This window comes from Hemitrygon akajei, chromosome 15 (genome assembly GCF_048418815.1).
Source record: "Hemitrygon akajei chromosome 15, sHemAka1.3, whole genome shotgun sequence".
Lineage (NCBI taxonomy): Eukaryota > Metazoa > Chordata > Chondrichthyes > Myliobatiformes > Dasyatidae > Hemitrygon > Hemitrygon akajei.
Genome location: NC_133138.1, coordinates 47,495,132 through 47,783,489, shown reverse-complemented (window position 1 = coordinate 47,783,489; position 288,358 = coordinate 47,495,132). Strand labels below are relative to the sequence as shown.

The following is a 288,358-nucleotide window of genomic DNA, read 5'->3' as shown; positions in this document are numbered from 1 at the left end:
AAAATTGACGAGTTCCGCATGTGAAGGACATCCTCTACATAGCACCATCCAGAGACAGAGAAGCAGTTTCAGCAACAGGTTACTATCGATGCAATGCTCCTCAGACAGGATGAAGAGGTCAATACTCCCCAATGCCATTAGGCTTTACAATTCTACCGCCAGGACTTAAGAACTTTTTAAAAGCTATTATTAATGCTTTTTGAGATAGTGATTTAGATGCATATCATATTTTTTTTACTGAGTTAAGTATTGTATGTAAGTACCGTAGTTTTGCTACAACAAGTGTATGGGACATTGGAAAAAAAAGTTGAATTTCCCCATGGGGATGAATAAAGTATCTATCTATCTATCTATCTATCTATCTATCTATCTATCAGTGTTTTGGAGAAAGAGTTGAAATGAAATGTCAGAGAAGGTTTGGAACAAGGACTGTTTCACATTGCCTTAAGAAGATAGACATGGCTTGGGTCCATGCAAATGTTCATGTCTATACCTTTGATTAGAAAGTGAGAGAAATCAAAAGAAGTCCTTCAGGATGAAAACAGGTTCCAGCTTTTGCCAGCTGGAAGGGAAGTGTTTGAATTTTTTGTTCCAGAAAGAAGCAGGAAGTCTCCAAGTCCTGCCTAACGGGAATGGAGGTACATAGTAACTTTATATGTTCCCACCAAGTTACACACAATGCTATCTTGGAACTTTCACTGTCCTTTGACCATTGATTATTTAAAATCTGCTAACAATGCTATGAGTGTACATTCCTGGGAAGAATGCAGTAATTCAAGAAAAAGGTTTGCATGTACACACACCTTACTGCCCCTGTTATGCTGCAATGCCACCTCCCTACCCCCTCCCCCGCACGCACACATCAGCTTTAATTGTTTTTGCCCACCTTTCTGCCTCATCAACTCTGTTCTAAATTCTCTTGCACAACACTCAACCTGGGCCTTCACCCACTCCCCAGACACCGACTGCTCAGAACCGAGACTCCCCCACCCCTCTGACAGCCGTCATGCATTCACTTCAGGGTGACACTCCACCCCTCCTCCCCCAATCCTGCTAGATGCACAAATCTTGCAGGCTTGCCTCGACTTCAACCTCACCTTGAACTGGAAACTCTTCCATTTTCCGCCCAGTGCTGACAGGTACTCGTCTCTTAATGCTCAGCCTGTGGTTAGTAGCTCAGGGGATGGAAGTTCCTTCATCCTGCAGAAGTGGGGGTAAGAGCTGCAACATGCAGTGACCCAAAGGCCCAGGGCCCATGTCTCTGTATTGCCTTTACAGGCATCCCACCCTGCAACAACTCATTTCAGGGTGGTAGCACCACCTCCCCCACCCCGGTCAACCTCCAAGGGTATATGTATATGGGACATTTGATTATGAAAGAACACAATTTATTTGATCACCTATTGAAACTATTTACACATACACACACATATAATTGAGTATTTTGTTGTCAGTCTCAACGCTAGTAGCCAAATGTTAATGCAAATAGCTTTTCTATTTGTTTTGCAAACTCCTCATACTGCGATGTGGCTTGCGAGGCAGATTTGAGCATTTTGCCGGAAGTCTCAACCTCACAGCAGTCTGTGTCAATGAATTAGTTAATTTTGCAAAACATCAGATTCACAAGTGTTTTGTGAGACAGCTGACTTCTGAACTCTGTCTTAATGTGACGCACCATGCTGAATTCCCTTTCTACATCACAATTAGAATTTGGCAGCACCTAAAGCAGCTTCATCTCCAGGGAGTTTGGCCTCATCATGTAGGACGTCAATAGAGTAGCTCCTTAGCAGCTAGCCAGCTAGTTTAAATAATGTTAACTATGCTAATGAACGAATGACACCTGTTAAACTCCCCTCAACATGTCCTTTACAGTCATTTAACCCACCATGAGCAATAGAAAAGTCACTGTTGCAAGCAGTGCAGCAAGCAACACTGTCATTATTTTTGACCCCTATTAGGCAGGAGTACACTTTAGTATAGTCTGGGGTGAAGTACGTTTTATATATATTTTTTGGAACACTCAGCCATGGCGCTTCAGAGCACTAAACTGAACTGATGGACAATGAAAAAGAGAGAGGCGTCGACTGTAAAGCCCGCCCACAGAGAAAACTGATTGGTCTCTCTTTGTGCTAAGTAGACCTATCAGGGTGCTCTCTGTCATTCTCTTGCTATGTCTGTCGCTCTCTCTCTCTCGCTTTCAAAAAATTCGATTTCCGGGATATTGTATATAATTTGCAGGCATCAGGGAACCGCTATCAATATGTGGGAGACTTCCGGAACTTCCAGGAGAGGTGGGATGTCTGCCTTTAAACCTTTGAGGCCTGTGTCTCTCTAACTGCCTTTGAATCTAAAAGTCCTTGGTATCCCTACCTAACTTCAGAACTACTCTGCTCCTGTTTACTGCACATCTTTATACCTGCAGTGCCTTTGCCTTTTGTGCTACCTTAAAATCTATCTGGTGTTTGTGTCTCCTATGCTACATATGAATTCACAAGGCCTCTGTCTCCTATATTACATTTTAGGATAGTCATTATTAGTTGGCTGTACTTCATTGTTGAGAGAGAGAGAGAGACAATTCCACTAATTTAATGTCCAATCTCAGGCATTGCGTTACTCTATAACAGTTCGGTATGGCATTTATTGATCATTGGATACTTTTTACTGCTTTCATTGATGCAATATTTCAGTAATCTAGCCATTTATTGAAGTTGTCATCATGTTCAACATGCAGAATGATTAAGCAGCACATTTCCACTCCCTTCCTAAATTAATGCTTCATTAATTGGGTTGATGCCAACCTGCTTGTTTAGGAGATAAATTATTTTTTCAAGAAAATAATTTTTGAAGGACTGATTCAGCAATATTACTCCAATTATTAAATAGCATTCATTAATTTTCTGGGCAACATGGTGCTCACACTTTATAGCAATGCTCAGTGGAACATTTATATTCCGGATATTCTTCTCTGCAAATGATTTTGGCTTGCATCTTTCCCCTTCAGCTAATTAGGTAATTAGGAACAATGCCAATATTTGTCTTTTAGGTGTTGTATTTGTGCAGTTTTGAATGAGCTGGTATTTGTTTTTGGATTGTAGCAAATGCTCTTAAAAAGTTGTGCTGAACTACATATACATCCTTCACTTGAAGCTACTGAATTTTAGGGAAAATAAATTTTATCCCCAAATGCCTACTTCATTTAATCAGGGCTGATTTATGTTAGATGAGGTATACTCTCTTCTCCTAAGGAGTTAACTCTGCTACAAGTTTGGGCTAAGAGTGTAGTGAAGTTGGAGGCTGAAACGCCTTGGTAGAACTCAAACTGAGCATTAATAAACAGAGTGCAGGGGAACAGGAGCTGCTCTCGGCACTTTTCATCCATCTTTCATCATTGTGCAGCCCTAGAGAGCAGATTAATGAGCAGTAATAGTCCAGCATAGATTTGTCCTATTTTTCTATGCTCAGGATGTACCCAGGAATATTTCCATTTTTGTTAGTACTTTAGTTGTATTGCTTAGGAGAAACTCATTACATAAGTTATGTTATTTAGTATTCACACTTACCCTGTCATTTAATATGATCACAGAGGGTTTTCTGGAAACTATTGGCAGTATTTTTCCAGAAATTTGAGATGCCTATTCCAGGTAGTCCAGATATTGAAAGCATACAGAGAGACAGGGTTCACTGTTAACTTGTACGTTTAAACTTTGTATCAGGTTTGATTTTTAAATCCTGAAATACCTTTTCTCCTCAAATGACCAAAAGTTGTAATGGTGAAGTGAAGGTATGTAATGGCAAATTTCATTATCAATGACAGTTTTTACCAAAAGCTTGTCTTAGATGTGGAAGCAACCTTTGCTGCATAATGTACTGTACACTTTCAGGCAGTTCAATAAGTGAAACATACACAAGTGGTGCTAGAAAGTTTGTGAACACTGTAGAATTTTCTCTGTTTGTGCATAAATAAGACCTAAAATGTGATCAAATCTTCATGTAAGTCCTTAAGCTAGATAAAGTAAGTACTTCCTATAGATGCTGCCTGGCCTGCTGCGTTCCACCAGCATTTTGTGTGTGATACTTGTTCATTTATTAAGAGAAATGATCCAATATTACATCTATATGTTGGAAAATGTATGTGAACCTTTGTTTTCAGCAAATGGTGTGACCACCTAGTAAAGTGGTAACTTCAACCAAACATTTCCGGTAACTGCTGATCAATCCTACACATTGGTTTGGAGCCATTGCTCCTTGCATGAACTGCTTGCTTCAGGTCCTTCCACAACATTTCTGTAGGATTAAGATCAGGACTCGGCCATTCCAAAACACAAATTTTCTTCTTTTTAGAAGAATTGTCGAATTACTTGTCTTTTGGATCACTGTTGTTGCATTATCCAACTTCTATTAAACTTCTGGTGATGGACTGCTACCTGACATTCTCCTGAAAAATGTCTTGATACAAATTTGAATTCATTGTTCCCTCAACGATTGCAAGCTGTCCAGGCCCTGAGGCAGCAAGGCAGCCCCAAACCATGATGCTCCTTCCACCATGCTTCACAGTTGGGATGAGGTTTTCATGGCGATGTGCAGTGCCCTTTTCCCTCCAAACATAGCAATGTGCATTTCTGTCAAAAAGTTCAACTTCTGTCTCGTCTATCCACAGAACATTGTGGGATATCCAGGTGATCTTTTGCAAATCTGAGATGTCTAGCATTTTTTTCCCCCCAGAGAGCAGTGGTTTTCTCTGCAGTATCCTTCCATGAACACTATTCTTGTTAGTGTTTTTCTTATAGTGGACACACGAACAGAGACTTTAGCAAGTTCTAGAGATTTCTGCAGGTCTTTTGCTGTTACCTCTGGGTTCCATTTCACCTCATTCAGCATTGCACATTGTGCTCTGGTTTGATCTTTTCAGGACACCCACTCCTAGGGAGAGTAGCAACAGTACTGAGTTTCCTCCATTTGTAGACAATTTCTATTACTGTGGACTGGTAAACACTCAGGTCTTTAGAAATACTTCTGTAGCCTTTCCAGCATCATGCATCTCTACAATTCTTCTTTTAGGGCCCTCTGAAATTTGTTTTGATTGAGGCATGGTGCACATAAATAGATCTTTCTTGAGATGAACAGGCTCTGTCAGTAACCTGACTTTGTCTTTTTTATAGAGCAGGGCACCTCTACAACCCACACCTCCAAACTCATCTCATTGACTGGAACACCTGACTCCAAATAACTTTTGTAGAAGGCATCACCCCAGAGGTTCACATACTTTTTCCAACAAATACATGTAATATTGGATAATTTTTCTCAATAAATAAATGAACAAGTATAATGTTTTTGTGTTATTTATCTAATTGGATTCTCTGTCTAGTTTTAGATCTCACATGAAGATCTGCACATTTTCAGTCATATTTTAGGTCAGAAACAGAAAATTCTATAGGGTTCACAAACTTTACAGCACCACTGTAAGACGACCCTGGCAGATATTGATAGGGTGGTTGTGAAGAGGGTCTTCCCCTTTTAAGTGAATTTAAGAGTCACACAAAACAAAGCTGGTTAAAAATAAGGGTTTATTTAAGACAAATGACAGGAAATTATTTTTTTTCTTCTCTAAGTCATGAATCTTTGGAATGTTTCTCTTGAAAGGCCAACATCTATTTCTGATTGGCAAGTGAATGAGACTGAAGAAAATGTCTTTGGAAGCATGAATACTAACACGTCTAACACTGTGCTTCATATTGGCATTATCGTGGTTGAACGAGGCTATTGAACACTCCTGAAAGGTTCTTCATGGTGATTTGTTTTGGTAGGGCAATGATAGAGTGTAACAAATTTATACAGCATGGTAACTATTCCTTCAACACAACTTGTCCATGCCAGCCCAGGTGTTTTCCTAAGTTGCCTGCATTGGCTTCATCTCTAAACCTTCCCTATCCATGTACCCATCCAAACAGTTCTTAAATGTTGTAATTGTGCCTGCTGCTGCCAGTTCCTCTGAAATCTCATTCCATATACTCACTACCTTTGAGAGAAGTTGCCCCTTAGGTTCTCTTAAATTTTTCCCCTCTTAACCTGAAACGAAGTCCTTTTGATTTAGATGTCTCCTTCCCTTGGAAAAAGACTGTGACCATCCATGTTATCTATGGTCTTCATGATTCTATCTCCATAACGTCACTTCTTAGCCTCCTTTGCTTCAAGGAAAACAGTTGCAGCCTATCCAGTCTATCCTCATAACTCAAGTCTGCACCATCTCTAGCTTAATCAGTTCCTTTCTATGGAACTGTACGCAAAATTTCTGGTATACTCTTGCCAATGTCATGTAGCATCTCTTGTGCTCAATGCTCCATCTGATGAAGACGAGCATTCCATAAGCCTTTTTCACCACTTCATCTACCTGTTTACCATTCTCAGGGAACTATATACATGTACTCCTCTGTCTCTCTGTTCCACAACACTCCCTAGTTCCTGTCATTTACTGTGTAAATCCTGCCCTGATATAATTTTCCAAAATGTATAACTGAATTAATTTCCATCTGCCATTCCTTTGCTCAATTTTCTAGTTGATCCTGACCCTGCTGGACAATCTCCACTGACCATCACAGCACCAATTGTGGTGTCATCTGCAAACTTACTAATCATGCCATCTACATTCTTATCCATGCTGTTAACAAATATATACATACACACACACACACACAACAAACAGCAACAATTGCGATGGCATATTATTGGTCACAGGCCTCCAATCTGTGAAACATCCCTCCACCACCACCCTCTGAGTCCTTCCACAAAGTCATTTGTATCCATTTGGTTAGCTCACCAGAATACTGTGTGATTTCCCTTCCTGCACCAGGTTCCTGTGCAGGGACTTCTCAGTATAACAGTGATTTGTTTCTCTTCCTATGACCTTGAATTCTCATTGGGAGTTCTTCATCGTGCTACTTCAGTAACTTTTCCACCATTATGCTAGATTACTTAATAAACCCAACTTGATTTATCAAAAACTGAGATGTTTAAATCACTCCAAGATACATTGATGTAGATTGTAGCTATCTTGATATTTAACCTCTTTCAAAATTCCTGAATGTTGGATTTGTCATTGCTGCCCATCTTTAAAATGACATGTCTCATGATGCACTGCAGACAATAAGCAGTGAATATAATGATAGCATCCTGGTCCATTGTTTGTAACGACAAAATGATACTGTGGACAGGTAAAAGCACTACCTGGATGTTGTGTGACCTGTTAACCACACCACATCATAGAGTTATACAACATAGAAAAAGGTTCTTCACTTAACTCAAATGTTCAGGGGCATTGTTGACAATGAGCAAAGCTGGGTTGTCCAGGCTATTCCTCAAATAACAGCCTCCAATGAAGGGAATTAAGAAAAAACATGATATAATCTTTGAAGCGTAGCATCACTATCAAAGCACTTTGTATGATTAACAAATCACTGGAAAATTGACCAATTGGTGGAACTCTTGGATTCTGGAAACAATAGCTTAAGAGATTAGATCGATTAAGAAGCACAATCGAATCAATGAAAAGCTCCACACAAGCAAAGGCAACAAACAACCAATATGCAAAAGGTGGCAAATTGTGCAAATGCAAAAATCAAAACAAAATAATAATAATAATAATATTGAGAACAGGACATTGAGGCCAGAGGCTGTGGAATCAGTTGGCACCTCAGTATTAGGGTGAGTGAAGTTATACATTTCAGTTCAGAGGCCTGATGGTAGGGCTAATGACTATCTGAACAGGTTGTACAGGACCCAAGGCTTCTCTGTACTTCGTTTCTGACAGCAGCAGCAAGAAAAGAGCATGGTCTAGATGGTGGGGGTCCTTAAGATGGATGCTGCTTTCCTGTGACAGCTTTGCATGGAAAAGGTTTTACCTGTGATGGACTGCATGCACTGTGTTCACTACTTTTAGTAGGTTTTTCTGTATAAGGGCATTGTGTTTCCGTACCAGACCATGATGCAAACATCAATATACTCTCTACTGTGCATCTATAGAAGCCTGTTAAAGTTTTAGATGACATACCAAATCTTTGCAAACTTCAAAAGAAGTAGAGACGCTGCTGTGCCTTCTTTGTAATGGCACTTGTGTGCCGGACTCAGGACAGATCCTTTAAAATGATAATGCTGAGGAATTAAAAATTACAGACCCTCTGCATCTGATCCTCTGGTGAATAGAATCATAGAGAACAGTACAGAAAGAGGCCCTTCAGGACATCTAATCCATGCTGAAACCATTGAAACTGCCTACTCCATTGAGTTACACTGGGACCATAGCCGCCCATGCCCCTACTATCCATGTACCTATCCAAATTTTGCTTAAACATTCAAGTTGAGCTCGCATGTATTCCTTGCCCTGGCAGCTCATTCCACACTCTCAAGACCTTCTGAGTGAAGAAGTTGCCCCTCATGATCCCCTTAAACTTCTCACCTTTCACCCTTAACCCACGACCAGTGGTTGTAATCCCACCCAACCTCAGTGGAAAAAGCCTGCTTGCACTTGCATTTACCCTATCTATGACCCTCAAAATTCTGTATACTTCTATTAAATCTCCTCTCAATCTTCTATATTCCAAAGAATAAAGTCCAAACCTATTCAATCTTTCCTTATAATTCAGGTCCTCCAGACCCAGTAACATCCTTGTAAATTTTCTCTGTACTCTTTCAACCTTGTTTACATCTTTCCTTAGGTAGGTGACCAAAACTGCACACAATACTCCAAATTAGACCTCACCAACATCTTATACAACTTCAACATAACATCCATTTCCTATACTCAATACATTGATTAATGAAGGCTAATGTGCCAAAAGCTTAATTAATGACCCTATCTACGGCAGTTTTGAATGGAGCACGACTGCGCAAGCGTGTGAAGGTCGGCCTCTGAGATCAGTGGGAGAGTTTAAAAAGTGAACCAATTAACGGAGTGGGCGATATAGTAGCGGGCGATATAGTAGCGGGCAATGGAGTAGTGGGAGACAGAGTAGGAATGCTTTGGCGAGCAGAGGCTGAGGACGAACTTGCTCCCAGTGAGGTAAGGCCGGGTAAGCTCCTTTAATTAATCTAATTAACTTAGAAGTAGGTCTTTTTTTCCCCTTGGCAAATCTGCCCGGACAGACGGAGGAACAGCAGGGCTCAAACAGTTAACGATACGAGCTAATGGTTTAAAAAGTTCATGTGTTTGGCTAGGTAAGTGGGTGAGTAGACTTACTTTTCCTTGTTTCATTCCTGTAGAATTAGGTAGCATGTCTGCAGGGTTAGTGCTTTGTTCAGGGTGTCAGATGTGGGAATCCTGGGAGACCTCCAGCCTCCCTGATGGTCACATCTGCATCAGGTGCACCGAGATGCAGCTCCTCGGAGACCGTGTTAGGGATCTGGAGCTGCAGCTTGATGACCTACTGCTTATGAGGGAAAGTGAAGAGGTAATAGACAGGAGCTACAGGGAGGTAGTCATCCCTAGGCTACAGGGGTCAGAAAACTGGGTGACTGTCAGGAGAGGGAAGGGAAATACCTAGATAGTGGAGAGCATCCCTGTGGCTGCCCCCCTCAGCAACAAGTATATCGTTTTGGATGCTGTTGAGGGGGATGACCTGACAGGGGACAGCCACGGTGACCGGGTCTCTGGCACTGAGCCTGGCGCTGTTGTGCAGGAGGGAAGGAGGGAGAAGAGGAATGCAGTAGTCATAGGGGATTCCACTGTCAGAGGAACAGACAGGAGATTCTGTGAGCCTAATAGAGATACCTGCATGGTGTGTTGCCTCCCAGGTGCCAGGGTACGGGATGTCTCGGATCGGGTCCAGAATATTCTGAAGGGAGAGGGCGAGCAGCCAGCTGTCTTGGTACATGTTCGTACCAATGGCGTAGATAGGAAAAGGGAGGAGGTCCTGAAGAGAGATTTCTGGGAGTTAGGAAGGAAGCTGAGAAGCAGGACCTCCAGCGTAGTAATCTCAGGATTGCTACCTGTGCCACGTGCTAGCAACGGCAAGATTAGAAGGATCAGGCAGATGAATGTGTGACTGAGAGACTGGTGCAGGGGGCAGGGCTTCAGATTCTTGGATCATTGGGATCTCTTCTGGGGGAAGTACGACCTGTTCGATGGGTTACACCTGAACCCGAAGGGGACCAATATCCTGGCTGGAAGGTTTAATAGAGCTGTTAGGGAGGGTTTAAACTAATTTGGCAGAGGGACAGGAACCGGAATAATAGAACGGAGGAGGGGGAAAACAGAAATAAATCTAAGATAGTGAGCAGTAAAGGACAGGCAGGTGATGGGGCAAATTTGCAGCCATTGAGATGAGTTGCAGTGCAATAAAGTTGCAGTGCAATCAAAGCAAAAAGTACCAAATACTGGACTTAAAGTGTTATACTTAAATGCATGCAGCATAAGGAATAAGGTGGATGATCTTGTCGTACAGCTACAGATTGGCAGGTATGATGTTGTGGCCATCACTGAGACGTGGCTAAAGGATGCATGTCTCTGGGAGCTGAACGTCCAAGGATACACGGTGTATCGGATGGATAGGCTGGTAGGCAGAGGGGGTGGCATAGCTTTATTGGTAAGAAATGATATTAAATCATTAGAAAGAGGTGACATAGGATCAGAAGGTGCAAAATCTTTATGGGTTGAGCTAAGAAATCGCAGGGGTAAAAGGACCCTGATGGCAGTTATCTACAGGCCTCCAAACAGCTGCAGTGATGTGGACTACAAATTACAACAGGAAATAGAAAAGGCTTGCCAGAAGGGCAGTGTTATGATAATTGTGGGGGATTTTAACATGCGAGTGGATTGGTTGGCACTGGATCTCAAGAGAGAGGATTTGTAGAATGTCTACAAGATGGCTTTTTACAACAGCTTGTTGTTGAACCCACTAGGGGATTGGCTGTACTGGATTGGGTATTGTGTAATGAACCAGAGGTGATTAGAGAGATTGAGGTGAAGGAACCCTTAGGAAACAGTGATCATAACATGATTGAGTTCACGGTGAAATTTGAGAAAGAGAAGCCAAAATCTGATGTGTCAGTATTTCAGTGAAGTAAAGGAAATTACAGTGGCATGAGAGAGGAACTGGACAAAGTGGACTGGAAAGGGACACTAGCGGGAAGGACAGCAGAGCAGCAGTGGCTGGGGTTTATGCGAGAAGTGAGGAAGGTGCAAGACAGATATATTCCAAAAAAGAAGAAACTTTTGAATGGAAAAAGGATGCAACCGTGACCGACAAGAGAAGTCAAAGCCAAAGTAAAAGCAAAGCAGAGGGCATACAAGGAAGCAAAAATTAGTGGGAAGACAGGGGATTGGGAAGTTTTTAAAAGCTTACAAAAGGAAACTAAGAAGGTCATTAAGAGGGAAAAGATGAACTATGAAAGGAAGCTAGCAAATAATATCGAAGAGGATACTAAAAGCTTTTTCAAGTATATAAAGAGTAAAAGAAGGTGAGAGTAGATATAGGACCAGTAGAAAATGATGCTGGAGAAATTGTAATGGGAGATAAGGAGATGGTGGAGGAACTGAACGAGTATTTTGCATCAGTCTTCACTGAGGAAGACATCAGCAGTATATCGAACACTCAAGGGTGTCAGGGAAGAGAAGTGTGCGCAGTCACAATTACGACAGAGAAAGTACTCAGGAAACTGAATAATCTAAGGGTAGATAAATCTCCCAGAACAGATGGAATGCACCCTCATGTTCTGAAGGAAGTAGCTGTGGAGATTATGGAGGAATTAGCAATGATCTTTCAAAAGTCAATAGATTCTGGCATGGTTCCAGAGGACTGGAAGGTTGCAAATGTCACTCCACTATTTAAGAAGGGGGCAAGGAAGCAAAAAGGAAATTATAGACCTGTTAGCTGTTATAGACCTGTTGACATCAGTGATTGGGAAGTTGTTGGAGTCAATTGTCAAGGATGAGGTTACAGAGTACCTGGAGGCATATGACAAGATAGGCCAAACTCAGCATGGTTTCCTTAAAGGAAAATCCTGCCTGATACACCTATTGCTAATTTTTGAGGAAATTACAAGTAGGCTAGACAAGGGAGATGCAGTGGATGTTGTGGATTTGGATTTTCAGAAGGCCTTTGACAAGGCGCCGCACATGAAGTTGCTAAACAAGATAAGAGCCCATGGAATTATGAGAAGGTTACACACATGGATAGAGCATTGGCTAATTGGCAGGAAACAGAGTGGGAATAAAGGGATCCCATTCTGGTTGGCTACCGGTTACCAGTGGTGTTCCACAGGGGCCCGTGTTGGGGCCGCTTCTTTTTACGTTGTATATCAACGATTTGGATTATGGAATAGATGGCTTTATGGCTAAGTTTGCTGATGATACAAAGATAGGTGGAGGGGCCAGTAGTGCTGAGGAAACGGAGTTTGCAGAGAGACTTTGATAGATTGGGAGAATGGGCAAAGAAGTGGCAAATGAAATACAATGTTGGAAAGTGTATGGTCATGCACTTTGGTAGAAGAAATAAACGGGCAGACTATTATTTAAATGGTGAGAGAATTCAAAGTTCTGAGATGCACCAGGACTTGGGAGTCCTTGTGCAGGATACCCTTAAGGTTAACCTCCAGGTTGAGTTGGTGGTGAAGAAGGCGAATGCAATGTCGGCATTCATTTCTAGAGGAATAGAGTATAGGAGCGGGGATGTGATGTTGAGGCTCTATAAGACACTGGTAAGACCTCACTTGGAGTACTGTGGGCAGTTTTGGGCTCCTTATTTAAGAAAGGATGTGCTGACGTTGGAGAGGGTTCAAAGAAGATTTATCCATTCTGATTTGCCTCACAGAAGCAAACACCTCCTCTTCTGTAATCTGTACATGATCTATGAAGTTGATGCTACTTTGACTTGAATCTATTGACTCTGTGTCCATCACCTGAGTAAATGCAGATACAAAGAGTTCATTTAAGATCACCCCATCTGTTTTGGCTCCACACATCGATTACCATTCTGGTCTTCCAGAGGACCAATTTTGTCCCTTGTAATCCTTTTGCTCTTAACATACTTGTAGGATCCTTTGGGATTCTCCTTCACCTTGTCTGCTAGAGCATCTTCATACCTCCTTTAGCCCTCCTGATTTCTTTCTTAAGTGTTCTCTTGCATTTCTTACACTCCATAAGCCCCTCATTTGTTCCTACTTGCCTTTACTTGCTATGCACCTCCTTTTTTTCCTCATAACCAAGGCCTCAATATCTCTTGAAAACCAAGGTTCCCTGCACTTGTTATCTTTTCCTTTTATTCTGAAAGGCACACACAAGCTTTGTACTCAGAAAATTTCACTTTGAAGGTCTCCCACTTACCAAGTACATGTTTACCAGGAATCACCTGTCCTAATCCACACTTGTCAGATCATTTCTGATATCAAAACTGGCCTTACTCCAATTTAGAATCTCAACCTGTGGACCAGACCTATCTTTTTGCATATTTCCTTTGAAACTAATAGCATTGTGGTCACTTCATGCAAAGTGTTCCCCTACACAAACTTTTGTCACCTGCCCTGTCTCATTCCCAAACAGCAGGTCCAGTATCACAGGCTCTCTCGTTGGGACTTCTATGTGCTGATGAAGGAAACTTTCCTAAACACATTTGACCAACTCATCCTTTTACAGGATGGGATTCCTAGTCAATATGTGGAAAGTTAAAATCACCTACTATAACAACAACCTTATGTTTCTTGCAACAGTCTGCAATCTCTTTACAAATTTATTCCTCTATATCCTTAGGAATGCTGGGTGTTCAGTAATGTCCCCTGTTTAACCTTTTTTATCTCTCAGTTCCATCCATAACACCTCACTAGTCAAGTACTCCAGTCTGTCCTGATGGAGCATTGCTGTGACATTTTCCCTGACTAGAAATGTCAACTCTCCTCTTTTAATCCCTCCAACTCTGTCACGTCTGAAACAACAGAACCCAGGATACTGAGCTGCCAGTCCCGCTCCTCTTGCAACAAAGTCTCAAGAAAGGCTACAACATCGTAATTCCATGTGTTGATCTATATACCCTTGGCTCATCTGCCTTTCCTGCAAGACTACTTGCACTGAAACATATGCAGCTCACTCATTGAACCATGCTCAAGCTTTGATTCCTGGCTTTGTCCGAGGCTTATCAACCTCTCCACTAGCTGTCCTGGCACTCTGGTTCCCATCCCCTTGCAATTCTATTTTCAACACCACTGTGCAGCATTGACAAATCTTCCCACTAGAATATTAGTCTCCACCCAGTCCTGTCTCATGGACTTCCAATTTCCTTCTCCTACAGCCAATAATTAGTTATTTGGCTTTGTTGATGTTGAGTGAGAGATTGTTGTGACACCCTTTAACCAGATTTTCATTCTCCTTCCTATATGTTGATTCGTCACCATCTTTGATTTGGCCAACAACAAGACAAAGATTTTGTAGGTTTGTTTGCATATTTCTTGAAGATTTCAAACAGCCATGGCTAACCTTGAGGAATTCAATATTTTTAAGAAGACCTAGTGCCCTCCTCACATCCTTTTAAGACACACAAAGATCTCACTTTTGTGGATCATTATTGAAGTTGGGCACAGGCAATTGATTGTGATCTTCTAATTGTATGTTTCCTCCTTTATACCATGTTACCCCATATTCCAGTGTATAAGCCGACCCCCATTTTCAAGGTTAAAAAAGTGACTTTTTCATGTTACCTTTGTATAAGTCGACCACTTTTGTAGAGGTTTTTGATTTAACCAGAAAAGATCACAAGATCTCACATGCCAGTATTCAGCTTTGCCAGATCCCGACCCTGGAAATTTTGTGAACCAGTACCTGCTAAGAAAACAGGCCCACACATTGTAGAGGTTATAAGTCAATTCTTAATAAATAAATAAATCAGGGGAGAGGAATTTTGGATTAAGTTTCCAATGGAAAAGAATCCTCTAAAATGTAACCCCCGTGAAACCATTTAGCGCCCATCGTAATCTCGTTAAAACATAACACGGGGTGGCGGGATCAGTACCTGTACTTAGTATTGAGTTTGCGACCACCATGTACAAAAGATTAAAACAATTGCGATATGATGCTGGCTTCAAGCTGAAGGTTGTTGATTTTGCTAAACTAACGAATAATTCTGTAGCTGCTAAGAAGTTTATGTAAACGAGAGAGAGTGAGAGAGTGAAGAAAGGCAGAGGACATGCTGAGGGAAATGCCAAAGGCGAAATGTGCAAACCGCGGGAAAACATCCCGGTGGCCAGAACTGGAAGAAAAAGTTTTAGAGTGGGTGAATCACCAGCGATCGTCTGGATACATTGTTACCAGAGAAATGATTCGACGATTCGAGTTCAAGCATTGAAATGGGACGAAAAACACCGTGAGGTCAGCGAAAATTTCAAAGCTACGCGAAGTTGGTGTACCCGATTTATGAATAGACGTGATCTTGTGTTGAGACAAAAAACAAAGATTGCTCAGAAAATTCCCGCGGGGTGTTGTTGTTTACGTTCAAGAACACTGCTGGATGGACGAAGCCGGTTGCTTGAAGTCGATTAAAGAGATGTGGCGTCGACGTCCCGAAGGTATCAGGAAGGAAAGGTCGCTACTTGTCTGGGACATGTTCAAAGCGCACTTGTCAGGTGAGACAAAAGCAGCACTGAAAGCTGAAAATACGGACATTGCAGTCATCCCCGGTGGGTTGATGTCTGTGCTCCAGCCACTGGATGTGAGTTTAAACAAACCAAAGAATTCATGCGTCGACAGTGGAACCAATTTGACTCAAAAATAGCCAATAAATACGACCTGTCTTCCGTGTATTCATTTTTCCAAAGTTGGCACCCTTTGTATAAGCCGACCCCCTAATTTTAGGACCAAAATTTAGGGCCAATTTTTCGGCTTATACACCGGAATTTACGATAAACACTCGTAATTAAGTGCTTCCTATACCTAAAATTCATCATCTTCAGCTGTTGTAGGTTTGGCATGTTGTGCATTCAGAGATGTTCTTCTGCACATCACTGTTGTAACTAGATTTTTCCATCACCTTGACCTTCCTGTCAGCTTGAATCAGTTTGGCTATCGTCCTTTGATCTCTCTCATTAACAAGGTGTTTTCACTCACACAACTGCTGCTTACTAGATTTTTTTTTGTGTGTTTTTTTACACCATTCTCTGTAAACCCGAGGTTGAAGGTGAAAATCCCAGGAGGTGTGCAATTTCTGAGATACTCAAATCACCCCATCTGGCACAAACAATCATCCACACTGGCTTGGAAACAGCACCAATGTTTCCAAGCCAGGCATCTGTTTCCATGTCAATCACCTACAAGAACGCGGAGCTGACATCGATTTTAAAAACATGCTTTGAGCGCTATGATTGGCTGGGAAATTTAAACTAAAGCCTAATGTGCCAGTTGTGATAACTAGCTAAAAATGAGCTGGGTATTGAGCAACCTTACTGCTAATATTTGGCTCATAAAGCAAGAATGATCACAAAATTTATTTCCACAGGACAATGAAATTATCAAGATTTATGACCAACAGGATTTTATGCACATGTGCTAATTGGTTATTTACTTGCCATTTATTTACAAACAGTCAGAGTCACTTGCATCAGGTTTCTTCCCCCATTTTGATGTTTGGTTTGGCCAAAAACTATCTTTTCACCACCTCTGCATGTTTTTATCCACTGAATTGCTGCTATATGACTAGCTGATTAGATATTTGCATTAACGAGCAAGTGTACCTAATAAAGTGGCCACTGAGTGTAAAGGGGAGTAATTCACATCTAAGTGTAACAATCTGAGTATTGACTTATTTTGTCCACGTGGTTAAGTATCATTCATTATACTAGTGTGGCATGATTTACAAATGGTTTAGTCCACTAAATGGTTGCCTTTTTCAGTCAAAATCCTACATGACATTAAGTTGTTGTGATTTCTTAGCACAGAATTGCTGAGACATCCTGAAAAATGCACAAAATAAATGATAATAAATCTCAATAAAGTGTTGCAATGTGTTGCCAATGGTCACAACAAAGACAAATATGCTTGGAGGAAGTTCAAAATCAATTGTAGTTTTCTGTTATTTTTGTAAATTAAGGACACATACCCTAAAGCAGGGGTTCCCAATCTTTTTTATGCCATGACCCAATACCATTAAGCAAGAGGTTTGTTGACCCTAAGTTGGGAACCCCCACCCTAAAGAGTTAAGTCATTATAACAAGATCATCTATATATTTCATATCTTATATCTCAGCTTCTGACTGCCCTTGGGACTCAACAATAAGTTCAACAATTTCAGATAACCTGCCTTTCCAGTTTATGTCAGAATAGGCCAGTTGAGATTTAAGGCCATAGGTCATCAACATGAAATGTAGCTGTTTGTTTATCCATGGGCACTGCATGATTTGTCAATTATTTTCAGCATCTTCTGGTTTGAATTTCTGGTACCTTTAATGCTTTAACTCTCTTAAATTTCCACCAATGGTACTAATCATCTGACCTAATGTCTTTTCAGTATTCACTGTGCAAAGTTCAATGTTTCAGAAACTTCAGGGAGCCTTCCAACTGCCCAGCAGGCCCACCCCACAGGAAAGTCTGAATTATTTGCTGATCTTGAGTGTGGAGGGTCACATGACCTGCCCTTTTGCTTACTGATGGACGTAATTCCCTTTATTTCACATATGACTGATAAGGAAACCATTGTTGATGACTTTTGGGCATGTCCTTTTTTGAAGTGAGGGAACAGTCTCATCACCATCCACACTGGCTTGGAAACATCACCAATGTTTCCAAGCCAGTCATCTGTTTCCACGTCAATCACCTACAAGAACGAGGAGCTGAGATCAATTTTAAAAACATTTCTGGAAAAACGAGGTGTTTGTCTTATCTATCTTCAATTTAATAGTTTGCCCATAATACCTCCATCTCATTGACTAGTGTTTTGATCAATCATGAGCACAAAGTATTTGGATTATTCATTAGGTAATGCCACCCTGACAGCACTAACCCCAACATCCAAGCCCAAGGAAATTTCCAGACTGGCAAAGATCTCACTCAGCTATAGGCTCCTGCAACTCAGATGTCAGGTTCCATCAGAGCTGGATGAGTGAATAGTGAATGTCACCTGTCCAGAGAGTATCATCCTCAGTGGCACAGCTTCATGACAAGCAGGAAGGTGTCCGTCTCAGTGATCAGTCAGTCAGTCTGCTGTTCCTGCCACTGATGTACATTGTTTTGAGTGCTATGATTGGCTGGGAAATTTAAACTAAAGCCTAATGTGCCAATTGTGATAAATAGTTAAAATGAGCTGGCTATTGAGCAACCTTACTACTAATATTTGGCTCATAAAGCAAGAATGATCACAAAATAAACTTATTTCCACAGGACAATGAAATTATCAAGATTTATGACCAACAGGATTTTATGCATACATGCTAAATGGCTGTTTACTACCAGAAGTGGGTGGGAGTGGAGGTAAGTTTGATTGTGCGTAAATGTAAAGCAAAGATAAGGAAAGCTGACTGGCTATTCACAACTGCAGCAGCTTGCTTTTGAATAGTACTTTACAGACGGAAAATCATGCAAACTGTGTCAGAGAAGGGAATGGATATAAGCAGATACAATTGTCATCGCCATTTTTGACGGCTGCTTTGTTAGGAGAAAGATCAATGTTTCTCAGTGATGGTTCTCAAACAGAAAATGATTTGAGTTGTCACTGTATTTCCTACAAAGTTTTGAGTCTTCTGATTACTTTCAGATCTCCTTTGTTTAAAAACAGTGAAGTGGAACTTTAACTAAAGCCTGATGTGCCAATTGTTTTAAAAAAGACAAAAAAAAACCTTCATAGTAATTCCAGAACATGTAGAATTGGTTGATATATGGGCCTCTGTTCTAGTAAAGAATTTCTTCCTCTGAAAGAAAGATTTGGCAAATTGTTTTCACACCCTATCACCCTGCATCTGGACTACAGAACTACTACTCCAAAGCCCATATGTTTATCCAGGAAATATTTCCAGTCTGAGATTAAGTAAAGTGCTGCAGTTACTTGAAAACAAACCAAAACAGCTGAGAGACTGAGTACGGGTGTTGACACTGTATGACGCGTTTCCAAATAACTGATTTACAAGTTGACAAAAAGTATGTTTGATCCTTTATTACGAAACCAGCAAAGATGAACAATCTCTTATAGTGATTTTTAAAACTAACAAAACTGAATCAGCAATGTAGCAGAATAAGAGTAATTAGAGTTCAAGTTAATGTAATTATGCGAACATCGTAAATAAGCCGTCAACAAATAAATATCACCCTGGCTCAGTCTTTTTCCACTAAACCTAAAACCAACTAACTAAGGCAAAGAGTGAATATGTAACCATACTCATTTTCTTCTAACACGCCCTACCCCACGTGACAAATTACTCATAATAAACACGCAGCATAAAATACAATACAGACAGAAAATAGATACATAGCTTCTACATCCCAGCCTCTAATTATTACACTATAGTAATTACAACTACATACTACTAAAAATAGGAGACATGAAATCTTCAATGATAAACATCTTAACATTTATGCAAATGTCCTCTTTCTTCTTTCTGTCAAGTAATATACCAAACACCAAGGTCAGAGGTTACCAGCACTTAGCCCAGCACAGAGTGATATTTACCACCATTCTCTGTCTAGTCAAAATCATGAAGTTTCTAAAGATGTGGCTCCTCAAGTCTCTGCTTCCCATAGAAGATACTGTAGATCTTGATTATTGGCCTGTCTAGAATGCTGGTTTTGGTCTTGATGTGCACCTGCTGCACACATCCTCTTCCGTCTGGAGAGACTTGAATGATTCTTCCTGTAATTCATGAGTTTCGAAGCATTGAGTCATGACCAATAAGCACAATGTCTCCTAGGAGGAAATTACATCTTATACCTGACCATTTCTGATATTCCTGTAACCGTGGTAAGCAAGTTTGGACCTGCTTCCTTCTACACTGAGCATAAATGTCTTCCTTTTGGAACTTGTCAGGTGGTAAGGATGGTGCTGTCTTCAGAAGCAACAGATGGTTGGGTGTTAGTGCTTCCAAATCATTGGGTTAGTAATTGGACAACCATTGATGACGGGACTGTGTGAAAACCCCCGCATCAAGATTCTGTACCTTCATGGTGGAACTGAGGACTTTTTGCACAGACCTGATCAATTTCTCCCACGTTCCTCCATAATGTGAACAAGCTGGGGGGAGACATTAAAAATCCACTTATATTCTTTCTGAAGAAGGACATCACTGATCTGTGAATGATTCCACTTCTAAATGGCATCTCGCAACTCACGCTCAGCTCCAACAAAGATTTTTGCATTATCACAGCACAGTTAACAAAACTGTCCTCGTCTTGCTATAAAGCGTCAAAGTGTATTAACAAAGGAATCTGCATCTAATAATGATGCCACTTCAATGTCAACAGCTTGTATAGCTAGACAGGTAAATATGGCCATATACCTCTTCACTGTACTTCTGCTTTTCACCTCAAAAGGACCAAAGCAGTCCACGGCTACACCTGCAAAAAGAGGTTTATCTGGAGAGACCCCGTCCAGAGGTAGATCTGCCATGTGCTGGCATCCCAGAGCTTTGTGCAATCGCTGGCAAATCACACACTTAGACAGTATTCTTCTCATAGATGTTCTAGTGCTGGGAATCCAGTATTTTTGGTGCAAACTGGATAACACGTGCTTACAGCCACCATATCCCACCTCTTGATATACATGCCTCAGAATGATATCTGAGATATGGAGATCCTTCATCTGTATAACAGGACATTTAGCCTCTTCAGGCATTGCTGCCCCACTAAGCTGCCCAACTCTCAAGACACTCATCTTTAAGTCATGAATTAAGCTTGTAAACATAAATATTCCTTTTCACATTTTCTCCCCTTTGCAATTCATCTGTAAGCTACTTTCTTTGGCAAAGCCAAATGACCTCCATTTCAGCCTTTCTAAGCTCTCCCACTGAGAGACAACCTCGGCCAATTCGATCTCTGTCTTTCACAATCTCTCTCTACAAAGAATACCCTTGCTGTTCTTCATCCAAGTTAGACTGAGCAAGAGTGGTGTTAAATTGCTTCCTCTTCTGACTAATAAACAAAAGCAGGTTCTTAAATCTTAGAATCCAGGCCACTGTCCTTCTCAAGTGGGTCCAAGATGAGAAGTGGCGGATTATACGTGTCACCCCATCCACCTCCTCTTTAATCTACATGGCATTCATTGTAACACTTCTCTTGACTTCTGGATCTTTTAGAAGGAGTTCTCCAGAACAATCAGGAAGAGCAGACCATTTCCTTTTCAGCCCGAAGAAGAATCGGAGGCCGTGACACCCATGTCTCATTCTTCAGGAGTGCTTTCACCTTTAGCCCTCTAGAGGTCAGATCTCCAGGGTTGCTTGAAGTGTTTACATACCTCCATTGAGATGCTTAAGAATGTCTGAAACTCTGTTTACAAAGACAGTTTGGACCCTGGAAGTTTCATTCTTGATATACTTCAGCACAGAAGCACCATCAGTCCAAACAAACAGAGTCCCGAAGCTGCATGTGCCATTCCTTTCTCCACAATGATTCCATACGACTTGCCATCATAGCAGCGGTGAGATGAGGGACGGAAACTGACTTCAGCAGAGCTACCCTGCATTTTCCCATGATCGAAACACTGTGCACCTGAGAGTCTGTGTTATGCAATACCAGGTAGGTCACTGCTCCGTAGCCATCTTCATTTTGTGTCTGTGAGGTGGTGTAACTGTGCAGCAGTAACTTCTCCAAAATCCAGGAGCTTCAAACATCTAACAACCTTGAAGTCCTCAAACTGTCAGAGTTCTTCCAGCCAGTTTGTCTACTCACGAGCAACTGATGTAGGTATAGTGTCACCCCAGCCAAACTCTTTCTTACATAGATCTTGTAGGATCTTCTTAGCAAATAGGATCATAGATGGAACTAACGTTGGTGTGGATTCCTCTTCTGGCGAGTGGTCTATCTTGCATCGTGATCTTAAACTGAATGCACAATTGCACACCCAGTTTCTCTCCCCACTGAAGGTATATCTTGATCTAAATCCAAATTCTTCATGTCTTTCGCTCTTTATTGTTCTGGTACCACAGCAAGAACACTGTCTGTTGCTTATTCACTTTGTGAGTTGAAAGCCGCCTTTAGCACAAATGGATATGATAAAGAGATGCCACTTCCTCCTCAGAGTTCACTGACACAAGGTACCCATTAACATTGAAGTAATGCAAAACCTTATCCACTGTCTCACAGCTGAACTGTTCTTCATTATTTTCTGTGCATTTCTTAAGGGAGAAGTTGCTCCAAAGAGATACACCACCGTACCTTTGCTGATATCTTCATCAGGCCACCAGAGAAACCTCAGCAGATTTACACCTTCTGCTGGTATTTTAATTTGACATTCAGTATCTGACATGATCAGCACTCGTTCTTCTCTGAAACGGGTTATGATTCCAAACAGTGAGCTAATAAGATCTGGTCCCTGTAAAAGTTGAGCATTAAGTGGTATTTCCTGAAAAGTTGCTCCGCAGTCAAATACAACATGAAGTTTCTTTCCTGGGGCAATAAACACCATGATGTGGAATATACCAGACTGCAGTGAAAGTAGTCTTAAGGTTGTGCCTTGCTTGCAGTTCACACCGTTCTCCACTTATTCCCAAGTATATCGGGCAATTTCTTTCATGACAATCGACATATTAGCAGGCATGTCCAACTCACATGTCCTGTACTTCTTGCATGGAATTACAACAGCTTCTGAGAAAAAGACTGTAGTCTTGATGAGCTTTCATGTCTTCAGATTTGATAGATGCCCAAGAAAGAGCCTTTTACATGTAGGCAGATTCAATTTTCTATTCATTACCAAAATGTTCCTGCAGTAAAGCCTTAGCTTTGACTTGTCCTCCCTTTGGGTTGATATGCTGGCAACTTCTGACAAGTTTTCTAGGGTGACCCCCCCCCCCCATGTACTATTCAAGGAAATAGAGGAAGTCACTATAGCTGTAAGACTTGTCTTCAACATGCCTTAAAATTTAAAAACATCGTCTGGTGGAAGGTGAGACACATATTCACTTGTTGCAGCAACATGACTCTCAATGTAACATGTTTGGGTTTGTTTGAGGATTGTTTCACATCCTCTATGAATGCACTACTATAGCTATCAATGTTTGAAAAGCATTAATTCTGTTTTTCCTGTTCGTCCTTGGGAAATAATGAGATTAGCATGTGATATTGCTAAGCAACAACTTCACTGAGATTAGTCAAGTCCTCAAAACGAGATTACACTTGCAAGACATTTTCCTTATTTTTCATAAGATCCTTAATTGATGGTATTAAACCTTTATTGTTTACATTGTTGTATATTTCTTTTGAAGTCTTTTGATTCTACCCACTAAAGTTTTCAAAGTGAGTTTAATTTCCCTTTTGCAAGTCCTGACTTCAGGGTTGTTGATGCCAGTTCTATGCTTCAATTCTCACGTCATGTTCTCCTTATTGTGCAACTTGCAATTAACTCTTTGTTCACCAACAGCACATTCAAAAAACACATTGGCAATATTCCATTCAATAAACATAGGAAAGAAACAAACTGTCTGTGCATCCACAGCAGAAATAGATAAGTGGCTCCCACACAGAGGTTACGTATGGCCTCCCTGTCTTTTTCCAGGACTCTCTCCAAAATGGGAGTGGAAAACGAAAGGTTTATTTAAATGTTAAATAGTTGAAAAAGTATATCAAAGGAATGCACACCTGTACTATAGGGCCCTTATGCTGGCTTTTCCTTTTCAATTGCATGGACCGCCTTTGTACATTGAAGCTGAATGCTAGGAATCTACAGTGAGGCTGTCCCCAACATTTGAGGAAAGGAAATAGTAGGGAAAATTTTTCAACTCTGTTCAACTCTGTTCAACTCTGTCAAAGACCCCAGTTTCAACAGGTTTCAACTGAAATGATTGAAGGAACAAAGTAAAATGGGTTCTTAGATTTTCATGTTAGGTACTCAATAGTCAGGGACGAGTGATTTTTGTCTCAGACTAAACTTTCTTGTACATTTCTGCAGAGATTGCATGATATAATAATTTGCTACTAGGATAATTTATTATTCACTTCAACCATTTAGCAGGAAGGCAGTGAATTGTGGCTTGGATTTAGATAAATGCTCTCCAGTTTCCAACAGAATAATTTACTTTACAGCAGCAGAAAGTATATTCACTTTCTTTTCTCCCATGGGTCATGTAAAGTCTATATTTAAAAGTAAAATTGTGCAGCTACATCTGGCTGTACAAGATTTATAATGCGGTAACTAAGAGCCTTCGTTTCGGGGATACATATCGACGAGTGATACGATATAGCTAAAGTCTGTGAGAAATCTGTGTCATGGATCTTCCTGCAATAAATGTGCTTGCCCATCACTTTTACAGCCATTTAATTCAAATGTTGAAACATTCATTTGATGAGAAAAGCTTTTTACTAAATTGCATCTATTTGTTGAGATCTGCGACCTAACCACTTTTCTTCATATCCCATTGGTGTTACTTGCATGTAATGGTGACTCATGACCAGTTTCACTTCTTGCAGGACAAAGTATCCCTAACTCAGTATTGAATTCAGCTATTATAAAATCTACCCGTTCCAGCTTGTGGCAGGGCTGGCCATTTCTGATGTAGGACATACCTGCAATGTTAACTTAGCGTTTCACTCTCATAGATGCTGTCTGACCTGCTGAGTGTTTGAAAGTTCAAAGTAAAGTTTAATATCTGAGTACACACATGTCATCACATATAACCCTAAGATTCTTTTTTCTGCAGACATACTTGCATATTTATAGAACTGTAACTGTAAACATCAGGACCTATAAACAGTTTGTAAATGCAGATATAAACAAATAGCAATAAATAATGAGCATGAAGTAATGAGATAAAAGACAAAATACAAAAGATAAAATAACAAGATAGAGGAGTCCTTAAATGCGTGTAGTTATCCCCTTTTGTTCAAGATCCTGACGGTTGAGGAGTAGTAACTATTCTTGTACCTGGTGGTGAGTCCTGTGGCACTTGTACCTTTTACCTAATGGCAGCAGCAAGAAAAGAGCATGGCCTGGGTGGTGAGGATCTTAGATGATGGATGCTGCTTTTCTATGGCAACATTTCATGTAGATATATGTGCTCAATGGTTGGGAGGGTTTTACCCATGATGTACAGAATAAAATAACTTTTGTAGGACTTTCCACTCAAAGGCATTGGTGTTCCCATGCCATAATGCTGCCAATCAGCATGCTTTTCACCACACATCTATAGACATTTGCGAAGGTGTTTGATGACATGCCAAATCTCTGTAGACTCCTGAGGAAGTAAAGACACTGTTGTGCTTTCTTTGCAATAATATTTATATGTTGGGTCCAGGACAGGTCCTACGAGATAGTGACACCCAGGAATTTAAAGTTACTGACCCTCTCCACCTCTGGTCCTTCAAAGAGTACTGGCTCTTGGACCTCTGGTTTCCTTCTCCTATAGTCTACTATCAGTTCCTTGGTCTTACTTCAAGAATTCTCTTATATTTCAAATGTACAGCAGATGCAACTTAACGTATACCACTGTTCCGGCATTGCCTTTGTTCTTTCTTTGTCTTCACTCCTCTTTTTATGTACATTCCAGAGGTACAATTCACAACTAATAAGCCTTCACTGTTTTCTCTCATCTTGAAGCGCCACCATTTGTATCACAGTCTTTCTTGGTCTCAGACATATCATGAGCATTATAATTTAAAGATGCTGCAAGTAAAGAAACCCTCCACATGCAGTTTAAGATGCATGGAGAACAGAGTTTAAAAATAATTTTGAAGAATTGACTTTGCAGAGGGACTGGAGGTATTTAATGATTGGAAAGGAGGTAGATAGAAAAAGTATTATTGGTGTAGATTTCCTGGGGACTTGTTATACTGAATCCACATTGATAAGTTTATTTGTGAATGTCCATCTTATGTCACACCACAGCTTTGGCAACATGCTACTTTTACTCAATAAACTATTTAGAACTTAATGAAAATAGCTCAGACTCAATTCAAATTAAATTCAGTCTTGAATTTCCTAAACAACCATTGCTGCCACATAATCTAAAATTATGACCTCTGGTGACTGGCTGGGATGAGAACTAATGATTTACGGGACCCACTGTTCAACTTAGAATTATCCAAGTAAACCTGGAAGAAATTTCCATAGGTACACGATCGAGTGATTTACAGGAAGTTCTAGAAAATTTAGACAGCATTTATTAATGCTATGATTTAATGATTGCAATTCAAATTCATAGCATGTAAATGCAATATTTCACATTATAATGATTGTTAGACAGTTTTCTGTGGAACTATAATCATTAATTAAATCAAACCCTCTGTTATAGTGGCATTACTCTGAACTTGTCTTCTTTCTATCCAGGAAATGTATACTGTGAATTCATCCTGTCAATCTGTGCTTAGAACTGATTTCCAGTCCCATATGGACATATATAGTCTTATTAATACACTTTGAGCATTATTAAATGGTTATTAACCATTTGACAAATGAGATTCACTTTGATTTATGTTGTTTCTCTGAAAATGTGTGAAAAATTCTGAATGTTAAGCAATTAGGTACATCAGAATATCTTTACTCTTCAGTTAGATCGTAGATAAATTGGTGGTGAAGCTCTGACCTCGCTGTGTATCTAGTCATGTGGCAAAAACAGACTGCGTAACAAACAAGGCAATTAAATTGTTTTTTGAGGCCAGGCAGAGTAATGGATACAGGGAATTTATTTATCCATGGCATGATCAGTAGAATGTAAATCAATTTTATATGGTTTGGCAACTGCAACAGGGCGCATTGAAACTGTTCCAAGTAATCAAAGCTCCTGATATTCATCTCCTGAAAACAGCTGAGTAGACACTTTGCAGTCGCTAATATTTAATAAGCTGCATCATGGTAGATAATGCTCTGTGGATGTACATGTGCCACATAAAGCTGGAATTATGAGACAACGCACTCCAGATGAAGAGCCTCAGCCTGAAACGTTGACTCTCTGTTCCTCTCCATAGATGCTGCCTGACCTGCCGAGTTCCTCCAACATTGTGTGTGTGTTACACCTTTTTAAAAGTGTGGTTTCTAAGAAATAAGTTACAATCCTATTGAAGCTTGCACACATTTTAGAAGGCAATCATTCCACAGTATCAATTCAGCCATTGAATTAGGTTCAACTTGAAAAACTGAGTCAGAATCTGGTTTATTATCGTTGACATAGGTCATGAAATTTGTTTGATGTACAGTGCAATACATAAAAAATACTATAAGTTACAATGAGAAATATATAAAACTAAATAAATAGTGTAAAAAGAGACCAAAATAGTGCAGTAGTGTTGATGGCAGAGGCAGAAGTGTTTCTTATGGTGTTTAGTGTACATCTTTAGGCTCCTGTACCTCCTGCCTGATGGTAGTAATGAGAAGCAGGCAGGTCCTGATAATGAATATTGACAATGAGTACTGAAGTAAATCATGAAATATTATTGGATGTGTCAATTCCATCTCATTAGTCCCATTATTATGCTTGTTACAGTAGTTTCTAACTAGAAGTCCTGGAAATATTGATATAATCTTTAACTGTAGCACTGGATGTAATTTGCAAAACGTATGATGTAGGAGGCATTGATAAGTTAGGTTATTTGGATTAGTAGTTGACAATAAATTCCCATCTTCTCTCAATTGATGTTATTCCCTAGTGATGAAACATCAATATTCTGATGGCTACCAACTTTCTTTTGTGGTGAGATTTTAAATTACATGCATAACACAGTAACTATTGACCCTTCATCTGAAAAGAGATTGTTTGTGAGGGTTAGATTAGATCTATTTATTACTCACATGTACATCGAAACATACACTGAAACATGTGAGTTGCAGTAGCAACCAACACAATTCACGGATGTTCTGAGGCAGTGCGCAAGTGTCACTCACACATTCCAGCATTAACATAGCATGTCCACGATGTTCAGCAGAACAACATACAGCCTACATACAACAAGCAAAAGCAACAAAACAAGCAGCTTTCCCACTTCCATACAGACAGGCCTACAACCCCAGGACAGGACACTTCTAGATCTCCGATGTCCAGACCACGATCTTGGACTCACGGACATGGAGCTTTGACTTCTGAACTCACCATCCTCATGGTTTCCATCTCCAGGAAACGTGACATGACACTGAAGCAGGGACCCAATCGCACTATTTACTGAGGAGCAAATCCAGAGGGGCAACAAAGACAGCATCAAAGTTCAGGCGGAGATTCCAGAGAAATCCAAAAACCAGAATTCCAAAACAGACAGTGTCAATATTCAGACACAAATTCTGAAAAGGCTCAGGAAAATTCACTGGTACAATCTCACAACAAACAGGTGAAAACACAGGACTGAAATACACTGAGCAATAAACAGAGAGGCAGATGATAGGTGGAGCACAACGAGACATAGTTGGCAGCAATACAGGTAATAATGAGAAACAGGTGAGAGGTGAGTACTCAGTAATACAGGGGCCGAAGTGGAGCAGGGGTGGGGACAGGAGCACATGGGGCAGGAAAGCAAACAAGAGCACATGGCAATACAAAACCGCAGACTGACGGCTAGGGGAAAAACACACAAAAAGACAGAGTTCAACTGGAGATACTAACAGTACCCACCCCTCTACGGATGCCTCCTGGCATCACGGTGGGTAGAGCTGGGTGCTGGCGATGTAAGTCCCTGATGAGAGAGGGGTCCAGGATGTTACGGGCAGGGACCCAGCACCTCTCCTCTGGACCATAGCCCTCCCAGTCCACAAGGTACTGGAGGCCACGGCCCCGGCGACGAACGTCCCGCAGTCAATGCACCATGAAGACCTCTGACCCATCGATGAGCCGTGGGGGGGGGGGGGGGGGGTTTGGGGACAGGACACAGGGAAAGGCTCATGAAAGGCTTGATGAGGGACACATGGAAGATGGGATGAATGAAGCAGAGAGCAGAGGGGAGCTTGAGATGGACGGCAACAGGGCTGATGACTTTAGCAATGGGAAAGGGGCCGATGAAGCGGGGCAAGCTTGCCGGAATCCATCTTGAGGGGCAGGTCTTGGCTTGAAAGCCTCACACACTGTCCCTGGCGGTAACGTGGGGCCTTGGAGCAATGGTGGTCAGCTTGGTGCTTGGTCCTAGCAGAGGCATGGAGAAGGGCGGAGCAAGTGAGCCTCCACGTCCGCTGACAATGGTGGATGAATGCCTTGGCAGATGGAACGCCGACCTCCTCCTCCTCCTCCTGGGCAGGAAACAGTGGAGGTTGGTAGCCAAAGCAGCACTCGAAAGGGGTCAGACCAGTGGATGAGGACGGATGAGAGTTTATGACGTACTCGGCCCAGGGTAGTTGCTGACTCCACAAGGAGGGGTTCTGGGAGACCAGACACCGCAATACAGTCTCTAGCTGTTGGTTTGGCCCGCTCGGTCTGGCCATTGGTCTGTGGATGGAATCCTGAAGACAGACTCACAGAGGCACCCAGATTACAGAATGCCCTCCAGAAGTTGGATGTGAGTTGAGAGACAACTTCTACAGGTAAACCATGCAATTTAAAAACATGTAGTACTGGTAATTTGACTGTTTCTTTGGCCAAGGGGAGTTTAGGTAAAGGAATGAAGTGTACAGACTTGGAGAAATGATCAGCTACTGTGAGAATGGTGGTGGTGTCATCTGATGGGGGAAGACCAGTGACAAAGTCCAGGGCAATCTGGGACCAGGGTCTTTTGGGGATAGACGGGTTGTAACAGACCAGTGGGTGACTGGTTAGAGTTCTTGCCTTGAGCACAGACCGAGCAGGCTGAGACAAAGTTGCGGATATCATCTCCCATGGAGGGTCACCAGAACCGCTGACTGATGAAGGCCTGAGTACACTTGGTTCCGGGTGACAGGATAACTGGGAAGAATGACCCCACTGCAATACCTGTGAGCAGACAGAGCTGGGAACATTAACATGGTCAGTGGGGCATTGACTAGGGGCTACCTCGCTCTGCTGAGCAGCTTGCACCATGGCTTCGATATCCCATTGCGCTGCCACCCACGAGACAGTGAGCAGGGAGGATGACATCGGGCACCTCAGGGGTCTCAGAGGAGGGAAATCTTCGGGAGAGGGCATCAGGTTTTCCATTCTTGGAACCGGGGTGGAAGGACAGAGTAAAATTGAATCTTGAGAAAAACAGGGACCAACGAGCTTGTCGGGAGTAGAGACGCTTGGCAGTACGGATATATTCCAGATTCCTGTGATCAGTCCAGACTAACAATGGCACCTTTGTTCCCTCCAGCCAATGCCTCCACTCCTCCAGAGCTAGCTTCACAGCCAGCAGCTCCTGGTTTCCAACATCGTAATTCTGCTCCGTGGGAGTGAGGCAATGAGAGAAGGCTCAGGGGTGTGCCTTCTCATCCTTGGCTGAGCGCTGAGAGAGAACAGCTCCTACGCCATTATCAGATGCATCAACCTCCATAATAAGCTGCTGATCGGTGTTGGGTTGAATCAGGATTGGGGCAGAGGTGAAACGTTCCTTCAGGTCAGAGAATCTGACCAACAGCAGGGGTCCAGGAGAATCTGATAGCCGATGAGGTAAGAGCAGTGAGTGGTGCAGCCAGTGTACTGTAATTTCTGATGAAGCGGCGATAGACGTTAGCAAAGCCCAAGAAGCGTTGCGATTCCCGATGAGTCAAGGGTTGGGGCCATTCGGCCACCGCCATGACCTTCTGTTGGTCCATCTGAATGGAACCGCCTGAAATTACATACCCCAGGAAAGAGACTACTGCGATGAAACTCACATTTCTCAGCCTTCTCAGAGAGCTGGTTCTCCAGAAGGTGCTGGAGAACTCTGCAGACGTGACCTGTGTGTTCAGCAAGGAAGCAAGGAACCTAGAAAGAAATCAAAATGTCGCCGAGATACACAAAAACAGATTGGTTCATCATGTCCCTGAGAACATTATTTGCCAGGGCTTGGAAGACGGCAGGGGCATTGGTGAGACCGAATGGTATGACCAGATATTCGTAATGGCCTGAGGTGGTGTTGAAGGCCAACTTCCACACGTCCCCTTCACAGATGTGGACAAGATGGTAGGCGTTACTGAGATCAAGCTTGGTGAAAACTGAGGCACCTGGCAGTAGTTCAAATACCAAGATGATAAGTGGAAGAGGGTAATGGTTCTTAACAGTGACTTCATTCAGTCCCCAGTAATCAATGCATGGACACAAGGAGCCATCCTTCTTTTCAACAAAGAAAAAGTCGGCACCAGCAGGGGAGGAAGACAGCCGGTTGATGCCTGCAGCCAGAGACCCTCGAACGTACTTACTCATGGCTTCTGTTTCAGGTACGGACAGGGAATACAGGCGGCCCCTGGGGGAGATGTGCCAGGCAAGAGGTCAATGGCACAATCATATGGATGATGAGGCAGCAGGGAAGTGGCCCAGGACTTGCTGAACATAGCCTTGAGGTCCTTGTATTCAGAAGGGATGGCACTCAGTCCGGAAATTCCTCAGGAAGATCTGGGCTTGGAGACAAGGGGATCTGAGCATGGCAGAGGCAGTGGGAGTGACAGAATGGGCTCCAGCCTACAATCTTGCCACTGAGCCAGTCTATGTGGGGGTTGTGTTTGAGTAACCAGGGATGGCCCAATCCTTCAGCCCACCTAGTCCATGCTAAAACCACTTAAACTATCTACTCCCATATTTGCACTGGGACCATAGCCCTCTATGCCCCTACTATCCATGTACCTATATCCAAATTTCTCTTAAACATTGAAATTAAGCTCGCATGCAACACTTGCGCTGGCAGCTCATTCCACACTCTCTCAATCCTCTGAGTGAAGGTGTTTTCCCTCATGTTCCCCTTAAACTTTTCATATTTCACCCTTAACCCATGACCTCTGGTTGTAGTCCCACCCAACCTCAGCGGGAAAAGCCTGCTTGCATTTATCCTATCTATACCCCTAATAATTTCACATACTTCTATCAAGTCTCCTCTCAGTCTTCTGTGTTCTAAGGAATACAGTCCTAATCTATTCAGTCTTTCCTTATAACTCAGGTCCTCCAGTCCCGGCAACGTTCTTGTAAATTTTCTCTGTACTCTTTCAAACCTGTTTACATCTTTCCTGTTGGTAGGTGACCAGAATTGTACACAGAACTCCAAATTAGGCCTCATCTGGAAGTGAAGCCCTATTCTCGCCTACGTCACTTGATTTTACTTTATAAGAGCTGACAGAATTCAAGGCCTTCCACAACTGTGGAGCGTCTTTCACTGATTCAAGTTTAGTCTGGAATTGCCACTTCACCCATGAAATGGGTTCTTGGAGATCACACCTGGACCTCTTGTAACTCTCTTGGTCCAGGCTTGAATGCCTCCGACCTAGCCCTCAGCAGGTGGTGGAACTCATGGTTCATCCAGGGCTTGTGGTTGGGGAAGACTCTGAATGATTTTGTGGGGAAATACTCACCTACAACTGTCTTAATAAAGTCCGTGCCAACCATTGTGTGTTCATTCAGATCCACAGATCAGTTTTTGAACACAACCTAGTCCACCGACTTGAAGCAATCCGTTAGTCACTCCTCTGCCTCCGACGACCACCTCTTTGTTGTTGTAATCTCTGGAGCTTTGCTCTTCAGCCGCTGCCTGTGTGCAGGAGAGAGAGTGACAGCCAAGTGATCCAATTTCCCAAAATGCAGTCTGGGCATGGAATGGTAGGCATTCCTTTTCTTAGTGTACCATTCCATTCAATATTACGGTTATTGGATTTACTGTGAATGTCTGCAAGAAAATGAATCTCAGGGTTGTACATGGTGACATATACGTACTTTGATAATTTACTTTGAACTTTGAATTCTAAGTATCTCAGGTGATCATATGATGGCACTAAAGAGTCATAATGGGGGAGATCTGCGGTGTCAGATGTTCAGGAGCCTGCCGTTGCAGCTGAGAGCATCCCTGAAGCTAGTGCAGCTGCTGTAATCGACCATTATCCCTCATCTTTGCAGAAAACATCTCCCACACCTATAGTTACATGTTCAGTTTAATGTAAGGTAACAAGGCATCCAGTACCTTGTTTAAAATTCTGGTGGGTGAAATATACTGTGAAAGCAAGGCATAATATTAGGTCAAAAGTGAAGTCCATCCTTTAACTGCAGGGCTGAAGGCAGCATTAAATTATTATTCTTGAAGCTTTGCTGAGTTTCATTCGATCATGGAATAAGGTCTGTACCTGTGGGAAGGGCCTTTCTTTTCATCGTCTCTTTTCACTTTTTCATTGCACTTCTGTCCATTCTTTTCACTAACAGATCCATCTTGGTGATCATTCCACAGATTGCCTTTCATATTTAGTTTGTCCCCCTTACCCTTTTCCAGTGCATAATTAAAAGACTGTAGTATTACAAGGAGTGTTTAAGAATGGATTGAAAATGGTTTGTCTCACTGTAAGCAGAAAGTTGGAATAAATGTGTCCTTTTCATACTGAAGAAGTTAACTAGTGGCCTTTGGAAACAGAAACCAAACTCATGCTTCAAGAATTGAAACCAAAAGGCAAATTATTATCTAAATGGAGAGAGAATGTAAGTGAGTGAGATTCTGAATGTTTTGTGTGTTATAATGTATAAATCACAAAACATCAGCAAGCAGGTCCAAAATCTGTTAAGACAGCAAGCGGCACTTTGCTTTTCGTTGCAAAGTGATAGGAGTTTAAAAACATGAAGTTTTTGTATAAAGCTCATTTGCTTCCCCACCTGGAATATTGTGTATGGTTTTGGTCCAGTTTCCTAAAAAAGTGATTGAGTAACATTGGAAGCATTACAGAGGAAATTCACCAAGCTAATTCCTGAGATGAGGGTGTAGTCCTACCAAGGACTGGAGAACACACACAAAATGCTGGAGGAACTCAGCAGGTCAGGCAGCATCCATGGAAATGAACAAAGAATTGAGATTTCAGGCCAAGACCCTTCTTCAAGACCCAGCCCAAAGTGTTGAGTTAGTTTACTTCCATGGATGCTGCCTGACCTGCTGAGTTCCTCCAGTACTTGGTTTAGATTTCCAGCATCTGCAGAATTTGTTGTGTTTCTGGTCCTGGTCTATATTCCTTGCAGTTTAAAAGAATGAGTACTGACCTGATTCAAACCTAAGAGATGATAAAATCTGAGGAGAGTTTGACAGGGTTGGTGTTGAAATGTTTTCACCAGGGAGAGAGGCTTGAAAAAGGGGATGTAACCACATGATGAGAAGCTGGTCATTTAAAAGTGAGGTCAGTCCATAGAAATTCATTCTGATTATATGTGGTGAATCTCCACAATCATTTGCCCTGGCAGTTGTGGAAGCTGGACTACCGGCATTTTTTCAAGTGGAACTGGATAAATATTGATAGGTTGAGGAATAGAAGGGAATAAAGAAGTTGAACTGAGGAAGAGATGAAGTTAACATAGATCAGCCTTGATCTTATTGGATGGTGGAGGCGGATTGAAGGGCCTGATGTTCCATCTCTACTCCTATTTCCTTGTGTTCTTTTGCTATTACTACACCCTTCAAGCTCCATTTGCTGTATGGTCTGTAACCAGCATCCCCAATTGATTGTAATGAATCCAGGAGTGTTTGCCCTTTAGATTCACAGTATCTGCAGTATTTTGTTTTATTAGCATCCATGTGGTTTCTGCAAGACAAAAGCAAATTTATGATAATTAGATTTTAATTCATAAAATATTTAACTAACATAACCCCTGCCCAAGCCTGCAAGGAAGAGAAGCTTCAGACAGTCATTGTGATTCAAAGGCGTCTCAGAATATTGTTACAAGGTATCTTGTCTATTTTTCCAGAACAACAAGCAGTTACATCTATTATTGCATTTTTCATACAGTAAAATAGCTCAAGATGCCCCCACAAATCTTGATATCAAGCTACCCAAGGAATTACCAGCGCAGGCTTCGTATTTGAATATGTAACACACTGCAGCATAGTTGGAAAGAGAGCGAGGGAGGTAGAGAAGCCTGAAGGGTCACACTCAATGATTCAGGAACAGCTTCTTCCCCTCTGCCATCGATTTCTGAATGGAAATGGAACCCATGAACATTACCTCACTACTTTCTATTCCTATTTAATTTAACTGTTTTATATATATATATTTATTGTCATTCACAGGTTTTTTTCTATTATTATGTATTGCATTGTACTGATATTAAACCTGATTCTGATTCTGAAGAGGGAATAAAAAGATGCTAAATCCAAGAGATGCTGGAAATCCAGAGCCATACACACACAAAATGTTGGAGGAACTCAGCAAGTCAGGCAGTATCTACGGGAATGATAAACAGTCAACATTTAAGGCTGAGACCCTTCTTCAGGACTGGAAAGGAAGGGAGGGGAAGCCAGAAAGATAAACAAGCTATTGATATTTAACCAGCTCTCACTAAAAATTCATGACCACTATGAGGCTTCTTGTCAACCAAGAAGACCTGTCCACCAACAAGTTGATGTACGAGCAATGTGGCTGAGCTTAGTGCTGGTTAATCCTGCGTGTGGGCAAGGAGAGAATGTTACATACCCCGTAACTGGGTGTCTGACCAGCAAAGATAGAAGAATCCATTGGAGTCTGGTGGTACTATTTTCAAACAGTGTTTATTAGTAAAATATACAAATCAATATCAACAATGCAAATATATAGATAATACACGTTAGCAATACTAAACCTAAAAGTGTGGGTATAATAATAATCAATAATAAACAAGCTCTATCGATGTCTAGGGGATAACGAATTGTCATATGTGAATATAAAGTTCAGTTCAGTTCATACGTGCTGAGGTAGTTGTTGGTTCTTGTATTTTAATCGGTGGAGAGAGAGAGAGAGAGTGAGCAAACAGTAACAGCTACAGCCAGGCAAACCTTCCTTTACGTTCTTGATCCGTCGATGTGTTGTTGTGGCCATTCAGGTATGACCCCTCTATCCTTCAGCTAGACTGTTCTTCTGTGGTGGACTCGTCACTCTGGCGTGAGTGGACACACACACAAGCCCCCACCGGCTCTGCTATAACACTGTGAGTTAAACTGACTGATCCTTTGTTCGGTCCCCGATGCCCCACACCTTCTCGTGGGTTCCAACACTCAAGCAGTGCTCACTAGTGTGTCTCCTGGTGTGTCTGAGGGGTGTCTCCCCAGACCTCAGTTTTATCCCCACTCACGGGGTCTCAGGTGTCAATCAGTTTTGAATGGCTTAGTCCATCAAACCAGCCCACTCCGGCTGTCCACTGAGGGATTTTAATGAACAGAATGGTACCAAGTAAACAGCCCTCTCCGGAGCCATAAGTCTTTCAGGAGTCATAATATGGTGGGTCAACAAGTCTCTCTCTCCCAGTGTTATCTCTCCCTTGTCTGAAGCAGATGTTCCAGTCCCAGTATGTTTTCCCTTTGTCTCTCTTTCTCTCTCATTAGCAGCGTGGTAACAGTAACAGTTTGTGATTCTCCCGGGGGGGGGGGGTGGAATATGGGCAACTCTGTACCCTTCTGCCCATCAGAGTTGTTCATCCTTCGTAACAAGAACATTGTAAATTTTACCCATGGAGGGTGGTGGGGGTAGTGTGGCTTCTGAGGTTCCTGGGTGAGGATTTTGGGAAAGAGCAGTACAATTCTTGCAGGAAAGAGCAAGTCTATACAGATACTCTTCGGGAGTGAGAATGACCTCAGGTGTGCATGTGCACGCAGTTCAGAAATTAATTTATTAAATCCGTCATTAAACTAACTGGACACAGAAACAGCATAAGACATTGTGCCTTCTGGTTTGATACCATCGGTTTTAGTCAGCACAGCATCAGAGTAGTTAAAGACAAAAGGATCACTGAGATTTAAACTGGTTCTACTGATTACTTCAGAAATGCCACATTACTGCATTTTGGCCCAGATTCTCCCTCTCTGCTGCCCTGACATTTGCCTGATTGCTTGTTCTGAACGGCCATGGGATGTGGCAGTTTGTGAGGTACCGGAGATCCAAATTTTTTCTGCGGTGCCAACGAAAGGTCTCAGCCCATAACATCGACTGTTTATTCCTTCCATAGATGCTGCCTGACCTGGTGAGTTGCTCCAGCATTTTCTGTATGTTGCTCAAGATTTCTAGCATTTGCAGAATCTTTTGTGCCTGCGTTCTCCACAATAGACAATCAGTCTCATGCCAGGGTTTGCAGAAGTATTAGACTTGGGCTATGACTCTCAGTTTCATTCATCTTCAAGCCTGGGGAAAAAAGGCACAAAGCATGAAGATGTGGTAAGCTCAATGAGAATGGTCAAGAAAGCAATGAAGAAACAAGCGTTGCAGGGATGTTCATGCTTGTTAATATGAAATATTATTGAACAATAACCAGTTAGAGACTGGGAGCGGGAGAAGAGATGACTCACACAGGTTGGCACATGTGTATTAAAAAGCAACGTTTCACAGGAGATTCAGTGTTTGAACAGTGGCCACTCAGAGACCGGGAGCAGGAGAAGAGGTGTGTCGCCTCCCTGGTGCCAGTATTAGGGATGTTTCGGCTCGTGTCCATGGCATTCTCAAGGGTGAGTGTGAGCAGCCAGAAGTCTTGGTACAGATTGGCACCAATAACATGGGTAGACAAGGTGAGGAGGTCCTGAAGAGAGTTTTTAGGGATCTAGGTAGAAAGCTAAGACCTCCAGGGTAATAATCTCTGGATTGCTGCCTGTGCTACGTGCCAGTGAGAGTAAGAATAGGAAGATGTGGAAGGTGAATGCACGACTGAGGAACTGGTGCAGGAGGCAGGGGTTCAGATTTATGGACCATTGAGATTTCTTCTGAGGAAAGTATGACCTGTAAAAAGTGGCTGGTTATACCTGAACCCAAGGAGATCCAATATCCTTGTGGACAGGTGGCTAGAGTTGTTCAGGTCGGTTTAATCTAATTAGGCAGAGGGATGGGAACCACAGTGGCAATGCTAAAGATGAGGTAATTGGTTTTCAAACAGAGGAAGTGTGCAGTGAGACTCTTAGCAAGGAGAGGCTGTTGACAGGGCAAAATTGCAGTCAACAGAATAAGTTGCAAAATAAAAGGCCGACAAAATCGAACAGGGTGAATACAGGACTGAATATTTGAATGCGGAGTGTGTGGAATAAGTTCGATGAACTTATAGCACATTTACAGATTGGCAAATATAATGTTGTAGATATCACTGAATCATGGTTTGAAGCATGTTATATCTGGGAACTTAATGTTCAAGGGTATACATTCTATTGAAAAGTCAGGTAGAAAGGTAGAGGGGGGTGGTGTGACTCTGATGGTAAAAAAAAATAATTCATTCATTAGAAAGAGGTGACACAGGGTTGGAAGGTGTTGAATCATTGTGGATAGAACTAAGGAACTGCAAGGGTAAAAAGACCCTGATGGGAGTTGTATACAGACCCTCAAACAGTAGTAAGGGAGTGGCTAACAAATTACAACGGATGATGGAAAATGCATGCCAAAAGGGCAGTGTTACCATAGTCATGGGGGATTTCAATATGCAGGTAGATTGGGAAAATCAGGTTGGTGCTGGATTCCAAAAGGGGTTTTTTCTGGAATGCCTGCGAAGTGATATTTTAAAGAAGCTTGTGGTTGAGTCCACTATGGAATCAGCTATTCTGGACTGGGTATTGTGCAATGAAATTGAATTGATTAGAGAATTTAAGGTAAAAGAACCCTTTGGGGCAAGTGATCATAATATGATCAAATTCACCCTGAAGTTTGAGAAGGAGAGGCTAAATTCAAATGTATCAGTACTACAGTGGAATAAAGGGATTTACAGAGGCATGAGAGAGGAGTTGACCAGAACTGATTGGAAAGGAACACTGGCAGGGATGACGGCAGAGCAGCAATGGCTGGAATTTCTGGAAGCAATTCGGAAGGCACAGGATATATACCGTAGATTCCGGATTTTAAGCCGCTACTTTTTTCCCACATTTTGAACAGCTTTGAACTCTGCGGCCTTTAATACGGTGCGGCTAATACATGATTTTTTTCATGCCGCCAAAAACATTTTGCCTCGTAACAGTAGACCAATAAAATTGATGAGTAGTTCACAGAGGTCCAATGAAATTGTACGATAAATCAAGCGCACTTTCACAATTAAATTATTGTAAATCAGTCATTTGTACTCACCCTCATCAACATGGAAAACACTCGAAGAAAAGCATTGTGCTGCCTTTATGGCAGTTATTTAGTTTATAATATTTTCGCTTAGTAATTCATTTTCTAGTTAAAGTTAGAAGTGTTTTAACTATATTTGTTTTCTGTACTACATCGCGGGATGCTATGACGTCACACCCGGTTTCACCGCGTCTTGTGGGAAAAATACCGGTTTGCGATAAACGGGAAGGAGGGGGGCGAGCGCATTACGCGAGCGGCATTAGATCTGAGCGAACGCTGCTTTTAAGTTAAAGGTGATCAATAACTTTTCCTGGTAGGCTGCAGTATATATATTTTTTACCAGTCGTTAGGAGATATTGGAATGTTGTTCAGTAAAGAAGTATACGCAACGTGTATTTAAAAGTAGCCGCGTTACAGGCACGGTTCGAAAAAAAGCATTTGCAATATGTATTTGTTTATGTTACCATATGGATTTAATTAAAAGTTAAAAAATCCTCACGTGTAATATCTTTCTGTGTAAATATCTCATATTACAACGTGGGACACCTGCGGCCGAAAATCCGGTGCGGCCGAAAATCCGGTGCGGCCTAAAATCCGGTGCGGCCTGTACAAGTAAAAAATTGATTTTCTTTCTAAAATTAGAGCCAGCGGCTTTAATCAGGTGCGCTCTGTAGTCCGGAATCTACGGTACATTCCCAAAGAGGAAGAAGTATTCTAAAAGCAAAATGATGGTGAAAAACACTAGCAGTCTGGTGGAAGTTCCAGGTGACAGGGGTCATGATGTGTGTGAAGTTACTATTACCAGGGAGAAGTTTCTTGGGAAACTGAAAGGTCTGAAGGTAGATAAGTCACCCAGACCAGATGGTGTAGACACCAGGGTTCTGAAAGAGGTGGCTGAAGAGATTGTGGAGGCATTAGTAATATAGTAACATAGAAAAACTACTGCACAATACAGGCCCTTCGGCCCACAAAGCTGTGCCGAACATGTACTTACTTTAGAAGTTACCTAGGGTTACCCATAGCCCTCTATTTTTCTAAGCTCCATGTACCTATCTACAAGTCTCTTTAAAGACCCTAACGTATCTGCCTCCACCACCATGGCCGGCAGCCCAATCCATGCACTCACCACTCTCTGCGTAAAAACGTACCCCTGACATCTTCTCTGTACCTACTTCCAAGCATCTTAAAACCGTGACCTCTCATGATAGCCATTTCAGCCCTAGGAAAAAGCCCCTGACTATCCATACGATCAATGCCTCTCATCATCTTATCCACTTCTATCAGGTCACCTCTCATCCTCCGTCATTCCAAGGAGAAAAGGCAAAGTTCCCTCAGCCTATTCTTGTAAGACATTCTCCCCAATCCAGGCAACATTCTTGTAAATCTCCTCTGCACTCTTTCTATAGTTTCCATCTTTTGATCTTTCAAGAAAAACTGGATTCTGGGATGGTTGTGGAAGATTGGAAAATTGCAAATGTCACTCCACACTTTAAGAAGGGAGGGAGGCAGAAGAAAGAAAATTAGGAGCCAGTTAGTCTCACCTCAGTGGTTGTTAAGGATGAGTTCTCAGGGAACTCAAAGCACAAAATAAAATAGGACTGACAAATCTGTTGGAAATCTTGGAAGAAGTAACAAGTAGGATGGATAAAGCAGAAGTGGTTGATGTTGTGTACTTGGATTTTCAGAAGGTATTTGACGAGGTGCCACACATGAGGCTACTTAACGTGCCCACGGTACTACAGGAAAGATTCTGACATGGATAAAGCAGTGGCTGATTGGCAGGAGGCAAAGAGTGAGAATAAATGGAACCTTTCTGGTTGGCTACCAGTGACTGGTGGTGTTGGGACTATCACATACATACAACCCTTTAAAAATATCAGCAACAATAGAACACACCTGGAGTCTGGTTTTGCTGTTAACACTGTCTTATTAGTAACTACATCATATAGTAACTTAAACCAGGTAAACCAAGATTTAATGGTGTTAATCATATATATAGGTGTAAAGATATAAATCCCCAAACTTCTTCAAGCTTAGGTGGTAAGCGATACAGTCTTATGATGGGGTGTAAGAAAAGTTCAGCTCGGATGTGAGATATTTGTAGTCCAAAGGCGAGTGTTCTGAGAAGGCAATTACGCCGATTTTCCACAGATTCCATGACAGCAATACAAAATGACAAAAGCAGTAGGTTTTATCACCGAAGTTGTTCCACTCCACACGCAAAATATCACCAACAGTGATCTTCAACGAATATCCTTCCAACACAAGTGGTACCACATCCGAATTCAGCTACGGGACATCCCAAAGTGGTGGCCACAGGATACTCAAACAGAATTCACGTATGGATTATCACCAACAGTAGCTTATCACTGAGGTACCATCTTCAAGGGAACCACCACCCAGGCAAGAGTCGACACACTGGTAGATTCCACAAGGTTACCTCAAACACACAACTGTGATAGCCACTTATGCAGTTCCACAACATACGAAATAACTCCAACAGTGATTTGACACTGGGGTGCCTTTCTTCAGTGAACTACCACACCCAGACAAAGGACAAACACACACGTGGTATTCACAAAGGTTTTCCCCTCACCAGAGAACCCACTCATGCAGATTAACTATGTGACAATCACACTTTCGTAGCCTGGAATCAAACTCACCTTCACGGGCTACATAGAGAGAGAGAGTCCAAACAGTGATCTCTTTGTCACTAGGTTTCTTCCGTTTCAAACCTTCCTCTCCTCTCTTCCCTTCTCTGCAAAACTACTTCTAGTTGCAGAATTTGTGAGAGTCATTTATCAATATTCTGGATCGATCTCAACTCACCCCATTTGGGCTATTGAGAGTTTAAACCAGCGACCGACTCACTGGTGTCTTCCATTGACCGAAACCATCTTGACTCCAACTGTGTGTGTCTGTGACTGTCCATGTAAACAAGCTGCAGAGAAACCATAACATTCGATTGTCCATCAAATAACTCCACCTCTCTCCCTCTCTCTCTCTCTGGAGCAGCTCAAACGGTGTCCAAAATTCAGTCTTATTCTCCCAGTGTTTAAAAGTGACAGTCCACAGAAAAAATGAACCCTGGGGGTACATAACACCTCCTCCTAAGAAAGCAAAATTTTGATCAAGGGGCAAAAATTTTTTACTGTAGTTTACAGAGTAATACATATGTGATCATCATGTAGCACATTAAAGAAGTGTATACAAATACTAGTTTCCATTTCATTCTTAAACTTAACATCCAGACAATCAATCTACCATATTATTGTCTTTACCTTTCACATGCTTTGTTACAAAGAAAAGTCAAATTTCTGCAAAACCAGATCCTGTTGCTCCAGTTCGACAAGAAGAGTTTTGTTCTGTTGCCCCAGTGCCCTCACCTTGTCGAGGAAGCTGGCCAGGTGGTCGTTCAGCTCAATCATCTCAGCCTTTCCATTGCTGCGGTTCCTATGGAAACCTGTGGAACTAAAGGTTGTGGAGTTAAACCAAATAACTTGTTTGGAACTTTTTACAAGGTAAACACGGTTTTGAAGTGGAAAAGGGAAATGGCTGACCAAATGCTATTTTGAATATAATAGGATCTGGTTTTGCAGGAATTTGATTTTATAATAAAGCATGTGAAAGGTTAAGACAATAACATGGTAGATTGATTGTCTGGATGCTAAGTTTAAAAATGAAATAGAAACTAGTGTTTGTATACACTTCTGTAATGTACTACATGTTAATCACGTATGTATTGTTTTATACTCTGTAATCAACAGTTTAAAAAAATTTTGCTCCTCGATCAAAATTTTACTTTCTTGGGAGGAGGTGTTATGTACCCCTCAGGTTCATTTTTTCTGTGGACTGTCACTTTAAAATGCCAGGAGAATGAGACTGACTTTTGGACACTTTGATTTCTGCTGACTGCAGAGTTGCTTGGTTACTATGATAGAGAGAGGTGGGTGTTATTTGATGGAGAATGAATGTTATGGTTTCTCTGCAGCATGTTTATACAAGGACACACAGACACACAGTTAGAGTCAAGATGGGTTCGGTCAATGGAAGACACCAGTGAGTCGGTCGCTGATTTAATCTTTCAGTAGCCCAAAAGGGGTGAGTTGAGATTGATCCAGAGTATTGATAAATGACTCTCACAAGTTTGCTGCAACTAGAAGAAGTTAGCAGAGAATGTTATTTTGTATGTTGTGGAACTGGATAAGTGGCTATCACATTTTGTGATTGGAGTAACCTTGTGGAATCTACCGGTGTGTCAACTCTTGCCTGGGTGGTGGTTCCCTTGAAGATGGTCCCCTTTGTGATAAGATACTGTCAGTGATAATTCATACATGGATTCTGTTTGAGTATCCTGTGGCCACCACTTTGGGATGTCCTGTAGCTGAATTCAGGTGTGGTACCATTTGTGTTGGAAGGATATTCGCTGAAGATCACTGTCGGTGATACTTCATGTGTGGAGTGGAACAACTTCAGTGATAAAACCTACTGCTTTTGTTATTTTGTATTGCTGTCATGGAATCTGTGGAATATCAACTTAATTGCCTTCTCAGAACACTCGCCTTTGGACTACAAACATCTCGCATTAATTAACCTGTGCATCTGAACTGAACTTTTCTTACACCCCATCGTAAGACTGTATCGCTTACCACCTAAGCTTGAAGAAGTTTGGGGATTTATATCTTTACACCTATATATATGATTAACACCATTAACGCCTGGTTTACCTGGTTTAAGTTACTATATGATGTAGTTACTAATAAAATAGTGTTTTGTTAACAGCAAAACTAGACTCTGGGTGTGTTCTATTACTGCTGATACTTTTACAGGCTTGGGTGTATGTAAAATAAATTCTTTTTACATGAGATGTCAATGATTTGGATGATGGAATTGATGGCTTTGTTGCAAATTTTGCAGATGATATGAAGATAGCTGGAGGGGCAAGTAGTTTTGAGGAAGTAGAGAGGCTACAGAGGGCCTAGACAGATTAGGAGAATGGGCAAAGAAATGGCAGATGAAATACAGTGTCAGGAAGTGTATGGTCATGCACTTTGATAGACTATTTTCAAACTGGAGAGCAAATACAAAAAACTGAGGTGCAAAAGGATTTGTGAGTCCTTGTGCAGGATTCCCTAAAGATTAATTTGCAGGCTGAGTCTGTGGTGAGGAAGGCAAATGCAAGAGGACTAGAATATGAAAGCAAGGATGTAATGTTGAGATTTTATAAAGCACCGATGAGGCCTCACAGAGTATTGTGAACAGTTTTGGGCCCCTTATCTAAGAAAGGATGTGCTGAAACTGGAGAGATTCAAAGGGGGTTCACGAAAATGATTCCAGGATTAAATGACTTGTCCAATGAAGAGCATTTGATGGCTCTGGGCCTGTATTCATGGGAATTCAAAAGAATGAGGGGTGACCTCTTGAAACCTATCGATTGGTGAAAGGCCTTGAAACAGTGTATGTGGAGAGGCTGTTTCCTATGGTGGGAGTGTCTAAGACCAGAGGACACAGCTTCAGAATAGAGGGGCGTCCTTTTAGAATGGAGATGAGGAGGAATTCCTTAACTAGAGAGTGGTGAATCCACAGGCAGCCGTGGAGGGCAAGTCTTTATGTATATTTAATGCAGAGGTCAATAGATCCTTGATTGATCAGGGCATGAAGGGATACGGGAGAAAGGCAGGAGATTGGGGCTGAGAGTGAAAATGGATCAGGCATGATGTAACGGTGGAGCAGACTCGATGGGCCAAATAGTCTAATCCTGTTCCTGTATCTTATGGTGAAAATTTTGTCTTACAGATCAATCATTACATAGTGCATTGATATAGAACAAAATAAAGCAACAACAAATCAAAAACAAGTGCAGTGCAGGTAAAAGGTAAAGTGCAAGTGCACAGTGAGGTAGATTGTGAGAACCATCGTATCATTACCAGGGAACCATTTAAAAGTCTTATTACAGTGGGGTAGAATCAGAATCAGATTCAGCTTCAATATCATCGGCATATGTTGTGAAATTTATTTACTTAGTGTCAGCAGTACAATGAAATACATGATAATATAGAAAAAATAAGTAAGTAATTCAATTGCAGTAAGCATATATATTTAAATTAAAAATAAAGCAGTAACAGAAATAATTTAAAAAGTGAGATAGTGTTCATGGGTTCAATGTCCGTTTAGGAATCAGTTGGCAGAGGGGAAGAAGCTGTCCCTGAATCACTGAGTATGTGCCTTCAGGCTTCTTTACATCCTACCTGGAGGTAACAATTAGAAGAGAGCATATCCTGGGTGATGGAGGTCCTTAATAATATTCTGAGGTACCGCTAAATGAAGATGTCTTGGATATATCGGAGGCTAGTACACATGATGGAGCTGACTAATCTTACAACTTTCTGTCACTTCTTTCGATCCTGTGCAATAACACCACCCCCAACCCCATACCAGACAGTGACCCACCTTGTCAGAATGCTCTCCACCTGTAGAAGTTTTCAGGTGTTTTAGGTGACAAACCAAACCTCCTCAAACTCCTAATGAAATATAGCCACTGTCTCACCTTCCTTATAGCTGCATTGATTTGTTGGGACCAGGTTAGATCCTCAGAAATCCCAGGGACTTGAAATTGTTCACTCTCTCCACTTCAGATTCCTCTGTGAGGATTGGTTTATGTTTCCTTGTCTTTCCCTTTCTGAAGTCACCAATCCCTGTACTTCCTTAGAAAGCAGAGAAATTTGGCATGTCTCCATTGATGCTTACCAATTTTTATTGTTGCACGGCAGAACGCATCCTAAGAGAGTGCATCACGGCTTTGTATGGCATTTATTCTGCAAGAAACTTCAGAGAGTTGTGTACACAGCTCAGAATAGTTCAACTATTTACTCCTAGAAACTCTCAGCCTTCTGAACTCAACACAGCATGTAATCATGTAAACAGAAGCTGCCCTTGAGTTTTCAGGCTTTTGTATCTTCTGCCCAATGGCAGAGGGAAGGATAGAGAACTTCCAGGGAGGGAGGGGGTCTTTGATTATGCTGGCTGCTTTTCTGAGGCAACAAGAAGTGTCATCAGAGTCCACAGAAGGGGATTGAGGGAGATTGATTCACTGAGCTGTGTACACAGCTCTCCGCAGTTCCTTGCTGATACATGCAGTGCAGCCATGGTGCATTCAGTTAGGCTGCTTTCTACTGTGCAAGAATAAAAATTGGTAAGCATTGAAGGTGACATACCAAATTTCTTTGCTTTCTGAGGAAATACCAGAGCCACTGAGCTTTATTCACTGTGGCATGTACATGGTTGAATCTGTTCTGAGCAATGTAGTTGTGATATTCATTCCTAGTGTGACGAGATCTGAAGGATTATTCTAAGTGGACTGTTCCTTTAAAAAGAGAGAGAGGGAGCGAACAGCATGTGTGCTATTTCAGGGAGAGAGAGCAACAGAAGGTCTGTGAGTTGCCTTGGAAACTGAAAGGCGAAACTATATGATGGACAGTTAGTGTTCAGTACTTGTGGGATATATACAAGGTCAGCTGGCTTTGTAATCAGACACGCCAGACACCAAGGAAGACACTGGTTGAGCTTTGTGTGCCTACAACAAAGGTGGGGTTTTTGCTCACAGTGTGGACAGAGGGGTGACCGGTGGAACGCTATCGGTGTGTTTGACCCTTGCCTGGGTTGATAGTGGTACCACGTGAAAACAGCATCCTCTTTAAGTTTCAGTGACTTTAAGTTTCAGGAGCAGGAGGACAACATGGAAGATTCAATGACATTGGCACTAGGAAGACAAAACAACTCTCTCTCTCTCAACTCTACTCAATTCAAATTCCAGAACTGAACTGACTTCTTACCATACAAGCTTGGGAACTTTATTTACTCACTTATATATGCATATACTCTGCTAACCTGTTTACCTTATCTTGTTTTGTATTATTTTATCATGTAATTACTAATAAAATAGTGTTTATAACGGAAGGTGTGTCCATATCTGCTGGTCCTTTTCAACCCGTTATGGGGTACATAACACTAGGCACTCTGAACCTTCTCAACTTAACACGATTGACGTAAACAGAGCAGGTACAGCACCCCACCACTTCCTCAAGTCAAATCATAGGCCTTTTGTTTTGCTGGCATGTAAGATTGTTGTCATAATACCATGTTACCAAGCTCTCTATCTTCTTCCTGTAGGCCAACTCCTCAGTGTTTGTGATACGGCTTACTTCAGTGGTATCATCTGCAAACTTGTAGATGGAGTTAGAGCTGAGTCTGCGAGTTTACAGGGAGTAGAGTAGGGAGCTGAGGACACAAACTTGTGGAGCACCAGTGTTGAGAATAATCATGTCTGAGGTGTTGCTCCCTGTGCTTACTGATTGTAGTCTGCTGGTTAGGAAGTCAGGGTTCTAGTTGCAGAGGGAAGTATTGACTCCCAGAGTCCACAGTTTGGTGATGAGTTTCCTTGGAATGATAGTACTGAAGGTGGAGCTGTAGTCAATAGTCTGACATAGATCTCCATAAGCTCCAGAGATAAGTGTGGGGCCTGGGAGATGGTGTCTGCTTTAGACCTGCTTTGGCAGTAGGCAAATTGCATTGGAGCACTGCTGTCTGGAAGGCTGGAGGTAATACGTACCATTGCCATGACAATGCACATGAACAGGAAGACTTGGATGCAGAGTGTACTCGAGAAAGAGCAACAACCAATACAGTATAAGTTCATCAAATTATTTTAATGCAAGTGTTAGTAGTTGCATGGTTAGAACAGTGGATATGCAGTGCGCTCCAATTTTTCTTCTAAAATGTATGGCAAATAAACAAAATAGAGAGAAAAAAAAGAGAGGCTCAGGAAGTCTCTTCGGACTGAGAATGTACGGTCAGATCTGCAACGTATTATTCATGTAGAAGTTGGGATTCTGTATCTGGATTCAGTGTGGGGGTAATGAAAGGACAAATCAATCCGGGTTGAAATTGCTTATGGCTTTTATTGACCTGCACATTATCTGAAAATTGGTTCAGCCTTATTCATGGTGACCTAATGGTTGGATAGGCTTTCAATAAAGCATACGGCTGACAGTTGTCTGACTTATTAGATCCTGCAGGACTGTTATGCGGCTTTGAAGAGTAGAACCAAATGGTAAAAGATCTTAGCGGAAATTGTAGATAAGGTTTTTTTCAGATACGTAGTCTGAATTACTATAGCAGACAAATAGAGCCGCCATAACAGACAAAAGAACCCTTCAATATGCTTCTGAAGAGCTTCCTGCATATTAAGCTGAAAATTTGAAATCAGTTAGTTCAAACTAAACACAGTATGAATTCAGTATTGTGTGGTGAGGACTGTCTATTATACACATCTAGACTAACCTACAGTTCTCAAAATTAGCACTGGAAGTTACCACCATAACACTGAGTTCAAAAGTCACTCTTTGCCTGAATATGGAATGAGGAGTGGAAAACACTGCCATGAGAAATCCCCGTTTCATGAACACTGACCCTTGGCCAATATTCTGGCCAACTGTTTTTGTTTCCTACACTTGTTGGGCTTGAGCTGGCTCCAGGCCCCGAGCATGGTGGATGCCTGCAGTCCAGTGACCTTCAAATGTGAGTAGTGTGCAGTGTAGCATTAAAAATGAAAATTCCCCTCAGCAGTGCAAACTTTCTCTAATCCCTTCCAAACAACTTGCAGTCCATTACGTTTCACATTTGTTTAAAAATACAATTCCTTACTTAATGAGCACAACATTATAATTGCCTGACCTAAATTTAGAAATATTAGAGTGTATTATAGGGTATTATCTAAGCAGTCATCAGCACAGTGTTAATTCTATATAACCATATAACGATTACAGCACGGAAACAGGCCATCTCAGCTCTTCTAGTCCGTGCCGAACGCTTACTCTCACCTAGTCCCACCAACCTGCACTCAGCCCATAACCCTCCATTCCTTTCCTGTCCGTATACCTATCCAATTTTACTTTAAATGACAATACCGAACCTGCCTCTACCACTTCTACTGGAAGCTCGTTCCACACAGCTACCACTCTCTGAGTAAAGGAATTCCCCCTCGTGTTACCCCTAAACTTTTGCCCCTTAACTCTCAACTTGTGTCCTCTTGTTTGAATCTCCCCTACTCTCAATGGAAAAAGCCTATCCATGTCAATTCTATCTATCCCCCTCATAATTTAAAAAACCTCTATCAAGTTCCCCCCCTCAACCTTCTACGCTCCAAAAAATAAAGACCTAACTTATTCAACCTTTCCCTGTAACTTACATGTAAGTTACAGTTCCCTGTAAATTCCTTCTCACATCTGGGGTTTTACACCATCTTTGCCTTAGATTTTAAAAATAGGCAAACTTCTCATTTACGTCCATATCCAACAATCTGTTGTAGGAATCAAATCAATAGGAGCATTTACCAGTCCACACAGTGCAATTTCTTTTTTATTATATTCAAGTTCAAGTTTATTGTCATTCAACCATACACATGTATACAGTTAAACATTGTTCCTCTGGGCCAAGGAGCAAAACGTAATACATACAGTCACACTCCACACATGTAGTTATGATCTGGCACACACAGTCACAAACGCAAGCCCCCGAGTGGCATTGCGAGGTGCATGATTATGTAAGACAGTAGTATAATGTTTCTGGAACTATTTAATAAAACAAGCAGTGGTATAAATGTGTGAAACAGCAGCAATAAAAGACGAGAAGTGACCAGTGCAGGATGAGAATGTGTCTATGGGTTAGGGAATTGGGGCCAGGGTGAGGGCCAGTGGGTAACAGGTCATTCAGACATGCATACACAAGGAAATCTGCAGATGCTGGAAATTCAAGCAACACACACAAAATGTTGGTGGAACGCAGCAGGCCAGGCAGCATCTACAGGGAGAAACGCTGTTGACATTTTGGGCCGAGACCCTTCGTCAGGACTAACAACCATCCCCTGGCACAGACAATATCCCTGCCGAGTTACTGAAGAATGGAGGGTACATGTGTATACGTACCCTCCACCAGTACATCACCAAGGCCTGGACTGACAAGAACATCCCACAGCAATGGAGAAATGCAAACATCATTGTCATTTATAAGAACAAGGGTGACAAGGCCATCTGCGGCAATAGTAGGGGCATATCATTCCTTTCTGGCTAAGGTGATGCTTCAGAGGCTCATCAGCAACATCACCGAGTCAACGCTGCCTGAATCGCAGTGGGGATTTAGGAAGAACAGGAGCATGATCAACATGATCATCACAGCCCAGCAGCTTCTGGAAAAGTGCCGGGAGCAACATCAGGACCTGTTTATGGCCTTTGTCGACCTCTCCAAAGCATTCAACACTGTGCAGAGAGAGGTCGTAAGGGATGTCCTCCTCAGGTTTGGCTGTCCCAATAGATTTGTTAACATCCTCCGCCAGTTCCATGGGATGACTGCTCGGGTGACCATAGGAGAACAGGAGACAGAGCCCTTCCTTGTAAGCACAGGGGTGTGTGCAAGCGGCAGTGCTCTTTAACAGCTTCCTCTTTTGTGTTACCAAGCTTCTCCACAATGAGATCAAGGATAGCAGCGGTGTGGCAGTGGACGTCAGATTAGATGGCAACCTCTTTAACATCAGGAGGCTCCAGGCAACCACCAAACTCCATAGAGGGCGGGTCCTGGAGCTGCACTATGCAGATGACTGTGGTCTTGTGGCCCATACTCCGGAGGATCTTCAGACTGTCCTTGCTGTGGCGGTGAGAGCGTACAGCAGGATAGGGCTGACTGACAATACCACCAAGACAGAAGTGGTTTGCCAGTACAATGCTAGTGTCCCACCCACCCTACCTGCCTTCACTGTTGGTGATGAAAAGCTGTCAGTGGTGCCATCTTCCAAATATCTGGGGAGCATTCTCTCTGAGGTTAGCAGCATTGACAACGACATCCAGAGCTGCATTAAACAGGCATCAGCTGCCTTTGGGAGACTGGCGTAGAGTCTTTCAGAACAGAAGCCTTCGTCCCTCCACAAAGGTCGCCGTATACCACGCGGTCTGTGTCACCACCCTCCTTTATGGCTGTGAAGCTTGGGTAGCCTACAGCTGTCACATCAAGTCCTTGGAGCGCTTCCACATAAGCTGCCTTCAGCGCATCCTGGGAATTACCTGGAGTGAGCGGGTGCCTCACACTGAAATACTTGTAAAGACCAACTGCAGAAGTATTGAGGCCATGATCACCCAGCGTCAGCTGCAGTGGCTGGAGCACGTGATAAGGATGCCCCCATGTCGGCTACCCCGCAGAGTGTTATACGGCCAGCTACATCATGGTCGACGCTCAGCTGGAGGGCCGAAGAAGCGCTATAAGGAACAGATGAAGAATGCTTTAAGGAAGTGCAAGATCAGACCTGAGGATCTGGAGGATGTTGCTGCTGACCGTAACACTTGGCGACAGTTGTGTAGGGATGGGGTTCATATTCTGGAGATGGAAAGAACAACCAGAAGACAGCAGAAGAGAGCCAAGAGAAACGTAGCCATGGTTGCCATCATTACCACCACTACCACACATACATGTCCCACCTGCAACAGAACTTGTGGGTCCAGGATAGGACTGTATAGTCATCAAAGATCTCACCATTAAAGGAGTGGACATCGTCATCGGATTCTGATGGACAACCGAAGAAGAAAGAAGAAGAGAGTTTTGATGCTATTGTCGCTGTTCTTTTCTGCGAGGAGGGGGCTGGCGATTTGATGTTATCATCGCCGTTTTTTTCTGTGAGGGAGGGGTCTAGGGATTTGATGTAATTGTCGCTGTTTTTTGTGAGGGAGGGGCTGGGCCTTTGGGAATTTTGGAGTTGTGGGCAATTTGTTAGTTCTTTGTGCAACAGAGATGGTGGGGGCTTTTGAGGTTTGTGAGTTTTGTTGCTTTTTCATGTTGGGGGGAGAGATGGCTTTCCTTTTCAACAACTCCCGTGGCTTTTCTGTTTTTCTATATTTCACGACTATTTGGAGAAGACGGCTATCAGAGCATCAGGCATTAACAGCTCTCAAACAATAATTGGACTCATTTCCAAACAACCTTAGTTTTTACAGATCTCCTTACTATTCTCCATTTGCTGACATTAATATAGATTTCACAGAATTTCTTCCCAATTTTCACAAGGTGGTTTCCAGACCACCTTCCCCAATGTCACATTTCCTCACTGTTGTCCTGCTAGAAGGTCTGGGTCATGAACGTTCTCATGAGTTGGAACCTTTTAATAATAATAATAATAACCATTCATATATCACCTTTCATACATAAAGATGCAGGCTCAAAGTACTTTATACAGACAGTATAAATAAATTAATATAATCATAAAAATATCAGACGAAATTAAAAATCATAACTATTATAAACATATAAAATAAAATGTAATATGTCAAATTATATAAATATAATAAACATCATCAGGGATTTGTCTTATAAGCAGGACAAATTTTAAAAAGTAGGTTTTTACGAGAGTTTTGAAACGTTCCATAGTTCCAGCCTGGTGTATCTCAGTTGGTAGAATATTCCAGATTTCTGGTGCATAACAGCAAAAGGCTGCATCACCAGCTCTTATATGCTTGGCTTTAGTAACTCTAAGCAAACCAGAATTCATGGATCTAAGATTGCAATTTGGGATGTAAGGGGATAGGCACTCCAAAATATACAGAGGAGCTGGATTATTCAGAACCTTATATACAGTTGTGAGTATTTTAGAATTGGTCCTAAAGGACACAGGCAGCCAGTGTAATAATGCCAAATCTGGTGAAATGTGCTCAGATTTTCTTTTTTTTTTTGGCTAAGGTTCTTGCTGCTGCATTTTAAGAAAACTGCAGCCAACTTGCATCTTTCTTAGGCAGTCCTGAGAAGTACGCATTACAGTAGTCTAATCGGCTAAAAACAAAAGCCTGTTTCAATTTCAAACAAGAGAAAATCTGCAGATGCTGGAGGTACTCAGCAGGCCAGGCAGCATCGATGGAAAAGAGTACAGTCGACTTACGGGCCGAGACCCTTCAGCAGTCTTTTGATTTTTCTGCATCTTGAGATGTTATAAGAAATAGAACATTCCTTAAATGAAAGAGTGCAGTCTTTGTAGTAATATGATTAATAAGTGATTTGAAATATAGCTGAGTCAATAAAAATGCCTGAATTCTTTACTTCTGGCTTGATTAATAAGGTCAGATGATCAAGTTACTATCTAAGGCTCATGCTTTCTTTTATTGCTACCTATAACCAAAATTTCTGCTTTTTCCTTATTTATTTTAAGAAAATTTGAACCTATCCATTCTGTAATGCTAGGAAGGCACCGTATTAGAGGGTTTAGAGCCTCTGCCATTGTAGAAAATGCAGTTGAGAGTCTCCTCTCCTTGTGGTTTGTTTTGTGATGCTTTCCACTTTCAATTGTCTCCAGCACTTCCCCTTCCTAACCAAACAAGGCTTAATTAGATTCTAGGTGTTCTGTTTATCAACAGTAACTGAGCAGTTGTTCCAGCAGACGTGGCTTGACCTGCTGAGTATATCCAGCACGTTCTCCTTTTAGTGTAGCCATAGATCCTGTTGCAAAATGTCATCTCATCTTACAGATCTGGGGTTGAGGACTACACTTTGGTGTTTCCCAGTGAGTGCACCGTGCTTCTTCAATATCTGTTCTGCTGTACTGTGCAAACTGACATTTTTCTTCCCCATCTGAAGCTTTTTTCCAAAGTCCATCATGAATCCTCTATACTAAAACTACCTAAATTCTAGACCACTTTCTGATGGCTTTTTCAGAAAATCCACATGTGGCAAAGTTAGATCCCTCCCTCTGTTTTATCTCCTGAGGTGACATGATTCTGCATGAATTATTTCCAACAATTCAGTATTGCTGCCAATTCATATTTAGAAGTACCTACTTTTTTCATAAAAGCTAGCTTTGGGGTACTTTAGGAGGCTGCTTTATCAAAAATAGTATCTTGGAGCATAAGTGCAACTGTGGGTATTAATAGTAAAGAAGCATTAATTTACTTTGACAAAATTAAATTGAACATTGGCCTGGACAGACCTAGTTTACTGAAGGCTCTTGGTCTTGCTTGTGCATTTTATCAAATGAATCTTGCCCGAAATATTGTCACTTCGCATTTTTCAGTTGTTGACAGTGACCCACCAGAAATATTTATTGTATTGATTAAAAGCTAAATAGATCCAAAATATCTTCAATAATGTTCATTTATTTAAAAATTATTGGCCGATTTGGATATGCTCAAGAAATACCATATCTGAAATAATTTTTAAAATAACATTTACACTGCACTGTTCTTAGAAGTCACCATGATCTTTTTTTTACCTTATGTCAGTGAAGTGAAATGATCGTCTGGGATGGCCTGTCAGAATCAATAGCCGTGACACCCAGCCACAGTAGCTAATAGCAATTGCCTACTGCTAATTAATGCACAAAGTTGCAGATTCCATCAAATCAGAAGAATAGCTATGGTGGCAATATTGATGTGTACTGAGTTACCTAATTTATTTGGCTATCTATAGAATATTGGCTTGTTTCCTTAAGGAATATATCATAAAGCTGCATTGTTGGTGAAACTGCCAGAAATAACCAAACACCAAATAAAAGATAATTTAGACAAAGGCACTTTATATTAAATAGGATGAATTTTAGAGGAAAATGAATGAAAAGAGAAGCATATTAGTATTCTTGGTGTTTTAGTGTGTAAAAGAAATGAAGCTATTTGTTGGAGCATGTCATGCTGTGAGCGGACTGGAAATATTGCCAAAGTACAAGCACAGTTAAATCTCAGCTGACAGTAGCATTAGATTGCTCAGGGAGTTTAGATTTTCCAGTCAGAAGCTGTTACATCATTTTTAATTACTTCAGAAGTGGGTGAATAATTTCTGCTTTTAAGTTAGAATTTGGGATGATTAAGTTCATAAGATAGATTTGGAGCAGAGTTCCACAAGGTTTATTAGGATTTGATTTTAACTACTATCCTGGAATTTTCTTGCTATTTAATTCATGAAATTCATGGAATCCTGCATTTGATTCCAATGCATATTATGAGGAAGGAGGTATGGCAGCCTTGAAGTATGTTAAGGTAGGCAAATTCTCAGGGTCTGATCAGTACTCTTCTGGGCCATATGCAAGACAAGAGAAAAACTTGTAGATATATTAGTTTCACTGTTAGCCATTCCAGAGGACTAGAAGGTAGCTATTGTTGTTCCATTGTTCGAGAAGGGTAACAAGGAAAGGTTGGGGAACTACAGACCAGTGTGCCTGACCTCAGTGGTAAGAAAGTTACTAGAGGGAATTCTGAGGGAAAGATCATTTGAATAGTGAAGCCCTGATCAGGAATGGTCAGCATGGTTTTGTGTGTGGGAAGTCATGTCTAATGAATCTTTTGGAGTCTTTAAAGAGAGAACCCAAAAAGGAACAGATGAAAGTTGGGAAGTAGATATTGTCTATATGGTCTTTAATAAAGCTTTTGATAAAATCCTACATAGCAGGCTGATCTGGAAGATTAGATCAGATGGGATTCAGGGGGAGCTAGTGAGGTGTTTTCAGAAATGGCTCAATGATAGGAAGCAGATGATGCTGGGTAAAGGTTGATTCTCTGACTAATGGGGTCAGTGTTGGGATCTGCATTGTAGGTCGGGGAATACAAACGCACGGTTTGCTGAAAGTGGCTGTGCAAGTACAGAGTGGTGAAAGAGGTGTTAGCAAGCTGACCTTCACCAGTCAGGCATTGAACCTAGGAGTAAGGGCATCATTTTGCTGTTATATAGTCATTTGTGAAGCTGCACTTGGTATGTCGTGTATAGCTTTGGTCGTCCTGTTATGGGAAAGGCATATTGTCAAGCTGGAGAAGGTATAGAGTAGATCTACGAGGATAGTTTGAGTTATAGGGAGAGCTTGGCCATGCTGGAACTTTATTTCCCAGAGTGCAACAGAATAAGGGGTAACCTTATCAAATTTTATAAAGTCATGAGGAGTATGGATAAGATGGACAATCATAGACTTTTTTTCCCAGGGCTGGGCAGCCAAAACAGAGGACACAGATACAAGATAAGAGGAGAGAGATTTAAATGAGACCTGAGAGGTAGAATCTTTATACAGAGGGTAGTGAATATCTGGAATGTACTGCCACATTTCAGAGCCATTTGGATAGCTATGTGGAAGGGCAAGACATAGAATGTTATGGGCTAAATGTGGGCAGCTGAGACTAGCAGGGATGATGCTGTGACTGGCATGGACCCTTTGGGCCGAATGGCCTATTTCTATGCTCTATTGCTTTATGACTCTAATTTAAATTGTTAGTTACCAGGATGACAATTAATGGACAATATGAAATTGCCTGGGGTTTTCCTTAATTATCATAGAGCTCACTGGAATTTTCTTGAATTATTTTTGGGTTTTCACCATCTCAGGAAAGCGCACAAAATCAGAATTCAGTCGATAAGCATTACCATTTTCTTTGGTGTTTAAGTATTAAAATCACGGACTACACCCACAAATGCTGAAAAACTGTACTGTGCGGGTGTACAGAATCTCATTGGCAGGAACTGATACATACTGTAGCTGTGTATATATAAGCAAACCCTGGAAAGTTACAACGTTATTGCAACTGCAAATCTTGGCTCATTGCTTTGTTTCTGGGTTCTGTACAATTCACTTCTGGGTCTGGTTTTCTTGGTCGATGATCTTTTTGTAAAAAAGGTGTCTGCCCCAGTGAACAGTTTATCTTCAAGAGCTTACTCAAGTTGGTATAAATAAGTTAATGTATTTTGGTTTCTTTTTGACAACTGCCTTTAAGGTTTACTTACTTTACTTTATTGTCACCAAACAATTGATACTAGAGCGTACAATCATCACAGCGATATTTGATACTGCGCTTTGCGCTGCCTGAAGTACAAATCGAAGTAAATATAATAAAAATTGAAATTATAAATCATAATTAGAAAATAGAAAAGGGAAAGTAAGGTAGTGCAAGTCAGGTCCGGATGTTTGGAAAGTACGGCCCAGATCCGGGTCAGGATCCATTCAGCAGTCTTATCACAGTTGGAAAGAAGCTGTTCCCAGATCTGGCTGTATGAATCTTCAAGCTCCTGAACCTTCTCCCGGAGGGAAGAGGGACAAAAAGTGTGTTGGCTGGGTGGGTCTTGTCCTTGATTATCCTGGCAGCACTGCTCCAACAGCGTGTGGTGTAAAGTGAGTCCAAGGATGGAAGATTGGTTTGTGTGATGTGCTGGGCTATGTTCACGATCTTCTGCAGCTTCTTCCGGTCTTGGACAGGACAACTTTTAACAGGTATATGTTAAACTAAGAGAAAATCTATTTGAATCTACATCCATATTCTCTTTCGGAAAGCATATCAATAGGCACTAGTAGAATTTTAGATTGATAAAGACACGTACGTTCAAATGCTGTTCATAGACTTCAGTTCAGCATTCAATACAATCATCCCTCAGAAACTGATTGGAAAGCTGAGCCTACTGGGCCTGAACACCTCCCTCTGCAACTGGATCCTAGACTTTCTGACTGGGAGATCTCAGTCAATCTGGATCAGGAGCAGCATCTCCAACACCATCACACTGAGCACGGGGGCTCCCCAGGGTTGCGTGCTCAGTCCGCTGCTGTTCACTCTGATGACCCACGACTGTGCTGCAACACACAGCTCGAACCACATCATCAAGTTCGCTGATGACACGACCGTGGTGGGTTTCATCAGCAAGAACAACAAGTTAGCTTACAGAGAGGAGGTGCAGCAGCTAACGGACTGGTGCAGAGCCAACAACCTGTCTCTGAATGTGAACAAAACAAAAGAAATGGTTGTTGACTTCAGGAGGGCACAGAGCAACCACTCTCTGCTGAACATTGACGGCTCCTTCATAGAGATCGTTAAGAGCACCAAATTTCTTGGTGTTCACCTGGTGGAGAATCTCACCTGGTCCCTCAACACCAGCTCCATAGCAAAGAAAGCCCAGCAGTGTCTCTACTTTCTGCGAAGGCTGAGGAAAGTCCATCTCCCATCCCCCGTCCTCACCACATTCTACAGAGGTTGTATTGAGAGCACCCTGATTCGGAAATTGCACCATCTCGGATCGCAAGACCCTTCAGCAGATAGTGAGGTCAGCTGAGAAGATCATCGGGGTCTCTCTTCCTGCCATTACAGACGTTTACACCACATGCTGCATCAGCAAAGCAAACAGCATTATGAAGGACCCCACGTACCCTTCATACAAACTCTTCTCCCTCCTGCCGTCTGGGAAAAGACACCGTAGCATTTGGGCTCTCATGACCAGACTATGTAACAGTTTCTTCCCCCAGACCATCAGACTCCTCAATACCCAGAGTCTGAACTGACACCAACTTACTGCCCTCTACTGTGCCTATTGTCTTGTTTATTATTTATTGTAATGCCTGCACTGTTTTGTGCACTTTATGCGGTCCTGGGTAGGTCTGTAGTCTAGTATAGTTATTGTGTTGTTTCATGTACCGCCATGGTCCTGAAAAACATTGTCTCATTTTTACTGTGTACTGTACCAGCAGTTATGGTCGAAATGACAATAAAAAGTGACGACTTGACTTGACTTGATAAAGGTTGATAAGCACTGTTGAGACAAATGTGAAGCTGAAGACAGACTCACCTGAATGACGTATCAAAGAAGGCTGATGTAGTGGGTGCAGGAGGCGTCATCTTTGTGACAAAAATGCTTTTGACAAAAACCTATCGACAAGCCTATGAAATAAAAGGTCACTGATAGCTAAAAATCTGATAAGGTCTGAAGGGCATTGTGAAGTAGGACATTAGTTCTCAGTAATTGGACCAGTGTTTTTCTCAATGTGTGTTAATGACTTGGGTATAGATATGCAGGTGAAAATACAAAACTTGTGGAAGGCAGCAGACATGGAGTGGGGTACATGATAAAGAGGGTGGTTATCAACTGGAAGAGGACGTAGATAGCCCAGCAGATTCTGACAGATGAAACAATGAAATGTGAAGTGATAAACAGCATACTCTCTGCCAGCTGCCATCCATGGGGAATGGTGGGTGCCTGTTGCTTGAGAATATTACAAAAAAAAGGAAGTGTTAGTGTAAATCACACTAGTATTCTATGCTGAATTGTTGAACTATATATCATCTCCTGAACCTTTTATGCTGTAATTCTATATTTAAAGGCTAAACTGTATAACATAAAATACTGCAAGAATAAATTAATGACTGTGTTCATCATCACTGGAAGTACCAAATCTTCAAAGAAGCTATTGCTGCAAATCAGCCCACAACTGCACTGTCGTAGTGTATAATTGTACATAAACTTGCATTGGAACCCAGCACATCAAATTCAAATTTATGCTTTGGAAAAGAATATATAGAATTGCCTAATGCTCTTGGAGATTTTGCTCATTGCTGAGAATTCTGGAGGTATGGATGTTGGATAAATAAGAGTTTACTGCATTTTGGCAGAAGGAATGTGGAGAAACAATGGCAACATTTCAGATGGTTTGCAGGATCAGAGGGGCTTGGATATATCAGTTCATAAATCTTTGAAAGTGGAAAGACAGTTCAGTGTGTGGTGAAATGAGTAGCCATGGGCTTCATTTACTAGAAGCACAGAGTAATAAATAGGCTGCATTGAACTTTTACAAGCTTATCCTAGGTTAAGACACTTGACTTATGGACACTTGTGGAGCAAGCTCCTAGAATATTAAATGTTGCTATGAACATCCAAATTAGTTTCCTCTCTCTCTCTTGTAGTAATTGTTGTTTCTTATCAGGTCTCAGGGCCTTTTGATGCCATTTGTTACAATTCTGTAGAGACATGATTATCATGAAGAGTGAGTTTTTTTACTTAAGGACAAAATTGACTTATGGGTTTCAGTAAAACTGTATAAAATATTAGTTAGGCCTTATTTTAGGGAAGATATGAAGGTTCTCGAGATAGTGCGGATAAAAAATTGCTTTAGTGATTGTGGGATCAACAGATTTCAGTCTTAAGACCAAACTGATAAAGTTCAGTTATTCTTCTTGGAGCAAAGGGGGTTGACAGGAAATTTGATACAAGTGTACAGAAGCATTACTGGGTTAGATAAGATTAATTGGGGCTCTTTCTTTATAAAATGGCTAAAGGAATATGGGAGACAGATTTAAAAGTGATGGGGCAAAAAAATCCAGTGGAATATGAGAGAATCTTATTTATGATTTGAAACTCACTGCCTGGCGGAAACTTTGTGAGTCTGGCTTTTGAAAGAAGATTAGATGGGAACATATGGGGAAAATATCTTGTGCTATGGGGGAAGAGGGGGGCCATGGGATTGAAATGATTTCTCACTGATGGTATAAATGCATCGTCCTGTGCAGTAGCCGTACTGTGATTCTATTCTAGACAGACTCATGTAATATTATAAAATAATTACTATATTGTGATTGATTTAAATGATTTTTTCAAAAATTATGATTCAGATTAATTAAATATGAAAAATATGATCTAAGAACATATATTTTGTGAAATGCTACATCAGATTCTCCTGCTTTGGCTCCTAAGTACCATTTTGATAATGTTATCAACAGAGACTTGAACAACCAGATATATTAAAACTTTAAAGTTAGTTATTATTCTAATAGTCTGCATTACCTTGATAGTCACTGACACAAGCACCCTGGTGACATAAAGATTTGTAGCTCATTTAGAATAGACTGAAGGATTGGTGAGCAGTAATTCTGAAGAATTTATTGCAGTTTCAAGATTGCATCTTGGCCTCTGTGTGGAGCAGTAGAGCCTGCAGCACAGCAGTTTCCATTCGGAGACGGAAGCTGCATGTTCATGAATAGCTTTTTTCCCCTCATAAGAAGCTCAGCTCCATGCTTCAGATGAAGACTTGCACTCCACCATTTAAGGTAGGCTGCCTGATGTGCTAAGCATGGTATTCTGGGTACACTTACAAAGAAAAGGTATTTTCCTTTGCATTTTAGAATTACCTTAAATCTAAAGAGTTCAAACAGAATTATGAATTCTGTTATACAGTTATGAAGAATGCCTTGTCTGGATGTATTTGCCTAATAAATAAGAAATAGACTTGACACTATTCTGTATCATGCATTTTATTGTTTTAATTAGAATTCCCTCATTTGATCTAAAGTGTTTCAGAATAAGCTTCAAAAGGTTTTCCTGGTGTAAATGATTAACTTTATGTTTGTGAGAAATACAATATGTATTGCTGGTTTCTGACATGTCAGTCATTTGTGCCTTGCTGCTCTCTGGTTGGTTAGCAGGTGTCCACATGAGCCATGTTGTGCACAACCTGACTATATTCCAAGATGCTTTACCAGGCTTATTTTTGTGCTTGTTGTTATAACTGGTTTTAATGGCAATTGTGAAGTTGTTCAGCTACTGATGAAAATTCACATAAATATGTAATACCATGAGCTATGGTCGCAAGAACGTTGACTCATTTAATTCTGATTATTGAGCTTTGTTATCCTTAATTCGATTAAATATATATTTTTACAAATTTTATTAATGTACTTCTTTATAGCAAGCAATTAATTGGCTCAGCGCAACATTGTGGGCCGAGGGGCCTGTTCCTGTGCTGTTCTGGTCTATGTACTAATGTTATAATCAGCGTTATAACCATTATAACCGATTATAACTGTTATAATCAGCGGATTCACGTTTGCTTTGTCAAGACTGAAGTTCTCCCACGTAACAGAAGCCAACTGATTGCTTCTACGCATGTTTAGAAGTCTCTTTCTGCCATTGTATTTTAATGAGCTTTGATCTGCGAGTGTGTTCATATTATTTGGCCCAAAGCAAGAATTTTTAAAAACACATATTTTATTTAAATTGGTGAGCCTTCCTATATGTGTGACTGGAACACCTTAGCAATATCATATAATTCTGAGAATTGAGACATTGTTGAACTGAAAATATGTAGGCAACACGAGTGAATCTGCAGATGCTGGGAATAAATAAAAACACAAAATGCTGGCAGAACTCAGCAGGTCACTACCTCCTCCCATAGATGCTGTCTGGCCTGCTGAGTTCTGCCAGCATTTTGTGTTTTTATTGAAAATGTGTAATTGTTTTTTTTAAATTATATATATATATATATATAGGTCCCTTTTTAATTTCATTTCAACTTCTCCAAAAACCCATCCTTCATTTTCCTAGATTACCACAACCACACCTTCAAACCCTCAATCTCAAACAAACCTATTTATTGTGCAACATATCAGTAATGTTGGATAACTGATAGAAATGGTGTGCATCGAGCTTAAGCATAAAGCTTCCTTCACTGGCGATTTTCCTAAACCCTGTTGTCACAATTCTAAAGTCGCAGAGTGATACAGCTCTTCATCCCACCAAGTCTGAATTGACCATCAAGCACCAAGTTACACTAACCCTGCAGTCACGCCACTTTATTTCCCCCATATTCTCATGAGCTCTCCTCTTCTTAGATTCTACCATTCAGCGACGTACTTTGGTGAATTACTTACTTACTAACCAGCATGTCTTTGAGATATGAGGGAAAACCAAGAACCTGATAGAAATACAAGTGTCTTCAGGAAGAATGCGCAAACTGCACACAGATAGTACTGGAAGCCAGGCTTCGACGTGAGTTGCTGGAGCCCAGAGATAATAACTCTACTACTTATTCCACTGTTATACAGGAAAAAAGGCTCAGTTTTAATTTTACTGGAAACTGCTTAGAAGTGATGCTAAACCCATAGTATGTATAAGCAATATATTTGCTAAAAATTGATATGGAATGCCTTAAAGAAAGAGCTACAAGTTAGTGCTTCATGGACTAACCAAGTAAAATGTCTTTGAGGCATAATCAACTTCACTATTAGACTGAACTTGGTTGTGAACTTTTTTAAAACTACAGAGTAATACAGCATGGAAACAGGCCATTCGGCCGAGCTGATCCATGTGGATCACAGCAACCCCTCTGTTAGACCCGGATGCCCAGGTTTGACCCATAACCTCCAAGCCCCACCCCTCAATGTACCTATCTAAATGTCCCTTCAATGTTGCAGTTGTACCCACCTTGACGTCTTCTGCTGGCATCTCATTCCAGATAGCACTACACTCTGTAAAGAAGTCATTTCTCAGGTCTCTTTTGAATATCTCACCTCTTATCTGGTATCTGTGCAGTCTGGCTTTGATCTCCCAACCCTGGGGAAAATTATGATTGCCCACATTATCCACACACCTCATAATTTTATCAACCTCTATGAGTTCAACTCTCATTCTCCTATGTTCCAAGTAATAAAGATCCATTGTGGCCAACCAAATCCATCTCAATACCTCTTTTTGCCCTCCGGATTTCCTTCACCAGATTTGTTTGAAGAAAACCCTGTCCAATTACCTGTAGCATAAGAGGTCCCAACACACTGTTATATTAGATAAAGGATGCCTACCGCTCCATGCCCAGAACGAATTTCAGTAAATCAAGTCACTTGGCTGTCCTTCTCCTGCCTGCGTCCAGCTCAAGACTAAGGAGCAAAGCTCAGAGTTTAGGACAATGAGGAACTGGTCACAGGAGACAGAGAAGTGGACTGGTCTGTGTTCAAGCACTTACCTGTGGATCTGAATGAATACACCATGGTTGTCACAGACTTTATTAAAACAGTTGCAGACGAACGTGTCCCACAAAATGATTCAGAGTCTTCCACAACCAGAAGCCCTGGATGAACCAGGAGATCTGCAATTTGCTGAGGGCCAGATCAGAGACCTTCAAGTCTAGTGACCAAGCAAATTAGAAGACGTCCAGGAACGATTTCTGAAAAGCCATCTCACGAGCGAAGTGGCAATTCTGAGCAAAACTTGAATCAACAAAGGATTCTCAACAGCTGTGGCAGGGCTTGAATACTACCATCTCTTATAAAGTTATATCAAGTGACATCAGAACAATGGGGCTTCGCTTCCAGATGAGCTCAATGCCTTTGATGCTCGCTGTGACCGTCAAAACTTGGAGGAGCCATCATGAACTCCCACAGCCCCCAACAATACTGTGGTTTCAGTTTCTGAGGCCGACTCGCAAGCAGCCTTCAGGAGGGTGAACCCATGAAAAGCATTCAGCCAAGACGGGGTACCTGGCCAAGTACTAAAACCCAGTGCTGATCAGCTGGCTGGAGTGTTCACTGAGATCTTCACCCTCTCACTTTGGCAGTCTGAGCTACCCACCTGCTTCAAGCAGGCTTCAATTATCCTGGTGCCTAAGAAGAACCTGCCTCAATGATTATCATCTGGTAGCACTTACATCCACAGCGATGAAGAGTTTTGAGGGTTTGGCGATGAAGCATATCAACACCTGCCTGAGAAACAACTTAGATCCACATCAATTTACCTACCAGAGTAACAGGTCCACAGCAGGTGCCATCTCATTGGCTCTTCGCTCAGCCCTGGAACACCTAGACAGCAAAGGTGCATACATCAGGATGCTCTTTATTGACTACAGCTCAGCATTCAATATCATCACCCCCTCAAAACTAATCACGCTTTATACTTAAGACTGTGTGGCTAAGCACAGCTCCAATACCATGTTCAAGTTTGCTGACAACACCACTGTCATAGACCAAATCAAAGGTGGTGACAGATCAGCATATAGGAGGGAGATTGAAAATCTGTGTGAGTGGAGGCACAGCAACCACCTCTTACTCAATGTCAGCAAGACCAAGGAGCTGATTATTGACTTCAGGAGGAGAAAACCAGAGGTCTGTGAGCCAGACTTCATCGGAGGATCAGAGATGGAGAGGGTCATTAACTTGAAATCCCTCGGTGTTGTCATTTCTGAGGGCCTGCCCTGGGCCAGCATTTAAATGCAATGACAAAGAAAGCACAGCAGCACCTCTACTTCCCCAGGAGTTCGCAAATATTCGGCGTGACATCTAAAACTTTGACAAACTTCTGTAGATATATAGTGGAGAGTATATTGATTGGCTGCATCACAGCCTGTTATGGAAGCATGCAAGCTCTTGAACAGAAAATCCTACAAAATGTAGTGAATATGGCCCAGTCCCTCGCGAGTAAAACCCTCTCCACCACTGAGCACATCTACGTGAAATGTTGTCATAGGAAAGCAGCGTTCATCATCAGAGACTCCCACCACCCAGTTCATGCTCCCTTCTTGCTGCTGCAATAAGGAAGAAGAAGAATCAGGTTTTGTATCACCGGCATGTGACTCACACCACCAGATCCAGGAACAGTTACTACCCCTCAGCCAGCAGGCTCCTGGACCAAAGGGGTTAACTTCACTCAACTTCACTTGCTCCCATCATTGAAATGTTCCCACAGACAGTGGATTCGCTTCCAAGGACTCTTCACCTCATGCCCTCGATATTTATTGCTTTTTATTTATTTATTATTATTTCTTTCTTTTTGTATTTGCACAGTCTGTTGTGCTTTGCACAGTAGTAGAACGTCCAAGTTGGTGCGGTCTTTCATTAATTTTATTAAGGTTGTTATTCTATTATCCACTTATTGAGTATGCCCACAGGAAAATGAATCTCAGATTTCTACATAGTGACATATATGTACTTTGATAATTAATTTACTTTGAACTTTGAAATTAATCCTGCTCTTAAGCTTTTTATCAAATGAATCAAAGGATTCATTGTACCCAGCTGTCTAAAATCTATGCACACTTCCTTCTTTTTTCTGACTTCACCCTCAATATCTATCAACAGCCAGGTTTCCTTGACCTTCATAAGTCCATCCTTCACCCTGACAGGAACGTGCTGTACCTGGACTCTTGATTTGACCCTTTTGAATGTCTCCCATGTGCCAAAAGTTCCTTTGTTTCTAAATCGAGTCATCCAGTCGACCTCAGCTAGATCGTATCTAATGGCCTCAAAGTTGGCCCTGCTCCAGTTCAGAACTTCAACCTGTGCAACTGTTTTATCTTTTTCCTTTAATATTTTATAACTAATAGAAATGTGGTCAGGTGACACAAACGTTATGCTTTGTAACTCTAGAATGTTAAATTAATTCAAATGAAAAGTAAGAGAGCCAAGAATGCAAGTCTAAGTTTGTTCTTCACTTTAAGCGAAGCGCGTACGTATGACAAGGTAACATGATGATATATGCAATTCACATGACTTGCCCTCACCCCCTAAGAGGAGGTGCAGAATTGCTCCTTCCTGAATAGGTTCCACTATATTTTGCATTAAGAAACTGTCTTGAATGCACCACACAAATTTTACCTTTATTCAGGCCCTTTACCCTCTGTGTGGCCCAGTCAACAACAAGAAAATTGATGTCTCCTATTGGCAGTGCCCTACTATTCACACAACCACGTGCTATTTCTTGATATATCTACTTCTGCAGTTTCCACTGACTATTGACGGTTCGATAATATAGCCCTACCTAGGTGGCCATCCCTTCTTACTTCTAAGTTCTATCCAAATGGCCTGTTAGATGATACCTCAAGAACATCCTTTCTAAACACTGCTGTTATGTCCTCCCTTCTTAAAGAGGCCACACCTCCTCCACTCCTACCTGCTCCTACGTCACACCTAAAGAATCAGTATCCCAACACATTGAGCTGTTGGTCCTGCCCTTCTCTCTGCCACATTTCTGTTATGTCCAAAATTCCCAAATACCCGATCAATCCATGTCTAGTGCTCATTTGCCTTACGTGCTAAACTCTGTGCATTGAAATAGATGATATTTAAAGCGCTGGTCCATCTGGCCTTTCATCGTAAACATGGCTATCCTGATCGTTAGGCTTATACTCTTTGGTTGCTCCCCATACCGTTGTCTTTGCACTGATTTCATTTTCTTGACTCCCCACCTCCCTGCCAATATAGTTTGAACCCTCCCTGGTGGAAAAAACAAATTAACCCATTAGGATATTGGTCCTGCACTGGTTCAAGTGTAACCTGTCCATTTTGTACAGGTCACATCTACCCAGGAGAGAAGCCAATGATCTAGGAACTTGAATCCCTGCCCCCTGCACTAGCTCTTAAACCACACATTCACCTGGCCTATTTTTCTATTCCTGGACTCACCAGAACGAAGGTAATCTGAAGATCATCACCTTCAGGGTCCTGCTTTTCAGCCTCTTTCCTAACTCTCTATAATCATCGTGCAGGAACTCAACCTTTGTTCTGCTTATTGTACTAATATATACAGTATTGCGCAAAAGTCTTAGGCACACGTAAAAAAAATCTGTAAAATGAAGATGCTTTCAAAAATAACGAAGTGAAGTTTCTAAATTTCAAAAAAAATTATTATAGAGAGCAGTAAATAGTAAAAATCTAAATCAAATCATTATTTGCTGTAACCACCCTTTGGCTTTAAAACGGCATCAATTCTCTTAGGTAAAGACAACAAAATTAACCCTTACTTCCTCTTACCTATGCCTTTTCTCTGAAGCCTTTTTTTAAAGAGCTCCTCTCACTCCCCACACCTGGGCCACTTATTCTCCCTTTCAAGTATGATCTAAATAAAATTGTATTCTGATATAACCAATTTCTATTCCAACTTAGAAATATATTTTGAGCATTACTTGGAATTTGTAACCTTTAAGGAATAGCTTTGACTTTCAGCAAATTGTGCAAGTAATTTTTTTAGGCTGTGTTTGTGATTGTGCATGAATGTGTAAGAAATGTGATTTTTATTAAATTTTCATTTTGACGAAGTATCTGGTAAATTTCAATGTAGTCTTTTTTCATGAATCAAAAAATATGGAAAAAAACTTGAAAAAGTGCTACAAGACTGTTTGCATCTTGTAAGACAAATTATACTAAAAGTTTATTATTCCAGTGTAAATATAAGTCAATACATAAACATCTTTCATAAACCTTTCCTTCAGCAGAGTGATAATACAATAGTTCATTGGGCAATATTACTATTTTTTGTTTTGAATGATGACATTTCTAATTGCTCTAATTTCCATACAAAAATCACATCTAATTCATTTTCCTCTTACCAGTTCTCCAAATTGTATAAATCTGGCACCATAGTTTTTACACTGCTGAAGCATGTAGAGCCTGTTGCCAGCAGTAGACTATTGACAATGCATTCGATGCCAAAAAGTTGTGTGTTTTAAAATGACTGCAATAACATGGAGAAAAAGTTTATATAATGGTCATGTTTCATTAACACATTAACTTCACAAATGGCACAGCAGTTCATTTTAGGCTTGCCAGGTTTAAATTTATTAATGCCCTCACTAGCTCACAGTGCTGCCGGTTTTTCTCATCCTGTTCTATGTAAAAAGCATGAAGTAAATAACACAATACTGTCACCACTAGCAATGAGCAGCTAATTCTTTTCTTGTAATGACAGGCATCAATAATTAAAGGCTGTTATTGCTGGGTTGGGGTAACACTGGCTCCTATTTTTGTTATACAATGGTTGGTTTATTACTGTGCAGGGAGAGCAGGAATATAATTTGCGTGATCCTCATGCTTTGGAAGTTAGCCCGTACTGCAAGCTGAGCAAATTCCAGAGCATCTTCAGCACGACAAAGGAATTTGTTTCTGTTCGTTGTGCTTACTGATGCAGCATTGACTGAACTCGAGCTGCGGAGTAAACTGAATGATGCATTAATCATACTGCTGCACATCACTGTGAAATAGGGCAGGACAAAGCATTCAATCAGTGAATTTTGCAGCTTACAACTATTCATTCGACAAGCAAATTTCCACTAGTACTTTGTTCTCTGAACCATATACTGAATGCGACTCTCTCAATAGGCCCTGCACTGTATTATTCCAAGCAAAAAATCTTTTTTTAAGAAGGATTTATGAATACTAGCTCAGAGGTTTCTTTGCATCAAAAATTCAAACCATTTAAAAATTGTCTATTCTTGAATATCTTTGCAATGAATCACAAGCAGGTTTAATATCACTGGCATATGTTATGAAATTTGTTTTTGTTTTGCAGCAGCATTACATTGCAATACATAATAATAAAAAACTATAAATTACAACAAGAAATATGTATATAATTAAATTAAGTAAGTGGTTCAAATTGAGAGAAAAAAATACTGAGGTAATGTTCCTTGGCTCATTGTTCATTCAGAAATCTGATGGCGGAGGTGAAGAAGCTGTTCCTGAAATGCTGAGTGTGTGTCTTCAGGCTCCTGTACCTCCACCTTGGCTGTAGCAATGAAAAGAGGACATGTCCTTGATGATGAGAGTTCTTAATGATAGATACCACCTTCCTGAGGTTTTGCCTTTTGAAGTTGTCCTAGATGCAGGGGAGGCTAGTGCTCATAATAGAGCTGGCTGAGTTTACAACTTTCTGTGGTTTTTAAAAATCCTGTGCAATGGTCCTTCGATACCAGATGGTGATGCAGCCAGTTAGAATGATCTCCACAGTACTCCTGTAAAATTTTGCAAAAGTCTCCTCAAACTCTTAATGATACCTTCTCTTTATCATTCCTCTACATATCACTTGTTACCTGTACTTGGACATTGTAACTATAATATCCTTTAAGTGGCCATTAATTCAATTACTTCTGTCTATTCAAAAACTCCACTACGTTAAGTTGAGGGAAGAGTGGTTTAAGGGCAAAAAGTGTACATCTGTAAGAACTGTGCCTCAGTATTTTCACTTATTTGCTGCTAGTTGAAAGAAGTAAAGTAAGGTACTTAATTTTTAAAAATAGAGGACTATGCGGTAGGGAAATTCTAGGCAGTTTCTAGAATAGGTTACATAGTCAGCACAACATTGCGGGCCAAAGGGCCTGTAATGTGCTGTAGATTTCTATGTTCTGTGTTAAATACATTTTGAATTGAAGCATGGTAGCTTTCTCCACAGAGGCAGACCTACTGCCTGGCAAGTTCTACATCAGTCACATAACGAAGAGACCAGAAGTACGGCTGCAAAACATATACCTAATACCAAGATAAAACCGGAAGTGGGTTGTGAAAAGAACATACAAAAAGGTTACCAAGGATTGGTTAAGTGAATGGGCAACAATCTAGCAAATGGGATACAATGTGGGAATATGTTAAATTATCCATTTTTGGCAGGAAAAGTTGCAGAAATATGAACCACATTATTTAAATGGCAATAAATCGCAGAGGGATCTGATTGCCCAACTGTAGGAGTTGTAAAAGGCTAGAATACAGGAACAGCAAGCATTGGGATTCAGAATGATTTATCATTGTAACACGTATAGTGCCAAGATAGAAGTCTTGGATACTGTTCATACAGATCACATCATTGCACAGTGCATTGTGCTAGAGTAAAGTAAATCCATATCAATGCAGAATAAAGTTGAAAAGCATTGCAGGTAAACAATTATGTGCAAGATCATAACGAGCCCAAGAGTCCATCTTATCATACAAGAGGCCCATTCAGGAAACTGGTCATAGTGAGATAAAAGCTGTTCTAGAGCCTGGTGGTAGGCACTTCCAGGCTTTTGTGTCTTCTGTCCAATGAGAGAGGGGAAGAGAAAATGTCCAGAGTGGTTGGGCTCTTTGATTACGCTGGCTGTTTTACTAAGGCAGTTATAGACAGAACCCATAGATGGGAGGCTGGTTCCTGTGATGTGCTGAAACGTGTTTACAACTCTGCAGTTTCCTGCAGTCACGTGCAAAGCAGTTGCCGTACCACACATCCAGACCAAATGCCTTCTATGGTGCATCAATAAAAGTCGGAAAAAGTTGATGGGGACATGTCAAATTTCTTTAGCTTCCTGAGGAAGTAAACGCTTTGCTGAACTTTATTGTCTGTGACATCATTGTGGTTGGACCAGGACCAATGAACACCTAGGAACCTGAAGCTCTCAACCTCAACACTGTTGATGTAGACAGGAGCATCTGCACCACACCCCACCATCTTCTGAAGTCAATGACCAGCTCTTTTGTTTTGCTGACATGGAAGGAAAGGTTGCTGTCATGTCACCATGTCATGAAGCTCTCTATTGTCTTCCTTGTTATTTGAGATGTGGCCCACTACAGTGGTGTCATCTATAAAGCTGTAGATGGAATTAGAGCAGAAACTGTCCACATAGTCATGAGTGTACAAGGGTGGGGCTTAGGACAAAATCTTGTGGTGCACCAGTGTTTAGAATCACTGTTGCTGTGGTATTGCTTCCTGTCCTTACTGATTGGGATCTGTTGGTCAGAAAATCGAGCATCCAGTTGAAGATATCAATGTCCAGGGTCCGAAGTTTGGTGATGAGTTTTCTTGGAATAATTGTATTGCAGATAAAACTGTGGTCAATAAACAAACCTATGATGTAGGTGTCTTTACTGTCTAGATGCTCCAGAGGTGATTTTAATGCCAGGAAGATGGTGTCCACCAAAGACCTATTTCAGTGATTTGCAATTTGCAGTGGGTTGAGCTTGTCTGGACATCTGGAGTTGATGCATAACGTGACCGGCCTCTTGAAGCACTTCATGATGGTAGAGCCACTGGGCAGAAATCACTAAAGCACACTATTTTGATTTTCTTGGGTACTGGGATAATAGGAGTCATTTTGCAGCTGGAGGGAGCCAAAGTCTGAAGCAGAGAGAAGCTCAAAATGTTTGCAGATTCCCCAGTAGCAGATCCACACAGGATTTGATATGGCCAGGAACACCATATTGGCACTATGCCATCTGTGGGTTCACCCACTGGAAGACTGATGTTACATTTGCGACGGTGACTGTAATTGCACCGTGATGATAATTGGAAAAATTAACAAAGATATGGTTTATTTCCAAAGATTTAATTTTAAATAATTGAATATTGAAAGATACTACTTCTGATATGAAGGGTAATGGTGAGTCTCTTTTTTAATGAAGTATGTTAATGCATTGAAAACTGTTCAGAGAATCTGAATATCTGGAATGAGAGGGTTATCTTCTGAGGAAGTGTTGGACAGGCTCAGCAGATCAGAAAAGCGAGAGGAGATTGACTGAAACATGCAAAATTCTCAGAATGGATATGGAGATGAAATTTCCTCTGGTGGGCAAATTTATGATTAGTGCCACCATTTAGTATCTTTCGTCTATCTTTGAAACTCATTGCAGTGGTAGCAAAGTCTTTGTGTATTTTTAAGGCAGGGTTAAATTCTTGATAAAGAAGGGGTGAAAGGTTAAGATAGGTAAACAAGCATGCACAATGGATTATTTTCCTTTAGATCATTTTAACTCATGAATGAATCATAAGGAGAATCTCACTAGCTAAGCGTTTCTTGCATTCATTGCTCCTTGGTTTGAATCCCTTTATAACAAACGATGCAATGATGAGAGTAGTATCACTAGATCTGGAAGAAGTCGTGCGTTAAATTGCATCCTTCCTCCGAATGATTTAATCTCTGCAATATTTTCAGCTCTGTATTAATCTCTGCTTATTGATAACCCATAACCTTTCTCTCATCAGTTGTATCCTGGATCTCAGCATTCAGATCAAGGTGGGCAAATACTTGTTTAATCATGCAATGATCTTGGGCAATTTTATCCACAGTGGCATGGAAGATCTTGGGCAAGAAATTGATTTCACGGGAAAATATTGTTTATGGTAGAATCCTTTTGCCTGCTTATGGTCATGCACAGCTCACTATCTTCTGCAACATCCACTTGTGTGTTTGCTTGGCAGAGGTCCAATTTTTTGAGAAATTTTCCATCCTGCTAATTCCAGATATACACTCAGTAGCCATTTTATTAGGTACCTCCAGTAACTTTGCTCTCCTCTGGGTTTGATTGGTTTTACTCTCATTTATCTACACTCTCACAAATCATACGCAGAGGCCTGTAGTGGTAATGAAGGATTTTCTTGCCAGAGTTTTGGCACACTGCCCATATGTGATTTGATTACTTTAAAAAGTCAAGTTTCCAAGTATCACTCCACTTCTTCCCACTTGCAAATTCTCCAGAAACTTTTGCATCATGTCAATACACACAGGTAACACCATTTTCTATATTGTACATAAATATTTCTCCTAGCTGCATGTTCCTGACCTTATGAGCTTTCAGTGTAGCAGTTTCTACTGTTTAATTAAGCCATTCCACTTTAAATGAACTAGCAGTTCTTCTGTGCTTCATGTCATTTGCTTCCTTGGAATTTGACATAGTGAATCAATAATTTCTTCAATAAAAACAGTATAAATAAGCCAGTTCTAAAATCTACAGACAAATCATTGCAAACTCCACGTTGTCAACAATGTCCACATCAGAAATTGGAAAAGGGAAGGTGACTGTGTACGATTGTGAAATCTACTAAACGAGCCAGTGAGGTAGAGGGTGACAACCTTTAGTATGCAGTTTAAATTCCTTTGTGTACTGGTAACAAAAGATGTGTGTGCACGCACACGCGCACACCTTAGAGGGAACAGTGGTCACTGAATGTACCTCCATAGTCTTCTGGTATTGTTGGTGAAAACCCCAGGAGATCAGAAGTTTCTGAGATACTCAAACCACACCATCTGGCACCAACAATCACTCCATGGTCAAAGTCACTTCCATCAGATTTCTTTCTCAACCTGATACTTGGTCTGAACAACAATCAGAATCAGGTTTATTATCACCGGCGTATGTTGTGAAATTTGTTAACTTAGCAGCAGCAGTTCAATGCAATGCATGATAATATTGAAACATAAAGTAAATCAATTACATAAATATATACAGCTATATGTATATTGAATAGATTAAAAATAATGCAAAAAACAGAAATAATATATATTTTAAAAGTAAGGTTGTGTTCATGGGTTCAATGTTCAATTAGGAATTGGGTGGTAGAGGGGAAGAAGCTGTTCCTGAATCGCTGAGTTTGTGCCTTCAGGCTTCTGTACCTCCTTCTTAACAGTGACAATGAGAAAAGGGCATGTCCTGGGTGAATGGGAGCCTTAATAATGACATCACCTTCCTGAGGCACCGCTCCTTGAAGATATCTTGGGTACTATGGAGGCTAGTACCCAAGACAGAGCTGACTAACTTTACTACTTTCTGTTGCTTTGTTCGGTCCTGTACAGTAGCCACCACCACCCCCCCACCCCCCCCAACAACCCCATACCTGACAGTGATGCAGCCCATCAGGATGCTCTCCATTGTATACCTATAGAAGTTTTCAAGTGCTTTACCTGACAAACTAGATCTCTTCAAACAGGTTAGATCCTCAGAGATCTTGATACCCAGGAACTTGAAACTGCTCACTCTCTCCACTTCTGATCCCTCTATGAGGATTGGTATGTGTTCCTTCGTCTTACCCTTCCTGAAGTCCACAATCAGCTTTTTGGTCTTACTGACGTTAAGTGCCAGGTTGTTGCTGCAACACTACTCAACTAGCTGGTATACAGTATCTCACTCCTGTACACCCTCTCATCTCTATTTGAGATTCCACCAAAAATGGTTGTATCATCAGCAGGTTTATAGATGGTATTTGAGCTATGCCTAGCCACACAGTCCTGTGTATACAGAGAGTAGAGCAGTGGGCTAAGCACACACCCCTGAGGTGCGCCAGTGTTGATCGTCAGTGAGGAGATATTATCAGGTTGTGGCCTTCCAGTTAGGAAGTCAAGGATCCAATTGCAGAGGGAGGTACAGAGGTCCTGTTTCGGTAACCTCTCGATCAGGATTGTGGGAATGATGATGCTATAGTCAACGGACAGCATCATGACGTAGGTGTTTGTGTTGTCCAGCTGATCTAATGCTGTGTGAAGAGCCATTGAGATCATGTCTACCATAGACCTATTGTGACGATAGGCAAATTGCAGGGGGTCCAGGTCCTTGCTGAGGCAGGAGTTAATTTTCGCCATGACCAACCTCTCAAAGCATTTCATCACTGTAGATGTGAGTGCTACTGGGCGATAGTCATTCAGGCAGCTCACATTATTCTTCTTAGGCACTGGTATAATTGTTGCCTTTTGGAAGCTGGTGGAAACTTCCAACAATAGCAGCGAGAGGTTGAAAATGTCCTTGAATACTCCCACCAGTTGGTTGACACAATATTTCAGAGCCTTACCAGGTATTCCATCAGGGCCTCCCACCCTTTGAGGGTTCACCCTCCTTCAGGACAGCCTGACATTGGCCCAAGACAGTGATCACAGGGTCTCCAGCTGCAGCAGGGATCTTCACAGCTGTAGTTGTGTTCTCCCTGTCAAAGCGGGCATAGAAGGCATTAAGCTCATCTGGTAGTGAAGCATTGCTGCCATTCATGCTATTGGTTTTCACTTTGTAGGAAGTAATATCCTGCAAACTCTGCCAGATTTGCCACTCAACCTCTTGACCCTGTCTGCATGTTTTTATCCATTGAGTTGCTGCCACATGATTGGCTGATTAGATATTTGCATTAATGAGCAGGTGTACAGGAGTACCTAATAAAATGGCCACTGAGAGTATGTCTGAGTCCTGGAGTGAGTGGCATGCTATAATTAGACCCAACACAAGCTTAAGAATTCCCCTTCCACCTGGGCACTTTGAAGCCTTCCAGAGTCAATGTTAAATTATCTAAACTCAGTGTTACTCATTTTAGACATACATAAAACAGTACATTATTCGGCCTATGATATTTTTCTGTTCCGTATCAATTTATACTGAATGTCTTCTTCCTGAGGCTTCTTTGGGGCACTCCTCTGTTTTCATGGATGTTTGCAAAGGAAAAGAATTTCAGGATGTATATTGTATACATTTCTCTGACAGTAAATGTACCTATTGAAACCTACTGAGTATCATCCATACTTTTCTATATTCATGGGTTTAACTAACAGCTTTTTAAACCCCATTACACTGTCTGGTTCCACTACTACCCCTGCTAACCCATTCTAGGTTTTTCTCTCTTTGCATCAGAGCTGACCTGTTCTACTAGAGTCTACTGTCTAACAACAAACAATCTTCTGGACAAGCTCAATAGGTTGGACAGCATCATGAGGAGGAAAGGAATTGTTGATATTTCAGGCTGTCTGCTTGATGCTCTAGGTTCCAGCTTCTGTGCTGTCTTGCATCATCCATCAGTTACACTAGCTCAAAGTTTCTTCTTCCGCTAGCACCTCCAACAGCTCTGTGTCACTCAGATTTTCTCCCTCTTCATAGCTTTGCTATTCATGTGTTTGTGCTCTCTCTAATTTCCTTCATTAACCTCTCAGCCAGATGATTTTAGATACAGCTCCCTGACGTAGCAACCCTGACTTTCACCCCATTAGATTATGGTTTGCCCAATCCTCTCTCTCCCACCCCCCTTGCTTTATTTATTTTCCAGTTCAGGCTAAAGGTCCTCACTTGAAATATTCACTCTTTTTCTCTCTCTACAGAAATGGTATTCTGTATTCATACGCTGATTAATCTTATTTCAGATTTCCAACATCTGCAGTTTTGTGATTCTCATCTTGCGAATGAGATGTTAAGTCGGATTGTTGTATACAACTTAATTTTGTCTGTCTTTATAGTCTTCATAAAGGTACATGAGTTGCAATGGATGAGTTTTGTATCTGGTCTGATGCAAATATGTGTATTGTCATACCTTTCCAACAAGATGTAACTTTGCAACATCAACACTGTAAATATTCCTTTAATCTAGGTTGAGATTGCCCAGCCAGCCCTTCCCCTTTAAAGTGGGCCTATTTTCATAGCTTGTTAAAATGATGAGAGTCATATTTGCCCAGGAACGTGATGTGCTGTGCATTGTATTTTCTCCAGTGTCACTCTAAATGGAGTTTCAGTTTGCTGGTGCTTCCTGTCAACAGAACTAGCTAAAATTACCAGGGCAAGTTTCTTGACTAATCATTGACAGGTTTGCAGTGGTATAATTTGCATGTCAAGGCACTGATTGTTAATCAAAACTCTACTGGAAAGCTTGTAACTGTATATGGTGTAATACTGGACAACCCCAGTCTGAATTAACTCCAAACTATTAAGTCCTTTTCTCTGTTGTCATTATGAATCAACTTGAGTTTGTTCCTTGTATCATCCTTGGATGTGCAGTCTATTGAAATATATATTATCAGGTTGTAGATCAGATGCAGATATGGGTGGAGAAATGGCAGATGGAGTTTAACCCGGCCAAATGTGAAGTGTTGCACATTGGTAGGTTAAGTGTGAAGAGATGGTACACCCTTAACAGTTTTGATAAATGGAGGGATCTTGTGGTCCAAGTTTATAGCTGCCAAGAAGTGGTTACACAGATTGATAGGGTGGTTAAGAAGGCATTTGGCATGCTTGCCTTTGTTAGTTGAATCACTGGGTTCAAAAACCAGGGAGTTATGTTGCAGCTTTATAAAACTCTAGCTAGGCCACACCTAGAATATTGCATACGGTTCTGGTTGCCCCATCTTGGGAAGGATGTCGAGGCTTTGGAGAGGGCGCAGAAGAGGTTTGCCAGGATGCTGCCTGGATTAGAGGGCACGTGCTATAACAGGAGTTTGGATAAATTTGGGTTGACTTCTGTTAGGGGAGATCTGTTAGTGGCTTATAAGATTATGAGAGGCATAGATAGAGTAGACAGACAATATCTTTTTCCCAAGGATGGAATGTCTAATACCAGAGGCATATATTTAGGTGAGAGGGGGTCATTTTAAAGAAGATGGAAGGGGCAAACTTTTTACACAGAGAGTGGTTGCTGCCTGGAATGCACTGCCTGGGGTGGTGGTAGAGGTAGATAGATTAGGAATTATGTATCCCAAGAAAGAGATTTTAATTAGGCATATGAATGTGAGGCAATTAAAAGGATCTGGACATTGCGTAGGCAGAAGGGATTAGTTGGCCATTTGATTACTCGTTTAACTGGTTCAGCACAACACTGTGGGCTGAAGGGCCTGTTTCTGTGCTGTACTGTTCTGTGTCCTGTGTTCCATTCCTTTTGGCAACTGAACCACTCATCCATTCTTAGCTGTGAGACTGAGGTGAAAGATGGGATTGAAATGATATCAGCTGGTTGAACTGATTTCACCTGTATGTTTGAACTAGTTTATGTAACCTCAGACTTTGCTATGTCTCTTTGACTGCTGGCTGCAGCCATATCCGTCATTTTCCATGGATAAAATTCCTTCACTTTCTTGGATACCATTTCCATTGACACAGTAATTTTATACCCATGTTCAAATGAAAGGTTATGTTTGCTCAACAGCTTTGATTGAAGCTGTTCATTGACCACCTCACACACTAGTCTGTTGCAAAAGGCACAATCTAAAGAAGTGCCAAGAGATGTTACAGTAGTGTCCCAAGATTGTAAAAATATGCCCATGATCAAAATGCTTTTTGGTGTAGATGTCCAGATGGTGTCTAGGTTAATCTGTCTTGCACAAATCTACACACATTTCATTTACCTTTTACTGCCAATTAACTTTGCCCCAATTATTGTCTGTCTTTACCCCTGACATTATGACTGGCATGTTGTAGTCAAGGGTATATCACCATGACTGTTTTAATCAGTGAAACATTGGGAGCATTTGGCATTAATCAATTGATTATTAGAAATAACTTTGGACTTGGTCAACTTCAACAAAAATTTGTTTGTAGTATTTTCCACATAATTAAGATCAATTACTACAATTTCATTTTATCTTTGGAGTTTGAGTGCTCCTCACGAAAATATTTATATCTAGTTTTGATGTTCATCGAGACAGAAGTTTCATTGCATCTAATATGAATAATTGCTTCTTTTAATTTATGTGGTGTGAAGACTAAAATGATTATTTACTGTTGGTAGCTGTAATTAGTGCTTGCTGCTGCCGACTCTTCAAAGATTCTTAATAACTGTGTCTCATTTTCAAATTATAGGATGTTCACTGAATAATTGATGAAATACCATTATTGACAGTGATTTGAAAAGCAAAATCCAAGGTTGGTCTATTTTAGTATCCTCAATAAAGTATAAAAGATGTATCATCTTTCTACTTTTCATTTGTACTTTACTTCAGAATAGAATCTGGTTTACTCAGTTTCTGGTCTATTTTTGTATGCCAAGAAGCACTAAGCTTCAAAGGGTTTCATTATACTGAAGCCACAGAATATCTAATTCACAGTTGCTTTGTAATTTCAAAGGCATTTTGGATGCAGTTATTTTAACGCTAATTGGCTGTAATCTTCTCATATTCTTTTATTTGTGCTCTGGAATAAGAAATTTAGTTACTGAAATAACATCAATTGCATAGAAGAAGTGAGCTCATACTGTTTATCTTGTTGCCTGGAAATGTTTAATATATAAAAAAAAACCTTAAGGTCTTGGGTAATTTGCAAGTTTCTAATTCACAGTGTGTCTGGCACAATTTCTGATATAGTAATTGGAACATGGAGGCAGAATTGGTGCCAGACGAAGCTCTCTCATTTAAATTTCAGAGAATAACTGGCATATGTAAGGTGATATGTGACTCATGTATCTTAAGGTCTGTACACCAAGTCACATGAATGGTGACTTTTTACCATAATATTTTTGAATGTTAATCTTGCCATTATGGTGTTCATATTTTCTGAAAAAGTGAGATGTAACAGTGTGTATTATTCACTATTAAGTCAAGCTTTAGTTTTATTATACCATGAAATTCAACTGCAAATATTGGTTATGAAAATATTATTTAAAATATGTGTTCAAGAGTTGAATATATTTGTTGTTTCCAAAGTGCTGCCTTATTAGGAAAGTCAGCCATTTTAGAAAGGCATCTTTAATGATGAATATAAGTGCTTTTGTTTCCTGTTAAAAGTGATATGGTTGCACAGAATATAATTGTGAAAACAAAACATACATCGCTACATTCAAATAATTTACATGATTTAATTTGAAAGTAGAGTTTTGCTCTGTTGCACTCAATGTAAAGTATCCTTAGTCCATATATGAAACTGAATTAGACTGCTTTAATCCTAAAGGACGAATTGACTTCTTCAAGTGGATTAGAATTTATGGCTTCTGTACAACAAATTAGTATGGGTCGGCTGATAACTTTAGCTGGTTATTCTATAAAATTGTAGGATGATCTCTTCTCACCCTCCGATGGAAGCCAGAGGTACACCTGACTGCCAGTCCGACTGGCTCACCATTGAGATGAATAGCCAAATGATCGGGGAGTGGTTCCTCAGCTGTACGCAGCAACTGGCAACCCATTCATATCAACGGAGTCTCAGTATAAAAATAAATTATTTCACGATTGGGGCGCCATGATGGCATAGCGGTTAGTGCAATGTGTTTACAGCATGGGGTGTTCTGATATTCAGAGTTCAACTGTAAGGAGTTTGTACATTCTCCTCATGAACGACGTGCTCCGGTTTCCTCCCACAGTCCAAAGACGTTCTGGTTAGCTGGTTTATTGTCATTGTAAATTGTCCTGTGATGATGCTGGGATTAGACAGGCAGGCTGCTGGGCAGTGCGGCTCGTAGGACCAGAAGGGCCTGTTCCACGCTGTATCTCTAAACAAAATAATACACTTCCTTATTGTTTATTTTTCTTTATCTGACTAGAACAAATTACACTTAAGCTGACCTACACTAGCACCACCTCTTCAGCCACACTCACATCTAGCAGCCATGTGGCTCCGACCTCAAAATGATCCCAATAACTCTTGTCCTCATAATCTACCTCATTATGATTTTGCAATTTATTGTTTACATTTACCTCACTCTTCAGTAGCTTTTACACTTTATTCTGTATCATTTTTGTTTTACCTTACCCTAGCTTAATGCACTGTGTAATGATTTGAACTGTATACAGTGTTCGAGACAAGCTTTACACTGGATCTTGATACATGCGACAATAATAGACTAATACCAATACAAGACTAATAGACTAATACCAATACAAGACTAATACCAATACCGTTCTATCAAAAGTGGATTCCCTGAGAAATCAGAGCAATAAATTAACAAAAAAAAAGCATTTTTTTTAAAATTTACAGATGGTGACTCTGTTAAACAGGGAAGGGGTAAGTACGACACCATTGAGTGGTCACCAGCAAGTGGTCAGATGGTCAAGTGGGTAGATACACCTATTTCCCAGCTCCATCACCTTCTGAATCTATGTACTACAGCTCACTTCCAGGTCCCCATGGCTCATAGCTTTTCATTAATGTCTCGTAGTCCATGGAGTTTTAAGTTAAATGTCTTTTTATTTAAACCATTACTGCACCATTTTTAAAGGGTCAGTGGAAAATATCAGCCAAGGGGCTTTGACAGTTGGAAGTTGTCAAATGGCCATCTGAGCTTCCCAGAGACAGTGTTCTCAGAACATGTCACCAAAGAGTTTCTTTGTTCTCTTCCTCGGTCACTTGCACAGGTTAGTATGTATGGGCAGTACCATGACTGTGAGTTCAGATAGTGTGCTGGATCGAGGATACAGCCACAGAACACGGAAACAGATCAGTCAGCCCACCTTATCCATGCCTCTATCATGAACCCATCCACACCAATCCTATCTTCAAACACTTTGTGCTTAGCTTCTATGCCTTGACAATACAAATGCTTGTCATGAAAACAAAAATGTTCAGAGACATTTTGATTGACATTCTCAAACTAATGGACCCTCCCTCAGGCAATGCATTCCAGATCTTAACCACTCTCCTTGGGGAGAAGTTCTTCCTTAGAAGCTTACTAAACTTAATTAAAGTGCTACATTTCACACAACGATCTTGGTGAATCTGCTATGCAACATTCCTATAGAGTTATGTCCAGAGATTCATACAATACTCTGGCTATGGACTAAGCAGCACTTTATGACATTGTACCATCACCTCCTTGCAATTGAATTCTGTGCCCTTGCTAATTCAAATTCAAGTTTAATTGACATTAAACAATACTTGAATACTCACGAATACAGCCAAATGAAACAGCGTTATTCCGGGCCCAACAGACACACAAGGCACATATAGCACATATCAAATAGCAAGCATACAAGATATCAGTAAAATACAGTCATACAAAAATATATAGTCCAAGACCCTGAGTCCATGAATGTTGCTGCCGTGTGCAGTTGAACACAACACAGCTTGTCTTCTGCCAAGTGAACACTGGGGGGCAGCACTGACTCCAGTTTGAACGCCATGCCACACCACTGCTGGCACTCTAACACCTCTGTCCCGGGTGATAATAATGATAAATAAGAAAAGCAGAAATAGCTGGCTACATCAGAAAGATAGACACATTTAATTGCCCAAGAGATAACTAGCTCTTGTAGACTGAGTGAACTGAGCAGCATTTTGAAGCAAATGAAATAGCCAATGAGAACTGAGTGTCAGTTTTGTTGAGTGCGTTGTGTTTAAAGGCATGCATTTTGCTTAGAAGTTTAACTGCTCCAACCACACCAACCAAAATAAACTTTGCTGATATCATGAAAGTAATGCAGGAAAGTTTAGAACCAAAACCACTGGTGATTGGAGAATGCTTTAGGTTACATAAATGGAATCAAAAGGAAGGGGAGACCATTTAAACTTATGTGGCTGAATTGAAGAGATTGTCTGAACATTGTCAGTGCAGTGATGGGCTGAATGATGCATGAAGAGATTGTTTAATTTGTGGATTCTTACAAGAAAACATTCAAAAATGGCTCCAAACTGAAGCACAACTCACATTTAAAATTCCATTCCAATGGAAACAGCAGACAGAGAAGCAATTGAGTTGCAGTCAGGAATGAAAGTGAGCATGAACACAATTGCAATATCTAAACAAAAACCAGCCTAGCTGAACAAATTGTGTTACTGTTTAGGCAGGGGCTCACAGACAGCAGACCAATGAAGGTTCAAAGGCAAAACTTGCAGAAAATGCTACAAAGTAGGACGTGTACTAAGGGTATGTTGGACAGGCAACAATAAATAGATTGCACAGGGAAAAGAAAAAGTTGCCGTTTCAAAAAGAGCACTAATTTGAATGCTATTGATACAACATCTGATAATGATGAGAGTGACGCAGGACAGAGTAGCCTTGAGATACACAATGTGAAAACTAACATGAGACAAGCAATACAGCTTACACCAGAAGTGCACAGCAAATTACTTAAAATGGAATTGGACACAGCTTTGGTTATTTTAGTCATTCAACAAAATGAGTTTGAACGCCATTTCAAAGATATTGAACTGAAACTTGCAGTTATTCAACTAAGAACGTATGCTGGAGACAGATAACTCCAGTGGAATGACAGTTGTAACAGTGAAATACAACAACTGACAAGCCACAATGGTAAAAACAGGAGGGCCGGCATTGTGGGGTAATGACTGGAACAACTAGAACTTGATTGGAAATCTATTCATCATTTGTCTGACACCTCCCCTGCAAGAGAGCCAATGGAAAGCAAATTAAGAAAGGTACTGAATGATGCCACAGCAGTGTTCAAGGATGGCATTAGAAACCTCAAACATATCAAGGGTAAAATAGAGTTAATTGAAAATGCCACACCCAAGCATTGTAAAGCCTGTCTGGTTCCTATACCACCCATGCTAAAGTAGTCAGTGAGCTAGACTGCATGGAGGCTGTAGGAATTGTTTCCAAAATTGAGTGGAGCAGATGGGCACCAACAATCATCCCAGTAGCCAAGAAGAATGGGTCTGTCAGGATCTGTGGTGAGTTTAAAGTCATCATCAGCCCAGTACTGACAGTAGATCAATACCCTCTGCCCAGGATAGAGGATATCTTCACAAACCTTACACAGGAAAATACTTCAGCAAAGTGGACTCAGCTGAGGCCTACCTACTGATGGAAATAGTGATGAATCCAAAGTGTTTCTCACCATAAACACTCACAAAGGGCTTTATTGCTATAATAGGCCTATTTGTGGAGTAGCATCTGTACCTGCCCTTTGGCGGAAAGCTATGGACCAGGTGTTGCAAGGCTACAAAGGCACTCAGTGTTACCTGACTGACATCATTGCTCCCAGTAAGGATGACAAGGAACATCTCCAACATCTCAAGACTGTGTTAAAAAGATTAGAAGATTATGGGCTCTGAGCACGACACAAGTGTAAATATTTTAAACCAAACATCATTTGCTGTGGTCACACCATTGATCCACAAGGATTACACAAGTGTGCTGAGAAAATTCAAGCAGCGATGGACGTCCCAAGGCCAAAGGACATGTCATAGTTGTAGTTCTTTTTTGGATTTGTCAATTACTATAATAGGTTCTGGCCAAACATGGCTACTGTGGTCCACCCTTTGAACTCATTACTACAGATTGGGAAGAAATGGCAATAGACAAAGCAGTGTGAGATGGCTTTCCAAAAGACAAAGGAAATGGTGACATCAGACACTGTACTCACACACTATGATCCACTTCATTCTGTGGAGTATGCTGTGACGTCTTGTTTTATGGTATAGGTGTAGTCACGTCACATGGTATGAGTGACGAAAGTGATCACCTCATAGCCTTTGCGTCATATTCTCTTACTGCTGCGGAGAAAAATTACACACAGATTGACAGAGAGGCCTTGAGTCTGGTTTGGTGTGTAAAGCATTTCAACTAGCATTCGTATTGGAGAGAGTTTACCCTCAATACTGATCATCAGCCACTGGTGTCCATTTTCAAACCAGATAAGGGTGTTCCACAAACAGCAGCAAAATGCATGCAGAGATGGGCTCTGTTTCTTGGAGGACACAGTTACAAGACTGAATTCAGGACTACAACTGTACATACAAATGTTGATGAATTGTCCCCTCTACCCATGGAAAAGGAAATACCTGAAAAATTTACAAAAGAGGACACTCCTCTTAATGTATTCTCCCCAATGCAAATAGAAAGTCTCCCTGTTATGGCAGAAATGATCCAAAGGAAAACCAGAAAAGATCCCACATTGTCTCAGGTCTACATAGCCTCCCAAATAGGCTGGAATGTGCAACAAAAATTCCAGTTCGCCCATTTTTACCAGCGCCAGAATGAATCTGATGACGGTTGCCTTATATGGGGACTGAGAGTTGATATACCATCCAAACTGAGAGCTAAAGAGTTGGAGAAGCTATGTGCCAGTTCAAAATAAAAGTGTTGGCTGCAAACTTTGTTTGGTGGGCTGCGATATATCAGCAGATCAAGCATCTTGCTGTGCACTGTTAAAGGTAATAACACGTCATGAAGATAGGTATTCCGAGATATCAGAACCACTTCCTGTAGTCCCAGAACCATCACGGAGGAGACCCCAGAATATGAGACTATTTCACAACCACAACTCTCACCTGCCAAGCAGAGTGACCTCCCTGGTTAAGATGTTATCCCACAAGAGTAAGAAATCATCCACACCGATTAAATCTTGCTTGTTCCTCTTGGCCCACTCTGTCTCCTTGTGTATGGAGGCTGTGCTGGATCATTTGCACAGGTTAGTATGTATGGGCAGTACCATGGCTGTGAGTTCAGATAGTGTGCTGGATCGAGGATACGGCCACAGAGCATGGAAACAGATCAGTCAGCCCACCTTGTCCATGCCTCTATCATGAACCCATCCACACCAATCCTATCTTCAAACACTTTGTGCTTAGCTTCTATGCCTTGACAATACAAATGCTTGTCATGAAAACAAAAATGTTCAGAGACATTTTGATTGACATTCTCAAACTAATGGACCCTCCCTCAGGCAATGCATTCCAGATCTTAACCACTCTCCTTGGGGAGAAGTTCTTCCTTAGCAGCTCACTAAACTTAATTAAAATGCTACATCCCACACAACGATCTTGGTGAATCTGCTATGCAATATCTCCTATAGAATTATGACCAGAGATGCACACAATACTCAAACAAATGGATCCCCTCAGGCAATCTATTCTAGATTTCAACCACTCTCTTTGAGAAGTTCTTCCTTAGCAGCCCGCTAAGTTTAACTAAAAGGCAGCATCTTAGTGAATCTGCTGTGCAACACTTCCTATAGAATGGTGATCAGAGATGCATACAATACTCTGGCTGTGGCCTAAGCGGTTCTTTATAACAGAGTACCATCACCTCGCTGTCATTGAATTCTGTGCCCTGGTTAATGAAACCAAGTATCCCATATGCCATCAATCTATCTATGCTGTACTTTCAAGAATCTTTTGATATGTACACCATGTTCCCCCATCCTGAACATTTCATTGTGTATGTCTTGCCTTTATTAGTCCTTCTAAAATCACTCTTGTTGTATGTTTAATATTTCAGTAATATTTGAGTAATATTATATATATTTTGTTTGATTAAGCATTCTTTGTTTAAATAATTCATTACGGATTATATGTAAAAGTATGTGAATGAATGTGCATCTCTCTAAAGTAAAAAAAAAGAAAACTAAGACATGTATTCCTGGCTCCATGTTTCCTTTCAATTAGTTCTTTATGTTTTGGAGTTACAAAATATAACAATTCCCCTTAGACTTTCCAAGATTAAATTCTACCTTCTATTGCCTTGCTTATTATTGCAATTCATCAACAGTGACCTGTAGCCTATCATCTGTTATTACCTGGCTTATCCTTGAACAAATGAACTACATTTGCTATCCTCCAGTCAGCTGGCACCTCACCTACAGCTAGCCAAACCTTAAAAACCTCTGACAGAGCCTCAGCTCTCTGTTCCCCTGCCTCCCATAGCAGCCTGGGATAAATCTCACCAGACTCCAGAGATTTATTCTCCTTTAAGCCTGTGCAGACATCTAATGCTGTCATTAACAAGATGCCCTTCCTGAATTTCCAGCTACAATGTCCTTCGCAGTGAATATAGATGGGAAGTATTCATTTATAATGTCACCTGCATCCATTGGCCTATGAACAGATTGCCCCGCTGGATGCTTTGGCCTATTTTATTATTCATTATGATGTATATATATGGCTACTTTGTAGAAGCGGATATGGTTGTAAGAAGCTATTACATTAATAATTAAAATGACAACAGGGTTTGAAGCAAGTTTCTCCCCCACTAAATTTGTTTTGGTTTCATTCCTTTCCTCAGTCCCTTCCTCAGCACACCTGCTCTCCCACCAGCTCTAATGAGAAGTGTAAGGAGTAGATGGGTTTTATCATCCCCATGAGAGACACTAATCTGTTGATATATGTTTAATCTTGCCACAAAACCAACTTTCCTGCTGCTGTCCACATCCACATTTCCCAATTCCGGTTTCCTGCTTTTGCGCGTGTACTCACCAGAGAGACCTGTCGCCTGTTTGTGAGACCCCGTTTCTGTTCACCAGCACTTTAAAAAGACACCTGGTTTGGCTGAGTGCTGCTGAGCCCCGCGGGGGCTTTGTAATTTCATCACACAGTGTGAAGTAATCCACTTAAATTATGTGCAATGCCTGCCTTTGAAGGCTGGGGCCAACACCATGGCAACTCAAGAGGACAAAGAGAGCGAGACTAGGAATAAAAAAATGCCAGAAACCCTCAGCAGGTCAGGCAGAACCTGTGGAAAGAGAAACAGTATTAATGTTACAGGTTTAAGCTCCTTCTTCTAAACTGGGACGAGAACCCCAAAGTGAATAAGGATTTGAGAAACCAATTACCACCTTAATGTTCAGAAGGCAGCCTCGGTTTGCTTTCTCCCCAAGTTCTGATGAAGGCTTAGCCTGAGAAGCTACCTCTGATTTCTCTTTAACAATGCTGCCAGAGCTCCTTTGCAGTTTCTGCTTTTATTTCAGATTTCCAGTATCTTCAGTTATTTGTGAGTTCCTTTCAAAATTTGTGGAGAGATAACAGCTTCACCATCACGTTCAGCAGGAGGTAATGAGAAGGACTGCAGGCTCTAGTCTTTTATTTAACATACCACTCTCTCCTTTCTGCTCCCTTGTCCATTCATCCCTCCCCACTAATCTCCCTCCTGGGACATATCCCTGAAAGCAACACCTTCCTATCCACCTCCTCTCTCACCCCCCATTCAGGGCCCCCAAGAGTCCTTCCATGTGAGACAATACTTCACCTGCAAATCCTTTGGGGTCTGCTGTTGTATCCAGTGCTTCCGATGTGACCTTCTCTACATTAGTGAGACCCAACATAAATTAGGAGACCACTTTGTTGAGCACCCTCACTCCATCTGCCAAAAACGGAATTTCCTGGTGACTAGCTATTTCAATTCCTATCTCCATTCCCATTCCAACTGTTAGGGTGGGTAGACACCTCATATTCCATTAAGGTAGCCTTAACCTAATGGCATAAATATTGATTTCTCCTTCCAGTAGTTATTTATTCTCTTTTTTTTCCCTTTTCATCCATTCCCCACTCTGGCTCCTTACCTCTTCTCCTCACCTGCCTATCACCTCCCCCGACGCCCCTCCTCCTTCCCTTTATCCCATGCTTAACTCTTCTCTCCTATCAGATTCCTTCATCTCCAGCATTACCGTTCCCAACCACCTGACTTCACCTCTCACCTTCTAGCTTGTCCTCCTTCCCCTCCCCCTCCCCCTCACCTTTTTATTCTGGAATCTTCCCCCTTCCTTTCTTGTCCTGATGAATGGTCTCAGCCTGAAACGTCAAATGTTTATTAATTTTCATAGATGCTGCCTGACCTGCTGAGTTCCTCCAGCACTGTGTGTGTTGCTCTGGATTTCCAGCATCTGCAGGATCTCTTGTGTTTATGATACAGAACAGATGTTGTTAATCCTAATCAATGAGCACACTTACTTTCCTGCCAAGGTGCGGCCTTGAGCCCTACACCTTGAAACTGAGTAGCCAAACCATCCACACTGACTCACCCAATGCTCCTCAGTTCAATCAGCTTGTGCCTATTCATCTTCTATTGCTCTTCATTGGCGGCTGGCAGACCAGCTGAAAAGGTGCATCACCACCACCTACAGAACTGGAGTGTGAGGAGGATTCAGGAGAGTGATGCTAACAGCTACCCCCACCCCAGGAAGAAATAATATTAATAATTAGGATAACAATAACTAAATAAATGAACACCCAATGCTATTGACTTAAATTGTATTAACAACCCAACAAGTTTCAAGAATTTAAATACTTAGTACCTATGCTTCTCTCGTGCCTCTTGCCCAAACCCCACCAAACTAAGCACCAATATTGCTTCCCAGGGTCTGCTGTCTCTCCCACTCAGATGCCCTACATTCCAATAACACATGGGAGACTGTCTCTGGAAGATGACACTGTCTGCATTCACCTGTAGCATGCTTACCAAGTCTAAACAATGTGGCATTTAAACCAGTATGGTCAAGACTAAGCCAAGTAATTATAACTTCCCTCCTTCCGGGCCCTCCTCCCCTCCAAAGTGAAGTGACCCTTTTCTGAATTCCATATAAATGTCTCCCTTTCAATTGTGTGTACCACAGTCCCTGCCCCTATACGAGCTGGGAACCACAAAAAAAGCAGACATGCACTCCTAAATACTGCAGTGTAATAATGTTTGTCTAACATCTGGACAACTATTGGCCACGCCCATCTTAAGGCTGCACAATACAGAGAAGGAGTCAGAACAGACAACAACCTAGCTAGGCTGCAAATCTTCTATCCACTGCAATGCAAGAAGGATTGCCACTGTTTCAATAGTATAAACTGGAAGTTTAATAGACAACCTTCTTTTCTAATGGACACCTGAAATTCTGGGACTTAGACCACTGCATTGATTTTATGAGACACTGGGTCTTTCAAGCCATCTGTAAGCACTGGAACCATTCCATAATATTGATGATGCACATATAGAGTCACCATTACCTCTTCAGATACACAGGGGGCACAGTCTGACAGCCTCTCCCCAAGAGTCAAAGGTAAAGGAAATGGCCAGGGGTAAAAGCAGGTCATATTAGACAGAGCCATGTTCTCTGCCTGATTATTTCCTTCCAACCCCAAACTGCAATTCTTGTGATCTTGATATTCCCAACAATCTTATAACATATTCTTTGTTGGATGATCATTCTCATGACTACTGGTGTATACCCAATAATTCATAGCCATCCACAGTCTTTGCAAATACTATGGCATCTGGCCCATTTCATCCTGAAATGCTTTTTCTTCTCATCCATTCACGAAAACAGAGGAGTGCCCCCAAAGAATGGACGACAGTTAAATGTTAGAACCCCGAAGTTCCCCCCAGCTCCCCTCCCTCCCACGCATAAGCGGCAGCAAGCAACAATCCCCCTTCCCCCCACCAGCAAAAAAAGCGTCGTCACCCACCACCGAGCATTCAAGTGTGAGCAAGGCACAGCAAAGACACAGACTTGGAGTACTCCAAAGACTATATTGTTCACCCACATTCGACAATACCACAGGCTCTCTCACCCTAATAAGGGAGAAAGAGGCGTGTCCATTTCACAGCGAGATTAGAGGTGTCTCCGTTTCCATTCTTCAGTCAACATTCCTCCATCTCTAGCTTCTTATCCACTTTTCCTAGCGACCCCAGTGCTTGCAGTCTTAACTTTGGCAATTGAGGAGTCTCCCTCCATGTCCATCTTGTCCTGTACAAATATCAAAACTTGTCTTTAACAAAGCTATTGATGGCCAGTCTTAATCTCTGATTCATTCAATCTGCATCACTTGTATTTCCATGAAGTGCCTTGGAACACTTTCTTTTAAAATAGAAGTATATCTACCTAGAGGTGGCTGTCATCACTCGCCCTTCAAAGCTTGGAGGTTTTTCAGGTTGAGCTTCAGACCGGCACAATATTGCCAGAGCAGACGTGAATGGAGAAAAACACTGCCAAATCGTCAGTGGAAGGTGCCATTTCATAACATTATGATGGAAAATAAGTCATTAAAGATGCAGCTGAAGTTGGTTGGACTGAAGCACTCACATTGAGATTGGCCCTCATAGATCTCAGTTTAGCAAGTGGCATCCTGCTTGAATACTGAATTGATGGCAAACAGAGTTACTCATATCTCTCTTGACATTCAGCTTGTATCCAGATCAAGGCAGTGATTAAAACCACTGACCAAGCTGTTCTGGTAGAATAAGGGCTTAGTGTCAATCAGCACATTATTGTCAGCCCTAATTGATAGCGCCACGTGTCACTTGATAAGGGGTGGGGTTGATTAGCAGGGCTAGCTGTGGTGAATTCCATGATAGGTAGGACCATACACAATTCTCCACACTGCTATGTAAAAGACACTTCCAGAGATATACTGGAATAATTGGGTTCACAGGAGCAGCTAGCTTTTGTACAAGATTTTGATTTGATTGTTTTCTGAAAAGTAAGCTATTAAACTCAGATTTTCCTTTACTTGGATTGCCCAGAGGATGCTTGGATAGGGAATTTTAATGTGTTCTGTTAAAACCATTGTATTAGCCCCAGCATCCTCTGGAGCCTAATCTGAGTAATCCAGCGACTCATGAGAATACATGTTGGTTACAAGCTGAGAAGAAATTATGCCAATGCGCTTTCTGGGCCAAAAAGGCACAAATAATTTTAAAACAGCCAATATAAATGGCATTCAATATGGTTACGGCTATTTTCGAACGATTAAGAGCTGATTAACTATGGGGAGTACTGAAATCATTTTAACCAGTAATAGACTCTAATTTCCATACATGCAGCCAATTTAATTAAATGAAATCCTCTCTGAGGAAGTGTGGATGCTGTAATGATGTTCCCAGCATAGCAATGACTGTCTGGGTTCCCCTTGCAAGCCATCTTGGAAGGAACTAATAAAAGAACATCTCCATGGTAACCGCCTGTAGGTGAAGGACAGGGAAACCACAGCAAGTGTGAAGTCTGATGAGCCAGGAGCAGAGTGGCAGCACTGGTTTAGTTCAGGAGTTTCTCTTTCACTCAGGGTTGTCTGGAGTAGTTATATTATACAAGGAACAGTACTCCTACTTTGCAATAAGCAGCCACAGCTCAAGATAGTCAAGAAAACATCTGCAGCTGTTGTCAAAAAAGTTTGTGGTCCTTTATTTCCCTTGTTGATTTCTCAATAAACCATGTAAGGAAAATATACGGCACTGCAGTACTGTACGCTGGCTACAAAGCACCAGAATAACAAATCTCCTTCTCAGAACCACAGACTGATCAAAAATCATAAATAGAATCTTCAGCGCAGCAGCCCAGGTTACAACTGGGAGAGTCCTTTGCTCATTTGTACTGATAACTTTGGGGAAAATCTCTCAGCATATTGGTATATATTAATATGCCATTTGCATTGTTGCACATATCTCAACACAATATGCCCAAATACCTTGGGCCAAACTTTGCAGGCTGTGCCTGGTGATTGTCCGAATGTTCAAAGTTCAAAGTTGAAGTAAATGTATTACCAAAGTACGGGTTTGTCACCACATACAACCCTGAGATTCATTTTCTTGTGGGCACACTCTATAAATCCATAATACTGTAACCACAACAGAATCAATGAAAGACCACACCAACTTGGGCATTCAACTAAAGTGCAAATTTAAGAAGAAAGAAATAACAATAATAAATACAATAATAATAGCAATAAATACTGAGAACATGAGATGAAGAGACCTTGAGTCCATAGGTTGTGGGGCATTTCAATGATGGGCAAGTGAAGATACTGTATCCCCTTTGGTTCAAGAGACTGATGGCTGAGTGGTAATAACTGTTTCTGAACCTGGTGCTGTGAGTCCTGTGGCTGCTGTAGCTTTTTCCTGGTAGTAACAGCGAGAAGAGAGCATGATCTGGGTGACCAGGTTCTCTGATGATGGAGGCTGCTTTCCTGCAACAATGCTTCATGTAGATGTGCTTAATGGTGGGGAGGGCTTTACCCATGATGGACTGGGCCATATCCACAACTTTTTGTAGGATTTTCCATTCAAAGGCATTTGTGTTTCCCTACCAGGCAGTGATGCAACCAGTCAATAGACTCTCCACTACACATCTATAGAAGTTTGTCAAAGTTTTAGCTGTCACACCAAATCTTCGCTAACTCCTAAGGAAGTAGACACTGCTGTGCTTTCTTCATAATTGCACTTGCGTGCTGGGCCCAGGATGGGTCCTCGGAAATGACAACACTGAGGAATTTATAGTTGCTGACCCTCTCCACCTCTGATCCTCCAATGAGGATCGGCTCATGAACCTCTGGTTTCCTCCTCCTGAAGACAATAATCAGCTCCTTGGTCTTGCTGACATTGAGTGAGAGGTTATTGTTATGTCACCACTCTGCCAGATATTCACTCTCCCTCCTATATGCTGATTCATCACCACCCTTGATTTGGCCAGTGACAGTGGTGTCGGCAGTAAACTTGGAGATGACATTAGAGCTGTGCTTAGCCTCACAGTCTAAGTGTAAAGCGAGTAGAGCAGGGGGCAAAGCACACAGCCTTGTGGTGCACCCGTGCTGATGGAGATGGTGGAGGAGTTCATGTTGCCAATCCACACTGACCGGAGTCTGCAAGTGAGAAAATTGAGGATCCAATTGCATATTCAGACCAGACTAATCCTGGACTAATGCACGCAGGTTTGTGTGGAAATCTCACTGCTGCATTTGGTGGGAGGGCAGTTCTATAAGTGTGGTTGATTGCTGGACCCTTCCTGCAGTCCAGTGGGAGGTTACTATCACTCTGGGAACCCTGGTGTGGTGATGAGAATATTGCCTCTTGTGTATTGTGCGACTTGAACCTGCACATCATCTTGGACAGCATTGATTTCAGTGGAGATTCAAGATTTCAGATTATGAGGCAATGGGGATGGTAAATTACTTATTCATTATTATGTTTAATATTTTAAAATATGTTAAATATAATGCTTTTGAGTTTTAATTGTTTTGTTTAAAATTAATAATTATTTTTATTTTAGCTATTTACTTCAAATAATGTCTTTTAAATGTCACCGATTGTCAGCAGAGGTTGGATGTCCTTATGCATTCAACCCAACTAAATGTGGACAGATGAACAAATTTAAATGCAACAGATTGTGCAGATGCTGGAAATTCAGACTAACACTCAAAGTGCTGGAAGAACTCAGCAAGTCAGGAAGCATCTATGGAGGGGAATGAACAGTCAATGTTTAAGGCCACAACCCTTCATCAGGTCTGGAAATGAAAAACCAGAATAAGGACATGGTGGGAGGGGAAGGAGTACAAGCTGGCAGGTCATAAACACAAGAAAGTCTGCAGATGCTAGAAATCCAAAGCAGCACACACAAAATGCTGGAGGAATTCAGCAGGCCGGGCAACAACTATGGAAGTGAATAAACAGTCAACATGTCACCTTTCTACAGGACTGATAGGTGGAGCCAGGTGAGGGGGAAGGTATGTAAGTGGGGGAGGAGGTGATAGGTGGGAAAGCTTAAGAGTTGAAGAAGAAGGAATGTGATAGGAGAGGCAAGTAGTTCATAGGGCAAAGGTAAGGAGGAGGAACACTAGAGAGAAGTTATCGGCAGGTGAGGAGAAGAGAGGTGGCAAGAAGGGAGTCATCAAAGCTTGCAAAGAGTAAAAACAACAGATTCCCTATCTTAGTAAGTAGTATTTCAGATTTAAGTAACATGAAATAGTCTAGTGTGCTGTAAATACTCATGGGAATATATCAGGATATCAAATACTTAAATGACTTCCTAAACCTGATACTGAAAGCTGTTAGAAGCAAGTATGTTTCAACCTCAATTCCCTCCACAGCATTAAACTGTCTTTCCCCAGAAACTGATTTGTTTAAAAAAAGAATCAATGTATCATTGCAACATGGAGCTGAGAATTGGTAAAAGAACAATGCTTTTATCCTTTTCTCCTATTCCATAAGAACCAACAACCAATAAAAATAGAGGACATTGAGGACATTTCCTGCAAAATATCAGGATCATGAGAGATAATTTTCAAACAAAAATTAACCTCTGCCTGTTCTACAAGAGGACTGGCTGCGGGTGTCACATTTCTTTGCAACCAGACACATTGGAAAATGAAATACAATCAGCAAATGAGGTCAATCTGAAGGGTTCTCGTTTAATATATTTATCAATGACAGGTTACTGATGTATTACACCGGACAGTTTCTTTTTCTGTCCTCCTTTCAGCACATTTGTTTTATCAACAAGAGATTACCAGAGATTTAATCTAGGTTGCCGGAAGGGAAGGAGGAAGAAATTTAATGATCCAAGTTTAAAGTCAAATTTGTTAACTATATTTAGTCCTTGAAACAATATTGTCAGCTTTTCCTCACTGAGGACTTGGGTACTGTACACTTCTCAGCTGGTGCCTAGAGCATGTTTACAAAACAGTTTTTGATCTGTCATCAGTTCAAAACACAATGGGGACAGTGATGCAAAGCCAAACATTGAAAGCACAGCTGCACGTCAGATGTCAGCATCCCAAACAGCCAGCCAGCCACAGAGGTCAGAGCCACTGCTGCCATCAAGTACTCCCAAACGTTGAGTGCCTATGAATCAAGTGCAGGACTTAGTAGAGGCTGTAATTCCTTACAAATGAGGAGACCTCCTCATAATGTAGCCTGGTGGGCAAATAACAATTTCAAAGAGAGAGCCTGTCAGGTTTTTGATAGATCTTTGGGCTTTTCTTTTTCCTCTCGTATCTGCCACTTGATGGCTTAGCACTGTTTTGATTTTGTAATGTAGAAGACTACAAGATCAAGATAGTGCAGAGGCCATCAAGTGGCTTTGAATGACACCTTTGAAATGGTTTGAAGCTTTCTTGCCTCTTACTTCAAAACTTTCTGCATAACGTACCAACGATATTTCATAAAGTTAAAAACTGGTACCACACGCAAACACGCCACATTCATGTCTGTGCCAACCCTCCATTCACATTAATCTGACACCAATCCCACTTTATTCTCCCCAAATTCCCATCAACATTCTCTGGATTCTATCTCATTTATGAACTCGGCGCAATTCACAATGGGCAATTAGTCTGCATGTCTCAGAGATGAGGGAGGAAATTGGAGCCCCCAAAGGAAGTCCACACAGTCACAGGGAGAACATACAAACTTCACACAGATATCACCCGATCTCAGGGCTGAACCCCTGTGGCTGGAGCTGGGAGGTGACCAGCTACGTAACTGCAAATATACACTCTATGACCACCTCCTGTACCTAATAAAGTGGACACTAGGTGTATATTCATGGTCGTCAATGGTTAACATGTTGTGCATTCAGGGATGCTCTTTTACACCATTTTTGTGATGCATGGTTATTTGAGTTACTGTCGCCTTCCTGTCAGCTTGAACTAGTCTGGCCATTCTCCTCTAACCCCTCTCATTAACAAGGATATTTCGCCCACAGAATGCTGCTCACTGGATTTTTTGTTTTTTTGTTTTTTGCACCATTCTCTGTAAACTCTAGAGACTGTTGCGTGTGAAAATCCCAGATCAGCAGTTTGTGTTATACTCAGACCACCCTGTCTGGCACCAGCATTCATTCCCCACAGTCAAAGTCACTTAGGTCACATTTCTTCCCCATTCTAATGTTTAGTCTGAACAGCAACTGAACCTCTTGTCCACATCTGCATGCTGTTTTTGTGTTCAGTTGCTGCCACATGATTGGCTGATTAGATATTTGCATTGATGCACAGGTGTACATGGTAAAATGGCCACTGTGTGTATATTTGCAATTTTAGTGAATTGATTGATACCTAGCTGTGATTAATAGTAAGAGCGTATGTTTATGTATAGATTCTGGTGCTGAAGGATCGGATGGTGTATTGCACCAAGATAAACAAGAGCAGTATGATTTTGTAGTGATGAGTGTTAAGCTATTACAGTGCCAATGAACTGTGATCAAATTGCACTGTTGTCAGTAAGGAATTTGTTCACTCTCCTTGTGGCCACTCAGTCACACTGTGCGGTGTCTGGGTGCTCCGGTTTCCTCACAAAGAAGTACAGGTTCATAAATTAATTGGTCACATACAATAGATGTAATCGGACAATGTGGACTCGTTGGGCCAAAAGGGCCTGTTACTGTGCTGTATTGCTAAATAAAGTATCAAATAAAATAAACCGTATTGCATCCTAGTGTTGACTTGTACAAAATGCTGCTCTCTATTTTCCGGATCCCACTGAAGAAACCTATAACCCAGTGGTTTCATGAAACTTGTTTTATTAAAATTAGATTTGTATAGTTAATTGAATTTAAATTCCCCAGCTCCATGGTGAGATTTGAACTCATGCAGTCTGAAAGTTAATTTATTATATATATGATCCTAAATAATTTCTGCCAATTATTTTCAGAACCAATCATGTTTTCTTCATCAAGTGAGTCGCTGTATGTATTCCATATTATCAGGCTGTGATCAGCATGCTTGGATCACTGAATGATCTTGCCTCTGGGTTATAGTTCAAGCACTGTGCCAGAACTACAGGAATATAATCTATGCTAAAGTCCTGTTCTGTGCCCAGAGGTGAAAATAACAAGTTTCCTACTGGTAAAGTTATACGACTAATATTGTTAATTTGATTGTGCTAATTTGGGTCAGAAGTTTATATACCAGTATGTAATACTGGCCAATACTACCTCTTGGTACCAGATTTGTTAACAACTTAAAATGGTCTACTAAACTGATGACATGGACTCTTTGATTGTCCCCAGTAACAGTTGCCCCTTAACTAAGACCCCTTAAAGAAATAGCTTAACAGATGATGTATTTAACTGGTTTTGATGAGACCTTACTGTGAGCAATTTGGCTGTTGTTCTTCTCTGCATAGCATGATGTGGTAGCGTAGCGGTTAATGTAATGCTATCACATCCTCACTGCTGTCTGTAAGGAGTTTGTACATTGTTCCTGTGACCCTGCTGGTTTCCTCCAGGTGCTCTGGTTTCCTCCCACAGTCAAAAGATGAACTGGGTAGTAACATGCACAAAATGCTGGAGGAACTCAGTAGGACAGGCAGCATCTATGGGAAAGAGTCAACAGTCGAAGTTTCAGTCCGAAACCCTTCATCAGGACTGGGGAAAAAAGGTGGGAAGTCAAAGCTACTCCCCTCCCTCACCTCCTTTCTCTGATTCTCACCTTTTTTCCCAGTCCTGATGAAGGGTTTTGGCCTGAAACTTTGTCTGTTTACTCTTTTCAATGGATGTTGTCTGGTCTGCTGAGTTCCTCTAGCATTTTGTGTGCGTTGTTTGGACTTCCAGCATCTGCAGATTTCCTGGTGCTTGTACTGAGTGGTAGATTAATTGGTTGTTGTAAATTGTCCTGTGACTAGGCTAGGGTTAAATAGGTGGGTTGCTAGCCATTGCAGCTCATTGGGCCAGAATGGCCTTTTCCATGCTGTATCTTTAAATAAATACATCTATAAAATCACACTTTGGAAGTACCCCATTGGCTGTGGAATACAGTATTTTTGAATGTCACTTGATTGGGACAGTGAGAAACTGTTGTGAGTTTGCTCTCTCTTTACACTTTAACTTGGGATTCTGGGAGCAATTTATTTTGATATGGTAACCTCATGGCAATTGAAATAAACTGACTACATATTTTCACTGGTCCTTAAAATTCTTCAGATGATGTCCCACCCTAATTCTGACGAAAGTCCATTGGAATCTGCTAAAAATTGGGAGGGACCTGTATGCTTTCTCTCCAACTTGCTAGCAGGGAGCAGAACATCTCGATGAAATACCTGAATAGTTCCCATCTATTGAGACCAGGACACTGGGTCACATAATTCATCATTGATACAGTGTGGTAACTTGGTAATAGGATCCTGGCCTTAAATATGTGCAAAACATTCAGCATAACCTGCATCTTTGTATATCTGTTGCTTACATTTTCTCTGTGCTTTGTGAGTAAGGTGTTGACCAAACCTGTTCAATTACATTCCTAGTCCTTCCCATCCTCAACGTTGTGAATGATTGCATTGGCATCTGAATGTCAACTGAGGATTCTAACATGATGCAATATCTTCTCCCTCATACCTAAACTTTCTTACTAGATATGGTTTCTTTGATGGAAGAAATCTCCTTATGTTCAAAACAAGTCAATATAAGAAGTCGGTCTGTATGAACCTTGGATTTACAGGAAGTCCTATGTGAGTGAAGATTTGACACCATTTTAGCCCTCAGTGATTTTCAGGGGAGTAGGTGTGCCAGACATGCTCTCTTAAAATGCACATTAGTGAATGTCTTCAGTCTGTGTACATTACAAATTCTCGTCTAATTGCACCTCTGGAAATATTACTGTTAGATTTTTACTGTTGGTTTAAATTATTGTTGCCATTTTGGCAGTCTGATGATTTTGAGTTTGTGATTTTCCAGTCAAACTGACTGCACTGAATTTTCTTCAGAGTTCCTTCTGAACTCCAACTCGTAAGTTAGTTTCCATCGATCCAAACCCATAGCTTTTTTTGTTGGTGCCTTTGAGATGTTTACAGACAGTTGACTTGGTATCGTCCATCCAGTTACCTTTGGATGAGATGGTTGTAGCTACTTCAATTGCTGATTTGCTCCACAGCCTTAGTTTCTCCTCAGTTGACAGAAGTAGACACATTGCTGATTTTTCTTTCAGTAGCTCAGTAAGCAATTTTGTCAAATTGGGTAGTAGGTTGTCAAATAATATAAAAACATGATGAAAGTGCTTTTACAATTGTGTTCTGAAAACCTTCTAAAACATTTGATTTTTCCATTAAACTGTTTCTAAGTGATCATAACTTGTCTATAAAATCATGGTTTTACTCCTGAACAGAACCTAACTAAATGCTCCTTTCTGACCCTATGTTAGTTAGCAATGATAGTCAGCACTTTCACGGTATTAGTAAAAAAAAAGTGAATTGTTATTTTTATCTTATTATGTCAAACCAATTCACATTGATATACTGTGCATGGGGTTAGAACAAAACTGCAGATGCTGCAAACTGGAAACAAAAACAGAAAATGACAGAAACACTCAGCAGGTCAGGCAGCATCTATGGAAAGAAAAAGAGAGTTAACATTTCTGGTCACAAATCCTTTGTCAGAACTGATAAGGAGAGCTTCTTTTTGCCTGCCACTTTAACTTTCCATCTCATTCGCATTCTAGCGTACTGCCTGTGGCCTCCAGCACAGTCCCAGAGGCTTAGGGGCACCACTTCATCTTGTGCCTGCCTATCCTGACACCTTCCTGACTAATATCGAATTCTGCAACTTCAAACAACCAATTTTCTCTGTTTGTATCAGAACAGGCCACGACATCAATATATACTATTGGTTCATTTATTCTCTCCCTATTAGCATAGTCTGTGCTGATGGTTATGTCGTGCAGTCTTGCATTTCACAACTCTTCCTTTCTTTTGTCTGCATCCTCATCCTTAATTTGCCTTATTTCATCATCTTTATGAGCAAAGGACCATGCTCTCACTATTTCTGTCTCTCCCTCTCCCTGCCTCTCTCTCTCACTGTGTGTGGATGTGTCTGTCTCTCTCTCTCTCTCTCTCACTGTGTGTGTGTGTGAATGTCTGTCTCTCTCACTCTGTGTGTGGATGTCTGTCTCTCTCTGCCTCATTCTCACTGTGTGTGTGTGTGTGTGTGTGTGTGTGTGTGTGTGTGTGTGTGTGTGTGTGTGTGTGTGTGTGTGTGTGTATATCTCTCTCTCACTGTGTGTGTGAATGTGTCTGTCTCTCTCTGCCTCTGTCTTACTGTGTGTGTGTGTGTGTCTGTCTCTCTCTCACTCTCACTGTGTGTGTGTGTGTATGTGTGTATCTCTCTCTCTCTCTGTGTGAATGTGTCTGTCTCTCTCTCACTCTCACTGTGTGTGTGTATGTGTGTATCTCTCTCTCATTGTATGTGTGAATGTGTCTGTCTCTCTCACTCTCACTATGTGTGTGTGTGTGTGTATGTGTGTATCTCTCTCTCACTGTGTGTGTGAATGTGTCTGTCTCTCTCTCTCTCTCTCTCACTGTGTGTGTGTGTGTGTATGTGTGTATCTCTCTCTCACTGTATGTGTGAATGTGTCTGTCTCTCTCTCTGCCTCTGTCTTACTGTGTGTGTGAATGTGTCTCTCAACGTCTCTCACTGTGTGTGTGGATGTGTCTGTCTCTCTCTCTCTCTCACTCTCACTGTGTGTGTGTGTGTGTGTGTGTGTGTGTGTGTATGTGTGTATCTCTCTCTCTCTCTCTGTGTGAATGTGTCTGTCTCTCTCTCACTCTCACTGTGTGTGTGTGTGTGTGTATCTCTCTCTCTCTCATTGTATGTGTGAATGTGTCTGTCTCTCTCACTCTCACTATGTGTGTGTATGTGTGTATCTCTCTCTCACTGTGTGTGTGAATGTATGTGTGTATCTCTCTCTCATTGTGTGTGTGAATGTGTCTGTCTCTCTCTCACTCTCACTATGTGTGTGTGTGTATGTGTGTATCTCTCTCTCATTGTATGTGTGAATGTGTCTGTCTCTCTCACTCTCACTATGTGTGTGTATGTGTGTATCTCTCTCTCACTGTGTGTGTGAATGTATGTGTGTATCTCTCTCTCATTGTGTGTGTGAATGTGTCTGTCTCTCTCTCACTCTCACTATGTGTGTGTGTGTATGTGTGTATCTCTCTCTCTCATTGTATGTGTGAATGTGTCTGTCTCTCTCTCACTCTCACTATGTGTGTGTGTGTGTATGTGTGTATCTCTCTCTCTCATTGTATGTGTGAATGTGTCTGTCTCTCTCACTCGCACTATGTGTGTGTGTGTGTATGTGTGTATCTCTCTCTCACTGTATGTGTGAATGTGTCTGTCTCTCTCTCTGCCTCTGTCTTACTGTGTGTGTGAATGTGTCTCTCAACGTCTCTCACTGTGTGTGTGGATGTGAATGTGTCTCTCAACGTCTCTCACTGTGTGTGTGGATGTGTCTGTCTCTCTCTCTCTCTCACTCTCACTGTGTGTGTGTGTGTGTGTGTGTATGTGTGTATCTCTCTCTCTCTCTCTGTGTGAATGTGTCTGTCTCTCTCTCACTCTCACTGTGTGTGTGTGTGTGTATATCTCTCTCTCTCATTGTATGTGTGAATGTGTCTGTCTCTCTCTCACTCTCACTATGTGTGTGTATGTGTGTATCTCTCTCTCTCTCTCACTGTGTGTGAATGTGTCTGTCACTCTCCTCTCACTGTGTGTGTGAATGTGTGTGTGTGTCTCTCTCTCTCACTGTGTGTGTGAATGTGTGTGTGTGTCTCTCTCTCAGTGTGTGTGAATGTGTGTGTGTCTCTCTCTCACTGTGTGTGAATGTGTGTCTCTCTCTCACTGTGTGTGAATGTGTCTGTCTCTCTCTCACTGTGTGTGTGAATGTGTCTGTCTCTCTCTCACTGTGTGAATGTGTCTGTCGCTCTCCTCTCACTGTGTGTGTGAATCTCTGTCTCTCTCTCTCACTGTGTGTGTGAATGTGTGTGTGTGTGTCTCTCTCTCTCACTGTGTGTGAATGTGTGTGTCTCTCTCTCTCACTGTGTGTGTGGATGTGTCTGTCTCTCTCTCTCACTGTGTGTGTGAATGTCTCTCACTGTGTGTGAATGTGTCTGTCTCTCTCTATCTCTCTCACTGTGTGTGTGTGTGTGTGTGTGTGTGTGTGGATGTATCTGCCTCTCCCTCACACTCTGTCTCTCTCTTTCTCACTATGTGTGTGTGTGTCTCTCTCTCTCTCACACAGTGTGTGTGAATGTGTGCGTGCGTGTGTGTGTGTCTCTCTCTCTCAATGTGTGTGTGAATGTGTGTCTGTCTCTCACACACATCCACACACACAGTGAGAGAGAGGGACAGATACATATTCTGCATGTAGGTCGGTCACCAGTGGAGTGCCTCAGGGATCTGTTCTGGGACCCTTACTCTTCATGATTTTTATAAATGACCTGGTGAGGAAGTGGAGGGATGGGTTAGTAAGTTTGTTGATGACACAAAGGTTGGGGGTGCTGTGGATAGTGTGGAGGGCAGTCAGAGGTTACAGCAGGACATTAATAGGATGCAAAACTGGGCTGAGAAGTGGCAGAGGGAGTTCAACTCAGATAAGTGTGAAGTGGTTCATTTTGGTAGGTCAAATATGATGGCAGAATATAGTATTAATGGTAAGACTCTTGGCAGTGTGGAGGATCAGAGGGATCTTGGGGTCCGAGTCCATAGGACGCTCAAAGAAGCTGCGCAGGTTGACGCTGTGGTAAAGAAGGCGTACGGTGTGGATCTTCATCGATCGTGGAATTGAATTTAGGAGCCGAGAGGTAATGTTGTAGCTATATAGGACCCTGGTCAAACCCCACTTGGAGTACTGTGCTCAGTTCTGGTTGTCTCACTACAGGAAGGATGTGGAAGCCATAGAAAGGGTGTAGAGCAGATTTACAAGGATGTTGCCCGGATTGGGGAGCATGCCTTATGAGAATATGTTGAGTGAACTCGGCCTTTTCTCCTTGGAGCGATGGAGGATGAGAGGTGACCTGATAGAGGTGTATAAGATGATGAAAGGCATTGCTCGTGTGGATAGTCAGAGGAGGGCTGAAATGGTTGCCACAAGAGGACACAGGTTTAAGGTGCTGTAGAGTAGGTACAGAGGAGATGTCAGGGTTAAGTATTTTACTCAGAGAGTGGTGAGTGCGTGGAATGGACTGCTGGCATCGGTGGTGGAGGTGGAATTGATAGGGTCTTCTAAAAGTCTCTTAAATAGGTACTTGGAGCTTAGTAAAATAGGGGGTTATGGGGAAGTCTAGTAATTTCTAAGGTAGGGACATTTTCTGCACAACTTTGTGGGCCGAAGGGCCTGTAAAGTGCTGTAGGTTTTCCATGTTTCTATGTCTCTCTCTGCCTCTTTCTCACTCTGTGTATGGATGTGTCTGTCGCTCTCTCTCTCACTCTGTGTGTGTGGATGTGTCTGTCTCTCTCTCTCTCTCTCTCACTGTGTGTGTGAATGTGTCTCTCACTGTCTCTCTCTTACTGTGTGTGTGTGAATGTGTCTGTCTCTCTCTACCTTTCTCTCACTGTGTGTATGGATGTATGTGTGTGTCTCTCTCTCACTGTGTGTGTGTGAATATGTCTCTCTCTACCTCTCCCTCACTGTGTGCATGGATGTATGTGTGTGTCTCTCTCTCACTGTGTGTGTGTGAATGTGTGTGTGTGTCTCTCTCTCTCACTGTGTGTGGATGTGTCTGTCTCTCTCACTGTGTGTGTGAATGTGTCTCTCGCTGTCTCTCTCTTACTCTGTGTGTGTGTGTGCGTGTGAATGTCTGTCTCCACCTCTCTCTCACTGTGTGTGTGAATGTGTCTCTCGCTGTCTCTCTCTTACTCTGTGTGTGTGTGTGTGCGTGTGAATGTGTCTGTCTCCACCTCTCTCTCACTGTGTGTATGGATGTATGTGTGTGTGTGAATGTGTCTGTCTCTCTCTCACACTCACTGTGTGTGTATGAATATGTCTGCCTCTCTCTCTCTGTCACTGTGTATATTTGTGTGAATATGTCTGTCAATATGCTGTTTGACATGCTAAATGTTACCACCTTTTAATGTTTTTATTTTGTATATACAAAATTCTGTGAGAAGGTACTATGAGAAGGAGCATCACATCATTTCCAAGAGAATAATTGCTATATAAACCTAAATTCTGTCTGCAGAATTTACTGAGTTGAGCTTTATTGTCATTTTAAGGACATGCTAACAATGTGGAATTGTTATTTTACTATATCTGTGCTGACTAGGCTAATAGTGGCAGATGGTGTAAGAAGAAAAGATGATATTTTTAACATGATGGGCTGTTTTACTGCCTAGAACTTGGACATATTCCAACATCGGTCTCCCATTTGTATCTCAGCAGGTGCAGCTGAACACTGTTGATACTTGATTTTCTACTATATGCAAATTTTGATTTGTTCTGATTAGTAAAGGTTTGCAGTTTTGTTCTCCAGAACAGCTTCATTAACACATGATGCTACAGAATATGCATATGATCATTATACATGCAGTTTTAACATACATGCTTTTAGATCACCATTTGCACTGACTCACTTAACTAATCTTATGGAAATAGCTCGGGAATTCAGAATGTTATAATTACACCCCCAAACAGAACCAAACACTTTCAATGAAATACAGTATTCTTTAGGAAAGGTAATTTTCAGTTTTTAATTCAAATAGCCCAAAATTAATTGTAGAACCTGATACAAAAAAAAGATTGTTTTCTGAATATTAAATTGACTTGTCCTTGTTAAAAAATATATACATTCTTCATTGGAGGAACCTATATTGATTGGCAATGCTGTAAAATTGGTAGTTTAGTTATAGGCACAGAATGCAAATGTCTTCAGTGTTAAACATTAATTGCATGTTATTAATTTACCTAAACACAATAACAATGGTTCCAATCTTTTAGTACCATCCTGAAAGTGCTAATAGCTCAGTTAATGTTATCAAAATGAGTTTAAATTGCATCTCAACAATGCATTTTTTTACATTTGAAAGTAACCGCTGAAGCTGGAAATCTGAAATAACAAAAGACAATGCTAGAAATACTCAGCATACCCGGCTGCGTCAATGGGTAATGATAATGTTTCAGCAACTTTAAATGTCATCCCATTTGAGTGGTTGTCCATAACCTTTGGTGCTGTTGGGGATCAAGTTAGAAGCCTTACTCCCAAGTTATATCATAACTGTCCCATTGAAGTATACTGGAAACAACATGACTTATGATTGGTCAGAGTTTTAAAAAAAACAACGATTTTTAATTGCTGCACTGAGCTATCGATTGACAGATAGCCAGTATGTTTTGAAGATCTAATTTAATTTTGGTTTAAAGTCAATTAGAGCAATACACACAAAATGCTGGAAAAAAACACAGCAGATCAGGCAGCATCTCTGGAGGGAAATAAACGGTCAATATTTCAGGCTGAGACCTGTCATCAGGACTGGAAAGGAAGAGGGCAGAAGCCAGAATGAGAAGGGGGGGTGAGCAAAAGGAGTACAAGCTGGCAGACGATAGGTGAAACAAGATGAAGGGTAGGTGGTGGTGGGGGAGGGGGATGAGACGAGAAGCTGGGATTTGATAGGTGGACAAGATAAAGGACTGAAGAAGAAGGAATCTGACAGTAGGGGAGAGTAGACCTCGGGAGAATGAAAGGAGGAGGGGCACCAGAGGGAGGTGTTGGGTAGGTGAGGAGAAGAAAAGGCATAAGAGCCTGAATGGAAAATGGTAAAGCAGAGAAGGGGAAGGAGAGGGGTGTGCGAGGGGGAGAAGGTACCAGAAGTTGGAATAATCAATGTTCATGCCATCAGGCTGGAGACTACCAAGATGGAATATGAAGTGTTGCTCCTCCAACCTGAGAGTGGCTTCATCATGGTGACAGAGGAAGCCATGGACCAACAGGAACCAGTGACATAGGTAGACAAGGTGAGGAACTCCTGAAGAGAGATTTTAGGGAGCTACATAGAAAGCTGAGAAACAGGACTTCCAGGGTAGTAATCTTTGAATTGCAGCCATGCCATGTGCAGGTGAGGGTAAGAATAGAATGATTTGGCAGGTGAATGCATGGTGCCGGAGGCAAGATTTATGGATCACGGGATCTCTTCTAGGGAAGGCATGACATGTACAAAGGGGATGGGTGACACCTGAATCCAAGGGGGGGGGGGGGGGGTCCAATATCCTTGTGGACAGGTTGGCTAGAGTTGTTCAGGTGGGTTTAAACTAATTTGGCAGGGGGATGGGAACTGGACTGATAGTCCTCAAGTTCAGGTAGTTGGTTTACAAACAGAGGCAATGTGTAGTGAGATCCTAGCAAGAAGAGGCTGATGATTGGGCAAAATTGCAGTCAACAGGATGAGTTGCAACATAAAAGGTGGACAAAATTGAAAAGGGTGAATACAGGACTGAAGGTGATATATATAGAATGGAGAATGAAATTGAAGCAGAGTTTCAGATTAGCATGTATGATGTTGTAGGAATCACTGAATCGTGGCTGAAAGAGGATTATAGCTGGGAGCTTAACATCCAAGCATACACATTGTATTGAAAGGATAGGCAGGAAGGCAGAGAGGGAGGCTTTGCTCTGTTGGTAAAAAACATGCAATCAAACCATCAGAAAGAGGTAATAGAGGGTTGGAAGTTGTTGAATCATTGTGGATAGAGCTAAGGAACTGCAAGGGTAAAAAGACCCTGATGGGAGTTGTATACAGATTCTCAAACAGTAGTAAGGATATAGTCTACAAATTATGATGGGAGATAGAAAATGCATGCCAAAAGAGCTTTTTAGAGCAGCTCGTGGTTGAGCCCACAAAGAAAATCAACTGTTCCAGATTGGGTGCTGTGTAATGATCTGGAATTGATTTGAGAGCTTAAGGTAAAAGAACTCTCAGCGGTAAGAGATCATATTATGATCGAATTCATCCTGAATTTTGAGAAGGAACAATTAAAATCAGATGCAACAGTATTACAATGGAGTAAAGGGAATTACAGAGACATGAGAGAGGAGTTGGCCAGAATTGATTGGAAAAGAACACTGGCAGGGATGATGGCAGAGCAGCAATGACTGGAATTTCTGGAAGTAATTTGGAAGGCACACGATATATACATCCCAAAGAGGAAGATGTATTCTAAAGAAAAGATGACATAACTGTGGCTAACCAGAGAAGTCAAAGCCAACATAAAAGCCAAAATGAGGGCAAAAATTAGTGGGAAGTTAGAGGATTGGGAAGCTTTCAAATACAAACAGAAGGCAACTAAAAAAGTCATTAAGAAGGTGAAGATGGAATAGCCAGTAATATTAAAGAGGATACCAAATAATTCATCAGATACACGAAGTGTAAAAGAGAGGCGTGAGTGGATATCGGACCACTGGAAAATGATGCTGAAGAGGTAGAAATGGGGGACAAGGAAATGGCAGATGAACTGAATAAATGTTTTGCATCGGTCTTCACTGTGGAAGACACCAGCAGTATAGTGGAAGTTCCAGGTGTCAGGAGGCATGAAGTGTGTGAGGTTACTATAACTAAAGAGAAGGTTCTTGGGAAACTGAAAGGTCTGAAGATAGATAAGTCACCTGGACCAGACGGTGTACAGCCCAGAGTTCTGAAAGAGTGGCTGAAGAGATTGTGGAGACATTAGTAATGATCTTTCAAGAATCACTAGATTCTGGAATGGTTCCAGAAGACTGTAAAATTGCAAATGTCACTCTATTCTACAACAGCGGAGAGAGGCAGAAGTAAGCAAATTATAGGACAGTTAGTCTGACCTCAATGGTTGAGAAGATGTTGGAGTCGATTATTAAGGATGTGGTTTTAGGGCATTTGGAGGTACATGATAAAATAGGCCATAGTCAGCATGGTTTCCGCAAGGGAAAATCTTGACTGACAAATCTGTTGGAATTTGTTGAAGAAATATCAAGCAAGGTAAACAAAGGAGAACCGGTTGATGTTGTGTACTTGGATTTTCAGATGGCCTTTGACAAGGTGCCACACATGAGGCTACTTAACAAGCTATGAGCCCGTGGTATTACAGGAAAGATTCTAGCATGGATAATTCAGTGGCTGATTGGCAGGAGACAAAGAGTGGGAACAAAAGGAGCCTTTTCTGGTTGGCTGCTGGTGAATAGTGGTGTCCCACAGAGTTCTGTTTTGGGACCGATACTTTTTACATCATATGTTAATGATTTGGATGTCGGAACTGATGGCTTTGTTGAAAAGTTTGCAGATGATATGACGATAGGTACAGGGACAAATACAAATGCAAATACTTTATTGTCACCGAACAATTGATACTAGAGCGTACAATCATCACAATTCGGGCCTTCTAGAGGTAGTTTTGAGGAAGTAGAGAGGCTACAAAAGGATCTAGATAAATCAGGAGAATGGGCAAAGAAGACGCAAATGGAATATAGTGTCAGGAAGTGTATAGTCATGCACTTTGTAGAAGACTATTTTCTAAATGGAGAGAAAATACAAAAGAACTGAGGTGCAAAATGACTTGAGTATCTTCGTGCAGGATTCCCTAAAGATTAATTTGCAGTTTGAGTCTGTGGTGAGGAAGGCAAATGTGATGTTAGCATTCATTTCAAGAGAACTAGTATTATAAAAGCAAGGATGTAATGTTGAGACTTTATAAGTTTGTGGTGAGGCTTCACTTGGAATATTGTGAGCAGTTTTGGGTCCCTTATCTTAGAAAGGATGTGCTGAAACTGGAGAAGGTTCAAAAGATGTTTACCAAAATGTTTCCAGTTTGAACAGCTTGTCGTATGAAGAACATTTGATGGCTCTGGGCCTCTATTCACTGGAATCCAGAAAATTGAGGGGTGGCCTCAAAGAAACCTATCGAATGGTGAAAAGGCTTATAGAGTGGACGTGGAGTGGATGTGCAGAGGAAATTTCCTATGGTGGGAGACCAGAGAACACAGCCTTAGAATAGTGGAACGTTCTTTTAGAATGGAGATAAGGAGGAATTTCTTTAGCTAGCGAGTAATGAAACTGTGGAATTCATTGTTACAGGCAGCTGTGGAGTCCAAATCTGTATGTATATTTAAGGCAGAGTTTGATAGATTCTCAATTAGTCAGGGCATGAAGGTATAGGGGGAAAAGATAGGAGATTGGGGATGAGAGGTAAAATTGACCAGCCATCATGAAATGGCAGAGCAGACTCAATGGGCCATATCGCCTAATTCTGCTCCTATATCTTACGGTCTTATGAAGGAATGGGAATAGGAAGTAGAATTAAAGTTAATTAGAGCATGTTTAGCCATTAATATCTTATAATTTATTCTTTTTGAAGTATGTATTGGAAATATATTAAACATTATTTTGCTCCAATTACATCACCTTCAGTAGTTATTTGATTGGAATTGGCTATAAGAACATTCTTGTGATCCTTTGATAATTTATAAGAAAAGCATTGTCCAATAAGTTTGATGAACAGATTAAATTATTCTTTCTGCTCCATTTTTGAGCCAGAATATGCTGAGTTCTTGTGTTTGATAAATGTATCATCACATTACTTTAATAAAAAAATGGAATTTGTCATACAATCTTCAAATGACTCTGCTAAAGTGCTACTTTATATTTTAAATTTATAGCTCTGGAAATTTACCTACTTCAGTTAATTGTTCTGATCCAAATTCTGTTTAAGTATTAAAACATTCCATATTTTTCAAAATCTATTTTTTTTGAACAATTGGAATTTTAAAGTATTTGTTTGTATAGCGACTACAGATGACATACACTAGAGCAAAAAATAATAATTCTTGCAGAACACTGCAGGTCCAGCAGCATCATGGTGGCTTGATCCACTGAGTCCCTCCAGCAGCTGGCATTTATATGTTGAGGGTTTAGCGTCGTTCAACAGACATGATGCATGTTGAAAATAGGGATCACATCTTACAGACGTGTTGCTAAATTGTTTGGGAACTCTTAGTGATTGCCTGTCGATGCCCCACATCTCCAGGTCATTGATTGTGGACCATGACGCTTGCCAAAATCAGTCTGGCTCCAACCACTATACTACATTTGAGCTAAAATTAAAATCACTAAATGCAGTTCAGGCAGTTTCTGCCAAAAGAAACATAGTTGATATTTCAGGTAAGTGACCTTGCCAACATTTTATTTCAAACTCCCAGAATCTTCAGTTTTGTTTTTGTTTTGCTTTTCAGCTACATTAGAGCAGCTTATTTCCATTCATATCTCACAAGAATCATGACCGAGGTTTGAGGAGCAACTTCGGCTGGTTTTCTGGACTCTGAAGCTTGATCAACCATTGCTGCATCTGGTGCAACTGTTCAGTTTCCAAAACAATCTGTTTAATGCAAATGATCTTTTAATTTGAAACTCATATATTCTGATACATTTGTGGAGAAAAGAAATGCATGCAGATGTTTTTAATTGTATTTGATTGTCTTTAACTGTTAAATGATGAGAGATAGGATTTCTGCAACACAAGCCTTTACTTCTGCTATATGCTTTAAAAGGATGGAATTCTCCAATCTAATTTGGTATGAATCCACAGCAAATTAGTAGATGTTAGAATCATTCAGAAAATTATTCACCGTAAATAATATTGAAAATTCCCTCAAATAAAGCACTTAACTGTACCATGCTCCTGAAATCAAAACTTCTTTAACAATTGTTTCAAGGAGTCATATACAATAAAATTAGTGCAATGTCAACGATCAAATATCAAATTAAAGGAAGAAAACTGCAGGCAAATAATTTCAGCAAAACCCCTAGTAAAATTGAGGAAGTGAAGTAGAAATAAGTAGTAAGTTTCAAGACCAGATTTGTGTGGCAAAAGCAGAACGAAGAAGGACAAGGGAAATAGATTGAATAGCTGGTTCACTGACAAAGATCTTTAGACCTCTGAATGGTGAGATGGGAAGAGAGACAAGGACAGGGGTCACATTTCCTGTGGTTGCATGGGGAAGATGAAGTAGCAGTTCACTTGTACCTCACATTTAGTGTATGCAATGTCATTTCTTACCCTCCATTGGGGAAACCAAGCTGATATTAGATTATCATTTTGCAGCCGTTCAGTTTGTAAGGGCTACACTTTGAATTGAAGATGATTTTCTCATTTTTTTCCAATTGTGTTGAAGGGCCCATGTGATTTGGTTTCTCTCCCCGTGGATGATGTCTGTCCTGTTGAATGTTCAGTCAATTTTTTTCTCTCTGTACTGATTCCTGGCATCTGTAGTTTTTTTTGTTTTATAAAGGGATCTATTGCTCTGGTAGTACAAATCTTCTTTCAACACTTTCCAAATTATTTCCTGGAAACACTCTTAGAAATGGCTATTACACCAAACATTCACCACTAAAATGCGGTGCGTCTATTCCAGAGAATTTGAATGCTGCTCTTCCAAGCTCTTTTCTTGCCAGAATAATATAAAATTAAAAGCCAAAAATGTGACTAGATGAATTTGTTCATTTCTCTAAATTGAATTTCTATCATTTGTAATTATAATTTAATCAACCTCCCAGTTAATTTGATGAATAAATGACACTTTTAAAGGTGAATTAAGATGCCTTTTGGCTAGTCATGTAAATGTTAACATCTGAGACTTTCTTTTGAGATCATTTATCATCTGACTATATTGCATATTTAAAAATTACTGCATAATTACTCCAGAAAGTCTCATATTTTTAGTTGATTCAATTACGATCAATGAAAATATGACCTAGCGTGCAAATTAGTCAGATCAGCACACTGTGGCTTTTTAGCTGCAATTTCTTTAAGCAGCTGCTAGCAATGGAGCATGGAAAACATGGTCAGTACACAGAATACACACATTTATACAGCCACGCAAATGCACACACACACACACACACACACACACACACATACACACATACACACACACACACACACACACACACACACACACGCACGCACGCACACACGCACACACACATGTGCATGCATACACACACTCATGGACACACACATGCACATACACACACAAGCATGCATGTAGATGCACACACACACACACACACACACACACACACACACTCACTCCACAACAATAGAAACTTTCTCAGGAATATTTTATGCTGAAAAAATACCTTATTTTGATATGAAACATGCTCACATCATCCTCAGCATGAAGATTATTATAATTACTCTACAGAATTTTTTTAATAGCACAGTAGATGCCAGGTTTTGAGAAGGGCTTCTGATTATTTTAAGTTACACTAAACTGTTAAAAGACATTGTTTAATAGAAATCAGTTTTTGTTTCAACATCTATTATTTCAGGGCTGTGTCCGTTTGAAATCTTGAGTCTTTTGATGTGTTTTTATTTGTTTTATAGCTGATATAAAAGCTGGTGCACAAGCTACCATCGAGAGTAATCTATGCCATGTTTTTAGGTCCAGTCAGAAGATTTGGTGATCCAAATCATTGGATCACCAGAAGATATGAAATGTGACCAGACAATCGGATGCAGAATGCCAGGGAATGCAAATTGCTTTTTCCCTTCTCATATCTGAGAAACCTCACCCTACCAATGCTAAAAGAGTGATGTGCTGATGTGTATATAACACCAGTTATAAGATGTGGACAAATATTAGGCTACACTGTGGCTTAACTAACAGAGCTGTTGCTTCCCATCCTCAGTGACCTGCGTTCAGTCACGCCTTCCAGTGCTCACTGTGTGGTGATTCTTCCTGCGGCTGTATAGGTTTTTCCATTACAATCCAGTGCTGTGCACGTTGATAAGTGAATGGGCCAATGTCAATTGTCCCTAGGGTGCAGGTAGAATTTGGGAGGTGGGTGGTGTTGGAGGGAATATATTTGGAGAGGAAATTGGATTAACGCAAATGGAAGTTGGCTGACCAGTGTAAAGTTGATAGGTCAAAGGGCATGCTTCAGTTCTCAAAGACTCATTGACACTAAAGTCCTTTCACCCATTTTAGACCCATTCATGGAAAAAAAAACTCAGTTTCTCTTCTTTCACCCAACACAGCAATTAAATGTTTCTTAAATAGATGTACAATTATTACCCCCCCCCCACCCCACAGTACCCTGTAACCTATTTCATTTAATATTTTCTCCCTGTAAAGAATTTCTTAATATTAAAATGGAGTATACTTTCCTGCTTTGGATCTGAGTTGCATTATCTGGTTCACAGGTGCCATTCCTTAATTATTCTTTAAGTCTCAATCAGATTTAAAAATTTAAAGATTAGCTTTACTTGTTACATGTGCATCAAAACACCCAGTGAAATGCATCATTTGCTTCAATGACCAGCACGGTCTGAGGACGTGTGGGGCGAGGGCAGTGTTTGCCATGCTTCTAGTGCCAATATAGCATGCCCACAACTTACTAACCCAAACCAATGTGGGAGGAAACCGGAGCACCCACAGGAAACCTCCCCCCCCCCCCCCCCCCCCCCCAGTCGCAGGGGAGAGTGTACGCACTCCTTACAGACAGCGGTGGAAATGGAACCCTGACTTTCTGATCACTGGCACTGTAAAGCGTTTTGCAAACTGGTAGACTGCCATGCTGCCCCATTAATGGGCTATATTGTACTTACTTTTATATTGCAGCCCATGTGCTGCGGAGAGATAGAATGTATACTTTCTGAAGAAATTAATATGCATTACTTAGTAATGCGACACAATATGTTGCCTGTAAACATACAGATCCACATTCATTCTTAAAATAACATAACATCTCTGTTTTCTATCAGACATTTCTCCATATCAGTTTTCCTGAAGTCTTTAACTTGGATTTTACAGTATGTTCTAAAACTCAACTTGCACTCTATCTATTTTTGTACCTATAACATGTTTCACTATATTTTTCAGGGGGCAAAATATTGTCTGTCCATTTTCTTGAGTTTGGATGTAGCCACTGTGACAGTGCACTTGTGTGAGTGAAGTGGAGCCAGTTTCCCTTGATGGTGCTGGAATGGCTGCTGATACACTAGAACTGATAAAACAGAGAATAAGCCGGGGATAGATTACATTCTATCTCATCTGCTGGTCCATCTCTGTCTTGTTGATAGATGAACTTGAGATATCAACTAAATCAATAACCTTAGCTCGGAGCCAAGTGAATTCTGTGCACACATTCCTTGCCCTCATAACAACTTAAGTTATGTTTAAGCATGATTGTTGCTGTGTTTCATTTTAATTATCTGCCAGTAGAGACCTCATTTGTCTTAGGGAAGATGTACAGTATTTTGCATTGCAAAGTTGTCATATACTTTCTGCCTTTTCAGTTGCTCAGCTGATGACCTCATGTCAGTCTTTAGCCCAGAGAGACAACAAGGAAAGGACTGGATTTTCATTTGTCCTTTTGCACATGATTGATGGTCCTGTTGGTTGTTGGAACATGACTCTATGAAACTGTGCCACCTTGTATAATGTAGGGAAAAGCTGAAATGCTCAACCTGTGTTATTCTGCAAACTCTCAATTCCTTAGTGGTAATTTGGGGTTTCTGAGGAATCACTTAGGATTCAGACTTCAGTGGTAACTGTTGTGGCCCTCAAACCTTTACACTTCTGACGAATAAGATAATATTCTTGGTGGTTCACATACAAATTACCTCTAATGAGGTTTCATGACGTTAGTAGTACCTCAAAAGTAACCTTTTTTACTGTGTATTTCTTTACTGGAAAACAGAATATTTAGTTCTTCAGAGCAATATCCTTTATTCTATATAACTGCCTCTCTTCACAATTCTAACTAAAATGTATTATCTCACATTTTTCCATATGAAACTTCATCAGCCACACATTTACCAATTACATCTCTCTGTTTGCTACCTGCTCCGATTTATCACTGCCTTTTTGACATATGCAGGCTTTTCCGACTTTATCTCCCTCATTAGACCAGACGACATAGGAGCAGAATTAGGCCATTTGGCCCATCAAGTCTGTTCTGCCATTCAATTGTGGCTGATCATTTTTTCCACTCCTCAGCACCACTCCCTAGCATTCTCCCCGTTATCTTTGATACCGTGTCCAATCAAGAACCTATCAATCTCTGCCTTAAATACACCCAATGACCTGGCCTTCACAGCTGCCCATGGTAACAAATTCCACCAATTCACTCTCTTTATTCCCTCTCACTGCCTCCTACCAATCAGCCAATGCTCTAACCACGCCAATAACTTCCCTGTATTGCCATGGGCTCTTAACTTGGTAAGCAGCTTCTTGTATGGTACCTTGTCAAAAGCCTTCAGAAAGTCCAGATATACAACATCCGCTACATCTCCTTTATCTATCCTACTTGTAATCTCCTCAAAGGATTTCAAGAGGTTCATCAGGCAAGATCTTCCTTTAAGGAAACCAGGTTGACTCGGTCCATCTTGTCCTGTGTCACCAAGTGCTCTATCACCTCATCTTTAACAATTGACTCCAACATCTTTCCAACCACTGAGGTCAGGCTAACTGGTCTATAATTTCCTTTCTGCTGCCTTCCTCCTTTCTTAAAGAATGGAGTGACACTTGCAATTTTTCAGTCCTCTGACAACATTCCAAAGTCCAACAATTTTTGAAAGATCATTACTAATGCCTCCACAACCTCTACCACTACATCTTTCAGAACCCTAGGGTGCAGCTCATCTGGTTCGGGTGACTTATGTACCCTTAGGTCTTTCAGCTTCTTGAGCACCTTCTCCCTTGTAATAGTAACTGCACCCACTTCTCTTCCCTCACACCCTTCAACTCATTGTCCTGCTAAAATTTAGCCTGTCAACTTTTGGTTCTAATTTATTTCAGCAAAAATCCTCTCCTGCTGAGGAGGTCTTCTGTAAGTAATCACGAAATTTCACATTCCTGTATCCATTTTTAGCATTAGGTTTGCTGAAAAAATTGGTCCTTGATAATGTTTATGTCATTGCCATCACAGTGGATCTGGATAGAGGTTCCTCCTGCTTGGCTGGTGCCAGTTGTTTTGGGGGGGGATTCAGGTGAATCCTTAGCTATCAAGAATACCTCTAGAGCCACAGAACACGACAATAGAGCAACACACACAAAATGCTGGAGGAACTCAACAGGCCAGGCAGCATCTATGGAAAAGAGTACAGTCAATGTTTCAGGCTGAAAGCCTTCGGCAAGACTGGACTCATTAGCCCTCTGAGTCAGCGCCAACTATCAAACATCCATGCACACTAAACTGACACTAATCCCTTTTTATTCCGCATGCATTCCTCTCAATTCTTCCCTAGATTTATTTATTTAGAAATACAGTGCAGAATAAGCCCTTCAAGCCACACCACACAGCAACCCATGACAACCTTCAATCTAATCACAGGACAATTTACAATCACCAATTAATCTACTAACCAGTACACCTTTGGCCTGTGGGAAGAAACTGAAGCACCCGGAGAAAATCCATACATTCTATGAGAAGAACGTACAGACTCCTCACAGAGGACACTGTGATTCAACTCCAAACTCCAAAGTCCCAAGCTGTAATAACATCACGCTTACCGCTATGCTACCATGGCACCCGATCACCTACACACTATGGCCAATTTATTGCTATCAATTAATTTACCAAAAGTGGAAGAAGCCCAAAAGGTTTCATCAAAATGTTGTGAGTGTCCTGATGAAGGGTCTCAACCTGAAACGGCAACGGTTTATTCCCCTCAATAGATGCTGTCTCACTTGCTGAGTTCCTCTAGCACTTTGACTGTGTTACTAGAGATTTCCAACATCTACAGGAGCTTTTGTATCTATGAGTGAGCATATTTGGATTAGGCCTGCTTGGTTCCAAAGATGTGTTATTTTCAATTCTTAGTATTGTCTCCTCCACTTCAAGGTCTAATGATATCAGCTCCAGTGCCTCAGACATTTTGTGCACCCCACCCTCCCCCCCCCCCCAACACTGACACAATTAATTCAAACTTGTAGAAATCTACCTCACCCACCTGACTGTGCCATTTTTCAAGATATTTTCCCTCAAAGACAGCAAACTTTTTCTATGTTTGCAGGTACATATAAATGGTTTATTGTTGTCACATGTTCCAATGTACAGTTAAAATCTTTGTTTACATGCTACCTAGACAGAATTGTGATCTTACTTTGCATTCCCATATCCAATATGTAGCTTGAGGTTGGTGGTGGTGAGTCAATTTCTCATCTTCTTTGCAATTCAGGATGGGAGTCCAGATCTCATTTTGAACTGCTAAAACTATTAATTCTATCTGGATGGATGCTCCCACTACATTGTGTACCTCAAGTCCATGTTATAGGTTTTTATTTCGGTCTATTGCCCCCATCGTCATTTCTTGCATGCATTTCCATTTTCAATTTTTACATATTGCTCCAGTGGCTAAGCTTGTCACATCACCTGCAGTTTCCAGTTTCATCTACCTGCAGGACGCAAACAAGAGAAAACCTACAGATGCTGGAAATGAAAGTAACACACACTAAATGCTGAAGGAACTCAGCAGGCCAGACAGCATCTACGGAAAAGAATTAACAGTCGAAACCCTTCTTCAGGATGCATTTGATTCTGTGAACTCGTGGTCATCTGAGGCGGGCCCTTCCAGTCTATTATTTATTAAATTACTCTGTTATATTACTCTGTGGACTGATCTTTCTTAATTAATCAGCAGCTTCATGAATCCACTTGTGCTCTGACTGTATCCACAAACTGTGTGGAAATCAGGTTTTGCTTCTTGATGGACATTCTGAACCCCAAACAAATTGGTCTTTAAGTATCTAAATATGATCAGAAAATTTAAAACAGAGTCCCCTGATTTCCTCTTCATACTTTGGAATTCATTTATGTGGATCCCAAGGTTCAATTTCAACTTGAGCTGACTGCTGAACTCTTTAAAAGTCTTGACAGGACCTTTATCCTTTGATTCACTTATTTCCCACTCCTTTAGATTTTCATTCACATACAATAGACCCTGAGACATAGGAGTAGAATTGGGCCATTCAGCCCATTGAGTCTGTTCCACCATTTAATCATGATTGATTTCTTATTCCTCTCAGTACCCATCTCCCCATAACCATTAATGCCTTTACTAATCAAGAGCCTATCAACCTCCACTTTAGATGTGCACAATGACTTAACCTCCACAGCCGTCTGTGGCAATGAGCTCTACAGATTCACCATCCTCTCGCTAAATAAATTCCTCCTCATCTCAGTTCTAAAGGGATGTCTTTCTATTCTGAGGCTGTGCCTACTGGTCCTAGACTCTCCCTCTATAGGATCAATCCCCTCCATGTCCACTCTATTGAGGTCTTTCAATATTTGATAGGTTTCACTGTGATCCTCCTTCATTTCTCTAAACACAGCCAGAGCAATCAAATGCCCCTCATCTGTTAACCCTTCCATTCTTGGGATCATTCTCATGAATAATAGGTATTTGTCCCCTCAACGTTATGTGAGCCAGAGTTAACATATCTATCAATTTGTTTGAATAGAGTCACCAACTTTGAATTTAAAAACAAAGGATTAGCTAAGATTGTGGTTATTATTTATAATTTTTCTCTACAATTATATTAACTTCAGCAATAGTCAAATATTTTAATTTTTTTTAAAAATTTTCTTCATTAAAAAGTATTTAATCTAATTTCAAGTGGTTTTAAGTCTGGATGGTGTCCATTTGTTATGTTCCAATGATCTCTGCTCCGTATTTAACTTCACTATTCAATAGATGGGCTTGAACTGGGTTGGCAAAAGAGAGAATATCCGGGCAGTCAACCATTTTAATTCCAATCCCCATTCCCATTCTGACATGCTGGTCGTGGCTGCCTCGACTGCTATGATGAGGGTACGTATTCCAGCTGATAGCCTCCAACTTGGTGACATGAACATTGATTTCTCTAATTTCCAGTAACTTCTCACCCCACTTCTCTCTTTTACCATTCCCCCCTCCTTCTTTTCTCCTCAACAGCCCATCACCTCCCTTTGGTGCCCCTCCTCCTTCCTATTGTTCCATGGTCCTCTCTCCTCTCCTATCAGATTCCTTCTCCTTCAGTAAACTCAACGAGCTCCATCATGGGCATGAGCATCCAAGGACACCTTCAAAAGACGATGCCTCAAAATGGCAGCATCCATCATTATGGAGCCCTATCACCCAGGACATGCCCTCTTCTCTTTGCTATGATCAAAGAGGAGATACAGATGCTTGAAACACACACTCAATGCTTCAAGACTAGCTTCTTCCCCGCCACCATAGGTTTCTGAATAGACAATGAACCTATGTACACTACTTAACTATGTTTTTATTTTTTCTTCTCCCTTTTTGCACAACATATTTAATTTTATGTGCTGTATATATACTGCTGCTCCAAAACAATGAATTTCATGACCTATGTCAACAATAGTAAATCTGATTGTGGATTTGATTCTGATCCCTTTACCTTTTCCACCTATTACCTCCCACCTTTTCTCTTCATCCCTCCTTCCCACCCACCTACCTTCCCCCTCACCTGTCTTACCTATCGTCTGCCAGATTACACTCCTTCCCCTCCCCAGCCTTCTCATTCTGACTTCTTTTCCCTTCCTCGCCTGTCCTGATGAAGGGTCTTGGCATGAAACGTTGACTGTTTATTCATTTCATTAGATGCTGCCTGACCTGCTGCGTTTCTCCAGCATTTTCTGTGCGTTTCTTTGAAATTGGTCACAGACGCTAATCCTTTGAAGGTAAAATATAACTTCCTAGAATATTCTCAAAGACTTGTGGTTAACATCAAGTATGGAGGCTTTCCTTACGGGTGAATAATGCATTTGACACGCCAGTGCAGAGAGGTAACTAGAGTCGAGCAATGTGATGTGCACATTTGAATGGTTCTTCTGAGATTTGCATCCTCAACTTCAGGATCTGCAGATGGCAAAGGCAACTCCGAAAAGGTAGGCTTCCTTATTCAAGAAGACTACTTCATCATTAGGGAGATAAGCCCTTGGCGTTTGACATTCATATAAGTCACCTCCCCATGTTACCCCCAACATCTACCCTTAGGTACCAGTTATGGTTACTCCAATATTCTCAATACATCAAAGTTTTGAATCAGAAAACAATGATGTGAATCCTAACCAAGCTGAATGAAGAATCTTCACAGGGATGCAAAGAGATTAAACTGTAAATTATTGAGTTAGAATGCTGGTTAAGGTCATGAGCAGAAGTGATATAGGGATTGAGAAAAAAGATGTTAAGAGATAGAAAGGGCTTTTTAATAATATAATTAGAATATGAAGGAACAATTCTGTACATTTTGTAGAAGTTAATTTTCTGTGGCAATTTGATAGTAATTAAGACCATAAGATATAGGAGCAGAATTAGGCCATTTGGCCGATCGAGTCTGCTCCACCATTTCATCATGGCTGATTCAATTTTCCTCTCAGCCCCAATCTTCTGCCTTCTCCCTGTATCCCTTCATGCCTGACCAATCAAGAACCTATCAACCTCTGCCTTAAATATACATAAAGACTTGGCCTCCACAACTGCCTGTGGCAAAGAATTCCACAGATTCACCACTATCCGACTAAATAAATTTCTCCTCATCTCCAGTCTACAAGAACATCCCTCTATTCTAAGGCTGCGTCCTCTGATCTTAGACTTGCCTACAATAGGAAACGTTCTTTCCATATCCACTCTATCAACACCTTTCACCATTTGATAGGTTTTGATGAGACCACTCCTCATTCTTCTGAATTCTAGTGAATACAAGTCCAGAGCCATCAGACACTCTTCATTTGACAAGCTATTCAATCCTGGAATCATTTTCATGAACCTCCTTTGAACCCTCTCCAGTTTCAACCCATCCTTTCTAGGATAAGGGGCCCAAAACTGCTCACAATATTCCAAGTGAGGCTTCACCAGTACTTTATAAAGTTTCAACATTACATCCTTGTTTTTATATTCTAGTCCTCTTGAAATGAATGCTAACATCACATTTGCCTTCCTCACCACAGACACAACCTGCAAATTAACCTTTACAGAATCCTGCACAAGGACTCCCAAGTCCCTTTGCACCCCAGTTTTTTATATTTTCCCTCTAATTAAAATATAGTCAACCCTTTCATTTCTTCTACCAAAGTTCATGACCATATACTTGCCAACACTGTATTCCACCTGCCATTTCTTTGCCCATTCTTCTAATCTCTCTTTAGTCCTTCTGTAGCCCCTCTACTTCCTCAAAACTACCTGCCCTCAAACTGTCTTCATATTGTCCACAAACTTCACAACAAAACCATCAACTCTATCATTCAATCATTGACTAGTAATGTAAAACGAATTGGTCCCAACACAGACCCCTGTGGAACACCACTAGTTGCTGACAGCCAGTCAGAAAAGGCTCCCTTAGTTCCCAATCTTTGCCTCCTGCCAATCAACCACTGCTTTATCCATGCTAGAATCTTTCCTGTGATACCATGCACGGGCTCATAGCTTGTTCAGCAGCCTCATGTGTGGCACCTTGTCAAAGGCCTTCTGAAAATCTAAGTACACTACATCAACCCATTCTACATTGTCCATCCTGCTTATTACTTCTTCAAAGAATTCCAACAGATAAGTCAGCCAAGAGCTTCCCATCCTGACTACAGCCTACTTTGTCATGTGTCTCCAAGTACCCTGAGACTTCATTGTTAATAATCAACTCCAACATCTTCCCAACCACTGAGGTCAGACTAACTGCCCTATAATTTTCTTTCTTCTGCTTCTCTCCCTTCTTGAAGAGTGGAGTGATATTTGCAATTTTCCAGTCTTCTGCAACCATTCCAGAATCTAGTAATTCTCAAAAGATCATTACTAATGTCTCCATGATCTCTTCAGCCACTCTTTCAGAACTCTGGGTTGGACACCATCTGATCCAGGTGACTTATCTACCTTCAGACCTTTCAGTTTTCCAAGAACCATCTCTCTAGTTATGGTAAGCTCACGCACTTCATGTCCTGTGACACATGGAACTTAGATACTGCTAGTCTTCCACAGAGAAGACTGATGCAAAATACTTATTTAGTTTGTCTGCTTATTCATTGTTCATCATTACTACCTCTTCCATATCATTTTCCAGCAGTCCAATCTCCACTCTCATCTCTCTTTTACACTTTATGTATCTGAAGAAACTTTTGGTATCATCTTTAATGTTATTGGCTAGCTTACTTTCGTATTCCATTTTTACCTTATTAATGACTTTTTCAGTTACCTTCTGTTGGTATTAAAATCTTCCCACTAATCTCTGCTGTCTTATAGGCCGTCTCATTGGCTTTTATGTTGGCTTTGACTTCTTTTGTTAGCCATGGTTGTGTCATTTTCTTTTAGAATACTTCTTCCTCTTTGGGATGCATATATCCTGGGCCTTCTGAATTGCTTCTAAAAATTCCAGCCATTGCTGTTCTGCCATCATCCCTGCCAGTATTCTTATCCAATCAATTCTGGCTAACTCCTCTTTCATGCCTCTGTAATTTATTTTACTACACTGTAATACTGATACATCCAACTTTAACTTCTCCTTCTCAAATATCAGGGTGAATTTGATCACATTATGATCACTTACCCCTAAGAGTTCGTTTATCTTAAGCTCTCAAATCAATTCCAGATCATTACACAGCATGCAAACCGGAATAGCTGATCTCTGAGCTGCTCTAAAGTGCCATCTCATAAGCATTCTAGAAATTCCTGGACATTAGGGTTCCCAGCCATAATCTTTCACCCATGATACCTACAACATCATACCTGCCAATCTTCATCTGTGTGCAGCAAGTTCATCTACCTTATTCCATACATTGTATGCACTCAAACACAGCATCTTCAGTCCTGTATCCGCCCTTTTGGATTTTGTCACACCATGCTCAACCTTTTGATTCTTAACTTTGTCTGAGGTCTTAGCAACATCTGCCTCCAAAACCTCTCCACTATCTGTTCTGACAGTCTGGTTCCCATCCCCTGCAACTTCAGTTTAAGTCCCACCATGCAGCATTAACAATAATTAGGATTTATCACATTGTTGAAAATGAATGCATACTAGAATGTATCGAGCCCAAATGTTTTGACATCTTTATTAAGCAAGTAGCACAAATTTGCATCTTTTTGTATATTTATATGCCAAGCTTCCTGATGTGGTACAACATTATGAAGCTTGTGGAGAAGGAGAGACACACAGGTGCAGGCACCTAAGTCTCTGCCTGATTAACAACTGGTGAAGACTTGTGGCCTCAATGCTATTCTTAAAGTCTAGTCAAATATTTTTAAAATCATAACTGCATGAAAATCATATTGTTTAAGTGTCAATCTGTATCTGTTACTTGATAGTTTCCCTATGCTGCATTTAGTCCTGCCTTTTCCAATTATTGTAGAAAAAGAAATACAAATAGGAGTTTAATTAATAGACTAAAAATAAAATTTAATGCAACCCAAAGAAAATTTGCTATTGACCCTGCTGTATATTCTGTCTTAGAAAAAGACATCAGAAGTTACCTGATGGTATAGTGGAAGTACGAGGGGTGATTGATATGTTTGTAGCCTAAGGCAGACGGAGTCAATTTTAGAAAACCTAGCACATTTATTTTTCAACATAGTCCCCTCCTACATTTATACACTAAGTCCAGCAGTCATGGACATACGCATCTTGAACCTCCAAGAAGTGTCCATAGCAAGGGTGATTGATAAGTTTGTGGCCGAAGGTAGAAGGAGATGAGTTATACAGCTCTCGTTACATGTACATGCAGTTCAACTGTTTGAGTGATCATGCAGAATGTTTGAAGTTAATAACTCATCAGGGATGATTGATAAGTTTGTGGCCTAAGGTAGAAGGAGATGAGTTATTAACTTCAAACTTTCTGCATAATCACTCAAAGAGCTGACCTGCATGTGCATGCAACGAGAGCTGTATAACTCATCTCCTTCTACCTTAGGCCACAAACTTATCAATCACCCATCTGTGGATACTTTCTGGAGGTCCAAGATCCATATGCTCCACGACCACTGGACTAAGTGTGTAAATGTAGGAGGGGACTATGTTGAAAAATAAATGTGCTAGGTTTTCTAAAATTGACTCCTTCTACCTTAGGCCACAAACATGTCAATCACCCCTCATATGTTTTAGATCACAAAATAGGGTAAACCTAAATTTGAAGGAAAATTTGAGAGGCTTATAGTTTTATTTATTGTGAAAGTTAAAATTGAGAGTGGTTGTTAGGAGCCAACCAATGTTATTTCCTTTATAAATATTTTGCAAGACTAACAAGGAAGTATGCATTACCAGATTTAGCTTTTACTAAGGAAAGCAGGGAAATTAGTGACCTAGTGGGAAATTGTGACCATAACATAATCAGCTTCACGATGAAAGTAAATAAGAGAAAAGGGAAAACTTAAGTTAGTCTTGGCAGCAACACAAAAAGGGCCAATTGTTGTCTGCTTTGAGCTGCCAAGTTTCTTCCACATTGGTTGCTAGTCTATATCATGAATTGCTCAAGCAATATAAAGTAGGGAAGCTTTTGGGAATGTGACCAAAGAGGTTTCAGTTTGTCCAGAAAATATCGATGGTGAGTTTTTAGCAAATAGCTTTGGTATCAACAAAGACATCTCATTTCCAAACAAAGACGTTCACATCTATGGCATAATGTCTTAAGTACTAGCTGTAGTTTAATGTTCTGAAACGTAAAGCCTAATGAAGAAATAAGTTTTCCCAGGCTTTTTTTTTGCAAATTATTGCTTAAAGGGGTTATGGATCAGTAGAGATGGGAAAACATAAATCTGCATAAAGACTTGGCATGAGTCAATAATACATTTTGGATACTTTGTGTAATGAATCATATATCCAGTAAATTGAACTGGCTCACTTTGGAAACTTCTCCCAGGTATAATCCGGATCCATCAAGTAATGTATAAAGAACAGTTTCTGTGTTCTAGCTTCCACCACGTGATAGTACCTCTCCTATAGTTCGGAACCTTGCTTATTATTGACAAAAGGGTTTGAACACTGCTGCATTGGCAGCTGCCACTCTTGTTTTCAGAATCTGCACCTATTACTTCAATTAAAAGGTAAGGCTGAGACCAGAGCCTTGAATTCTTATGCCAAAACCAATGCTGCAAGGGCTTTTTAACAATTTTAAATCACAAAATACATTAACGTTGAAATAAGTAGCTTTAAAAATACCAAATATTTGAAAAATAATTACAGATCATAGAACAGTGAGCACAGTATGAGCTCTTCAACCCACAATGTTGTACCATCCTTTTAACCTACTCCCCAATCAATCTAACCGTTCCCTTCTTCACATTCTGGTTTTTTATCCATGTGCCTATCTAAGAGACTCTTAAATATTCCTCATGTATCAGTCTCTGGCACCACCCCTAGCAGTGCATTCCAGGCAACCACCACTCTCTTTGTAAAAAAAATCCTAAGTCTCCCTAAATTTTCCTCTATTCATCTTAAAAGGATATCCTCTGGAATTAGCCATTGCTGCCTTGGGCAAGAAGCACTGGCTGTCCAGTCTTATAATCACATTAACCTCTATCAGGTCACCTCTCATCCTCCTTTGCTCCAAAGAAAAAAGCCCCAGTTTGCTCAAACTTCCCTGTTAAGACACTTTCTCTCATCCTGGTAAGTCTCCCTGCACCCTCTCTAATGCTTATACTGTAATGAGGTGACCAGAATGAGGCAACAAAACACAATACTCTAATAGTGGTCTAATTAGAGTTTTGGGAAGCTGCCGCAAGTGTGTCCTGGTGTAGAAGCTAAAAGGCGATTGCTCGGTTTGGATTGTGTAGGGAGTCCAGTGGTAGGGAGAGCTGACATATTTGCAAACAACTGTTTCCCTGCCTCTGCTCCCCCTCTCCCCCCCACATCCCGCCCCAGTCCACAGAATCGCTGACTATGAACAGTATCGTTCAGCTAACTGTACACTGGGGTTTGTTTTGCCCTCTGGACAGGAAGGGAGAGTTTGCTTTTGTTTTTGTGGACCTTAAAGGTTGTGGACTTCTTATAAGTTCTGCTTACAATAACTATAAGACACAGGAGCTTTGACTGAGGGTGTTTATTATAACTCTGATGGGCAGAGATGAGACTCCCTACATCCTTTGACTAAAAAACATTTACATGACTAAATTTAATCACACTGCAGTAGTTAGAATTTTCACAGAGTTTATAAGATCTTCACTTATAAATTGCCCAGAAATTAAGTTCTATGAGAAGCTTACTAACAAAGATATGTTAAATATTTCCTCTTGCTTGTACTACACTCTTTGTCTGAACTACTTCTATCAAGACTAGATGTGAACTGAAAAGGCTTTTCACTTACTGTATATTTGAAACATGGGAGGAATGATGTGCAAAGACAGAATTTTCCTTGAAAGCATTTTTGCAAATAACCTTTCAATCTTTATAACATAAAAGTGACAGACAGGAAAAGGCCAGCTGTTCTACCTAACATATCACATGACTGTCATATAATTCAAACTACTTGATCTGTAGCCACAAAAGACCGTGGAAAAGTCCAAAAGTCTGTAAAATTCTAAGCCACTTGAGTAAGAATTTTCTTGTATTTCCTTTTTGACCTTTTGAAATAATCAAAACCAATATTTTATATTGTTTTCCACTGAGTTACATAAAGTATATGGTACAGAACTAAGATACATGGCAAAATCAGTCCATGTTAATTGATGTCTTTCCTCCCAGCACTGCTCGTCTTACCAGGTCAGATTCCTATTCTCAACTCCCTCATCACATCTGGTCTCCCCTTAAATACATCTGTAATATTCACCTTAATTACTCCCTCTGGCAGTGAATTCCCCCACTTTCTAGGTGTAACCTGCAGGCTCGGCCAGCATGTGTTCATCTAGTGAAAAACAACTTCTGGCCCCACCAAACTGAGAAGTCTCATTTGTGTGGATGCTGTGTGACGTGTTGCCCGGTTACAAATCTGCATCGCAAAATATCAGACAGTACACCATATGCAATTAAATGATTGCACTTTATAAATCTTAATCTGGATAGAGGGTTAGTAAAGAAAATAAAAAGTGAAAGGGCCCATTTTAAAGAAAAAGTCAAAAGTGCACATTGGAGCTCACTGCTACGGCTATGCATCAACCATCGACCTCCTCCGAGCGTCGCCGAACTTCGGACCCTTGCTCCCAGTCCACTCCATCTGGTGGTCTACCAGCTCTCTCCACACACATCTTTGTTCTTCCTCTCTTGTCAACAATAAACCCCGCGAAAATCTCTCTTCCAGACTCAAAAGAAAGAACAACGTTTTTCCCATTGGATAGCCCCATTATCTCTAGTCATAACCCAAATATTACTGCTACAGAGAAACCATTAGATTAGCAGTGAAACCTTACAGCATGTTACATAGATAAAGATTACTTTGGATCATAAGCTATTGTGTTAAAGCTATTTTCAGAGCAAAAACCATCATAAATTTTGGCTTCCATTGTACCACTTAGGAAATTCAGTCAGGTGCTTATGATCTACAATTGCACTTGAGCTAATGACACAATTTCCACCTCAGATGTGCACAAAAGATATTTTTCCCTTGCAGAGTTCCAAGATAATACATTGTACTGAGATATGCCTTATCAATAGGCACACCAGGAAGATGCTGTCCTAATCTCACAACTTCCTCTACAACTGTGTAATTTATAAGAGTGACATACTGACCAGATTCCAAGCCACATGGTGTAACTGACCTGAAAGATCCCCTGTTTGCTTAATTGCATATCAGTTTTCTCCAGAAGCTCCTGTCCCTTCTTACATCTATCCTGACCTCCCCCTCTCCAATCTATTACCGATCACCTGATAAAATTCTCTCCCCAAGATCACTCATCAAGTCCCCCACAAACCCAGACTCAACACTGTGAACCAGCTTGACTGTCAAACTCTAATCAGCCACCCCCCCCACTAAAATCCTGACTACATATCAGGCTTCGCCTCTCCCACTGTTGACCCCTGATCACCAGTCTTCTCCACTAGACAATGCTCCAAACTTGGTCTACCCTTACATGTACTTAGATTTTCCTTCAAATATATGTGGTGGCACAGTACATCTTCTGTTATGTTTAAAGGTCATTCAATAGTGCCCAATGTCTTGCCCAGGTGCAACTTAATTTTCCTTCAGCAGGCCCATGATCATAAATGTTGTTTGTGTGTTATGAAAGTACTCCAAGACTTTCACTTTTGAAATCTTTTGCTCTTTTTTCAATACTGTATTTCTGCTTTCTAAGTTTTACATAGAATAGAGAACAGTACAACAGAGTAAGAGGACCTTTGGCCCTTAATGTTGTATTGAATAAATTAAATTAGTAAGCAGTTGCCCACAAACTAATCCCTTTTGCCTGCACAATGTCCATCTCCTTCCATTTCATACACAAGCATATGCTTTCTAAGAGCCTCTTGAACATCCTACTTGTGTTTGTCTCCACCATCACCCCAAACAGCACATTCCAGATACTCACCACTCTCTATGTAAAAAAAATCTTCTACATCTTCTTTGAACTTATCCCCTCTCAGGTGGTAAATTATCACATCTGAGGTGGTAATTTGTCAGTTATATATATAGAGCATTCACAGAATTAAAATTGATTTTATGTTGAAATTAATAGAAGGGAGTGAATCCTTTAGTTCCTTGTTCTGCAAAGTAGCTTTTGTTTAATGGATATCCATTTTTAGATCTTAGATTTCTCTCCCTTGCATACTGTAGTTAATTACAGAGCTGCTAAGTTTATTGAGCGGTAGAAAATTAAATGTCTGTGGAAATATTTTTATAGCACTTGATTATATGTTGGAGCAATCAAGGAGTTACAAGAAGACATTAATAACAGTGTGAAATATAAATGATGCAAGCTGTTACAAAATCAAAATACTATGTGTGCTTGGAATATTGGAATTACCATTGTTCAGACACTTACATCTCCACCTCTAAGTTCATCCTGCCACCTTGGTCCATTAGAGCTGAAGAAATATCTGAGGAGTACCACCCCAGCTTCAGGGTTCCATGTTAAATTTTATTATCTTAAATCATAACACTGTAATTTTTCAGGTGTTGGTAAATGTTTGTCATTAGCATTTATAGTTCTTGTGGACTTATTTTTACTTTCTTTCATTGCTCCATTGATGTCTTTGTCTCCTTTCGCACTGTTATTTGCATTATATTTAATTGCATGTGTTTCACCCGATCACCAACCTTCCTCTCTGTTCCTCCTACATCTTTCCCTGTCTTGGACTTTCTGAAAAGGTAACATATATAATTTCACTGACTAGAGTTCGTCAACGTGAAATGTTAATTCTGTTACACATGAGGATACATTTTAGGACTTCCTCACGGAAGATATCAAAATGGATGCTGCCCAATCTGGTCAGTATTTCATACAAATTGTTACAGGTCTTGTATTGAATTAATTTGTGTTCTTAAATTATAGAATTTCTGTGGAGGTTTTGAGACACTTACTATCCTGTCTTTCCTTCAAAGGAAAGTTGGTGAATTCTTTCATAGGTAGATTTTTCCGTTTTCCAGTTTTGCTGCAGAATGATCCTGTTCAAGGTGCATCATTCTTTCAACTTAAGTCCTGCAAAACTCAATACTGAATTGCCAACTTGAGATAACCAGTTTATTTCAGTATTATCAAAATTGGCTACTCTTGCTGCTACCCCTTCTTTCCTCTTTCTTCTGTATATTTGGGCATGCAAAGACTAGACAATATTACCACTTTTTAAAAAAGGAGGGAGAGAGAAACCGAGGAATTATAGACTGGTTAGCCTGACATCGGTGGTGGGGAAAATGCTAGAGTCGGTTATCAAAGATGTGATAACAGCACATTTGGAAAGAGATGAAATCATCGGACAAAGTCAGCATGGATTTGTGAAAGGAAAATCATGTCTGACGAATCTTATAGAATTTTTTGAAGATGTAACTAGTAGAGTGGATAAGGGAGAGCCAGTGGATGTGGTATATTTAGATTTTCAAAAGGCTTTTGACAAGGTCTTTGACAAGGCCTTTGACACAGGAGATTAGTGTGCAACCTTAAAGCACACAGTATTGGGGGTATGGTATTGATGTGGATAGAGAATTGGTTGGCAGACAGGAAGCAAAGAGTGGGAGTAAACGGGACCTTTTCAGAATGGCAGGCAGTGACTAGTGGGGTACCGCAAGGCTCAGTGCTGGGACCCCAGTTGTTTGCAATATATATTAATGATTTAGACGAGGGAATTAAATGCAGCATCTGCAAGTTTGCGGATGACACGAAGCTGGACGGCGGTGTTAGCTGTGAGGAGGATGCTAAGAGGATGCAGGGTGACTTGGATAGGTTAGGTGAGTGGGCAAATTCATGGCAGATGCAATTTAATGTGGATAAATGTGAGGTTATCCACTTTGGTTGCAGGAACAGGAAAACAGATTATTATCTGAACGATGGCCGATTAGGAAAAGGGGAGATGCAACGAGACCTGGGTGTCATTGTACACCAGTCATTGAAGGTGGGCATGTAGGTACAGCAGGCGGTGAAAAAGGCAAATGGTATGTTGGCATTCATAGCAAAAGGATTTGAGTACAGGAGCAGGGAGGTTCTACTGCAGTTGTACAAGGCCTTGGTGAGACCGCACCTAGAATATTGTGTGCAGTTTTCGTCCTCTAATCTGAGGAAAGACATTCTTGCCATAGAGGGAGTACAGAGAAGGTTCACCAGATTGATTCCTGGGATGGCAGGACTTTCATATGAAGAAAGACTGGATCGACTAGGCTTATACTCACTGGAATTTAGAAGATTGAGGGGGGATCTTATTGAAACGTATAAAATTCTAAAGGGATTGGACAGGCTAGATGCAGGTAGATTGTTTCCGATGTTGGGGAAGTCCAGAACGAGGGGTCACTGTTTAAGGATAAAAGGAAACCTTTTAGGACCGAGATGAGGAAAAACTTCTTCACACCGAGAGTGGTGAATCTGTGGAATTCTCTGCCACAGGAAACAGTTGAGGCCGGTTCATTGGCTATATTTAAGAGGAAGTTAGATATGGCCCTTGTGGCTAAAGGGATCAGGGGGTATGGAGAGAAAGCAGGTACAGGGTTCTGAGTTGGATGATCAGCCATGATCATACTGAATGGCAGTGCAGGCTGGAAGGGCCGAATGGCCTACTCCTGCACCTATTTTCTATGTTTCTACCCACACTGCGGAAACTAGTGGGCCTAAAGGTAGACAAGTCCCATGGTCCTGATGTAATACATCCCACAGTACTGAAATAAATAGTGGAAGTTACAGCAGAGCTATTTGTGATAATTTATCAAAATTCTCTGGATTCTGGGCAGATCTCGGCAGATTTGGAGACAGGCAGAGAGCAGGGATAAATGGGCAGTTCTCTAGTTGACCGTCGGTGCTGAGTGGAATGCCAAAGGAGTCTCAGGCCCACAAATGTTCATAATGTATATTAAGAGGAGTCTAGGTGTAGGATATCTAAGTTTACTGATGACTCTAAACTGAGGGGGAAAACAAATTGTGCAGAGGATGTGGAGAGCTTGCAGACAGAAATAGATAAGTTAATGAGTGGGTAAGGGTCTGGTCATTGGAGTACAATGCTGGTAAATGAGAGATTACCCAGCTTGGAAGGAAAAATTGATGATCGAATTATTATCTAAATGGTGAAGGAATTTCAAAGGAACTTGAGAGTGCAGGAATCGCTAAAGGGTTGGTTCGCAGGTGCAACCGGTTTATCAAGAAGGCAAATGGAATGTTGGCCATCATTGCTAGAGAGACTGAATTTAAGAGCTGTACAGGGTACTGGTGAGGCCACAACTGGAGTACTGCATGTAGTTCTGGTCTCCTTACTTGAGGGAAGATATGCAGGCTTTGGAGGTGATGCAGTGGAGGTTCACCATGTTGATTTTGAAGATGATGTAGTTAACCTATGAGGAGAGATTGAATTATCTGAGACTATATTTGATGGAATTCAGAAGAGTAAGAGAGGATATTACAGAAATGTAAAAAAATATGGAAGGATAGATATGATAGTGGCAGGAAAGGCATTACCCCTATTAGATGAGACTAGATCTAAGAGACATATCCTCAAGATTTAGTGGAGTAGATTTATGATGGAGATGAGGAGGAACTGCAGAGAGTGGTGTATCTGTGGAATCCTCTACCCTGGAAAGCTGTACAGGCTACCGCATTAACTATGTTTAAAACACAGTTAGACAGATTTTAGCCTAACAGGGAATTGTTATATGAAAAAGGCAGATAGGTGGAGCTGATTCCATGGTTAGATCAGCCTTGACCTTATTGAATGACAGAGTAGGTTTGACAGGCAGATCACTTACCGGTACTCCTGCTCCGAACAATTATTTTATCCTATCAGTGAAATTCCTCTTTTTCCATCAATTTCCTGCCCATCCCCACCATCTCTACCACCCAGACTAACATGCTTTCGCTAGTTCGCAGTTCTGAATAAAGGTTTCGCACCTGAAACGTTGTAAGATTCAAGACTGTTTCATGTTATTTCCAGTACTCTAGTGTAAAGGAGAAGGAAAATTGTTACTCCGGATCTGATGTAGCACAATAAAATGACACAAAAAGAAAAGGAACATAAGAATAATATTACCACACTAAATATAAGAAGGTAAGATAGCTTATATACATAGGCTGGTTGCCTATATACATATATTTATATACATAGGCTGGTTGTCTGTCCATAAAGTGATGATAGGTATAGGAGTGTCTGCACGTAAAGTGACTGATGGGAAATGATAAAGCTGTGGTGGTGGGGGGCATGGAGGGCTGGGTGAGTGGGTGGAGATGTTGATCAGCCTTACTGCTTGGGGAAAGTAACTGTCTTGAGTATGGTGGTCCTGGCGTGAATGCTACATAGCCACCTCCCTGAAGGTTTCTATTTCCCTAGCTGCTGCCTAACCTGCTAAGCTTTCCAGAATATTCTGTCTTATGTAATATAGACTGTATAGTGAAGCCAATAACTATTGACAATCTGAAAACTGAACTTGAAGATCTGTTCACGTTAGACTGTGACAGCATAAAGTTTCTTTGACAGAAAATTAATTCTACTAAGCAGTTATACATTTAATAAGAATGTAGCAATGTTATTAGATATAGTGAAGCCTTGTTTCTCTTTGTTCTTGTTATCTCAGTTCTTAATTAACTACATTAATTTTGATGCCAATCAGGCTAACAAGAGTTGTTTGCATGTCAGAATTTGCAACTCCACAAAATGTTTTTTATATAAATTCCAAAATCAGACCTACTGACTTGTAACACTAAAAGCTCATCACCAGTAAACAAAGTTAAGGTCAAAGTAAGTTTATTCTTAAAATACATATCTGTCACTGTTTACAAGCCTGAGGTTCATTTTCCTGCGGGCATTTACATGAAAATAAAGTGATACAATAAAATTTATGAGTATTCACCCATCCCCCTTGGAAGTTTTCTTGTTTTATTGTTTTACAACATTGAATCACAGTGGATTTAGTTTGGGGTTTTTGACACTGATCAACAGAAAAAGACTATTTAATGTCAAAGTGAAAACAGATCTCTACAAAGTGATCTAAATTAATTATAAATATAAAACACACTATTTTCAAGTCAGTATTTAGTTGATGCACCTTTGGCAGCAATTACACCCTTGAGTCTGTGTGGATAGATCTCTGTCAGCTTTGCGCATCTGGACACTGCAATTTTTGCCCATTCTTCTTTACAAAACTGCTGAAGCTCAGTCAGATTGCATGAGGATCATGAGTGAACAGCCCTCTTCAAGCCCAGCCACAAATTCTCAATTGGATTGAGGTCTAGACTCTGACTTAGCCACTCCAGGACATTGTTGTTTTTAAGTCATTCCTGTGTAGCTTTGGCTTTATGCTTGGAGTCATTGTTTTGCTGGAAAACAAATCTTCTCCCAAGTCTCAGTTCTCTTGCAGACTGCATCAGGTTTTCCTCCAGGATTTCCCTGTATTTTGCTGCATTCATTTTACCCTCTACCTTCACAAGCCTCCCAGGGTAGGGATGGTGTGTTTTTGATGGTGTGCGGTGTTTGGCTTACACCAAACATAGCATTTAGTCTGATGGCCAAAAGGCTCAATATTGGTTTCATCAAACCATGGAACCTTCTTCCAGCTGACTTCAGAGTCTCCCACGTGAAACTCTAGCTGAGATTTCAAGTGAGTTTTTTTTCCAACAGTGGCATTCTCTTCGCCACTCTCTCATAAAGCGTAACTAGTGAAGCACCCGGGCAACAGTTGTTGCATGGGCACTTTCTCCCATCTCAGCCTCTGAAGGTTGTATCTCCTCCAGAAAAGGTCTCTTGGTAGTCTCCATCACCAGTCCCCTTCTTGCACAGTCACTCAGTTTTTGAGGACAGCCTGATTCACAGCTCTAGGCCGTTTTACAGCTGTGCTATATTCTTTCCATTTCTTGATGATTGACTAAACTGTACTCCAAGGGTGACTTAGAAATTTTCTTGTATCCATCTCCTGACTTGTACTTTTCAATAACCTTTTCATGGAGTTGCTTGGAGTGTTCTTTTGTCTTCATGATGTAGTTATTGCCAGAATACTGACTCACCAGCAGTTGGACCTTCCAGATACAGGTGTATTTTTCCTGCAATCAGTTGAAACACCTTAACTGCACCAAGGTCTTCAGAAACAGATCTCCATCCAATTCTCTGACTTCTAAACCTTTGACAAACTTCTTCACTTTGACATGAATCTTTTTCTGTTGATCAGTGTCAAAAAAAAAATTAAATCCACTGTGATTCAATGTTGTTAAACAATAAAATGTGAACACTTCCAAGGGGTATGAATACTTTTATAGGTGCTGTAAATAAAGACTGCTTCCCAATGGCTGTTGGTCTTCTGAAACTGAGATTAACATTCAGATTACTCAACAATGGATCCAGTAAAGGGTTTTATGTTACTGTGAAAGGTGAGTCCAAATGGCTGTTTACTGTTGCAAGCATGGTTGGTCTGGGAAGCTGTGCAGTGTTCCTCAGCAGTGTACATACTGCCTTTCATCCCTACCCCCAGCTCATCAAAAATATATCTAAGTTTTTTGCCTTCTATGTAGTTTTGCCTTCAATAGTTGTGTCAGTCATTTCTAGTGCCGACCTCAGCAGCGTAAAATTTACCTTAGACCCTGTCTCTAAAAGCATGTGGTTAAGAAGCTCTTGTTCTTCTATTTTGGCATAAAACAATAATATTCATGGTCATATTCACAAAGGTAATTGATTACAAAGTAGGATTTCAGAGCCTGTGAGTACAATGTGGTGGCACTGTAGAGTAGTGGTTAGCACAGTGTGTTACAGTATCAGCAATTACTGATTGAGGTTCGATTGCTACTGCTGTCTGTAAGGAGTCTGTACATTCCTCCCATGACCGCAAGGCTTTCCTCTGGGTGCTCCTGGTTCATCCCACTTTCCAAAGATGTGTGATTAGGGTTGGTAACTTGTGGACATGCTATGTTGGCACCAATGTGGACACTCCTCACAGATTTGATTTGCTGCAAACGACACCGTTCACTGTATGTTCCAAGGTACATGTGACAAATAATGCTAACCTTTATCTTTAAATCTTCGATTAGTGCCTTAAAACACTGAAATTATTTATCATATTAATTGATCATGAGCAATTGTTGGAAGGAATCATAATTTTGTTAGAACAATAATTACTTTTAGTCCCATGAAGTCCCATTTTATGTAATTTTAATTCTGGGTCATAGCATAACTGGTGCAACAATCCCAAAGTGCATTAGGGAAATTGATTTCAATTAATTAAAGCTGTTTCCAAATATTGCAGTGCACATTAATTATTTTGATAGTCATAATATGTGTAAGAAGAAGCCTGACTTGCACTATGGTTGAGTTCTTTTTATGCTTGGTCAAAATGCAGCTGCAGCAAGAATCACTGCATGAAGTAACGCAGACTCAGGAAGCATGATGTAACTCGGTTGTATTCTTGATAATGGTAAAACGATTTCTTTTGAAAATAGAAGGATCTGTTTTGACTTGGGCTGAGTCATTAGATTTGTTTACATTGCAAAATATGCCACTCAGCAGTTTCTTGAGCATATCACTGAGGTAGTATACATTCTTATTGTTCTTGGCACTTGTTAGATGGCTAGCATTGATCAGAAGTTTACGACTAGTATTTTCAGACTCTCATATTTTCATTCCATTTTACTGACATCATGCAGTACTGGGTATAGCATTCTCTTTGGTGAAAATGGAATTTGAGCCAGCATCCACAAAGAAACCAATTGAACTTCGACTGACGCAGGTGCATGCTATAGGTACCTGTATCTCCTGTGTCAGTCAAGGACAGAGCTATAAAGTAGAGCTACCAAACAAGAGATGGTACCTAAATCAAGTCATTCAGAAGTTGAAGAGGGTATGTGCTGACTATGGTTTTAAAGTCCATGAAGGAAATTTAACAGAATGGGCAGAAACACTAATAGGATAGGGTTTTCTTGAGGTGAGAAAGGGACAACCTTCTGATATATAAAGAAATATGAGAGGTATGGTTTTCTGATAAGATCTAAACTTTGTTGAACAAGTATTGGATTGCTGTAGAGAATAAACAACAGTGTTAATTCAAGAGGAAAGGCTGATCCTAATCGGTCCAGTTTCCTCACTATTTCATCTGTACTTTTATATCTCTCTCACTACGTTTCTGCCTTGAAAGTCATACAGGTTAAGGTATAACATGCATATTGGGAATTTCACCTCACACATTAAGAGGAGCAAGGAAGTTAATATCTTCAGAACAAATAAATGAAATGAAAATTTACACATACAACAGATTGATTTATAATTGATTTGAACTCTCAAATATATTTGACCTAATTAGATGCACTTTTCCACTTCTATTCTCCAAAAAAAATCAAAAAGGATATTAAAAACTACTCACTAAATCCACAGATGCCTCCCTTCCTGGTGTTTATCCTTACTGTTGTTGTAGGCTCCACCATTGATCTCATGGTACAACTCTGAGAACATCTCTTGTGTTTCACTCTTGAGACCAGATGCAATAGAAGACCCCTCACTTCACAAAATTATCAGAAGATTATATATCATGCAGTTCGTTCCAGGATCAACCCAGGGAAAACAAATCCTGTAGATTATAGAATCACAGAGCAAAAACAATCCATTGACTTGAACCCTTGTGATATCATCTGTAGCAGTTTAAGTTAACATCTTAAACCCATTTTGCCAGCACATTCTGAATAATGAGTGACCATTATATGAGAAAATGCATGTGCTCCTGTCAGTGTCATTTCATGGATGCGATGCTATATCCTGGTGTTAATGAATAATAATAATAATAGAATAGTTTCAATGATGAAGAATATGGGGGAGATTTACAAAGATATCAGCAAGATCAAAAAGTCTTGGACAAGTTGGGGTCAATTAATTCCGTACAAAGGAAACAGAGGAAATTTAATTGAGTTGAGCACGGTTTTCAGGAGCTATACAGAGTTAATAGAAAGGACCAATTTCCGGGGCAGAGGCTTCAGTAACAGGGAAGCCTAGATCTCGTGCAAATGGTTGAAGGCAGATGAGGAAAAATATGTTCACCCAGAAGGTAGGGAGGGGATGTGGAACTAGCTAACTGGAAGGTGATACAGTAAAAATCCTCACCACATTAAATAAAGTGCCTGCTTGTGCATTTGAAGGGTCACAGACCTGGTGCTCAAAGTGGTTTGGGTAGCTCTTTTCCAATTGCACAATTGGCTGAAAGACCTCCTACTGGGTCATAATTATTCGAAGATTCTGAGATAACAATGCACCCCTCATACAATCTCTTCTCCCTCCTGCCGTCTGGGAAAAGGCTACAAAGCATTCGGGCTCTCACAACCAGACTATGTAACAGTTTCATCCCCCAAGCTATCAGACTCCTCAGTACCCGAAGCCGGGACTGACACCTTGCCCTACTGTCCTGTTTATTATTTATTGTAATGCCTGCACTGTTTTTGTGCGCTTCGTGCAGTCCAGTGTAGGTCTGTAGTCTAGTGTAGCTTTCTCTGTGTTTTTTTTATTACGTAGTTCAGTCTAGTTTTTCGTACTGTGTCATGTAACACCATGGTATTGAAAAACATTGTCTCATTTTTACTATGCACTGTACCAGCAGTTATGGTCAAAATGACAATAAAAGTTGACTTGACTTGACTTGAACTCAAGAGATCAAATACTCCATGGTTTCAATTGATAACATTGAGAAAAGCTGGTGGGTAGATTACTTATCTTCAATGAAAAGTTGGATGAAATATATATATTATACTGAAGTTTGTTTAGTCTGGAGATTAAATAGATTTGTTCCACAGAGCATTGGTGATAGTGAACACCTCAGGTGGAAAATTCCCACTGCATACAAACTCGAGGGGTGGCCATGGGCACCTGCATGGGCCACAGCTATGCCTGGCTTTTTGTTGTCTATGTGGAACAGTCCATGTTCCAAGCCCTCACTGATAATGCTCCCCAACTCTTTCTGCGTTACACTGACAACTATATTGTTGCTGCTACATCAGTGGCCCCAACCACCGGGCCGCAAAGCACGTGCTACCAGGCCGCGGGGAAACGATATGATTTGGCGATATGAAACGATGAGTCAGCTGAACCTTTCCTCATTCCCTGACACGCCCACTGTTGAACCTGAACGCACGCGAGGTCATCGGCCGCCTAAACGCAGTGATACCCTCACGCCAGGGATCACTGGTTGGCCTCGGGTAACAGGCCGCCTCACGCAGCCAGCAAGAAGTGCCGTTGGTACTGGCCTGGAGCGTGGACATATGGGCGCCGCCTCGAAACCTGTTTAGCACACTAAATGTTCGTGGGGAACCTGGTGCTAAAATATTCGCAGACGACCTAATTCGGGCTCAGGGTTTCGTAGGTAGCAGAGCAGCTACCGCGCTGCGATCTACTGAAAGTCATCCCTCCAGCCAAACTTTTGTCGGCCGATAGATCTTACCTACCTACAAGGGGGGGCGGGCACGTGCCCTGTTGCACTCCTCGCTCGGTCAGTCACTCTCTCCGGACTGCGACCGCTGCGGCCCCGGCACGCACGGGGACCTCTGACCCTTACCTTGTCCTCTCACTGGTGTGTTGCAATGATTTTACATGTTCATACGAGGAAAGTATGCGCTGTGTGTTTAATATTAAGTTTGTTAGATAAAGCCTTTCAGAAACGAAATTGAGTGTATTAGGCATTTATAAGTGACTTATAGTTGATTTATCACCTATATTCCGGTCGATATTAACACCCACATTGCCCCCCCCACCAGCTGGTCCGCAAGAATATTGTCAATTTTAAACCAGTCCGCGGTGCAAAAAAGGTTGGTGACCCCTGTGCTACATGCACCCACGCTAGGCTTGACATTTTCATCAACTTTGTTTCCAACTTCCACCCTGCCTTTAAATTCACATGGTCCATTTCTGACACCTCTTTCGCCTTTCTTGATCTCTGTCTCCATCTCATGAGACAAACTGACTACCAACATCTTTTATAGATCTTCTGATCCCCATGGTTCCTCCTGCTTTATTGAATAGGATTTCCCTTTCTCCACTTCTGCCTTTAACCGCATCTCCTCTATCTCCTGGACATCTGCACACATTCCATCTTCCCACTGCCTTAACAGGGACAGAGTTTCTCTTGTCCTCACCTACCACCCCACGAATCTCTGCATCCAACTCATCACCCTCTGCAACTTCCTCCATCTTCAACGGGATCCTACCCCCAAACACTGTTCACCTCCCCGCTCTCTATTTGCTGCAGAGATCTCTCCCACCATGGTTCCCTTGCCTATTTGGACCTCCTCACTAATCTCTCTCCTGGCACATATTCCCACAAGTGACAGAAATGTCACACCTCCAGTCAGGGCCCCAAACCAAACAGTCGTTCCAGGTGAGCCAACGCTCCACCTGTGAATCTGCTGGGGTTGTCTATTGTACCCTGTGCTCCCGATGCAGCCTCCTCTACAATACTGAAACCCAACGTAAATTGGAATCTGCTTTGTCGAGCATCTCGGCTCCAGCTGCCAGAAAGGTAATTTCCCAGTGGCCAATCATTTTAATATCTACCCCCATTCCCATTCCGACGTCAATCCATGGTCTCCTCTTCTGTCCGATGAAGCCACCCTCAGAATGGAGCAGCAGCAACTCATATTCCACCTAGGTAGCCTCCAACCTAATAGCTTAAACATCAATTTCTTCTTCCAGTAATTCTTTTTCTCTTTCTTTTTTTTCTATTCCCCTCTCCCTTCTCTCTTCTTCCATTCCCCTCTCTGGTCTCTTACCTCTTCTTCTCACCTGCCTATCACCTCCCCCTGGTGCCCCTCCTTCTTCCCTTTATCCCATGGTCCACTCCCCCCTCCTATCAGATGCCTTCTTCTCCAGCCCTTTACCTTTCCCACCCACAAGGCTTCACCTATCACCCTCTGGTTTATCCTCCTTCCCTTGCCCCACCTTTTCAGTCTGATGTCTTCAGCCTTCCTTTCCAGTCCTGAAGAAGGGTCTCAGGCTGAAAGATCGACTGTTTATTCGAATTCACCCTGACCTGCTGAGTTCCTCTAGCATTTTGTCTGTGTTGAACTGGAAAAGTGGTTAGTGTTCTCTATTAACCTATTTAAAAATAAAGAGATATCTAAACATTGAACTGATATAGTAACAATTTTAGGGTGATGCACCAAAGTAAAACACTCCATATGATGGAAATGTAAAACTGTACATGTCACTGAATTCTGTTTTTACTACAGGTTATATAAACAACATTTTATAGAGCCTATTAAATAAGGGAAAGTCTGGCAAAGTTATCTATTCAAGCTTTTTTGTTAAATCCAATAGATTAGAGGCCACTGATTAAAAATAAAACAAAGTCCTTGATTCAGCAGCAACATCAGTCGCTGACCTTCCTACCAGCTGCCTGGTTTCCTTCCTGTCCTATCCATCTGTAAGAGGTGATGATCAGTAACTTGTCAAACCATCCGTACATTGCCGTTGCAATGATTGTTTGACTTTTCCAGTTACATAACAGTTGATTGTTTCCAACACCCTGCTAAAATCAACACGGCATTTTCATATAACTTCTCCAAGTCATACAGTATTTGGAGGAAATTTATTGTGTATACCTCCTGACAGAGCAGACATTTTCTTTGGGGTTTTTTAGGATGTTTATTCCCTAACCACTTGAGGAGTCTGGGTTTAGCCGTCTCCCAGGGCCACTTTGCTAATGTGACAAAGTTTGACTCAAATTTCATTCACCGGTCAAGGATAATATTGTGAGGGAATTGGTTAGCTTCCTTGTGGGACTTGAATGTACTATATAGCTTAATGTTTTCCCTCGAGGAGCCTGTAGATAATTTCAACATTTCTTATTATTTTGAAATATTTTATACAAACTTGCTAGTTATTGAATGTGACAGATGCAAGAAACTGTTAAAATCTATATATTAATGTAGGTAAGGAAGAATAAATTTTGGCTGTCAAATTGTATGCAATATTTAAAATGAATAAAATTTATATTAATTACAGAGAGCTGTATGATTACAATGAGAGCAGTTAATGTGATGTCTCAGTAGAAGTTGTGATTGTAAGATATACTATTCATTATTGGCATCTTACAAAGCAATGAGCTAGAGAACTGATTAAATCTGCTATGTAAGAGAGATTACAATGCCTCTATTGTATAAATTATGAAAATTATTCATTACATGAGTGAAATCTCAGTTCATTGAAACTTGTAGAAAAAGGCATCATTTTCAACGGTAAATGAAAACCAGATAACATAGCAGATGCTGGAAATCTGTTGGTGCGTGAAGGTGGTGTGCATTCTAATCCTGAGTGTTTGTCTTAGTTTCTCTTCATGTGATTGCAAGACCCTGTTAGACACTGGTAAAGTGGAGTGCTGCAAATCTGGTTCACTGGTTTATTGGTGAGACCAATGGCAGGGGAGCTGCATGACCTCATTCATAACAAGGAATAGGCCCCAAGCCACGTGTCCCCTGTTTACAGCCCTCCAGGAGGGAGGTGTCAGAGGTGTTGTGGTGATGCATCCATGCTGTGTCAGTGCTGCCCTCGAGTGTTTGCTCGGCAGAAGGCAAGCTGTATTGTATTCAACTGCAGACTTCTGCAACATTCGTGGACTCAGGGACTTGGACTATATTTTTATTGTGTTACTGCTGTTTTATATGTGCTACATGTGCCTTGTATGACTGTGTATGACGGTTGGTACTGTGTTTTGCACCTTGGCCCCAGAGTAACACTCTTTTGCTTGGTTATATTCATGTATGATTGAATGACAATTAAACTTGAACTTGAACTTCCGTCTGCGATTTTGTCCATTTATCTCTCCCCATTAAACCCTTCCTGGCATATATCCCTGCAAGCAACAGAAATGCTACCCCATTCACTTCCTCCCTTCAGGACCATAAACAGTCCTTCTGGGTGAGACATTTCACCTACAATTCTATTGGGATCGTTTTTTGTATCCGGTGCACCCAAATGGGGCTTACTATACATTGGAAGATGTCTTTGCCAAGCACCTCTGCTCCATCTGCCAAAAGCAGGATTTCCCCGTGGCCAAACATTTTAATTATTATTCCCATTCCCGTTCTGACATGTCGATCCATGGTCCATGTGGTTGATGTTTAAGGATCTCTTGCTGGATGTTAGGGATAAATTTGTCCCGGTGAGGAAGATGAAGAATGGTAGGGTGAAGGAACCATGGGTGACAAGTGAAGTGGAAAATCTAGTCAGATGGAAGAAGGCAGCATACATGAGATTTAGGAAGCAAGGATCAGATGAGTCTATTGAGGAATATAGGGTAGCAAGAAAGGAGCTTAAGAAGGGGCTGAAGAGAGCAAGAAGGGGCATGAGAAGGCCTTAGCAAGTAGGGTAAAGGAAAACCCCAAGGCATTTTTCAATTATGTGAAGAACAAAAGTTTGACAGGAATGAAGATAGGACCGATTAGAGATAAAGGTGGGAAGATGTGCCTGGAGGCTGTGGAAGTGAGCGAGGTCCTCAATGAATACTTCAGATTCAGATTCAGTTTATTGTCATTTATAAACCACAAATACAATGCAGTTAAAAAATGAGACAACGTTCTCCGGAATGATATCACGAAAAAGCACAAAACAGATCACACAAGAAAAACTACATAACATTTGGTAATCCCCTATCCAGAGTCCGGAGAGGCTGCTGCGTATCGATATCACGCTACTGTCTTAGCACGTTACCCAGAAAGAAACTACAAACCCATCAGACAAACCTAAAGCTACAAGACCTACACAAAACCACATAGATATACATATAGTTATAGTTAACATATAGTTTCAACAGTGCAGACAATACCATAATTGATAAAAGACTAACTGACAAAGACCACATAATTATAACACATAGTTTCAACAGTGCAAAGCAATACCGTAATCTGATAAAGAGCAGTCCATGCACGGTTTAAAAGAAAGTCTCAAAGTCCCGACAGCCCATCACCTCACGCAGACGGTAGGAGGAAGAAAAACTCTTCTTGCCATGAACCTCTCTTCGGTATTCACCAATGAGAGGGAACTTGATGATGGTGAGGACAATATGAATGAGGTTGATGTCCTGGAGCATGTTGAGATTAAGGGAGAAGAGGTGTTGGAGTTGTTAAAATACTTTAGGACGGAGTAGTCCCTGGGGCCTGATGGAATATTCCCCAGGCTGCTCCACGAGGTGAGGGAAGAGATTGCTGAGCCTCTGGCTAGGATCTTTATGTCCACAGGGGTGGTACTGGGGGACTGGAGGGAGGCAAATGTTGTCCCCTTGTTCAAAAAAGGTAGTAGGGATAGTCCAGGTAATTATAGACCAGTGAGCCTTACATCTGTGGTGGGAAAGCTTTTGGAAAAGATTCCTAGAGATAGAATCTATGGGCATTTAGAGAATCATGGTCTGATCAGGGACAGTCAGCATGGCTTTGTGAAGGGCAGATCGTGTCTAACAAGCCTGATAGAGTTCTTTGAGGAGGTGACCAGGCATATAGATGAGGGTAGTGCAGTGGATGTAATCTACATGGAGGAGATTTACCAGGATGCTGCCTGGTTTAGAGTGTGTGCATTATGATCAGAGATTAAGTGAGCTAGGACTTTACTCTCTGGAGAGAAGGAGGATGAGAGGAGACATTATAGAGGTATACAAGATATTAAGAGGAATAGATAGAGTGGAGAGTAATTTAGTAAGTAATTTGACAAGGTACCACATGGTAGGCTTATTCAGAAAGTCAGAAGGCATGGGATCCAGGGAAGTTTGGCCAGGTGGATTCAGAATTGGCTTGCCTGCAGAAAGCAGAGGATCGTGGTGGAGGGAGTACATTCGGATTGGAGGGTTGTGACTAGTGGTGTCCCACAAGGATCGGTTCTGGGACCTCTACTTTTCGTGATTTTTATTAATGACCTGGATGTGAGGGTGGAAGGGTGGGTTGGCAAGTTTGCAGACGACACAAAGGTTGGTGGTGTTGTGGATAGTGTAAAGGATTGTCTAAGATTGCAGAGAGACATTGATAGGATGCAGAAGTGGGCTGAGAAGTGGCAGATGAAGTTCAACCCAGAGAATTGTGAGGTGGTACACTTTGGAAGGACAAACTCCAAGGCAGAGTACAAAGTAAATGGCAGGATACTTGGAAGTGTGGAGGAGCAGAGGGATCTGGGGGTACATGTCCACAGATCCCTGAAAGTTGCCTCACAGGTAGATAGGGTAGTTAAGGAAGCTTATGGAGTATTAGCTTTCATAAGTCGGGGGATCTTTGGTTAGGCCACACTTGGAGTATTGTGTCCAGTTCTGGTCGCCTCACTATAGGAAGGATGTGGAAGCATTGGAAAGGGTACAGAGGAGATTTACCAGGATGCTGCCTGGTTCAGAGAGTGTGTATTATGATCAGAGAATAAGGGAGCTAGGACTTTACTCTTTGGAGAGGAGGATGAGAGGAGACATGATAGAGGTATACAAGATATTAAGAGGAATAGATAGAGTGGACAGCCAGCGCCTCTTCCTCAGGGCACCACTGCTCAATACAAGAGGACATGGCTTTAAGGTAAGGGGGAGGAAGTTCAAGGGAGATATTAAAGGAAGGTTTTTTACTCAGAGAGTGGTTGGTGCGTGGAATGCACTGCCTGAGTCAGTGGTGGAGGCAGATACTCTAGTGAAATTTAAGAGACTACTAGACAGGTATATGTAGGAATGTAAGGTGGGGGGTTATATGGGAGGCAGGGTTTAAGGGTCAGCACAACATTGTGGGCCGAAGGGCCGGGACTGTGCTGTATTGTTCTATGTTCTATGTCTCTGCTTTTGCCACAATGAGGCCACTCTCATGGTGGTGCAATATCTCATATTTCATCTGGGTAGCCTCCAACCTGATGGCGTGATTAGCGATTTCTCCTTCTGCTACTTTTCTCCTGCCCCTTCCCTCTTCTTCTGTTTCCCACTCTGGCCTCTTACCTCTTCTCCTCACCTGCCGATCAACTCACCCTAATACCCCTCTGTTTTCCCTTTCTCCAGTGGTCCATTCTCCCTCTCCTATCACTTCCTCCTTCCCTTCCCCCCCACCACCTTTTTATTCTGGCATCTTCCCCCTTCCTTTCCAGTCCTGAAGAAAGATCTCAGATTGAAACATTGACTATTTATTCATTTCCACAGAAGCTGCATAACCCACTGAGTTCCTCCAGCATTTTGCATGTGTTGCTATGGAATTCCAGCATCTACAAACTCCCTTGCATTTCTGATTAATGGCTGCTAGAACTACTTGCATTTTCAAAGTTCAAAGCAAATATATTATCAATGTACATATAGGTCACCATATACAACCCTAAAATTCATTTTCTTGCAGCCATATTCAATAAATCCATAACAGAGTCAATGAAAGACTGCATCAACTTGGCATTCAACCAGTATGCAAAAAAACAATAAACTCTGCAAATTCAGAAATAATGAAATAACAATAAAAAATAAATAAGGAATATACATCCTGAACGTGACATGAAGAGTCCTTGAAACTGAGTCCATGGATTATTGGAACATTTCAATGATGGGGCAAGAGAAGTTGAGTGAATTTATCCTCTTTATTTTAACAACCTGATGGTTGAGGGGTAATAACTGTTCATAAACCTGATGTTGTGAATCTTAAGGCTCTTGTACCCTCTTCCAGATGGCGGCAGTGGGAAGAGAGCATGGTCTGGTGGGATCACTGATAACGGACGTTGCTTTCCTGTGACAACATTTCGTGTAGAAGTGCTCATCGGTTGGGAGAGCTTTACCCGTGACGGACGTGGCCATATCCACTTTTTTTGTGTAGGATTTTCCCTTCAAGGGCACTGGTATTTCCATAACAGCTGTGATGCAGCCTGTCAATATACCACACATCTATAGAAGCTTGTCAAAGTTTTTGATGTCATTCTGAACCCTTGCACATTCCTGTGGAAGTAGAGGTGTTGCTGTGCTTTCTTCATAATTGCACACTTGCTGGGCCTAGGACTGGCTGTCCAAAATGATAACACTGAGGAATTTAAAGTTGCTGACCATCTCCACCTCTGATCCTCCCATGAGGACTGGCTCGTGGATCTCTGGTTTCCCTCTCATGAAGTCACTAATCTGCTCCTTGGTCTTGTTGACATTGAGTGAGAGATTGTTGTTGCGGCACCACTTGGCCAGATTTTCAATCTCCCTCCTACATGCTGATATGTCACCACCTTTGAATCAGCCTACAATAGTGGTGTCATTATCAACCTTGAATATGGCACTGTCGTAAATGTAAGGTGAGTAGAGCAGGAAACTAAGCGCACAGCCTTGTGGTACAACTGTGCTGATAGAGATTGTGGAGGAGATGTTGTTGTCTATCTGAACTGACTGGGGTCTACAAGTGAGGAAATCGAGGATCCAATTGCACAAAGTATTGAAGCTTATGGATTAGTTTTGAGGGGATGGCAGTATTGAATGCTGAGCTGTAGTTGATAATGAGCATCCTGACATAAGACCATAAGACAAAGGAGCAGAAGTCAGCCATTCGGCCCATCAAATCTGCTCTGCCATTTTATCATGAGCTGATCCATTCTCCCATTTAGCCCCACTCCGACATTTGCAACTCTCCTGTCCGGGTGTTCCAGGGCTGAGTGAAGAGCAGTATCTCATTTTGATATTCATTTTGGTAACACATTTAAAAGACATCGATTGGCTTAGAACTAACATCTGAAGCCCAAGAAGAGATTATGATAGTAAATGTATTCTCTCCTTTATCTGTTAATTATTTTCATGACATACAAATCTGTTTTGTTGAAAATACAATTTTGTTGAGGTTCTATTTCTTTTTGTTTCAGATCATACATATGGTCCTTGCACTGCCAAGAAGTGTCACTGAGATGTTGAGAGCCAAATTGTCTCACATAATGTGAATAAAAATATCCATTGTCTGATTATTTCCATGCTTTGCCCCATGCAGTTCTCCAGTAGAGTGCTATAACATGAAAGCTAATGCCAGTCTAGGGCTGAATGAGGTTAATGTAGTCTGAAATCTGAATCATAAGATGTGTCATACCATATGCATTAAATATTTCCTTTAATGTAGTGTCATGGTAAAAGAGGTCAAAAGGAGTATTTTGTAATTGCCTAGTGTAGCAGATAAAAAAGTGCTAATATGTAAACATAGCTCTATTTGAAAGAAGATCAAAATCGTCATCAGTTATTTTCTTTAAAAGTAGTTTTCATGTAACAATACAGGAAAGAGTGAATTCCTTATTCATGTTTTTTATTAATTCAAACTGTATTCCCATCTGAAAATTATTAGTACTTTATTGGATGGTGTATATTGCACATATGAACTATATAACTTGTTAAATATATCTGTTTTTGCATTAACATCACCCAAATTAATTTGATTTAATTTTGCTTTTAACAAAATTAATTAACTCATGAAATCTACTTTTCTTTTTTAATTGATTTATGGACTGTTTTAGCATAAAGACAAGCATTAAACTCAGCTGACCAATATTATTATTAAAAATGTTTTAAAGTACAAGAATTATTGTAGAATATTAAACATGATTCTTTTCTTAGCTTTTAATCACAGAGGATTTAGCTAAACTATTTCTGTCCCATGTTAGTCATTTTTAGAATATTTTCCTGCTGGTAGAACCCATATTTCCAGCTCTACTTCTCCCTTGCCCAGGTTTCTACTTTAATAAAGCCAGTAATAGGAATGACCCAGATTGTATGTGATGACCATCAAGTATTTGGATGTTTGCCCAGAATCTGCTGCATTGGTGCTCCGTCCCATTCCAGCTCAAATTATTTGAGCTTCAAGTTGCTGAAGTGCAAGGTGTATTTTTGAACAGACATCTGGGAATGAAGTTCAGTAGTCTACTTTCATAAACAATGAGACTTAATGATAAAGAATCAAACAGGAGAGTGAAGAAGAAAATCGGGTGAATTAGAATAAACTCGGTTACAGAAAACAAAATGGAAGTGGAAAATTGATTATAAAAAAAGGAGAGAAAAGAGTAGGAATTAAGTTAAGTATCAGCAGTTCCTGATCCAAAAACATAAATCTGTCACAGAGAAATTATTAACACTGTTTAGTACTACCCCTAAATTTTCACAGTGGTTGTAAGTCAAAGTTATGAGTAAATATTATGGAATTCAGAAGAATGAGGGGTGACCACATTAAAACCTATTGAATGGTGAAAAGCCTCGATAGAGTGGATGTAGAGAAGATATTTTCTATGGTGGGAGTGTCTAAGACCAGAGGACACAGCTTCAGAATAGAGGGGTGTCCTTTTAGCATGGAGATGAGGAGGAATTTCTTTAGCCAGAGAGTGGTGAATTTGTGGAATTCTTTGCCACAGGCAGCTGTGGAGGTCAAGTCTTTATGTATATTTAAGGCAGAGGTTGATAGATTCTTGATTGGTCAGGGCATGAAGGGTTATGGGGAGAAGGCAGGAGAGGAGATTGAGGCTGAGAGGAAAACAGACATGATGAAATGGCAGAGCAAACTCGATGGGCCAAATGGCCTAATTCTGATCCTATATCTTATGGTCTTATATTACAACTTCTTGGAACACACTGAATACTAGAGGTTGAATTGCCAATTTTATTTAAGCTTATAGTAAGTGATGCCAATTGCTTAAAAATGTAGGAATTTGCAGTTATAGGATAGCTACTGTGCTGAAGCAGCTGGATATTTAAATATTAATGACCTGTGGTAGTAAAATCTGGGTCACTCCTTTATTTCTGATGTCTATTTATTATTGGTGGAACTATGGTGTAGAATTATATGACTGGGGGCCCATTTCAACTTCCACTCATGAAAAATTACTTTGGAATTATATATCTGTCTTATTTGTTCTGTGTAAGTATTTCCATCTACCCTAACTCACAAAATATCATGTAATGTGGAAGGGATTTTCATCTTCTAAAGAAATTCTATCCTAATAATTAAAATGTCAAATATTTTCTGACAATTAGAAGAAAATTATTATTAAAATTTGAGGAGGAATATTTTGTTTTTTGCTTAGCATTCCAAACTCCTGTGCTTCATTTTAGTTTCTAGTTTTCCTATGGTTAACTTGCAAAGTGATGGTACTTAGTATTATTTCAAATCATACTTTATGCTTTGAGTTAAATTCCCTGTTGTTGAGCTACCTCAATCAGCAGTTGATTAACAGGATATTTTAGCAGGTGATTAACAAAGATGATTGGAGATAAATAACAAAAGTCTAAACTGATGTGATTGAGGACTTCAATGGTTCATTTATTATCAAGGTACACACTCTGAAATTCTTCTACTCCCGTTAGCCATGAAACCCAGAAAAGAAAGGCAGCACGATCATCAACCCCCAAATTCCCCTCTCCCCACACAAAAAAAAACAAGAAAGATTGGACAAAAAACACAGAATACAAAAACCATTAGACTGATAATGAGTCCACAGTCCAAATCCACATCCAAAGTGCAGAACACCTGGGTAACATTTCCCTCTCCATAGAGAGATCTCACCAGCGACAAAAAGGCTGTTTCTCCTCTCTGTAGCAGAGTGATCTCACCAGCAATAAAAGACAGTCTCCCCTCTCCGGCAGCAGAGCAACCCCTCAGCAACAAAAAGGCATTTCAGTCTCTCCCGTTGGTTTAATTGGCAAAATGGAGTTGAATATTGGCTCACAGCCTTCTCACCACACTGCCTCTGTGATGCATCATCAATAACTCTTGGAGACATGAAGCGAGATAAAGGCTTTAATTGGCTGGAAGAAAGAACAAGCAGCAATTGACCACCACACTACATCCTGGAGACTGAGGTCGGGGCTGTGTCTCCAATCGCCTTTATACCGGGGTCCGTGGGAGGAGCCACAGGAGCAGTCAGCGGGGGGGGGGGGGGGGGGGGGGGGGCGTGTCCAGACAGGTATATGTAGTTCACCACACTGCCTCTGCCTCCCGGAATCCTCTCAGAGACTACAGGGCTCTGAAACACCAAAACGATCTCCAATCTGCAAATCACAGGCTTAACAGTTCCAGAATCATGTTCAAGATGAAAAGCAAACATAAAAGACATTACAGAAATGAAATACATAGTTTCATGATCTATCCAGAAGATATCGAACCGAAGGAGTGTTGTATGCAGGCAGCATCTTGACGTTGACGGTTGGTTGAAGATTATTTCTGGATAAAAATGTTTTGCCATTTTTCTGGCTACATGGGAGTATAAGAGGTCCAGAAGAAGGGTCTCAGCCCAAAATGTTTATTTCCATCCATAGATTCTGCCTGACCTCCTGAGTTCCTCCAGTATTTTGTATGTGTTGCTCAAGAATTCGAGCATCTGACGTATCTCATGTCAGCATAAGAACAGGATTGGATAATTTATCCCCTTGTGCCCATTACGTCATTAAATAAAACTGTGGCCTTAGTATGCATGTCCATATTTCCCTACATGATGCAATATCTTTGCTAATTGCTATCAATTTCAAATTTCAAATTAATATTTGGTCTAATTTAATTTGTTATTGTAGTAAGGAGTTCTATTTCCTACCACTTTCTGCACTTAATGCTATTTTCTAACTTTTGCTAAAAGACCTGTCTCTGCCCTTTAAAGTAAACATGCCCCATGACTCAGACTTCCAACTAATGGCAATTTTGTCTCTCTATTTATCGTGCCTTCCTCACTATACTGAACACTTTTGATCTTCTTAGAATTCAGAAAGTTGTTTGCGTAATTTAATTTGTCAAGCCTTTTCAGAAATTTGAACGTCTTAATGACAGCTCTCATTCTATCAAATTCTAGAGAACACTGTCCCAGATATTTAATCTCTTCTCATCGCAGAAAATCTTGCAATCAGTCTAGTGAATCCTTTACCACATTCTCTTATCAGCAATTAGATCCTTTCTTGGCTTTTACAGAGGTGTCTTTCAAATAGCATTAGTCTCGTAGTTGACATAAACTATTCACTTCAGGCGACTATCTAAAATGTTTATTCCTACCATTAAAAATGAGGATTAATATTAGCTACACTAATTAATCATGCAAAGGAGTTGCTTAAATGTTCTCCAATGGGATCTTACTACCAGAGATATCTTCCTTGCCCCCAACCAACAGCTCTCCCAAGGGATCACTCTCTGAGTGACTTCCTCATCCGCCCATGCCTCCTCACTGATCTTCCTTCTAACACCTCCACCCTCACCACCATTCCGGTTCCCCAAACAGTCCTTCCAGCTGAGCTACGCTTCACCCGCGAGTCTGTAAATATCATTTATTCCATCTGGTGCTCTCGATGCGGCTTCCTGTCAATTGGTGAGACCTGACGTGAACTGGGAGATTGCTTCCTCGAGCACCTTCATGCCATCTACTGCAACAGCCACTCATTTGACTTCCACTTCCTGTGGCGTGTCTATGCATGGCCTCCTCTACTGCCACGATATTCTGTCTTGGTAGACACCAACCTGATGGCATCAACACTGATTTCTCTAAGTTCTGCTAACCATTCCTCTGTGTTTTCTCTCTTTCCTGTGGCCCCGTCATTCCTTCTCTTCCCCTCCCCTGTCCTTACAACCTGCCCATCACTTCCATTTGGATTCCCACATCCTTATCTTTATTCCATCATCTATTGTCCTTTTCTATCAGATTCCTTCATTTTCACCTGGGTTCACCAAACACCAGCCAGCTTTTGGTCCCCCTCATCCCCCTGCCTTTTCATTCTGGCATCTGCCCTCTTCCTTTCCTGCCCTGATGAAGGGTCTCGGCCCGAAAGTTGACTGTTGGTTTACCTCCATAGATGCTGCCTGACTCACTCAGTTCCCCTAGCACTTGATGCACGCTGCTCAAGATCTCCAGCATCTGCAGAATCACTTGTGTTGGTCATTTTCCTTTACTTTTGTATTGCTGCCAGTCTGAGCAATGTGTTTTTTGGGGTGGATGGTATCACAATGAACAGTAATGAGATAGGACAATGGCTACTGCAGAAATAGCAATGATTCTCTGGAACGTTACACGGGGCATTTTAATGTTTTATGTTGTATTAGTGAAGCAGAAGCATTGACATTCAATGTGAGCTTAGATAGATTCTTTTATTCTTCTCTATTTATTTTGCTTCCCTTCAGAAAGTACTCCAGGTTTACTAAATAAGGATTCAATTACACTTTTAGATGAAGGTATCCAGTCCAATGAAGAAAAAGCATGAACACAAGGAAACACAGCAACTGTTAATTGCACAGATAAAATTTATGCAATTGTATATTCTGTCTTATAGCATGCAGGCAGAATCTGCAGGGCTGTGAGCAGGCCTTTGGAAGGAATTCCATGATATAGCTGCAGCAGCTGCTTGCTCCACTAACAGTGAAATCCATTGCAAAGAATGCCTCTGACCTGGTGCAATCAACCATACAGAGAATTGCTACTTGCCATGACATTTATAACAAAAGGCTCTGAATTCCTTGGGCGGGAGAGCATAATTCATTTTTGTGAGGGCAAGAATGTGGCATGGGCTCCATTTGCTGGATTGTGGCCCAGAAATAATTCAGTATAAATCTGAGTTATTGCAGGCATCTCAGAATGCCAGCTCTATATACACAAGTCACAGTGCAAACATGCAATTGTAAGGGATAACAATGATTGTTCAACCCATATTGGTCTATCCATTAGAAAGTGCTGTACAATTCCCAATTACTCCAGGGGGTGTTTCCTTGAATGAACCCAGGATCTTCACCACCTGTACTTTTCATGAAAGTTCATTCTAAATTTGGTCAGTCTACGGAAAGTAGCTCAAGTACTATCCCACAAACATACTTTGGAAAGTCCAATCGCCTGGCTGTACTTCTACTCCCAGCACAGACACAGAAACTAAAGACCTCACCACTAGTGGTGAGGACCCTCGAGGGAGGCAGAGGAGCACTTACTGAACTACTTTGAGTCAGTGGACTGGACAATATTCAGGGATTCATCTTCCAATCTGAATGAATATGTCACAGTTGTCACTGACTTCACCTCAAGACCTCTGTGCATGAGTGTGTGCCTTCAAGAACATACCAGACATACCCAAACCAAAAGCCACAGATGAACCAGGAGATTAGTGGTCTGCTGAGGGCTAAATCTGTGGCATTCAAGACTAGCGATCCAGGACTATACAAGCCTTTCCAGGTACGGCCCACAGAAGACTATTTTAAGAGCCAAAAAACAATTTGAATTGAAGTTAGAACCAGAAAAGGATGCAGGTCAGCTCCATCGGGGTTTTCAGGCCGTTACCTCAACAAGGTGAAACCTAACGTCATGAGTGGATGTGATGCTTCACTCCCAGATGAGCCCAATGCCTTTTATGCAAAGGGAGAATAAAACTACACCTGTGCAAATCCCTGTAGGATCTGGTGACCCTGTAACTTCTGTCTTGGAGGCCAATGTCAGAACATATTGTATGAGGGTGAATCCTCACAAAGCATCAGGTCCCGATGGTGTACCTGGTAGGGTTCTGAAAACCTGTGCCAACCAACTGGCGGAAGTGTCAAGGACATCTTCAATCTCTCACTGCTGCAGTCAGAGGCTCCTACCTACTTCAAAAGAGCGACAACTATACCAGTGCCCAAGAAGAGCAGGGTGTGTTGCCTCAACAACAGTAGCGCAGTTGTACTCACATCTACTGTGATGAAGTGCTTTGAGAGTTTCGTCATGGCCAGAATCAGTTCCTTCCTAAGCAGGGACCTGGGACTGTGCAATTTGCCCATTGCCATAATAGGTCTGCAGTGGATACAATCTCACTGGCTCTCAACACAACTTTGGATTACTTGGACAGTAGCAGTACTTACATCAGGCGGCTTTTATTGATTATAGCTCAGCATTCAACACCATCATACCATCAGTACTAATCAACAAGTTCCAAAACCTGGGGCTCTGTATCTCCCTCTGCAACTAGATCCTTGACCTCCTCATCGGGCGACCACAGTCAGTGCAGATTGGAAATAACATCTCCTCCTCTCTGATAATCAACACTGGCACACCTCAAAGATTCATGCATAGCTCTCCTCTCCCTATACCCACGAATGTGTGGTTGGGCACAGCTCAAACGCCATCTATAAATATGCCAATGACACAACTATCGTAGGCAGAATTGCAGATGGTGATGAAGAGGCACAAAGGAGCGAGATCGATCAGCTGGTTGAGTGGTGTCACAACAACCTTGCACTGAATGTCAGTAAGATCCTGGACTTTCAGACGGGGAAGACGGGGGAACACACACTAGTCATCATTGGAGGATCAGCAATGGAAAGGGAAAGCAGTTTCAAGTTTCTAGGTGCCAACAGCTCTGAAGATCTATCCTGGGCCCAACACACAGATGCAATTACAAACAAGGCACAACAATGGGTATATTTCATTAGGAGTTTGCGGAGAACTGGTATGTCACCAAAGACACTCGCAAATTTCGACAGATGTACCACGAAGAGCGTTCTAACTGGGTGCATCATGATCTGGTATGTATGGAGGAGCCACAGACACAACATCGTAAAACCCTGCAGAAAGCTGAAACCCAGTTTTCTGCTCCATCATGAGCACTAGCCCCCCCCACCCAGCCCATTCCATCATGAGCACTAGCCCCCCCCCACCCAGCCCATTCCATCATGAGCACTAGCCCCCCCCACCCAGCCCGTTCCATCATGAGCACTAGCCCCCCCCACCCAGCCCATTCCATCATGAGCACTAGCCCCCCCCACCCAGCCCGTTCCATCATGAGCACTAGCCCCCCCCACCCAGCCCGTTCCATCATGAGCACTAGCCCCCCCACCCAGCCCGTTCCATCATGAGCACTAGCCCCCCCACCCAGCCCGTTCCATCATGAACACTAGCCCCCCCCCACCCAGCCCGTTCCATCATGAGCACTAGCCCCCCCCACCCAGCCCGTTCCATCATGAACACTAGCCCCCCCACCCAGCCCGTTCCATCATGAGCACTAGCCCCCCCACCACCCAGCCCGTTCCATCATGAACACTAGCCCCCCCCACCCAGCCCGTTCCATCATGAGCACTAGCCCCCCCCACCCAGCCCGTTCCATCATGAACACTAGCCCCCCCACCACCCAGCCCGTTCCATCATGAACACTAGCCCCCCCCACCCAGCCCGTTCCATCATGAGCACTAGCCCCCCCCCACCCAGCCCGTTCCATCATGAGCACTAGCCCCCCCCACCCAGCCCGTTCCATCATGAGCACTAGCCCCCCCCACCCAGCCCATTCCATCATGAACACTAGCCCCCCCCACCCAGCCCGTTCCATCATGAACACTAGCCCCCCCACCCACCCAGCCCGATCCATCATGAACACTAGCCCCCCCCCACCCAGCCCGTTCCATCATGAGCACTAGCCCCCCCCACCCAGCCCGTTCCATCATGAACACTAGCCCCCCCCCCCCCACCCAGCCCGTTCCATCATGAACACTAGCCCCCCCCCACCCCACCCAGCCCGATCCATCATGAACACTAGCCCCCCCCCACCCACCCAGCCCGTTCCATCATGAGCACTAGCCCCCCCACCCACCCAGCCCGTTCCATCATGAGCACTAGCCCCCCCCACCCAGCCCATTCCATCATGAACACTAGCCCCCCCCACCCAGCCCATTCCATCATGAGCACTAGCCCCCCCACCCAGCCCATTCCATCATGAGCACTAGCCCCCCCACCCACCCAGCCCGATCCATCATGAGCACTAGCCCCCCCACCCAGCCCGTTCCATCATGAGCACTAGCCCCCCCACCCACCCAGCCCGATCCATCATGAACACTAGCCCCCCCACCCACCCAGCCCGATCCATCATGAACACTAGCCCCCCCCCACCCAGCCCGTTCCATCATGAGCACTAGCCCCCCCCACCCAGCCCGTTCCATCATGAACACTAGCCCCCCCCCCCCCCACCCAGCCCGTTCCATCATGAACACTAGCCCCCCCCCACCCCACCCAGCCCGTTCCATCATGAGCACTAGCCCCCCCCACCCAGCCCGTTCCATCATGAGCACTAGCCCCCCCACCCAGCCCGTTCCATCATGAGCACTAGCCCCCCCACCCACCCAGCCCGTTCCATCATGAGCACTAGCCCCCCCCACCCAGCCCGTTCCATCATGAGCACTAGCCCCCCCACCCACCCAGCCCGTTCCATCATGAGCACTAGCCCCCCCACCCAGCCCGTTCCATCATGAGCACTAGCCCCCCCACCCACCCAGCCCGTTCCATCATGAGCACTAGCCCCCCCCACCCACCCAGCCCGTTCCATCATGAGCACTAGCCCCCCCACCCACCCAGCCCGTTCCATCATGAGCACCACCTTCCCCCCACCCACCCAGCCCGTTCCATCATGAGCACTAGCCCCCCCATCCACCCAGCCCGTTCCATCATGAGCACTAGCCCCCCCACCCAGCCCGTTCCATCATGAGCACCACCTTCCCCCCACCCACCCAGCCCGTTCCATCATGAGCACTAGCCCCCCCACCCAGCCCGTTCCATCATGAACACTAGCCCCCCCACCCACCCAGCCCGTTCCATCATGAGCACTAGCCCCCCCCACCCACCCAGCCCGTTCCATCATGAGCACTAGCCCCCCCACCCACCCAGCCCGTTCCATCATGAACACTAGCCCCCCCACCCACCCAGCCCGTTCCATCATGAACACTAGCCCCCCCATCCAGCCCGTTCCATCATGAGCACCAGCCTTCCCCACCCAGCCCGTTCCATCATGAGCACTAGCCCCCCCCCACCCAGCCCATTCCATCATGAGCACTAGCCCCCCCACCCACCCAGCCCATTCCATCATGAGCACTAGCCCCCCCCACCCACCCAGCCCGTTCCATCATGAGCACTAGCCCCCCCACCCACCCAGCCCGTTCCATCATGAGCACTAGCCCCCCCACCCACCCAGCCCATTCCATCATGAGCACTAGCCCCCCCCACCCACCCAGCCCGTTCCATCATGAGCACTAGCCCCCCCACCCACCCAGCCCGTTCCATCATGAGCACTAGCCCCCCCCCACCCAGCCCATTCCATCATGAGCACTAGCCCCCCCCACCCAGCCCATTCCATCATGAGCACTAGCCCCCCCCACCCAGCCCGTTCCATCATGAGCACTAGCCCCCCCACCCAGCCCGTTCCATCATGAGCACTAGCCCCCCCACCCAGCCCGTTCCATCATGAACACTAGCCCCCCCCACCCACCCAGCCCGTTCCATCATGAGCACTAGCCCCCCCCCACCCAGCCCGTTCCATCATGAGCACCAGCCTTCCCCACCCCGCCTCCCCCCAGCATCGAGGACATCTTCAAAAGGCAGCAACTGTCATTAAGGAGCACATTCTCCCAAGCCATGCCCTGTTCTCATTGCTACCATCAAGGGGGTGATACAGGAGCCTGAATGTTTTAGGAACAGCTTCTTCCTCGCCCCTCCCACCATCAATGAACCCATGTACACCAGCTCACTATTTCTTTTTGTTTATTTTTTGCTCTCTTTTTGCACTGCTTATTTAATTTATATTTTTATTTTTATTGTAATTTATAGTTATTTTTATTACATATTGCACTGTATTGTTGTCTCAAAACAACGTATTTCATAACATACCACAGTGATATTAAACCTGATTCTGAATCTAATTACTATTATCTTTCACCATACATATTGTATATAGCATATCTTTATGAGAGCATATCTCAAATATGTCACTCCTAGGTATGAAAGCACAGATCTCTCCAGTTCATAAACACAAAGTACACTGCAGATGCTGTGGTCAAATCAACATGTACAAAAGCTGGATGAACTCAGTAGGTCAGGCAGCATCGGTTGAAAATGTGTCCAGTTCATAAACACTGGAGGTTCTGCAGATGCTGGAAAAACGGAGTAACACACACAAAATGCTGGAGGAACTCAGTAGGTCAGGCAGCGTCTATGGAGAGGAATAAAGAGCTGAAGTTTTAGGCCAAGATTCTTTGTCTCTCCAGCTCTTCATTTCAGGATTCATTTCCCTTCAGTTTCCCTTCCTACAACTGAATGTATTCTATGAGTTTCAATGACCAGAAATGGATGTAATTCCTAAAGTGTGATCTGGTAAGAGAACTGCACAATTTGATCATGCTTTCCATTGATTTATATTTGATTATTTTAGCTATGTGGTTCATTTCCCTATTAGCTTTGGTAATCTTTGTTCTGATTTTGTGAACATGTCCAGTATAGAGACCAAGGATACCGACTGGATTCTATGCATTCACAGCTATTCTGACACACTCTTTAAAAACATTTGCTCTTTAGTTTTCCATCCTACCTGTACAACACTGAATTAAACTTGAACTTCCATCTATCTACCACATTATTATTTTTGAACTGCTTCCTCCAATTGTGCTTTGCTTCCCATTTTAATACTTCAGCATATTTTTGCAGAGTTTCTGAATTTCAGTTGGTAAGTTAGAAGCTGTGGTTATTCCCAACAACACTGCTACAAATGCCTGAAGCCTCGTATCAAGAGGGAAGTATTTAATGAAAGGGAATTGCAGAAGTGAGATTGCTTTGCATGTATCTATCAATCTTGAGAATCTGTGGGGGTGCGGGGAAGTGTTGCTATATCACGCAAGTGCTTCCCTGGCATCTACACGATGGAATATTCTTGTAAGCTTCAGATTTGACATCCTCTGCAGCCTCTGGAGGAAAGGGTTAGTTCATAATATTGTTTAATGCTGAAGTACAGTGATGCTGAGTAAAATTTACATCCTCTACAGTTAGCCATCAAATCCTTAACATTTCTGAATTACTGGGTCTTCATTGTCTAAGAGGGGAGTTTAAAAGAGTACATATCATATCAAATATTCCTGTAATTTAATGTAACAGAAGAATCATTATTTCTGCCCATTTCCAGCATAGCATCTATGCGTCACTAAATACACAGTGCCTCTAAAAGTATTCACCCCCCCCCCCCCCCGGAAGTTTTCATGTTTTATTGTTTTACAACACTGAATCACAATGGATTTAATTTGGCTTTTTTGACACTGATCAGCAGAAAAGACACTTTCATGTCAAAGTGAAAACAAATTGGCCTAAATTTATTAAAATTATTAAACACAAAATAACTGATTGCATAATTACTCACCCCCTGCAAGTTGGTATTTAGTAGATGCACCTTTGGCAGCAATTACAGCCTTGAGTCTGTGTGGGTGGGTCTCTATCAGCTTTGCACATCTGGACGCTGCAATTTATCCCCCATTCTTCTTTACAAAACTGCTCCAAGATCTGTCAGATTGCATGGGGATTGTGAGTGAACAACCCTTTTCAAGTCCAGCCACAAATTCTCAGTTGGATTGAGGTCTGGACTCTGACTTGGTCATTCCAGAACATTAACTGTTGTTTTTAAGTCATTCCTGTGCAGGTTTGGCTTTATGCTCATGGTCATTGTCTTGCTGGAAAACAAATCTTCTCCTAAGTTGCAGTTCTCTTGCAGACTGCATCAGGATTTCCCTGTATTTTGCTGCATTCATTTTACCCTCTCCCTTCACAAGCCTTCCAATGCCTGCTTCAGTGAAACATCCCTATAGCCACCACCATGCTTCAAGTAGGGATGGTGTGCAGTGTTTGGCTTACACCAAACATAGTGTTTAGTCTGATGGCCAAGAAGCTCAAGTTTGGTTTTATCAGACAATACAACCTTCTTCCAGCTGACTTCAGAGTCTCCCACTTGCTGTCTGGCAAACTCTAGCTGAGATTTTATGTGTTTTTTTTCAATAGTGGCTTTCTCTTTGCCATTCTCCCATAAAGCTGCCAATGGAGAAGCATCCAGGCTACTGTTGTGGTATGCACAGTCTCTCCCATCTCAGCCACTGAAGTTTGTAACTCCTCCAGAGTTGTCCTAGGTCTGTTGATGGCCTCTTTCATTAGTCCCCTTCTTGCACAGTCAGTCAGTTTTTCAGGATGGCCTGCTCTCGGCAGGTTTACAGCTGTGCCATATTCTTTGTCTTTACTTAACTGTACTCCAAGGGATATTCAGTGACTTGGAAATTTGCTTGTACGCTTCTCCTGACTTCTACTTTTCAATACCCTTTTTGCGGAGTTGCTTGGAGTGTTCTTTTGTCTTCATGGTGTAGCTTTTGCCAGAATACTGACTCACCAGCAGCCTGGACCTTCCAGATACAAGTGTACTTTTACTACAACCAATTGAAACGCCTTGACTGCACATGAAGATTTACATTTAACTAATTATGTAACTTCTAAACCAATTGGCTGCACCAGTGATGATTTGGTGTGTCATTTTAAAGGGGGTGAATAATTATGCAATCAATTATTTTGAGTTTTATTTTTGTAATTAATTTAGATCACTTTGTAGAGATCTATTTTCATTTTAACATGAAAGAGTCTTTTTCCATTGATCAGTGTCTAAAAATGCCAAATTCAATCCATTGTGATTCAATGCTGTAAATCAATAAAACATGAAAACTTCTGAGGGGAGGATGAAGACTTTTCATGGGCTCTGTACATCCAAAATCAAAGATAATGGCAAAATATTATGGCACATTTGTGACAGAGATAATCCTTGACTTGTCCCTATCCTACCCCCTTCCAACTGAGATTTAGCAGGTGGAAATGCAATATCAGCAGCAGAAGGACATTGTTGGGGATTGAAGGAAAGGTTCTGTATTCTCAGACATCATCATAAGGAGCATGTTCCTAAGCATCCTCAGGTTGTAAAGCGAGGTAAGCCTCTGACATGGGAAGTTACAAAATAGAGTAACATTTCTATTAACCTAGCATTGTTTTTGGGCCATCAGCTCCTCTTACAACAACTCCTTGGCTTCTTGGTGCAGGTCTTTGATTAATATTCCTGTCAGACAGCTATAGTCAGAGCATGCTTACATATTTTTCTTTCTGGCAACCAATTTACATTATTATTTTTTTCAAGATCTAAATGTAGTTATTCTATATTGCTTTTTCATATTGATCCTGATCATCCGGATCCTGATCTTATTACTTAAATAAGTGATACACAGATCATGATTCCTTAAGCTTGTTAGCCGGGGTGGTGGTGGGGATAAGCTTCAACTATCTATTAAATTCTCCCAAAAACTGCAGACAACCAAGTCCATTTCCTGGCCTTCATGAGTGGTTTAGCTACTAAGCCCAGCTGAACTGTTTCTACCAACAGGAGAAGAGGCAAAGGTGGGTTACTGGCACCTTGATACCTGTCGCTTGGGGCAGATGGGGCTCGTCAGCCGTGGTTGGCAGCTCATCTAGGAGAAATCTGGAGCTGAAGTCCCTAAGGCAGTCCTACGTTGAGTTCAACGCTGACTGGCAACTCCTGCGATGCCATTGGTGCCAAAATGTTTCGGTCTCTGCCATTCCTTTGGAGTCATCAGCTGGGTGGAGAAGGGAAGATGGCTACAAGAACAGCAGCATGCTCTCCATGTCGTACTGCCCTGGTTTGCACACTGGCTTGCATATCATATAGACAGCTGGGAAGCAACATCCATGGTCGACCCCAACCATCGGGAGGCCTCAAAATACAGATCATTAATCTTTACCCTGAAATAATTCAAACATTTGATTACTGTCATGATGTTAAACAGTTGTTGCATAAACATAAATTTGAAACAAGTGTCTGAAAAGCACTAAAACTAGTGAAAGGCTGCCCATCAGAAAAACACCTTGAAGTGGGGCCACTTGCCCCCTACAATGCCAGTACCAACACCCACATTGCATATTACAAAGCACATTGCCTGAAGCAAACAGATGCTGCAGCCATCCCACAAAGAGCTCCTTTAAAAATGAAGACAATCAAAAATTCCATGTTTAGGGGTAATATGCTGACCAATCTGTTTGCAAGGATATTAGGATCTCATAAATGCCATTTGATTCCTTATCGCTACTGCTTGGAGAAAGCAATAAAATTTAGCAGTTTTTTTTTCAGTTGTGCATGAATAAAATTGGCTAGAAAAGCTGATTAAATTTAGTCATGGTTAAATGAACCAGAGCATGCAAAATTAATAGCAAAGTCAGCTGTACTGAGATTGTGGAACTACTCAATTTTATAATGAAATTTTATCTTTGTATTTCTCATAGCAACCTTATAATTCCACATTGCCATGTTAATTCACAAATCACATTTCCATCAATGGAGTTGAAGTCATTTGATTTATATATTTATATACTTACACCTGCAAACAGGCGGGAGCACAAATTTGTAAGCAGAGATTTCTGGTTTTCTTGGGAGCATAAGAACATGCTGACAGCTTCACATACGATCTGTTAATTGATTTGTTTTCTCTTTTAATAAACATTTAATCTTGGTGACTGCATTTTGTCAGCTCTCAGACTGTGTCATGTAGACATTGATTAGCTCTGTTCAAAAACCATAAACCAAGACAATGTAAGACACACCAGCCAATCAGCTGTAGAAAAGGAATGGTGTAAGTGATCTATTTTGCAGGGCAATGATTTTGAGAACCATAAATAGCTTACTTAGAAACTCTCTCAGATCACGAAGCAAGGTTTCTACCAGCCGCGCACTTCTGCTTTCCCTTCTTCTCAAAATAAATTGCTCATATCTCTGTTAGAATCTATTCTACTCTATAATTTAGTTGAAGTATAAATGATGGCTAAATTCAACAAAAGATCTCAATTTTAACCCAGTTCCATCAACAATGTTACACCAGAAAATGTAAAACAAAACTATCTGCCAGTGTTCCTGTTCTATCAGCAAATACCACTGGCCCATTGAGAATTACGGCAGGAGCACTTTTGCATCATCACCTTGAACAGTACAAGAATAGGATTTTCTTTTTCATCCTCTGTACAGTTTAATAAATAGAAGTATCCTACCTATATGCAGCTCTCATTTTTTCCCATATTATGCTGCACCAAAACTATTTTCAAACCATTTTTCATGTCTTAAAATGAAAATTGATTCATTCCCACCCCCTTCTCTCATTGTAACTAGGAAGGATATGGGATTTTTAGGTTTTCAATGACATTACCTCATTGCTTTTAAATCAAAAATATTATTTAACGTTGTTGTTGTTTCCAGGAGTTTCAAAGGTTCAAAACTGGATTAAATCACGTTTTATAAATGCTAATTTTAGTGGTGTGTTGAGTTTTTTAGCTTCCCTGATCCCTTGCTACAGGAAGTTGAAATTGCAGCACGTGAGAGTGGATATAGCAGATCAGTGTTGGGGAAAGACTATCAACTCATGTTTGAGGCTTGGTGCCAGAAGCAGGGTTTTAGGGTTGTGAGATTTCTTATCCATTAGGAGCCAGGTGTATTTTTATCCAATAATTTTTGTTGGGAAGGATTGCTGATAACCAGTAGGTTAGTGAGCAAGCTGTGTCTTGCTGGGGTAAAGGGAGCTGAGAGGAGGTGGGGGGGAAAGTTGTACACCACGGATCACTTGAAGCTGGATCACAAACAAGAGGAATTCTGCAGATGCTGGAAATCAGAGTAATGTGTGCAAAATGCTGCAGGAACTCAGCAGGCCAGGTGGTATCTATGGAAAAGAGTAAAGAGTCGACTTTTTGGGCTGACTGGAAAAACAGATGAGAAGTACAGTAAGAAGGTGGGGGAGGGGAGGAAGAAGTACAAGGTAGTAGGTGATAGGTGAAACACATGGGAAGGGGTGAAGTAAAGAGCTGGGAACTCGATTGGTGAAAGAGATACAGGGCTGGAGGAGGGGGGAATGTGGTAGGAGAGGACAGGAGGCCATGGGAGAAAGGAATAGAGAAGAGTACCAGAGGGATGTTATGGGCAGGTAAGGAGATAAGGTAGGGGAGGGAAATGGGAACAGGGAATGGTGAAGTGGGGTGGGGTGGGGGGTTGCAATTACCGGAAATTTGAAAAATTGATGTACATGCCATTTAGGTTGGAGACTACCCTAAACGGAATATAAGATGTTGTTTTGCTTGCAAGGGGAACCAGGAGGGAGACCATTTGGGAGGGCAAATTGACAAAGAAGTCATGTAGGGAGCGATCCCTGGGAAATGTGGGAAGTAGAGGAGAGGGAAATCTCCAACAAGATCCCACCACTAAGCACATCCCCCCCCCCCCATCCCACTTTCTGCTTTCTGCAGGGGTTGCTTCCTACACAACTCCCTTGTCCATCAATCCCTCTGCACTGATCTCCCTCCTGGCACCTATCCTTGCAGCAGAAAAAGTGCTTCACCTGCTCCTACACCTCCTCCCTCACTACCTCTCAGGGCCCCAAACAGTCCTTCCAGGTGAGGTGGCACTTCACCTGTCAGTCTGTTGGAGTCAAATACTGTATCTGGTGTGGTCACCTATATATCGGTGAGACCCAACGTAGATTGGGAGACTGCTTCGCTGTGCACCTACGTTCTGTCCGCCAGAAAAATCAAGATCTCCCAGCGGCCACCCACTTTGATTTTTTTCCCATTATCATTCCAAAATGTCAGTCCATGGCCTCCTCTACTGCCGCAATGAGGCAGCAGTCAGATTGGGGCAACAACTTATATTCCATCTGGGTAGCATGAACATTGATATCTAGAACTTCTGGTAATTTCTCTCCAGCCTTGCCCTTCACCATTCCCCGCCCACTTTTCCCTCTCTCACCTCATCTCCTTACCTGCCCATCACCTCCCTCTGGTGCTCCTCCTCCTTCCCTTTCTGCCATGGCCTTATGTTCTCTCCTATCATATTCCCCTACCACCTACTACCTTGTACTTCTTCCTCCCCTCCCCCCACCTTCTTAGTCTACTTCTCATCTCTTTTTTCCAGTCCTGCTGAGGGGGTTTCGGCCTGAAAAGTCGACTGTTCACTCTTTTCCATAGATGTTGCCTGGCCTCCTGAGTTCCTCCAGCATTCTGTTTATGTGCATCACTTGAGTTTGGAATGAGTGATCATACTTCAGAGATTTTAAGAAAGAAATCAGAACATTTCTTCACGAATGCTTTAGTGTAAGTCCGAGGCCTATTTCTCCAAAATGCTCAGTCAAATTAACTTTTCAGAGCTCAGATGTATAGAATGAAGTTGGTACCTAGAATTATGGTACTAATCAGCAATATTGGATCAAGCTTGAGAAACTGATCATTTGCTTCATCTTTATGTCTTTACCAGGCAAAAATATATGTTGTTGACATTAGGGTGCCATGTCGATATTAAGGAGGAGGTATTATCTATCCTGAGAAACACTGAGTAGATAAATTTCCAGGACATGGGAATTTATCTCATAATACCAAAAGACACAAGAGAAGGGATTGTTAGGGCCTTGACAGAAATGTGATATCTTCTTTACCTATGTGCAAGGTGCCCAAAGATTGGAGAACAGCCATTATTGTTCATTTGTTTAAGAAAGAAAACAGCAAAAAACCAGGAACGTTATTGGCTTAGACCAGCTGGACGATAAAAACATCTATGTCAGGATACAGTTCATCGACTATAGCTCAGCATTTAACACCATCATTCCCACAATCCTGATTGAGAAGTTACAGAACCTGGGCCTCTGTACCTCTTAACCCTGTTAGGGTAATCCAATCTGCAATTGGATCCTCAACTTCATAACTGGAAGACCACAATTTGTGCGGATAGGTGGTACTATCTCCTCCTCGCTGACCATCAACACTGGTGCACCTCAGGGGTATATGCTAAGCCCATTGCTCTACTCCCTCTGTACCCATGACTGTGTGGTTAGGCATAGCTGAAATACCATCTATAAACCTGCTGATGATACAACCATTTTTGGTGGAATCTCAAATAGAGATGAGAGGGTGTACAGGAGTGAGATACTGTATACCAGCTAGTTGAGTAGTGTCGCAGCAACAACCTGGCACTTAACGTCAGTAAGACCAAAAAGCTGATTGTGGACTTCAGGAAGGGTAAGACGAAGGAACACATACCAATCCTCATAGCGGAATCAGAAGTGAAGAGAGTGAGCAACTTCAAGTTCCTGGGTGTCAAGATCTCTGAGGATCTAACCTGGTCCCAACATATCAATGCAGTTATAAAGAAGGCAAGACAGCGACTATACTTCATTAGAAGTTTGAAGAGATTTGGTATGTCAAAATAAACACTCAAAAACTTCTATAGTTGTACCGTGGAGAGCATTCTGACAGGCTGCATCACTGTCTGGTATGGAGAGGCTGCTGCACAGGACTGAAAGAAGATTCAGAAGGTCGTAAATTTAGTTGGCTCCATCTTCGGTACTAGCCTACAAAGTACCCAGGACATCTTGAAGGAGTGGTGTCTCAGAAAGGCAGCATCCATTATTAAGTACATGCCCTTTTCTTACTGTTACCATCAGGTAGGAGGTACAGAAGCCTGAAGGCACACACTCAGTGATTCAGGAACAGCCATCTAATTCCTAAATTGACATTGAACCCATGAACACTACCTCACTTTTTAATATATATTATTTCTGTTTTTGCACAATTTTTAATCCCCAATATACATACACTGAAATTGATTTACTGATTTGTTTATTTATATATTTTTCTTCTATATCATGTGTTGCAGCGAACTGCTGCTAAGTTAACAAATTTCACGACACATCCTGGTGCTGATAAATCTGATTCTGACTGATAAGCAATGCATCAATAGTCAGGAAACTATTGGAGAAGAGTTTTAGAGTCAGGATTTACTTGCATTTGAGCATGCACTGACATATTGGGGATAGTCAGTTTGACTTAGTACGCAGAAGGTCCTATCTCTCGAGTTTGATTTGAGTTATTTGGGGATGTGATCATGGTGCATGAGGATAGGGCTGTTGATGTTACGTTAATAAAACTTTTGACAAGGTCCCTCGTGGTAAGCTGGTTGAGAAGATTGAGTCACATGGTATCTACACTGAATTGGTAAATGGATCCAAAATTGGATTGGTCATAGAAGACGGAAGGTAGTGGAAGAAGTGATTTTATTCTGACCCTAGGCCTGTGACCAGCGGTGTTCTGCACAGATCAGTACTTGACCAGTGTTGTTTGTAATGTATATGATTGTTACAGATGAAAATGTAGGTGAAAATCACAGAAGTACAAATGGTGGAAATCAAAATAAAAAACAGACAATGCTGAAAATACTCAGCAGGTCAGGCTATATCTGAGGCATGAGAAACAGAATCAACATTTCAAGTCAAGTCAAGTAAAGTCACTTTTATTGTCATTTCGACCATAACTGCTATGTACAGTACATACTAAAACTGAGACAATGTTTTTCAGGACCATGGTGTTACATGACACAGACAAAAACTAGACTGAACTACGTAAAAAACAACACAGAGAAAAAAAAACTTCACTAGAGTACAGCCCTACATAGGACTGCATAAAGTGCACAAAACAGTGCAGGCATTACAATAAATAATAAACAGGACAATAGGGCAGTAAGGTGTCAGTCCAGGCTCTGGGTATTGAGGAGTCTGATAGCTTGGGGGAAGAAACTGTTACATAGTCTGGTCGTGAGAGCCCGAATGCTTCGGTGCCTTTTCCCAGATGGCAGGAGGGAGAAGAGTTTGTATGAGGGGTGCGTGGGGTCCTTCATAATGCTGTTTGCTTTGCGGATGCAGCGCGTAGTGTAAACACCCAGAGGCCCAGTTCTAATGAAGGAATTCTGATCAGAAACATTAACTGTTTCTCTTTCCACAGTGTGGCCTGACCAACTGAGTATAAGAACCATAAGATATAGGAGCACAATTAGGCCATTTGGCTCATTGAGCCTGCTCCACCATTCCATCATGGCTGATCCATTTCACTCTCAGCTCCAATCTCCCTCCTTCTCCCAGAAATCCTTCCTGCCTTGACTAATCAAGAATGTATCAACCTCTGCCTTAAACATACCTAATGATTTGGCCTCCACAGCCATCCATGGCAAAGAATTTCACAGATTCACTGCTCTCTGGCTAAAGAAATTGCACCTCTTCTCCATCCTAAATGGATGTCCCTCTATTGTCTAGTCTGTGCCCTCTGGTCCTAGGTCGCCCCACCGTAGGAAACATCCTCTCCACATCCACTCTATCGAGAGCTTTCAACATTCGATGAGATCCCCCTCATTCTTCCGAATAACAGTGAGTACAGGCCAAAACCATCAATCAGTCCTCATATGATAACTTTTTCATTCCCAGAACTATTCTCGCGAAACTACTCTGAACCCTGTCAAATGTCAGCTCATTCCGAGAAAAGAGATCTTAAGCTGCTTACAATAGTACAAGTGAGGCTGCACCAGTGCCTTTTAAAGCCTCAGCAATTCATCAGGGCTTTTATATTCCAGTCCTCTTGAAATGGATGCTGACTTTGCACTTGCCTCCCTGACTCTCAACTCAACCCTCAAATTAACCTTTAGGGAATCCCACACGAGGATTCCCAAGTCCCTTTGCACCTCAGGTGTTTGAATTTTCTTTCCATTTAGAAAATAGTCTATGTTTTTAGTTCTTCTCCCAAAGTGCGTGACCATACTTCCCAACACTATATTCCATCTGCTACATCTTTGTCTATTCTCCCAATCTGTCTAAGTCCTTCTGCAGACTCCATGCTACCTCAGTACTACCTGCCCCTCCATCTACCTTCATATCATCTGAAACCTCGGCCACAAAGCCTTCAATTCCATTAACCAAATCATTGACATATAATTTAAAAAGAAGTGGCCCCAGCAAAGACCCCCGTGGAACACTACTAGTCACCGTCAGCCAATCAGAAAAGGCCCCCTTTATTCCCGCTCTTTGCCTCCTGCCAATCAGCCAATGCTCTATCTGCGTTAGTATCTGTCCTGTAATACCATGGGCTCTTTATGGGCTCTGTAATACCATGGCAGCCTCGTGTGTGGCATCTCGCCAGAGACCTGAAAATCCAAGTGCACAACATCCACTGATTCTCCTTTATCTGTCTGGCTTGTTATTTCTTCCAAGAATTCCAATAGATTTGTCACATAAAATCTTTCTTTAAGGAAACCATGCTGACTTTGGCCTATTTTATCATGTGCCTCCAAGTACTCTGAAACCACATTGACTCCAACATCTTCCCAACCACTGAGGACAGACTAAATAGCAAACAATTTCCTTTCTTCTGCCTCTCTCCTTCCTTAAACAGTGGAGTGACATTTGTAATTTTCCAGTCCTCCAGAACCATGCCAGAATCTTTTGATTCTTGAAAGATCATTCCAAATGCCTCCACAATCTCTTCAGCCACTTCATTCTGAACCCTGCGGTGTAAACTGTCTGGTCAAGGTGACTTATCTACCTTCAGATACCCAAGCATCTTCTCCCTATTAATGGCTACTTCACTCACTTCTGCCCCCTAACCCACTCAAACTTCTAAAAATCTAGGTGGTCTCATTGGTGAGTTTGCAAATTACACTTTGGAGTTGTTGATAGTGAGGCAGGTTGTCAAAGTATACAGTAGGATATGGATCCAGTTGGAAAATTGAGTGGAGAAAATTGTACGCAGTTCTGGTTGCCACGTGTTGGGAGGATATACTGTAGATGCTTTGCAGAGGGTGCAGAAGTAGTTCATCAGGACATGAACATTGATTTCTCTGACTTCTGTTAATGCCCCTCACCCCTTCTTACCCCATCCCTATTTATCTATCTATCTATCTACTATCTATCTATCTATCTATTTATTTATCTACCTATTTATTTATTCTTTCTTTCTTTCTTTTTCTCTCTCTTTCCCTCTCACAATAACTCCTTGCCTGTTCTTCATCTTCTTCTGGTGCTTCCCTCCCCCTTTGTTTCTTCCAAGGCCTTCCATCCTATGATACTCCCCCTTCTCTAGCCTCGTATCCCTTCTGTGAAGTTTCATCTTCTTCAAAAATATCTGCAGTGCATCATAGTGTCATAGAGGCTGGCCACTCAGCCCATCCTATCCATGCTCTCCCTGTCTAAATGCATCACCTCCTCTAGCAGTTAATAGCAAATACCAATCACTGACCAGGATGACATGCAATACACTGTGTGACCTATCCAGTGTTTTGTAAAGCTGCAACATAATGTCCCCCACATTTGCATTCTGTTCCTTGACCTATGAAGTTAAGGATGCCAAATGCCTTTTCTCTACCCCCCTTCTACGTGTGCTGCCACTTTCAGGGTATTTCAAAGTCCCTTTTGTTCCTCAACATTCCTTAGCATCCTACAATTTATTACACATGTCCTACCCACCTCTGACTTCACAGAACGCATTAATTGCACTTGTTGAGATTCAATTCCACCCAACTTTTGGTCTGATCTGATCTGATCTATATACCCTGCTTTCACCTTAGACAACTTTTATCACTGTTCACCACACCAGCAACTTTTTTTTATGTCTTCCATCATCCAGATCCTTGCCTACTTACATTATCCTCTTATCTCAAAAAATGTTTTTATTTGTTTCTGTTCAGGTTTTCTATTCTCATTTTCTGTGGGCCTAATCTGGTGCCACATTGATGCACCATCAATAACTCGCTGAGACGTGAGGCGAGATATCGGCTTTTATTGACTGGAAGAAAGAACAAGCAGTAGTTGACCACCATACTACATCCTAGAGACTGAGCGCAGGGCTCAGGCCTCAATCGCCTTTATACCGGGGTCTGTGGGAGGAGCCACGGTCAGTGGGAGGAGCCACAGGAGCAGTCAGCAGAGGGGGCGTGTCCAGACAGGTATATGTAGTTCACCACACACAGTTAACTCCTAACCCAAGCCTGCTGTTCCATTGACAATGGACTCACGATTTCGCAATTTATTTCAAGCACATTTCATGGCTAGACGTCAAACCATCCTAGCTCCAAACTTTGGAAGTCATAACCTCTCTACTTTCATCTGTCAAAATCTTTCTGCTCATTGAAGGCCTTTCTTAAATCTAGACTAAGCTTTGCATTGCCCTTCCCAATATCTCTTTGCTAGCTCAATGTCCTCGTTTATATTTCTAAGAAGAGCCTTGGGAACTTTTGCCCATATTGAAAGTGGAAAATAGTTAAATGTTACTTTCATAAAGCAATGATTAGTTTGTGATAGGATGAATTATTGGGGGGCCAGTTGGTATGCACTAGCCAGTGTTTTTCCAAAGGTTTTGAACAAAGCCTTGTGTACAATTTATTAAGTCATGAAATGCTCTGTTTTAATAATGTGAAGCTCTTTGGTTTATTGGCTCCAATGTACACTATTGTCAAGTCACCATGCAAATATAATCAGAAATGAAAAATGTAGTAACATATAGACAAAATTGACATTGTGGCTAGGTCATTTCATGTTACATTGTTCCAGCTACATGGAAAGCAAATGGTCCATTGGCATGCTGCCAGTTTCCTGTCATGTTGGTCTTTCATACACTTGCAAATGCAATGTCAGTAAAAGCTTTTGCTGTGAAATGATTGCATCCAGATTTACTCTAAACTGAGATGGTAAATCCCCAGTAAGAAATACAGTAAGCCTTCTGTATTTGGATTCATCATGATTTGTCCAGACTTCCCACAAGGTTTTCTTTGGAGTCTTAAAAGGGAGAGAATTTTGAAAAATATTCAGCAGTTCATAAATTTAATAGAATATTAAATCTTTGAATAGAATATTTCTTTATGAATATTCTTCAATAGTAGAAAAAAGCTGCTGCAATGGATCAAGATGACAATGAATAGAACTGGGTTCCTTTAGCCTAGACTTTTGCTTACCCTTACAGTTTTTTTACCAGTTCATTTTAACTGAAGTGGATTTAAAATGCAGGTCAGGAGTTGGTGTGTCTCTAAAGATGAATAATGAAACATTAGACAAGGCTTTGCTGATGCAGTTTTCTTGTGCTGTGCTAAAAGCATCTGTCATTTGAACTATTAGAAAATAAGGACGGTTCCAACAAGAGCACTAAAACAGTCATCACTATGGAAAATAAATATATTTCTACTGAAACATGCTCCTTGCAATTTCATTTGATATTTTCAGACATTTTTGAAAGCTTCTTTTCAAGTTAAAATGATTTAACCAGTAGAAAAAGAATCAACAAAATTTAATGCCGCCAATCAGATGGCACAAACATAAATTTCTCTAACTTCTGATAATTTTCCCCTTCCCCTTCCCTCTTCTTTCATTCCCCACTCTGGTACCCCTCTTACTTATTCTCTTCTCTTCTCCTAGTGTCCCTCCTCCTTCCCTTTCTCCAATGGTCCACTCTCCTCGCCTATCAGATTCCTCCTTCTTCAGCCCTTTATCTTTTCCACCTATCGCCTCACAGCTTCTTACTTCACCCCCCCCCCCCCACCTCCTCCATCCACCTGGCTTCACCTATCACCTTCTCACTTGTACTTCTGTCTTCCCCTGTCCTCTTAGTCTGATTTCTTCTCCCTTCCTTTCCAGTCCTGATGAAAGGTCGCAGCCCGAAACATCAGCTGCTTATTCCTCTCCATAGATGCTGCCTAACCTGCTAATTTCCCCAGAATTTTGTGTGTGTAACTCTGGATGCCCCAGATCTGCAGAATCTCTTGTGTCAACAAAACTTAATGTTACTTATTGCAGACTTCAGGGTTTTAATTTATTTTTATTTCATGCATTCATCTGTTTTTCCAAAAATCACTAGGATGGCAAACATTAAATTATAATGAATACTAATAGTTTTTACAAAGTTATAGCTTTAAAAAAGGCAGCATTTTCTGTAGTTCATATAACCAAGATGACTTATGTGCAACTATCATCTCAAAATTATATAGATTTTAGAGTTAATTAAATACAATGTATAAACAGCTCATTGGTTATGTTACTTTTATCCCCTTGATGATAGGCAAGTTTTATTTTCCCAGAATGGGAGATTGTCATCAGATGTCCTCCCAGTATGCTGACGACCACACAATTACTAAGTTTTCATTTCTAAAATGAGAGATATGTTGACATCTACAAAAGCATATGCATTTAAAAATGGCTCAATCTTTCATCTTAAAAGATGCAACTGGATCTGTTTCCAATAATAAATGAATTCAAATTTGTCTAAGACCAGTGATTCTCAAAATATATCTCTGATATTTGTAGAGTGGCTTCCACGTTATGTTCTGCTGAAGTCAAATTCTTTGGCATCATGTCTCAAAAGAAAATTTCTTGTTTAAATTAATTAATTATGGATTTACCCTGTTTTTTTTTAAATCAGAGGCTTCCAGGACCTCAAACAACTGAATTTTAAAAATATCCACCACTTCTACTCTCATAATAATTAAGTTTTAAAGAGCATAATTTTACAGTTAACTATTTTCTTATAATTTGTAGCTTAATAGTACAAACAAAATAACTCTTTTAACTTAGCAATAATACAATTTCAAAATGGGTCTTAGCATTCATAATTATTGTGTGTAGTTATGAAGTGTGCATAGTTAGGCATGTGGTTTCGAGCTTGACTTGTGAGGCCCGAAACAGAGTGGATATTGAGCCTAAGATCTTATTTCCATAGAGGAGGAGGATTGTGCAGACCTGTCAACGGTGTCACTGAAGTTCGAGCATGTGCTATGAACAGTCTTATTTTAGTACTAGGAATAAGAAGGACCATAAAAGAACAAAAAATACACTGTTTCTAATGGACGATATCAGAATATCGATGTCACCATGTCATCAGCATTCTGGTAGGATGCTCAGCATTCATTACAAGAAGAAGCATAGCTCCTTCAAAACTCAGCCGTGCAGCCACAGCTAAGGCTACAGACTTATTTATTGTTTTCTTCTTTCTTCCTTGTCCAAACAGGAAATCAAGTTTTTGATAGCTAAAGCATATGATATCTACATATTTCTTAATCGTTGTTTTCCGAAGTTGCCTGATCCTTGCAAGGTTTAGCATTCTCTGAGCATGGTGATGTCAAATGTAGACTGCATACAAATCCTAGGGTTTCCAGCCCAGCAAGTTAAAATGCAGAACCTACAACAGAATACAAAATGAGTAAATAATTGATACGTAATTGATTAGTTGTTTCTGACAAAGGTCATCTTGCAAAATAATTTTGAGTTAACTTGACTCTGTACCAACGCAGAACATTTTGTCTCAGAAACAGATAATCTACTAATATTCAATGCTGCCTGATCTGCTGGGTTCCTCGAACATTTTGTGTGTCACTCTGGATTTCCAGCATCTGGAGAACCTCTTGTGTTTATGAAAATCCACGACCACAGTTGGTGTCTGCCTTCCTTGGATCATCACTACTCCATCATCACGAGAGTACGTTTCAACAAGCAGCAGCAGACAAAACCTGGCAACACATCTCAAAGGGAAATATTAGAGATCCTTAAGTTTAATTAATTAATTGTAGATTTGCTCTGTTTTCCAAAAAACTGAGGCTTCTAGTACCCTGCTGCAAACCTGGATATTTTAAAATATCCAGTATTCCTTGAAAGAAAGTAGATTAACTAAGAATGAATTTTCTCAACTGTTCAAAGTAGATTTATTTCACAGTACATATACGGCACCATATGCTACCCTGAGATTCAATTTCTTGCGGGCATTCACAGTAGATACAAGGGAGCGCAGATGAATCAATGAAAAACTACACACAAAGACAGACAAAGAACAAATGCGCAAAATTTGTGAAATTGTGCCAATACAAAAAGAAGAACAAAATGATGAATAAATAAATAACATTGATAACATGATTTGTAGAGTCCTTGAAAGTGAGTCTATAAGTTGTGGCATCTGTTCAGTGTTGAGATGAGTGAAGTTATCCACTGTAGTTCAGGAGCTTGATGGTTGAATGCTAATATGTGTTCCTGAACCTGGTGGTGTGGGATCTAAGGCTCCTGTACCACCTCCTTGATGGCAGCACTGAGAAGGGACCATGGCCTGGATGGTGAGGCCCTTGATGATGGCTGCTGCTTTCTTGTGTCAGCGCTTATCGTCGATTTACTCAATGGTGGTGCACAATTGCAAGCATTCTGCTGCTGAACTATATCAGAAAGTTTAAGTGTAGCCCAAATTCACAATCTGTTCCTTCCCTGGAGATGCAGTAAAGCTTTTCAAAATCCCTAAAGTGAAAAGTCCCAGTTTGCTTCCTTGCATCCAGCTTACAGCAACAGGAACTCAGCAGGTCAGGCAGCATCTGTGGAGAGGAATAAAAAGTCGATGTTTCAGGCTAAGTCCCTTCATGAGGACTGGAAAGGAAGGGGAATGAAACCAGATTAGCAAGTGGGAGGAGGGGAGGAGTGGAAAGAGTACAGGCAGGAAGAAGATAGGTGAAGCAAGAAATTAGAGAGCAGCAGAGATCACAGTGGAGCAGTGAGACAGGGTCTTTCTCTTCTCTCCAATGGGAATTCAGTGAGACCCTCTCGCACTGCTCCCCCTCTGTGATCTCCACTGCCACATCACCTACCACTTTCCTGCTTGTTCTTCTTCCCTTTTTCCCACTTTCCTATTCTGGCCTCTTCCCTTTTCCTTTCCAGTCCTGATGAAGGCACTTGGCCTCAAACAACAACTCTTTATTCCTCTCCAGAGATGCTGCCTGATCTGCTGAGTTCCTCCAACACTTTGTGGGTGTTATAGCTTACAGTAAATAAGTTTGGCTTTGATGTGAAAATGAATTGCTTTCCATGCTAGATGACATCAAAAAAATAACTAATGGTGAATACATTGTTGTAGTGTATTTAAAACAGAGCACATATTATATATTTCAATAAATGGGAAAGGTCATTTTTTGTACAAATTATAGTCCTGTAGATTTTAATGCTATATTTATGGGGGGTTTTTTCTTAAGAACAAAGAATGCAGATTATAAAGTATATATAGTACAAATTTAGATGACATGCGGGGAAAAAGATCTTTGAAGATGACAAAACAAATCAAGAGGTTTGCCTCAGAATTTGCCCGCAGCTTATTGTTGATGTCCTTTTTGTTCAATAGGCATGGGTTACAAAAGCAAGGAAATCAGACTAAACCATTCAAAATTATTATTCTGGTTTTATTCGAGTATTTTATCCAATCTAGGCACTGCAATTTTAAAAGGATGTCAGGGTGTTAGAAAGACCAGAAAAGAAATTTCCTGCAATGCTACAAGAGATGTAAGATTTCATTTGTATGGAATAAATGGAGAAACTGGGGTTGTTGTCCACTGAACAGCAAAGGTTATTGTGAGATTTATAATTATGAATTGCTCTGACAGAATAAGTACAGAGGAGCTGTTTCCAACAGCAGTAGGATCAGTAAAATATGAGCATTGATTTGAGGTAGCAGGGAATAGAGCCAGAGGGGAGATGATATATTTATTATTATGCAACAAAAAGTTATGATCTAAAATGTATTGTCAGAAAGGATGGTGAAAACAGACTTGCTAATAAGTTACAGAGGAGTTTAGAATAAATAATGTTAGGGGCTAATTGCAGAAGATAAGGGGAAACAATAAGGGAGTGAGAGTTATTTGAGAGCTCTTTCAAATAACCAGCACTAGGGTAAACTAATCTTCTTCAGTGCTGCCTGTTTCTAAAATGGTAATAAATGTTAGTTTGAATTTACCTCCGAATTTCAAATTGTCTGGAGTTGCTTAAGTACAAAAAAATATAAGAAATGCTCCAGAAATCTTCATTCTCAGGAACTATTAATATTCTTACACCAATTAACTTTTCCGCAGAGCTCTTTCTCGGCAAGTGATAGTAAGTCATGAAAGGTAAATTTTTCTGAGCTGTGTTTTGACTGATTAAGCAGTGGTGGTTTGTACAAGAAGTTTCACTTACTTTTTTATTCTCTAAATTGTTCAGCAGTTTTGAATAGCTGACGGCTTTTTATCAATCAAATTAATGCCATGAGAATGATTTCCTTGCAATGGAGCAAAATCTTTCAGTAAACAAGAATCTATATGTACTTGTATGCATTCAAATCATGGACTTCGACAGCAGAACTACAAAAGAAGATCCAGGCAGTAGAATTGAGATCCTTCAGAAGGCTGTTATACTAACCATGTCTCAAACAGTAAAGTACTAAAAACCATCACCCAGCTCATGAGACACTACAGAGATCTACTGTCCACAGTAAAGAAGAGGGAACTGAGATGATATGGCCACATAACAAGATCCAGTAGACTCTCAAAGACCATTCTCCTGGGAACGGTGCTGGGGAAAAGAGACAGGCAGAGGAAGAAATGGGCAGATGACATTGCAGGGTGGATTGGAAAGAATTTTGCCACATTCCAGGCACTTGCCCACAACCATGAGAGATGGAGGCCACTGGTGTAGTGTCATCTGTACAGTGCCCCTACGACCCTGGCGGGTTGTGGGATCCATAATCGTAACCATAACTGGGAAATCTTTGAAAAGCAACAGAGAACCACTAAGCCAGCAATAGAGAAAGGGAAGATAGATATGAAAATAAACTAGCACAAAATATAAAAATGGATAGTAAAATTTTTTATAATTATATAAAGTGAAAAAGTGTGGGCAAAGTGGACGTAGGAGGATGAGAAAGTGGAATTGATATTGGGTAATGAGGAAATGGCCGAGGCTTTGAATGTCTATTTAGTGACAGTTTTCACGGTGGAGGACACATCTAACATGCCAAAGAGAGATGATATGGATGCGATGGGAGGTGGGGACCTCAATGCAATAGCTATCACTAAAGAGGTGGTGCTGAGCAAACTTGTGGACCTAAAGATAGATAAGCCCCTGGTCCTGAAGAAATGGCAGAGGCTATAGTTGAGGCTGTGATGATAATTTACCAAAATTCTCTGGACTCTGGTCCAGACAGATTGGAAGAACGCAAATGTCACGCCACTGTTCAAAAAAGGATTTAGGCAAAAGGCAGGTAACTATAGGCCAGTTAGTTCAGCATCTGTAGTTGGGAAACTGTTTGAATTTATCATTAAAGAAGAAATAGCAAGGCAACTGGAAAGAAATGGATCCATCAGGCAGATGCAGCATGGATTCAGCAAAGGCAAGTCCTGTTTGACAAACTTACTGGAGTTCTTTGAGGATATAATGAGTGCAGTGGATAGAGGGGAACAGATGGACGTTATTTACTTGGATTTCCAGAAGGCATTCAAAAAGGTGCCACATAAAAGACATATCCATTAGATAAGGATGCATAGAATTGGGGGTAATGTATTAGCATGGATAGAAAATTGGTTAACCAATAGAAAGCAGAGAGTTGGGATACATGGGTGTTCTCTGGTTGGTAATCAGTGGTGAGCCCACAACTGTTCACAATATGCATTAACAATCCAGAAGAGGGGACCAAGTGTAGTGTATCTAAGTTTGCTGATGACACTAAATTGAGTGGAAAAGCAAATTGTGCATTAGATATGGAGAGTCTGCAGAGGGATATAGATAGGTTAAGTGAGTGGGCAAGGATCTGGCAGATGGAGAATACTGTTGGTAAATGCGAGGTCATCCACTTTGGAAGGAAAAATGGAAGACCAGATTACTATTGAAATGGCAAAAGAATGCAGCATGCTGCTGTGCAGAGGGACATGGGAGTGCTTGTGCATGAATCGCAAAAGGTTCATTTATAGGAGCAGCAGACTATCAAGAAGGCAAATGGAATGTTGTCCACTATTGCTAGAGGGATTGAATTTAAGAGCAGGGAGGTTATGCTGCAACTGTACAGGGCTCTGGTGAGGCTACATCTGGAGTACTGTTTGCAGTTCTGATCTCCTCACTTGAAGAAGGACATACTGGCTTTGGAGGCAGTGCAGAGGAGGTTCACCAGGTTGATTCCAGATATGAGGGAGTTAGACTATGAGGAGAGATTGAGTCACCTGGGACTCTATTCATTGGAATTCAGAAGTCTCAGAGGATATCTTGTAGAAACATATAAAATTATGAAAGGGATAGATATGATAGAGGCAGGAAAGTTGTTTCCACTGATTGGTGAGACTAGAGCTAGCGGACATAGCCTCAAGATTTGGGGGAGTAGATTTAGGATGGAGATAAGGAGGAACTACTTTTCCCAAAGTGTGGTGAATCTGTGAAATTCTCCACCCAATGAAGCAACAGGGGCTAGCTCAGTAAATATATATGTATAGTAGGGGAGTTAAAGGTTATGGGGAAAAGGCAGGTAGGTGGAGATGAGTCCAGGATCAGATCTGTCGTGATCTTATTGAATGGTGGAGCAGGCTGGACGGGTCAGATGGCCGACTCCTGCCCCTATTTCTTATGTTCTTATGTTATAGAACTGGAAATGTTGGAGACAATATTTTTTGATGTATTTGTCATTGTACATTATGTCATTGTGAATTAGATGTGGAATATTTACTGATTTGGCACCAAAGACATATTTTAAATTGTTGCTCAAAATAGCAACAATTTCAACACAACAAAATTATTTTTAAACTGCCTAATCCAATCTTAAATATTGATTTTACAAGCAGCATATCTGTGGAGTGTTCCAAACGTAGCTTACACACTTCTGAACACTTGGTAGAACAAAGTATGTGCTATTATGCTAAAGTAAATCTGGAGCATATACATCGAAGAATCACCGAGCTGTACAATGTTTAGATCAAGATTACGGACTTGTCATGGCTTTGTTACTGATACAGGACAATGAGCTGGAAATATCTTTACCGTGGATCAGTTTCCTTGCTCTGCGTGTTGAGTACATACTCAAATAGGCAGCAATGAGAAATAGTCATAGCTGGTGAAAAGTAATTGAGCTATAAATTTAGAGAAGTGCCTCATGATCATTCAAAGCAAAAGGAGGCAGTAATTCTAACAAAGATGAAGCTTGGCATTTTTTTGGTTATGAATTGTGTTCTCCCATGCATTAAACAAACAACTTCACAAATCTCTCATGCAGCAAGAGTTTCCCTGTTGGGTTGTGGCCTTGAGCTCTAAGCTGCACCATGATAAACAAAGCACCCTTTCTGTGCTCTGTAATTACCATTATCAACAGAAGATAAAAGAATCAGTGTACTGCACTATATATTGTAACTGCTACAAGTAGAAATAATATACTGTTTTCTTTTCACGATTAATGGTGACATGAAAATTCATCACACAACACATTCAGCCGAATCGATGATATCAGTAAATCAAATACTTCACTGCAATGCTCTTCACTTAGTTTCAGTTCATCAACTGATGGCTATTGTCTGGCAGCATGCGTAATTGCTTATTATTGGCAATGATGTCATCTGGAGCGGTGAAATCCAGAAACATCCACTGTAGTTACTGATTAAACACTACCACTATAAAAATAAGGTCCTACAAAAGCAATTACACCTGGAATCTGGAGCACACAGTAAAGGATGTATTCAGGATTGTTGTAGGACGGCCAGCTTTTCAAAGGTATAAAGTGGGACGCATGCCCTTAAAAAAAAATGTGAGTGGCTGGCTGGCTTTTGAGGATCATGCTTAAAATGGCTTTATGGCATGGGAGACTTGTTCAGCTAGCACGTCTTCTCCACAAGGATGTGGGCCAGCTCTGAAGGGCATGTACTAGATTTCAACTCTACTTTTTGTTTGCATGTTGTGTTTTATATCAAAATCTATTGTCAACAGTGACAGTGTCAGAGTAGTTAGGATGCCTACGAGTGGAGCATGGCTGTTTTTCACCAGCCAAAGCCATGCTGCTTTTCTTTCTACTTAAAAAAAATCTTTCTTCTTAACATTTTTACCACAAAAAATACACAGTAAAATATGAGAATATATGGTTTATTTAAGCACATGCTTCATTTAACTTCACATTACAGAGTTACAGACAATTCATAATACTTTATGCAATCTCGTTTTCATATTTATCTGGAGAAAATGGCATGGAATATTAAATATTGAATTGACTTTATTACTTACATCTTTCATATACATGAGGAGTAAAATCTTTACGTTATGCCTCTGTCTAAATGTGCAATGTGCAATTTATAGTAATCTGTAATAAATAGTATGTACAACAGGACAGTCAATATAACATAGAAGTACAATTGTATCAGCATGAATTAATCAGTCTGATGGCCTGATGGAAGAAGCTGTCCCGGAGCCTGTTGGTTCTGGCTTTAATGCTGCGGTACCGTTTCCCAGATGGTAGCAGCTGGAACAGTTTGTGGTTGGGGTGCCCCGAGTCCCCAATGATCCTTCGGGCCCTTTTTACACACCTGTCTCTGTAAATGTCCTGAATAGTGGGAAGTTCACATCTACAGATGTGCTGGGCTGTCCACTCCATGCTGTGGAGAGTTCTGCAATTGAGGGAAGTACAGTTCCCATACCAGGCAGTGATGTCGCCAGTCAGGAGGCTCTCAATTGTGCCCCTATAGACATTTCTTCGAATTTGGGGCCCATACCAAACTTCTTCAACCATCTGAGGTGAAAGAGGCACTGTTGTGCCTTTTTCACCACACAGCCAGTATGTACAGATGTGTATGCCAAAGAAGTTAAAGCTGTTTACCCTCTCAACCCCAGATCCATTGATATCAATAGGGATTAGCCTGTCTCCATTCCTCCTGTAGTCCACAACCAGCTCCTTTGTTTTTGTGACATTGAAGGAGAAGTTGGTCTCTTGACACCATTGTGTCAGGGTGATGATTTCTTCTCTGTAGGCTGCCTCATTATTATTTGAGATTAGGCCAATCAGTGTAGTATCATCAGCATGGATTATATCCTGACAATCTTGATGCAGGGTCTCAGCCAAAAATATTGACTGAACATTTACCTCCAGAGATGCTGTCTGGCCTGACGAGTACCTCCAGCAGCTTGCTTTTTGCTCCAGATTGCAGCTTCTTTGTCTCCATGGGTTATATCTTCCTGCAAATAACTCTGGGATATAGTTCCTCCCCATTGGTTATATCCTGCTCGAGTGGGTCCTGTTTTATGTATTCCAGGCCACAGAGTGCTAGTCTTGTTGTAGAGCATTCCTTTTGCTGGAGAAAGGGCAGGTTTTGCACATCCCAGGGAACAGTCCATAACAGAGAAGCTTGTACTATCAAGGAACTGGGAATGTTCCAAGAAGCATACCAACATGTCTCTCTCCGCACCTTCTGCTAGGGAAGAAATTTCAGCAGCAAATGGATATTAGTCACTTCTCTGTTGTGAGCTTTTGAAGGCACCTTGTGATGATTCTGAAGTTCCAAGTGTGCTGGAAGGGCTACACAAGATGGGCTTTTCCTCACCGCCACCTTAGCAAGAGCCATTGGACAGTTCTGATGATAAGGTATTCTGCTAAATATCATTGACTGCGTGGTCAAAGAGAAATCGATTCTCTTCTGATAACTCCATAAACAAACATATCGAAATCGATGCTATCTAGAAACCACTAAGAGCCAAAGAAGTGTGAGCCAATAGAATTCAAAGGTCAACTGAAGGGGTAGCCAATCAAGACCAAGGCAAGTGAATGGGGGCCTATATAAACACAAGCACTCCCAGAAAGAAACACCAACAACTGTGCACTGAGGATGTCACCTTGACTGGTGATGAAATGTCTGCAAGCTAATTGCCAAGCTCAGCAAACACAGCAACAGCAAATGCCTCAACCCAAGCTACCAATATTCACCACCATCCCAAAGAGATCAGTTTAAATTTCCTCTCTCCCCTCAAGACTGTAATCTTGCTGATCAAAGGGATTGCTCCTTGGGAACATCCCTACTTGGGAAAAGTGGCAGGAGAGGTTTGGAGGTTGCAGGCACTGGTTTGCCAACTCTGGGACACCCTACCTCTGTTCGGTTGACATGATCAAACCCTGCTTTCTTGGATCAGGGAACAGTTAGAACCTCAGCATGTGATATATGTCCATACAGTCGTTGCTCATGGTTGGTTGCCTTCCCTACTGTGATTCAGAAAGAAGCCTAAATCTGTAACAGCCTGTATTACTTGCTGTGGAGAAGCTGCATGTGCAACCTGACGCAGGTTAGACTTGGCAGAGGACTGCAAGAGACTGAATTAAGTGGTGGTTAATTTAGATATTTTTAATGCTTCAGTATATTTAAATACTCAGTGTTTTGCATGTGTTTTATAAAATTATAGTGTAAATAGCTTACAATTACTTTTATTTTTGTTGGATTCCATCACCCTGAAACATTGAACGTTTTGAAGATTCAAGCTAAGCAGGCAAGAACTGCTCATCTGGAACTAGCAAAGGCTTTGTTTGCACTTGTGGGCAGGGCTGAAGTGATGGGGTTAAGTTCTGCAAGGCCCTGCATGCATGCAAGGATGCACAGACACCTGAAACCCACTGAAGGCTGCAAATTCAGGCTGGAAAATCCGTGCAAGTGTAAAGAACAGCAAAAATAAACCAGGAGGTACATCGTCCTCTAAGGGCTAGACCTGTGGCATTCAGGTCTGATGACCCAAGTCTGTACAAGAAAACCAGGGATGACTTGCAGAGGGCTATTTTAAGTGTGAATAAACAATTCCAAGTGAGGTTGGAGATGACATCAGATGCTTGTCAACTCTGGCCGGGTTTGCAAGACATTACTTCCTACAAAGCAAAACCCAACAGCATGAATGGCAGTGATGCTTCACTATCAGTTGAGCTCAACATCTTCCATGCCTGCTTTGAAAGGGAGAATACAACTACAACTGTGAGGATCCCTGCTGCATCTGGTGACCCTGCGATCTCTGTCTCTGAGGCTGATGTTATGCTGTCTTTCAGGAGGGTAAAACCTTGCAATCCAGCAGGCCCCAGTAGAGTAAGGCTCTGAAAACTCGTGACAACCAACTGGCGGGAGTACTTAAGGACATTTTCAACCTCTCACTGCTATGGTCAGAAGTTCCCACTTGCTTCAAAATTATACCAGTGCCTAAAAAGAGTAGTGTGAGCTGCCTTAATGACTATTGTCCAGTAGCACTCACATTGACGGTGATTAAATGCTTTGAGAGGTTGGCCATGGCTAGAATGGACACTACCTCACTTTTTAAAAAATATATATTACTTCTGTTTTTGTACTATTTTTAATCTATTCAATATACATATATATACTTACTGTAATTGATTTACCTATTTTTTTCTATATTATCAAGTATTGCATTGAACTGCTGCTGCTAAGTTAACAAATTTCATGACACATACTGGTGATAATAAACCTGAATCTGAAATGTTGGAAATTGGCAGCGACTGGGCATCATCTGTGGAGGGTAATAGAGTCAATGTCCAGGTTTCAGCAGGACTGGATAAAGTAAATGTGAATTTCCTTCTGAGGCCAGCGGAAAGTGCAGGAAGCTCACAAATGTTGTGAACCTATTATCCAAAAGGAATTGAGAACAACTATGGTCTTGAGATAACTTAATACAGGATCACAACCTGACCTTTATAGTTGGGGACCAACTAAAAGGGGGTATGTACTCTCTGGTCTGCTGGGGTTAAATTGAGCAGCATTTAACATTTATCCCGCCTGCCATTTCCATTGCACTCTTCACCACCTGCATGGATCTTTGGGTTCGATTGAATTTCTGATTCAGATTTATTTATCATGTGTACATGAAACATATAGTGTAATGTGTCCTTTGCATTAAAAACCAACACAACTGAAGGATGTGCTGGGACAGCCCGAAAGAGTCACCACACATTCTAGCACCAATGTAGCATGCAGAGCAACAAAATAAGCTTCCAGCTTAAGATGCCGCTGGTGAATCCCAGCCAATAAATATAAATAAATAATGAATATCAGCAGCAAATAAAACAAAGAGTACAACTAAATATTTTATTAATAGCACTTTTTCTGGTAAAATTTCTTGTGAACAATGGAGAGACAAGCAGAGGTGAGGCCGAGTTGAGGGTTGAAGCGAGTAGATGCAAGTCAGAGTTAAGATGAGGTTGAGGAAGAATTGAGGCAAACGGAGGTGGGCAGAGTTGGGGCGAGTGGAGGCCCACCCACCAAAACCGAGACTGAGGAAAAACTCGAGGTTTGATTGATCTAAGCGCCAGGCCAGTTTGGAAAGGTTGGATACAGGCTGAAACGTGGTGACGAAGACCAGGCCCAGGGTGTTTGAAAGTGACAGGGTTCAGGTCCTAGAGCAAGGAACGACCCGATGTTTGGATGATTTAAGCAGCAGGCCAGATTGAAAAGGCAGGGTGTTGGGACCAGAGGCGAGGGTTCGGCTGGTTCTGCTCGTTGCTCCGCGACGTTTACTTGACTCTGTGCTGAAGTGAGGCTGCGGCCTGCTCCAGCTGCTCAGGCTTCGTGTCAGTTGACTCTTTCATTCTGAATGCTACTTGTTTACTTTAATTGTTTGCATGTTTTTTTTCCCCTCTTTCTGCACATTGGGTGTTTGATGGTCTTTTTTTAACGTATATTTTGGGGAATCTTTGTTTTGTGGCTGGCTGTAAGGAGACAACTCTCAAGGTTATGTAATGTCTACATACATGCTTCGATAATGAATGTTCAAATGGTTCAATTTAGTATCAGTATGCAAACTGAAATACTTACTCTTCACAGAGACAAGAAATCCCAAAGAATGAATGATAGTCATATTAGAACCGCCAAGCCCTCCCCTCCCCCACACACAAGCAACAGCAGAAGCATCGACCCTCCCCTACATGAACCAGCAGAAGCCCCTCCCCCACCACGCAAGCAACCGCAAAAGCCCCCAAAGGCACCTTGATCTAGAGTCCATCAGAACTACAGTCCATAACTCAGCACTTCAGAATCTCAGATGGGCTCTCTCTCACCAGCAAGGGAGTGGGAGAGAGAGAGTTCCTGCAACAGAGCGGAATGTCCTTTGAACTGTGAGCAAGACAACAACAGCAAAACAAACCCCTTTTCCAACCTTCCCAACCTGCCCATCTTACACACACAAACAGGCCTCCAACCACAGGGCAGCCACTTCTGGTTCTCTACTCTGTGACCCCAGGGTCTCAAGCTCACAGGCTTCAGGCCTCCAACTTTAGACTTCACCCACGACTCACCAATCATGATCGTGACTTTTGGGCTCTGACTTTTGTACTCACAGGGGCTTCCGAACCCGGTGACCCATACTCTCATGAATCCTTTGGGCCTCTACATTTGTTCTTCGATCTTCAGGCTTCTACCTCCTCTGTGCTCTGGACTTTGACCTTCAGCTTTGCCCTCCAACAACTTGATATGAACCCCCAGATTCATTGATCACAGGTTTGACCTTCTGGACTCACACAAACCTCTCACCCCAGTGACCTGAGGGATTACTAGCCCTCATGACTCCCATCCATAGAGATGGACCACGACTCGTTGTCATGGGGTTCACAGGTTTCCTCAGCGCTTGCCATCCAGACCTCCGGCATTGCTGACGTTGAACTTCAGAATGCCCCACGCTGGACTAGAAGCAACTGCCCAGACTCTTCATTTCCTGCTTCTGACCTCAAAGTCCCTCTCAATGCTGTCCTGAACCCTGACCTGACCCTAACCCCCACGCTGCTCCCAAAACCATCCCTACAAAGCTAAACAAAACAACTAGGACTGAGCCACAACATAAGCGGATGTTGCAGCACAGCGCCATCTTGACTGGAACAGACCAGACATTAAGTGCATCTAACTTTCTGGGATAGATAGCATCTTTTAAAGGGCAAACTCACTCTCAAAGTAAACAAGTGGTAGTGAACGTGGATTCAAGAAGATGGCTGCAAAAAGAAGAAGGACGGAGCTGTCTCACTAACTGAGCGAATGTATAACAATTGTAAAATATTTATTCTCATATCGCTTAAGTGCACTGTTTGTTCCTTGGCTTACTTTCTCACTTTATATTTAAAATTAAAAAACACAGTGGTCTTGATCTTACCTATTTTGATAAAGGTAAATATAGGGCTTCTGCCAACCTGATGATAAACACAAAGTCCCAGACTTCCTGGGGGAGTTGGAACATTGCAGAAGCATTTCTGTAAGCAGCAAACATGAGGGCTCAGCCCTTTGGGAATTGTTTTGGGGTTTCTGGAGCTACCCCTAGGCTGCACTGTCACAATCTTCATCTTACTGGGCTGCCCAGTGAAATGGGTCTGGTGGTGTTCAGACCTTCTGCCGGCTGGAAGGTCCACTGGGTTCTCAAAAGACAAAGCTGCTGAGGGTAAAGCTCTTCCCAGCTAGATAAATTCCACAACCACCCTGACAGTTCCAATCTCAGGAAGCCCAAATGCAGACCAGAGAAGACAGCAACTGCATTAGTTCCCCAGTTCCTCCATCAGCACTCTGTGGGGTGGCCAGGAAATGAAAATCTAACACCTCTGTGCCTGACCTTTGGGCAAGTTTCTGGGATGGAGAACAGGCCAGAAAAAAACTCAAGAGCAGTGCAGATAAAGTTTCCTATATGTTGTCATGGAAACAGAATGTTGTTGCTCTATTATTACCCAAAGTGTCAGCAAGGATAATATTGAAAAATGTCAGCGCATCCTTAAACTGTTGCCTGAGATGTTTTTTCAGAAAGTGAAAAAACCCCTTTACCAAATCGTCAATCAATTTCCGCCACAGTCGAAAAGGAGTTTCTACATTCTCCCCATGACCACATGGGTTTCCTTCAGGTACAGTGCAAAGGACACATTTCATTGTATGTTTCAGTGCTGACAGTCAGGAAGGGAAAGGGGTTAAGGAGCCAGTGCAGAGCACCCCTACGGCCATCCTCGCAACAAAAGGTGTATCACTTTATATCACTTTGGTTACTGTTGGGGGGTTGACCTAACAGAGGAAAGTCACAGTGGACTACGACAAATTAGGAGAATGGGCATTACAATGGCAGATGAAATAAAGTAAACATATGGTCATCCACTTCGGTGGAAGAAATGGAAGTGTTGACTATTTTCTAAATGGAGATAAAATACAAAAAACTGGGCACAGAGGGACTTGGGGCCCTAAAGGTTAGTTTGCAGATTGAATCTGTGGTGAGGAAGGCAAAAGCAATCACAAACCAGATACTGGAAATCCAAGCAACGCACACAAAATGCTGGAGGAACTCAGAAGGCCAGGCAGCATCTAGAAAAAGAGTACAGTCGATGTTTTAGGGTGAAACCCTTCGGCAGGACTGGAGAAAAATGCTGAGGAATAGATTTAAAAGGTTGAGGGAGAGAGAAACAGAAGGTGATAGGTGAAACCTGGAGGGGGAAGGATGAAGCAAAGAGCTGGAATGTTGATTGGTGAAAGAGACAGAAGTCATGGAAGGAAGAAGAGTGGGGAGGAGCACCAGGGAGAAGTGATGGGTGGGCAAGCAGATAAGGTGAGAGAAGGAAAAGGGGATGAGGAATGGTGAAGGGGGGTGGGGGCATTGCCAAAAGTTTGAGAAATTGATGTTCATACCATCAGGTTGGAGTCTACCCATACAGAATACAGTATAAGGTGTTTTTCCTCCAACCTAAGTGTGGCCTCATCACAACATATCAGAATGGGAATAGGAAGTGGAATTAAACTGGGTGGCCACTGGGAGATCCCACTTGTTCTGGCGGACAGAACGTAGGTGCTCGGCGAAGGGGTCTTCCAGTCTGCGTCAGATCTCACCAATATACAGGAAATGAATGTTAGCATCGGCTTCAAGAGGACTAGAATAGTAAAGCAAGGATATAATGTTGAGACTTTATAAAGCACTGCTGAGGTCGCACTTGGAGTATTGTGAGCAGTTTGGAGTCCTTTATCTTAGAAAGGACATGCTGAAACTGGAGACGGTTCAAAGGAGGTTCACAAAAATGATTCTGGGATTGAATGGCTTGTCATGTGAAGAGCATTTAATGGCTCTAAGCCTCTATTTACTAGAATTCAGAAGAAACCTATCGAATGGTGAAAGGCCTTGATAGAGTGGATGCAAAGAGGATGTTTCCTATGGTGGGAGACTCTAAGACCAGAGGACACAGCCTCAGAATAGAGGGGTGTTCTTTTAGAACAGAGGTGAGAAAGGATTTCTTTAGCCAGAGAGTGGTGAATCTGTTGAAATCTTTTCCACAGGCAGTTGTGGAGGCCAAGTCTTTATGCATATTTAAGGCAGAGGTTGATAGATTCTTGATTGGTCAGGGCACGAAGGGATACAGGGAGAAAGCAGAAGATTGGGACTGGGGAAAAAGATGGTGCAAACTCGATGGGCCAAATGGCCTAATTTTGCTTCTACATCTCATGGTCTTATTGTCTTATGGTGACAAATGAAGCAAATCTTTCATCTTTAGATCATTGCTGATGTCCCAATATCCCTCCCAGTCTTTTTTTTACTTGAATGTGAGTGAAATTCATTTTACAGAGGTGTAAGCGAGTTAACATCTTCAGTAATTACTAAGTTAAATGAATAGTAAATTAATTAATGAAACAACTAATAAAACATAATTATATTTTGCATATTTTACCTGAGAGAAGTATGAAAGGATTACCCAGCAGTCTGGTTTTATACAGTTGCTTTGTTGTTTCAGGCCATGTGAGGTGTAATTTGTAAGTGTTAGATTTGACTGTATCCAGAAGGAACTCACATACAGCTCATATAATGAGGATTTACACAGGAATATGGTTGAACGTGAATCATTAACCACATGTATTGATTCAAAGATGCATTTGCTCAAACCCGCTGTGGCTCATTTTCAAAGTTCTTTGTGCAAAAGATCAGTTCAACCATATTTCCTGGACTTAGTTAAATAATCTGCTCTTTTAAATCTAGCGTCAACATAATTGATATTTTGGAAGAATATTTATTGTCACTTTTTTGCAGCTTTGGTTTGGTTTGATTTACAATGAGCTGTAAGTCCATCTCCAAGATGTTCGGATGCTAAAATGCTTTTCACAATGAGCATCCCCTGATCAAGAGGGAATGTTGCTGGCCAGTGATAAATAAGGGAGAAATTGAGTCTCTTGGGAGATATGAAAAACATCAAAATAGCAATCTATACTGCACGTGGTCTTTTTCAGTCTCATAAAATCTTTTGACTCCATCAATTCTCGTCCACTGCAGAGATCCCTTCTCAAATTTTACTGTCTTCAGTAATGTGTTACATTCTTGGCCTCTTACAAGGTTGACATGTAAAGAGTGACTCTATCCAGTACACTTCCAGTGGTGAGTACAAACTAGTGTCAAGCAAGGATGTATCAGCGTATTAACTTCCTCCTCAGTCTTCCTTGCTTTAACATTAACGCCATCCCGCACCAGAGAAAATGTACAAGCTGAACAAGAGACTGTTCAACTCGGTAGCTGCAACATGTAAGTAGCAGAAGAAAAGACACATTAGAGATATTGACATACATTAAGATGGGCAAATCCACACAGACTAACAAACTCTATCCCAGAAAGCAAGGGAGGAAATTGCAGTGGCTCTGAAGCAGATTATTGTTTCAATGTTAGCCGTGGATGAGATACCGGAAGACTGGAAAGTATCTCATGTAGTTCCTATATTCAGAAAGGATGGCAGTGATAAGCCAGGAAACTACAGACCAAAGAACCTTATGTCAGTAATAAGAAATCTACTGGATCACATGGGTTCCAAGGTGTTTTGCCAAACCTAATCCAAAATTGGCTTGGAGATAGAAGGCAGAGAGTATATACATGATGTTGATGGAAATATAGATTGGCTGACAAGAAAGTTGGCTGTGTTCTGGATAGTATGGAAAATTATCAAACGACTCAGCAGGACATGGACCAGTGAGAAATATAAGCAGGGGAATTGGCAGGTGTGGTAAAAAGCAGGACCCCTCGGAGCATTGATATACAGAGGGATTTTGTGGTGCAAGTCTGTAGTTCCCGGAAAATGGCAACACGATTGGATAGGCTAGAAAAGAAAGCATACAGCATACTTGCTGTCGCTGTTGGGATGCTTAGTGGAGAAGTCGAGAGGTTGAGGAGTCATGTTACAGCTGTATAAAACTTTGCTTTGATCACATTTGGAGATTTGTGTGCATTTTTGGTCACCACATTTCAGGAGGAATGTGGAATCTTTGACACAGGGCTGCAGAAGGTGTTCTCTAGGATGTTACCTGGATTAGGGAGTATTGGCCTTAGGGAGTTTTCTCTGGAGCATCAGAGGATGACATGCAACCTAATACAAGTAGATAAGTTAGGTAATTAGAGACTGTTTCCCAGGTTGGAGTTATTAAACACTAAAGGGCATAGCTTTAAGATGTGTGGATGAAATTTAAAGGAGAATGAGCAAGTTTTTTTTACACAGAAAATGGTAGGTGCCTTCTGGTATGTGCTTCCAGGGGAGGTGGTGGAAGTAGATATGATTGCAATTTTTAAGAAGCATTTTAAAAGACACATGAACTGGGCAGGAAACAGAGGGATACAGACCGAGTGCAAACAGGTGAGAAAGTTTAAACTGGAATCATGAATGTCTTTCAAATTGTGGACTGAACAGCCTGCTTCCTGTTCTGTAATGTCCTGTGTTCCACGATGGGCAAAGCAAAGTCAGCATCATCTCCTACGCTCCCTTCCCCAGCAATGAAGCTCTGATCACAGTCAACATGCTCTAACAGGTGATAATGGTGAGAGATTTCCAGAGGATAGAAAAAATGCATTCAAGGATATCCTCCATCTCCTTGAAAATGTGAAGATTATATTTGTGTTTTATTTGATTAAGCCATATCTGGTGACGAAGAGCATCGTTGTACATGAGGTTTACTCCACTTTACAACGTTTTACTGAGCGACTGAAGAAAATGACAGTCCCCATGGAGAACTGTAAAATTAAAAGCAAGTCATGACTGTTGGACACAAGAAAAAGGCTGAGCAGGTCAATAGTAGCAGCATAATCCTAATGGCCAAACAGTCTGAGAAGCAGGAGGATGGAACTCGCAGGTGAGTTAGTGAGACTCACATAGACTTCTTACCTTTTATTTTATTTTGAAAAATGTTTACATTTTGTGATTAATTTCAGTTCCCAAGATCTTCTAAATGATAGAAAAACTGTTGAAATATTAATCTTATTCACGTGTGGAGTTTTTTGTATTCTATAAAAAGTCGCATCCATCATATTTTTTTGATCCCTTTCGGTTGCGTGCATTGTAAAAGCCAATGCTCACACACTCCACTTAATCTCTGCCGTGACATACATTGTGTTACACACTGCGTTCATTGCTAGCACAAGAGGTCTTTTTATTTGGGAGGTCAGTTATTGTTTGGCGTCTGTAGAACTATTGCCACTGGAAATAAAACACTCTTTCACAAAGGCACTATCTTTCCATAGTGGCCAGATGGCTTTTGTTCCCCCCACTCAAACAAAAATAAAGGCAACAGCCTGTTCTTATCAAGACAGCAGACTGGCTATTCATGGGAGGAAAAAAAATCTGATAAATGGCATAACTTGCCTCTTGTTTGCCAGGGTACCAGTCATTGTTCCTCTTTGTTGGTGGACACTAGGTATTACTATTCCTTCTTTGCGGTGAAATGCCTAACTAGTAACAGACATGCATGCATGTTTCCATATACACGCAAATGTCTCTCCTTTCCCCCGTTCCTTAGAGTATTATCATATCCTCTTTAAATTGCATCTTTTTTCACAATGATTTTAATGGTCAAATTTGCACACTAAAATAGCCTTTAATTATCCATAACCTTAATACAGTGTGGTGATCAGCTGTGTTGTACATGAATGATCTATATCTTGCATCCTATGTAGAATTTGTGGCGGAAAATATCTGGACGTTCAAACTTCCTGCACTTTAACATAGTCGCATCAAGAAGTAATTGTAGTGCAGTTGTGATAGCCCTGCATCTGTTCGTAGCATCTCCTTCATAATTCATGGGGTAACAGGTCTTGCATACTAAAAGCATCAGAGACTGTACTCCGAAATGAGGCAGGAAGAGAAGTTGAGCAGTATTTGAATATTCATGTCCAGACTGATTTCATCTATTGCCAGCAATCATTCATTGTAGAGGCTGTTTAATGTCGAGAGGAAAAGTTAATAAATGAAAACTCCATTGTTAATCAGTAAACTCACTGCCATCGGAATTGAGAAAATAATTTGCAGAATTGACAGTTTGTTGAGAAAACAATCACACCTTAAAATCAATTTCATTAACTATTTTCAGTGTGGGGATTCAATGCACCAATGTGATAGCAAAATGGAGGGTTGACAATATTCTAATAAAGCGCAATATCATACATGTGTGGCTAACTTGTGATTAAAAATATCACACCTGCGATTTTCCAGAGTTGATGAATAATAACTATTAACATTTAATCTCAGAATGACTCACTGATGCTATATGTGACTGCCAGCGTATCCAAAGAATATGAAAAAGCTCGATGTGTGTATTAGTTTGACCTTGTGTAATTTGTAATTTTGTATTTTTTGAGGCAAGCTTTTAGCCATAAAAAATCAAGGAATTGATATTCTCAGCACAGTCTGAGTTATACTTTCTGCTACCAGGGTTTGAAATCAAACGGATAAATTTGGGCATCTGATCGTCAAAATATTGGTTGGAAATTTTGCCTCCAATTTGAATTATTTATGTCCAATCTATTTAAACCAACAATCTTACCAATTCTTAGGTTATTTTTGATGATTCAGTTAATGGAATCATTCAGCCCACTTTAACTTATGGAGTCTTAGACTGGTTACAGGAGGCATTCAGCCCGTTGTATCCATACAGCTCATTAGTTCAACTCTTGTATCCTTCTCAGTAGCTCAATAACAGCATAAATTTATTCAATTCCCTCTTGAAGCCACCTCCACACAGCTGCTGGCAACGTATTCCAGTCTGAGACCACGTACTGTGAAAAAATAAAAGATTTTTCCTTAAGTGACTATTAGCCCTCTTCCTCTTTATTTCATACTTGTGACCTTTAGTCCCTGATGTCTAGTTGTTAACCCCTCCATCAAATGGATGCTTCATCCAGATACCTTATCACTTTATATTCTTCTGTCAGATCTCCCTTTGCCTTTTTCTTCATCAGCTCCTGGGAGCATCACTGTTCATCTTCCTCCAGTGCGTAAAACAACCATTCCCCATGACCCTCTATTGTCGAAGTTGACTCATTTTGTCTCCATGCTCTCAAAGTGCCTTTCATGCCTTGTGTTTCAGTATTGTTAAGCTCTTCACCAGATGTTTGAAAGAAATGTCCAAATTATCCCAATTCCTGTTTTGTTTTATTTACCGTACCCTGTAATATTTACCTTTTTGAGTTGTTAATCCAGGAAATTATTATTGAATCAGCTTCCGCCACCCTGTCAGGAAGCAAGTGAGAGTAATTTATTGCAGAAAAATTGCTTTTCTCAATTTATGTTTGATTATTTGGAAACTATCATAGATTTTTGCCTGTTATTGACATTCATGCCAATGAAAACAATTCATCTGGAACTACCCCACTTTAATGTATCCATTACTTTTTCACTTAACCTTCTCTTTTTTTAGAACAGGCAACTAGTCAATCAACATAGTTGAAATTCCTCACAGTTATTCTCTTAAATCTCTGTTGTGCCCTATCAAAGACCTCAGCATCTTTCCTCCCTTAAATTGCATAACATGTATCCAGAATTGATCCCATTATAAATGGGGAAGAATATGATGTTAATATTGCAGATTTTATCACATCCATGTTAACATTAAAATCTGTATTTGTAATTTAAGATAAATGTTTATAAAATTTGAAAATGTTGAATTTATACATTGTAAGCACTTAGAGTATATGTAATAATAGACTATTTTGATTATTTTTTTGTAAATTATATGACATGTATTTTTTAGATAACTGTATTTTTCAGGTATACATAATTTTTAATTTATGGCTGTAATGTTTCAAAGTTCAAAGTAAATTTATTATCAAAGTATGTACATGGTATATAATACCTTGAGATTCATTTCCTTGAAGGCATTTTTAGGCAAAATAAAACATAGTCTAATTTTACAAAAAACTATAAACAGACAAAGACTGAGGCAGTTGAGTTGATGCATTGTGTAGTAAGACTGTGAGGAAAGACAGGCAGATGGGAGGGCAAAATTGCAGTCAGTGGGATGAGTTGAAGTGTACAGTGGGGGCAAAATCAAATAGGGTGATGGATACAGGGTAGAAGGTGTTATGTTTGAATGCACAGAGTATATGGAATAAGGTATATGATCTTGTAGCATAGTTAGAGATTGTTTGGTATGACATTATGGTCATCACTGAGTCGTGGCTGAAAGAGGAACATTATTGGGAGATTAACATCCAAGGAACACGAGAAAGTCTGCAGATGCTGGAAATCCAAAGCAACACACACAAAATGCTGGAGGAACTCAGCAGGTCAGGCAGCATCTATGGAAATGAATAAACAGTCAAATTTTCAGGCAGAGACCCTTCTTCAGGACTGGAAAGGAAGGGGGAAGATACCAGAATAAAAAGATGAGGGGAGGGGGACGAAGGACAGGCTAGAAGGTGATAGGTAAAGTGAGGTGGGTGGGAAAGATAAAGGGCTGGAGAGGAAGGAATCTGATAGGAGAGGGAGTCATGGGATAAAGGGAAGAAGGTGAGGTATCAGGAGGAGGTGATAGGCAGGTGAGAAGAAATAAGAGGCCAGAGTGGGGAATAGAGGGAAGGGAGGGGTGGAGAGAAAAAAAGAGAAAAATTATTACCTGAAGGAGAAATCAATTTGCATCACTGAGTCATGGCTGAAACATAGTTGAGAGCATAATATCCCACACAAAGTGTAAAAGATACACATTGGATCAAAAGGACAGGTAGATAAGTAGAGAGGGTAGGGTGGCTCTATTGGTAAAAATTGAAATCAAAGCCTTAGAAAGAGGTGACATAGGATCAGAAAATGTAGGATCCTTGTGAGTAGAGTTAAGAAACTGCAGGTTTAAAAAGACTCTGACAGGGATTATATACAGGCCTCTGAACAGTAGCCAGGATGTGGGATGTAAATTACAATGGGAGATAGAAAAGGCACGTAAAAAGAGCAAGGTTACAATCGTCATGGAAGATTTCAATATTCAGGTAGGCTGGGAAAACCAGGTTGGTGCTGGATCCCAAGAGAGGAAATTTATGGAATGCCTACAAGATGGCATTTCAGAGCAGCTTGTGATTGAGCGCACTAGCAGAAAGGCAATTCTTGATTTGGTATTGTATAATAAACCTGGTTTGATTAGAGAGCTTAAGGTAAATGAACCCTTAGGAGTCAGTGATCATTATATGATAGAATTCTCCCTGCAGTTTAAAGGGGGAAAAACTAAAGTCAGATTATTAGTATTACAGTGGAGTAAAGGGAATTACAGAGGCATGAAAGTGAGGAACTGGCCAAAGTTGATTGGAAGGGAACACTCTGAGGGATGACAGCAGAACAGCAATGGCTGGAGCTTCTGGGGGCAACTCGGAAGGTGCAGGATATACTTGTACATCCCAAAGGTGAAGAAATATTCTGAGGCAACTGTGGCTGACAAGGGAAGTCAAAGACAGAATAAAAGCAAAAGAGAGGGCATAAATATAGCAAAAATTAGTGGGAAATTAAATGATTGGAAGGCTTTAAAAAACTAACAGAACACAACTAAATAAACCATACAGTATGAAAAGATGAAACATGAAGGGAAGCTAGCCAATAATATAAAGGAGGATACCTGTGGTGAACTACATATACCTGTCTGGACATGCCCCTCTGCTGACTGCTCCTGTGGCTCCTCCCACAGACCCCTGTATAAAGGCGGTTGGAGGCACAGCTCCGGCCTCAGTCTCCAGGATGTTGTGTGGTGGTCACTTGCTGCTTGTTCTTTCTTCCAGCCAATAAAAGCCTATATCTCGCCTCACGTCTCCGAGAGTTATTGATGGTGCATCAATACCAAAAGCATTTTCAGATATATGAAATGTAAAGGCGAGGTAGGAGTGGATATGGACTGCTGGAAAACTATGCTGGAACGTAATAATGGAGAACAAAGAAATATAGACAAATTTAATCACACACAAAATGCAGGAGCAACTCAGAAGGCCAGGCGTTTTGCATCGCTCTTCGTTGTGGAAGGCACTAGCAATGTGCTAAAAATTCAAGAGCGTCAGGAGGCAGAAGTGAGTGTGGTTGCTATTACTGAGGGGAAGGTGCTGGGAAACTGAAAGGTCTGAAGGTAGATAAGTAACCTGGACCCAATAGACTACACCCCAGGGTCTGATTCAGGAAGCATTAGTAATGATCTTTCAATAATCACCAGATTCTGCAATGGTTCTGGAGGAATGGAAGATTCCATTTTTTAAGGAGCGAGGCAGAAGAAAGGAAAGTATAGGCCAGCTACCCTAACTTCAGTGGTTGGCAAGATGTTGGAGTCTAAATTAAAGAAGTTGTTTCTGGGTTTCTGGGAATCACATGATTAAATAGATCAAAGTCAGCATGATTTCCTTCTGTTGGAAGTTTTGAGAAAGTAAAAGGCAGGATAGACAAAGGAGAGTCAGTGGATGTTGCTTACTTGGATTTCAGAAAGCCTTTGACAAGCGTCATGTTACACTCATGAGACAGCGTAAGAAGAGCCTATGATATTACAGGAAAGATACTAGCATGGGTAGAAGATTGGCTGACTGGCAGGATGCAAAGAGCAGCTATAAAGTACACCTTTTCTAGTTGGCTGTCGGGATCAACAGTGTTCTGATGAGGGTCAGTATTGGGACCACCTCTTTTTATGTTACATGTCAATGATTTGGATGATGGAATTGATGGTTTTGTGGCCATGTTTGCAGACAACATAAAGATAGATGGAAAGGCAGTTTGAGGAAGTAGGAAGTCTGCAGAAGGACTTAGATAAATTGGGAGAATGGTCAAAGAAGTGGCAGATGGAATATAGTGCAGGGAAGGTGTGGCCATGCACTTTGGTAGAAGGAATAAAGATGAGCACTATTTTCTAAATGGGGAGAAAGTTCAAAAATCAGAGGTGCAAAGGGACTTGGGAGTCCTTGTGCATGATTCCCGAAAGGTTAACTTACAGGTTGAGTCAGCGGTAAGGAAGGCAAATGTAATGTTAGATTTCATTTTGAGAGAACTAGGATATAAGAACAAGGATGTGATGCTGAGGCTTTGTTAGTCATTGATGAGAACACACTTGGAGTATTGTGAGCAGCTTTGGGTCCCTTATCAAAGAAAATATATGCTGGCATTGGATAGGGTCCAGAGGAGGTTCACAAGAATGATTCTGGGAATGAAAGAGTTAACTTCCAGTAATCCATGCTGTACTTCATCCACTGTCAATTTGCCTCCTCACTCAACTTGCCTCAGTCTCCTTGAGGCCTTTATTGCATCCTCCTCACAGCCCACTTTCCATCCTCTTTATAATCAGTGGCAAATGTAAAAATGGTACATTTAGTTTCCTCATACAAATCATTGATATTTATTGTGAGTAGCTGCAGCCACTGATTCCCGTGGCATGTCAAGAGTACTTGCCTACCACTCCAAAAAAAGACTCATTTATTCCTATTTTCTGATTCCTATCTAATCAGCTTTTATTCTTTGATATGATATTATCCTTAACCCATGTGCCTTAATTTTGCACATTAACATCTTGAATGGAGTTCTGTCAAATACCTGGATGTTGAAATACACCACATTCACTGTTCTTCCTTTATCTGTTCTACTAGTTACATATTCAAAAACCTGCTGTACGTTTGTCAAACATGATACTCATTGATAAATCCATGCTGATTTTGTCTAATCCCATTGATATTTCCTAATTCTTATGTTATCAGATCCATAATACCAGACTTTAGCATTTTCCCTAATACTGATGTTCAGCTAACTAGTCTGCAGTTCTCTTTTCTCTCTCCCTAGTGGGGTTACGTTTGTCACTCTCTAATCTGCAGGGATCAATTTTAGAAGGTGACAACCAAAGCATTCACTATTTCCATGGCTACCTCTTTTCCCCTCTCCAAGATGTAGATTATCAGACCCTGGAGATTTAGAAACTTTTGGTGGCATTAATTTCTTCCAAACAATATCGTGTTCTAATTTCCTTTATTTCCTCTGTTTCATTAGACTCCTAGTTCCTTAGCATTTTTGAGAAGTTTTTTGACTTCTCTTCTGCAAAGACGGAACCAAAGTATTTGTGTAATTGCTTACACATTTTATTTCTTTGCTGCTTTTTCTGGCCTTTCAATAAATTGCCCATCTATAAAATCCAACTCGTTCCTCATGACATCATGCTTTGTTTTGTTCAGATAGGCAACCTTGTTAGCTTGTCAATGCACTGCTGGATTCTGTATCCACAACCTTAAAAGTTTGCACTTCACAGTACAATGGCTCTTTTGGTTTGAGTAAAGTCACTCATGATTTCTTTAATATGCATGTTACATGTATTTCTAATTTTGTGATTGACACTGCCACCTCCATTGCCACTACTGTTTGGAAGCCTGTAGATAACTCCCAACAATGTGTTCTGCCCCTTACAGCTTAACTCCAGATTGATTCTGCACCATGATCTTCTGCTCCAATATCCTCCTTCACTATTTTTCTGATTTCAACCTTCCCACAATACGATTCCTACTCCATTCATTTTCTGCCTGTTCTTCCTAAATATGAAATATCCTTGGATATTCAACTTCTTGATAATCCTTGGCAGCATAGAATACTGCAAGTCCAGTTCACTGATTTATTGGAGAAACTGATGACGAGGGAGCTGTTTAGCCTTTTGTACTATGGACTAGGCTTCATGCCATGGTACCACCTGTTGCAGCCACCCAGGAGAAGGGACACCGGAGGTGGTGTGCATCCATGCTGGGTTGGGGTCAGGCCCCTCCTGTTGCAGCTGTCCTCCAGCGTGTGATCGGTACAAGACAAGCTGGAGTGTGTGCGTGCAAGCGTGCGCTCGTTTGAGGATTGCTGAGGACTTGTTCTTGCCGACAATATCCATGCATCATTTATTTACAGGACAAGGTGAAGAAGAATCCTCAGGGTTTCTAAGGATATGCTAAGAGCAAATGGATTGCAGGGGGCAAAATTGGTCCTCTAGAGTCCAGAATGGTAATCCATGAGTGGAGCCAAAACAGATGGGAGAGATCTTAAATGAATTCTTTGCATCTGTATTTATTCAGGAGACATATTAGAGAATAGCTAATGTTATTCCACTGTTTTAAAAAGGCTCTAAAAAGAAACTAGGAAATTATAGGCTGGTGAGTCTGACATCAGTTATGGGAAAGTTATTGGAAGGTGTTCAAAAGGATTGGAAGTATGAGTATTTGAATAGACAAGGAATGATTAAGGATAGTCAGTATGACTTCATGCATGGTAGGTCATGCCTAATCAACCTTATAGAGTTTTTTGAGGAAGTTACCAGGAAAGCAGATGAAGGCAAGGCAGTGGATGTTGTTTCCATGGACTTTAGTAAGGCATTTGACAAGATCCTGTATGGGAGGCTGGTCAAGAAGGTTCAGTCGCTCAGCCATCAGTGTGAGGTGGTAAACTGGATTAGACATGGGCTTTGTGGGAGAAGCCAGAGAGTGGTAGTACAGGTTTGCCTCTCTGACTGGAGGCCCGTGATTAGTGCTATGTGGCTGGGATTGGTGTTGTGTCCTTTGTTGTGTGTTATCTGTATCAATGATCTGGATGATAATGTGATTAACTGGATCGGCAGATTGTGGATGACGCCAAGATTGAGGGTATAGTGGACAGCAAGGAAGGAATTGAATTGAACTGACTTTATTGCTTACATCCTTCACATACATGAGGAGTAAAATTCTTTACGTTACGTCTCCATCTAAATGTGCAATGTGCAATCATAGTAATTTATAATAAATAGAACAGTCAATGTAATATAGAGTACACTCAAATCAGCATGAGTTCATCAATCTGATGGCCTGGTGGAAGAAGCTGTCCCGGAGCCTGTTGGTCCTGGATTTTATGCTGCGGTACCGTTTCCCGGATGGTAGCAGCTGGAATAGATTGTGATCGGAGTGACTCGGACCCCAATGATCCTATGGGCCCTTTTTACACACCTGTCCTTGTAAATGTCCTGAATCATGGGAAGTTCACAACTACAGATGTGCTGGGCTGTCCGCGCCACTCTGCAGAGTCCTGAGATTGAGGGAAGTACAGTTCCCATACCAGGCAGTGATGCAGCCAGTCAGGATGGTCTCAATTGTGCCCCTGTAGAAAGTTTTAGGATTTGGGGGCCCATACCAAACTTCCTCAGCCATCTGAGATGAAAGAGGCGCTGTTGTGCCTTTCTCACCACACAGCTGGTGTGTACAGACCACATGAGGTCCTCGGTGATGTGGATGCCGAGGAACTTGAAGTTGTTTACCCTCTGAACTCCAGATCCACTGATGTCAATAGGGGTTAGCCCGTCTCCATTCTTCCTGTAATCCACAACCAGATCCTTTGTTTTTGCGACATTGAGGGAGAGGTTGTTTTCTTGACACCACTGTGTCTTCCCTGTAGGCCACCTTGTTATTGTTTGAGATAAGGCCAATCAATGTAGTGTCGTCGGCAAATTTAATTAGCAGATTGGAGCTGTGGGTGGCGATACAGTCATGGGTATACAGGGAGTAGAGGAGAGGACTCAGTATGCAGCCCTGAGGGGCTCCTGTATTAAGGGTCATAGGGTTGGAGGCGATCTTACAACCTGCTGGCAATCTGACAGCAAGTCCAGGATCCAGTTGCACAACGCAGGGTCAAGGCCAAGGTCTGTGAGCTTCTTGTTGAGCCTGGATGGAACTATAGTGTTGAATGCTGAACTGTAGTCCAAGAACAGCATTCTCACATAAGCATCCTTCTTCTCCAGATGTGTAAGGATGGTATGTAGAGCAGTGGCTATTGTGTCATCTGTCAGTCAGTTGTGTCAGTAGGCAAATTGTGGGGGGTCCAGTGTGGGTGGTAGCAAGCTGCAGATGTAATCCTTGACCAGCCTCTCAAAGCATTTGCTTATTATCAAGGTGAGTGCAACAGGACACCAGTCATTCAAACATGTTACCTTGGTCTTTGTTGGTACAGGGACGATGGTGGATAATTTGAAGCAGGCGGTCACTCTACACTGGGATAGGGTTTACAGAGGGATCTGCACCAGCTGGAAAAATTGGCTGAAAAATGGCAGATGGAATTTAATGCAGACAAGTGTGAGGTTTTGCACTTCTTTAGGAACAACAAAGGTAGGTCTTACACAGTGAATAGTAGGCACTGCTGGGACAAAGGGATCTGGGAATACAAGTCCATAATTCGTTGAAAGTGTCGTCACAGGTAGATAGGATCATGGACAAAGTGTTTAACACATTGGCCTTCATAAATCAATCACTGAGCGGAAGAGATGGGATCTTATGTTGAATTGTATAAGATGTTGGTGAGGCCTACTTTGGAGTATTGTGTGCAGTTTTGGTCACCTACCTAAGGAAAGATGTAACCAATGTTGAAAAAGTACAGAGAAAATTTACAAGGATGTTGCCAGGTCTAGAGGACCAGAGTTAAAAGGAAAGATTGAATAGGTTATGACTGTATTCTTTATAATGTAGAAGATTGAGAGGAGATTTGATAGAGGTATACAAAATTATGAGGGGTATAGATAGGGTAAGTGCAAGCAGGCTTTTTCCACTAAGGTTGGGTGGGACTACAACCAGAGGTCATGGGTTAAGGGTGAAAGGTGAATAGTTTAAGGGGAACATGAGAGGAAACTTCTTTGCTCAGAGGGTCCTGAGAGTGTGAAATGAGCTGCCAGCACAAGTGGTGAATGCGAGCTCATTTTTAACATTTTGTATAGGTAACTAGATAGCAGGGATATGGATGGCTATGGTCCTAGTACAGGTTGGTGGGAGTAGGCAGTTTAATTGGCTTTGGCATGGACTGGACGGCGGACGGGCCTGTTTCTGTGCTGTATTTTTTGACAACACTATGAAACTCAGGGGCTTGGGCTATATTGTGGCGACCCACTTTCTGCACAGGTGAACCGGCTCACAAATAGCCAGCGCGCGGGGGGAGACTTTGGTAATGTACCTCTGATGTCATTTCCGCCCAGAGAGGGCGGGCGCTAGGGATTAAATGCCAGCGCCGCGAAGTTTGAATAAACTAGTCTCGAAACGATTTACCGATTGCGTGTCGTTATTTCAGCACTGTGTGTAGCACATCGCTACATTGGTGACCCCAACGGTCCAAACGGGATTTGGACCAAAGATGACCGACTCTTCATCTGTTCACGCAGTTTCGCTAAAACTGCCGACTTTCTGGACGCTGCGACCACACGTGTGGTTTAGCCAAGCAGAAGCCCAGTTCCAGATTCGGCAGATATCTTCTGATTCCACGCGTTTCTACCACGTGGTGAGCGCCCTTGACCAGGAGACGGCCGCCCAGGTTGCAGATTTCATACAGTCAGCCCCGGAAGAAGGCAAATATGAAGCATTCAAGGCGCTGCTCATTGGGACCTTTGGCCTCTCACGGCGTGAGCGGGGTGCCCACCTGCTTCACCTGGACGGTTTGGGAGACAGACTGCCATCAGCTTTGATGAACGAGATGCTGTCCCTGGCTGACGTACACAAGCCCTGCCTCATGTTCGAGCAAGCGTTCCTAGAGCGACTGCCCAAGGACATACATCTGCTGCTGGCCGACGCAGATTTCAGCCACCCCTGGAAGGTGGCGGCCCGGGCAGACGTGCTGTGGAAAGCCAAGAGGGAGAGCGTGGCATTCGTCAGTCAGATTACCAGGCCACGCGCCCAACAGCAGACCAGACCAGGCCTGGCAGGGGGGCGCACACAACACAGAGGCAGGAGTGAGGAGGCCAGTGAACAGTGGTGTTTCTACCACCAGCGGTGGGGCACAAAAGCCCGCCGTTGTCGCCCGCCCTGCAAGGGCCAGTGCCAGGGCCAGCTGCCGCTAATGACTATGGCGGCTGGCCACCAGGACAGCCTCTTGTACGTCTGGGACAAACAGTCGGGAAGCTGCTTCTTGGTCGACACCGGAGCGGAAATCAGCGTCTTGACCCCGACGGGGTACGACACCCACAACAGGAAGCCAGGACCCACCCTGAGGGCCACAAATGGCAGCACGATACGGATCTATGGCACCCGCACAGTGCAGCTGCAGTTCGGCGCCAGCCGGTTCACGTGGGACTTCACACTGGCCGCGGTGGCCCAACCACTCCTGGGGGCAGACTTCTTGCGAGCTCACAGCCTGCTGGTCGACTTGCAAGGGAAAAGACTGGTACATGCCGAGACTTTCCAGACGTTCTCCCTGGGTGAAGCCAAGTTGCTGGCCCCACACCTGGACTCCATCACGCTGTTGGACAACGAATTCACCAGAATCCTGGCGGACTTTCCATTGATTCTGGCACCGCAGTTCACGGCAGCCATGCCCAGACACGGGGTTCAGCACCACATCCCGACCCAGGGACCACCCCTCCATGCCCGCGCACGAAGGCTCCCCCCGGAAAAGCTCCGCCTGGCGAAGGAGGAGTTCAAGAGGATGGAGGAATTGGGGATCGTACGGAGGTCCAACAGCCCATGGGCCTCCCCCCTGCACATGGTGCCCAAAGCAGCCGGGGGTTGGAGACCATGCGGCAACTACCGCAGGCTGAACGAGGCTACAACTCCAGACCGCTACCCCATGCCGCACATACTGGACTTTGCAGCAAACCTGCACGGGGCAAGAATATTTTCCAAAGTAGACCTCGTCCGGGGATACCATCAAATCCCGGTGCACCCCGAAGACATCCCCAAAATGGCACTCATCACCCGGTTCGGCCTGTTCGAGTTCCTCCGAATGCCGTTCGGCCTGAAGAATGCTGCACAGACATTCCAACGGCTAATGGATGCGGTGGGACGCGACCTGGACTTTGCGTTCATCTATTTGGACGACATCCTTATAGCCAGCAGTAGTCGTCAGGAACATCTGTCCCACCTCCACCAGCTCTACTCCCGCCTGAGTGATTTCAGCCTCATGATCAATCCGGCCAAATGCCAGTCCGGTCTCGATACCATCGACTTCCTGGGCCACAGGATTACCAAAGATGGGGCAACACCTCTGCCCGCCAAGGTAAACGCGATCTGCCACTTTGCCCGGCCCAACACGGTCAAAGGCCTACAGGAGTTTGTTGGTATGGTGAACTTCTACCACCGTTTCCTCCCCTCAGCAGCCCGTATCATGCGCCCTTTGTACACCCTGATGTCGGGTAAAGGCAAGGACATTACTTGGGACGAGGAGGCCGCGGCCGCTTTCGTTAAAGCCAAGGAAGCCTTGGCAGATGCCGCGATGCTGGTGCACCCCAGAACGGACATTCCGACCACACTCACAGTGGACGCATCCGACACAGCAGTCGGTGGGGTGCTGGAGCAGCTCATTGAGGGGCGCTGGCAACCCCTGGCATTCTTCAGCAAGCACCTACGACCACCTGAACTCAAGTACAGTGCTTTCGACCGGGAGCTGTTGGCACTGTATCTGGCAATCCGGCATTTCAGGTACTTCTTAGAAGGCAGGCCGTTCGCCGCGTTCACGGACCACAAACCGTTGACCTTCGTGTTCACGAAGGTGTCCAATCCCCTGGTCGGCTCGCCAGCAGCGACATCTGTCCTACATCTCCGAGTACGTGACAGACATCCAGCATGTCTTGGGAAAGGACAACGTCGTGGCGGACGCACTCTCCAGACCAGTTATCCAGGCCCTGTCCCTGGGGGTGGACTATGCAGCACTGGCGGAGGCACAGCAGGCAGACGACGAGATGCCCAGCTACAGGACCGCAGTCTTGAGTTTGCAGCTGCAGGACTTTCTCGTAGGCCCAGGTGAGAGGACCCTCCTGTGCGATGTGGCTACCGGCCAACCTCGCCCCATCGTCCTGGCAGCCTGGAGGCGGCGAGTTTTCGACTCCATACACAGTTTGGCGCACCTACCTATCGACAACTGTCCGGCTGGTCTCCAGCAAGTTTGCGTGGCACGGACTTCGCAAACAGGTCAGTGAATGGGCCAGAATGTGCACGCAGTGCCAAACAGCCAAGGTGCAGCAGCAAACTAAAGCCCCGCCGCAGCAGTTCGAACCCACCCACCGGAGGTTCGACCACATTCATGTGGATATCGTGGGCCCCCTACCAGTGTCTCGAGGAGCGCAGTACCTCCTAACTATGGTAGACCGGTTCACGAAGTGGCCAGAGGCGGTCCCGCTCACCGACACATCTGCTGATTCCTGCACCCGAGCACTGATTGCAACCTGGGTAGCACGCTTCGGGGTACCGGCCCACATTACCTCCGACAGAGGCGCCCAGTTCACCTCCAACCTGTGGTCGGCTGTGGCCAGCCTGTTGGGAATGCAGCTGCACCACACAACTGCCTACCACCCACAGTCGAACGGACTAGTGGAACACTTCCACCGCCACTTGAAGTCCGCTCTCATGGCCCGCCTGAGAGGACCTAACTGGGTGGACGAGCTTCCCTGGGTCCTGCTTGGAATTCACACAGCACCCAAAGAGGATCTGCACGCCTCGTCGGCCAAGTTGGTATATGGCGCACCCCTGGTCGTTCCGGGAGAGTTCATACCAGCCCCAAGGGGGCAAGAGGAAGAATCCGCAGCAGTCCTGGACAGACTACGCGAAAGGCTCGGCAACCTGGCCCCTGTACCGACTTCACAGTACGGACGGACCCCGACCCATGTACCCAAAGACCTGCAGAACTGTAAGTTTGTGTTTGTACGAAGGGGCAGACACTGGGCACCGCTACAGCGGCCATACGAGGGGCCATTCGAGGTGATCAACAACAACGGGTCCACGTACGTTCTGGACATTGGGGGGAGAGAGGAGATTTTCACGGTGGACCGACTCAAACCAGCCCATGTGGACTTGGCGCAGCCGGTCGAGGTTCAGGTACCGCGGCGCAGAGGCAGACCTCCCAAACAGAGGCTGGTCCAGACTGTGGACATAGGGGGGTGTATCGCCAGTTCTTGGGGAGGGGGGGTTATGTGGCGACTCACTTTCTGCGCAGGCGAACTGGCTCACAAATAGCCAGCGCGTGGGGGGAGACTTTGGTAATGTACCTCTGACGTCATTTCCACCCAGAGAGGCCGGGCGCTAGGAATTAAATGCCAGCACCGCGAAGTTCGAATAAACTAGTCTCAAAACGACTTACCGACTGCGTGTCGTTATTTCAGCGCTGTGTGTAGCACATCACTACAATATTATATTTTTTTGTGTGACAGTATGTTTACTACTATCTTATATATGCTATATGGGCCTTGTGTTGTGTATGACTGTTGGTACTGTGTTTTGCACCTTGACCCCAAAGAAACACTGTTTTGATTGGCTGTATTCATGAGTATCCATGAATGGTTGACTGACAATTAAACTTGAACTTCCAAACTAGCTCACTCTGTAGCCAAGTTTCCATAATAGCAATAAAATACATCCTTTTACCTTTACTTGGATTGTTAAGTTGTCTGTCTTATAATAAGAAAAAATATCTTAAATATAACAGTATCTTCAAAATCTTAACATTAGTTTGTACCAGGGTTGCCTTATTATCATCTTTGCATATCATTAATGGAAGTTCTAAGCCAGCCTTCCTCACTCGCCGTCCTATCATTTCCTTGTCTTTTCTCTTTAATATTCAAGATTTCTCTCCATTAGGAATGACTACCTCACACCCCCACCCTTATTACCCCTGTGCCACTCACTTACAATCAGTGGGTCAAATACGATCTGTGGAAGAAAGGAATTGTTGATGTTTTGGATCAAAACCCTGTATCAGGAACCCTTACCTTCCACAGATGCGGCTTGATTCGTAGAGTTCCTACAGCCGATTGTTCTCCAGAGTGTCTGTGTCTCCATCGTCTTATTGAGTTTGATGAAATATCAGGGACAAGGTTTATTGGTGTACATTAAAATACCATAATACCATATATACCATAAAATTTATTGAATTCACACTCGTAAATTTAACAATAAGTGTCAGAAATAACAATTTATAAGTTATGAATTGTTATTTTTAAGACAAGATATTTTTGACATATTTCATCACTGTGGTATTAATGTAAAATGTATTTTAGCTCTGGGTATAGTTAGAAAATGAGTATGCATCAGTAGCTCTTGCGATGCACACTTTTATCCTGACATCAGATGTACTGTAGACTCCAAGATTGACCGTTCTGGTAGGAAGACAGTCAATTTTGCATCCTTTTGCATCAGTAGAAAATGCTATTTTTAATCACAGCTGACGTGAATGTGGGTGAAATGATGGAGAACAGCGGACTATGAGCATTTGAAAAGTTAAAAGGTAGAAAGAACTCATTTAAATGGTGTTCATTACATCTTTGCATTGTGCTAAACAGTTTCATGGCCAATGAATCCCTTTAATTATGTTTAATTAAATTAGATTATTTAGTTTAAGTTTTAGTTTAGTTTAATTGAGGAAGTGATTGTGTGACATGGCCCCAGACTTAGCAATTGGAGAAAAAAAAGTGGTTAATCTGTTTGTTTTGGGGGGGGGGCAGCGGAATCAGTTATGAATTTCTCAGGCTGCTTAGAATTCCAGATGGGACATTATAGAGGCAGCAATAGCAATGTCGTAAGAACATAAGAAATAGGAGCAGGGGTCGGCCATCCGGCCCATCGAACCTGCTCTGCCGTCAATTAGATTACAGCTGATCTGATCATGGACTCATCTCCACCCGCCTGCCTTTTCCCTACAACCTTTACCTTCCCTATCATACATATATATTTACTGAGGTGGCCTCTATTGCTTCATTGGGCAGAGAATTCCACAGATTCACCACACTTTGGGAAATGCAGTTCCTCTTTATCTCCATCCTAAATTTCCTCCCCCAAAATTGAGGCTATGTCCCCTAGTTCTAGCCTGACCTACCAGTGGAAACAACTTTCCTGCCTCTATCTTATCTATCCCCTTCATAATTTTATATGTTTCTACAAGAAATCCTCTCAGCCTTCTGAATTCCAATTAGTACAGTCCCAGGTGACTAAATCTCTCCTCATAGTCTTAACCCCCTCATATCTGGAATCAACCAGGTGAACCTCCTCTGCACTGCCTCCAAAGCCAGTATATCCTTCCTCAACTACTGAAACTTCTGCCAAAGCCAGAAATACAATTAAACTGAGTGCAGGAGCACGGTAGAGTTTAGCTGAAAGGAAATGCGGAAGAGAAGTGGCACAACAAGAGTGTGGCCAGAAGCATTAGTTTTGGGTGGATTGAGACATGAAGTGGAAGTGGACAACCTTGGTGATGTAGATTATATAGTATTTGGTTTTGAGATTAAATAGGAAATAAAGGTTGTGAAGATTCCAATCCGGTATGAGACTATGCTTGGGAAGAAGGAAGCTCTTAATTTTAAGAATGTAATTGATTATAAAATGAAATTCATGGCTTCAGCATTAACATTTTAATGAGAGGAAATTGCAGTTCATCCAGTACTAAATATTATCCATCCAGAATTAACCATTGAACTGTGCTAGGTCATTACAGAGGCCATTCTAGATTCAACCACAACGCTGTGTGTCTGGAGTCACTTATAGATCAGATCTTCATGATCTACATGATCTTTACAGCCCAGCAGCTTCAGGAAAAGTGCCGGGAGCAACATCAGGACCTGTTTATGGCCTTTGTCGACCTCTCCAAAGCATTCAACACTGTGCAAAGAGAGCTCTTATGGGATGTCCTCCTCAGGTTTGGTTGTCGCAATAAATTTGTTAACATCCTCCGCCAGTTCCACGATGGGATGACTGCTCGGGTGACCATAGGAGGACAAGAGACCGAGCTTTTCCTTGTACGCACAGGGGTGAGGCAGGGGTGTGTACTAGCGCCAGTGCTCTTTAACATCTTCCTCCTGTGTGTTACCAAGCTTCTCCACAACGACATTGAAGACAGCAGCGGTGTGGCAGTGGACGTCAGATTAGATGGCAACCTGTTTAACATCAGGAGGCTCCACGCAACCACTAAACTCCGTAGAGAACGGGTCCTGGAGCTGCAGTATGCGGATGACTGTGCTCTTGTGGCCCATACTCCGGAGGATCTTCAGACTGTCCTTGCTGTGGCGGTGAGAGTGTACAGCAGGATGGGGCTGACCGTCAATACCACCAAGACAGAATTGGTTTGCCAGTGGAGTACCAGTGTCCCACCCACCCTACCTGCCTTCACTGTTGGTGATGAAAAGCTGTCAGTAGTGTCATCTTTCAAATATCTGGGGAGCATTCTCTCTGAGGATAGCGACATTGACAACGCTATCCAGAGTCGCATTAAACAGGCATCAGCTGCCTTTGGGAGACTTCGGCGTAAAGTCTTTCAGAACAGAAGCCTTCGTCCCTCCACAAAGGTCGCCGTATACCACGCGGTCTGTGTCACCACCCTCCTTTATGGCTGTGAAGCTTGGGTAGCCTACAGCCGTCACATCAAGTCCTTGGAGCGCTTCCACATAAGCTGCCTCCAGCACATCCTGGGAATTACCTGGTGTGAGCGGGTGCCTCACACGGAAATACTAGTAAAGACCAACTGCAGAAGTATTGAGGCCATGATCACCCAGCGTCAGCTGCAGTGGCTGGGGCACGTGACAAGGATGCCCCCATGTCGGCTACCCCGCAGAGTGTTATACGACCAGCTACATCATGGTCGACGCTCAGCTGGAGGGCCGAAGAAACACTATAACGATCAGATGAAGAATGCTTTAAGGAAATGCAAGATCAGTCCTGAGGACCTGGAGGATGTTGCTGCTGACCGTAACACTTGGCGACAGCTGTGTAGGGATGGGGTTTGTATTCTGGAGATGGAAAGAACAACCAGAAGACAGCAGAAGAGAGCCAGGAGAAATGCAGCCATGGTTGCCATCACTACCACCACTACCACATATACATGTCCCACCTGCAATAGAACTTGTGGGTCCAGGATAGGACTGTATAGTCATCAAAGATCTCACCATTAAAGGAGTGGATGTCGTCATCAGGTTCCAATGGACAACTGAAGAAGAAGGATAGATCAGATAGGGTAAACATATCAAATAACTTTATCTAAAGCACATGGAAGAACGGTCAAAAGACAGTCTGGTCATTCCGCGTTCACAAGTACAAAATCTAACTTTCATTTAAAGAAAAGTTCAGATCATTTAATTTATTTAAATCCACTAGTTGCCTTGGTTGGAATTGAACATGCCAAAAATCAATTATTGGCATAAGTATCAATAATCAGTTCCTTTGCTGTGTTTCCTTCGACAGCACAATTAAAATAAAAACTGCCTCTTTCCCTCGTCTCTCAAAATTCAATGAATCATATCTTGCTGAGCCAGTTCCCCTCACTGTGAAAAGCTGCCCTACACAGAACTGTCTCTAAAAGCTTTGATATTTACAGACATTAAAATTAAAACAAATTATTTTAAATATAAAAAATACTATTTTTAAACGCTAACCAAAAAATATATAAAAATAACCGCTGATAATTAAAATAATTGAACCAAAGCAAAGCAGTTTAAGAAGGCACTTTGCCTTCCTAATTGTCTCCTAAACCAGGATTTACGCGGTAGTTTCACATCACAAAAGTGTTGGGGAATCTTATCATGATAGAGCTTGACCACTGAGCCCCTCAGATGGTTCAGCCACAAAGTGAACCCAAGAGTCAGATTTCCAAATCTTTCAGAGACATCTGAAATTGATAGCTCATTAGCAGAAGTCCTAGGTCTGCTGCTGGTTCAATAACAAAACATTGGAGGTTTGATTTAGAAGAATTTGGTATAATCTGCAAAGATTGCCTGAATATTCTTAAATCAAATTATGGTTGTTATGTAGTATGTTTCCCAAATATCAGTTTGTTATCACTGACGTTGCTTGATTCTTAACACCAACTCTTGTATGGTCAGTGCTCTTGTTAAGTCTAAAGCTTAACATTACCAGAAAGGAAAGTGACAACTTCCTAATTTGGGCTGCAGGTAAAATTCTGGCCGACACCCAATTGCACACGAGCTCCATTCTGTTCACCTAAAGAAGGAAGGTCAACTTTAAGGAGGTTTTGTTACTTGTTTAGAAAAGGAATTTAAAACTAAAGGCAATTGAATCCAGACAAATCAACAATAAACAGATAAATGACCCTTTTCCTTTAACTTGCCCATCTGCTCAGTTGCTGGTATGTTGATGTGGGTAAAGCCAAATATAAACTATAGAAATTCACAGAACATCATCTTGTAGACTAGATTGGAGTAAGCCATTTGCTCTTTCATGTTGTCTGCCTGGGGAGCTCTATTCTTTAACATTTTTCTCCACCTCTCTTTGTAACATCCTCAATTAAATTTTATTTCCTCACAACGCAGGAGTCCATTCAGCTCGGTGACTCTATGCTGTATTTCAGAGCAATCCCATTCTCCCACTTATTTTCTTCCTGTAACCCAGCCTCTCTCATGTGCGACTTTATAATTCTCCCACTAACTGCCCACACTAGAGTTAATTTACAGAAGCTAATAACCTACCAGGTGTCTTTGGGACGTGGAAGGAAATCAAATCAGTGAGGGGAAATTCAGGTTAAAAGTGTAAATTCTCTACTGACAGCACTTAAAGTCAGGACCGAATCCAAGTTATTGGAGCTTTGAAGCAGCAGCACCACACTGTTTTTTAAACTTTTAACTGATTTGGTGCAAATTCTAAGACTGAATCCTTGTATGTTTTGCTTTGTTATTCATTCCATGATATCAACATTTCTTTATATGTTTACTTGGAGACAACAAAGCAGCCACTAAGTAAATGAAATTGCCTAAATTGTATAGAGCCTGGAGCAGTCTGTTTTAGAGTGACAACAAGCAAAGAAGTATTAAATGTTCCATTACACTCAGCACCACTTTCTGTCTTCCTCAATTATCTGCTGATTTGGTCTGTTGCTTACTTCCATCATTTTCTGTTTTAATAACACACACAAAATGCTGGAGGAACTTACCAGGCCAGGCAGAATCTATGGAAAAGATTACAGTCGACGTTTCAGGCTAAGATCCTTCAGAGTCCTGCTGAAGGGTCTCAGCCCGAAACGTCGACTGTTTATTCTTTTCCATAGCTGCTGAGTTCCTCCAGCATTTTGTGTGTGTTACTTGGATTTCCAGCATCTGCAGATTTTCTCTTGTTTGTGATTTTCTGCTTCAGTTTCAGTTTCCCACCATCAGTGATTTTTTTTTTGTGCGGTTTCTGCATGACTTGGCTTCTAATTAACACTCTCCTGACAAGTGGACTTCAGCAACGAAACTATGGAACACTTTTGATTGCCGGTGTGCAGGAAATTGTGCTGCAGTCCACAGAAGCATATAGTATTTGTACCTCATCACTCAGTTTGGCATGCCAATGTTACTATTTTCAGACATCAGTATTTGTAAGTGCCTTAAGACTCTGACAAGTGTCAGAACCTTAAGGTAGAAATGGATGTGAATTGGGTCGATGTGTTTCTCTCAATAGCAGGTAAACTAATACAAAACATTATTTTCTCTTATCAAGACATGCACAATAATTTAAGAAATATATATATATATATTCCCTTGTACTTGTCACTGTAGTTAGTAGGTAAAAGTGTCACATTTTACTGTGAGGACTCTCTAGTCTAGGGCTGTATCATTACCTTCCTGAATTAATCAATCCTACCACAGCGGGCCACGGAACTTGCAGCTGCACCAGAAGCTTATGGTATTCATGCTGTTGAAAAGGTCTTGCACAAGGAGAAAGTCATTCCTTTTCGCACCTTGTCAGCGCAGAGCACGTGAAGGAAAATAATTTAAATAGCTATATTTGTGTCAAGATGGATTGCAATTCAAAGAGGTCGTGGGGTGAGGAGGGCCATAGAGCAGAAGAGGGGATAGAGAGGTTCCTGTGGGCTATGAGTTAGGGGGATTTGTAAGTTTGGTGGAAGACAACTGGTGTTGGGGTGAGGGCAGGTAGGGGAGATGAACACAGGTGGTGTCAGTCGTCTGCAAAGTGTAATGGGATGGGTAGATGGTGGATTGGAGGCTTGGCATTGGCAGTCAGGTGGATGTATTGGTGACCATTGGTGAACGGGTGTGGAGGGGTTAGTGCAGGTGACTTGACCCTGGGTATCATATGATCAGAGAGAGGGATAATCAAGTGAGGGGAATTAACCTGGATGAGGAAAATGAGCCCAAAGCAAAGATGATAAATAAAGGAATTCACCTGAATGAATTTCCTGTTGTCAGGTAGGGATCTATTGTTTGCACGACTTTACTGCAACATTGCCTAGGGCGTGGTGAGTCAAAAACAGAAAATGCTGGAGCTACCCAGCAGGTCATTCAGCATCTGAGGAAAGAGCAACAGAGTTAATGTTTCAAACAGAAGACTCCCAGGGGGCCCACCTATGCCTGCCTTTACATTAGCTACATGGAACAGTCCATATTCCAAGCCTTCCCTGGTAATACTCCCCAACTCTTTCTGCGTTACATTGACGACTGCATTGGTGCTGCTTCATGACCCATGCTGAGCTTGTCAATTTCATCAACTTTGCCTCCAACTTCCACCCTGCCCTTCAATTCGCTTTGTGCATTTCTGACACCTCTCTCCCATTCTTCATTCTCTCTGTCTCCCTCTCTAGAGACAAACTGTCTACCGATATCTTTTATAAGCCCACTGATTCCCATAGCCATCTAGACTGTACCCCTTCCCACCCAGTCTCCTGTAAGAATGCCATTCCCATTCTGTGACACCTTACTCCTTCTTTTCCAGTCCAGACGAGGGGCCCAAGATGTTGACTGTTTATTAATTTCCATAGATGCTGCCCGACCTGCTGCGTTCCTCCAGCATTCTGTGCGTTGCTCTGGATTTCAGGCATCTGCAGAATATCTTGTGTTTACAATCTCCTGTCAGTTCTAAAGAAGGTCTTCAACCCGAGACTTTAACTTCATTTCTCTTTCAGTAGATGCTACCTGGCATGCAGCAGAGGAGCAAGACCTTTGGCCCACACTGTTGTGCTGAATTAATCAAGTTAGTGTCACCTGATTAAACTGAACGCTGAACATGGTCCATACACGAGTGCTTCCAGCAAATTTTTGTTCTTATTTCACCGGCTGGTCTTTTTTTTTGCATTACTCATGATTCTGAAGTGGAGACCGTGCAAATGCTTCTCACGATGGGGAAGTGAGAGACGCAGGGGATTCTACAGATACTGGAAATCATGAGCAGAGTGCTGGAGCAACTCAGCCAGTCAGGCAACATCTATGGAGGGAAAGAAGGGAGGGGCAGAAGCCAGCTTCTTATTCTTATTGCCCCCTTCCTTTCCAGTCTTGATGAAGGTTCTGAGCCCAAAATGTTGCCTGACATGTTGAGTTCCTCCAGCATTTTGCATGTGTAGCTTAGGACAAGAAGTGAATAATGCAATTTGATTCAAGATCCATGCTATTTTTATTCACTCTAGGGGAAAAATTAATTTTCATTAGTACAATCTAACAGCAATGCTAAGTGGTTTAGTTTCATGGCCAGTATTTATAACCTGCAGAGCAATATATTAAAAATTTTATTATGGTTACCATAATCAATGCAAAGAGATGTCCCTTTATATACCACTAACAAACAGTGAAATTTAGTCTGAAGTAAATGCTTAATGAACTGGAACTAAATAAATGAGTAATCTGATTGCACTTCAGCTGAAGTTTGAGACATGCAGCGCTCTTGCTGGAAAGGGAAATGATAGTGTTAAAATGTAATCAAATATTTGCTTAAGATTTACTTACAGATCTTAAGCCTTTTGCAAGCACAAGCGTTGCGAACATTCTTGTCTGTCTTAAACAAATTCAATTCCAAAATTTTTGTTTTAAAATTCTATTAACACATCTAGAGTTCTCGAGTAATTTTTGAAATGGTAAATTCGGGTATTTTCACTTTATCTACTCTCACAGTTTGCTCTGCGTCTAGCATACAAAGGTGTTAAAGCTGCTGAAATATTGATTTATTCATAACAAGTGCTGGCGTTAGCACAGAAAACAGGATACCATTTTGTGGACAGCTCCTGGTTTCATCTGTTATGTGGAAGTCTACCCCAGCCATTAAAAACACTCTGACATGATCAGTTTTCAACTGCCTTTCGCTGTGTAATTGTGCCGTGCGTGTGCGAGACGGCCATTGTGGAGCAACCTTTGCCCTAAAGGCATGAGCTTATTTGAATGCATGTTTCAGGAGTGGGCAGGCGCGCAGGGAAGTGCTTGTGGATTCCCAGCTGATGTTTGTGAGGAATAATCGCACCTGCCTTCGAAATACTGTGATCAGCATAAAGCATTGGGCTGCTCGGAGGTGCGATCTCCCTGCCGATTTCTCTCTCCCTCTCAGCGCCCACATGTGAATACATCTGCTTCTGGGCTGTGCTCATTTTCTGAGGGATCTGCCTCCGGCTCCGCGCTCCTTCACAGTATCCTGTTTCGGAGGTCTGGCTTCTGCCCGCGCAGCTCAGCTGTCTCCTGGAGGTGTGCTTGCTCGTTCCTTCTTCCGCAAATTTGAGCCGCTCCGCTTCTGCTCCCATTGCAGTGGTGAGCCATTTTAGTGAGCCATTGCTGGAAGGCTGCGAGAATGTATTAAACTGCTGAATGAACAACAACGAGGAGAAGAATTTGGACCGAAAGGACTGCCGGAAAGCACAATAATCGGCAGGAGCGACTTATAGGTAAAGTCACTACTTAGAGCTGGAATATTCTGTTAAAAGGCAAACGAATCTGTGCGAATTGATGATTACAGGTACGACTGAAGCCGGCTTTTTCAACTTCTTTCCATTATTAGTGTGACTGTTAAAGAGTTTAAACTGGAGCTGAAACGATGCGCAAGTAGCCGGCGCTGTAATGGCTTTTAATTTACAACAATGATCTGTTAATATAGAAACAAATTCTGACAGAGTTTCACCTAAAGCTGGAAAAGTAGGAGAGCGGTTCTCGGTGGTTTGAACATAGGTTTTCTCTTCACTGGGTGACTGCATTTTACTAACTGATTAATCGTTTGACGCGCTCTTCTTCATTACTTTTAATATTCCGCTCCTTTTCTACTTTCCCAGGTCTGGATAAAGTTGTATGGTGTCTTGCTTTTTTTTTGTTTTTACTATTTATTGGCGGACGTAAAACCAGTCAATTGCCGGAGCAGTCTATATTTAAAGAAGGCACTTTGCGTATCTTTAGTTCTGCACATCCGTGTAATTTTTCCTTTCGCCAAGCAATTACTAGAGCCTTGGTTTCTAATCAGTTTAAGCTATTCGGTTTAATTTACTCAAGTAAATTGTTCAAAGAAACATTATATAAATAGCGAATGAGAAAACATGTCCATATTGCAATTATTGGTATATTTGTCGCGTTATATGTGGAGATTGTTTTAATGAATCTGTGCATCAAGTTGTGTTTTTTTTTTCACAATTGAACCGAGCTTCGTGTTGGATCCTAAAAAATTCCTTCCTCTTTCTGTGGTTCATTCAGATCAGCGTATTTGTTGCAACCATGTGCAAAATGTAAGGGGGAGGGACTGGATATTCACGGAAAGGCATTTTCATAGCGAATATAATCCTTCCTCCAGTGAACATTAGAAATATCTTTTTTTAATATCACTTGTTGATAGAATAGCACAATGCCCAGATATCGGCATCTTTGTGGGAAAGGCGTACGCGAGCACAATAGGGATGAAATGTGGCATAAAAGAAAGTAGTCAATGGTCACTATGGAGATTTAGGTCAAAGGGCTTGAATTTACTCAAGCAAGAAACTCTTTTAAGATGCAAACACTCCAGATTTTGAGGATTCCAAGAAATAACTTTATCGGCCAAAAGGGGTTATTGACCAAGCATGCAGGTTGCAGTCATTCTTCAAGTGAAATTTTATTTTATTAACTTAAAAATATAGGATTTGAGGGGGAAATGTAGTCTTTTTTCCATTTTACTCCTAACATCTGGGCTACCACTTGAGCCTGCCGTGGAGTTGTTGCATGTGAGTACCACATTTTGGTCACTGCAGGTCGGAAAGGACATCTTAGCCGAGTAATTGCATGGTTTCGTTAAAAGCTGTTTCATTATATACCATTCTCAGAATGGAGAAGGTTTTTTAAGTAATGACGTTTACAATTTGACTGGTGGACCATTTTAACCACATCAAAGCGGAAAATAATTTATGTTTTGCCAACTTATTATTATGAGATTTGATGGAGTTCCCATTTTCAGAGAGCTGTCTGGATTCAAGCTGGGTTTTTTTTAGTACTCCCTCGGGAGTGAAATGTTAGTTCCCTGAGCATTTTATTTAAATATGGAAAGAATTGTTGAAATTGTTTTATCCTGGCCAATTTTTATTTCTTTGAAATTTTGATAAGCATCATGCTGTCGGTGCAAGTTTCTCAGGGCAAAAGTTGCGGTGGAATACTCAAAGGATTTTTTTGTGATTTACCTAGGACATCCCAATTAACAACTGAATAAAGATTAAATACAGTACGTTTGGCATTCCACTAACGGGCCATATAACCCAATGGAGAAAGAACAGCATCAGTTTCGGTTACGTGAGATTTACAAGTAACTAAGTCTTGTACACATAGTTTCCCTTGCTGATGTATGTGATGTTTCTTTAAGTGAATCAAGTATTTTAAGTGAGAGGAGTAGCTATAGTGACAGGAGGCATTTGGTTTGCATACTCCAGAAATGAGCAGGTTTTCCCCGTGGCTGCACCTTTCTCTATGCTACCAGGGATCTGACCATTAGGGTGTAGACTGAAACATCAGACAAATCCATCTAGGATTATGAGAAATTTCTGCAACAGATGATTCATGCCAACGTGCTCTGGATAACGTTCCTCATTCTTTGGGGTGTGTGGCAGAAAGAGCACAATATAATCATTTCAAAGATACTGTCTTGTAGGATGTTGATGTGGAGTAGAATCCAAACTGGAAAAACCAGTTGATAGGTCATGCGGGTTATTCTAATTTAATTAAACTAAAATCTATTGAGCTGTCCACAATATGACAAAAGTACGACCAACCAGTTGGATTGCTTTAAGGCTGAGGCGCACAAACAACACATTGTTATATTAATAGCTGTACAGATTTTTTTTGTTTACCATAATTTTCTCATTATTTTTCCAAGATTCTATGAAGTGAGTTTTCACCATGGTAATTGCACTTTCCACAATTGTCTTTGAAGAGGTAAATGAACAATTATGGATTTCATGTTGGTAATGTCATTTAGGGCCAGTAAATAAGTTTAGCTTTAAAAACTGTTTACCAATGTTCTAATTTGATGAACACACACTGGGTTTTCAGTCTGAAATATCTACACTCACTTCTTCAAATCTTAATCAATTTGTTCCTGCATTTTAGGATGACAACCTAGAAAAAGTTGTGGTCATATAACATTTTATTTCTTAAAGTATGTTGTATTGTCATTTGGATGAGAATTCACACTGGTCAGTTGTCTTTCCAAGGAGGGGAGAATTTTTTAAGTGACCAATGCATTCTCTGTAAGATTACACATGGCCATTTCCACAGAGTGGGCTTCACATTTTTTGTAATTTAAGGTCAAAATCTAGTTCAAGAATTTCCAGCAGTCTCCAGTCACAGTGAAGATTTTGTAGTTCTTGTCCACTTGTATTCTGCATTGCAGTCAGGCCTTTGGTTAGTGCCAAGTATTCCTTGTGCTTCACTACAGTATTGCCAAGGCATTCAACACCACCCAAAGTAATATTTAATATGCTAAATGGAAAATTATTTTTTCATGAACATGTAGTTACAATTGGTTTTGTGAATGCATGTATTACAAATGATCAGTACATTTGTTTGCTGATTCAGTTATTAATAAATGCAAATTGCAATACAATTTGTTTTTTGTATATTCTGAAATATACAAAATGTTATATTCTGAAAACAAAACCATTAGACTATTTTAAAATACACACTTGTCACTTTTCTATCCATTTCAAGCAATTCTATTACTTTCAAAATTCTACTTTCCACTTTCACGTGAACATTTAAAATACATTTTGACACTTCTAGCATTTTCTCCTTTTTCATTTTTCTCTGTCTTTCAGTTTTATTATTTATATCAGCTTCTTTAAGCTTTATTGTTTTTAAAAGATGACTCAGTGTTTAATGGCTTATGGCATAAATATTTATTGGAAGTGTTAATGTACGCTCTGAAGACACTTCTACTTAAAGTGATATAATCAGTTTCAACTGCACAATTTTCACATCAATGACAAGACTTAAATAAGAACATCCATTATAAATAGGAGTAGGATTATGCCTGCCTTTTCCTTGGCTATGTAGAATCTTCCATGCTCCAATCCTTCCCTGGTAATGCTCTCCAACTCTTTGTACACAACATAGACAACTGCATTGGTGCTGTTTTTTGCACCCATGCTGAGCTCATCTATTTCATCAACTTTGCCTCCAACTTCCACCCTGCCCTTAAATTCACTTGGTCCATTTCTGACACCCCCTCCCTTCTCTCTGTTTCCATCTCTGGGGACAAACTGTTGACCAACATCTTATATGAACCTATTGATTCCCACTGCCATCTTGACTATACCTCTTCTCATCCTGTCTCCTGTAAAAATGCTACACCCTTTCTGTTCCCAGGATCAGAGATGTCCTCCTCCTTCACAGATCAGGGTTTCCCTTCCTTCACCATTGATACTACCCTCACCTATATCTCCTCCATTTCTGGGACATCTGCGCTCACCCCACCTTCCTTAACAGTGATAGAGTTCCTCTTGTCCTTACCTGCTAACCCATCTACCTAGCATCCAACACATCATTATCTGCAACTTTCACCATTTCTGAAGGGATCCTAGAACCAAACACATCTTTACCTCCCCCCCCCCCCCCCCGCCCACCCAACCCTCTGCTTTATACAGGGAATCCCTTGTTCATTTGTCCTTCTCCACTAACCTCCTTCCCCACTAACCTCCTTCCTGGCATTTATCTGTACAAGCTGCCAAAGTAGTACACCTGCCAGTTCAACTCCTCCTTAACTCTCTGTTCAGGGCCCTTCCGGATGACGCAACACTTCACCAGCAAATATACTGGGGTTGTCTATTGAATCCAGTACTCCCAATGTGGCTTCCTCTACATTGGTGAGGCCAGCATAAATCGAGGGACCACTTTGTTCAGCACCTCTGCTCCATCTACCTAAAATGGAACTTACCAATGGCCAAACATTTTAATTCTGATTTCTATACCTGTTCCAACATGCCTACTAATGGGCCATGATGAAGCCACCCTCGGGGTACAGGAGAAATACCTTATATTCTGTCTGGGTAGCCTCCAAACTGATGGCATTAATCTCTCCTTCTGGTGAAAAACAATTCTCCCTCCCCCTCCCCTCTTCCTCTAATCTCCACTTTAGCCTCTTTTCTCACCTGCCTATCACCTCCCTCTGGGTCCCCTACTCCTTCCTTTTTCCCATGGTCCACTCTCCTCTCCTATCAGATTCCTTCATCTCTAGTCCTTTATCTTTGCAACCCACCTGGCTTCACCAGTCATCTTTTCGCTATCCTCCTTCCCCACCTCCCATCTATTTATTTCCCCCCTGCCTTTTCAGTCCTGAAGAAGAGTCTCGGCCCAAAACATTGTCTGTTTGTTCATTTCCTTGGCTACTGTCTGCCTCAAGCCTGCTCTATCTTTCAATAAGATCATAGTTGATCATTATCTTAACAGTATTTTCCTGCCTTACCTCTACATTCTGTGTTCCCTCAACATGCAAGAATGCATTAACCTTACTCATATTTGGGAAATATATATGAGTCCACATTTATAAAAACTTTTCCAAAGGCCTTGATTTGAAGTCGTACCAAATAAATAAGCAGAACTTGGGACTTTTTTTGGAAATTACAATTTTCATTTAAGGTTAGACCAAATCTAAAACAAGCTTAAAAATGAAGCTAAAGGTGGTTATACCTGCTGCAGCAAGATGGAATATATCAGTTCTTTTCTGAAACAGCTTCAGGATTCTGATTAGCACTTGTCTCTTAATTGTACTATGTGCGATTCTGCTGGCATTTAATAGACTAATAGTGAGAATCACATCAAGTTAGTCTGCTAATGTGTCAACATACTAATATAACAAGATTAGGTTATTCATCCCCTCAAGCCTGCCTTCCCTTCACTCTGATCATGATTGATCTGCCCGAGGCTTCATCTTCACTTCTGTACCAATTGGCCCTCAATTCTCTGACCTTTCAAAGCTTTTTTTATTTCTCCTTAAACATTCCCATTGATCTGGCCTCAAGACTGTCTAGGGCAGAGAATTCCAGGGATTCACCACCATCTAAAGGAGTTCCTATGCACCTCAGTTTTAAATCTTGAAAATTTTTTTCTTCATTTGATTGTCTCCAACTAGTGGAAACATCTTCACACCTACACTGTCATGTTCATTAAGGATCTTGTAGGCTTCAATAATATCATTCCTCATTCATCTAAACTCAAATATTATATATATATACATACATACATACATACATACATACATATATATATATAATTTAGAACTCATTAAACTGGAACCACTTGCAAACAGCATTTGAAACAGACAGACAGACTTTATTGATCCCGAGGGAAATTGGGTTTCGTTACAGTCGCGCCAACCAAGAATAGTGTAGAAATATAGCAATATAAAGCCATAAATAATTAAATAATAATAAGTAAATCATTCCAAGTGGAAATAAATCCAGGACCAGCCTATTGGCTCAGGGTGTCTGACACTCTGAGGGAGGAGTTGTAAAGTTTGATGGCCACAGGCAGGAATGACTTCCTATGACGCTCAGTGTTGCATCTCGGTGGAATGAGTCTCTGGCTGAATGTACTCCTGTGCCTAACCAATACATTATGGAGTGGATGGGAGACATTGTCCAAGATGGCATGCAACTTGGACAAACCTCAGAGGGTTTGGTGATTATGGCAATACTGCCAGTCTAGTCAACATGTTGCAGCGATCAAGTGTTTCCCTTAGACTTACTTTTTTCGTCTGGATTCTTTCTTTTATTTTGGTTCTTATTGTGAGAGAGTACATGTTGAATAGATAATGTTAAAAATACATTGTGGAAAAAGAAGTAAATCATTTTATATATTAATGTACAGAATTATAACACAAAGTGCTAGAGTTCATGGTCTCCTGATTTAAATGGTATGAAAATGTATATCAAAATGTCAATACCTTGGTAAAAAATGTATAATTGGGAATGTTTGCATTTGGTTGATCATAATACTTTGCATTCTCTCGACTTGTGTTATAACAGGAACAATTAGTTCCATTTATAAAGTGTCTTTATGAATAATCCTGTGCTCCCAGGTTTGCTATTGTCAGTAATATCTTTATATAAGTCAGACACAACAAAGTTTGCGATCATCTAAAGTACTTTTGTGAAGAACTGAAGCTGTGATTTAATTTGGCCTCATAAATTTGGCAATCTCCAAATTACTTCACAATACAGCCTGTTAACGGGAAGGAAGTTCTCTTTGCTTATACAGTATACGCAGTAATACTTACCTCCACACATTCACTTCCATTGATATTAATGCAATATTCGCTGATTTCATCTTTTGATTCTCTATAATATTGTAGGTTAAGCATGAATATTTACATATTACAGAGTTGAAAGGGACAGCTTGTGAACTATTAAAAAAGAACCCCTTGCTCTTTTGGTACTTGTAATGCACTACATGAGGGACTCTATTTCCCATGTTTAGAAGTGTCAGGAATGATGCCTACTGTATGTGGTCCCTGCTGACAGCAGGACAGCACAGCACAGCGCCATCTTGGAGCCATTTTATATGTGAAACAAACTGAGCCCCAGGAAATCTCTCGAGCGCCTGTAGTTTTTGAAAATCACTAGCAATTCCATGTCAAATCTGGAGAGTTTCTAGGTCTAAAAATTCAGTAACAACTTGCAGATGTAAACAAAATCATGTCCTTGTCATTGCAGGTCAGGACTATCACTTCAACCCGCATCTCCAATGATGGTGCCAAATGCAGCAGCGTAAATGTCCAAGCGTTTACTGATGGAGGCATTCAACAGTAATGGCTGGCTGTAGTTTGAGTTGTAAGAGTTGCACTCCTACCTGTCTTCAAATAGGTCAGCTTATAAACTTGTTTTCTCTGGTTCATCTATGTCTTTCCAAATCAAGGCTGATTGAAGCAACACACACAAAATGCTGGTGGAACGCAGCAGGCCAGGCAGCATCTATAGGGAGAAGCACTGTCAACGTTTTGGGCCGAGACCCTTTGTCAGGACATTAGATTTAGACTCATTCATGAAGATAGTGATAAGTTTCAATAGGAAAACAATTCAGAGTTAAATTAACTATTCATTAACTATAACCTGCCTTGTGTTGAAACATAAACTTTTGAACTTTGCTTTAATGCTGAATATTTTACCTTATCATCTTTGTTTGCCCTTTCACAAACTCTGTTCCCTCCCTCCTGCTGTTCTGGTCACATCTGCAACTGATCCAGGCTGTCTGTATCTTGGTGTGGATCTTTGTCTGTACCTGTATATCTGTCTCAGAGTTGAGTTTCAGTTCTGTCACTAAAACTGCCTTAATCTACCTCTGTAATATCACCTGCCTGTGTTGCTGTCTCACTCTAACCCCACTGTTACTTCTAGACATAACTATTACTTTTGTCTCTAGGCAAGTTCTCTGGTGGTTAATGAGACCATTGTGGGAACCACAGACGTAATGCAGACAGTGGCTGACAGGGTTTGTAAGATTGTCCAGTCCTTCCATTTAAACATGACTTTGGGGTTGTCGATATCACACAAAATACTCCTTCTTCCTTCTTCATTTTCAGTAGCTCTGGGTCAGAGATTCCCAGGAATAAGTGGGGATGCTGCCTTTCTTTAAGGAGGCCTGGAAAGCACATCCATAAATCTATTCCCGTGCCTAATAATCTGTTCTCATGTCAGAGCCATGAATAGACAATTACAACACATTCCTGTCTGACCACTTGTTCCACACTTCATAACCTTGAGGTAATTGAAGTCCTATTCACCACCTCCCCACCCCACCCCACTGAATTTGCTGATCTACACTGGCACCAGGTTATACAACAGATTGATATTACAATTCTTGCTCTTGTTTACAAATCCACCAAGAGTCTTATCTCCCTATATCTGTAATTTCCTTCAAATCCATAATCTCCTAGATATCTGCATTTGTCTAATTACAGTCATTCGTTCAGCTCTGTATTTAATCACCTTGCCAGTGCCTGCAAACCTTTCTACAACTATGTAAAATGATGAGCAGTGGACTTCCCTTGTTGAACTTTTCTACATCCTTCCTCCTCTGAGAGGTCCCTTTAAACCTAGCCTCTTTTGGTCACATCTCCAAACACCATTTTAAACCAGTGTTTTATAATGTTCAGCATCAATGTTTACTTATTGAGTTATAGTACGGAGTAGGCCCTTCTGCCCTTCAAGCCACAGCACCCAGCAACCCCCAGTTTAACCCTAGCATAATCACAGGACAATTTACAATTAACCCACCAAATGGTACATCTTTGGAATGTGAGGGGAAACCAGAGCACCCAGAGGAAACCAATGTTGTACTGACAGTGCGTCTCTGCAACAGTGCATACCATCAGGTTATTGTTATCTTTGCCTGATAAATATTCTAAGTAAACCATAACATAAAACAAATATTTATTTCAACGTTAGCTTTTTTTTGAGTTAAAATACAGGACCAGAAATATCAATATTTACTTGGTATAATATATAAAGAATGAAAGCAATTTTAAATTATTTTTGAAGAAACTAACCAGATTCCTTTCCAGTCAAAGAATAGGTATCAATCATTTAGCAGGTTTCAGAAACCTTGTCACCGAACCATCACACGTTTCCAACTAAAGGGATGCTTCCAAACACTGTGTATCAAACTGGGACTATAAACATGATTGTCAAAAATCTAGTGGGGAATTTAGCAGAAATTTGATAGGAATGAGCAATTTGCTACTACAAAGAGTAGTTAAGACAATTTTTTTCTGATTAGAGGGATATCTGAAGAAGGCCATCAAAGAGAAATGATAGAGGACATGCTAATGGTGATGGAGGAAAAGAGCTTGAAGGTTAATGTGGAGCATAAATGCCAGCTTAGATCAACTGAATCAAAGAGCATCTTTACCTGCCTCTTCTCCCTGAAAGGGGATTCCATTGGATTGTTTAACTGCAATTTAAGATTTTCATTGGATGTTAGATGGCATATGGATTAGCAGTAGTACATCTGGGAGGGGGAAAGAATGATTACGATGCAGGAATGCCTTTTATTAACTTGAGATATCCAAATGTACAAATATTCGAAAGCAACCCTAATGGTAATAAGCATACAAGTAACTAACTGTATTGTTTCGAGTAATATCTGATATGGCAGAAAAGAGACAAAAGCAAAATTGTATCAGCATAGTTCCTTCATTGTGTCATTTCAATGCTGGTGATGTGCCTGTTAGTAGGAAGAACAGAAGGAGCTTGTTTAACTCTCAATGGTTGTGCAATTGAAAGTGAAACAGTGTTTTGAAATGGAGCTGAAAATTGACATTGTAACAAATAGAAAGGAATAGTGTGAAACAACTTTTACAATTTGAAACCATTTCATGTAGAAGAAAAATAATGCTTTCTGTACGTTGAAAGAAATTTGCAAATAAACACTTTACTTTCTTCTTGTTGATTTGCCTCCATTCACAGGAAGGCATGCCACAAACATTGACCTCTACAAGTATGTTTAATACCAGTGGCTTTAGCCATCAACTTCACCCAACCAAAGAAAATGAACACGGAAGGCTGATATTTCAGGATGGTAACCTTATCTCTGCATCCTTAGAGGCTTTGATTGAGCATCTCATCCCTACAGCTGATTATTATCCTGAAGTAAGTATCTAGATTTCTGCAACAGCAGGAAGACTAGTTATTAATGTTTCAGCTCCTCCCTTCCCCCCCATCACATGGTCTCACTCCTCACTTGGCAGAGCAGTTGCTGGACACTCCAAATAAAAGGCTCTCAGAACATTGGTAAAAGCCTGTGGGTATCCAGTCATGAACTAAGGAAACAGAAGCTTCTATGCTGTTTGCATCATCACCATAATCTCAATAAATGGTACATACAGTAGCTAGCAGAAATTATAGAACATATTAGTATAAGAAATTCATTTTCAAATCTCCTCTGCAACCTTCCCCAACTCCTAACCTCTAACTGCCATCTTCTTCTCTCCATGCACTCCAGCATGAGTACCAGAATCTTCAGCTATCTTAGCCCCAATTCTCTAAGCTCTTCCCTCTAAACTCTGTTGCAGCTTGTGAACTTGGGCTTTCAATTTTTTTCCTCCAAACATCCCTTAACCTTTTATTCCCTCTCATACAGTTTCTGCGGTGTGAAACGATGTGGATGTTTGTCTTGTTAAAGTTGCTATATAAAAGACCCCGTTGTGCTTCAGCTAGCAATGGCACAGAACGTGCACGCACCGCAGATACTTTTATAATGCTATGATGTGTATTTTTTATTACAGAAAGCATATATATTTACATTTCTACTAAGTTCAAGATTATTCATCGAACCCCAAGAACTTTTATCAAAAGTTTGTCACATATGCATTGAGCAGCAAAGTCTAGATGAGCCAGAGCTTGACAAGGTCAGTTATATTTAAATACGTGTCTAGAATTTATTTTAACGGTACCCTTATTTGGTGCTTTTCTGCATGCTTGAGTGCTTGGTGAGGTGCAAATACTTTTTAGTGGTGGGGGGGTTTGTTGCCTTGCTGCTTCTTGTGTGTGGGAGGGGGGAGCTGGGTGGGTTGGGGTTCTAATATTTAACTGTCATTCATGCTCTGGGGCACTCCCCTATTTTTGTGGATGTTTGCGAAGAAGACGACTTTCAGGATGTATATTGTATACGTTTCTCTGACGTTAAGTGTGCCTATTGAAACCTAATTGTACCATGGGGGGGGGGGGGGAACAGCTGCAGTTCTCATGACAAAAATACTTCTTATTGCCAATTCCATTTCCATTCTTCCTAGTTTGAACTTAACATAAACTATAGTTAATAATGATCTGTTATACTTTAATGAATTGTAGTAGAATTTGAAAGAAATTGTTGAAGCTCTATGATGTATTCATGTCTTTAATGCTTTCACAATAATCCTGGTTCAATATTGAATAAAAGTAATTAAAAGGAGCTGGTTGTGGATTACAGGAGGAATGGAGATGGGCTAACGCCTGTTGATGTCAATGGATCTGGTGTTGAGAGGGTGAACAGCTTCAAGTTCCTTGGCATACACATCACCGAGGACCTCACGAGGTCTGTACACACCAGCTGTGTGGTGAAAAAGGCACAACAGCACCTCTTTCACCTCAGACATCTGAGGAAGTTTGGTATGGGCTCCTAAATCCCAAGAACTTTCTGCAGGGGCACAATTGAGAGTGGCCTGACTGACTGCATCACTGCCTGGTAAGGGAACTATACCTCCCTTAATCTCAGGACTTTGCAGAGAGTGGTGCAGACAGCCCAGCGCACCTGTAGTTGTGAACTTGTCATGATTCAGGACATTTACAAGGACAGGTGTGTAAAAAGGGCCCGTAGGATGATTGGGGACCTTAGTCACCCTAACCACAATCTATTCCAGCTGCTACCATTCCGGAAACGGTACCGCAGCACTAAAACTAGGACCAGAAGGCTCCAGGACAGCTTCTTCCACCAGGCCATCAGACTAATTAACTCACACTGATTTGAGTGTACTCTATGTTACATTGACTGTTCTATTTATTATAACTTATTATAAATTACTATGATTGCACATTTAGGTGGAGACATAACATTAAGATTTTTGCTCCTCACATATGTGAAGGATGTAAGAAATAAAGTCAATTCAGTTCATATGTGGCAACAGACTCAAAGCAATGTTGCTCTTTTAAATTAAAAAAAAAATTGAGATCCAATCGGATTTCATCTTCTGCTTTCTCCTCAATGGTTTACCAAAAAGAAGATCTTTTAAAGAAGCAACACAGGAGAGACGGTCAATATTAGAACCTGGAGCACTAAACAAACTGCTGGAGAAACTCAGTGAGTCAAAGTGTGTCTGTGGAGGCAGAGATTTGGTTGACGTTTCATGTCGAGACCCTGCATCAAGACCAATGCAGGGTTTCAACCTGAAGCATTGATAGGTGGAAGAGATAAAGGGCTGGAGAATAAGGAATCTAATAGGAGAGGACAGTGGACTGGACTTGCTGAGTTCCTCCAGCATTTTGTGTGCGTTGCTCAAGGTTTCCAGCATCAGCAAAGTCTCTTGTATTTCTGACCTGTAAATGATGAATGTCTGTGATCTGATTTAAAGGAGATAAAACTTTGGGTCCAGGTTGACCGATTTCACATGTAACAAAAATTAACTGGTAAAGAGTAAAGAGTCAATTTACTAAATTGAATAAGAATGTTCATTTTTTTCTGGAATGAAATATAATAAACAATTCTGAGCCATCTTGTGCCATGCTAGAAATTTTACAGGGCATAGTGTTAGTCACTCCTACACTCCTAAAACAATTTTGCTATTGTGGATGCATGATATTTTCCCATTCCTCATGCAACATTGGTTTTGGAGCACCATAAGAAATTTGGGTGATTGTTGTTCCTGGAGAACCTATCATTGGGTACTCTAAGGACAATATGTCACACTTAATACAGTGACAGACTGAGATTGTATCTAGTGTGTTAATTACTTAACTTCAGCTTCACCCCACTCACATCTCCAAACTTCTTCGCATATTCCCTCCCTCCTCATTGCTTGAGCCAAAGGCCCTAAAGCCCCTGATCTGGCTTCCCGTAAACCCACGCTTGTCTGAGCCAAAGACACTATTCCCACTCCACCTCCTCCTGATCTGGCTTCTCATCACCACCTAAGCATGCTGGCCTCCTGCCCACAACACATTATTTACTAATTATCCTGAAGCAGCAAGTACATTTGTTTTAATGCTGAAACTGTGCAAGGTCTGCTTAACTGCACCTAAGGCTTGAATTGTGTGCTTTAAGTTTCTAGACAAGCAAATGTAGCACCAGTATTCAAGCAATACAGGAGAAGAAACAGAGCCAAAAACAAGCCAGTTAACCTGACTTTAAGGTCATGTAAATACTGAAGTTTATTATTAAGGAAGTAACCTGGTTAAACCATCAGTTTGGCTTTATGAAAAGGAAATGGTGTTTGACAAATATGTAATCTTGAGGATTTAACAATCAGTGTAGGTAAAAGAGAATAAAATCAATAGATATACAATAGTATATTTACATTTTCTCTAAGATGTTGGATAAGCTGCCATATAAAACATTGTTTTTGAAGAGAAAAAAAGTCATAAGGATGGGAATGCTATCATTTTGAACAAAGGATTAATCAACCAGCTAAAACCATGGAGTAGGTTGGTTGAATTGTAACTAATGGGATCAATGATTTGGTCTCAAGTATTTACAGTCTACATTAGTAAATTTAAGGGGACCTGCTTCCAAGATTGCTGATAACGAAAAGCCTAGTGAGAAGGCAAGCTGAGAAGTGAATGCAAAGGGACATACTAAGTGATAATAAGGTGGGAAGATAGTTATGTGAGCAGATGTGAAATTATTCACTTTAATAAGAATTTTCTAATTGAGAGCTTCCATTAAGTATTGGTGCTTGGCCAGATGTGAGTTGCTCGCATACGAATCGCAAAGTTAATATGCAGGTGCAGCACATAATTAGGGAGCTAAATGATTTCTTGGCCTAATTTGAGTCAGCTATACAAGATAAAAAGAGGCATTTTCAGCCTACCGTGACCATAATTTTTAAACTAGATCCATTTGTCCAGATTCAGCCACAAGAAACGTCAACAATTTATTTAAAAATCATCAACATCGAATGTAGATGGCAAGATGGCAGTGAGTGCTATTTTTGTTGAGGAGAAAACTTTAAAAATGCTTACCTTTTTACCCCTCTCATGAGGCTAGATGTAACATTAGAACTACATTCAGTTTTTTTATGGGGAGAAGGCAGGAGAATGGGATTGAGATAATAAAACAGCGGTGATGGAATGGTAGAGCAGACTTGATGGGCTGAATGGCCTAATTCTGCTCCTGCGTCTTATGGCCTAATATTTATGTTCAAACCTGAAATACTTCTTCACGGTCTTATCAATGGAGATTGAATACAATAGTGTTAAATTTGTAAAGTTACTAAAGTTGACAATGGAGTATTGAATACAAATTTAATCTCCTTACCTCAGGAAGGATTTACTTATTTTGGAGGCAGTGCTGTGAAGAATTTGGTTTCAGATTGATTCCTGGAAATGAAAAGATTGCATTATGAAGAAAGAGTGATTAAATTAGGTGTATTTTCAGATAAGTTTAACTAAACGAGACATGATCTCTTTGAACCATATAATTTCCTGAAATTAGTGGATGTTAAATGGTCGCTTCTCTTGGCTAAGGAGACATGATTTGAGGCTAGCGGATTGGACAATTAGGACTGATGTCATATCTCCAGCCTCTGAGAACTTTTTAAATGGCTATGAGGATGACCAAATCTCTAAATATGTATGGATCTGGCTCCATCCAGACAGATGTTCAGACACTGCAGTAATTAGCAGAGAGGGTCTTAAATGTGTAATAGAATACTTCTTGCTGCACAACTTTGCTATTATGAGAGAGCTGCCCTTAATGCCAGACAGGAATCAGAAGAGCACAAGGATGTAGAAGAAGAAACAAAGTAACAACTTGGAAAGCCCTTTCCTGCCCAAAACCACTTCAAAAATCAGATCTCAATTCTGATTCTCTATGCCTTTGACTAGCGTGGCGTTTTTGTGCAGTGCTGTCTCAGAGTCTGCTCATGGAAGGCTGCTGACACTCAGGTGATTCCCTCCTGCTCCTTGGTCTTCCTCAGTACCAGTTGCAGATTTTTAGGCAGAGTGCCCAATGCATGCTGTGTGTATCAATCAATACCGTCTGTACCCCAACCCAATAACATCTTTCCTCATCTGAGACCTCAGCAGCAGACCTTGTGTAGAACTTAGCATGTTTGTGTCCTGTGTCTCAGCACATACAGATCATGCCGAAGCAAGATAACAGCCACTGCAGTACATTTAAGTCGACCCTGTCTTCTATCTGGGTGTCTGCTTCCTCCTATATCCAATCATTTTTTTCTCTCCTCCACCCCGTAACCCACAGCCAAGTTTGTCAACTACATGGATTGGAGGAAAATGAAGGGCTGTTGTGTAGGTGCAGGTTGATGGGACTAGGAATATTAACAGTTTGCCATGAACTAGATGGGCCAAAAGGCCTGCTTCTGAGTTGTAGTCTGGAGAAAAAGGTTAAATTTATATGAAAAATCAAGTAATTATGCAACTTCATCATGTTTTTGTCATTGTATTCCGTGGTCTGACCATGCTGCAAATCATTGGTTCTATAAAGGAAAGAGGATAAAGTTGTACCAGTCTCTTCCGAACATTTTCCACTTTGGTGAATTTTACTTAACTCACTAGTGAGGTGAGTTAATAACTTCCAGTAAATCAGGCAGTTTAAAGCTCTGCAATTTTTCGACTTAATATTGCATTCTGTATTGTTTAAATACGAATGCTCACGTGATCTTCTTACATCCATTATGAATGCTGAGTTACTCTGAAGTGCAGTGACTGTTACAAAAGTGCACCTCGGAGCCATTTTCCACATGGCAAGATTGCACAAATGTTGGCTAGAATTTTACATGTGAATAGACACTGGCAATTTGATGTAGATGATTGTTACAGGTGGAATATTGACTGAGGAAAACTATAATCACTATATGTAATTATTATCAGGAAAAACAGTGTTATGTGATTTTTAACATCAATTTCAGTTCGAGGAAATGGCAATAGATTAAAACCTCAGTTAAAGTTCAGTATTGCTGACAATGCGGTTCTTCCATCATTTTTGCAGTAATATATCAGTTTAAATTATGCACTCAAATTCCAAAATTTACAACCTTCTAACGCAGTTAACTGTTACCAAGTGAACAAAATTGACATTTGCACATTCAAAAAGCACCATTTCCATGTCAGAAAGAGAATTTAATATTCCACAGAGATACTTGGTTCTCCATGTTAACTAACCTTAAATAAGATTACTCACCCATCAGCAGTTAATTTGTCAGCGCTAACTTACTCCATTTTATTGCTTCTGATGTTAGCCTGATTTGCCTAACTCATACAGGGAGAGAATCACATAAATCTCAGGGTCATACATGATGGAAACCAACTCTTTGTATTGATCAAGAAATTTGTTGTCTTTGTGGCAGCAGTACAATGCAATACATAATAATGAGGAAGAAACATGAATTACAGTAAATAAAAAATAAGTATGAGGTAGTGTTCATGGGTTCAATGCCCATTCAGTAATCAGATGGCAAAGAGGAAAAAGCTGTTCCTGAATCGCTGAGTGTGTGCCTTCCATCTCCTGTATGTCCTTCATGCATTTTATTCTCCCCACATCCCCATCAACTTATGCCAGACTTTACTACACACCTCTGTACTAGGCGTAGTTTACAGTAGCCAGGTAACCTACTGACCCATATGGCTTTGGAATATGGTTGTTAAAGTCTGTCCCGGGCCGGCGCTTATACCGACTTCATGGTGTGAAGCGACTGAGAGTACAAGGCTACCTCTCCCCTGATAGGACGCCAGTCTGTCACGAGGTTAACCCCCAGCATTTTGCCAGTACCCATTTTCAGCTGGGTGAACTGGAGCAATGTGTGGTTAAGTGCCTTGCTCAAGGACACAACACGCTGCCTGGGCTGGAGCTCAAACTCACGACCTTCAGATCGCTAGTCCAATGCTTTAACCCCTTGGCCACGCACCACACTTTGGAATATGAGAGGAAACCAAACTACCTAAGGGATTTGAGGTGGGAGGGAGTTACATGAAAAATAGCTTTTAGGAGAAGTCTACCTGGAATGGATTTTACGAAAGTGAAACATGGGACCATACTTGGAGTTGTTTAACTAAACAGTTTAACAAATATGTCTTCTTGGCTGGAGACTAAGTTCTTACTTTTGCCAATTTGAAATGAACAGAACTGGATATAAAATCGGAATAGGGTGCAGGTGAATCCAGTCTGGTGTAGTGCACTCTGGTTTATGATGTGATCTCCTCTATACTGGACAAACTAAACACGGGTTGAGTGAACACTTTGCAGAACCATGTTGCTTATTCTGTAAGGGTGTCCGTGAGCTACCAGTTTACCTGTCACTTTAATTCTCCATCCCACTCCCACTCTGACTTTTGTCTTTGGCCTTCAACACTCTACTGCTGAAGTCAACAGTGGGTTTAAGTAACATTTCCTTGTTTTCTGCCTAGGCATATTACAGCCTTCGGGACTCAAGACTGAATTTAACAATTTCAGATAATCAGCCTCCCCAGTCAGTGCCAGAACTGGCCAGTTTGAATGTAATGTCACCCACCCATAACATTAATTCAATTTTCCCTCTCACCAGATTGAATCGCAGAATTATACAGCACTGAAACAGGTCCTGTAGGCCAACTCCTCCTCACTGACCAAAGTGCCCATCTGAGCTAATTAGATTGGCCAGGGTTTGGCAAATAATTTGCAAAGGCTTTCCTATTGATATACTTGTCTAAAATGTCTGATTAACATTGTATTTGACCCTGTCTCTATCACTTTCTCTCAAGTTTGTTCCATATACCCACTATGCTTTGTGTGAATAACTTGCCTCTCATGTCCTTTTTAAATCTTTCCCCTCTCACCTTAAATCTGCACCTTTCGGTTTTGGACTCACCTATTCTGGGATGAAGACTATATCCATTCACCGTTTCTACACTTCCTTTATTTAATAAACATCTTTAAGGTCATCCCTCAGCATCCCAAGCTCCAAGGCAAATAGAAGATATAGAACATACTGCACCATAGGCCCTTCAGCCCGCAATGTTGTGCAGACCTTTTAACCTACTCTAAGATTAATCTAATCCTTTCCTCCTACATATTCTTCTATTTTTTTCCATTGTCCATGTGCCTATTTAAGAGTTTCATAAATATCCCTAATGTGTCTGCCTCTACCACCACCTCTGGCAGAAAACCGAACACTCTCTGTGTTTAAAATAAAACTTATCTCCTGACATCCCCTCTACATTTTCTTCCAATCACCTTAAAATTCTACCCTATTGACCGGTGGGGGGGGGGGGGATAAAAAAAAAGGGGAAAAAAAATTCTACCCTATTGCATTAGCTATTTCTGCCCTGGGCAAAAGTATCTGGCTAACCACTCGATTTGTGCCTTTTATCAATTGCTCCAGTCTGTCCTTATAACTCAAGATCCCTAGTTCCACAATATCCTTGTGAATCTTTTCTGCACACTCTCCAGCTAAATGACGGCCTTCTTAGAGCTAGTAGGCCAGAACTGCAAACAGTATTCAAGTAAGGTCCCACCAACATCTTGTACAGCTGTATCATGATGTCCCAATTCTTGTACTCAGTGCCCTGGTCAATGAAGGCGAGTGTGTTAAGCACATTGTTCACCACCCTGTCTAGCTGTCTTGACACCTTCAGGGAGCTATGTCCTTGTTCTCATAGGTCCCTCTGTTGTACAACAATCCTTTGAGTCCTGGTATTCACTGTGCATTCACCTAAAATGTTTCACCTCACACTAGTCTGAGTTAAATTCCATTTTCTATTCCTTGCTCAGCTTTCTCAGTCAATCTAGATTCTGTTGTAGTCTTGGATTACCTTCTTCAATGTCCACTATAGCATCTATTTTGGTGTCATCGCTAAATTTACCAATCATGCTAATTATATTCTCACCCAAATCATTAAAATAGATGGGGCCAGTGTCAAACCCTGTGCCACACCATTGGCTACAAGCCTATGGTCTGGAAAAAACATCCCTCCACTACCACCCTCTTGACTCCTACCTCCAAGCCAATTTTGTATACAAATGCTCTGCTCAGTCTGGATTCCATATGATTTAATCTTCCAGATCAGCCTCCTTTTCAGTGCCTTGTGAAAGGCCTTGCTAAAGTCCATGTAGGCAACAACTACTGTCCTGTCCATGTCAGTCCTCTTGGTCCCCTCTTCAAAAAAGCTCAATCAAATGTATGAGCCTGGCATTTTTAGCACTTAATTTCTTTTCACATTTACAGCGACCAACATTTGCATTTTACCCCTCACAGCTCTAGCATGTTCTTTTGTTTTTTATTCTTCCTCTAACTTCCATAAATGGCTCCAAAAGCATTGTTTTACCTGGGGGACCTTATAGCAAACATTTATTTTAATCCAACCCTGCTTTGATGAAGGGTCAGTGACCCAGAGTGTTAAATGTTTCTTTTTCCACAAATGCCAACTCATTTGAATATTTCAAGCACTTTTAATTTCATTTTTCCAGTATTCCCAGTTTTCTTTAAAAAATGAAGCAATATGATGCAAGTAGAATTACTGCCTATATGCAGTCAAAATAAGAATATGTTTTAAGAATCTAACTAGTTAATAAAATCAATACAAAGTTTTCAACTGATTTATCAGCAGTTCTTTTACCCATACAGATGCTTTTTGATCCATTGTGTTCCTTAAACAAATTGTTATTGCTCCAGTTTTCAGCACCTGCAGCAATGTTCCTTCTAATTTTTTTTACTGTTGCACGGACCAACCATTGCTCAGAGCAGGACATTTCCATGTGGCCTGAACACTCTATGACACTTTAAGAGGTTCTTTTTGTAATGTGCGCACTATGAATATTTAGAATGAAAATTTAAAAACCACACACTTTTGATTTTATTTATTAATTGAAGGGTATAATGAAATACAGTACAACAAAAAATCTTCCATGTCTTTTTCTTGTCTGTCTTTATTACAAATACATTGCCTATAAACACTGTCCGGACTAATTTCATATCAAGATGAAAGATACATCATAATCCTCATTACATCATCCAAATGTTCCACTTCTAGTCTCTTCCTGGATTTACATTTAATTGAATTCATAAGACAGAATCCACATTCACTGTCAGCACTAGAAGTTTGAAATGTTCCAGTGATGGCAACCAGAATTGACAGTTCTTCAAATTTGTTGTTTGTAAGCATGTAGTTCAACATATCAGTAACGTCATAATTGAACCCGAAATAATTTTCTCAGAAACAACAAATTTGAAATCACAGTATTGTTGTGATATTTTTGAGGCAACACTTTCATTGTAGTTTGTAATAATAGCTGAGTTTTTTTAATCGGCGTTCAACGGGTCAGCAGTTTATTAACAATGAGCTACTGAGTTCCATTCTGTGTTTATTGTTACAATTTGTAACTCTTGTAAATTGCAACACTAGCAATATAAATACATTGAAGCTTTAAAATGTTTCAAAGTAAAGGTTGTGGTGCATTTATCATTTAGAAAAATTACGGATTATATTCATTAACACACAATGAATTACAGGATATTTCACAATTATATTAACATAGATTTCAAAATTATATTAACAATATATAAAAGAAAATTCCAGGTGTGCAACAACAAAGGCTATGTGTGTGGGGGCATTCCAGTTACTGCGCAGTTGCACACCCGTGTAGTGTAGAAGGAACCATGATCTGCAGTATCTTGGGCTGTTAATCAATAAATTAAGAAGTTGTAGCTCTGCTTTAGAGTATTGAAGCAAAGGAACTGTAAATAATTGAACATAATGGCCATACCTAAATTAAACTTACATTGTTACAGACAAATTACTGTCTCCTCCAAGATCTATAACCTTTAGTGATTTTTTTCATGTTTTAAATGATATGTAGTTTTGTATCTTGGTCTCTTCCATCAAATTCAAATCTCCACTCCACCATTGAACATGATACTTGTACTTCAGAGTTAATAATGCATAACAAGTACATGTGGTAACATTTATGTTTAGTGCATCAGTGCAGATCTCAGAGCTGAATTTGATACAACTGACAATCTGACAATCTACAGAGCACCTATTGCATGGTGTGCAGTTAGTTAGGTTTATAGTTACTGATTTGTGAATCTCATAAATGATAGCTATAGGAATAATTCACCATATGTACAACCTTTCTCAGGGCTTTGAAATGACTACAAATTAATTTAGTATGATCATTACAAGCTGACACATGATTTAACTGGCATTAATCACATGTCTGCTAAAGCAAATAATTTGTCACCAAGCAGCAGCAACAGATGATCAGACAGCAAAGTTTCCTTCACACTGTCGTATTTTCAACATTGTCGAGCTTCATCAATTACACATCTACTGCAATACAAGCTCCATTAGTCTAAAGCCTGTTGTACATGAGTAAAAAAAGGTTACTAATCAATCAACCTGCAGATAGGAAGGTAATTTTTATTGATTTTCATGTCTGCTTACAGCTTCATCTACTGGCACTGTAAATTCACAGAACAAATGGCAATGATTACATTACAGGTGGGGTGGATTATATTGTAGATCTGAAAATAGGCAGTCTTAATAATGGAAGTTACATAAAAGCAGAATCATAGAAAAGTTTGTAACAATTATGTTCAAGGCCATTGTAATGACCATTTTTGTTAGGGAGAAATGGAAAGTTGCAAATGAGTTGCACACTAGAGGAATTCCTCAATTCAGTTCAGTTTATTGTCATTTAGAAACCACAAACGCAATGCAGTTAAAAAATGAGACAACGTTCCTCCAGAATGATATCACAAAAGCACACGACAAAACAGACTACACCAGAAAATCCACATAACGTTTGGCAATCCCCAAATCCAGAGTCCGGAGAGGCTGCTGTGTATTAATATCACGCTACCGTCTTAGCGCGTTCCCCGGAAAGGAGCTCCAAATCCACCAGACAAAACAAGACTACCCAGGCACACCAAGTCAGGAGACCAACTCTACCATCCAACAAACCAAGACTAAAGCTACAAGACCTACACAAAACAACATAGTTACATATAGTTATAGTTAACATATAGTTACAACAGGGCAGACAACACTATAATTGATTTTAAAAAAACAGACCATAGGCACAGTAAAAATAGTCCAAAGATGTTAAAAGACTATAAGTTCGAAAGAAACCACCACACAGTTTCCACAAGTCCTCAGGGTCCCAATAGGCTCGTCATCCCACACAGGCAGCAGAAAGGAGTACCCCCCACTATGGACTTACACGGCGCGGCCAGACTCAGCCTCACAGATGCAGCAACACAATGAAAACTCCGTTGGACCCGGCCTCGCAGACGCAGCACACAGTGAAAGTGCCCCAACCGCAGCGGACTCCGAGCCTCCGACCATCCCCTCCGGCACAGCTTCTCTGAGCGCCATCCTCTGCCCAGCGGACTATGACGCCCCCGCAAACGGTCATCGGCAACATGACCCCGAGGACTGGGGGCTTGAAGATTATTTTGAGATGAATGATGGATCGAAAACGGAGGAGTCAGATAGCCATTGATAGTTTTCTGCTGGTTGGTTGAATAACTTGAATGGGGCATGTAAATGGATGGAAAGGCAGATAACAACTGAGATTACAGTGAATATTCACCATTTTCTGTTAAAGTATTTTCTGTTAGAATAGGAGATATCAAAGTAATGCCAAAAATAGATGGATGCAGTGAACTGTCGTGGTACAAGTGACATCAAAACATTTTTTTAATTACAAATACCAAAGCTGCCTGATGCTAGCGATCTAACATTGATAGTTGAAACACCTTTTTCAAATAAGATATGCTGGAAAATGAAAAATGTGACATATTATCTCAGTAAGTTAAATAACTGACCACAGAAGCTGAAATTAATTTATGGTATTTGATATATTTTCAAGCTCCATCCTTCGCTGCTACTGGCCCAAATTCCCTTTGACTTTTCAATATAACTCTTATCTTTGAAATGCTAATCCTATTAATTATTAATTTTGAGACTTGATACAAATGAAATACACAAAGGAATGGAAAAAGATTAAATGGCAGTTCTACATCAGTAGAATACATTATTTTATGAACCTGAATCATAAAATCTTTCAAAATCCCAAGGTCACTGAGCTTATTTAAATTGTCCATGATTCCTGTGGCCATTTCATGGAGACTCAGAGCAAAACTGGAAATGAGACTGGGAAACTTGATCAAAGCTTAATGAGGCTGACCTTCCAAATTTTTGTCTGGTCAGTGATAGGTTAGTTGGGGATGCTTGTCATTCTTCTACCATTTTGCAGTATAATTTTAGCATGTTTGCAGTCTGCGAGAGATGTGAAGTTTTTAAAGTTCAAAGTAAAATTCTTTATCAAAGTACATATATGTCACCATATACAACCTTGAGATTCATTTTCTTGCAGGCATACTCAGTAAGTCCAAGAACCACAAGAAATCGATGCAAGACCACTCCCAACAGGGCAGAAAACAACCAATGTACAAACAACAAAAGAGAAAAACAAATAAGCAAATAAGCAAAAAATATTGAGAACTTGAGATGAAGAGTCCTTGGAAGTGTGTCCATAGGTTATAAGTTCAGTGATGGGGCAAGTGAAGTTATCCCCATGGGTTCAAGAGCCTGATGGCTGAGGGATAATAACTGTGTGAGTCCTGAGGCTCTGTACCTTCTCCTTGATGCCAGCAGCAAGAAGTGAGCATGGCCTGGACGGTGGTCATCCCTGATAATGGATGCTGCTTTCCTGCGACTGCGCTCCATGTAGGTGTGCTCAGTGGAAAATAGTTAAGTGCAAATGGTCAGAGCACGATTTTAAAATCTATACACAGTTTCCTCATTCTGTGGTCATGAACCTTCAGCATGTTTTCTGAGTTGATCAGATCAGAATAGTGGAAGGCCGGGTGACGCCGTTTGGCATAAGGCATTATTCTTATAACGGTACAGAGGCCATTCACCTCATCAGGTCCATACTTTCTCCAGAGGAGCATACCCGCTGTTCCCATTTCTCCTCTCTTCACTCCTTGCACCCTGGTAAATCATTCTCGAAACAACCCATCAACTTCCCTTTGAGTTTTTTTTAACTCTTTTTGCCAATAACCTGAGCTAAGAGGTAATTTATGGTAGCTATTAATCTACCAACATATATTTGGGATGCAGAGGAAACCTATGTAGTCACAAAGAGAACATCCAAATCCCAAACACAGCACCCAAGGTTGGAATTGAAACCAGATTCTTGGAGCTGTAAAGCAGCAGCACCAACTGCTTGCTGCATAATCTATTGTCTTGAGGTCAAACTTCCATCGTCTCAGGCATGGGCATTCGTGCCAAAACAAAAAACAAATCCAGGATGAGAATTTTCTTGTCCCAAGTCTAAGATTGGCCAGGCAGCTGGTCCACACAACAGTTGAAGTTTAGGTCAGCCCTTTCCCTCTGAAGAGGTCAGTGACCAGAGTGTAAGATTCTACCTTTAATTTATCAATTACTTTACTACTCCTTTATATGGGCATTCAAAAATGCATATTAATTGTAAGAGTCTAACCTCATTAGTAAAGCAATTTACCTGTAAGTTCGTAATAATTGTGTCTATTCCAGGATTCTGGGATTCTGGGAATTGTGGTTTTAGAGGCCTGCAGATACTTGAACCTCTGACTGAACTTTAATTGTGTTATTTTGATGATGTTTAGGGAAGAATTAGAAAATTTGGACCTAAGATAATGCAGCTGCTGACAGAATGGACAGAAACTTTCCCTTCTGATTTTCGGGATGAAAGAATGATTGGTCATCTGAAGGACATGATCCGTAGGATAGCTTCTTGTGATGAGGTAACATTTCTGGAAAAATTACAACTTCTACTATAATTTTGTTTTCTGTATCTGAAATTATTTCCATAATAGTTAAATTATATTTAGTACCCTCTATAACTAAAAGTAGTAATAAATCTTGTGAAATAAAGATTGATGATTATGTTAACAGAAGTCTACAACGTATACTTGGGTCCTACTCTTTAACAATCAAAAACTATTAAATTTAAACTACCACTTGCATGAATAAAGTTATAAAGGTAAAACAAGCATCATGATTCATATAAGCAGATAGAAAGGCATTTAGAACATAGCAAATATTGTTGAGAGCAGATTAAACTTGCAGCAATCCATGGAAGTGTACTATGGATGTGCTTCATTAAATCTCACAGCTAGATGAATGCCACTTACCCTATCAATTGTAACATCAGCACCTATGTACAATATAGCAATGGGTGAGACACAATACTAAATGTTTAACACTTCAGTCCCCACTATTTACAAAGGACATTTACAAAGACAGGTGTGGAAAAAGGATCCCAGTCATCCCAACCACAAACTGTTCCAGCTACTACCATCTGGGAAACAGTACCACAGCATAAAAGCCAGGACCAACAGGCTCCAGGACAGCTTCTTCCACCAGGCCATCACACTGCTTAATTCATGCTGACCCAACTGTATTTTTATGTTATATTGACTAGTCTGTTGTACATGCTATTTATTATAAATTACTATAAATTGCACATTGCACATTTAGACAGAGATGCAACATAAAGATTTTTACTCATGTATATGAAGGATGTAAGAAATAAAGTCAATAAGGTCAATAAATGATGGAATTTTGTGGTGCAAGATACAGCTGGCATCATCTGTACATTACTGTGGGTTCCCCCTTGCTACTGTAAGCTAGGAGAGAATATTGCGTATCAGTGTTCATATATGTGCACATAGATCTGTCCTGTAAAATAAATGCTTAATGTTTTAATATAATATTAATATATTGCATAGCATTGATAAAGTGGCCAGGACATACACCTTTTCAAAACTGTTTCTGCACTGCATCAGAAGCGTACTGTGCACATTCCCAACCCAAGTGATGTAAAACCCTAGCAACTGCATATTCCAGAGTCGGTGAAGGACATGGCCTCAGTAATTCTAATAGTTTGTGAGATCTGCATCTAAAATCTTTTTGCAGTGAGAATAAGAAAACAATTTTTTCCACATTTCTTAAAGAACACACATAACAAAATGCTATACAGTTAATAAAATGCTTCTGAAGTATTGTAAATCAAATCCGAAAATGCCAATCAATTTATGCAAACTAAGGTTCAGCAAGCATCAGTGGTTTGGTAAACTGACGTTGAAGGTTGGGCAAAGTTAAAATATTTTGCAAGAGATGTGCTTTTTAAAATATTACAATGAAATCTTTTATATGCAGCACAGAGAAACAGCGAGTATCTCAGTTTTAACATCTAATCCAAAAATAACATTTTATCACAATGGCAAACTCTCTCTGTAGTGCACGGATGTGTCAGTCTTGTTTTCCCAAGAAAGAGACTTGAACCAGCAACTCTCTGATGCATAGACAAGAGAGCTACCAACTAGGCTACAGTTGCCACTGCAAAAGATTTATGACCGCAGTCCATTGGCTTTCAGACTTGAATAAACACACAGGCTGCCAGGGAATGAAAAAAAAAATTGTTACTATCAGGTAGAAAAAGCAAACTATCAAAGAATGTATTTGACATTTACCGGGTTTTGCAGCTTCCCTGAAACAGTTCCTGTTAATTACTGTTATCGTCACATAATACTAGAAATTTAGAGTACAGAAATTGGTTATTTGACTCATACTGTACTTGCTAGTCTAAAAAACATATTTAGTCTTAAATCTATTTTCTGCCATTGGTTTAAGACAGTTCACATGCAGCAGATAGCATTATAGCACGCTTGCTTTGTTACAATTTTTTTGTGTTCATCCTTTCGCCAAGACTTGGTGAAAATGCACTTTGATGTAGCACTCTGTTGCACAATGAGATGTTAAGCTCCCTTTCAAGTTGATGTCAACAATCTCTTGGCAACAGTGAAAGAGCAGCAAGCCCTCATTAATGTTTTAAGAAAATGTTTATCTAGAACGTATCAAATTGTTATTCTAATGATTGCTTGAGGGCCTTCAGAGCAATAATGACTCCATTTCAAAGTGTGAAGCACTTTTGAATTGATAGTATGGTACAATATAAATGAAATTTATTTGTTTACTGGTTTGAGTTTATTACCTGTTTTCAATGCTGTATGAATTGACGGCATCCAATTATATCTATCACATCATTGAGGAGGATTACAGAACAATTAAAATGCATGTGCTTTATTTGCTCCTGATGACTGATAAAATGCTTTACGTATATCAGAAAGGAATTGGTAGCTGTAATAAGCAATAAAGCAACTGAAAACATGGTGCAAAAATTTGGCTCCTACGAAAGCACCTATTTCACAGTATCTGATAAACAATTCAAGTAGAAAATGATAGGATAAGAACAGAACTGCAGACATGGTTGTAACACCAATCTACTAAAATATTATGAAGTTTAATTAGCATATTTCATACTGTTCACAGCATTTAAAGTGTTCTACTCTGAAATTGTATTGAAATAGATATAAATTGTGTTATTCTTTCAACTGGGACAGGATATAACACTATAACTTGTGTGGCACACTCAAGTTTTCGGATGGAAAAACAGCCAAAGTTCCCTTGCAATCCATTGACCCACTATGAATGATTACATTATTGTTTTGATGGATATTTTTGGGTATTTTAAAGCAAGTAGAGTGTTGGTGTTCTTGGACTTTGTTGTACATCCATTGATGCTGCCTGCCCTACTGAGTATTTCCAGCAATTAATGTTTTTCCTGCTGGTATATATAGTTATTTTCATATTTCACATGCCACTTTTTATTCTCTCCCAGAGTTATTGGAAGACAATGAATCAGCTTTTGCAAACCCTGAACCAAAAATTGGCAAACCTAAATAAAGGTGAAGAAAATACAGTCAAGGTTAATGCTAGCATGAATGATAAATTGGTTGTTATCAAAACAAAACCCCCATCTATTCAAAGAGATATACTGAGCATCTGCAACGGCCCTTATACACTGGCACAACAGCTAACTCGTATAGAACTGGTAAGTAGGATAACTACTTTCATAAAGCATTTTCAGCAATATTATTCATGTATGTATCCTTAGGAGCATTAATGTATGGAGGAATCTTGAGATTTAAGTCCAATGCTGTCTGAGTGGGCCAGTAAAGAAGGTGCATGATATACTTGCCTTCATTGGCTGGGTATTATTTGCCAAATAATTGGCAAATCATTTTGTTGCTGTTGTATAAAACCTTGTTTCTGCCATGTTTGGAGTACTGTGTGCATTTCTGGTCAGCACATCATAGGAGAGATGTCAGGCTTTGGAGAGGGGGCAGGAGAGGTTCACCAGTATGCTGCCTGGATTGCAGTCTATTAGGTATCAGGAAAGGCTGGAGAAGCTTAGATTGTTTTCTTCGAGCATTGAAGGCCGAAGGATGACCTGATAGAATCATATAATATCATGACAGGCATAGTTGAGGTAGGTCGTCAGAGTCTTTTACCCCATGGTGGAAAAGTCAAATACTAGGCGGCTTAGGTTTAAGGAGAAAGCAGGAAAGTTTAAAAGAGATGGTACAAGGCAAGTTTCATTTACATGGAGATTGATTGGTACCAGGAACCTGCTGCCAGGAGAAGCAGATATATTAGCAAGTTATGGAGTAAAAGGCATTCAGACAGACACATAAACAGGCAGGATAACAGCAGGATATAGACCATGTGCACACAGATGGGATTAGTTAGACTGGCATCATGTTTGGCACAGAAATAGTAGGCCAAAAGGCGTGTTCCTGTATTGTTCTATAGTCTGTCACATATAATGTTTTCTAGATTACGCTCGTGTGTGAGGTATGTTTTGCTTCCTGTTTTTCGAATAGTAGTTGATGTAAAATCTTGTACTTTTTTCCAGCATTCACTTCCACTAGATTTGTCACCCTGCACATTTGATTACCACAGATTTAAAAAAAAAAATTCAGGATAAAAAAGCAGTCTAGCATCTCATTGGTGCAGGATAGGCAGTGCTTGGCGTGACACAAGATGTGCCTTTTTTGAGGGCCTGCTGCTGCAAAATTTATTCTGCATGAGGCCCAAGGTGCATGAACAATAGAATAAATCTTACACATTTAACTAAGATATTAAATCAGCTTTTTGGAAGGTCAGTCAAGGAGAGGATTAGATTGATTTGGGATCTGAAAGCCCTGGGTTGGAGAATATAGAATGCTGAAAATGATGGGTGTGGAGGGTAGAAGGGGAAAGTACCAGGGTTACAATCAGTGTAAGTGGGTCATGATAGAGAGCTGCCATGAGAAAGTAAATCTACCAAAAAGTATTTCCGGCACATTTAATCAAAGACAATTTTAACAGGTTTACTTTTGTTGTATTTTTACATTTCTGAACTTGATGATAGTGTCCAGTTATAGAATTGACATATGACAGCAAAAGAAACCTGAGATTTTATTGAAAGTGAGATTTTTTAAACCATAATTTGCTTTTCAAATGCCAATAAAAAGTAACTGATCAGTTTCTTTCTTAAATATGTTAACATTTATTTAATTTTCCTAAGGAACAACTGAGCCTTATTGGACCTGAAGAGTTTGTGCAAGCATTTGTAAATAAAGATGCTTTAGAAGACAGTAAGGTGCAGGTATGTTGTATGCAAGATATTTTCTGAATCAATTTGCATTTGTCTTATTCATTATCATTGTATATAATATGTGCTTAAGACGAGTAAAGGCAAACAGCATTTGCATGCTGTTGAATTACATGCTGTTGAACCATAATTCAGTACTAACAGATTTTTCACAAATGTGCTAGAATTCAAGCCTTAGCATTATGCCATCTAGTGGGCGCTTTGCAAAGTGACAGATCATTATTAACTCCTTTGTGGGAAGAAGGAGGAATAATACAAATTTCATTTTTGATTTGTTTTCTGATCTGTATTTTATCAAAGCCAAACTCAGAATACTTTGTGCAATTGGTGTTCTTTAATTATAACAAAGTTGTTGAAGTTAACCTGGTCAAGGATAGAATCAACATCCTTTCTAGAGTTGCTCAAATACTACTACAGCACAAGATCCCTTATTCAAATTTGCCGGCAAAGGAAACTGCCTCATGCATACTTGACATTGATGCGGCATAATTAATGTAGTGTTTAATGCTGTTCTTTGTAATTTGTGAGAAAGATGCCTAAAACTGAAGACAGTAACTGAATGCTTAAAGCATCTCATCATTCCAATTATAAAAAGCTCCATGATCTAATCTTACATTGCCTCGTTGAGAAAGCAAGAATTATTTTTACATATACACTCAATGGCCACTTTATTAGGTACAGGAATGTTCCTAATAAAGTGGCCACAGAAGTGGAACCCACTGTAGTAATCTTCTGCTGTAGCCCATCCACTTTAAGGTTCGCTGTGTTGAACTTTCAGAGATGCTCTTCTGCGCACAACTGATGTAATGCATGGTTATTTGAGTTGCTGTCACTTTCCTCTTAGCTTGAAATATTCCAGCCATTCTCTCTCATTAACAAGGCATTTCTCCCTACAAAACTGCTGCTCACTGGATTTTTTTAAAAAAATTTTGCGTCATTCTCTGTAAACTCTAGAGACTGTTGAATGTGAAAACACCAGGAGTTCAGCATATACTCTGTTATACTTGAACCACCCTGTCTGGCACCAGTATTCATTCCCCATAATCAAAGTCACTGTGATCACTTTTCTTCCCCATTCTGATGTTCGGGCTAAACAACAGCTGAACCTCTTCACCATGCTTTTAATGCATTGAGTTGCTGCCACATGACTGGCTGATTAGATGTTTGCATTAACAAGCAGGTGTACAGGTGCACCTAATAAAGTGACCATTGAGTATTTAGAAAAAATGGACCCTGTAATATTGTTTATGAGAATCGTAAGTAACTTCACAAGATGTTTACATTCACATCTAAGAGATCCAATGATTTTTAGTCTGATGTGCCTTTCCTGAGCAAAGAAAATAAAAGAATTGTATTGGCAAATTGAGGGAATTAGATATTGTTTAGATCATAATATTCCTTAATGCCGTATTTTCTATACACTTAGTGCTTCATGATTTCAATGTACATTTTAAGCCATTCATCTTCCACATAATAGATTGTATTTTGTGCCTGCAATGCACTGAATTGTCAGCTTCTTACAGTGGATGAATCGATGATGTGATAAATAGCAGTCATTATTTTGCAATAAGTTGCATTCACTGCTACTTAAATAAATCCGGAAGCTCAGTTCCAAGTTGTTCATTTTAGGTCGATCTCCAAAATTCCTTTGCCCACAGATCCGGCATTGAAAGAAGCATAACTAGTCAGCTCCATCATGGGTACTAGCCTCTGTAGTATCCAGGACATCTTCAGGGAGCAATGCCAGATAAAGGCAGCGTCCATCACTAAGGGCCCCCATTACCCGGGACATGCCCCCTTTGTCACTGTTACTGCCAGGATGGAGGTATAGAAGCCTGAAAGTGCACACTCAGCAATTCAGGAACAGCTTCTTCTCCCGCACCATCCAATTCCTGAACCCACGAACACTAACTCACCTTTCTCTATTTTTGCACTATTTTTGATTTTACTGTTTAATAAACATATAAACTTACAGTTACTTATTTATCTATTTCTATATCATCATGTATTGCATTGTACTGCTGCCGCTAAGTTTACAAATTTCACAACATATCCTGGTGATATGAAACCTGATTCTGATTCTATAATGGCAGTACTTGCTCAATTGTTCAACAGGATATTGTCATTGTTACTGCCAAACAATCCTCAGGTGAAATGTAAACCCTATTTTCCTTCAAAATTAATCAATATTGAACATGCTTTTCAAACGTTTTTGTTGGCTTTTCTGTATGTCTCTGTTATTTCTCACTCCTGTGTCTTTTCCATTTTTATTTCTCATTGTGTTCATGTTTCAGAATCAGAATCAGGTTTATTATCACCGGCGTGTGACGTGAAATTTGTTAAGTGTAATTTATAATTCTTCTTTATACTCCACATGTCTCCTGGAGTCATAGAGAAGTACAGCACAGAAACAGGCCCTTTGGCCCATCTAGTCCATGCTGAAGCCATTTAAACTGCCTTCTCCCATCAACCTGCACCAGGAACATTGCCCTCCATACTTATCTATGTATCTATCCAAACTTATCTTAAATGTTGACATTGGGCTTGCATGCACCACGTGCGCTGGCAGCTCACTCTACACTCTCAGGACCCTCTGAGTGAAGAAGTTTCCCCTCATATTCCCCTTAAACTTTTCACCTTTCACCCTTAACCCATGACCTCTGGTTGTAGTCTCACCCAACCTCAATGGAAAGAGCTTGCTTACATTTAGCCTATCTATACCCCTCATAATTTTGTGTACCTCTATTAAATTTTCTCTCAATCTTCTACGTTCAAAATAATACTGTCCTAACCTATTCAATCCTTCCTTATAAATCAGGTCCTCCAGACCTGGCAACATCCTTGTGAATTTTCTCTGTACTCTTTCAATCTTGTTTACATCTTTCCTGTAGGTGGGTGACCAAAACTGCATGCAATACTCCAAATTAGACCTGATCAATGTCTTAGATAACTTCAATATAACATCCCATCTCCTGTACTCAATACATAGATTTATGAAGGCCAGTGTGCCAAAAGTTTTCTTTATGATCCTATCTAACTGTGATGCCACTTTCACTAAGTATGGACCCATATTCCCAGATCCCTTTGTTCTACTGCACTCCAACCATTTACTGTGTAAGACCCACCCTGGCTGCTCCTACTGAAGTGCAAAAGCTTACACTTCTCTGCATTAAATTCCATCTGTTTTCAGCCCATTTTTCCTGCTGATGCAGATCCCTCTTCAAGCCATGGTAGCCTTCCTCACTGTCCACTACAACTCCAATCTTGGTGTCATCTGCAAATTTGCTGATCCAGTTAACCATATTATTACCCAGATCATTGATATAGATGACAAACAACAAAGGACCCAGCACCGATCCCTATGGCACCCCACTAGTAACAGGCCTTCGGTCAGAGAGGCAACCCTCTACTACCTCACAAGGTCAATGCCTTATCCAATGTACTACATCATCTTGAATGTCAAATGGCTGAACCTTCCTGACCAGCCCAGACAACATCCACTGCCTTGCCTTCATCCACTTTCCTGGTAACTTCCATGGACAAAGCCATGCTGACTATCCTTAATCAGTCGAAGTCTATCCAAATACCAGTCCCTTGGAATACCTTCCAATAACTTTTCCGCAACTGATGTCGGACTCACCACCCATAATTTCCTGGTTTCCGTTTTGAGCCTTTTTTTAAATTTTTTATTGTGTTTTCAAATAGTTACAGAATAAAAGTGTGTGAAAAAGAAAATATGTGTTACCCATCCCCCCTCCCCTTAACCCCTCCCCCCTAACATCCCTATTGAAAGAAAAAAGAAAGAAAGAAAAAAAAAAGGAATGCCTGGATATTAGAAGATCCTCACATGCTCCACGGAGTTCGTAATAACTTTAGTATATATATTTATTTCTTTCCCCAAGTAACCAATTATTTCATCTTCGGAGCGCCTATATATTTAATCCTGTCTTTTGTAAATAAGGGCGCCAAATTTTCAAAAACGTTTCAGATTTATCTCTTAAATTATAAGTAATTTTTTCAAGTGGAATACAGCCATAAATTTCTTTCTTCCAACAATCTATACTTAAATATGTATCCGATTTCCAAGTAACTGCAATAGCTTTTTTGGCTACTGCCAATGCAATTTTTATAAATTCTTTCTGATATTTATTCAATTTGGATATCGGTTTTGTCCCTTCAATATCACCTAGTAAAAGTAATATTGGATTATGTGGAAGTTGTATTCCAATAATTTGTTTCAATAAAACTCTTAAATTTGTCCAAAAAGGTTGAATTTTAGAACAAGACCAAGTAGAATGTAAAAAAGTACCAATTTCTTGGTGCATCAAAACAACATTGGCTATCCTCCGACCTCTCTGGTCACTAAGAATGATTTAAGTATCTCTGTTAGGGCACCAGCAATTTCTGCACTTGCTTCCCGTAGGGTCCGAGGGAACACCTTGTCAGGCCCTGGGGATTTATTTACCCAGACATGCTCAGGGTAGCAAACACCTCCTCCTTTGTAATCTGCACAAGATCCATGAAGTTGATGCCACTTTGCCTTGCTTCTATGTTCTCAGTATCCATCTCCCCCATCTGTTTTGGCTCCACAAATGGATTCCCATTTGGGTCTTCCAAAGGACTGATTTTATCCATTGCAATACCTTTGCTCTTAACATACCTGTAGAATCCCTTAGGATTCTCCTTCACCTTGTCTGCTAGGACAACTTCATGCCTTCTTTAACTTAATGCCTTCTTTTAGCTTTCCTGATTTCTTTCTTAAGCGTTCTCTTGCATTTTTTGTACTTCATAAGCACGTCATTTGTTCCTGCTTGTCTATACCTGCTATGCACCTCCTTTTTTCTCTTAACCACGGCCTCAATATCTCTTGAAAACCAAGGTTCCCTACACTTCTTATTTTTATCTTACATTCTAACAGGTATACACAATTTTGTATTCTCAGAATTTCATTTTTGAAGTCCTCCCAGTTTCTAGGTGATCCTTGCCAGAAAACAGCCTGTCCCAATTCACACCTGCCAGATCATTTCTGATGCCATCTAATTTGCCTTTCTCCAGTTTAGAATCTGAACCCATGGACCAGACCTACCTTCTTGCATATTTACTTTGAAATTAATAGCATTGTGATCACTCGATACAAAGTGTTCCCCTAAACAAACTTCTGTCACCTGCCCTGTCTCATTCCCAAACAGCAGGTCCAGTATTGCATGGTCTCTGTTGGGACTTCTACACTCTGATGAAGGAAACTTCCCTGAACACATTTGACAAACGCTATCCCATCTAGTCCTTTTACAGTTTGAGATTCCAAGTCAATATATGGAAAGTTAAAATCACCTACTATAACAACCTCAAACAAAAGAAAATCTGCAGATGCTGGAAATCCAAGCAACACACGTAAAATACAGGAGGAACTCAGCAGGCCAGGCAGCAACTATAGAAAAGAATCCAGTGGACATTTCAGGCCAAGACAATTCATCAGTGTTGGAGAAAAAAGGATGAGGAGTTAGGGTAAGAAGGTGGGGGAGGGGAGGAAGAAACGTGAAGTGAAAGGTGAAACTGGGGTGGGGGAGGAGTGAAGAGATGGAAAGTTGACTGGTGAAACAGATACAGGGCTGGAGAAAGGGGAATCTGATAGGAGAGGACAGGAAGCCATGGAAGAAAGAGAAGGGGGAGGAGCACCAGAGGGAGGTGATGGGCAGGTAAGGAGATAAATTGAGAGAGGGAAATAGGAATGGGAAATGGTGATGGGGGGGCATTACCGGAAATTCGGAAATCAACATTCATGCCGTCAGGTTGGAGGCTACCCAGACAGTATATAAGGTGTTGTTCCTCCAACCCGAGTGTGGCCTCATCGCGACAGTGAAGGAGGCCATGGATAGACATATCAGAATGGGAATAGGAAGTGGAATTAAAATGGGTGGCCAATGGGGGATCCCACTTGTTCTGGCGGATGGAGCATAGGTGCTCGGCAAAGCAGTCTCCCAATCTATGTTGGGTCTCAACGATATACTGAAGGCCACACTGGGAACACCAGTTACAGTAGATGATCCCAACAGACTCAGAGGTGAAGTGTTGCCTCACCTGGAAGGACTGTTTGGGGTTACCAGATACAGTTGATGACCATAATAATCCTATGGTCCTTGCAGCAGTCTGTGATCTCTTAATAAATTTGTTCCTCTATGTCCCTGGGACTGTTGGGTGGCCTGTAATATAACCCCGTTATATCATAGCTTTCCTATTTCTCATCTCCACCCATAATGCCTCAACAGTCGAGTTCTCCAGTCTGACCTGACAGAGCACTGCTGTGATATTTTCCCTGACTAGAAGCACCACTCCTCCTCCTTTAATCCCTCCCGCTCCATCACGTCTAAAACAACGGAACCCCAGAATACTGAGCTGTCAGTCCTGCCCCTCCAGCAACCATGTATCACTAATGGCTACAATGTCATAATTCCTGTGTTGATCCATGCTCTGAGCACATTCGCTTTTCCTACAATACTACATCTCGGTGAGGAATATTCCATTTGGTTGAGGTGCTTCTCACAAACAGCGCCGATCCCCTGTGCAGGACAGTTGCTCAATTGCTCAAAAGGTTGCTAGAACTTGGGGAACTGTCTGCATGGTGAATTACATATCATATACTTCGTATTGACTCCAAAATTCAGGATGTTCAATTTATTGTTCTGGCTGTGTTAGTTTACATTGCATAATGAACCTTTACTCTTTCTCTCTTTAGTCTTGCTTCAATGAACAAAAGAAAACAGAGAATCTTGAAGCTTACGTTAAATGGTTCAACAGACTCTGCTATTTGGTAGCTACAGAAATATGTATGGTGAGTGCACTTTATTTTTACAATATATTGCCCAAAATTTTTAAATAATACTTGGCTCAATATCCTTAAATAAAATCAAAATTAATAAAATTATATGTAGCACAACATTATTAAATTTGTTTTAAATTTCAGCCTGCAAAGAAGAAACACAGAGCACAAGTAATAGAATTTTTTATTGATGTCGCTCGAGAGTGCTTTAATATCGGCAACTTCAATTCCTTGATGGCAATTATATGTAAGTATAACAATTGTTTTGAAGAGGAATTGAACACAAATTCTTGGGGTCCTCACAGGACAGGCAGCATCTGTAGAGAGAGAAACCAAGCTAACATTCCAAGTCAGTGCCTGGAAACAATGCCTGTGAACTGGAAAAGTGAGGAAAAACAAGCAGATTTGCAGAGATATGGAGGACTAAGGGTTGAGACAAACATTGTCCAAGTTGTCCATTTGCTTTCAGTGTGATTTGGTTAACCATCACTGATCTGTCTAGATAGGGAGAGGGGAATGGAGAGCAGTAAAAGAGGAAGATAAACTGTGCTGAAAGTATAAGGTGAATAACACAATAACACAAAATCTAAAAGGTCATTGGTAGAAGACCTTGTAACAGACCTACCCAGTTCTGACACTAACAGGAAAGACCAGTTTTCTGAAGTTACTGAATACAACATTGAGATTCAGAGGCTGCAATATTGCTTAGAAAGAAGATGAGTTGCTCTTTCTTGAGTTTATACTGTGCTTCACTGGAGTGGTGTAGGAGGCCAAGTGAGAAAGTCAGAGTGAGGGTGGGATGGAGATTAAAGCGCAGGTGAATGGAAGGTCAGGATTATTCTTGCTGAGTGAATAAATGCGCTTTGTGAAACAATCACTCAATCTGTGTTTAATAATCATTGTTTTGCTCTGGAAGCTGAGGAAATAATTGCTATGATTCCAAAATGTGATGTGTTTTGGTTTCCTTCTACAGCTGGTATGAACATGAGCCCTGTTTCACGACTAAAAAAAACATGGGGCAAAGTTAAGACAGCCAAATTTTTCATTCTTGAGGTCAGTACAGTAAAATTAGGTTAGCATGTGGATCAACTCTTATTCCAGCTCTGAAAATCCTAATATCAGAACTTTTCTAATTTGTGTTCAGCATCAAATGGATCCTACAGGAAACTTCTACAACTATAGGACAGCACTTCGTGGAGCAGCTCATCGGTCCCTGACCGCACACAGTAACCAAGAAAAGGTAAGGCCAGCAAGATACTTGAAGTAAAAGAGCTGCTGCACAACAAAGGAAATTTATTTTTTATATTTTTCCTTGCCACCATCTGCATGTAATGTATTCATCCTTGTGAAGCTGAAGTGAGAATCTTGCAATTGATCTCACAGGAAAAGAATATTCCAGGTTCCTCCACCTGTATACTGAGGCACAAAATCAATCCCTAACTGCTTCAGTAGGTTCTGCAGAACTATGTAGATCCAAACTTAATTGAGTACGTAGATTCTGGTCCCCCTTTCATAATTAAATTCAGAATATATTAAGTTCAAAGCAATGCTGGCAACTTGTTACGAAACTATCAAACTGCATTCTGAGCAAAGGTAACAAGACTACATTGATTTGTTTTGACCATGTGTGATAATTCTAATTAGATTATATCAATAGCATGATATGAACATTGAGTTTATTTCTACAAGCCAGTGGATCAGGTTGGGTTGGGTGTAAATACACATTTTTCCATGTGCAGTAAATGTTTTGTCTGGTTGCTCTTATTGATATTCATATTTATATTTATTACAATCAAGAAATAAAGAGCAACAACTTGAAATGCATTCCATAGGGTGTACAGTATAGAAACAGGCCAGTGGCCCAACTGATCCATGCTGGTGTTTATGTTCTGCTTGAGCCTCCTACCATATTTCTTCAGCTAAACGTGTCAGCATAGTCTCCTTCATGTGCTTGCCCAGCCTCACCTTAAATGTAACCACGTTATCCATTTCAACCATTTCCTGCTGTAGTAATTTCCCTATTCTGCTACATATTCACTGGATAAAAAAAGTTTCTTAACAATTCTCTGTTGTATATCTTGGTGTTTATCTTATATTGAAAATGTCTAGTTGTACTCTTTCTCATCAATGGAAACATTCTCTCCATCAGGAAATACTCTGTTTAAAGACCTCATTTAGATCACCACTTACCTACCTTTCCTTAGGGAAAAGAGAGCTCCTTTACTTATGTGTGTACTTTCACATTGTCCCTACATCCTTTCTTATGCCTCTACATCATTCTTATAAGATGGCAACCATGATTGCATGCAGTTCTCTAAGTTTGGTGTATCCAAAATTCAGAACTGATTTATCATAAATATTCCTCCTTTTCAGTTCTATCCTTTGCTTGACTTTTTTAAAATATAACCTTTCTAACTAGTAGTATAACTTTTAATAACTATGGTTATTTGTACTGTTAGATCAGTTGTTTATTTTGATTCCATTTTGACTCACATCTTCCAAGTAATTAGTAATGTCTTATTCTTCCTACCAAAATGTACTATCTTGTTTATTTGTCTTTAGCTTTATTTGCCAAATACTTAAACATTTTGCAAGCTTATTAATGTAATTCATTAGATGAGATTGACTATCCACAGTTCAATACCATTCAGAAATTTGCAAAGTGTTTTTGATTCCAGACTCAAAATAGTTAATATGAATTGTGAACAACAGTAGTCTTGAATTATCAGTTATAATAATCCTTAATCATGAAACTACAATTATGTTTAAAAATGGAAAATGTGTAATTATTTTATCTTCCAGATTGTTATCCCATTTTTTAGCCTTCTGATAAAAGACATTTATTTCTTAAATGAGGGTTGTGCAAACCGCCTTCCTAATGGACATGTCAATTTTGAGGTAGGTTATGAGCAGTTCTTCTGTTGTGCTGACAAACACTCAGTTTTTACAATGTGATGATTGTAGCAAAAGTGTTTAAGATTGCTCATAAATTCTTCCCACACTTGCAAACATTAAACAATAATGTACCAAAGTGGGTGTATCACATTCCTGGCTACAAAGCCTGAAGCTTTCTAGCTGCTAACTCTGTACAGCGACACATAATATAATTTTCAGGCACATCATTGAGGAGTGCCAACACCGATTAATGTATTTATCTCAGGAGATTTTATAACATGATATTCTCCTCCCAGTCATTGAACCCATTTTCCACCATCATCCTACAGTTGGCAAGGTCTGTTAAAATGTCTCCTGAAGATCGGCATAGTTAACAAGCACATTTATATTTGTATCCAATTCCAGTGAAGGAACTACTGTTGCCATTTCTCACAATCACAATATACAATTCAAAATGCAACTGCATTGTTTCTGGATTATCTTAATCTCTTTCATTTAGCAGGAATTATTTGACAATGACTTGACTCAAATTTTATTTACCAGTGTTTCCCCATTTTGAAAGTATATGGCATGTGCATTTTAGATTCTAAAATGCTGATTATTTTAATTCATTCCCAGTGGGAAGAGGAAGTGAGGTGGACGGCGATTGTCTTTAATTATCTGTATGTAGGGATGGAAGATAGATGAATTCTGTGCAAAGGTACAGATTACTCTTCATTCAAAGTAATTTCATTAACAATTTCTGCCAATTCAAATCATTTTAGAATATTGTTCTATTTAAGTCCAATGTCAAATTATTCAGTATTTACATTTTTGTAGTTCAAAAATAACTTTGAATAAGCAACAATCCTGCATTGGTGGTTGTTCTAGCCTGTGGTCACTTGAGGGGCCAGAAAGTTAACCACACTATCTCAGCTGCGTCCTTCAATTACCTTATTACTGGACATTGTAACACCAAGGCAGAGCACTGGGAGAAGTTTGCTGCATGATTGCTGTCCAATTCCTCAACATGCTCAACATAATTGAGGCAACCAGCTAAAAGTTTGAGCTGCAAAAATTCTGATCAAAGCAATAACAACCTGTTCAGATAAGTGGCAGTGATCACAGAGAATCATACATTTTAAAACACAATTACTTTTTCTTCTGTAGAGTTTTGCCTTTTGCTAGAGATGGTATCTATGGATAGAACCACAGAAAAATCAAACGTCAAAGTACACGTATGCACAAGTACTATGAAAATCTTGCAGCATCACAGGCACGTATACACAGCACTCATTGGGAAAACAAGTTAAACATCAATTATGCATAATTGTTACTAGTAAGAACATAATTAGAACAAAGAAGAGTATTCCAAGCAATAGGATATAAGCACATTTGGCCTGATTAAGGATGGTCAACATGACTTTGTGCATAGTAGATCATGTCGAACCAATTTATAGAGTTTTTCTAGGTGGTCACCAGTGAAGCTGATGAAGGAAAGGTTGTGGATGTTGTCTACATGGACTTTAGCAAGGCCCTTGACAAAGTCATTTAATGCAGACAAGTGTGAGGTGCTGCACTTTCCAAGGACAAACCAGGGTAGGAATTGTATGGTGAGCAGTAGGACATCGAGGAGTGCAGTAGAACAGAGGGATCTGGGAATAAAGATCCATAATTCCTTGCATCACAAGTAGGTAGGGTCATAGAGGGAACTTCTGGCACATCGGCCTTCATAAATCAGAGTGTTGTGTATAGGAGTTGGGATGTTATGCTGAAGTTGTATAAGACTTTGGTGAGGCCAAATTTGGAGTATTGAGTGCAGTTCAGTCACCCATCTAAAGGCAATATAACAATATGTTGGAAAGTGTACAGAGAAAATTTACAATGATATTGCTAGGTCCTGAAAATATGAGTTACAGGGAAACATTGAATAGGTAAGGATATTTTTCCCTTGAGTGTAGGAGAATGAGAAGAGATTCAATAGGGTTATACAAAATTATAAGGGGTACAGATAGGGTAAATGTTAGCAAGCTTTTCCACTGAGATTGGGTGAGGCTAGAGCTAGAGGTCATAGGTTAAATGTGAAAGGTGAAATATTTAAGGCAACCCTGAGGGAAAACCTGTTCAATTAGAGGGTGGGGCAAGTGTGAAACGAACTGCCAGCTAAAGTGATGGGTATGCGTTCAATTGCCACATGCAAGAGAAGTTTGGATAAGTGCATGTTTGGGACAGATATGGGGGGGGCTATAGTCTAGTTGTGGGTTGATAGGACCAGGCAGAGTAACAGGTCAGCACAGACTAAGAGGACTGAAGGGACTGATTCTGTGCTGTAGTGCCCTGTTACTCCATTTTTGTACATGATATTCAAGGTGATTAAGTGATTAAGGTTTTACCAATTGGTTCAAGAAATAAATGGTTGAAGGAAAGTAGCTGTTCTTGACGGGCAAACACGAGGAAATCTGCAGATGCTGGAAATTCAAGCAGCACACACAAAATGCTGGTGGAACGCAGCAGGTCAGGTAGCATCTATAGGGAGAAGCGCTGTCAATATTTCGCCCCGAGACCCTTCGTCAGGACTACCTGAAAGAAAAGATAGTAAGAGGCCCTTCGTCAGTTAGTCCTGACGAAGGGTCTCAGCCCGAAACATCGACAGCACTTCTCCCTATAGATGCTACCTGACCTGCTGCATTCCACCAGCATTTTGTGTGAGCTGTTCTTGAGCCTGGTGGGGTGGGACTTCGGGCTTCAATACTCCTGCAAAATGGTGCCATGGTCGGGATGGGGATGGTCATTGATAATGGATGTTGCCTTCTTGAGACAGCACAGCCTGTATCTATTGCTACTGGCAGCGAAGGATACACCCATGATGTACTGGGCAGAATCCACTTCTCTCTGCAGCTTCTTGCGTTGCTGTGCATTGGAATTTCCATGCCAAGCCATGATGCAACCAGTCAGGATGTTTCAACGTGCATTGGTAGAAGTTAGAATATCCGGTGACAAGCTGAGCCTCTTTAACCTCCTGAGAAAGTAAAGACAAGTATGTTACTTTCAGGACTCAAGAACAGGTGTAAAAGAGAGTTGGCTGGAAGAAACTTGGAAAGAAAACATGACAATAGATTTTGTGGATAAATCTATAATGTGTTCCCAATTACTGCCATTTCCATTTGTACTCATCCATAACATGTAAACATATTACCTCCAAATTTTAGTTTTGAATAATTTGCCAACATAGGCATTTAGAATGCCTTAAATTTGAAAAGCTGGAAATGTCCAAAGCCATAACCCTCCAACTCATTCTGCAGCACAAAGGTAGATTGCTCTACAATGATTTACCAATGTCCACATTGATGTATAAACTGTGTATCTATCAGTCACTGTCCGTGTGCTGTTTTACTGTGCTTACCAACAGAACCACTCTACGACAGATGCTATAGTATCTGTCATGCACTGGCCCTGACACACCTAGTAAACAAGGACACTTATGTCAGAAAATTGTTTCTGGATTTCAGTTTGGAATTCAACACTATTGTCCCACAGATCTTGGTGAACAAACTCCTACTCCTCAGTCTAAGTACATCGTTGTGCAACGTGGTGTTGCGCTTCCTAACCAACGGATCTCTGATAGGATGCACAACTGCTTCTCCCTCCCTATCATCAACACAGGTGCCCCCCCAGGGCTGTGTGCTGAGCCCATGGCTGTACATTCTGCTCACACATGACTACACGGCCAAACACTCCAGTAATTTCATTGTCAAGTTCACCAATAACATGACAGTGGTAGGGATCATCACCAACAATGATGAGATGGCCTACAGAAAGGAGGCGGAAGAGCTCATAGCCGGGTGCCAGGCAAATAACCTCTTGCTCAAAGTCAAAAAAACAGCAGCTTCAAATTCCTGGGTGTATGCATCTCACACAACCTCTCTCGGTCCCAGAACACATCCTATATAATCAAGAAAGCTCATCAATGACTCTACTTTCTGAAGAGGATGAAGGGCCTTGAACTATGCACATCAATACTTATGACCTTATGGTTATGTGGTAGAGATCATCCTAACCAGCTGCATCATTGCACGGTATGGAAACTGTACTGCAGTGGACAGGAACGCTCTGCAACAGGTAGTCAAAACTGCCCCGTGCATCACTGACACCAATCTACAGAAAGGTACTGGGAAAAGACCAGCAATATCATGAAGGATGCCATCCACCTCCTCATGGACTGCTTGTCCCACTCCCATCAGGGAGGTGACTAAGTAGTGTCCACCAAACTCAAAATTAGTTACTTTCCACAAGCAGTAAGGCTGATCAACACCTCCACCCACTAACACTTTTATATATATATATAAAAACTATCTTATGTACTTATATTTATTGTGTTTTTATTATTGTTATTGTGTTATTTATCTTATTCTTTTTATGTGCTGCATTAGAACCAGAAAAACTATTATTTTGTTCTTCTTTACACTTGTATACTTGTAATCTTGACTCTTGAATCTTGAACATTGCAAGCTGAACATCCTGTTCCTGTGCTGTACTGTTCCATGTTCAAGAATCACAACCTAGAGAACGTGTTTTCGAGATGCACATGGGCTCTAACAGAATAGGTGGACCTACCTGGTTAATATGTTGATACCGACTTCATTGTTGACCTTCCTGTAACTAATTCTTTGAAGTTATTCTGCGCTTCTCAATGCCAATAGGAATTTGAAGTGCCATGCTATGTCTATGTCTAAAAGCTAAAACAAATCGGTATATTCCATTAATGGATAAGTGCTGAAAAATATCAACAAAATGCATTAAATGTTTTAAAAACATATTTGCCAAACTTCAAGTGAAGTAACTTTAAGAGAAGTTATTCAATTTAAGACATTACTTGATGACGGGTATGATCAGCATAGAATAGGAATAACCAATAATTATGAAACACTGGTTGAGGTAATCAGCAAGCAGTTCAAGTGAAAAGTTCCCGACTTAATTTAATACTTTACAAAATGGTTTCACATAGCGTATTCCCGGCATATGAATAGAATTTCGCAAAGTAAAGAATCCATTGAAAACACTGACTAGGACGAGGATGAGAGCTTGTAGAATATCAGAAAGTTACTTGGCGGAAAGGTTCTCCCCATGCACTTACACCATTCAAATGTCAAGCAATGTGGATAGAAACCTGTCAGAGGGTTCTCAGTAAAGTCTTGGATTGAATGTGCATTTGGGAAAAAAATTGGGTTGAAAGAAATAACTAACTTCATCTTGACCAATATATTTGTGTAGATTTCACCATATCTTAAGTATGCTGTTAAAAACTGTTGAACTTTGATTCAGCCACTGAAGTAAAATTAGATAACATTTCAAAAGACTACCATAAGACTCAGAAGCAGAATGAGGCCACTCAGCCCATCGAGTCTGCTCTGCCATTCCATCGTGGCTGATTTATTATACTTCTCAACTCCATCCTCCTGGTGTCTTCTTGTAACCTTTGACGCCCTGACTAGCCAAGAACCTATCAATATCTGCTTTAAACATACTCAATGATTTGGCCTCCACAGCCATCTGTGACAATGAATTCCACAGATTGACCACTGTTTGGTCCTAAACTCACCCACTATAGGAAACATCCACTCAACATTCACTCTCTCTAGGCCTTTCAATATTTAATATGTTTCAATAAGATGCCCCCCCCCCCCATTCTTCTAAATTCCAGCAAGTTCAGACCAAGAGCCATTAAATGCTCCTCATATGTTAACCTTTTCTTCCTTGGAATCATTCTTTTGAACCTCTTCTGGACCATCTCCAATGCTAGCACATCTTTCCTTAGATAAAGGGCCCAAGGCTGCTCACAGTACTCATACTACAGTGTGACAAATGTCTTATAAAGCCTCAGCATCACGTCCTTGCACTTATATTCTCGTCCTCTGAAAATGAATGCTAACATTGCAATTGCCATTCCTACCACCAACTCAACCTGCAAGTTAATCCTTAGGGAATCCTGCACGAGGGCTCCCAAGTCTTTTTGCACCTCTGATTTTTGAATTTTCTCCCCATTTAGAAAATAGTCTATGCCTTTATTCTGTCCTCTGGAATAATTCCAGGATTTAGTGATTCTTGAAAGATCAGTACTAATGCCTCCACAATCTTTTCAGCTACCTCTTTCAAGACCCTGGACTGTAGTCCATCTGGTCCAGGTAACTTATCTGCCTTCAGAACTTTCAGCTTCTCAAGCACCTTCTCCTTAATAATAGCAACTGCCCTCACTTCTGCCTCCTGACATTCTCCTAGTGTCTTCTATAGTGAAAACTAATGCCACTTTTTTGACCCCCATTACTACCTCTCCAGCGCCATTTTCCAGAGGTCCAATATCCACTCTTGCCTCTCTTTTACTCCTTATACACATGAAAACTACATTCAGAACAAAAAAATTGTTAGCGTGCTTTGTAACTGTTAAATAATTATTTTTCCTATGCTTAAAGTATTTTAAGTTTATTTTCAAAATACATAAATTTTAAAAGGTTATATTCACCAGATGAATAATAACAAGCTTATTCTGTAGAAATTTCTAGAATTGGCCAAACAAGTAGGAGAATTTATGATGTGGAAGCAGGTGACATGTCCTTTTGAAGATGATCAAAATATCATCCATTACCTTCACACTGCTCATGTCTTCTCCGAGGATGGTAAGTTGTTTCATTACTCTGTCGACAAATAATTGTTATCCTATGTTATTAAAACTTAAAATCTGGTGGAGTACCTCCTTGTGTAAGGCCCAAGTTTAAATTCCAATCTGTCTGATATTTAGGCTCCAACAATCTATCACTATATAGCTCATCTCCAGGTATTGAACAGATCCCACTTTAGCAGATGACTATAAGTCAATTTTGTCCATTGGTTGGAACGTACACAAAAATCATTTGATATACTAACCATACCTCCACAATATCATAATAAATGGCATGAAAGGCAGAAGACAGATAAGAAAGAACAATGATAGTGGAGAGAGAGTGTGTGAGGGAAAACTAGTTCTGGCATTGATAGTAACTAATGTATGCTTGTTGGACTTCAGAATTTAATAAAATGATGGGAGCTTGTCCATATGTAGATGTGTCCATAAGCTGGGTGTTCTTAAGCCATGAAGACTTATATAATAAATTGGTAGATCTAGCAAGGAAAGTGAAACTAAGACTTCCCCAGCCCAAGCTCAGTTTTCTATTCAAGATCTTTGCAGAGATCATAATTTCTTGTTTCTGTCCTTCTCAATGAAACAACTGAAAGTTAGATCCTCAGTAGATCTGGTAATATTTCACTGTACCTTTTGTCGATCTTCTTCGAAGACGATGAAACAAATTTTAGTAGTACGGGGGAGGGGTGTCAACAGCAAGCTGTTCACAATAATCTGTCTGAGAAAGTAATGTATTGTTCCTCATGCGTTTATCTGCTAAAGCTAACTGCAAGAATTTTATACCCTTGGAGTGGTGGCTTATTGACAAATAATCCTACTTCACATCCTTAACTATCTCCTCCCAAAATAACAGATTGCTTTCAGTGCAAGGACAGAGTAGCAAGAAGATGCCATTACTTGGCCCCTTACAAAAGCTTTAGATGTTAAAAATGTGATTTTTTGTTTGTGAAGGAAATTTAGTTAGTAGGTTAATATTGCAATATTAACTCATTTTTATTGGGGCCTTTATAATTGGCTGAATAAGGTGTTTCATACTGTGGAATTTTGCCTTCAAAAGAAAACACAACAAAACCACTTCCACACAGTTTCAGTGCTGTTGAAATCTGAAGTTAACTTGATTTCAAATATTGTTCTTTACCAGTCTAAAATTGGCTCAGTCCATTTACTTACTTCAAGACTCGACATGATAAGGTCCATGTTAGGTGTAATACTAACTAGGACTTTATTTCATTTTAAATTAGATTTTACATGACAGAAAAATTAAATTAAAATTAAATTAAGCTCTTTTGCATAGCTCTAAAGAAACTAAATAACAGAGCTTTCATTCCATTCCTACTCTAAAGGCTTGTATTTGGCATCATACGAAAGTGAAAGTCCTGAAAATCAGGTTGAAAAGGAAAGATGGAAAGCTTTAAGGTAAAAATCCCATTCTATTTTCTTCCTAGCTCAAAAGCTGTCAAATCTATGAACTGTAATATATTTTTTAAATTGTATAACATTAGTTCCAACAGCTGACAAAAATATAATTTTGCATTTGCATTGTGAATTGTGTCAATCAGAAACTGCACAGTAATTGGAGCAGATAAACAAGTCTTTTGGATCAACATAGCCACTCTGATGTTTATGCTCCTTAACAATAGTGTACATCAAATTCTTCCTGTGTTTATCTGGCTGTAGCTTTGCTAGTTGGTCAGTTGATCCTGGCGGGAATACGCTCTCCATTTTTATCATTCTTTGACTAAAGAAATTTTTTCTTAGTTTTTCTCTGTTTATTAGTGACTCTGTTTAGTGGCACTTTGCGGTTGTACTTATTACTTCACATAAACTGGATGATTCAAACTGCAGCAACTTTTGACCAAAAGTATTTGCATCTTACACCGGGGTGTTCTCTTTAGTTACTTGATGAGGTAACCATAGCCTTTGGCCAGGGGCAGATGTCAGGTGGTGCCCAACCTTCACGGAGTGTTTTGACCCTTAACCACTACACTCTCCAGTTGGTGAGTCAGCAGTGGTGGCCAAGTCACTGACCATCTGCTCCGGACTTGCAGCTCAACTCTTCTCACCTGCCCAATATCCAGCCAGAAGCTCTTTCTGCTTCCACCCCCATCCTGCGAGCTGCTTGGTTCTTGCTCTTTTCATCAAGGCCCATTGCAGACAGCAACCTCCTTGCTGGGAACCCTCTACAGCTGCTCTCCATGAGGAACAGCCACGTTTTCCATCCTTTGTCCCTGCACTCCTGGACTAAGGATTGGTACCTCAGGGCCTTCGTCTGGTGAGCCTCCTCACATCCTTCCTCCCATGGTATTGTGAGCTCCACCAGGATGATTTTCTTGTCTTCAATGAACCACAGAGCAATGTCAGGTCAAAGTGTGGTTTGCATCACCTCCAGGAACTGGAGCTTCCTGCCCACATTGACCCTCATCTCCCAAGATTTGTCAGTTTGCAGCAGTTTGGATTTAGGCCTCTTTGATATGACTAGTGTGGCCCCTTCCTTGATGGAAGTGACTGCCCTGTTGGCCTCTCTGCCAGCTGGTCTCTTTTTACACCTCTCCCACTCCAATGTGTCAGTAAGAGACAGCAGGACCTTGTCATGGCGCCACCTATTCCATCCTTGTGATAAAACTGTTTTGCATCCTGACAGTCTGTGTGCCAGTGAACCCCATTGACCATAGAGCTTGCAGTTAGGCCCTCTCCCAGCCCCCATGTAGGCAGCTGTGATGGTGTAGGGTGAGTGTCATACAAGGACTGCAGAAGGAAAGGAATGTGGAAGGGCTCCTGTTTCCAAAGCTCTGCCCAAGTGATCTTGCACTTGGGGAAAATCCCATTTCATCCAGGCGCCCTGTGACACCCCCCCCCCCCCAACTCCACTGCCTTTGATAACCCCCTTTCATCCTCATGGTTCTGTAGCTCTGCCTGGACACTTTTGCCCTGATCTTGGTGTGACTCCTATTTGATTTATTAATTTGTCTTTGGAGCCCCTCAGTGTTAACACAAATCTACGCTTTCCCATTTTAAACACCTCCACTACGGATGACAACGGGAGCTGTAGCTGACCTGATCTTGTATGGAGCCCCACTGAAGGAAAACTTGGGGGGGATCCTCAGCCATCTCCACAGGTGCTTGTTGGCTTTCTTCTCATTGTCTTCTACAGCGGTCACGGGGAACTTGTAAAACGTGAAAAGCCAGAGCAGCCTTGGTAGAAGACCGTGTTGGTACAGCCATGTCTTACATTTACCAAGGAGACTGCGTTTGTCAACCTGCAGCCACTCTTCAGTCTGCTTTACAGTGTTGGTGATGTTCATCATTGCTGCATTAAACCACTTTCCAAGACACTTTACTGAGTTGTCCTCTATGGATAGAATGACTTCTCCCTGTAGTTGAAGACTGAACTTGCTAGTAACCTTGCCCTTTTTGATCACCGTGCATCTGGACTTACTGGCCTTGAAGGTCGTCCTAGCCCAGGTAGCTACGCTGTCCAGGGTTTCCAATACCCCTCTTGCTTGGACGTGGGTCACAGTGGTTATTGTGATGTCATCCATGAACCCCCATACTGCAGGTTGTCAGATGCTGGGCTCCAATGCTGGGCCTTGGGTTAAGCCTGCTGCTGCTGATATGAGGAGGTTCATACCCATGACAAACAAGATGAGGGAGATGGTACAGCCAGTTGGAGTCTATTTTTGGGGGTCATGCCACCTGGGTTGTAAAGAGGGCTGAAGTGTAGCATAACTTGAATCCTCCTAGGTAGCTGGTGATTATGTCTTGGTGAGATATGGTAGTGGTCCAGGCCAGGCTGGATAAAGACATGTAGAATTGATCTGTAAGTGTTGGCTAGGTCTAACCAGATGACTGTTAGGTCATCTTTCAACTGCCTGGCCTTACAGATCAATTGGCTGATTATTGAGGTGTGTTCAAGGCACACAGAAAAACCAGGGATGCCACTTTTCTGGATGGATGTGTTGATTTGGTGGTTCTCCATTAAATAAGAGGTCAGCCTTCTCTCAAGCACTGAGAAGAATATCTTGCGCTCCACACTAAGGAGGTAGATTGTCATAAAATGGGTGATTGTAGAGCAATCTTCTTCCTTGGGAACAGTTTCAGGCATGGTGGGATAGATCCTTTGGTCCAAATCTTCGTCATTATCTTCCACATCCTCCAAAGGAGTTTTGGGCATTTCTTATATACCTTGTAGGGTATACCACCTGGTCCTGGGGCAGCAGATGATTTTGCTCTCTTGATGGATCTCCTGCCACGTGGGCTCTGCCACATTCAGCTGGGGGACTTTTGGATTGAATTCTAGTCCCTGATTCCTATGGGGATCGCTGTGTGATTCTCACAGAAATTCTTCCATCTCTTGCTTTGAGCTGGCTGGAGTGCCAGATGTTTGCTGGTTGAGAAGAGCCCTGCTGAACCAGATGGGTTTTTAACAAACCGCTCTCCTTCTCTCTTTCTCCCTTCTTCACTTTCGCAGTTGCCCAACCCTTCTGAACTTACACGCCGGTTGCCGCAGTTTGCTGGTTAGATCTTTGACACATTCTCTTTCATCAGGTGAACTGTTTTTGAATTGTTTGTTCAGGGTCTTTATCTCACTCTCAGGTGGTGAATCTCCCTTTCCCTCCTGTTTGGTTGCTGAGATGGATTAAAGTCCCCTTTCTTCTCCATTGGGCCGAATCACCCTTTAGCAAAATTGAACACAATGGTTGTGAGGGAGCCACGTTTCCTGTAGACAAGTCCTGCCAATGTAGCTTCCAAGATGCAATCCAGGTCATCATCAAACCGCTTCCACAATACATTTTCTGGTGATCTAGGCCAGGGGTCACCAACTTCTTTTGCACCGCGGACCAGTTTTATATTGACAATATTCTTGCGGACCAGCTGACCGGGGGGGGGTGGGTGGTTTTAATCATGACTAGAATATAGGTGATTAGCTAACTATAAGTGGCTAATACACTCAATTTCATTTCTAAAAGGATTTATCTAACAAATTTAATATTAAACACACAGTTCATATTTTCCTCGCATGAATATAGTGATAAGTCAATAATAAGTCATTTATATTCAATAGCATCATAACATTTTAAGTAACGTTTGGATATTAAGCACACCACGCATATTTTCCTCGTATGAACATATAAAATCATTGCAACACACCAGTGAGAGGACAAGGTAAGGGTCAGAGGTCCCCGTGCCGGGTCCGTGGCGGTCGCAGTCCAGAGAGAGTGACTGACCGAGCGAGGAGTGCAACAGGGCACGTGCCCACCCTCCTTATAGGTAGGTAGGATCTATCGGCCGACAAAAGTTCGGCTGGAGGGATGACTTTCAGTAGATCGCAGCGAGGTAACTGCTCTGCTACTTACGAAACCCTGAGCCCAAATTAGGTTGTCTGTGAATGTTTTAGCACCGGGTTCCCCACAAACATTCAGTGTGGTAAACAGGTTTAGAGGCGGCAGGCACTCCAGGCCGGTAGTAATGGCACTTCTCGCCGGCCACGTGAGGTGGCTGGTTACCTGAGGCCAACCAGTGACCCCTGGCGTGAGGGCATCACTGCATTCAGGCCATTGATGACCTCATGTGCGTTCAAGTTCAACAGTGACAGGGAATGAGGAAAGGTGCAGCTGACTCATATCATTTCCTCGTGGCCCGGTAGCACATGATTTGCGGCCCAGTGGTTGGGGACCACTGATCTTCTCTTTCCTCGAGGAATGGGTTAGAGCATCAAAGGGGGCACTCACTTGGTCCCTTCTTTGGCACTGGGGCGACTCAGGCTTGGAAAGGTCTTCAGCTGTGTGGGGTGCTCCCTGGCTGGAGTTCTCCATCAGCTCACCAGATGCTGAGTCTGTGCCTTACACTGGAGCCACCTTTGTTCCACAGCTCGACCTGTTTTGGGTATTCTGAGGCCTTTGATGTTTTTGCAGATTTTGCCACAGTGGCACTTGGCAATGATTGTCTTTCTGGCCAGTGTTGTTTACATGAGCCTTCTTGTTATCATATCTCCAGTCCTGGTCATTGCCATTATGTCCGTCCTGTTGCGTCTCTCATCCTCCCCACTCCCCTCAGGAGATTCAGGGGTATTATGTATTTAGCTCATCCATAGCTGGTATGGTTCCCTCTTGTGAGTGCTGCACACAAGGTTGCTAGCCTTCTGTGCCCATGCCAGTCTTTCCTGGAGGTCAGCTGTCTTTTCATTGTCTCCGACCTTCCTCGGTTGCCATCCAGTCTTTCCTGGAAGTCATTGGCAAGCCAGATGTCACTTGCATCATACATAAAAGTGCTCTCTTCAGTTACCTGATGTGGTAACTGTGACCTTTGGCCAGGAACAGATGTCATCAGGTGATGCCCAACCTTCACAGAGCATAAATGTAGAATATAAGTATCAAAGTAAGGGACCAGTTCAATAACTCCAGAATCACTGTAAAATCTGAGAGGATTCAGCATCTGGTACAATTGTGTATCATTTGCTGTACTTTTAGGATCCTGATGAGTTTGTTTCCACAGCTTTAAGCTTACGGGTTCACTGGAAAATGTATTATACCAGTGTGCCATTTTTTTTAAGTGATTAAAACTTTTGATTATCTGTTAGTCCAGAAAATCTGCCAGTGCAGCACCAAAATCTGAAGTTCTTGTTTATCTAAGTTTTATTGTGGAGAGCAAGGATTCAGTGGGTTGAACTCCAACAAAACAGAAAAAAATCAGTTTTTACCACAGATGTAAAGGACATGCCTTTTAAGTATAATTATGATTCTAAACAACTGAATTAGCAAATGAATTAAGTTTTTGAATATGCATTTCATAGTAATATGCTTCCAATGCTTATAGATAACTAGAGCAATCTGAATTAATTCCACATATTTGTTTGGATTTTCCTATTATAGATTTTCTGATTTTTCTGTTTCAGATCAACTCTGTTGGGAAAGACATGATGATCTGAAAGCAGGAAGATTCTTTTCTTCCAGTAGTATAGCTTGCACTATTGACTTCATAGAACCAGCAAAGTCGTGGGTTTTCTTATGAACTTTGATGAGCAGGATTCATCAATTGAAATTATATTGATGCAAAGGGAATAATTCTCACATTGCAAACTCCTCTTTGAACAAAAGCAGTATTTAAGTTGTGCAGCTGCTGTTGAAGGAAAGCGGGATAATATTGAATTACAGAAGAAACTGAAAACATAAATACTTCAGTTATAAGTCTGCCATTGATTTAGTCAAAACAACAGCCTGCACACAAATCTTTTTTGTGTCAATCAACTCTAGTATGTTAGTAAATATTGATTTTATAATCTGGGCACTGGATTTCTCATGTTTAAACTCTACTTGAATTGGGTTTGAATATATGAGCTATGTTCAAGAAACAGTGGGTTCACTGTGATCTTTATCTTAACTGGAATGGAACACTTCCATATGCAGGGAGGGAGATTCGACTAGACTGATATTCAGTTGTGTACATTACTTGTTAACTCTACTGTGTTGTAATGTTTTACTCAGTGCGTACATGACCTGCTCATATGCATGAAGTTAAATGTCTCACTTAAAAAGTTTAAATTACTGTGTCATTTTTAACCTTGCTGTTTAGCAGGACAAGATGAAATAATTCATCACTAACACTGTTAAAACAAGAAAAACATGCACAATGAATATATAAATCTGATCAAGTTCTATCTTATTTCACTTGTGAGAAAACTATAGATTGTAAAATATCATCTATCAGTATATCAAATCCACATTACAATCACTGTTTAATACAACACATTGAAAACTGATTATAGTAGGTCATGGAGACTTAGCTGACTGCAAATACACAATGTCTATAAAATTTCCATAAACAGTCTACCATTGAGATTTAAGTGGGACAGAAGCATGCCATGTAGTGATATTTTTAAATATATATATTTTTCACATCCAGTAACCTTTATAATTTACAAAACAATGAAATACTGATAAGTACTGTTAGCTATCATCTGAACAAACATGTTGATAAAGAATACTGTATTACAAAAAAGTATGCTGTGTATGATTATACTACAGTGTTACTTAAATGTCTAGGAATTGAAGCCATTCATAATACACTTCGTTGTGTATATGTATAAAAATGGCATTTGATCAAAGTAATTTAAATGGATATTTTTATTAGTATGTTAATGTAAATGGAATTATAATGTCATCACACTGATTACTGAAAAGTGCATACATATTCTGATCTTCTTTGTCTTGCATCTAATTGTTTTACAGTTTTTTAAATAAATTGTTTATTCATTATTAAACTAGAATTACCACGATCACCCAAATCAATGCAGCTCATATCTATTAGCCTCAAAGTAACAGTAAATGTGGCCAAACTACTGTCTACTGTTAGACACATGTGTTATTGAAATTTAATGTGCACAATTTTTGTGCTTGGTCATACTTGACATTCTAATGTTTCATTACTACATTCCACACTTGAAAATCTATTGTAAAATAGTCCCTGTAATTGGTCTAAAGAGCATGTTTCCTTCCACAGTTTTGTAGCTGTATTCTTTATTTGGTGAAAATAAATAAAGTTGCAGCGGTGGTAATTGAAATTTGTTTGTTTTTATACTGCTGTATGAGATTATTAATGGAAATATTGTTCATAATATACCGGCTAATTTATCGTGCATAGAATTTATATGTAATTTATACTGTGTTCTAACAGTCTGGCTAAATGGTTATCAATTTCTAATTTTTGTACCCATAGTTGTGAATGTTTTAAATTCTTCTAATAAATGAAGTGAGTCATTATAATCATGAAACAATTGGGAACATTTTGTTGCATCCAGTCTATTTTGCATACTGGTATATGGATTAGGAGTGGGAGCCGACAACTGGCCTGGAGCCTGTTCCACTATTTAAGGTGGTCTTGACTGACACGATTGCAAACTCATTTCTACATTCCCATCTACCTACAGTAATCCTTCACCCCTCCTTTAATAGCTATTTATTTATGGACATACAGCATGGAACAGGCCCTTTTGGTCCAATGAGCAGTGTTGTCCAGCAGCCCACCTATTTAACATAGGCCCAATCACAGGACAGTTTACAATGATCAATTGACCAACCAGCCAGTATGTCTTTGGACTGTGGGAAGAAACAGGAGCTCCCAGAGGAAACAAACACATTCAAGGGAGAGTGTATAAACTCTTTACAGACAGTACTGGAACTGGACAACAAACTGTAATACTGAGGCACTTATCTTACATCTCTGCTTCAACAGTATTCAAAGACTCTGCTTTCAAGATTCTTATTAGTCTTTGAAATATACTTTCTTAGACAAGACAGAATTATCTATGTTAAGGAGGTTCCAACAAAGGAGGAAACATCCTTTCTACAACCATCTCACTGAGAGTCCTCAGGATTATTGGGGTTGGCTTAAGACCCCACCCACACTGGCAAACTCCAGTGGATATAAGTTTACCCTTTCCAAACTTACTTCATGAGAATCTACTCATTTCAAATATTATTGTAGCAAGTACCCTCTACACTACTTCCAACAACATATTGTACTCCTTATGGGATAGTGAGAAACTCCAGACAGTGGCCTGTTCGATGCTGAAATAATTGAAGTTGCTTTGTGTACTCAATTGTTCTTACATTCTACGCGCTTTCCCAATTACCTGCGGCACTGCCTGCCAATGTTGTGCAAATCATCCCAAATCCATCAGTTCCTCAGCTCACTAATCCTCAGCACTGCCAAACTTAGCAATTTATTCCTACTTCAAAACATTTATCACAAAGTTTCAAGTGGTTTGGTGAGATATTCCACTTAGCCAACTGCAATTATTCCATTTTCAAAAATTTTTCTACATTTTGCTTTCAAGTACTGCGAATCAGAAAGAAATTTCCCTCAGGAATTGCACAGTGCTGGCTTTAATTGAGCCCATTGTAAATAAAGCTGACCCTTTCAGGAATGAGAGGAACTGAGATTCTGTATGGAGACTGAGGGTATTGTAGTGGGATGAACCATTAACCATTTCCCATAAATTTCAAGTTTGGAGTTTTAATTTAAGAGTTACAGCACAACAACAGGTCCTTCTGTCCCAATGAGCCCATGCCTCCCAAATGCATCCATGTGACCAATTAACCTGGTAACCTGCATCGCTTGGGAATGTAGGAGGAAACCACACCCCCACACAATCACAGGAAGAACATACGAACACCTTACAGACCCAGGTCATTGGCACTGCTACGCTGCCATGCTGCCCTTGCCACTAGGACAATTCCATTAGACCATAAGATATAGGAGCAGAGTTAGACCATTTGGCCCATCGAGTCTGCTCTGCCATTTCATCATGGCTGATCCAATTTCCTTCTCAGCCCCAATCTCTTGCCTTCTCCCTGTATCCCTCCATGCCCTGACCAGTCAAGAATCTATCAACGTCTGCCTCAAATGTACATAAAGACTTGGCCTCCACAGCTGCTTGTGACAAAGAATTCCACAAATTCACCACTCTCTGGTTAAAGAAATTCTTCGTCATCTCCACTCTAAAAAGATGCCCCTCTATTGTCCTCTGATCTTAGACTCTACCATCATAGGAAACATCCTCTCCATATCCACTTTCTCAAGGCCTTAAACCATTCAGTAGGTTTCAATGAGGTCATTCCTCATTCTTCTGAATTCCCATGAATACAGGCCCAGAGCAATCAAACGCTCTTCGTATAACAAGCCATTCAATCCTGGAATTATTTTCATGAACCTCCTTAGAACCTTCTCCAGTTTTAGCACATTCTTTCTAAGACAGGGCCTCACCAGTGACTTATAAAATATCAACATCACATCCTTGCTTTTATATTCTGGTCCTCTTGAAATGAATGCTAAAATTACATTTGTCTTCCTCACTACAGTCTCAGCCTGCAAATTGACCTTTAGGGAATCCTGCACAAGGACTCCCATGTCATGTTGCACCTCAGTTTTTTTGTATTTTCTCTCTATTTAGAAAATAGTTAACCCTTTCATTTCTTCTACCAAAATGCATGACCATACACTTCCCAATACTGTTTCCATCATCATTTCTTTGCCAATTCTCCTAAACTGTCTGTCCTTCTGTAGCCTCTCTACTTCCTAAAACACCTGCCCCTCCACCTATCTTCATAAATTTAAGAAATTTAAAAGTGGATAAATCTCCGGGTCCTGACCGGATATTCCCCAGGACCTTGAGGGAAGTTTGTGTAGAGATAGCAGGAGCTCTGACGGAGATCTTTCAGATGTCATTAGAAACAGGGATTGTGCCGGAGGATTGGCGTATTGCTCATGTGGTTCCATTGTTTAAAAAGGGTTCTAGAAGTAAGCCTGGCAATTATAGACCTGTCAGTTTGACATCAGTGGTGGGTAAATTAATGGAAAGTATTCTTAGAGATAGTATTTATAATTATCTGGATAGACAGGATCTGATTAGGAGTAGCCAGCATGGATTTGTGCGTGGAAGGTCATGTTTGACAAACCTTATTGAATTTTTTGAAGTAGTTACGAGGAATGTTGACGAGGGTAAGGCAGTGGATGTAGTCTATATGGACTTCAGCAAGGCCTTTGACAAAGTTCCACATGGAAGGTTAGTTAAGAAGGTTCAGTCGTTAGGTATTAGTGCTGGAGTAATAAAATGGATTCAACAGTGGCTAGATGGGAGATGCCAGAGAGTAGTGGTGGATAATTGTTTATCGGGATGGAGGCCGGTGACTAGCGGGGTGCCTCAGGGATCTGTTTTGGGCCCAATGTTGTTTGTAATATACATAAATGATCTGGATGATGGGGTGGTAAATTGGATTAGTAAGTATGCTGATGATACTAAGGTAGGAGGTGTTGTGGATAATGAGGTGGGTTTTCAAAGCTTGCAGGGAGATTTATGCCGGTTAGAAGAATGGGCTGAACGTTGGCAGATGGAGTTTAATGCTGAGAAGTGTGAGGTTCTACATTTTGGCAGGAATAATCCAAATAGAACATACAGGGTAAATGGTAGGGCATTGAGGAATGCAGTGGAACAGAGAGATCTAGGAATAACAGTGCATAGTTCCCTGAAGGTGGAGTCTCATGTAGATAGGGTGGTGAAGAAGGCTTTTGGAACGCTGGCCTTTATAAATCAGAGCATTGAGTACAGAAGTTGGGATGTAATGTTAAAATTGTACAAGGCATTGGTAAGGCCAAATTTGGAATATTGTGTACAGTTCTGGTCACCGAATTATAGGAAAGATATCAATAAATTAGAGAGAGTGCAGAGACGATTTACTAGGATGTTACCAGGGTTTCAGCACTTAAGTTACAGAGAAAGGTTGAACAAGTTAGGTCTCTATTCATTGGAGCGTAGAAGGTTGAGGGGGGATTTGATCGAGGTATTTAAAATGTTGAGAGGGATAGATAGAGTTGACGTAAATAGGCTGTTTCCATTGAGAGTAGGGGAGATTCAAACGAGAGGACATGATTTGAGAGTTAGGGGGCAAAAGTTTAAGGGAAACACGAGGGGGTATTTCTTTACTCAGAGAGTGATAGCTGTGTGGAATGAGCTTCCTGTAGAAGTAGTAGAGGCCAGATCAGTTGTGTCATTTAAGGTAAAATTGGATAGGTATATGGATAGGAAAGGAGTGGAGGGTTATGGGCTGAGTGCGGGTAGGTGGGACTAGGTGAGATTAAGAGTTCGGCACGGACTAGGAGGGCCGGAATGGCCTGTTTCCGTGCTGTGATTGTTATATGGTTATATGGTTATATCACATGCAAACTTTGCAACAAAGCCATCAATTCCATCATCCAAATCACTGACATATAACATAAAAAGAATTAGTCCCAACACAGACCCCTATGTAACACCATAAGTCACTGGCCGCAAGCCAGAAAAGACTCCCTTTATTCCCCACTCTTCGTCTCCTGCCAATCAGCTACTGGTTTATCCATGCTAGAATCTTTCCGATAATACCATGGACTCGTAGCTTGTCAAGCAGCCTCATGTGTGGCACCTTGTCAAAGGCCTTCATGTGCCTCCAAGTACCCTGAGACTTTGTCCTTAAAAATCGATTCCAACATCTTTCCAGCCACTGAGATCAGACTAACTGGCCTATAGTTTCCTTTCTTCAGCCGCTCCTCACTACACATTGCCTCTGTTTGTAAACCAGCTACCTCATCTTCAGCACTATCATACAATACTCTTGCATTGAAATCTACGCAGCTCAGACACTAGTCTCACCATGCTCAACCTTTTGATTCCTAACTTTGTCTGAGGTCTTACCAACATCTACTTCCACAACCTCGCCACTAACTGTTCTGGCACTCTGGTTCCCATCCCCCTGCAACTCTAGTTTAAACCCCACCGTGCAGCATTAACAAACCTTCCCGCTAGGATATTGGTCCCCCTCGATGCATGTTTTTTGATTTAAAATATAGCACTCAGGAGTCAGTCCTGAGTCGGGATTTGGCAGGTGAAAGGAGGAATCAGGAAGCTCTGTAGCCAGTTAGCCCATTGCTATGGTCAATAGGAGATTGGGAGACTGGGAGAAACGTGGAAGCTCCCCTCATGAGGGTGCCTGCCATTCCTTTAGGGGAGGGTTTAAATTAGTACAGCAGTGGATGGGATATAGAGGAAAAGGAAACAAGGATAGACATGAAAGACAGAAAAATAGAAAGCAAAAGGAAGGGAAAAGGGGCAACAAGCAAAGTACAATAGACCCAACGGATGGGGTAATGCAAGGAAAGATAGTAAAAAGAAAAGTTGAAGAGCTCTATATTTAAATGTGAACAGTGTCTGAAAGAAACTAAGTGAATCAGCAATACATATATGGAAGTAAATGGGTATGATCTGATTGTCATTGCCGAGATATGGTTAGCAGAAGATCAGAACTGTCAAGTTAATTGACAGGGATATTTGGCTTTTAGAAAGGACAGGCTGGGAAGATGCTGATGTACCTCTGCCAATAAAAGATGTGAGAAATATTCTATGCTTGGAAGATGTGAATCCATTTGGGTGGAAATAAATTTTTAAAAAGCCAAAGAAACTGAATTTGCATAGATCCCCAAACAGTAGCCACAATGAAGGAAAGAATATAAATCAAGAAATAATGATGCGTGTACAAGGGGTTGTAAAAAGAGCAGTGCATTAATTATAGGTTTCTTTAATCCTCACTCAGATTCAATTAATCCAAATGAAAATGATAACTGCAAGAATGAATCTATAAAGTAAATTCAGAATTTGTTACAGAGTCAACCAAGGAACAGGATATTTTGGATCTGATAGTGTGTAACCCTAAGACCATAAGACCTAAGAGTACAATTAGGCCATTTGGCCCATTGATTCTGCTCCACCATTCAATCATGGCTGATTTATTATCCCTCTCAACCCCATTCTCCTGCCTTCTCACCATAACCTTTGACTTCCTTATTAATCAAGAATCTATCTATCAACCTCTGCTTTGAATATACCCAATGATTTGGCCTCCACAGCCTTCTGTAGCAATGAATTTCACAGATTTGTCATCTTCTAGCTAAAGAAATGCCTCTTCATCTGTTATAAAGGGACATCCCTCAATTCTACGGCTGTGCCTTCTGGTCCTAGACTCCCCGCTATTGGAAACATCATGTACACTCTATTTAGGCTTTTCAATATTTAGTAGGATTCAATGTGATCCCCTCTCATTTGTCTAAACTCCAGAGAATACAGGCCCAGAGCCTGTAAAATTTACTTAATGAATAATCTCAGAGCAAAAGATCCTTTGGAAGTAATGACACAGTATGCTAGAATTCAGCATTTGGTTTGAGAGAGCGAGAAGCTTATATCCGTAACAGCTCTATTAAATATAAAGTTAGATGAATTACAAAGGACTGAATATAGAGATTTCTAAAATATGAAGTTAAGACAATGGACAAGCAATGGCAGACAGTTGAATAGATAATCCAAATTCACATCAAACAATATATCCCAAAAATATACATCTAAAATGGTGAGGATGATAAGCAGAATTGTATCTCAATCTATCAGAGGTCATCATCACAGTCCTTCAGTATGTCCTCTCACAGGCGAAACAGATGCATGAGATGGGAGCGCTGGAAGGGCACGCAGGCAGCAGAAGTCGGCTCTGGAGCTGTTGAAACATCTGCTTTACATCACCATGCTTCTCATTCAAATCTAGCAATTCCTGTAATTGTTCTTTTGGGAGGGGGTGTAAGGAGATAAGGGGAAGAAAATGAACCAAGCAGTGTAACCAAGTAAATCAGGAGGGCATTATGGAGAAAACACACAGTGACAAAGATTAGTATAAATTCAGAATTGAGCAAAGTAAGATTAAAAAGTTCAAGAAGGCAAAAATAAACCAAAAAGGCAGGCTGGCAAGAAATACAAACCCTCACAATGAACTTCTTTATGTGCATAGAGAAGAGAAGTCCAAGTGAACTTAGGACCCTTAGAGAATGAAGCTCGGGAGATAACATCAGACTGAAACAGAACAATGGAAAATTACTGTTAAGTCTCAATGGAATCATACACTACAAACATACCATTAATACAAATAAAAAGCAATAGAAGACTTAAATATGAGCACCATCACTTGAGAGTTAATACAAGGCAAACCAACAGGTTGGTAAGTCTCCTGGACCTAATGGTTTGCATTCTAAGATCCGAGACAGAGTGGTAAAGGAGATGGTGGATACATTATTCATAATCTTTCCAAAATTCTTAAATTATGGAGAGGTAAAAGGATTGGAAAACTTCCAATGTGATAACATTATTTAAAAAAGAGATAACTATACACCAATTAGTTTAATGTCTATGGTTGCAAAATATTTAATCAATTATTAAGAAAACTAAAACACAACATTTGGAAAATCAAAAACTAATTAAGCAAAGTCAGAATTACTTCATTAAGGGAAATTATTTCTGACTAATTTTGAGTTCTTTGTGGATGCATAACTAAATGCAAATTGGGGTACTGTAGTTCATCTGGATTGTCAGTTGTTTTATAAAGGTACCACACAAAAGGTAATCTCACAAGGAAAGAGCTCGTGTTTTGGAGGTAATACTTAGCACGAAGAGAGGACTGGCTCACTAGCAATAAATGTTAAACAGGATAAGGGTGTCATTTTCAGATGAGCAAACTCGGGGTGCCACAGGGGTCTGTACTGGGACTGCAGCCATTTACAAACTATGTTAAAGATTTGGAGGAAGGAAGATGAAAGATACAGCACTGTAGCCAAAATTAGGTGTAGAGAGAGGCAAGCTGTGATCAGGATAATAAATATTTTACAGATTTGTATCGCTAGGCTGAGTGATCAAAAGGTTGGCAAATGAAGTGCTGATAAGGACAAAGTGTAAGTTCCTTCACACAGAAGGAACAGATGACAAAATATATCATTCTAATAGAGCAAGACTGCCAGTAGCTGCCCTGCATACTATAGGTATATCGGGATCTTCACGCATCAAACATAATACTGGCACAGAGGTGCAGCACATAATCACAAAGTCCTTTATTTCAAGAGATCGGAAAATAGGAAGATCTTGCTACAGTTTTACAAGGCACTATTGAGGTGATATCTAGAATAGTATATGCAGTTTTGGTCTCCCTATCTGACGAATGATATGTTATTACAGAAGAAAATTCACTAAGATAATTGCAAGTATGGAATAATTACCTCATAAGGAATGATTGACACATTGGGTTTGTGTTCTTTGATGTTCAGAAGAAAGGGAGGCGATCCTAATAAAATATACAATGTTCTTCAGGGGTTTGACAGGCCAAATGATGAGAGAATGTTTCCTTTCATAGGAAGTCATGACATTATTAAATAGTATAGCATACACTACAGCAACTTTTTGATTCTCTTCTAATCAGGACAGACTTCTTCCTGGTATAAATGCTATTTGATAGAATGAAAAAAATTTTTAAATAGATGTTACATTATCTCCCAGTTATTTAATCTATCCAATAACTATAGTGTTTTTTGTAATTCAGTGATGATGTAGAATAAGTTGAATGAAAGAGCTGAATCAAGGTTGATGTGGGCATAGGTAACATAAGGAACAGAAGCAACAGAATGCCAATCAGCCCCTCAAACTTTCTCAGCAATTAAACAAAACAATTACTAACCTTATCTTAGCCTCACCATTACTCTTCTACTCCCTCCCCACACCCCACAACTTCCTTGTGGTTCAAATGTCCCATTCTCCACCTAGAATATACTTCATGTTTCCTTCTATCCCCAGATGTTCGCAAGGTGGAATTTCTACAATAACCCTCTGGGGATCGAAATTCCTCCTCACTTCCATCTGAAATTGGCCACCCTTATTCTGAAACGATGCCCCCTAGTTCAACATAACCCCATTAAGTGAAAAAGCCTATCAGCATCCATCCTATCAGTCTCCCCAGAATTATGTGTTTCAATAAGATCACCTTTCACTCTCCTCACCTCCAATGTGTGAAGAACCAAGCTGCTCAACGTCCCTTTATAGGTCAGCCCTTTCATTCTTGGACTCAATGGCATGAACCATCCTTGCAAAGCAAATTATTCATCTTTAAATATGGAGACCAGGTACTCCAAGCACAGTCTCATTAGCAACCTGTATAGTTGCAAAGAACTTTGCCATCCCTTATAGTAATATTGAGAGAAGATTGATTGGCTAATAGGAAACAGAATTGATATGAATTGTTATGAATGGACAACATGTAAAGAATGCTGTGCCATGGGGATTTTTGCTGTATAATTAAATGTTGATCCTTTGCTAATTTACGGAAGACATGAAGAAAAGGGAAGTAACCTGTGAAGAGGACTTAACCTGCCTATCAACCTTTGTGCCCTCTTTCAGTGAATGGCCAAGGAACTGACAAATTGAGTTTAATATTGGAAAATGTGAAATTATCATTGACAAGAAAAATAAAACAAAAGCAAATTATCTTTGTGGTGAAAGATAATAGTGCTCTGAGATCTGAGGGCTCTGGGTGGTTTAGTACATGATTTGCAAAAACATAGTAGGTGGGAACTGCAAAGAATTATGAAAGTTTACAGAATGTTGTTGTTTATCGCAAGGGGAATAGAATTCACTAGTGGGGAGATCAACGTTCAAAATAAAATTTATTATCATAGTACATACATGTCAGCACATATAACACTGAGATTCTTTCTCTTGTGAGCATATTCTGTGGAATAGTAATTGTAAACAGGATCAATGAAAGAACAAGAGCATAGAAAACAAACTGTTGAAAAGCAACTATAAATAAATAGAAATAAATAATACAAATATGAAATAACAAGATAAAGAGTCCTTAAAGTGAGCTATGCTTGTATCCGCTGGAGTATTTAAGAGTGAGAAAGGCCTTGATTAAAACCTCTTATGGATTCGTGACAATGTGGATGTGGAGAGATGCTTCCTCATGAAAGAATGTAGAACTAGGGATGGCGGAAGCAGAAGTTCTTGAAATATTTTTAAAGCTATGATAAATTGGTAGTTAGTACAAAAAAGTTACCATAAGTAATAGAAGATTAGAGGTTACAATATCATCATCCATAAATGTATTAAATGATATAGCTGGCTTGGGAGATGGAGTGGCCTATTCCCACTCCAAATTCATATGCTCTAACAACTGAAGATGTGGTTATACAAGCCTACAGGATCTGAGAAATCAGAAATTAATTTTGAAAGTAATCTCCAAGAGTAGGTAGACATTACAATCTAACATTTGTCACATTTCTTGGACAATACTTCTGAAAATCTGTGCCATTCAGCATCAGCCAGTAAAAATTATACAAGTTTTTAGAAGGATGTTATGGAAGACTGGTCATTACAGATGCTTCTGTGAAAGTGGGTTCTACACAAATGGTAACAACTTCAGTGCATGTTCCTACACCAACGCAACAATTGTGTACTAGTATTCAATTAAATAAAATGTCATTGGGTTTGTGTTCCATTTGTAGGACGTGCATTCACAAGAAGAGAATGTACGTAATCCACACAAAGTCACAGCTCTTTATAAGCTGCAGACACAAAAGGAGTAAGAATCCATCAGCTGTTTGGACTTGCTCTATATTTGAGTTTCTCTCACACAATATCTGAGTTTTGTCAAACCAAAATAAAAATTTCAGAGTTTTAACACAGACGATGAAATTTCTGCAAGAGAAGGATTGAAGAACTGATGCTAAAACATTTAAAAACAGCATTAACAAGAAAAAGCATTTTGGATATTATAACGTGCATATCATGTAATTGGATATTATAATGACTTCTTGCATGAGAAGATACACTCTTGGTCTCGCAATCTACCTCATTATCTTGAACTTTATTGTTTACCTGGACTGTACTTCTCTGGTGACCTTTACACTTTATTCTGTATTGTTACTGTTTTATCTTATTCTAGCTCAAGCAGTGTAATGATTTGATCTGTATAAATAGTATGTAAGGCAAGTTTTTCACTGCATCTTGGTACATGTGACAATAAACCAAAATCAATGCTGAGGAAATTAATTTCTTTCTTTTGGTTTGGGACAGGTTCTATGTGTCATAGTTCTCAAGCTGAGTGAACTGCTAGGGTCACATTGTTGTGGCTCTGAAGTTATATATATGCAACACTGGGAAAGGACAGCTGATTTTCTCTCCTGAAGCACATTACTACATCAGATAAGTCATTATTAACTGAATTTAACATTCCACAGCTGCCCCGGTGCAATTTGAACCACTGTATTGTTAGAACAGTCTACTGAGTTTCTACTCCACTAAATAAACTGCTGACACTAAAATGCATCAGTTTTAGATCAATTCTAAACAAAAGAGAGCAAAGAGGTTTTCTTTGAAAGGTCAAACTTGATTGCAGAGTACAAAGTTAATGGAAGGATTCTTAGCAGAGTGGAGGAACCGAGTAATCTTAAAGTCCATAGTGTTGATTTCTGTCAACTGATCTACAGTAGGTTAGGCAGTTCACTAATTAATCAAAGCTTACACTTCCTTACCTCTGCTCAAACATCAACTTAACTATGTTGACCCTGGGTCAACAAATTAAAACATGAATCTGACAGCTCCCCCGTACCAATTCTCACTCAGACTATTTTTCCAATTTATAACGCAAATAGGGGATCGCCTATTGTCCAGATGATTGATGGTTCTTCTCCTAGCCTCCGGGTGGAGTGAGGGGAGGTGGGGGTTGTCTTCCTTGTGATAGTTAGTCTATGGATTTTTTGTTGCTTTGCGTTTGGATACCCTCATTCGTATACTCTATCCTTATCAGTGTAAATTCTGTGTTTCGATCTCATTGGCTCTGATCTATCTGGCTAATGTGTGTCAGCTTCCCATTGGCACTTTGATAAAGCTATTCCTGAGTAAAACCAGTTCACAAGACAGCTCATAAAATGCAGCGTTACAGAGCAGCTTCACAAAATGGCAGCGTCCATTCCTTTAACCACATGGCAAGAACAAAGACAATTAGTTTGTCTACTTCCACTGTCCTTGATCATTCAAGTCAAGTCATTTTTTATTGTCATTTCGACCATAACTGCTCTTACAGTACACAGTAAAAACAAGGCAACGTTTTTCAGGACCATGGTGCTACATGAAACAGTAGAAAAACTACATTGAACTACGTGAAAACAACACAGACAAAAAAAACTACACTAGACTACAGACCTACCCAGGACTGCATAAAGTGCACAAAACAGTGCAGGCATTACAATAAATAATAAGCAAGACAATAGGCACAGTAGAGGGTGGTAAGTTGGTGTCAGTCCAGGCTCTGGGTATTGAGGAGTCTGATAGCTTGGGGGAAGAAATTGTTCCATAGTCTGGTCGTGATAGCCCGAATGCTTCAGTGCCTTTTCCCAGACAGCAGGAGGGAGAAGAGTTTGTATGAGGGGTGCGTGGGGTCCTTCATAATGCTGTTTGCTTTGCAGATGCAGTGTGTAGTGTAAATGTCCGTGATGGCGGGAAGAGAGACCTCAATGATCCTCTCAGCTGACCTCACTATCCACTGCAGAGTCTTGCGATCCGAGATGGTGCAATTTCCGAACCAGGCAGTGATGCAACTGCTCAGGATGCTCTCAATACAATCCCTGTAGAATGTGATGAGGATGGGGGGTTGGGAGATGGACTTTCCTCAGCCTTGGCAGAAAGTAGAGACACTGCCGGGCTTTCTTTGCTATGGAGCTGGTGTTGAGGGAGCAGGTGAGATTCTCCGCCAAGTGAACACCAAGATATTTGGCGCTCTTAACGATCTCTACTGAGGAGCCGTCGATGTTCAGCAGAGAGTGGTCATTCCGTGCCCTCCTGAAGTCAACAACCATCTCTTTTGTTCACATTCAGAGACAGGTTGTTGGCTCTGCACCAGTCTGTTAGCCGCTGCACCTCCTCTCTGTAAGCTGACTCGTCGTTCTTGCTGATGAGACCCACCACGGCCGTGTTCGATGTATTTTTTCCCATATTTTAATTTCTTCACAGCCAACAATAGATCCTTCAAAGTAGCCACTCAAGATGCTAGGGTGGTTAAGGTGTTAACTCTAACCGTAACCCTAATGCATGGCCTTTGTTAGTCAAGGGGATTGAGTTCAAAAGCCTCAAGCTAATGTTGCAGCTCTATAAAACTGTGGTTAGTCTACACTTGGAGTATTGTGTTCAGTTCTGGTTGGCTCATTATAGAAAGGATATCAAAACTTTAAAGAGTGCAGGGGAGATTTACTGGGATACTGTCTGGAATAGAGAACACGTCTTATGAGGAAAGATTGAACAAGCAAGAGTTTTTCTCTATGGAAAGAAGAAAGATGAATGAGACTTGACAGAGATGTATAAGATAGAGGGACAGCCAACGCCTTTTTTCTAGGGTGGCAATAGCTAGTATGAGAGAACTAAGGTGATTGGAAGGAAGTACATCGGGGATGTTGGAGGCAGCTTTTTTTTTTACACAGAGAGTGGTAAATCCATGGAACGCACTGCAAGGGGTAGTGGTAGAGGCAGATACGTTAGGGACATTTGAGACAGAAAAGTGATGGACTATGTGCGGGGGAAGGGTAGATTGATCTTGGAGTAGGTTAAAAGGTAGGTAACAGGCCTTAACTTTGCTCTAATATACTGTTCTATGTTTTATGTTTAAATTGAAATAGAATTGTCAGTGAGCACTTTTGGTCCAGCGACCATAATTCTATTAGTTTTTAAATAGACATGGAGAATTATATGACTGGTAAGACCCTGAACTGGGGTAGAGCAAATTTTGGAGTCACTAGGTAGGATCTTGTGGTGGGGTTCTTTGCTGGGAAAGGAGTATCTACCAAATGAGAGGGTTAAAGCATGATGTCAAGAGCTCATGTTCTGCATGTTCCAGTTAAGATGCAGGTTTCAGGAAGACTGGTTAATGAAGGATATTGAGATTCTGGTTAAGAAAAAGAGGAAGACATACACCGCACAGAAACAATGGGGAACCTGTCAGCCTTTTGATGACTACAAGAAGTGCAGGAGTGCACTGGAGAGAGAAGTTAGGAGAGTAAAAAGAGGACATGAGAAGGCATGCAAAGCAAGGCAAAATCCCACGAGATTCTGTAAGTATGTTAAAAGGGTGGCCTTTTAGAGAGAGAATAGATCCCCTTACAAATCAGCATGACCTCCAATGTAAGGTCCAAAGGAAATAGGTTAGATTTTTGATGAACATTTCTCTTCAGTTTTTACTGTGTGGAAAACAATGGAAGCTGAGGAAATGGGGAAAATGAGTGCTGTTGTCTTGGATCACATAAAATGAGCAGGGACGAGGTATTGGATGATTTAAAATGCATTAAAGTTGATAAATCCCCAGGACTTGGTTTATTCTTGTATCTTTGGGGAAGCAAGAGAAAAACTAAAAGAGGCCCTTGCAGAGGTTTTTGCTTCATCTCTAACTACAGGTGAAGTATTGAAGGACGAGAAAACAGTTAATGTAGTAGCATTTATTTAAAAAGGGTCGCAAACACAAGCCATAAAGCTACAAGTCAGTGAGTCTGATATTGGTGAATTTCTAGAGGGGGTTCTGATGGGCATGGTCTAACAACATTTGGAGAAACAGAATCTGATTCAGGACAATCAGCATAGCTTTGCAGTGGGAAATCATGCCTGACAAATCCCTTGGAGTTTTCTGAAGAAGTAACCAGGAGGGAAGATGAGATTAGGGCAGTGGATGTTGTCTTGTGGATCCAGTGGGCTGGCATGGCAGCATAACAGTTGGTGCAATGATTTACTGTGCCAGCAGTAAGATTAGGGTTTAATTCCCACCCACCACTGTCTGTAAGGAGCTTGTACATTCTCCTTGTGACTGCAAGGGTTTCCTCCCACATTCCAAAGACATAAAGTTAAGATGCAACGTTGGCACTGGAAGTGTGGTGACACTTGCAGGTTGTCCAGCAAAATCCTGATGCTTTGTTTTGACGCATTTCACTGCAGGTTTCAATGTAGACGTGACAAACAGAGCTAATCTTATCTTGTTTCTATGGACTTTAGCAAGGCCTTTGACAAGGTCCCTCATGGCAGGTTAGTCTGGAAAGTTAGGTTGCATGCGATTCTGGGGGAGATGGAGGACTGGAATCATGACTGGCTCAGTGGTAGGAAGCAGAGAATGATTGCTTCATTTTGTAACTCCAAAACATAAAAACAATCAAAATAAAAGCAAGGGTATCCGGTATGCATGTCTTAATTTAGTTTTTACTTTAAGTGAATTGTGTACGTATGGCATGGTGGTGTGATGACACATGTCATTGTTACGAAGGATGAACAACTCTGATGGGCAGAATGCAGAGTGGCCCCCCCCCCCCTTTGGAGAATCACAAATCACTACTATTTCGATGCTGCTAACAAGGAAGTAAGAGAGACAAAAGGAAATCTGCCAGGGCAGTTGTTATTGATAACAGCTCATGAAAGTTAATGAGAGAGAGAGACAGCTCAGAGATACACAAAGTGGAATGTCTCCTACTGACAAGAGCGGAACGGAACCATTGATTACTGCTATTGTCTTTTGGAGAAGGATTGTTTACTTGGTACTGTTCTATTCATTGAAACCCCTCAGGGGGCAACCAGAGTGGGCTGGTTTGATGGGTTACATCATCCCAACCTGATTGACACCTGAGACCCCGTGAGTAGGGATAAAAGTGAGGTCTGGGGCAACACCCCTCAGACGCACCAGGAGAAACCCTAGTGAGCATCAGAAACCCACGAGACAGGGTGGGACATCGAAGACCGAACGAAGGGTCGGTAAATTTTAGCTCACAGTGTTTTATAGCAAGGCCGGTGGGGGCTTGTGTGTGTGTCCACCCTTGCCTGGGTGATGAGTCCACCACGGAAGAACAGTCTGGCTAAAGGACGGAGGGGTCATACTTGAATGGCCACAGCAATAACACATCGATGGATCAAGATCGTAAAGGAAAGTTGGCAAGTCAATAGCTGTTACTGTTCGCTCTCTCTCTCTCTCTCTCTCTCTCTCTCTCTAACAATTGCAACACAGCGACCAACAACTGCATGAACTGAACTTTATATTTCCATCTGACAATTCATTATCCCCTAGACAACGATAGAGCTTGTTTCATTAGTGATTATTATTATACCCGCACTTTTAGGTTAAGTATTGCTAACGTATATTCTCTGTATATTCGCATTGACATTATTTTGTATATTTTTGCTAATAAATATTGTTGAAAATAGTATCACCAGACTCCAACGGACACTTCTATCTTTGCTGGTAAGACACCCAGTTACGGGGTTCGTAACATCATTCACATACTTTTACAAATGTTTGTACATATAACCCATAATGAATTATTTAATCAACAAAGAATGCTTAATTAAATAATAGTAATTTGTTCCACAGCACAATACAATTTAAATTGTCCCATTCAGTCCTAAAGATTTAATTGATGTGGAGGATTTCTTAGTCTTGTGGGTAATGTCTTCCCTGACATGGCGGGGGGTGGGTTCACTCTGCTTTGCAGGAGAAATTAGTGATTGTGAAACAATCTCAGGTTCTGGGGCCTCCTCTGTGGTGATTGTAGGAGTTGACACCAGGACTGTTATGGTAATTGACAAATCCTAAAAAGGACTGTGACTGTGACACAGCCTTTAGACTTGGGGCATCAACCACTGCTTCAATTTTCTCAGCACACTGGTGTACTGTTTGTGTGTAAATGGTATGACCACAGTAAGTGGTGCTTGATTACAAGTCACACTTGTTGTGTTGTATTCTGAGCTCATAAACTTGTAATCTTCCATTCTTTTAATTCCACTTATGAAACATGAAGTGTTCTGCAATCAACAATGGTGTTGGTTCTAAATGTTTCTGCATGGTATCAGCAAAGCTCTTTTCAGCTAGTTTGGTTGAAGCAGTCAAACTAAGCAAACTGTATGCCTTTAAACCCAATGCACTCAGCAAAACTGGCACTTGCTTCTCATTAACTATTTCATTTGCTTCAATATACAGTTTAATCTGTTCAGTATACATATTCCAGTCATCTCTTGTGCAAACGAATGTGTTTACCTTTCTGATTAGCTTGCAATTTCTGCTTTTATTTTATTTATGATTATCATCACCTGGTACTCTCTGTTTATGAACTCGTGGATTTGTCTGTTTTCTGTCTTTTTTAAAACATGAATGTCTTCT

General features: G+C 41.1%; 1 protein-coding gene across 5 annotated transcripts; it reads left to right on the top strand.

The window, feature by feature from the left end:
* Window positions 1–60,930: 60,930 nt before the first annotated feature.
* On the top strand, window positions 60,931–271,569 carry LOC140739325 (ras-GEF domain-containing family member 1C-like). Of its 5 annotated transcripts, none has more exons than XM_073067510.1 (16): window positions 60,931–61,012; window positions 78,773–78,835; window positions 223,917–224,066; window positions 226,668–226,850; window positions 227,486–227,608; window positions 241,541–241,678; window positions 244,618–244,830; window positions 246,349–246,429; window positions 253,169–253,264; window positions 253,397–253,499; window positions 254,226–254,305; window positions 254,397–254,492; window positions 256,055–256,150; window positions 262,674–262,797; window positions 264,143–264,215; window positions 269,692–271,569. In XM_073067510.1, the coding sequence occupies exons 4-16, from the start codon at window positions 226,674–226,676 to the stop codon at window positions 269,714–269,716; spliced, it is 1,425 nt and encodes a 474-aa protein (XP_072923611.1). In that variant the 5' UTR covers window positions 60,931–61,012; window positions 78,773–78,835; window positions 223,917–224,066; window positions 226,668–226,673; the 3' UTR covers window positions 269,717–271,569. The 5 variants fall into 5 exon arrangements, with proteins under 5 accessions (XP_072923611.1, XP_072923612.1, XP_072923610.1 ...); XM_073067511.1 differs by lacking the exons at window positions 60,931–61,012; window positions 78,773–78,835 and adding exons at window positions 215,982–216,647; window positions 218,398–218,515; XM_073067509.1 differs by lacking the exons at window positions 60,931–61,012; window positions 78,773–78,835 and adding an exon at window positions 215,982–216,647.
* The last annotated feature ends 16,789 nt before the right edge of the window (window positions 271,570–288,358 follow it).

Excerpts from the sequence above, each read along its gene's own strand:
- LOC140739325 (XM_073067510.1), top strand. The coding sequence starts at position 226,674 with ATGCCACAAACATTGACCTCTACAAGTATGTTTAATACCAGTGGCTTT. Across the intron at positions 253,265-253,396 it reads TAGCTACAGAAATATGTATG|CCTGCAAAGAAGAAACACAG; the intron begins GTGAGTGCACTT and ends TTTAAATTTCAG. Across the intron at positions 256,151-262,673 it reads ATGGACATGTCAATTTTGAG|AAATTTCTAGAATTGGCCAA; the intron begins GTAGGTTATGAG and ends CTTATTCTGTAG.